Here is a 287,530-nt window from a genome sequence, read left to right as displayed (position 1 = left end):
AAAGAAGGACGGCGGGCTACGATTATGTGTTGACTACCGGGGACTAAATGCTGTCTGTGTAGAGCCGCTGTATCCACTTCCGCTGATACCCGATTTACTGACGACCTTGGGCACCGGAAAAATCTTCACGAAACTAGACCTACGTGAAGCGTATTATCGGGTGAGGATACGGTCAGGGGACGAATGGAAAACCACATTCAACAGTCCCCTCGGTAGTTACCATTTCTTAGTAATGCCGTTTGGTCTGCAAGGTGCACCAGCTGTTTTCATGCAGCTCATAAACGGAGTGTTGCACGAACACTTATATCGAGGGGTATTAGTGTACCTGGATGATATACTTATTTATTCAAACACGATGGAAGAGCACGTTCAGCTCGTTCGACAGGTACTTACCAAATTACTGGAGGCACACCTCTTTGTTAAACTCTCGAAATGCGAATTCCACCGGAGAGAAATAGATTACCTTGGGTTTCGGATTAGTGATACGGGAATTCAGATGGATCCGAAAAAAGTAGAAGCAGTGATGGAATGGCAGGCCCCGCGAACACGTAAGCAATTACAGAGCTTTCTCGGGTTTGCGAATTTTTACCGACAGTTCATCCCATCGTTCGCGAAGATAGCGTTGCCTTTAACTGAGCTCTTAAAAACGAAAGGTAAAGTGGCGCCCGGAGTGAAACCCAGACCGGGACACGTGCTGCAGTGGTCGTCCACGTATCAACAAGCATTCGAGGATCTCAAACGTCTTTTTGCTAGAGAGCCCGTACTCAAACATCCAGACACTTCACAACCATTCATTGTGCAGGCAGACGCGAGTGACGTGGCCGTGGGAGCTGTCCTACTACAAAAAGATCCAAACGGTGTTCTACGGCCCTGCGCATACACCTCGCGTAAATTCACGGCAACAGAGAGGAATTGGGCCATATGGGAGAAGGAGGCATACGCTGTAAAGCGGGCCTTGCAGACATGGCGACATCTACTGGAAGGTAGTACAAAGCCTTTTGAGGTCTGGACGGACCACAAGAATCTGGAAGCCCTACAAACCCCTCGAAAATTGTCCCCAAAACAAATCAGATGGGCACAATATTTTCAGCGCTTCCGATTCTCTCTCGTCTACAAACCAGCAGGTAAAATGTTTTTGGCTGATGCCTTGTCACGAATGCCTCAATACAGAAGCAGAAGGGATGAAGTTTTACAGGCTGTGATTCCACCCATGAAAGCGTATACACTGGGAACTCGCCAACCCATTGACTGGGTTTCGACACTGCAAAAGGAACTGCAAACGGATAAGTGAGTACAAGACAACCACTCTTCTGTCACCCACCGAAACGGCTTGGTATGGTGGGGGGATAGGTTATATATCCCCGTTTCCTTGAGGCATCAAGTGTTGGCTCACTGCCATGATAACAAAACCGCAGGACATTTTGGGTTCTTAAAAACGTTGCATCTAAGCCGAAAACAATTCTGGTGGCCCAAAATGAGGAAAGACATTGACCGCTACGTCCGCGGGTGTCACATATGTGCTGTATCTAAACCACGTCCTGGAAAACCATTAGGGCTACTACAGACAGTGGCAGAACCAAGCAGGCCGTGGGATGAAATCGCCATGGATTTCATCGTAGAGCTCCCTAACAGTAGGGGATATACCGTTATCTGGACTGTAGTCGATCTTTTTTCAAAGCAGGCACATTTCATCCCTTGTAAAGGCTTACCATCCGCAAAACGACTAGTCCGGATGTTTCTCCAACATATTTATCGATTACACGGAGCACCCAAACGAATTATTTCAGATAGAGGGGTGCAATTTACTGCCAGGTTCTGGAAAGGTTTCCTTAATGATATTGGAACAACACAAGGCCTAAGTTCAGCATATCACCCCAGCACGAATGGAGCAGCCGAGCGTGTGAATGCCATGGTGGAACGGTACCTCCGTTCCTACGTATCATACCAACAGAGGGACTGGGTGGACTATCTCCTGTTTGCTGAGACAGCATATAACAATTCGGTGCATAGGAGCACCGGGTGTACTCCTTTCCACGTTGTTATGGGACGGGATTTCCCAGCTATTCCTGACCTGGACGTCACCACTCCACCATCAATGACTCCCCAGGAGTGGGCGACTAACATACGGAAGACATGGCCTCAAATAAAGCAAGCACTGACTAAAGCAGCTGAGGAATATAAAGAGCAAGCCGACAAAAAACGAACCACATGTCCTCCTTTTCAGGTTGGGGATTTAGTTTATGTGTCCACTAAATACATACGGATGCGGCTACCCAGTCGAAAATTAGGTCCTAAATATATAGGCCCCTTCCCCATCGTAAGAATCATTAACCCGGTAACCTTTATGTTAAAACTACCCTCTCTGCTTGGGAAAATACATCCTGTTTTCCATTCGAGTCTATTGAAACCAGCAACCGTACCCACTACGTCAACACAAACACCCCCAGGCCCAGTAACAGGGGCTCACTATGAAATTAAAGATATTCTCGACACGAAAACGCGGAGAGGCCATCTATACTATTTAGTTCGATGGAAAGGTTATCCTGATACCGAGGCATCATGGGTTCACAAAAAAGATGTAAATGCCCCACGGTTGGTGGGGAAGTTTCATAAGGAAAACCCCCACAAACCAAAACCGTTATAAAAACACTAACCACTATTTGTGTTTTGTTCTCTTTTAGGCGGACACCTGGTAGGGGGAGCCGCCTGTCGAGCGTCAAGAAGCACTCGACACCATGCACAAGACCGCTGACCCATGGACGTTCATCCTACCTGCTAGGAGGAGGGATGAGACGGGCTGCACGGGTGTTGGTGACGGGGACGGGCTGGCGACTAGGCGTTATAATGCACGGGTGTTTATCGGGGCTCGCGGAGGTGTAACACATGTTACGAAGACAAGAAGCGTAATTGGATCAAGACGGAATGAATGACGACATTGCTGTGCGCGCGTGACGAGCGGCGGGAAGTTGAAAACCGCCGAGCAGCTGTTTGCCATGAGAGAAATCCCTATAAAAAGAACTCTGTGTGGGGCGTGGGGTAGCTGCGTCTTTGAATTGCATTTGCAGTCCGACTTCCGTACGAGCTGTTTGTCACAATAAACCAAGTTGTATCGACTCTCCGAGAGCGTTGCTTGTGTTTTCGTGAGCACAGACTGGGGGGAAGCCGAGAGTGCCTTTCCCTCATCTCTAAGTGCCCCCCCCCCAAATTTGCCATGATTTCAATTTTTATTCTTGTTTTTGCAGTGGCCCTGAGGAACCATTGCCTGAAAAAGCTGTGGAAGCAGTGGTGGGTAGCGGCAGCGGGAGGCTCCGCCCACCCACTCGGATGTTTCTGCACATGTGCAGAAGCATTGCGCGAGCGAGCGAGTGCACATCCATGAGCGAACCAGTAGTGACGGGATTTGAAACCCACTACTGTGTGGAAGACATAAAAGTGTTTTCTAATCAGTTGCAAGAATTCTCCATCTATAAAGAACAGGGATTCCTCTCCATGTGTCAAGGAAACCCATGCTACTCTTGCCTAGACAGGGAAATTGACAAACAACAAAAAACCAGTTAGAAGAAGATAGTTGCCAGCCTCTTTCTTACAGGTAGTCCTTGATTTACAGCCATTTGTTTAGGACAGGGGTCAGCAACGTGAAGCTCTGGAGCCGTATGTGGCTCTTTCATCCCTCTGCTAAAGCTCCCTGTCACTCAAAATATGCGTCACAACCGCCAATGTGCGACACCCACCGGCACATGATTTATTGAGCTTTTCAACCCCCGGTAGGCCAACCATGGATAAATCCAAGAAAAGAAAAGTTTCAGAAGAAAGCAGAACGTTTAATTCAACTACATATGCTAGTTTTGTGGCGGTTCAAGAAATAGCCAGGCACGAGAAGGGTTTTGTGGCTCCCAGTGTTTTTTTTTCTGTGGGAAATGAGTCCAAAAGGCTCTTTGAGTATTTAAGGTTGCAGACCCCTGGTTTAGGGCAAGGGTGTCAAACTCAAGGCCCGGGGGCCGGATCCGGCCAGCGGGGTGCTTAGATCTGGCCCCCCGGGCCACCCTGGAAACAGCAAAGGATTGGCCCATGGTGCCTCTGACAGCAAAAATGGAGCTCGGGAGCACCACGTGTGGCCCTCTCAGGCTCCATTTTCAGCTGCGACGGCCCCCTGCCACCCTCTGCCGGTGAAAATGGAGCTCGGGGGAGGGGGGCACACCATTTTACTGGCAGAGGGCGGCAGGAACCACCACAGACGCTCCCAACACGAGTGACATCAAACTGGCCATACCCATCCTGGCCACACCCACCCCACCCTCGAGGTCAAACACAACCCTGATGCGGCCATCAATGAAATCAAATTTGACACCCGAGTTAAGGGATCGTTCAAAGTTACCACAGCACTGAAAAAAGTGACTTATGACCATTTCTCATACTTACAACGTTGCAGCATCCCCATGATCACGTAATCAAAATTTGGACGCTTGACAACTGGACTGTATTTATGATGGTTGCAGTGACCTGGAGTCATTCGATCGCTTTTTGTGATCTTCTGACGAACAAAGTCAATAGGAAAGCCAGATTCACTTAACAACCATGTTACTAAATTAACAACCGCAGTGATTCACATATCAGCTGTGGCAGGAAAGGTCTTAACAACTGCGGTTGTTAAATTAGGCAAAACTCACTTGGCAACCTTGTTTAGCTATGGTAAATTTTGGGCTCACTTGTCGTCGTAAGTCGAGGACTACCTGTACAGTATTGTTGCAAGGCTGAGATGGAATAGGTGCTCATGTTGAATCAATGCTATAATCTGTTTGTTTTGTGATGTGAACGTCATGCAAGTATCTCTCCTCTGAAACACACCCACAGCCACACCTCTTAGAAATGGAATTTTTAATATTGTGCCAAGTTATGACTAAGTGATTGTAAAGCTCACGCCTTGAAATACAGTAGCTGTACGACAATATAACAATCAGGATCTTGGCTTGACTTATTGATCAGTCTATGCTTCCTTTTGGGGAATATTTCTGCAATGATTTCCCACTGTTATGGGACTCCCTTCTCTCTCTCCCTTGGGGTTATTTCGTTTCCTTACCATCTATAAGGCTTTTGTGTATTGGGGGCTCTCTGCTAGCGTAGACTTACATGCTTGTGCTATCTTTGAACCATGTTCTCTAGAAGATCTATCAGGGGTGAAATGCTCCTGGTTCGCTCTAGTTCAGGCCAGGAGTGAAATGCTCCTGGTTCGGACTGGATCACCCGATCCGGTAGCGATGGCGGCGAGCGGTTCAGAGAATCAGTAGCAAAAATCCCTTCCCACCCCCATGCCCAGCTGAGCCGCGCAATCATCAGAGGCTTTTTATTTTATTTTTAAAAGCATTTTTTCTACAACCTCTTCAGCCGAAAAAATGCTTTTAAAAGTAAAAAAAAAAAAGCCTCTGCCGATCAGGCAAGTCAGCTGGGATCGTCAGAGGATTTTAAAAGCATTTTTTAACAACCTCTTTGGCCAAAGAGGTTGTAGAAAAAATAGTTTTAAAAGTTTAAAAAAAAAAGTTGGCCACGCCCACTCAGTCATATTACACCCCTCCAGCCATGCCCACAGAACCGGTAGTAACAAATTTTACATTTCACCACTGGTTTAGGCGAATCGGTAGTGATAAAAACTACTGGTTCGGGCAACCCAGTAGTAAAAAAAAAAAGCTACCGGTTCAGTCAAACTGGTAGTTTAAAAAAGCTACTGGTTCATCCAAACCGGTATTTCCAACGATCAGCTGTGCCCCGGGGTTTAGCTCAGTGGTGGGTTTCAAAATTTTTTACTACCGGTTCTGTGGGTGTGGCTTGGTGGGCGTGGCATGGCATGGCATGGCTTGCTGGGCGTGGCTTGCTGGGCATGGCATGGGAAGGATACTGTAAAATCTCCATTCCCACCCCAATCCAGGGAAAGGTTACTGCAAAATCTCCATTTCCTCCCAATCAGCTGGGACTCAGGAGGCAGAGAATAGATGGGGGTGGGGCCAGTCAGATTTTTTTTCTACCGGTTCTCCGAACTACTCAAAATTTCCACTACCGGTTCTCCAGAACTGGTCAGAACCTGCTGAAACACACCTCTGGTTTAGCTTTGCTAGAAAGCAGGAAAGCAGTGCTTTCTAGCGAGGCTAAATTGCGCCGCACAGCCGATCCCTCCCCCGCCCCCTGTTGTTCTATTTACCTTCCCAAGCCTCTTTTTGGTGTGTACTGTGAATGCGTGCGCAGCAAGCAAACCGGTAGCAAACCGGTTCAGATTTCACCACTGAGATCTCTGTAACCTTGGGACTTTGGTCCTTGGCTTCTCTGGAGGCAGGCGAGCAGGGATTTGCTGTAAACTGCTAGCTTGTAATGAAGAGCAAACCTCAACTTGAGAGAGATTTCACCATCCATAAATGTTGGAGTATTATTGCAGTGAGGTCGAAGTGCAAAGCGTAGGGAACTTTTGATGCATGTCATTCATGAGGAGGGCAAGTGATTTTATTAGTAATCCTCATCAGTGATTATTCAAAATTACAAGGTGCTGAACAAAGAAAACTGGTGACGGGTTAACGAAAAGAAGGACTAGGGGAGACACGATAGCAGTGTTCCAATATCTAAGTGGTTGCCATAAAGAAGAGAAAGTCAAGCTATTCTACAAAGTACCTGAAGGCAGGACAAGAAGCAATGGATGGAAACTAATCAAGGAGAGAAGCAACCTAGAACCAAGGAGAAATTTCCTGACATTTAGAACAATTAACCAGTGGAATGACTTGCCTCCAGAAGTTATGGATGCTCCAAGTTTTTAAAAACAGATTGGACAACCATTTGTCTTCAATGGTGTAGGGTTCCCTGCCTGAGCAGGGGATTGGACTAGAAGACCTTTAAGGTCCCCTCCAACTCTGTTATTCTATCCTGAGATTTCTAGCCATATAAATCAGGCTTTTGGCAACTGATATGCATTTACAATGATCGCAGCACCCTGCAGTCACACGATCACCATTTGCAACCTTCCCAGCTACCGTATTTTTCGGAGTATAAGATGCACCTTTTTCCCCAAAAAAAGAGGGTGAAAATCTGGGTGCGTCTTATACTTGGAATGTAGCCCCGCCCAGCTTCTCAAATGGAGGTTTCAGTGACTGAAAACAGCATCAGAAACAAAGGTTCGGAAAAAAAGCCCCCAAACAGAGCTTCAGAAAAAAAGCCCCCAGAAAAAAAGCCTCCAAACAGAGCTTCAGAAAAAAAGCCTTTTTTCCTGAAGCTCTGTTTCAGAGGCTTTCAGAGGCAGAAAAAAAAGTTTTTTCTGAAATGGAATTTCAAAAGTTTCAGCAGCAGAAAAAAAAGCAAAAAAAAAAAAAAAAGCAAGGCACAGAACTCACAACCAATGAACCTCTTGCTAAAATTCACCTCTGGGAACAGCTGATTGGGGGTATTCTGGGATGCTGATCCACCCGCCAATCAGCTTTTTTCTTATTTTCCTCCCCAAAAACTAAGGTGCATCTTATACTCTGAAAAATACGGTAAGTTTGGAGAAGGAAAGTCAATGGGGAAACTGGCAGGAAGCCACAAGTGACGGTCGCTTATGTCACACTTATACCATCCACGGTGAGTTGCTTAAGGACCGCCATTGTAAGGTGAGTACAACATGTACTCTTTTCACTTTATGACCGCATTGCTTAGCGGTCTCTACAGCTCTCAATTACCTGTAGAGATAGTCCTCAACAACCATTCATTTAGTGACCATGTAAAGCTACAATGGCACTGAAAAGATTGAGATATAACTCACTGCATCCCCATGGTCACCGATCAAAATTCAGGCGCTTGGCAACCAGATCACTAGGGTCGCATGATAATCTTTTGTGACCTTCCCAAATGGCAGAGAGACACTGGGAGAAGGTGGGTTTGCTGAATGACCATATAATTCATTTAACAACTGCAGTGATTTGCTTAAGAACCATGGCCAAAAAAAAAAAAAAAGGTTGTAAAACTAGGTACAACTCAGTTAAGAAACACCTTAACAACAGAAATTTTGCTCCCAAGTTTGGTCATGAATGTATATATGATATCACACCTATTTGTGTGATTTATACAATGCCATCATGACATTCAAGACTTTGCTGTGGCTTTCAGTGGGGGCCCATGCCAGGATAATCCTGGTTAATCAAATTTCCCTTTATTTTCCTAAGATCACTCTCCCAAACTACCCACGTCACATAATCATAATCATAAGTTTATTTATCAAGCATATATAAAATAACAGGTAAAAGTATAAACATAATTTGAATATATGAAAGAAGTACATCCATAGCAGGGGTGAAATGCTCCGAAGTCTGCTACTGGTTTGCTTTGCTACCAGTTCGCTGCGCACACACATGTGCAGTGCATGCCAAACCCACTCTTTGCGTGCATGCGCACCGCAAGCACTACCGCGTAGCACTGAAAAAGGAGGATTAAGAAGCCTTTACTAAGGAAAGTAGAACAGTGGGGGGGGGAACAGCTGTGCCGCGCGATTTAGATTCACTAAAGCAGGGTTTCCTACCTTTCTAGTGAATTTAAATCGCGTGGCACAGTTGATCGTCAGAAATACTGGTTTGTCCGAACTGGTAGCATTTTTTTTTACTACCAGTTCGGGCGAACCGGTCTGAACTGGTAGCATTTCACCCCTGATCCAGGAGTTTCTTAACAGATCCCTTGTGTCCTTTGGCACTAAGGAAAGTTGGCAAAAAATCTACCAGGAAAATCTTCTGAGTAAACAAGAAATGAGGGCATGATTTAGGGCAGGGCACTTTGGGGGAAAAAAAGCACCTGGAGACACAACAGCTGTCAAAGACAGAGGTGGCATGGTTGAGACCATAAAATGCACGCGAAAGCCATTCTAAAGGAGAATATTTGTAGCTCAGGGTTGAAAGGAGGGGTGCTTGGTGCTCCCTGAGCTTTCTTGCAGCTGTTTCATTACCCAAACTAGGTAACATCAGTGTACTGATTACATTACCTAGTTGGGTAATGCAAGAAAATAACCAAGCTCAGAGAGCAACAAGGCCTTTCCATCCAAAAGGAGCCTGGTGATGCAGTGGACTAAACTACTGTTAAAGTAGTATTTAGCTGCCAGCTGCCTGCAATTACAGCGAGTTCAATTCTCACCAGGCTCAAGGTTGACTCAGCCTTCCATCCTTCCGAGGTAGGTAAAATGAGGACCCAGTTTGTGGGGCCAATAAGCTGTCTTTGTATAAAAAAGAACACCATTTTGGGGGAGGGGGCAAAAGCCCTACTAAGCAGGTATATACCAAGTATGAAGGCTATTGCTTAAAAGCATTGTAAGCTGCCCTGAGTCTCCAGAGAAGGGCGGCATATAAATCAAACTAATAAATAAAATAAATAAATACAATTATTCTTGCACCCCATCATTTCTCCCCTTCAGGAAAAATTAAATGAAGGGGTGTGTGTGTCATGTTCTTTGCATGTATGCACCCAAGCGGGCATCTTGCCCCAAATAAAGAGTTTGAGTCAGACACTTTCTTAAAGAAAACTTTTCTGATCCTCTCCTTGATCGCAATTGATTAAGAAGTGGTGTGGCTTCAACATGCAATGAACTTTTGACATATCGCCTAGGCAACCAACCCTAGGTTTGCTAAACAACACTCTCTGAGTCACAAAAGAACATTGGTGACACACAATAAGGGCGTCACAACGTGGAACCCGGCACAATGTGAAAGGCTTCTCCTACTACAGTTTCAGCTTGCTGCAGTAGGACAACAACACAGAAGTACACAAAAAATTCCAACCAACCATTCACAGAGGGAAAATTACCAAGGTTTATGACGTAAGGGCTCTTGGGTTAAATCGGTCACTGCTTTCAACACGCAACTATCACACACGCACAAAGTATTCAGTGGAAGGTATGCTTGCATCAGAAGCCATTATCAAACCCGAAAGGTTTGAGGCAGTGGTGAAATGCTACCGGTTCGGACCGATTCAGCCGAACTGGTAGCAATGGCGGCGGGTGGTTCGGAGAACCGGTAGCGACGGCAGCGTGAGAGGCTCCACCCACCTGCCCAGTTGTCATTACTTCCAGGTTTTAACCAGGAAGTAACCTGTTTTTTACCCTCTGCACATGTGCAGAAGTGTTTGCACACGCGCAGAGGGTCCGTGAATGCACATGACACGCGGGCGCACTTCCGAACCGGTAGGGAAGCTAAGTAGATTTCACTCCTGGTTTGAGGGCAGATGGTTTGCACTCTTGAGCTGCTCACAACAAGCAAGCCTGTGCCTTTATTTGGTGCTGTGATGTGCCAAGTGCCCACAGCCATTCCTTAGGTCAGGGGTGCCAAACTCGTGTCGTCACGTTGTTGTCACATGACTTTTTTCCCTTTCGCTAAAATGGGGGGTGGGCGTGGCCAGCATGTGATGCATCTGGCCCACGGGCTGCGAGTTTGACACCCCTGCCTTAGGTCAATATTTTTGAACCGTGGCAACCTTAAGACGTCAACCTTCAACCTGGTTGACATCTGTGAACGTCTTCCCCAAAGTCTTCTTTAAAATGTGGCCTCCTCATGCTGACTGGAGAATTCTGGGAGTTGAAGTCCACACCAGTGGTGGATTGCTTCCGGTTCAATCAGCAGGAGGCGCCGCCCACCCCTCCAGACGTCATAAATGATAATCTGTGCATGCGCAGAAGCTTCTGCACATGCGTCCACAGCCCCATTGTGAACCGGTAGTAAAGATAAGTAGAACCCATCCCTAGTCCACACATCTTCAAGTTGTCAAGGTTGAGAAACACTATTCTAGCTCCTAATTTCCAGATGTTGCATGTTCAATAGTGCATCCGGAGCCAAACTAGAGGATGCAGTCTGTAGGGCCAGATGTAACTTGGGCTGTTCCCCTTGTGGCTCCTCATGAACATCTGGAGGACACCTGGGAAGCAACAAAAGGCTCAGCTTGGTCTATCCCTTTCTATGTTCTTAATTCAGGAACTATAACAGAATATCAGTGTTGGAAGAGGCCTTGGAGGTCTTCTAGTCCAACCCCCTGCTCAAGCAGGAAACCTATACTACAGGGAGTCCTCAACTTACAACAGTTCATTAAGTGACGGTTCAAGGTTAAAACAGCATTGAAAAAAAAGTGACTTATGACCGTTTTTCACAGTTACAACCTTTCCAACATCCCCATGATCATGTGATCAAAATTCAGATGCTTGGCAACTGGTTCATATTTATGACCATTGCTGTGTCCCAAGGTCATGTGATCCTCTTTGACGACCTTCCGACAAGCAAAGTCCATGGGAAAGCCAGATTCTTATAACAACCGGGTTACTACCTTATCCACTCCATTGATTCACTTAACAACGGTGACAAGAAAGGTCGTAAAATGGGGCCAAACTCACTTAACCATGTAAGAACAGAAATGTTGCGCTCAGTTGTGGTTGTAAGTCGAGGATTACCTGCATTTCAGACAAATGGTTGTCCAATCACTTCTTTAAAAATCTCCAGTGTTGGAGCAGCCACAATTTCTGGAGGCAAGTCGTTCCATCGATTCATCATTCTAACTGTCAGGAAATTTCTCCTTAGTTCTAGTTGGTTCTCTCCTTGATTAATTTCTGTCCACTGCTGCTTGTTCTGCCTTCAGATGCTTGATTCATAACAACAGCTGGTACATTTGCAAGAGATAAACCGGGTCCAGACCAGTGGTGGTATTCAGCCGGTTCGATCCGGTTCAAGCGAACCTGTAGGGGCGACGGCAGGATGCCCCACCCACCCATGCGGACATCATGACCAGTGTGGGTTGCCCCTGGTTCGGACCAGTTCACAAGAACCAGTAGTAAAACCAGCAGGAGGCCCCTCCCATCCCCCCCAGATGTCGTCATCAGTGATCTGTACATGCGCAGAAGCGCAATCCTGTTGCAAACCGGTAGTAAAGGTAAGTAGAACCCACCCCTGGTCATGATGTTCCATTTTTTCATGTTTTCAAGGCTCTGCGTGTGCACACATTTGCAAACCGGTAGGGAAGGTAAGTGAATACCACCCCGGTCCAGACTCTTACCATGTGCACTGATACCAGATTCAAATCAGTGTGCTGCTTAAAATAGATGACACTAATGCATTTTACAGATCCTTTGTAAACTGCAGCAAAGCAATAGCACTTAGACTTATATACCGCTTCACAGCTCCTCTTTAAGTGGTTTACAGAGTCACCATATTGCTCCCAACAATCTGGGTCCTCATTTTACCAATCTCAGAAGGATAATAGAAGACTGAGTCAACCTCTAGCTGGTGAGGATCGAACTCCTAGCAGTCGGCAGAATTAACCTGCAATACTGCATTCTAATCACTGCGCCCCACCACGACTCTTTACAAGAATAGGTGGCTTTCTGGTAAATAAAAAGCAAGCAATGAAGAGGGGTATCCCGTGGAGACAAAAGGGGACAAAAAACCCCCATTGTGATGTTGTGATGCAAATATTTTCTCTTTTGTGCTTGCATCATTGATTCTACAGGCAAGTATACAAAAAGTGAACAACGTGGAGAATGACAACCATGTTATTATGTGGTATATAAGTTGAATTAATTAATAATAATAATAATAATAATAATAATAATAATAATAATAATAATAATAATAATAATAATAATAATGTCCTGATGTACGTTTTGACTTTTTTTCCCCAATGTGGTGGTTTGTTTTGGACACCTCTGACAATGTGGTAAGGCCACACTTGGAATATTGCATTCAGTTTTGGTCGCCACGATGTAAAAAAGATCTTGAGACTCTAGAAAGAGTGCAGAGAAGAGCAACAAAAATGATTAGGAGACTGGAGGCTAAAACATATGAAGAACAATTGCAGGAACCGGGTATGTCTAATTTAATGAAAAGAAGGACTAGGGGAGACATGATAGCAGTGTTACAATATCTCAGGGGCTGCCACAAAGAAGAGGGAGTCAAGCTATTCTCCAAAGCACCTGAGGGTAGGACAAGAAGCAATGGGTGGAAACTAATCAAGGAGAGAAGCAACTTAGAACTAAGGAGAAATTTCCTGACAGCTAGAACAATTAATCAGTGGAACCACTTGCCTCCAGAAGTTGTGAATGCTCCAACACTGGAAGTTTTAAAGAAGAGATTGGACAACCATTTGTCTGAAGTGGTGTAGGGTTTCCTGTCTAAGCAGGGGGTTGGACTAGAAGACCTCCAAGATCCCTTCCAACTCTGTTATTCTGTTCTGTTCTATTCTGTTCTGTTCTATTCTATTCTATTCTATTCTATTCTATTCTATTCTATTCTATTCTATTCTATTCTATTCTATTCTATTCTATTCTATTCTATTCTATTCTATTCTATTCTATTCTAATAAGATCTTTCACAACAGCTCCTAGGGTGTTTCAAATTCATAGTTTGGAGGCGGCGTTAACAATGTGGATTCCTGCATTGAGCTGCAAGTTAGCTGCCCTCAATACCTCTTTCATCTAGATCAGGGGTCCCCAAAGTTGGCAGCTTTAAAACTTGTGGATTTTAATTCCCAGAATTCTCCTATGCTGGCCAGCTATGCTGGCTGGAGAATTCTGGGAGTTGAAATCCACAAGTCTTAAAAGCTGCCAAGTTTGAAGACCTCTGACCTAGATGATTACATATATAAATAGCTTCATCCTTTCAGAGACGAGGGGACAGATTGATCGACTGACTTCTGGTAAAACCATTCTATTTCCCACAGCGGCTTTCCCCGGAGTCTTGGAGCTGAACGAAATTTAACCCAGAGAAATGCAAAGTTCAGAGGAAACTGAAATCGAATGTGCCGATTTAGAACGAGGGATGCCAGAGTTAAGAACAGCCTGTTTGTGTGAAAAGGATTTTGAAACCATAACTCATGATGGCTTGAACGTGACTCAGAAGTGTTCTGTAAGCTAAACGGTCAAATATAATTTTAGGTTGCCTTGAATTTTTTGTCTCTTTGTAGTCTGAGGTGGATTTCACATAATTTTACCTCAGGTTCGCCGCGCACCAAAAATGTGAGTGTGTGTGCCTTCTGCACATGCGTTTTGCTCACGCGCGCAGCTTGTACGCATGCACGGGGCTTAGAAAACATGACTAAATAGGACTGCATAGCACCCAGATGGGTGGGCAAGCCCACCCACAGTCGCCACTACCAGTTCGCCTGTAACCGGACTGAACCGTTTGAATACTACCACTGTTCCTAGTCTTTTCCTGCAGGTATAAGGACTGCTTTTTCTGTTTTTTGGGTCAACCTAGTGTTGAACCACTGGTGGCAATAGGAATTGATCAACTGGCTTTTTTCCCGAGCCTTCTAAGAGGGCTAAGAGAGAGGGATTGGCCCAAAGTCACCCAACTGGCTTTCATGCCTCAGGCAGGACTAGAACTCAGAGTCCCTTGGTTTCTAGGCTAGTTGCTCTAACCACCAGACCAGTGTTTCTTAACCTTAGCAACTTTAAGATGCCTGGACATCTAGCAGAGATGACTGCTAAATTGACTGCTTTGATTAAAGAAAAAAAAACACAATTATTTTTATTTCTACTTGGAAACCACTTCTGGACTTTGTGCTTGAGGTAGGGGAAAAAAATGAAACTTTGATTTTGGGTTTTACCGATTAGATAGTCCCAAAGGTGCTTTTTTCAAGAGGCAACTGGACTTTCCGGTTTTTCTTTAAAGACGTTTCACTTCTCATTCAAGAAGTGGATGAGCTGAAGAAGCTTTCTTGGATGAGAAGCGGAACGTCTTCAAAGAAAGAGCAGAAAGTCCAGTTGCCTCTTGAAAAAAGCACCTTTGGGACAACCATGACCTGGATGACTGAGAATCTCCATAGACATTTACTGATTACTTTTATTTACTTTCTTTACTTTTATTTAATTTGTATACCGCCCTTCTCCTGAAGGACTCAGGGCGGTGAACAGCCAACAATAAAATACATACATACAAAATTTAAAAAACAGAACTAAAATCGAATTAAATAATTTGGCCCAGACAGATTAAAACCCCAATCAATTTAAAACAGATTTAAACTTTGAAAATTAAAAGATATTGAAAATATTAAAATATTAAAATTGTTTAAAAATTGTTTTAAAAGAGGGAGAAAGTTCGGCCAGGCCCGCCTGATGAAATAAGAAGGTCTTTAGAGCGCAGCGGAAGGTGCGCAGATCCGGGATCCTCCGTATCTCCGGGGGGAGCTCGTTCCAGATAGTAGATGCCCCCACAGAGAAGGCTCTCCCCCTGGGGGCCGCCAGTCGACATTGTTTGGCTGACGGCACCCGGAGGAGCCCCTCTCTATGAGAGCGTACCAGCCGGTGGGAGGCTATTGGTGGTAGTAGATGGTCCCGCAAGTACCCAGGTCCTGAGCCATGGAGTGCTTTAAAGGTTGTAACCAAAACCTTGAAGCGCACCCGGAAGACCACCGGGAGCCAGTGCAGCTCGCGCAGGAGGGGTGTTACATGGGAGCGCCATTTCGCTCCCATTACCACCCGTGCGGCCGCACTCTGCACCAGTTGGAGCCTCCGGATGCTCCTCAAGGGGAGCCCCATGTAGAGAGCGTTACAATAGTCCAGGCGGGAGGTGACGAGGGCATGAGTGACCGTGCGTAAGGGGTCCTGATCCAGAAAGATAGGTTAGTTGTTATAGAAAAAGCTAGTTTATACTATTATGTAAAAGTAAAAAGCTAAGGTTTTATGCTATTATCTTATTTTACTGCACCAAAAGGAGTTGGAAGTCAATGTCTTTTCTTTCTCCCCCCCCTTTCCCTACACTTTTCCCTTCCCTTTTCCCTCCCCTATTTTCCTATTTTCTTTTGTATTTTGTATGATAAACTAATAAATAATAAAAAAAAGATCTGTGGACATCAACTCCCAGAATTCCCTACCAAGCCAGGCTGATTGGGGAATTCTGGGAATTGAAGTTTGCACATTTTAGTTGCCTATGAGGAGAGCCTAAGAGATTTGGAGAGAGCTAATAACAGAATAACAGAATTGGAAGGAACCTAGGAGATCTTCTAGTCCAACCCCCTGCTCAGGAACGAAACCTTACACCAGAGATCTTCAAACTTGGCAGCTTTAAGACTTGTGGACTTCAACTCCCAGAATTCTCCAGCCAGCTAAGCTTAGCTGGCTGGAGAGTTCTGGGAGTTGAAGTCCACAAGTCTTAAAGCTGCCAAGTTTGAAGACCTCTGCCTTACACCATTCTTCTTAAACACCTCCAGTGATGGAGCATCCACAATATCTGGAGGCAAATCATTCTGTTGATTAATTGTTCTCACTGTCAGGAAATTTCTCTCTTCTAGGTTGCTTCTCTCCCTGATTAGTTTCCATCATTGCTTCTTGTACCTGCCTCGCCCTTCAGTTATCCTTGTGAATCCCAGGTTTTTACAAGTGAAATGCTGATTGAAGAGATGAGACAATCCTTTTCGATGACGTAAAGGTGTTTTGAAATATCATCCTCAAATGCGAAATATGGGATAACAGATTTCAGGTATCAGAAAGTAGATTCCACTGGAGTTCAGGGAAACAGTTCCTAAATTAGTCCTGTTCTGGAACAATCTGAATTGGTGAATTCTGTCACTGAAAGGGTTCATTCAGAAGCTGAATAATTGTCTGTTGGTACGCTGAAATTGTCGATCAAAAGGTTGGCAGTTCAGCGGTTCAAATCCTTAGTGCCGCATAATGGGGTGAGCTCCCGTTACTTGTCCCAGCTTCTGCCAACCTAGCAGTTCGAAAGCACGTAAAAAATGGAAGTAGAAAAATAGGGACCACCTTTGGTGGGAAGGTAACAGCGTTCCGTGCGCCTTTGTGGCATTTAGTCATGCTGGCCACATGACCACGGAGACATCTTCGGACAGCGCTGGCTCTTCGGCTTTGAAACGGAGATGAGCACTGCCCCCTAGAGTCAGGAATGACTAGCAAGATGTGCGAGAGGAACCTTTACCTTTGCCTAATGTTTTAAAATGGACTGAGTGGGGTGACTGGAATTACAGGTAGCTCTTGACTTACAACCACAATTGAGCCCAAAATGTTGTTAAGTGAGACGTTTGTTAAGTGGGTTTTGTCCCATTTTACGACCTTTCTTGCCACCGTTGTTAAGTGAATCACTGCAGTCGATAAGTTAGTAACCTGGTTGTTAAGTGAATCTGGCTCCCCATTTGATTTTGCTTGATCACATGACCTTGGGACACTGCAACCGTCATAAATGTGAGTCAATTGTCAAGCGTCTGAATTTTGATCACATGACCATGGGGATGCTGCCACGGTTGTAAGTTACAACATTTCACTTAGTGACGGTTCGCTAGTTAAAATGGCACTGAAAAAATGGACTTATGACTGTTTTTCACACTTACAGGGTAGTGGGGAATGGAAGGATTTATATTCCTTGCAGACAACTGGTCATCCAATCAGAGCTGAAGAAGCTTCTTGGATGAGAAGCAAAACGTCTTCAATGAAAAAACAAGAAAGTCCAGTTGCCTCCTGAAAAAAGCACCTTTGGGTGCTTGACCTGGATGACTGAGAATCTCTACAGACTTTTAGCTATACAATTTGGGATGAACACCCTTTGAATGGTGTGGGAGTAGGAATGGATTTCCAGAGGAGGAAAAATTGCAGACTACAGGAACCATTTGTACTACTCAGGTGACCCTGAGGACACAGATAAACCTCCAAGTGCTTTAACAACCCTCTAAAAGGATGCAAATGACCAGCTATCTGCAAGGAATATACAGTATTTTTCCCACTATAAGATGCACTTCCTCCCGCCCACAAAAGTAGATGGAAATGTCTGTGCATCTTATAGAGCAAATATTGCGGCAGGTGGGAGGGGGGTCACTGTTGCCTGTCACTGCTGCTGCCATTAGCTGCCGCTGGGGAACGCCGGAGCCTTTGCTGCTGAGCAGCTGATCGGTGGTTGGAGTGGCCTCCTGTAATACTGCTGATCAGATGTTCTAGGCAGCAGGGATCACCGCCGCTCGCCGCCGTTTGCTGCCGCCGTTTGCCACCGCCATTCGCTGATAGGTGGCAGCAATTGGCAGCAGGGGGCAGTGAACAGTGGTGGTGGCAATCGGCGGCAGTGATTGGTGGGGTTAGGTGACAGCAATCAGTGGCTGTGGTGACGGTGGGTGGCGGCAGGCAGCGGCAGGCAGGGCAAACGGTGGCGACAGTGATGCAATCCCCACTGCCTAGAACAGCTGATCAACGGTATTCTGGGAGGCCAATCCAACGGCTAATCAACTGCTTGGCAGCAAAGGCTCCAGCGTTCCCCGCCGGCAGCAGCAGCTCACCTCAGTTGACTGGTGGTGAGCGCAATGGAGTGGAGCCCTGATGAGCCACATGCTGGGACTGCGATAACATGCTGAAGCTGACCAGGCTGTTTGCTGCTTGCTGCAAGGATGCTAGCCAGATGAATACCGGATGGATGCTGGAAGACAGAGGCAGATTTTTTTTTTCTTGTTTTCCTCCTCTAAAGCTAATGTGCGTCTTATGGTCCGGTGCGTCTTATAGTGCAAAAAATACGGTAAACCCTTCCATTCCCCACTATCCTGTCACTGAAGAAGCTTCTCGGATGAGAAGTGAAATGTCTTCAAAAGAAAAAACAAGAAAGTCCTCCTGAAAAAACACCTTTGGATCATTTAACAATTGTCTCACTTAACAACAGAAATATTAGGCTCAGTTGTGGTCGTACGTTGAGGACTATCTCTATAAACAGGACTATGCCAAGATAGAAACAAGGGAATGATAATGATGATGAATATTATTTGACCACTGAAGATGGAAAACCAGTATACAGAAGTATTTTGAATACCGGGTGAAGATTCAGAAAATTTTGAAAGACTAGAAGAGGACAGGAAATGTAAGCCTTGCAATTTCTTTGGAACTACTTGTAAGCATCTTCTGTTCCTGGAAATTTTCACCAAAACCCTTAAGCAAAAGAATCTCAAATGTCAGCAGTATATTTCAGAGAAGAAACTAAAACCAAAAGCAACCCAAAAAACCAGCAGAAAGATTCTTGTGGTTTACCATCCTTCATGCAAGGTCTTGTACTCAAACTTGGAAAGGGGAAACACCCGTCAGCAGAACAACAAAATTCACAATCCATTTGCTTGTATAGGAAATGACATACTACCATGGTAAGTAAGTAAGTAAGGAAATAAGTAAGTAAGTAAGTAAATAAGTATGGTAGGATAGGATAGGATAGGATAGGATAGGATAGGATAGGATAGGATAGGATAGGATAGGATAGGATAGGATAGATAGATAGATAGATAGATAGATAGATAGATAGATAGATAGATAGATAGATAGATAGATAGATAGACAGAGTGAGTGAGTGAGTGAATGAGTGAGTGAGTGAGACAGAGACAAAGACACACACACACAGAGAGAGAGAGAGAGAGAGAGAGAGAGATAACCACTGTCAGGTTGGTTTTAAAGGGACCCAATATACATACATACATACATACATACATACATACATACATACATACATACATACATACATTGAAGCACCAGGTCTACCCCAATATGGGAGGCAGCATACTGCATCCCTTTTGCCTTTCAGCTCCAATCCAGGAGCCCTCAAGCAGTCGCATTCATGACAAACCATTTTATACCAAATTTATATTTGCAGATAAATAAATATATTTCTTTATCAGCAAATATAAATTTTATATATATGTATATGTGTATGTGTATGTATACGTACATACGTACATATGTACATATGTACATATATACACATATGTGTATATATATATATATATATATATTCATATATATCTGTCTTAAGTTTTCGCGGGTGTGTATATGCAAAAAATTACAAAAAGTTAGTTAAAAAGTTAGTTTTAACTAATTTATTTAACATGACGCGGGAAAACACCCGAGATTTTAATTTTTTGCATATTTATATATACTATATATAAAAGGTATTTTTACTTTTGTTAAATTTACTTCATCTGTGTTCGTTTTTTTTATTTTATCACTCTGTGTGTGTGCACAGAACAATACAATTGGGATTTTAATATTAAGTAATTAGCCTGAAACTGAAACCATGATCATATCATCAATATTTTGATATGAGTGGCACGTTTAATTTTGGATAAACAAAAAACACAAATGATTTTATGCTTATAATATCAATGTCCTAAATGGTCATTCGTATTAATAGAATTTTTTTTTTCAATGCTCTGAGCTATCTAAATCATTAGAATAGAATAGAATAGAATAGAATAGAATAGAATAGAATAGAATAGAATAGAATAGAATAGAATAGAATAGAATAGAATCGAATCCTTGGCCAAGTGTGATTGGATACACAAGGAATTTGTCTTTGGTGCATATGCTCTCAGTGTACATAAAAAGACAAGATACATTCATCAAGAATCATAAGGTACAACACTTAATGATAATCAATCCTCTCTAAACATTTTTTTTAAAAAAATTGATTTATATGCCGCCCTTCTCCAGAGACTCAGGGCGGCTTACAATGCGTTAAGCAATAGCCTTCATACTTTTGTATATTTATACAAAGTCAGCTTATTGCCCCCACAAACTGGGTCCTCATTTCACCTACCTTAGAAAGGATGGAAGGCTGAGTCAACCTTGAGCCTGGTGGGATTCGAACTTACAGTAATTGCAGACAGCTGGTGTTAATCACAATGCTATCAGTCTGCTGAGCCACCAGGCCCTTGCATGAACATTATCATGCAATGTTCAGGTAGTGCTCAGCTTACGACCACAATTGAGCCCAAAATTTCTGTTGCTAAGCGAGACATTTGTTAAATGAGTTTTGCCTCGTTTTACGACCTTCCTTGCCCACATTTGTTAAGTGAATCACTGCAATTGTTAAGTTAGCAATGCAGTTGGTTAAGTGAATCTGGCTTCCCCCATTGACTTTACTTGTCAGAAGGTCGCGATAGGGGAATCACATGACCCCTGGGACACAGCAACTATCATAAATATGAGTCAGCTGTCAAGTGACTGAATTTCGATCACATGACCTTGGGAATGCTGCAATGGTAGAAAATGTGAAAAAACGGACATAAGTCATTTGTTTCAATGCCATTGTCACCAATGGTCACCAAACGAATGATTGTATGTCAAGGATTAGCTATCTCAAGATGTGTAACAATAAACAGGGAAACTTTTTTTTTAAAATCTGCAAAGTAGCACTTTATTTATTGTTGTGAGCATGGGCAATATTATACATGCACACAACAGGAAAGGAGCTTCAATTGCGAAATCACACCAGCTTACAAACACGCCCCAGGTCTTGCACAACATTGCATCACATTTTTTTCCTTCTGTTTGTCCACATTTGTTGTTTGTTTTGTGAAACTAATTACAAACTGATTGAAAAGATTACAGCTCGACCGCAAACGGTTGCTTAAATAGATTAAAAAAAAAAAAATAACCCTGAAGTCACGTTTTTTTTTTAATTGCCCAATTGACTAGAATTAAAATGCAGTTTGTTGCTAAACGCTGCTTTTAGGCGAGCTTAAAAATCAAGCAGAGTTTGTTTGTTCGTTTTAATTATGAAGAACAGAAGATGAAGTTGATGAAGAAGGTTACCAGTGAAATCTATGATCAGAATAGAGCTGGAAGGGACCTTGGAGGTCTTCTAGTCCCACCCCCTGCTTAGGCAGGAAACCCTATACTATTTCAGACAAGTGGCTGTCCAGTGCAGGGGTCTCCAACCTTGGCAACTTTAAGATTTGTGGACTTCAACTCCTAGAATTCTGTTGCCACGGTTGGAGACCTTTGAACGTCTTCTTAAAAACCTCCAGTGATGAAGCACCAACAACTTCTTTTTTTAAAAAAAATAATATTTATTAAATTTTCAAACATTAAAACATACAGTACAAAAAAATAGAAAAAAGCAAAAACTAAAAAACTACACAACAAAAACAAACAAACAAAAACAGACACCTCAAAACTTAAGCACTAGTAACAGCTTTTCTACATCGGTGTCTCTATCCTAATTAACTTCCATACACAACTATCTATCACTATCTTAACTTACATCCTTATCTAAGTTACAATAACTTTTATTCACAATTCGGTTTCGTAACAAAATATCGCTTACATTTTAGATTTACCCTCCAGCCAGGAATACCATCTATTCCAAATTAAATAGTACTCGGCGTCTTCCCTTTCCTTAATTTCCATAGATAATCTGTCCATTTCTGCGCAGTTGTAAATTTTTTTAATTATAATTTGGTCTTGGGGGGGATATCCGGTTCTTTCCAATTTTGGGAGCACCCATAACTTCTGAAGGCAAGCTATTCACCTCATCAGTGTCCCAACCGAATGTTTCTTGTCCTTAAGGAACTTCTAGCCTTTTTCCTGGAAAAGGACATGCAGCTGAAAGCTTTCCCTTGGAACTGTTGAGTTTATATAGCCATAGAGTATCAATGTTTGTTCAAATTACAGGTAGGCCTCAACTTACAACAGTTCATTTAGTGACCATTCAAAGTTACAATGGCACTGAAAGAAGCGTTTTTCACAATTATGACCAATTATGCAGCTTCCCCACGGTCATGTGATCAGAATTCAGATGCTTGGCAACTGACTTGTATTTATGACAGTTGCAGTGTCCTGGTGTCATGTGATCATATTTTGTCATATTCCGACAAGCAAAGTCAATGGGGAAGCCAGCTTCACTTAACAACCATGTTATTAACGTAACACTTGGGGTGATTCACTTAACAAGTGAATGTGGCAAGAAAGGTCGTAAAATGGGGTCAAATTCACTTAAGAAATGTCTCACTTAGCAACGGAAATTTTGGGCTCCGTTGTGATCATAAGTTGAGGACTACCTGTACCAAAACACTTGTCTGTGTAGAGTCTCAGACATCCAGGTCATAGTTGTCTCAAAATTACATTTTTTTTTCCCTTCAAAAGGCAGCTGGACTGTTTTCCCCTTGAGGAAGAACAAAATGTTCCGTTTCTCATCAAAGGAATTTCATCAGATATGATCAGTGGTGGGTTGCCCCCGGTTCGGACCGGTTCGCAAGAACCGGTAGTAAAACCGGTGGGAGGCCCCACCCACCGCCCCGGATGTCGTCATTGGCGATCTGCGCATGCGCAGAAGCAAGGAGCGCGTGCGAGTAAAGCAAGCAAGCGCATGCGATCCCATTGAGAACCGGTAGTAAAGGTAAGTAGAACCCACCCCTGAATATGATGGTAGGGGGATGGTGCCAGCCATAAGTCTTCTCTCACGGAGAGTGCTAATTGACCAGATGACTTCAAAGAAATACAATCCTTCCATCACACATACACACCCATTCGGTCAGAATCTGATCCCAGATCTTCGTACTTTCCGTCGTGCACTTAAGACCTTCCTATTTCACCAAGCTGGGCTAGCATAAATTTCTTCTAATTGTTCTAAATTTTTATGCTTAAGATTCTTAACTGATGAGCCAAATTGGGTTTAATTATTTTAAATTGCTTTATTTCATATTTTATATGTATGTTATTTATGACTGTTCACCGCCCTGAGTCCTTCGGGAGAAGGGTGGTATAAAAATTAAATAAATAAATAAATAAAAATCTATCCATCCATCCCCCCACCTTCCAGTCTCAGCTGTCAGTACCTATTCTTCCATTCCTCCCACCACCACATCCCTCCACCATCACAACTGATGAAGTTATAACAGAATAACAGAGTTGGAAAGGTGTAGGCAGGGGTTGGTTCTAAATTTTTTAATACCGGTTACTTGGGAGTGGTTTATTTTGTGGGCGTGGCTTGGTAGTGGTGGGGTAATGTGACTGGGTGGGTGTGGCCAACTTTTTTTGTTTTTTTACTTTTAAAAGCATTTTTCTACAACGTTAAGAGGTTGCAGAAAAAAAATTCTTTTAGAAGCCTCTGATGATCGCGCTGCTCAGCTGGGATCACCAGAGGCTTTTAAAGGTATTTTTTTTCCTACAACCTCTTCGGCTGAAGAGGTTGTAGAAAAAAATGCTTTTAAAAGCCTCTGACGATCCCAGCTGAGCAGCGCGATCATCAGAGGCTTTTTTTTTTACTTTTAAAAGCATTTTGTCGACCAAAGAGGTTGTAGAAAAAATGCTTTTAAAAGTGAAAAAAAAAGGCTCTGATGAGGTGGGCGGGGTAAGTGAGCGGCGACCGGGCCAGGGATCGGTTCGGGGGCGTGTCCAGCCAATGTTATTCCCGTTTCTCCAAACTACTACAAATTTTTACTACCGGTTCTTGCGAACTAAGATAGATAGATAGATGGATGGATGGATGGATGGATGGATGGATGGATAGATAGATAGATAGATAGATAGATAGATAGATAGATAGATAGATAGATAGATAGATAGATAGATAATGGGCCTTTGTCTAAGCAGATGTTCATAGAAAATCACATGGCATAATTAGTACATGTGCCATGAGCCTCCCCAGCCAATATGCATCTAACATTGCACGTCATGTGTCGATCAGTCAGCCCTATGCATCTCTCAAATAAAGCACCACAGTTATCCATGCATGCATCAAACAAGCAAGGGACCATTGTGTACCCATGTCATACTTCCTGCTCACTGTTGTGCCATTTGCTAATCTTCCCATATATCCTCATGCGTGCTTCGATTTCCTCATGTGCTGCGCTCTTCACGTTTAGCAAGTGGCTTGCAACTCTACATTCAGGCCACACATTCCTTAATCCCCCTTCATTCACTTTACAGGCGGCCCTCATCTTTGTAGCCATTTCTTTAGTAACCATTCAAAGTTACAACCAGTGGTGGGTTCCTCGCGGTTCCTCCTGGTTCCGCTGAGCCGGTAGCAGTGACGATATGACGTCACCGAACCGGTTCTTCCCCCCCCACCTCCCGCATTATTTTTACCTTTTATTTGGCTCCACCCCCAATCTATTGCTGCCTCCTGAGTCCCAGCTGATGGCTAGAGGGAAAAAAACTGTTTAAACTCTTGCGCGGGGCTTCAAAGGGCTGCCCTACAGCTGATCAGTGTTAAAAGAAAACAAATGAGTAGACCGGTGCCTGCAAAAATAAATGGGTAGATCAGTGCCTGCACAAATACATGAGTAGATCAGTGCTTGCACAAATACATGAGTAGATCAGTGCCTGCAAAAATATATGAGTAGACCACTGCCTGCAAAAATAAATGGGTAGATTGGTACAGCTCTGCAAGCAGTTAAAAGCCTGATAGACCAGTACCTCTGCTAAATCCTAAATAATTGTCACATGACCATCAAGCCATGCCCACAAAATAAGCCACGCCCACAGAACCGGTAGTAAAAAAATTTAGAACCCACCCCTGGTTACAACGGCACTGAAGTGTCTTACGGCTGTTTTTCACACTAAGGACCATTGCAGCATTCCTCTTAGCCTGTATTCGTGACAATTGCAGTGTCCCAAGGTCATGTGATCTCCTTTTGCGACCTTCGGACAAGCAAAGTCAACGGGGGAGCCAGATTCACCCAACACCCACGTTACTAACTTAACATCTGCAGTGATTCGCTTAATGACTGTGACAAGAAAGGTCGTAAAATGGGGCAAAACTCACTGAACAACTGTCCTGTGGGAAATTTTGGGCTCAGTTGTGGTTGTACGTTGAGGACTACCTGTCCTATAGATTGTTGGGGGCAATATGCGGACTCTGCAACAGCTTAGAGAGGGCTGTAAAGCACTGTGAAGCGGTATATAAGTCTTAAGTGCTATTGCTATATATTTTTTTCTCAATCAAGAAAAAATGCACAGGACGTTTTCTCTCACACTTATGCGTTGCTCAGTGACCGGTTGTAAAAGAAATATCTGGCCTCTGTATCCTTCCCAGCTTAAAACCACTTCCTCAGGAAACCGCATCTGTGTTTTAACGCTTCTCTAATTACATCATCTTTATCCGTGGCATTACAACTTTTCATCATTCTCATAGCATTGATCATGCCACCGTTTTTTCTTGGATTCTCATTTTAATCCTGCCTTCATTCCCACCCAAATCTCTAAAATCTCCCTTTACTTTCAATTCAGATTCACTGCTTTTATTTTTATTTCTGTTCCTTCTTCTAGAGACTCCTTATTTAGCTGTCTTCCCAGTGGTGAAATCCAATTTGTTTTACTACTGGTTCTGTGGGCGTGGCTTGGTGGGCATGGTGTGGCATGGTGGGCATGACTTGGTGGGCATGGCAGGGGAAGGATACTGCAAAATCTCTATTCCCACCCCACTCCAGGGGAAGGATACTGCAAAATCTCCATTCCCTACCCACTCCTGGGGGAAGGATATTGAAAAATCTCCATTCCCACCCCACTCTGGGGCCAGCCAGAGGTGGTATTTGCCGGTTCTCCGAACTGCTCAAAATTTCCACTACCGGTTCTCCAGAACCTGCCGGAACCTGCTGGATTTCACCCCTGCTTCATTCTCATTTTTTTGTGTGTCTGGCAATCAGCCTCTTACGTGCATTTTTAATCATTCTTCATCATTTCACCAAGCATTTTTCTCACAATGCTCATCCGTATAATTCCACCCACTTTGGTGGCTATCTGTAATATATATATAGGAACAGTATTTGGCGACGTACGACTGTAATTGAGCCTGGAATAATGGTTTGTAAGTCGTGATGGTCGTTAAGAAGGTCACCGTTGACGGTGCCTGATTTTGTGATCATTAAGTAAATGTCATGGACTCCTCAGAGCCTGGTTCAGAAGAGGAGGAGGAATTGGAACTGGGACCGTCTAACAGGAAAGGCACGCCAGAGGGCCTGGAATGATGAGGGGTCTGGGACGATGCTGTCCCAGGCCCCTCAGGCCTTGGAGGAGGTGGTCGACCAGACGGAGCGCTGCCTGCCACAGGATCAGCTATCAACCTGCAAAACGACTTCCCAGAGTTCATTACTCGGAACTATGACATCAGTTGCTGACTGGCAGCGGTGTTGATAGGCAGCCAATCTCCACTGATGAGGAACAGCTGTCTACTCCACTAGATCCAAGGGCAAGAAGAGTGGAGTGTAGGCAAGCCCAAGAGGAGGGCTGCAAGATTCCTCCTCACAAGGAACACCTGGAGGGGAGTAACTTAAGGAGGAGCTGTGGGGAGTTAGTCTTTGCCAGGAAGAATTGTTTGCTTTGCTTACACTCCCCTGGCTTCGACTTGTGCCTGTTGCCGTTGGCCTTGACTTGTTTGGTGTCAGGGTTCCAAGTAATACATCCATCACAAAGAGAACTCCCAGGCAGGCAAATTCCTCAAAGAACATTTTATTGGGATATATCATATTGGCACAAGGCTGGTGAAAACCGACTCTAAGGGTTCCCACAGTTTTCACCTAATTAAAAGTAAACGTTTCCCAAAACAACCAGTCACATGGTCCAATCCAGTGGTGGGTTGCCCCCGGTTCACACCGGTTCTATAAAACCGGTAGTAAAACCAGCAGGAGGCACTGCCCACCAACCCCGACGTCATCAAAATGCTTCTGCGCATGTGCAGAAGAGCGTGAATGCACGCTCACTTCTCTCTCGTGCACGGCCCCACTGCGAACCGGTAGTAAAGGTAAGTAGAACCACCCCTGGTCCAATCAGCATACAGTCCAGTTGCTAGGTAACCTCAGTCTCCTTCTGAAAACCGACGGGAATGTCCTTGGCTCCCAAGGGAAAGCATTTTGTCTTGGCTGCAAGCACTCTAGCTATCTCTACTCTCTCCTCCCTATCCCTCAGCTGCCGTATGTATCAGCACTGAAGCTAAACGAACAAAATGGCCTCAGTTAGGCCAGCTTTAGGTTGGACATTTGGAAGATTGCTCTTTGCCTTTTGTCTTGGACCTTGCCTTTCTCTTGTGGCCTGCTTTTTGGCCTGTTTCTTGTCCCGAGGACGGCCCTTGTGTTGTGCCTGGACTCTGCCTTGTGGAGGAACCTCGGACCTTGCTCTGTCAGCGTGCTCCTACTCTGTGGGCTTTCTTTCTACTACAAGGGCTGTGTTTGGGAGACTGAAGGTGGCTGCCTTCAGGATAGCATCAGTGGTGGTATTCAGCCGGTTCTATCTGGTTCGGGAGAATTGGTAGCGATGGCTGCGGATGGCTCCGCCCACCTGCCCGGATGTAATCACATCCCATTTATCCACGTTTTTGATGCTCTGCGCATCAGGAATGGGTTCTACTTACCTTTACTACCGGTTCGCATTGGGAGCGCGCACACACACGCTTCCGCGCATGCGCAGATGACCCATGATGATGTTGTGGCAGGTGGTACTTTTTCAGGAGGCAACTGAACTGTCGGGTAGCTTATTTTTTGCCCCCATGGTCACAATTCAGTGATGGTATAGGTCAGGGGTGTAAACTCAAGGCCCGGGGGGTACTTAGAATTGGCCCGTGGGGCTGCCCTGGAAACAGTGAAGGACCATCCTGCAGTGCTTCTGCCGGTGAAAACGTTTCCATTTTGGCTGGCAGAAGGTTGCAGGAGGCCATGCCAGCCGAAAACAATTCGGGAGCCCGTTTTCGCTGGCAGAGCACTCAGGCCACCACAGGGCTCCCTGACCAGAGGTGGGTTTCAGCAGGTTCTTACCAGTTCTGGAGAACTGGTAGCGGAAATTTTGAGTAGTTCGGAGAACCGGTAAATACCACCTCTGACTGGCCCTGCCCCCATCTATTCTCTGCCTCCCGAGTCTCAGCTGATCGGGAGGAAATGGGGATTTTGCAGTAACCTTCCCCTGGAGTGGGGAGGGAATGGAGATTTTACAGTATCTTTCCCCTGCCACGCCCATCAAGCCACGGTCACCAAACCACGCCCACCAAGCCATGCCATGCCACACCCACCAAGCCACACCCACAGAACTGGTAGTAAATTTTTTTTAATCCCACCACTGCCCCTGACACAAGTGATGTCGAGCTGGTCACGCCCACCCTGGCCACACCCACCCCAGCCATGCCCACTATGGCCCCCTGAGGTCAAACACAACCCTCATGTGGCCCTCAATGAAATCGAGTTTGACACCCCTGGTATAGGTTATTATCCTCACTTACAATATGCCCCAAGCAGCATTCCTTGCTCATGGTAAAGGCTAATACAGTCAATTTTGGCTAGTGAGTCACAAGTACAACTGCAATCTAGACTTTCCCTAACCAAACTCCTGCTGTTTTACCCAAACTAAGGACACTAATCTAGAGACAGAATTTTTTTTTATGCAACTTCCCCAAATAACCATTTCTCAATATATAGCATGCACGCTTCCTTCTAAACAGCAATTAGTACAACTAATGTACACACTTTGCACAATGTTTTTAGCTGAGAAATTCATCACCAAATTTGCATATTACATTTGCAAAGCGTGTGAATTCGCTTAAAAACGCAGGGAAAAAAATAAATTCTTCCCATATGCAGCATGATGATTAATGTCTTCTTGTTGTTGTTATTATAAACTTTTATTCATTAAATGTGAAAATCAGTCAACTGAACATTTAAAATGTATCACAATAATAACAATTATTATTATTATTATTATTATTATTATTATTTACTTTATTCATTAAACATGAAACTCAGTCAACTGAACATTCAAAAATGCATCACAAACACCATTGGCTGGTGCTAATGGTTGATACGGGTTGCTGCCAGCTTCCTAGGTATCAACCAAGTACCTTCTTAATATGTACGATATTCCAAGTAGCGCAGTTTTTTGCAGTTCCGCTGGTGTCATTGCAGGAAGCTGCAATTTGTTGATGTATCTTATAAAATTCTTGGACATGGTACCAAGTACCCCGATTTCAATGGGTATCACTGTTACATGTTTCATCCATAGCCGAGTAGTTTTGATGGCCAGGTTGCAATATTTCATGATTTTTTCCAGTTCTTTTATTTCGACTCTGGCATCTCCTGGTACCGCAATGTCAATAAATTGTACGTTTTGGTTTTTTAACAACTGTGATATCTGGCGTGTTGTGTTCCAAGTGATGATCCCATTTTTTATTATGTTCACAGTGGATCGTCACTTGGAACATTATTATTATTATTGGTTAATCTTTAGTGAGATTCACAGCCTTTGAGGCTGGTTAATAGCTCAGCAGCTCAAGTCCTAACCAAGGACCTAGGAACTGTTAAGGTATCGTCGGAGGATGTAAGCTGTTCCGAGTAAGGTGGTTTTTTGTAGAGTCAAAATGTTCAACTCCGGTAAATTCAGAATTTCTAAATAGCAGGGTAGCCCTTTGGTTATTGCTCCAAGGGCTCCAATTACAATCAGGACAACACACGATTTCTTTTTCCACAGTCGCTCAACTTCAATTTGCAAGTCCCGGTACTTTGTGATTTTTTCTTGCTGCTTATCTTCAATCCGTGCATCACCAGGTATTGCAATGTCAATGAACCATACTTTTTTCTTTTCAACTATTGTTATGTCAGGTGTGTTGTGGACCAAGTGCCTGTCAGTCTGAATCATAAAGTCCCACAAGATCTTGAGTTTCTCATTCTCTAAAACTTTCTCAACCTGATGTTCCCAGTGGTTTTTGCTGTACTCAAATCCAAACTTCTGGCACAATTTCCAGTGAATGATCTTAGCAACGCGGTCAGGGCGTTGTAGGTAGTCAGTTTGTGAAATTTTGCTGCACCCACTGATCAGGTGGTCAACTGTCTCATCTTTCTTATTACAGAGGCGGCATTTGCTGTTGGCGGTAACATGCTGAATTTTTGCCTTCATGCAGTTTGTGGCTAGGGCTTGTTCTTGAGCTGCCAAAATAAAGCTTTCTGTTTCTTTTTTCAGTACTCCTGATCTTAACCAGTTCCAAGTTAGTTTCTGGTCAGCTTTGCCTTCAATACTTTTCAAGTATTGGCCATGCAGAACTTTGCTTTTCCAATTTTCAGCTTGCTGCTCAATTACTTCTTTCTTATATTCTGCTTTTGTTTTAGTTGTCTTTAAAAGGCCTCCTTTATTTACTTCCTTAATCATTGGTTCTTCACTTTTCTGGATGTAATCATTCAAGCTGCGTTTTTCTTCTTTCACAGTCTGCTTTACTTGTAGGAGTCCTCGACCACCCTCTGCTCTTGGTAAATATATTCACACAGTCAGCCAGATGTTCAGACTGGGTTTAGCATTTTTGTCTACCTATCGAGTCCTTACCAAGGACCTGGGATAGGCAAATCTGGATGTTTGACAGTGTTACAGATATTGTCGCAGGATGGAAGCAGTTCCAAGTAAAGCTGCCTTCTGCAATTGACTGATGGCAAATTTGTCAATGCCTAGTGGTGCTCCAGTTGTTTTGGGACTGCAACCAAGGCACCTATTACTATTGGTTACTACCCTTACTTGCCTTTGCCATAGTCGTTCTATTTCTATTTGTAGGTCTTTGTATTTTGTGATCTTCTATTCTGCTGTTTTTTAAATTATTATTCTTGTTGTTATTGTTATTGTTTTTGTTATTGTTGTGTTGCTGCTGCTGCTGCTGCTGTTGTTGTTGTTGTTGTTGTTGTTGTTGTTATTATTATTATTATTATTATTATTATTATTATTATTATTATTATTATTATTATTTAATCTTTAGTGAGATTCATAGCCTTTGAGGCTGGTTAATAGCACAGCAGCTCGAGTCCTAACCAAGGACCTAGGAACTGTTAAGGTATCGTCGGAGGATGTAAGCTGTTCCGAGTATGGTGGTTTTTTGTAGAGTCAAAATGTTCAAGTCCGGCAAATTTAGAATTTCTAAATAGCGGGGTAGCCCTTTGGGTATTGCTCCAAGGGCTCCAATTACAATCGGGACAACACACAATTTCTTTTTCAACTTCAATTTGCAAGTCCCAGTACTTTGTGATTTTTTCTTGCTGCTTATTATTTCTTGCTGCTTATTATTATTATTATTATTATTATTATTATTATTATTATTATTATTATTATTATTATTATTATTATTATTATTTTAGCTGAAACCCCTTGCCAGAACTTTTTCTGTGCATCCGCCTAGCTAGATATTTTGACTGTCCCTTTAAGCAATGTCCATCTTTGGCTGTACAAGCTGAAAGAGTGTTAAGCAAGCAACTAAGAAGCTTTAGAGGGCTTTAGAAGGCGGGTGGGGACCACAGCTGTACTTGATTTCATCCCAGAGCTCACTCTTAGCCAATCCAGCTGTTCATTGGACTTGACATCATACAGAGGAAGTTGAAATTGTACCTCGGAAATCAGCCAGACTCGGTTCTAAACAAATGCGCAATGCCAGATTTTCCCACAAGTGAAACTGGGGAAGAAAGAAACACATGCCTTCCCACTTTCTCAGGAGTCTGTCTGTGAAAGCACACCTTGCTTCAAACTCAGGAACATGCCTATTTTCACAAGGCCTGGCAAGATCAGAGGAAGTACTGTTCTGCTTACGTTTGCTCAGTGTTAGTTAGCCTTATCCTAGGGGGGAAAAATGTGTCTGCTTTGAGGTTGTTTTGAAATCAACATTCCATACGATGCAGTGGTGAAATGTAAAATTTGTTTCTACCAGTTCTGTGGGCGTGGCTTGGTGGGGGGGTAATGTGACTGAGTGGGCGTGGCCAAGTTTTTTTTGTTTTTTGTTTTACTTTTAAACGCATTTTTTCTACAACCTCTTCGGCTGAAGAGGTTGTATAAAAAAATGCTTTTAAAAGCCTCTGACGATCAGGCAACTCAGCTGGGATCGTCAGAGGCTTTTAAAAGCATTTTTTATACAACCTCTTCAGCCGAAGAGTTGTAGAAAAGATGCTTTTAAAAGCCTCTGACGATCCCAGCTGAGCCGTGCGATCATCAGAGGCTTTTTTTTTTTTTACTTTTAAAAGCATTTTAAGAAAAGAAAAAAATGCTTTTAAAAATTAAAAAAAAAAGCCTCTGATGATTGCGCGGCTCAGCTGGGCATTGGGGAGGGGAGGGATTTTTGTTACCGGTTTTCCGAACCACCACCCGCCATCGCTACAGATTGGGCAATCTGGTCCGAACCGGGAGCATTTCACCCCTGATACGAGGGCAAATTTTTTATTGGGGCACTTCAGGACAGCCTTCAATCAATCAATCAGAATAGAGCTTCAAAAGACCTTGGAGGTCTTCTACTTCAACCCCCTCCTCAAGCCAGATACCCTATACCCGTGATGGCGAACCTATGGCACGCGTGCCGGAAGTGGCATGCAGAGCCATCTCTCCAGGCACGGGAGCCATCAGCCGTTGGTCTTCCAGGTTCACGTGCCCCGGCCTGTTGTAGAAATAAAGAACTGAAGCACATTCCTGGGTCAGACAGATCTGTTTATTTGCGCAAAGATTCAGGGCTTTGTTTGAAAGTTGCAACCTGAATGAAGATTGGTCATTTTTCTATTACTTAAATATGTTTTCAAGACAAAGAGTTCCATGAGCCTTTTCCGGCTTCCATATATGGTTACATTAAAAATACATTTCACATTTCCATTTCACAAAATTGAAAAAATTCAATTTTCTCCACAACTGTTTTTATTGGGTATAGTTAAGGGTTTTACATTGGGTGAAACAAAGTTGATACTGTATATGATAACAGCAGCAAGATTATTGATAGGTAAATACTGGAAAAATGAAGCTTTGCCCACTATTGAGGAATGGACTATGAAGATGGCCAGTTTTGCAGAGATGGCGAAGATTTCAGCATATCTAAAAGACTGTTTACAAGAGACTTATGAATGGGAATGGAAAAAGTGGATAGATTATGTTCAGAACAAATACCAAACTAGGAAGTATCAAATAGCCTTCATTTGAAAATGATATATTAAGATAGAAATATGTTAATGTAATGAAGATAAAAAAGAAAATTATAAGGGGGAGGGAGGGGTTCAAGTTTTATATAAAGGAGGGTTTTCTTTTATTTGACATGGGTACACTGTGTGGAAGTCCGGGGGGAGGGGAGGGTTAGGGAGGGTTAGGGAGGTTGGGAAGGTTGGGGTGGGTTGAGTGGGGGGGGAAAGGGGTGAAAATGTAATTGTAAAACTTTTGCAATAAAAAAAATATATATTTCACTTACATTACACTTTACTAATTATCAAACCATTACCTACTACTTAATACAATTATTTTGGCTATACATTTTCACTACTTCATGATTTAACCATTATACCTTAACTAACCCATCACTTCATGTTTTACAACTGTTCTTTAAAAGCTGTAATGTGTAAATGCAGAAATTATGACTATACTTTTAAACAATAAATAACCTTTTGCATCCCCTGTATCCGTCCAGATGTTCACAGTTTATTCTGTTAAGAGGATGTATAGAATCAGAGAGTTGGACACAGGGCCATAGGTCAAGTGATTAGGGGGACATCCATGAACTAATTGCTTAGTTCTATTCTCCAAACTCCATTCTTAACTTTTCTGCTGGATGACAGCTGAGCCTTATCAGAAGATATATTTGACTAATAAGGCAGTCCAGCTGCTTTTAGCCAGCACGTATCTTTAAGTGAATAGATGAGCTCATTCAAAGGTTGCTTAGAGTTCATAGGATTTGATCTGACTTTATATACCTGACTTGGAATGATTATTTCTTTTATTCACCTTTTATTTTCTCTTATTTATCCTGATTCCATCTCATATTCCCCCCTTATGGAAGTTTTTCCATGCATAAACTTTCATTACTGCTTACACAACATTCTATGTCTTCTAATACACAAAGCTAATATCTACCATTCCACACAATACATAACATATGATTAATCTAAGCAAGATAGTACTCTCTCCATTCTTTTCCAGACCCCATTTCAACATATGTGTCTGTATCCTGAGCTTTTTCTTCAATCAAGCGCTCTGTTAACATGAACGCCTTCTCCTTTTGCATCTCTTTTACTGCTCTGATAGATAGCTGTCTTAGCACAGGGATTACACAAGGAATAAAAACCAAGCCTGCTACAGAACAAATCAACAAAAACAATATTTGCTTAATCCACCCGGACCCAGGCACCCAAGAAAACCACATGTCCGGTGTTTGTAATCTTTGACCTATCTTGGATGCCCTATCCTGTAAATCCTTGGCAATTCCTCTGACCACACCTGATTTATTCATGTAGAAGCAACAATCTTCTCCCAGAAATAAACATACACCTCCTCTTTCTGCGGTTAGGAGGTCTAAGGCACGTCGGTTTTGTAAGACCACTGCAGCCAATGAGTCTATTTGATCTTGGACCTCTACTAACGTCCCAGCTATTTGATTCAAACTTTCTTGAAATTCCTCGGATAGTTGTTGAAACTGAACTACTGAGTGTGTTAAACCACCTATCCCTGTACCCACTGCAGTTCCTATTCCCATGACTACTAATAGTGGGATTAGGATGGGTACCCGTTTTTGAACATGTCCCATGAGAGGAACAGGGATGGTGTGTTCTCCACTGACAACACCTATTTTAGGAAAAAGGTGTACTAGTGTGCATGTTCCAGTCCAATTTGTTGGTAAACATAAATACGCATTTGTCCCATAATAAAAGAAAACTCCCTTTTCCCCTACACACACACCTATGTTCATGGAGAAAGCATGGGCTCGATGGTCTTTTACATTAGTCCAGACTCCCAAAGTCCCTGCTACAAACATTCCGGCCAGAGGCTGTAATGGGACTTCTAGGGAAGGGTCCCTTTGCTTATCTCTGATGATTGGGCCTTCTAGAAGATATCGGGAGGTACTATTCCCAGGGGGAAAGAGGACACACATGCCAGTGCTGGATCTAATGGAGAGCCAGAGAGGGAAACGAGGGGGTTGAAATGGACTGGAGCACCTTTCCAGGGAGGCATTTCCGGATCCCTTCCATCCTCCCCATCTTGTGATGAAGGCAGTTGGTGGTGGGGAGAAAGAGACCTTATGACGAGATGAGTGATGTGCAGAAGGAAAAAGATGTTTGGTTAGTTTTACATCCATAAGGTCTGTTTTAGGACCAAAGGAAATTTCTGATGGACATTGTTCTTCTGTGAGGGATCCTACAGGCCTACCAGGTTTCTGATATCTCTTTACACACAGTGAAGGTGTCCCTATGAGTTCCACACCCGTGGCTATCGGGCCAGCAATAGGGAGGCGGCTTTTTCCCAGCCGTTGGAATGCCTTAAAAAAATCTCCTTGTATTGGAGATACTGGTACTTTATTCCTACTATCTTTTTCAAGGACTATTGTAGCTTTTGTCCTTGCCCAGAGTTGTGGTTTGACAGGAACTGCATGATAAGATGAGGGGCTGGCAGATAAACACAACCAGCATTTTTCACCAAGGTTAGGGTCATACTGATTAACAAGGTCTTGACCCACTTCCAGTATCTTTGATATGTAGTCTCCTTTTCTCAGTTGTTGCATGGGCCCATTCTCCTTTTCTATTCCCCCCGGTACTGGGATTGTTAAACTCTTGACTTCAGGTTTAGGAGTGGGTTTGGGTCTAAGGCTCCCTCCCCACCTTATGATACCACGCTGTTGGCGGGAGCGGACTTTATCCAAAGGGTCCCCATTCAGTGTTGTGATGCTGTTGTTTCCCCTGGGATTTTTGACATCTTCAATTCCTTCTACAGGGACAAGAGGAATTTCTTGAATATCCACACAACATGGGGAACTACTGTTCAAGTTAGCATCACTCAATAGACCCTTGGCTAATAGTACCCACAACCCCAAATAAATCATCATGACTTTATTCCCACACCCACAGGGCCTTTAAGAGCGCAAGACCCGAATTTTACATGTCCACCAAGTCCGGAACATCTGTAGAAGTGTATATAACTTCGGTGAGGTCAATTTCAGGTGGAACCCTGGGTTTCCCACAGAGCAAGCACTTGCACATATAAAACAATACTTCCAGAATTACTAAACCAGTGAAGACCCACACCCAATCTTTCGAAACCATGAGTGTGTGTGTTTTTGATAAGTGCTTGCTGAATACTATCACTGTTAATGGGCTGTTACATTAAAATTTACAATTGTGGAATGTTGTCTTTCTCCGTTCCAAGCTTCGGCTGTGCGTAGAGAACCAGCTTCCGGGGTGGTTCAGCAAAGCTTGACGATCACCACCGCGCGTTGAGTGCCCGTTACCGGTAGGGCTCAGCAGGATGTCTTCTTGAACCTCAACACCAAGGACCGGTCAGTTGTTGTCACCTGGTATGTGGCTGGATCACTTTGGTCTGCGGGCTTCAGTCTCGTCCAGTGGATCCAGGACCGTCCTTCCAGGGTCTTAACTGCAAGAGGCGAACACATCACAACAGTATATGGCCCTTTCCATCTAGGTTTTAAAGGCTCGTTTTTCCAATGTTTTATCCATACTCTATCTCCTGGCTTGTAGTTGTGACCTGCAGTGGTAATAGGAGGGGGTCTGCATTCCTGCATATAATGCCTCAGTTTGTTGATATGATTGTTGTGCTGCTGTAACTGCAAAAGTAATTTTCTTGCTTCTACCCCCCCACTTTTTGCACTAAATCTGGCCAGCCTTGAAAATGATGCTTGAACAAGGCAGGGGGTCTCCCATACAGAAGTTTGAAAGGAGACAGCTGGTATTTGGTTCGAGGGGCTGTTCTGAAAATGTACAAGGCCATGGGGAAAACTTGAAGCCATGGCAAGTGGGTTTCTAAGCACAGTTTTGTAATGATTGCTTTCAATGAGCGATTAGCCCTCTCACATTTCCCGCAAGATTGAGGCCGAAATGAACAATGATACCTCCATTTCAGGCCTGCAGCTTCAGCCAAGTGGCGATTTATACGTTGCACAAATTCTGGGCCATTGTCAGAGCTGATGGTAGATGGACATCCAAATCTAGGGATTATTTCCTTTTAAAGAAAGCGTGCTACTTGTATAGCTAACTTATTTCGAGTGGGGAAGGCCTCTATCCATCCAGAGTAAGTGTCAATGAAAATGAGCAACGCTTTATAACCATGGCATTTGGGCATGTCAGTAAAATCCACCATTAAATAGTCCATGGGTAAGTAGGAGATTGGCTGCTGTCCTGGTGGTAAGCGCGGTCCTTGCTTAGCATTCACTTGTGCACACGTAGGACATTGGGAAGTTGCCTTGGCAACCAGACTCTGCAAGTTGGGTATGTAGAATGTTGCTTGCAACTGTTGGGCCAAAGCAGTTTTGCCACTATGTGAGGTTTGGTGTGCTTCTGATACTAAAGGCCAGGCAAGCGAAACTGGTACCACCAAGCGATTGTCTGGAAGAGTATACCATCCCCTCACCAAGTTGGCTTTCAAATCTCCTTCAGCTTTCTCCTTCTCTACCTGAGTATAGATGGGATAAGATCTTTCAATGTAGGATTCGACTTCTTGTGCCATATAGAGATAATAATCATTCCTATCCAGAGGCAGGTGTACTGCCAATTTGGCCTCTCTATCAGCAAATCGATTGCCTTGTGCAACGAGTGTGTCTGCTTTCTGATGACCCGGACAATGAATGACAGCTAAAGATTTGGGAAGTTGTGCAGCAGAAATCAGTCTTTTAATTAAAGGGGCATGTTGAATTGGTTTGCCTGTAGAATCAGTGAAGCCCCTTTCCTTGTAAATAGCTGCATGTGCTTGAATAGTCAAAAAGGCATATTTACTGTCCGTGTACACATTAATAGTCTTTTCTGTGGCTAATTCTAATGCTCGGATGAGTCCCCACAATTCAGCTGCTTGGGCACTGGTACCCACTGGAAGAGAGGCACTTTCAATAACTGCGTGTTGGCTAACTATAGCATATCCTGCATAACGAGCTCCATTCTCCATAAAGCTTGAGCCATCAGTAAACCATGTAAGCTGAGCATTTGGAAGAGGGGTGTCTGTCAAATCTGGTCTACAGGAATACTGATGATCTAACACATGTAGACAGTCATGCAGTGGGAGGGATGCATCAGGGATTGGCATAAGGGTAGCTGGATTGATAGTAGCACATTGGTGAAGACTTATCTGGGGGTTTTCTAACAGCAGAGCCTGATATTTATGCAATCTCTGGTTACTTATCCACAAGTGTCCTTTGTTTTCTAGGATTGTTTGCAACGCATGGGATGTGTAGACTGCTACTTCTGAGGTAAAAGTCAGTTTGTTTGTATCTCTCATAAGTTCTGCCACAGCGGCCAAAATTTTAAGACAGTGTGGCCAGCCTTGAGCCGGGCTGTCCAATTGTTTGGATAAGTAAGCCACTGGCCGTTGCCATGATCCTTGCTGTTGAGTTAATACCCCTATTGCCACATTCTGACGGACATCCACATAAAGACGAAAGGATTTGGAAAGGTCTGGCAACCCTAAAGCTGGAGAGGATGTAAGTGCTTCTTTTAAATGACCTAATGCATTTGTTTGTTCTTTGCCCCATTCAAACGGGTCTGTTTCTGCTCCCCGGGTTGAAGCATACAGGGGTTTGGCAAGTAAGGCAAAATTAGGAATCCACAAGCGACAAAAGCCCATGACTCCCAAAATGCCTCGCAGTTCTTTTCGATTTTTCGGCGGGGGCAGCTGCAAGATTGCCTGTTTCCTAGGTAATCCTAAATTTCTCTGACCTTGAGATAGCGTGTATCCCAAATACGTAACCTCTTTCTTTACTAATTGAGCCTTTTTTCTTGAAGCTCTGTATCCACAGTCTTTCAGTAATTCAAGGAGGGTTTGGGTATTTTTGAAACAGTTATCCTGAGTGGTTCCTGTTACTAACACATCATCTACATATTGAAGGAGACAGTCCCCTTCCTGAACAGGTTGGAAGTATTGCAAGTCCTGAGCCAAGGCGTGCCCAAAAAGGGTAGGCGAATTCTTAAAGCCTTGGGGTAATCTGGTCCAGGTATACTGACAATGTCTACGCAATTTAGAGTCTTTCCATTCAAAGGCAAACAAATCTTGGCTATCAGGATGTAAGGGTATAGTGAAGAAAGCGTCTTTCAGGTCTATGACGGAAAACCATGCAGCTGAAGGAGGGATGGTCCCCAGCAAAACGTAGGGATTAGGCACGATTGCATGTAGCGTGACCACGGCGCTGTTAATTAACCTTAAATCTTGCGCCTGTCTCCACCCCCCATCTGGTTTTTTTATGGGCAAAATTGCTGTATTCCATGGGGATTGAGTTTGTCTGAGTATCCCAGCAGCTAAGTATTTGTCAATTAAAACTTGAATGGCTTCTGCCGCTTCTTGAGGAACATAATACTGAGGTACTCTGATGGGCTTGTATCCTAATTTCAGTTTAACTTCTACTGGGGAGGCAAATTTTGCTAGCCCAGGGGGGGTTATCTTCTGCCCACAGAGTAGGAACATTAAATTCTTTCCATATACTTTCCTGAGTTGAATCTTGCATTAACATTAATCGCCAAGTTTCTTCCACTGGATGTGACACTGTTAAGTACTGTCCATTTTCATTGAAGGACATGGTGGCTCTTAATTTAAAAAGTAGATATCTACCTAATAGAGGAACTGGGCATTCAGGCATATACAAGAATTGGTGTTCTACTAGGCCATTCCCAACCTTGCATTTAACTGGTTTCAGGAGGCTGTGTGTGGCTGGTGTGCCTGACACTCCTTGGACTCTGACTTTCTCCTTTGACAAAGGGGCTACTTGTTTATTAACTACTGATCGGCTGGCTCTGGTATCAATCATCATGCGGACTTGACGTCCTCCCACCCATAAATCCATCATGGACTCCGGGGGTGGGTCCGTGGGGCCCTGGCCTCTTCAGTCATCCCATTCCATTTCAGCCAGGCTGATTACTTCCTCATTCCGGTGTGACTGGCTGGGTGGAATGAATTGCCTGTCAGCCCCCCTTCTTCCTCTGCAATCTCCTCTATTTCCTCTCATGTTTCATCCTCGAAAGACACCTCTCTGATTTCCTCTCATCATCTGTGACCCACGCCCGTAGGATTCTTCTCTGGATTCCCTTCTTCTAAGGGGACATTCTCTTTGCCAATGCCCCTCCTTTTTACAAATTGCACATTGATTGGGTCCCAAAATGACCCACTCGAGTGCCAGAGCTAACATCTCTGTCTTCTTTCTCTCTCTAGCAGCTTGTCTTTTTTCCTCTTCTTTCTCTCTGTTCAGATATACCTTTCTAGCAACTTCTAAAAGCTCTGTTGTATTCTTGCCTAGTGCTCCTTCCAGACGTTGTAATTTTTTTCTAATGTCTGGAGCACTCTGGCTTATAAAACGTTCATTTAACATGAATCTATTTGCTGGATCTTCTATGGGTATTCCAGTATTTATTTTATAAGATTCTACTAATCTGGTTAGAAAACTTTCATGACTTTCATCTCTTTCTTGAAATATTGTTGCAGTCTTAGCGTAATTAACAGGACCTTTTGCAGCTTCTCTTAAACTGTTTAAGCACAAGAGGCGGTAATCATGTAATTGAGTTAAATGCTGAGCATTGTTTGCGTCCCACTGGGGGTCATTCTCAGCCCTCACTCTTGTCTTGTCAGCTGCCTGATTCATATCAGGAAACATACGAGTTAATACCTTTTCTTTAGCAATCTTGATTTTTTCTCTATCTTCCATGGAGAGTAAGGTATTTAACAGTTGTTGAATATCTCCCCAGGTGGGCTTATGAGTTTGCATAATGGTATTGAAAAGGTCTATAATTTCATATGGCTTTCGGCTAAACGGCCCATATTGCTGTTTCCAATTGAGCAGGTCTGTAGTTGTAAACGGCTGGTATTGGAACAATGAACGAATGGCAGGGGGCCCTTGACCATTCATTTCATGAGTTAACATCTCCCTTAAGGGGGCCAGCGTTTCTGCTTTCTTAAGACTGGTTTGACTTCTAGTTCTGGAGCTTACAGGTTGAGATTCTCCATCTGTTTCTTCCCCTTCGCTTTTGACTTCTCTTTTTTTTTTTTTAATTTGATTTATATGCCGCCCTTCTCCGAAGACTCAGGGCAGCTTACAATGTGCTCAGCAATAGCCTTCATCCTTTTGTATATTTATACAAAGTCAGCTTATTGCCCCCACAAACTGGGTCCTCATTTCACCTACCTTAGAAAGGATGGAAGGCTGAGTCAACCTTGAGCCTTGGCGAGATTCGAACCCTGCAATAATTGCAGGCAGCTGGTCTTAATAAGCTTAATAACAGGGTGCCTTAAACCCTTGTACTACCAAGGCACTTTTGACTTGCAAATGACACTTTTGAGGTTGAATAGTTCTTGGCGTTTCATTTGCTGGCAGTGGTGGGGAAAGGTTTTGTCTTGGGGGTATGGGATGAGGGGGAGCGTAAGGGGGAGGGCGACTAACTTCTTCTTCTTCCTCCTGACTGAAAACTTTGTTTTTAGATATCTTTCTGTTGGTTTTATTTTTCTCTTTCATCAAGCACACTTTCACACACTCCTGCTGACATTTCTTAAGCCATGGGGGAGCTGCCTTTTGAGCAATCTGCCACTGGTCTATGTATGGAAACTGGTCCCAATGGCCCTCCCGAGTAATGACCCGATGTGCCTTGGATATCACTATTGGGTCCACTGACCCTTCTTCTGATCACCCTATACCAAGAGCTGGCCATGTTTCTTTACATAACATCTCCAAGGTTTCGGGATTACACTGGGAGTCACCATAAGTTCCACTGTAGGCACTTTTGAAATTGGCTAACATACACTGTAACGGTGTCCGTGGGACACTGTGACTTCCACCCATCCTAACAACACTACCCCTGGCCCACGATGCTGGATGTTCCAACAGTCGTCTATGGGAACCACAGAGGTTTAACCACCCACGCCAAAGAAATTCCTCACTGGGAGCTTTAGGACGACACCTTGCTCCCTGGGGGGTGGATCACGCCCCCCCTTCCACCCAAAAGGGGTAGGTAAACCTTTTTACTTATACTTGCCTGATGCTTTTCTTGTCCTGGTGGCCACCTGTAGAAAGGTACGGATCTGGTCTGACCTGAGGATCCTTGACTGGTCTGCTTCTTCACAGCAGGGCTCACGGCGTCTTCTCAGCGAAAGATTCTTTTAGACTTCAATGGAGTCTTTGTGGCCGGCCTGTGAACGTTTCCCTGGAAAGGCGTCGAATCCTGCCGGGAGCAGCCGTCAGGCAGAACAAGTGTCTTTGTTCCTCAGTCCCTTCGTGGTAACGCCAGAAAATGTTGTAGAAATAAAGAACTGAAGCACATTCCTGGGTCAGACAGATCTGTTTATTTGCGCAAAGATTCAGGGCTTTGTTTGAAAGTTGCAACCTGAATGAAGATTGGTCATTTTTCTATTACTTAAATATGTTTTCAAGACAAAGAGTTCCATGAGCCTTTTCCGGCTTCCATATATGGTTACATTAAAAATACATTTCACTTACATTACACTTTACTAATTATCAAACCATTACCTACTACTTAATACAATTATTTTGGCTATACATTTTCACTACTTCATGATTTAACCATTATACCTTAACTAACCCATCACTTCATGTTTTACAACTGTTCTTTAAAAGCTGTAATGTGTAAATGCAGAAATTATGACTATACTTTTAAACAATAAATAACCTTTTGCATCCCCTGTATCCGTCCAGATGTTCACAGTTGATTCTGTTAAGAAGATGTATAAACTCAGAGAGTTGGACACAGGGCCATAGGTCAAGTGATTATGGGGACATCCATGAACTAATTGCTTAGTTCTATTCACCAAACTCCATTCTTAACTTTTCTGCTGGATGACAGCTGAGCCTTATCAGAAGATATATTTGACTAATAAGGCAGTCCAGCTGCTTTTAGCCAGCACGTATCTTTAAGTGAATAGATGAGCTCATTCAAAGGTTGCTTAGAGTTCATAGGATTTGATCTGACTTTATATACCTGACTTGGAATGATTATTTCTTTTATTCACCTTTTATTTTCTCTTATTTATCCTGATTCCATCTCAGGCCAGCTGGTCTTCACGCATACGGGAGCGCTAGAAATTTGAAGACCATCTTCCCAGCGTGCGCATGCTCACCAGGCGGGTGCTCTTCTGGTTTCTGGCACATGCATGTGCATCGGCCAGCTGGTCTTTGCACATGCATGCATACCAGAAACTGGAAGACCAGGTGGCTGATGCGCATGGATGTGCTGGAAACCGGAAGATCATCTTCTCGGCGTGCACATGCACACCGGGAAGCTGCTCTTCTGATTTCTGGCATGTGCGCACACCCCCACTGAGTGCCAAAAAGGTTCGCCAACACTGCCCTATCCCATTTCAGACAGGTGACTGTCCTGTCTCTTCTTAAAAATACCCAGTGATGAAGAACCCACAATTTCTGAAGGCAAAGCCGTTCCACTGGTTAATTGTCCTCACTGTTAGGAAGTTTCTCCTTAGTTCCTAAGTTGCTTCTCTCCTTGATTACTTTCCATCCGTTGTTTCTTGTCCTGCCCTCTGGTCAGGGCCGGATTTAGATGAAAAGAGGCCCTAGGCTATTCCACTTATGAGGCCCTAGGCTATTCCACTTATGAGGCCCTTTCACCTATAGTGAAAGTGTAATTTTAATTTTGCTAACAATTTGAATGTAGGCCCCTCTTGATCTTGAGGCCCTAGGCTGAAGCCTAGTTAGCCTATAGGAAAATCCGGCCCTGCCTCTGGTGCTTTGGAAAATAAATAAATTGTCAAGAATGTCTTATTGATAAAAAGGTATGGAAAGGATCTTAGCAACAAATGTGAAATGTGATAAGAGAATTTATAAAAGGAAGGTTGATGAATAATTTTTAAAAGGGGAGTTAAAGAGTGTGAGGGAGTTTTGAATCTTGGAGTAAGTTAGTTTATTTTAGCTTACGTTTGTTAAATGTTATACCCTGTTTTTGCTCTGGGAAGTCAGGGAGGTGTGGTGTGGGGAGGTGGGGGTTGAAGGATGGTTGGGGATAAAATTGTTGTTGAATTTTTTTTTTTTTACTAAAATAAAAAGATAGATAAATGTATTAATAGAAAAGTGAGAAATTTGGGGGGAATGTCACAATAAACGAAATGACAAAATTAAGATTTTGTCTTAATTAAGAATAAATTAAGATTTATTCCTCCAGTATTTAAAATTAAATACTGGAGGAATAACAAGAAGATACAAAAGATGTATTCAGATGATACACTGTATGATTGATTAAGAATTGTATGTTTGTTTGTTTATAAAATAAATAAAAAAATTATGTTAATACGAAAATAAATAAATTAATGCTCTCTTGTCCCAACGGTGCTTTTTCAAGAGGCAATTAGACCTTTTTATTTTTTCTAAGAAAAAGAAAAGAAAAAGAAAGAAAAGAAGGAGGGGAAAAAAAGAAAGAAAAACAAGGAAGTCCAGTTGCCTTTTGAAAAAGCACCTTTGGGAGAACCATGACCTGGATGACTGAGAATCTCCATAGACATTGATTTCCTCTTCTTTGTGGCAGGCCCTCAAATATTGGGATACTGCTTGCGTTGCCTTAATCAAAGTGAATCTCTTGCCTTTATATAAAACTCCAAATGCAGAATTTCCCCCCACATAAGTTTGGATTCTTAAGTAATTCATCACTTCCCTTCTTGGTCCGTGTTGCTACACTCTGCATGGGTAGAACTACTGGGATGCAAATGATCTCTAAGCTTTTCTTTCTTGGGAACAAGGGCACTTCTGCCCCTTTTATTGCTCACTTTAGACTTAAAGGTCATTCCAGTCGCCAGGAAGTCTGAGTGGCTCACCTTCCGTAAGCGGTACTCAAGATTAAAGCCTCAAACAATCCTGGAAGTAGCCATCGAAAGGCAGGATATAATCAGAAAACCATGTTGTTGTGGCCCGCCAGCTGCCAGCAGAGCTGGTGGCAGACTCGGACGATGAGGAGGTTGGGGAGGAAACTGGCCTAGTCCTGGAGTCTGGGGAAGGCTCTATTGGATGCTCTGCATCGGAAGCAGAGATAGAGACAGGGCCCTCTGACATTTCCCAGCTGCCTTTGGAGTCAGAGATAAGTGAGGATAAAGTGAACAATGTGAATAATATAATAATGTGAATAATGTGAATGGTATAGGGTCAGCTATATGAACACTGGAGGACCCTCTCTATTCACATTATTATAAGAAAGAAAAGTGCTTGTTAGAGATTACACTAAGTCAGCTAAATTCCATTCTTGGTAATATATCTTCTAAAGGGCCTAGTTGGCAAGAATTCAAGGACATCCATATGAAACAAAAGTTAATTATTATCAAAGAAAGCCATAAATCTATGCATCAGCGGATACAGAACTAAGGAGGATGTTTAGGTAAAATTATCTCATGTACTATAAATTAATGTAGGAATTTGGTAATTAAAAAGTGTCAATTATCATGTAACAAATGTATGTTAACCATATATGGAAAACTGCTGTGCTTGCAAAATCCTTTGTCTTGGATATGTATAAAAGCAGTTTTATTAGAACTCTTCCTTTGTTCAGAATTGCAGATACAAATCTGGTTCTGAAACTGCGCAATAAACTGACTCTGGCTGACCAAGGAATGTTGTTCAGTCTTCTCTTTCTACAACAGGGAGGAAGAACAGCTAGGGCCTGTTCCAGATGCATGCATGCTCAGAGCTGTTAGGAGAGGAGAACAACTGAGGACAAGGAACTGACTCGGGAAGAAAAGCACATGTGGACCAGAGATGGGTTTCACTTACCTTTGCTACCAGTTCACTCGCATGCGCAGAGCGTATTTGATGATGTCCGGGCAGGTGGGCGGAGCCTCCCGCTGCTGCTGTTGCTAATGGTTCGCCCGAACCGGGATGAATCGGTAGCAACCCACCACTGAAGTGGACACTGAATGGCCTCTCCCTAGCTGGGGAATAAATAGGAGGAAAGGAGAGGGGTGGTTGCAGGAGACAACCGTTCGGATTTCTTTTGGAAGATTTGTTTAGCGTGGTTCATGCCTCAGAGACTGCTTGCCAGAACTTAATTTACAGCTTTGCGACTGAAAGTTCCTGGCCTGGCAAGTATCCCAAGGAACTGATAAGGTCTGTTACTGCAATTAACCCTTTGAAGTAGGGATGAAATGCTCCCGGTTCGGACTGGATCACCCAATCCGGTAGCGATGGTGGGTGGTTGTTCGGAGAACCGATAGCAAAAATCCCTGTCCCCCCCCCACGCCCAGCTGAGCTGTGCGATCATCAGAGGCTTTCTTTTATTTTTAAAAGTATTTTTTCTACAACCTCTTCGGCCGAAAAAATGCTTTTAAAAGTAAAAAAAAAAAAAAAGCCTCTGATGATCGCGCAGCTCAGCTGGGATCGTCAGAGGCTTTGAAAAGCATTTTTTCTACAACCTCTTCAGCCAAAGAGGTTGTAGAAAAAATGCTTTTCAAAGCCTCTGACGATCCCAGCTGAGTTGCTTGATCGTCAGAGGCTTTTAAAAGCGGGTTTTTTTACAACCTCTTTGGCCGAAGAAGTTATAGAAAAAATGTTTTTAAAAGAAAAAAAAAGCCTCTGACGATCAGCAACTCAGCTGGGATCATCAGAGGCTTTTAAAAGCATTTTTTAAACATTAAAAAATGCTTTTAAAAGTAAAAAAAAAAAGTTGGCCGCACCCACTCAGTCACATTAACCCCCCCCCAAGCCATGCCCACAGAACTGGTAGTAACAAATTTTACATTTCACCACTGCTTTGAAGGATTATTGCCTAGACTTTTCAGTGTGTGAATGCCAGTAATTCACAGGAGCAAAATAAAGAGGGTTTTTTTGGGGACAAGCTGTCTGTTTTCTTGGTTCTGCTAAGGCGGGGTCAAAAGACCATGTTCCATTGGGAAATCACCTCAGGAGCAAACCAAAATCCATCTCAGCCCCCAAAGGTTCTAAGAATCTTCCAGAATCATAGTAGGATGGAGTTTGCTCTAATCTCTGGGGAATGTGATCATCACATACAGGAGGACCTCGACTTACCATTAGTTCACTTAGTTAGCAACCAGCTGAATTTGCAACCGCCCTGAAAAAAGAGGATTTATGACTCAGATTTGAAGTTTTGACTGTTGGATCCGCAGTTGTGTGACCAAACTTCGGGTGTTGGGCAATACAAGCTGCATTTACAGCTGTTTCAAGTATCCTGACAGTCACATGACCGCATGTGAAAACTGGACCTTCTGGGTTTTGGCAAAAGGATACCCCTAGAGAACCATTGATTGGCTTAACGATCAGGGCATTACAACTGCCGCTTTTGTAGAAAAAGTTTCAAAATCACGTGACTGACCTTCTTTTACAACCATTATGACATATGACAATAATTGTCAGGCTCCATTACAGTTACTGTATTTTTCCCCTCTAAAAGGGGGTGAAAATTTAGGTGCGTCTTATACACCGAATGTAGCCCCGCCCACCCACTGGCCCCCACCCGTTGGCCTCTGCCTCGCAGCAGTTACCTCCTTGCAAGCAAACAACAAGAGAAAACAGCTCCTTTCAGCTTCAGCACAGCCTAATTAGCACAAGTTTATTGGATCAGCCTCCCGACTCTCAGCTGATTTGCTCTCAGATGTTTTGCCCAGGGCTCTGCTGCTTGCTGCAAGGAGGTAAATTGCTGGAGCAGATTTTTTTTTTTTCCTTGTGCTAATCAAGCTATGCTGAAAATGAAAATGAAAGTAAAGCAAGCTGTTTGCTGTTTGCTGCAACGAGGCAAAATTGCTCAGAGGCAGAGGGAGATTTCTTTTTCTTCTTTTCCTCACCAAAAAAGGTAGGTGGGTCTTATATTCCGGTGCATCTTATACTCCGAAAAATATGGTATATCTCAAGAACTATTTGTATGATTTCTGCCTCTCCCCCACCCTCAGAAAGAGATATTACAGGTAGTCCTCGACTTACAACAGTTCATTTAGTGACCATTCAAAGTTACAACAGCACTGAAAGAAGTGACTTATGATCGTTTTTCACCGGTTACGACCTTTGCAGCATCCCCATTGATCACGTGATCAAAATTCAGACTCATAGTAACTGGTTCATAGTTATGACTGCTGCTATGCCCCGGAGTCATGTGGTCCTCTTTTGCGACCTTCTGACAAGCAAAGTCAATAGGGAAGCCAGATTCACTTAACAACTGTGTTACTAACTTACCAACCACAGTGATTCACTTAACGGTGGCAATAAAAGTTGTAAAACGGGGCAAAACTCACTTAGCAAATGTCTCACCTAACAACAGAAATGTTGGGCTTAATGGTGGTCATAAGTCGAGGACTACTTGTTATTTTCCCAGGAGGTTTTGAGGAATGATCATCCATGTTCCCATAGAGTTCTGGCAGAGACCAACTTAGCTCTCTGACTCCCACAGTGCAATTGCAGGCTTTATTTGCTTTATCAAGACAACCTGAACTACTTCTTCTTCTTCCTCCTCATGTCCGACCGGATGAGAGAGGGGGTGTGGATGAGTCATCTCAAAGCACTCCCACAAGCGAGAGATAGCGCTTGAATAATATAAGCAGTCAACCAATTCCTTTGTTATCACGTCGTAACAGATCATTATTTCAATGGAACCCCACCATGAACGTTGAAAGGGGATTTTGAGCAACCACAAATGTTATTACAGTATGATTCCTCTCTCAGATCCTTTCATAAGACTCTTGTTCCCCTTCTCACATGCAGCACAAATTCTTTGCCTCATTATTTCAAGCCCTCCTGTGTAGATACTTCTCGACTTACTATCATTATTGACTCTAGAACTATGATGGCGAACCTATGGCACGCGGGTGGCACGCAGAGCCATCTCTGCAGGTGGGCGAGCCATTGTCCTAGGTCAGCTCCACTGCGCATGCACGCGCGCCTCCTGCCAGCCAGCTGATTTTTGGCTGGCCCTGCCCATGCCACCCCTCCTCTCCCAGGAGTCTCCACGCGGCCTCTTATGGATGCCAGGTAAGTACAGGGCTTGCGTGGAGGCTCTCCGGGCCTTCCTGAAATCCAGAAATGGGTCGTTTCTGGCCTTTGGAGGGCCTCCGGAGGGCCGGGGGAGGCTGTTTTCGCCCTCCTGGGGAGGGGGAAAAATAGACCTACCGGAAGTCCGGAAACGGTATGTTTCCAGCCTCCAGAGGCTTCAGGGAGGCCTGCTAGGCCCAAAACGGGGTGTAGGGGAGTGAGGGGGGGGGTCACATGCGCATGCATGGGGAGACAGGGCATGCGGGGGCCCATTGCATTATGGGTGTGGGCACACACGCACGCGCTATCGCACACACGCGCATGCTTTCGACACCTGAGGAAAAAAAGGTTAGCCATCACTGCTCTAGAACTTCTTTCACTTAAGGATGTGGTCATTAAGTGAGGCATCCCAGGAGGGGTGGTAGCATCTGACAGATTCCTTGGGCTTGGAAATTAAGTCAGGTTAGGTGTTGGAAGGAAAATCCAAGTCCAGGTCCAAGCCGAGAATAAAACGGAGGCTGATTGGAAAGAAACTTGTTTTATTGATAAACAGAACCAGCAACAGCATGTGATTCTGGGACAGCTGACAAAATGGAGTTGAGAATGGGTGGGTTTTATACCTTCTGAATTCCTATGGGGTTATGTAGGGGTCATGGCTGGCTCTATAGGCAAAAGGGAAAATGCAAATCCTAGGTGTTTGCCTGAGCTAATCATGTCGACCTTTGGCTTGTTGCTCATCTGAAGCTTCTGTCTGACCCAGTCTTTCTGAATGGATCTGCATTTCTAAAAGCTGGCCTCCTCAGTTTCTGCTTAGGGCAGGGAGACTGGGGCTGGTTTTTGTCTCCCTTAAGATTCCCCCCCCCCATTTCTCCTTTAGGGGAAATATTCTATCCTGCCTTTTTAATATTCCCCAAAATATTTCATTTTCTAGGAAGATGCATGGGTACTAACTTTCTACATAGCTTGATCATAGCCTGGTTAGACTTGGATGGAGACAGTTAGAACAATTAATCAGTGGAGCAACTTGTCTCCGAAGTTGTGAATGCTCTAACACTGGATGATTTTAAAAAGGGATTGGACAGCTATTTGTCTGAAATGGTATAGGGTTTCCTGAGCTATGGAAGAGTAGGTTGCCTGAGCAGGGGATTTCCTGAGCAGGGAGTTGGACTAGAAGACCTCCAAGGTCCCTTCCAACTCTGTTATTCTGCTGGGCATCAGGAAATCCCAGCAGTGTAAGTTAATCTCTGTGTATGTGCCTTCAAGATTTTGATTCCTGGAAACTGCCTACACCAATCCCTGCAGTTTTCTTCACAATATTTTGGTAGTGTTTTTCCTTCCTTCCTTCTTCCTAGGGCTTATATCTAAGGCAAGACTAGAACTCACTGTCTCCTTGTTTCTAGCCTGGTGCTTTAAACCACTACATCAAACTGAGTTTCTCTAGGCTAGTTGAGAAAGTGTAAAATCATCCAAAAAGAAGGCAGTGTTAAATCACCAACCATTTCTATGAACTAAGAAACCAGAACCAAAAAAAATTCTGTCTATGGAAGTGATCTTGGGGGCAACTGTTTTCAGTGGTTTTGCCCCAAACCAGGGGTGAAATCTAATTTTTTTTGCTACTGGTTCTGTGGGCGTGGCTTAATTAGTGGGTGCGGCTTGGTGGTAAGGTGACTGGGAGGGCGTGGCTTGTTGGTCGGGTGGGCGTGGCCAAGTCAATGTCACTTCTTTGCCCTTTTTTAACCTACAAAACACAGCACAACACAACTGGCTCACCCACAATATAAAAGCAGCTGTGCTAGACCCAAAATGGCCCCTGCAACAAGCAGGAACCTCACACAGCCACAAAAAGCCCAAAAAAACAACTTTCACACTTTACACACACACAACACAACACAACACAACTGGCTCACCCACATTGTAAAAGCAGCTGTGTTAGACCCAAAATGGCCCCTGCAACAAGTAGGAACCTCACACAGCCACAAAAAGCCCAAAAAAGCCAACTTTCACACTTTACACACACAAAATTCCACATACAGCTTTGTGAGATTTTGTGTGTTTGTGTAGTTAGAGTGAAACACTACAGAAACGCACTAAAACGCAGAAAGCTGCACAAATATTATTTTATTTTATTTTTATTTTTATATAAAAGCAGCTAAATTTAAAACTTCCTAAAATTTAAATGGCTAAGTCTAAAAAAAGAACAACTAAAAAAAACTCCAATTAACTATTTTTTTAAAGCTCCCAAAGGGGAAAAAACTTACCCAATAGAACAGGGGTCTCTAACCTTGGCAACTTTAAGACTTGTAGACTTCAACTCCCAGAATTCCTCAGCCAGCTTTCCTTTGTTGAGGAATTCTGGGAGTTGAAGTCCACAACTCCCTGCCTGCTTGATTGCAGGCAGGGAGATTCAGTTGCTTGCTGATGCAATGGATTTGCAGGGATTACAGCAAGGCGTTGCGACCAGCAGCTAAGGTAAGCAAGCTGAGGGGGGGAGGGATTTTTGCTACCAATTAGCAGGCTGAGATCGTCAGAGCTTGGGGAAAAAAAACTTTTTTTCTTTTAAATGGGTTTAAGACCAGAGCTTGGCTGGTCAGAGCCATTTAAAAGAAAAAAAAGGCTCTGATGATCGCGCGGCTCAGCTGACATGGGGGGCGGGGGCAGGGATTTTTGCTACCAGTTCTCCGAACTGCCCGCCGCCATCGCTACCTACTCGCCCAAGCCGGTCAAAACTGGGAGCATTTCACCCCTGCCCCAAACCCAGTGTTGGCATGGGAAATCTCTAAGCTGATTGCTGAAACATCTCCTATTAACATCTCTACCCCATGTTCTGATCCCCATTGAGAAAGTGGGTTCCTGGATCCACTTTTAATTTCTTACAGTGCACTCAAAGAGCTTAAGGTAAAGTGGACTGTTTGGGTCAATATTAAAGGAGGGTGGAATGACATTGCCATAGGTCTATACTATAGGCCACCCAACCAAACAGAGGAAATAAATGAACTTTTTGCTAGTCAGCTAACTAAGGTATGTAGGAAGCACATCACAATAGTAATGGACTTTAAGAGAGCTAATTTCAATAAATTTAGAGAGAGCTTGGGAAGGATTCCATGGATGAGAATCCTCAAGGGGAAAACAACTCAAGAAGCTTGGGAAATTTTGAAAAGTGTGATTATAAAAGCCCAGTCTAGCACAATACCAATGAAGAAGAAAAATAACAGCTCTTAAAAGAAACCAGCATGGCTGCATAAAGAACTCTCTGACAAATTGAAAGACAAAACAGACAACTATAAAAAGTGAAAAGAGAGACACATAACTAATGCAGAATATCAGCAAATAGCCCGAGCCTGCAAAGATGAAGTGAGGAAAGCTAAGGCTCACAATGAATAAAGGCTTGTGACAAAAGTAAAAAATAACAACAACAAAAAAAAGCTTCTTCCAACATGTTAAAAACAAGAAAAAATTCAAGGAAACAATTGGTCCATTGTTGGGAGAAAGAAAGAAGGTGACAAGCAACAGGGAGAAAGCAGAACTACTTAACTCATTTTTTGCATCTGTCTTTACACAAAGGGAGAAAATGGTCCAACCTATCAAAAACAGCACCACAAAAAACAAATTAGGAACACAAGTTAAAATAGGGAAGAAAATGGTAAGTGAGCACCTGTCTACCATAGACGAGTTCCAATCACCAGGACCAGATGGATTACACCCCAAGGTTCTGAAGGAACTGGCAGACGAGATCTCGGAACCACTGAACTATATCTTTCAAAGATCCTGGATCACAGGGGAAGTGCCAGACTGGAAATGAACTGACGTAGTTCTCATCTTCAAAAAAGGAGAAAAAAAATAGACCCAGGAAACTACAGACCTATCAGCCTGACCTCAATACCAGGGAAGATTCTGGAAAAGATAATCAAGCAACAAATCAGCCAGCACCTAGAAACAAACAAAGTAATAACCAAAAGCCAACATGGGTTTGTCAAAAACAGATCATGCCAGACTAATCTTATTGAATTCTTTGACAAAATGACAAAATTAGTGCACCAGAGGAATGCTGTCGATATAGTTCACTTGGACTTCAGTAAGGCATTTGATAGACCATAACCTACTACTAGATAAAGTAGAAAAATGTGGGTTATACAACATCACCAAACACACTCAATGTGTAGTCCTCGGTGGAGCTGCATCTACATGGAGGGAAGTATGCAATGGGGTACCCCCAAAGCTCTGTTTTGGGCCTAGTACTCTTCAACATCTTCATCAATGATTTGGATGTGGGGATAGATGGGGAACTCATCAAATTTGCAGATGACACCAAGCTGGCAGGAATAGCCAACATCCCAGAAGATATTCTCAAGATAGGTTCTTGACAGACTTGAACATTGGGAGCTATCTAACAAAATGAAATTCAACAGTGAAAAAAGTAAGGTTCTACATTTAGGCAAGAAAAACAAAATGCACAGGTATAGTATATGTGGTACCTTGCTCAATAGTAGTAACTGTGAGAGGGATCTTGGAGTCCTGGTGGACAACCATTTAAATCTGAGCCAGCAGTGTGCAGCAGCTGCCAAAAAAGCCAACACAGTTCAAGGCTGCATAAACAGAGGGATAGAATCAAGATCACGGGAAGTGTTAATACCACTTCACATGATCTTGGTAAGGCCACACTTGGAATACTGCATCCAGTTTTGGTTGCCACGATGTAAAAAAGATGTTGAGACTCTAGAAAGAGTGCAGAGAAGAGCAACAAAGATGATTAGTGGACTGGAGGCTAAAACAGGAACTGGGTATGTCTAGTTTAATGAAAAGAAGGACTAGGGGAGACATGATAGCTGTGTTCCAATATCTCAGGGGCTGCCACAAAGAAGAGGGAGTCAAGCTATTCTCCAAAGCACCTGAGGGCAGGACAAGAAGCAATGGGTGGAAACTAATCAAGCAACTTAGAACCAAGGAGAAATTCCCTGACAACATAATTAATCAGTGGAAGTTGTGAATGCTCCAACACTGGAAGTTTTAAAGAAGAAATTAATTAATCATTTGTCTGAAGTGGTGTAGGGTTTCTTGCCTAAGCAGGGGGTTGGACTAGAAGACCTCCAAAGTCCCTTCCAACTCTGTTATTCTGTATAGGAATAGGAATATTCTTTATTAGCCAAGTCTGATTGAACACACAAGGAATTTGTTTCTGGTACACAATCGTTCAGTGTACATACAACAAAGTGGTAAGCCATCGATCATAAATCATAAGCTACAAAAAACAAGTGATAAATCATAAGATACCATTGGAGAAGAAAGCAGGAAAGATGAGAAGATGAGAAAGATGAAAAGATAAGACGTTGAGAAGGATAATAACAACAAAGCCCTACTACAAGGGTGTTATGCTACATGGGTATATATCATTCTGATAGCCCTACTTGAAATAGAACAAATGTTGAATCCAAACCTACTCAAAGGTTAAAGGAAGAGTAATTTTGCAAGAAAATCCATTCATGCAAAATAGATTGGGAACCCTTATTTTATATTTGAACTTGGAGGCCACTTGCTACCTACATTTTCCTAGGAAATTCTACAAAGCAGTTTGCTCTATGACACCAATAATAACAAGGTCAAATGTATAGATCAGTGATGGCTAACCTTTTTGCCATCGCGTGCCAGGAAGGGGGGGCGGGGGAGATTTGCGCGTGCGTGTGCCCACACCCATAATTCTATGTGCCCTGCCACATGCATGTGAGCGTGACCCCCCTTCCCCCCCGGCATGTGATGGCCCGGTAGGCCCGTTTTACTTTCTCATCTGGCTCCAGATCCTCTCTATGCATCTTGGGAGGGCGAAAACAGTCTTCCCCACCCCGTCGGAGGCCAGAAGTTGGGAAATGGGCTGTTTCAGGCATCTGAGGGGGTGGGGAAGGCTATTTTTGCCCTCCCCAGATGCCTAGAGAGGATCTGGAGCCAGGGAGAAAGAAAAACGGGACTTTCCCCCCCACAGACCCTCTTCTGGTGGGCCCAAAAGGGCTGAAAATCAGCTGACAGAGCTGAGGTGGCGTGCCAGGCAACATGGCTCTGTATGCCACCTGTGGCACGCATGCCATAGGTTTGCCATTACGGGTATAGACCTTTTCTGGCTGAATTAGGAACAGCTATCTACAAATTAGAGAGGACTTTCTCACCCTCTCCTGTTTGTCATTGGGATTTTTGCATGTCTTGTTTGCATATAGTTTACTGGTGAAGCAAGTGCTGTTGTCAGAAAGGTATAGAAGTGGGGCTCTCAAGAGCCAAGAAAATCCTTCCTTTGTGTTTCCTGAATGTTGATGACAAGTCCGGGAAAATTTATAAAACCTGAATCATATTTCTTTAACCATGTTACACTTCTGTCTTTGTGGTTTATTATGTCATTCTTGTCTGGGAGAATTACTTCTTAATTCAAGGGCACAGTATTCTCCCATTTCACAATGCCCTATTCACTGTTATGCAAAGAGACTATGTGGTATTAATCCATTGATTCTCAACCATGGTGACTTTGAGATGTCTGGATCAGAGGTGGGATTCAGCCGGTTCGCACCAATTCACCCGAACTGGTAGCGGAAATCGTGCCCCCGCCCACCTGTCCTCCCACCCACCTGTCCTCCCGCCCTGGCTGTATGCCATCCTATTTAGGCATATTTGGGGTGGGTGCATACGTGGAATGGGCGTGTGCGAGCAAAGCACATGCGCAGAAGGCAGGTGCATGCATGAACCAGGCATGCGCACAAACCAGGCGTGCGTACGAATTGAGCGTGGGTGCACGCTGCGAACTGGTAGTAACATAATGTGAAACCCACCGCTGGTCTTTATTCAACTCCCAGAATTCCCCAGCCAGCATGCTGGACTGGGGAATTCTGGAAGTTGAAGTCTAGACATTTTAAAATTGTCGAAGTTGAGAAACATTGCTGTAGTCATTGTGGTAGACTCTGTTAAGTCTACCCTCAGCCATAGAGATTTAGTGACTTCAGTCTCTTTCACCCTAACCATTTTCAGGGGGGTTTTTTTATGTGTATGTGCGGGAAAATAATCATAAAATTGGAAGGAATCTTGGTGGTCTAATTCAACCCCATGCACAGGGCAAGAATCTTCATAACATCGCTAGACCAGTGGTGGATTGCTACCCGTTCTCCCCGGTTCTTGTGAACCGGTAGTGGAAATTTTGAGTAGTTTGGAGAACCGGTAAATACCACCTCTGCCTGGCCCCACCCCCAATCTATTCGCTGCCTCCCGACTCCCAGCTGATCGGCTAGAAGGAAAAAATCAGGGCTCACTTGACAAAGAAGAGAGAGAGAAAAAAAGACACCGTAGCTTTAAATTGAGAAGCCAAGAAGCCTCCCAACTGATCGGCTAGAACCGATCCGCTCCTTGTAAACTGCTCGGTGGTGGTAGATTGGCAATTGAGGCCAAACTGCCTGAAAGCGGTTTCCAATGCTCTCGGTGGTGGCAGAGCGGCAAAAAACTGTTTAAACTCTTGCTGCGGTGCTTCAAAGGGCTGCCCTACAGCTGATCAGCATTAAAAGCAGTGGTGGGATTCAGCCAGTTCGCACCACTTCGGGAGAACCGGTTGTTAACTTTCTGAGCAGTTTGGCAAACTGGTTGTTGGAAGAAATCATTAGGGCAGAGAACCGGTTGTTAAATTACTTGAATCCTACCACTGGTTAAAAGGCAGTGTGGTGGTAGACCAGTGCGCTCCAAAAACAAATAGGTAGACTGGTATGCTCCAAAAACAAATGGGTAGACTGGTACAGCTCTGCAAGTAGTTAAAAGCCTGGTAGACCGGTACCTCTGCTAAATCCTAAAGAATTGTTTGCCCCAGGACCATCAAACCATGCCCACAAAATAAGCCACGCCCACAGAACCGGTAGTAAAAAAATTTAGAACCCATCTCTGCCCTAGACAAATTCAGGTGCCGCCATTGCTTGAAACCCACCCGTAGTACATACAATTCGAAGAGACAGCCCCTCCCTTGCTTAATAGTATTCATAGTCAAGAAATTCCTCCTTATTCTAAGTTTAGATCTTTCTGTGAAGATCTTATCTGTGACCTTCTGTGAAAGTTCTAAACTCCTAAACTGGTTGTGCTCCTACCTTCAGGAGTTATGGAAAATAAATCTACACCTTCTTCCTTGTGATAGCCTTTCAAATTAATTAAACAGTTAATCAGTGGAGCAACTTGCCTCCATAAGTTGTAAATGCTCCAACACTGGAAGTTTTTAAGAAGAGATTGGATAACCATTTGTCCGCAATATAGGGTTTCCTGCCTAAGCAGGGGATTGGACTAGAAGACCTCCAAGGTCCCTTCCAACTTCTGTTCTATTCTGTTCTATTCTATTATATTATAATGCCTTGGTAAGGCCACACTTGGAATATTGCATTCAGTTTTGGTCGCCACGATGTAAAAAAGATGTGGAGACTCTAGAAAGAGTGCAGAGAAGAGCAACAAAGATGATTAGGGGACTGGAGGCTAAAACATATGAAGAACGGTTGCATAAACTAGGTATGTCTAGTTTAATGAAGAGAAGGACCAGGGGAGACATGATAGCAGTGTTCCAATATCTCAGGGGTTGCCACAAAGAAGAGGGAGTCAAACTATTCTTCAAAGCACCTGAGGGTAGAATAAGAAGCAATGGGTGGAAACTAATCAAGGAGAGAAGCAATTTAGAACTAAGGAGAAATTTCCTAACAGTTAGAACAATTCATAAGGGGAACAACTTGCCTGCAGAAGTTGTGAATGCCCCAACACTGGAAATTTTTAAGAAGATGTTGGATAACTATTTGTCTGAAGTGGTGTAGGGTTTCCTGCCTGGGCAGGGGGTTGGACTAGAAGACCTCCAAGGTCCCTTCCAACTCTGTTATTATTCTATTCTATTCTATTCTATTCTATTCTATTCTATTCTATTCTATTCTATTCCACTCCACTCCACTCCACTCCACTCCACTCCACTCCACTCCACTTTACTCCACTCCACTCCACTCCACTCCACTCCATTCCATTCCATTCCATTCCATTCCATTCCATTCCATTCTAATCCACTCCAGTCCACTCCACTTTACTCCACTCCACTCCACTCCAGTCCATTCCATTCCATTCCATTCTAGTCCACTCCAGTCCACTCCAGTCCACTCCAGTCCATTCTATTCTTTCTATATATTTATTTATTTATGTAATTTATATGCCGCCCTTCTCCGTTAGGACTCAGGGCGGCTTACAAAACAAAACAAAGAATTACATAAACAGATTAAAATCAATTTAAAATTAAATTAAAATCAATTAAAAATTATTTAAAAATTATTTGAAGTCACCCCTACGGATTCAGCCCATTGAGAGACCAAGTCTGCCTAAAGCCTTCTCTTCTTTCATACATTTTGTTTCATTCTTAGCATTTACTAAGAGGAGGGAAAAGTTAAGGCTTGAGCTCCTCCAGGAAAAACTGGACCTATAGTAAATCTGACAACGTCAACCAACGTATGAGGCAGCTGCAACCATCTGAATTGGCTCCACGTGGAACAGATACTGTTATGGATAGTAAACATGAACCTTAATAAACTGGTAGCCTCCTGACTAGAATTCCCCTAAATTTTACCAAAGCATTCAGCAAAGTCATCCATGAGGACTAATAGGGAAGATGGCAAAATGTGAGTTGGCTATTATGCGATCATAGATGAATCAAGCATGGAACATCCTCTCCTCAGAGGTTCAACCTAAACCTGGAAGGAAGTTCAGAATATCAAATAGCTCTGGCTAATTTCTGTGGTGTTCAACAATTATTGAGTCGTGCCCCATTTTACAACCCTTTTGCCACGGCAGTTCAGCAAATCACTGAAGGTGTTAAGTGAATCATGCGGTTGTTAAGCAAATCTGGCTTCCCCCATTGACTTTGCTTGTCAGAAGCTTCCTAAGAAGTTTGCAAATACAAACCCCTGAGCTCCAGGATGCTGCAACTATTATCAATGTTATAAATTTGTTTGCCAAGCATACCAAATTGTGGGGGTGCTGCTGCAGTCGTAACTTTGGAAGCCGTTAAACGAATGGTTGTAAATTGAGAATTGCCCATAATTCCTTCTAGCTGTCCCTTGTGTAGGGGCCCCATCAAATTATAGCTCAGGGTTTGAAACAGGGGTGGGTTCTAATTTTTTTTACTACCGGTTCTGTGGGCGTGGCTTATTTTGTGGGTGTGGCTTGGAGGTCATATGACTAGGTGGGCGTGGCTAGCTGGTTAGAGTCATTTCTGGAAGGTCCCCGCACTTACAACCAGTCCTTGCACTTACGACCCGACTCATTTGTTTGCTTTTAACACTGATCAGCTGTAGGACGGCCCTTTGAAGCCCCACGGCAAGAGTTTAAACAGTTTTTTTCCCTCTAGTCATCAGCTGGGACTCAGGAGGCAGCAATAGATTGGGGGTGGGACCAAATAAAAGGTAAGAATAACGTACGTGGGGGGGTGGGGGGTGGGAGGGGGGTGGGGGGTGGGAGGGCGGGGGGGAAGAACCGGTTTGGTGATGTCATATCGTCACCGCTACCGGCTCGGCCGAACCGGACCAAACCGGGAGGAACCCACCACTGGTTTTAAATGATCAAATGGCTTCTCACACTTCACCTTTATGATACTTAAATTAATCAGCTAAACGCAATCCCAAAGGTCAACGTAGTTGGGATTTCCCTCCACACAAACTGTGCCAGTTTAGACTTTAGAAGACTTTACACTTTAGAATAACTTTATTGTCACTTTAAATGTACACTAATCAGTATACGTTAAAATGAAATTTCATTGCATACAGATCTCAAAAGGTCACCACCTCCAATATACACTACATAAACATGACTAAATAAATAAATAAATACAAAATTATGCACATACCCACATATATTATATGACACAGAGAAACAACACCGTCTTGTCTGGATGTATACATGTACATGGCGAGAAAAACTGAATCTTGCGAGTTTACCAGACAGATGGCATAGGAAACAAAGCTGTTACAGAATCTTGGTAGTCCTGCTAGAAATACTTCGAAACCTCCTCCCAGAGGGAAGCAACAGAAACAGACCATAAAATGAGTGTGTGGGGTCTCTAACAATGCTTTGAGCTCTAAACACATAGCGCTTATAAGTAGCATCCTGAATAACGGGAAGTGAGCTTCCTATAATCTTCTCGGCTGTCCTCACCACTCTCTGTATGGACTTTCTATCTGAGGCACTGCTGCCACTGAATCAAACAGGGATGCAGTTTGTTAAAACCCTCTCAACCATGACTCTGTAAAAAGTGGCCAGGACAGAAGGAGAAAGATGTGCTCTCCTCATCTGATGCAGGAAATGCAGATGCTGGTTTGCAAGCTTCACTAAGGATGAGGTGTGGAGAGGCCAATTCAGATTGTTAGTTATCTGCATCCCCAGATACTTAATACCATTGACCACCTCTACAGCTGCACCCTTGGTATTGAGTGGAATATGACCATGCCGGCTCTACTAAAATCTAAAATGATCTCCTTGGTTTTATTAACATTTAGAAGCAGGTTACTTTTATTGCACCAATTCACCAGAGCCTTTACCTCATCCCTATAAGCTGGGGTGGGCTTCAAAAATTTTAGCAAGGGGTTCTCTGCACGGTTGCTGGGTGGGTGTGGCCATGGTGGGTGTGGCCTAGTCGGCCTCCTGCACCATGGCAGGGGAGGCACATTTTTCCCCTCCCTGGGCTCCAGAGGCTTCCCTCGAGCCTCTGGGAGGGCGAAAACAGCCGCCCCAGGCTCCGGAGGCCCTCTGGAGGCTGGAAACAGGCCCATTTCCAGCCTTCACGAACTTCTGGTAGGCCCGTTTTTTGCTCTCCCCGAGCCTCCACATGCGCCCTTCACTTACCTCCATCCAAAATGGGCTGCATGGGGACTTCTGGGAGGGGTGGGGTGGGGTGGGCGGGGCCAACCAGGAGTGGGATTTGGGGGTTCTCTGAACTGCACAGAACCTTAGCTAGAAGTTCTCCCAAATCCCTGCGAACCCCCAGCAGCCCACCCCTGCCTATAAGCATCTTCATGGTCGTCCCAGATAAAACCCATCACTGCCGTGTCATCCGCATACTTGCCAACATGATTCGTAGCAGATTTGGCACAGCAGTCAATGGTCATCAAAGTGAACAGTAGCGGATTAAAAACACAGCGCTGTGGGGAACCCGTACTCAAGGAAATGGTGTTGGAAACTTTTCTTCCATCTCGCACAAACTGGGGCCTGACAAGAAGGAAATCGAGTATCCAATTACATAAAAGCTTTGTGTGAAGGGATTGTGAGGGAAATGTCAGAATTTTTTCCCCCTCTCTCAACGTAGAGAGAAAAATAATGTCTGACATCTCCCCCGCAATCCCGCCTTCTGAGGGCCTTATACTGTAAGTGCTTGGCCACGATAGTGCACATGAATCCGGAAGGCGAAATGGCTTTGCTAAAAGCTTTCCTGGAATTTGAACTCTTGGTTAGAAGCAACATTAAAGAGATAAACACTTCCATCATGTTTTCTTGTTCTCGAAAGGATGAGTCCAGTCAGCAGTTTCCTTCCTTCCGGAAGGCCCCATGAGAGATCAATATCATTTCTCGGAGGATTGTGAAATGGAGGAATTACTTATGGCTTGCAATCAGAGATTTTTTTTTTTTTTTAGATTCCAGAGATACTACAACTTGCCGCAGTCCTAGAGAATGTCAGCTATTTGACAGTTTCTACCAGCATCCCTAGTAATCCCTCCACCCCCCCCTTTGAATCGTAACCAGAGTGGACAATTGCTCTTTTGCATTCAATCGTCTCCTCTGTGGTTTTCTCCAGATATCTATGGAGATTCTCAGTCATTCAGGCCATGGTTGTCCCAAAGGTGTTTTTTTCAAAAGGCAACTAACTGGACTTTCTTGCTTTTTCTAGAAGATGTTTTGCTTCTCATCCAAGAAGCTTCTTCGGTTCTGACAGAATGGTGGTGAATGGAAGAATTTATATCCCTTGCAGTCATGTGGTCGTTAGCCCTCTTTCTGAGAGTTGTTGAGGTCAGTTGTTGGTTTACCAGTGCCCTCAGCGTCACCTGAATTCAGCTGTTTTTCTCCAGATGTTCTGAACCAGTGTTTCTTCAATTTTGGCAACTTGAAGATGCGGGAACTTCAACTCCCAGAATTCTGGAAGTTGAGGTCCACATACCTTCCAGTTCCCAAGGTTGAGAAACACTGTTGTGGACAAGACTTCTGTCAATCTGCTCACTATGTACGTGTGAGTGAGTGGCGGAGGACAACTTTCTTGGCCAACCCCAACAAAAGATCATCATGAGAAGTTGCCACCAATTAAGTTGAACCTCTTGATCTCTCCAGCAGGAGAATTCTTGGGCTTTTAACCTATCCAGGACGTTTCCCTTTGGCTCACATCCAGGAGGAGGATGGGCATTAATCTTCCAATCATCCAAAAGCCAAAATCCAGAACTCGACATATGAACACCATGTTTGGAGCAACCCTCTGAAGAAGGAAATATTTACATCTGCTGAATACCAAGTGTTTCTTTAAATGTGCTGCATGGAAAATTTTAAGAGGAATATGTATGTAGCATGGCTTAGAGCAGTGTTTCTCAACTTGGGCACCTTTAAGATGTCTGGACTTGAATTCCAAGAATTCCCCAGCCAGCTATGCCCAGGTTGAGAAACATTGACTTAGAGAAAGGGGGACGATTGACTTATTATATATGGTAAAAAAATATAAGCTATAAAAATAGTAGTACACATCAGCATGCAAAGTATATAAAAACATCCCAAACTCTTTGATGTAAAGAGTTCTAATTTGGAACCATGCCCATTCAGCTGATTGTAATAAAACTCCTGTTGGAAAGTGATCCTGACTCCAAGTGCTATTCCCAAAAAGAAATCCAGAGCAAATTTCTGTCCAACTCCAGAATAACCTTGTAGATCGATTCCAGCAAAATGAGACCCACTGAACCTGAAGGAAATATTTCACTTGCATCTACATACGGTCCTACATACATATGGCTTGCTACGGGCCAGTTTTGCTAAAAACTGGATGGAAATGTCAGGTTTGGGCAAAAACATGGTAAAGTGAGCAGAACTGGGTCATAAATACTGCCAGGGAAGTCCATTATAATTTCAACTGGTCAGTTAAATGATTGGTCATAGGTTGAGGACTACCTGTGGATTCTCGAAGAAGCACGGTGGATATCAAAGTCCCCGTGCAGGAAAATATTGCTTTAGGGAATAACCCCAGTACCGTCAAAAACCTGTTGGTTAATTTTTATTTTTTAAAAAAATTTGATTTATATGCCGCCCTTCTCCGGAGACTCAGGGCGGCTTACAATGCGCTAAGCAATAGCCTTCATACTTTTGTCTATTTATACAAAGTCAGCTTATTGCCCCCACAAACTGGGTCCTCAATTTCCCTACCTTAGAAAGGATGGAAGGCTGAGTCAACCTTGAGCCTTGGCGAGATTCGAACCTGCAGTAATTGCAGGCAGCTGTTCTTAATAACAGGGTGCTTTAGACCACTGTACTACCAAGGCTACCAATGTCCAGCAATCTTAGCCTATGGATCAACATCTGAACGTCTCCAAACACATGTAACAATTTTAGGCAACTGTTGGTTTCTTTCCATTGGGAGCAATGTCTCTCCAATGGTCAGTCATATAATTTCCCAACCAGCTGCCAAGTGGTTGTGCGGATCGCTGGGTGGTTAACCCTTATGGATTTCAAACCGAGTCGAAGCTGATGGACAGGAGGCTCAGAACAAGGATTTTGCTTCACATGCTCTGGAAGGCTGAAGTTAAAACTCCATAAAGCCTTAGTAAGACCACACCTAGAGTACTGCATCCAGTTTTGGTCACCACATTATAAAAAAAGATGTTGAGAATCTAAAAAGAGTGCAGAGAAGAGCAACAAAGATGATTAGGGAGGCTAAAACACATGGAGAATGGTTGCAAGAACTGGGCATGGCTAGTCTAGTGAAGAGAAGGACCAGGGGTTACATGATTGCAGTCTTCCAATATTTGAGGGGCTGCCACAGAGAGGAAGGGTCAAGCTATTCTCCAAAGCACGTGAAGGCCAGACAAGGCACAATGGATGGAAACTGATCAAGGAGAGATTTCAACCTAGAAATAAGGAGGAATTTTCTGATAATGAGAACAATCAACCCATGGTAGAGCTTGCCTTCAGAAGTTGTGGGTGCTTCATCACTAGAAGCTATCAAGAAGAGACTACACAGCCACTTGTCAGAAATGAATAGGGTTTCCTGCTTGAGTAGGGGGTTGGACCAGAATCACTAGATGATCTACAAGGTTATTCTATTATTATTGTCTATAAAACACCGATTCCTTTTTTTTTTTTGCTTGGGATATCTGTTTTATAATTTTCCCCACCTCAAAAGCAAATAGCGGTAACCGTTTGGATTTAATGACTGGAACACTGCCACTTGGAATCTCCCGATTGCAAAAAGATTCTTAAGAAGTTGGGAGGTGATTTCCTTTTGTGCGTGTGTGTGTGTGTGTGTGTGTGTGTGACCTCCTCTCAGAGGTTTCCTTCCTTGGACCTGCAGCAGAAATGTTACTCTGTGTGTTACTTGTGCTGCCCTGACAAAGTCTGTGGTGGGCGCATCTTGACATCTTCTTCATGCCAAAGCTAGAACATAGATGAAAAGGTGATTATTCTACCACTCCTACAACAGGAGAAAGTTTTGTAGTGGTGACAATTGACATTCTTTTTTCATCTAACACCTTTGAGATCAAAAATGTTCGAAACAGACCCTCATCTGACCAAAAGTCACAAAGGCATGGATTTCGCCCCCCCGCCCCCCGCCAAAACAGAGGTGGGTTTCAGCAGGTTCTGACCAGTTCTGGAGAACTGGTAGCGGAAATTTTGAGTAGTTCGGAGAACCGGTAGTAAAAATTCTGACTGGCCCCGCCCCCATCTATTCTCTGCCTCCCAAGTCCCAGCAGATCGGGAGGAAATGGGGATTTTGCAGTAACCTTTCCCTGGATTGGGGAGGGAATGGAGATTTTACAGTATCCTTCCCTTGCCATGCCCACCAAACCACACCCACCAAGCCATACCACGCCCACCAAGCCACACCCACAGAACTGGTAGTAAAAATTTTTTGAAACCCACCACTGCCCCAAAGCCTTGAAGTTCCTACTGCTTATTATTTTTGCAATTAATCCAAAGTGAATTCTGATTCTGGTTTCATCAAGACCAACGTGTTTTCTTGTGAATCCTGTGAATCTACTCTATTTCTGAACACTTTTTCAAATCCCTCATATCAGTGGTGGGTTTCCAAATTTTTAACTACCGGTTCTGTGGGCATGGCTTGGTGGGTGTGGCTTGGTAGGCGTGGCAGGGGAAGGATACTGCAAAATCCCCATTTCCTCCCGATCAGTTGGAACTCAGGAGGCAGAGAATAGATGGGGGCGGAGCCGGTGTTATTTATCGGTTCTCCGAACTATTCAAAATTTCCGCTACTAGTTCTCCAGAACTGGTCAGATGTTGTAAATCAGAGGTCCAGGCTTTTGCTCTGATCAAAGATGTCTCTCCCGCTCTTGCAGAGCTTTATTTTTTATACAGTTTTTACAGGCAGACAAAAAGGCAGGACAGTAACAGCGTTCTAATTGATAGAAATTATTCACCCCGCCTCTCAAGATGCCATCCTCTCTGAAGGTGAGATAATACAGATCAAAGCCAAAATGAGATCATAGGCATGAGCTAAGGCAGTGTGCTGCCCTTAGCCTGGCATTACGACCTTTGACCTACCTCTACAGTCAGAACCTGCTGAAACCCACCTCTGCTTCATATGATAACAACGTGCTGCATTCCAAGGGCTTTTTTCTATAAAGTATAGGTAGTCCTCGACTTACAACAGTTTGCTTAGTGACCGTTCAGAGTCAACAATGGCATTGAAAAAAGTGACTTATGACCATTTTTCACACTTAACGACTGTTGCAGCATCCCCATGGTCATGGGATCAAAATTTGGACGCTTGGCAATTGCCTCACATTTATGACGGCTGCAGTGTCCCGGGGGTCGTGTGATCCCCTTTTGCGACCTTCTGACAAGCAAAGTCAATGGGGAAGCCAGATTCACTTAACAACCATGTTACTACCTTAACAACTGCAGCGATTCACTTAACAATGGTGGCAAGAAAGGTCATAAAATGGGGCAAAACTCACTTAACAAATGTTTCACTGAGCCACAGAAATTTTGGGCTCAAATGTGGTCGTAAGTTGAGGAATATAGTCCATACTCCTATTAATTCTAATGAAGATGCAGTCCATTGCCTAATTAACCAGACTGAATGATTTTTTAAAGTCTGGAAATATCCAGGTAATGTTCGGAAGTGGCTCAGATACCTCCTTAACAGGGGTGAAATTCAGCAAGTTCTGACAGGTACTGGAGAACCAGTAGAGGAAATTTTAAGCAGTTCGGAGAACTGGCAAATACCACCTCTTGTTGGCCCCAGAGTAGGGTGGGAATGGAGATTTTGCAATATTCTTCCCCTGGAGTGGGGTGGGAATGGAGATTTTGCAGTATCCTTTCCCTGCCACGCCCACTAAGCCGCACCATGCCCATAAGCCACACCCACAGAACCGGTAGTAAAAAAAATCGAATTTCACCACTGCTCCTTAATTCTCTGATATAAGGATTCTTTTAACGTATGGCAAGTTATACGTTGAGGACTCTCTTGTACTTGTAGATTCTGATGAACGATATGAAAAATATATATGTGTGTGTATAAAATTGAAAACATATCTGGGCTTTACAACTGACATCTCCCTCCATTGTTGGCTATCTGAAGGTTCTTCCAGAAAATGTACCCTTTCTTTACTCTCTCTCACATCCTTCTTCATTCTCTTTTCCTTCTCTTTCTTCTTTCTCTCCACTTCCTCCATCTTCATTCTCTTTTCTGTCACTGGGTTCCTGGGCAGAATTCTGCTATTTTCAGATTCTATTCAAAAGTTGGACCACAACATGCATCCATTTCCTGCTTCCTTCATTGCTATTTCCTATCCCTCATTAAAGCCAATAGAAATAACAATGACCCCAAATTAGTAACACCAGGAAACTCTTCCTGAATATCAGTTTTCCAAAAGCTCCTTCTGAGAACTTGCTTTTAATCATCTTTTCCCCCTTTGGATTTTCTTGGGGAAATTCTTCAAAGCATGTCTCATCTTTCGTCAACCAATTGTTCCCAAACTTCCTCTTCTTCTAAGGATTCTCAGTAAACGATATTTATGGACTGTTATCATTTAGGCTGAATCTTCAAATACTTCTACGATGCTGAGAATTATATGCCCTTCTATTTACTGAGGACTTTTGAGTTTTAGGGTGAGATTTTATGCCTGCGCAGAGCTTCAGCTGCTGTACTGGTTTGTACTGCGCCTGTATACACAAAATGTCCTAACTGTGATGTAAGCAGTGAAGAAGTACAGAGTTCTCCAGAGGAGGCATATTTTCTCAAGAAGGCATGGTTTGACCTCTTCACTGTACAGTTCAAAGCAGTTTCCTTTTTCCTCATCTGGAAATATTCTTCACTGACTCATGAAGGATGGTTAAATGCCATTGACTGTCACAAAGAAATTGACAACTATATAGGAGTGCCGTAAAAATTCAGGGAAAATAATCTAATTACCCCACATTCGGATATGAAAAATATCCTTCCGTCACTTTGGGTAATCCCAAAGCTGCTTTTTTCTTCTTCTTTTTTTTTTCAGGAGGCAACTGGACTTTGTTTTTTCTTTTGAAAAAAGGTGACAAGTCTTTTGCGACTTTCTGACAAGCAAAGTCAACGGAGATACCAGATTCACTTAACAACCGTGTTACTAACTTAACAACTGCAGGGATTCCCTTAACAACTGTGGCAAGAAAGGTCATAAAATGGGGCAAAACCCACTTAACAAATATTTCACTTAGCCACAGAAATTTTGGGCTCAAATGTGGTCGTAAGTTGAGGACTACCTGTATAGTCCATACTCCTATTAATCCTAATGAAGATGCAGTCTGTTGCCTAATTAACTAGGCTGAATGATTTTTTTAAAGTCTGGAAATGTCCAGGTAATGTTCGGAAGTGGCTCAGATACCTCCTTAATTCTCTGAATTATAAGGATGAGCAATCAGTCTTGTAAAATTCTGTTATTGCAGGTAGTCCTTAACGTATGACGAGTCACTTAGCAACCACTCAGTGTTCCAACAGATCCACCTGGGGAATATTCATGACCTGTATTCAAAGTTCTGATGGTCAAGCGCCCCTCCCTGCCCAGTGCCTCAGATAGAAAGTCCATACAGAGAGTGGTAAGGACAGCTGAGAAGGTTATAGGAACCTTGTTTCCCATTATTCAGGATACTGATTAAAAGCACTATGTGCTTAGAGATCTAAGCATTGTTAGAGATCCCATACACTCACTTCACTGTCTGCTTCTGTTGCTCCCCTCTGGGAGGAGCTTTCAAAGTATTTCTAGCAGGACTTCCAGATTCTGTAACAGCTTTGCTCCTTATGCCATCCATCTGGCAAACTCGCAAGATTTGTTTTTCTCGCCACGTCCATGTATACATCCGAACTAAACTGCGCTGTTTCTCTGGGTCATATGTGGGCACATCCATAATTTTGTATTTATTTATTTTTTCATCTTGTCATGTTTATGTAGTGCATATATTGGAGGTGGTGACCCTTTGAGAGCTGCATGCAACGAAATTTCATTTTAATGTATGCCGATTAGCGTACATTCAAAGTGACAATAAAGTTATTCTAAGTTCTAAGTGATCCCAATGAAGGTGCAGTCTGTTGCCTAATTAACTAGGCTGAATGATTTTTTAAAGTCTGGAAATGTCACATGATCACATGAACACTTTGGGCACTTGGCAATTTGAGCTGCGTTTATGGCCATTTTTTAGTATCCCATCATCACGTGATCATGTTTTATGAACTTTTTGTTCAAAATGGCATTTAACTTATGGTTATGCTGCAAAATCACACCCACGGTGAACCACTGGTTCAATTAACAACTGCAGTTTTGCTTAAAGACCATCCTGATTCGTTTAACCACTGCCTCAAAAAAAGGTGGTAAAACTGGGCCACCCACCAGTTTCACAACCATCACGAGTTACAACTGTGGTAGGCAGGCTCCATTATGATAATAACTCGAGAACTATCTGGATAGCCAGTTAGGACAAATGAAGTTTTAGCCTGGTTTCCTGGCCTGGACTAATCAATTGGGGCTCTCATCGAGTGAGGAAGCTGAACTATTGGAGTTTAAATTCTAATCTCTAACTCAGTTCTCTCATGGAAGATAAGGAACTTGGCAAGTGTGGTTTGTAAGATCAAATGACAACACAGCTAGTGGGCATCATATTTTCACTGGCTGAGGTTCAAATCAAGAAATCGATGTGGAGAAGACTGGGGCAGGCTGAATGTGCTGAGCCATATTTTTAAAATGATTTTTTAACAAAGCCATATTGATCTGGCTTACATATGAAACTCAACCACGGGGTATGCATGTGTTCACACATAATTGCCCTCAAGAAAGAATCTCTTTTTAAAAAATCTACTGAAGTTACTCAGTCTGCCCTAAGACATTCAAAAGCAAGAGTTTACAGTTTTGTTTATAGTTTTGTTTTATAAACAGGGCAAGAAAACAGGACATCTTCTCTCTGTTCAAGTATCCTAACACATTTCAGTCATGCAGACCAGTGTTTCTCAGCCTAAGATGTGTGAACTTCAACTCCCAGAATCCCCCAGCTGACATGCCGAATGGAATTCTGGGAGTTGAAGTCCACACATCTTGAAGTACTGGAGGCCGAGAAATACTGATGTCGACAAGCAGCAAGGTTTATTTGGCTGCTTCAGCTAAGCGGTTGAAAGCTTGGGACAACGCTGTGACAGTGTCCAAGATCTGACGGCGATCCTGTTCAGCCAAACGTGTGCCGCAACGTTGTGCAAACTTATCCGGATGCCACAAAGCCTGCTGACGCCGAAGGAAGCGCCGATATGCGCTTTTGTCTGAAGGATCTACGCCACGAAGGGCTGCGGCGGCCATTTCCTCAGGAGTCCCAGTCGAGCTTGGCCAGGGAATGTCCTTGTAACACAATGGACGTGAACTGTCTGAGGAGAAGACATGGCTGCAGCCTTCCTCGTAACGTCTTCTCTTGGCTGCTTGAACCTCTTCCTCCTTGGCTTGGGCACGTTTTAGGTACTCCAGATGCTCTTGTTCCAGGAAGCGCTGGAGTTGAACGGAAGACTTTGGAGGTTCTTTTTTAGGCCTCCGGTGACGCTGTTCCTCTTCTCGCCTACGTTTTTGTCCATATTCTCGGTGTATGCGATCAGTCCATTCCTCGAATGTTTCTGAGTTGGGACCAGTGGAGAAATCTTCTGTGAAAAAATGAGGAAATAAGTCAGGGGGTGCATCATGCTCCATGAAGGTCCCTTTCAAATCTAGTTGATGTCACAAAACTCTTACTTTCTAAGACGGTAGAACAAGGGAGCTTCCAAAGCCCCAAATGCTGCAAATTGCTTAAATAACAGTAAAAAGGGTGCTTCAGAAAATGAAAACAAGACAGAATCTCTGGTCAAACTGATTGAGGGAATTGTTTAATTTTTGTTGTGGCCCGTCAGTGGCCTGTGCAGCTAGTAGCTGATTCAGACAGCGAGGAGGCTGGTGTGGTGCTGCGCCAGCAGCCTGGGCAGCTGGCACTCGAGTCAGACAATGAGGAGGCTGTAGAAGATGTGGTGCCAGAGGTGGGGATTCAGCCAGGGCCTTCAGAACCTCCAGAAGCTCCCTTAAGTGAAGAGGATGAGCCTCTTCTCGATGCACGGGCGCACAGAGCTGCCAAAAGGCAGGAGTGGCTCCTCAGGAGAAGGTCTCCTTGAGAGTAAGGCTTGAGGCTAATTGGCCACTCCCTTAGCCTATTTAAGGAGGAACGCCGACTGAAGCAATTTGCAGGGAACAACTCCGTTCACATACTTTCGTGTCTTGTCTTGCTTATCAGCTTCCTGCAAATTGCTTCTGGGCATTCTGCCAACCACAGTAAGCTTTCAGTATTATTCTTTGAATTCTTGGCGGCTGTTAATGCAGTTAATTAACAGCCGTTGTTGTAAAAAAACTGGTTTATTTAATAAACTAAGGTTTGAACGGACTTTGTGTGTGCTGCATGCTTTGGGGTCCGTAGCTGGGGCAGAACAATTTTTTTAAAAAGTCTAGGGGGCTTGACAACTTGGTCTAAGTGGAGATAGCAATAGCACTTACACTTATATATCACTTCATAGTCTTTACCACCCTCTCTAAGTGGTTTACAAAGTCAGCATATTGCCCACCCCCCCGAACAATCTGGGTCCCCATTTTACCCACCTCAGAAGGATGGAAGGCTGAGTCAACCTTAAACCAGTCAGGATCGAACTCCTGGCTATGGGCAGAATTAGCCTGAAATACTGCATTCTAACCACTGCATTAACCCTTCTTAGTGGCAACTCCATGAACTCATCTGTCAGGATCATGGCTCAGGCCTCCACAGGGGAGACCACCTTATGGACTGTGAGATCTTCGCTTCTAAGGAAAGTCTAGCTTTACCTTCATGCTGCCATGGGGTCTCTTGAAACTCATCCTCATATTCATTGAGAAGCTTGCGTCTCCACTCTCTCTCAGCCTCACATTCAGCCTCATTTTCCTCAAGTGTTTCCTCAGGGCACTGTGGGGAATTAAAACATATCACTCTTTGTCTGTGAGAAGAGAAGAAAACCAAAACAGTTGATGATCCTTCCTTCTTCCTTTCCTTTCACTTTCCTCGCCTCACCCCTCTTTCCTTTCCTCTCCTCTCCTCTCTTTCCTTTCCTTTCCTCTCTTTCCTTTCCTTTTCTGTCTCTCCTTTCCTTTCCTTTTCCCTTTCCCTTTCCCTTTCCTCCTTCTTCAACCAATAAGAAACACATAAGGTTATACAACAATGATGATCCTAAAATATTATTACAAAATATAAAAGTAATAACAAATAAAATAAATGATATGGATCTTTTTCTCTTTCTTTTCTCTCTCCCCCCAACTCTCCATTAAGTTTTCATTCCTTTCAAGTTTCGACCATCCCTGCGTACTGATACCCTTACTGATGGATTACTGATACCCATTTCTCTTCTGCTGCTGTGTTCAAGAGATCTCCCGGGGTCTTCCCAGCTCTATTCTTGATGCTCATGGCAGATGGACAGTGGATTCGCAAAGGTATAAACAGATTTTCATACACTGAAAAGAAAAATCAACGTTAACGATTAGCGCCACTTAGTGGCTTCTGAGTAAATTGCAGCAAGTTGTGTTTGAATTTATTTATTTATTTATTTATTTATTTATTTATTTGTTTGTTTGTTTGTTTGTTTGTTTGTTTATTTATTTATTTATTTATTTATTAAATTTATATACCGCCCTTCTCCTTTCGGACTCAGCGCGGTGAACAGCCAAAATAAAAACATTTGTACACAAAAGTTAAAATAATTATTAAAACTAATTAAATGAAATTTGGCCCATAATTTAAAACAAATCAATTAAAATCAGTATCAACTGTTAAAACCAACATGGAATCAGGCCAGCCCGGCTAGCTGAAAAAAGTAAGTTTTTAGGGCCCGACGAAAAGTCCGGAGGTCTGAGATCACTCGTATTCATATGAATACGAGTGATCTCAGACCTCCGGACTTTTCGTCGGGCCCTAAAAACTTACTTTTGCTACACCCACTATAAATACTGTAGTAAAACAGGCTTCTCTTACAAAAACCAGCATATTAAGACTATTGAGCAAAGTGCCTCACAAACCTTTAAAGTCTAATAATATAACTGCATAATTAGTATAACTCTAGTAAACCACAAACTCCTTCATTAGATGCACAGAGCATTATATAATTTTTGGTTGCCCCCTTAACGAATCTAATGAATTGGAGTGTGGTCTATGAAAGCTTATGCCATAGTACAGCAGTTTATTTTAAAAGTGTCAAAAACATTCGCTCCGCAATTCATGTTCACGAGCATTTACTACTTTCTCCTCTGTGACATAGGAACAAAAAAAATGATATAAATAAGGAGAAAACATAACCAGAATTTGTGTTCCTCTCCGAATCTTTTCCTACACCTCCACTTTTTCTGGAAGAAGACAAATGCTAGATAATGGGAACTAGGGAAAAATACCCTTGAGAACAGATGGAATACCTAAAGCTATGTTTTGGCTCCTAATCTTGTAAAGATTTCTATGATTGTTTTCCTATTTACCATATTTTTCAGAGTATAAGACACACCTACCTTTTTTGGGGAGGAAAACAAGGGAAAAAAATCTGCCTCTGCCTCCCAGCAATTTGCCTCCTTGCAGCAAACAGCAAACAGCCTGCTTTAGTTTCATTTTTATTTTCAGCACAGCCTGATTAGCACAAGAAAAAAAATCCCGGCAATAGGCAATGGCAATCCCTGCAGCCTGAAACAGCTGAGGGTCGGGAGGCCGATAATCAGCTGTTTGTGCTAATCAGGCTGTGCTGAAGCTGAAATGGGCTGTTTGCTGCAAGGAGGTAAATTGCTGGGAGGCAGAGGCCAAAGGGTGGGCGTGGCTACATTTTGTGTATATGATGCACCCAAATTTTCTCCCTCTTTTAGGGGGGAAAGTGCATCTTATACTCCGAAAAATACGGTAATTGTATTTGCTACACTTATACAGATAGTCCTCGACTTACAATCACAATTGGGTCAGAACTTCCTTCGCTAAGCAATTCCGTCATTAAATGAGCCATGCTTGATTTTATTACCTTTTTGACACAGCTGTTAAGCAAATTACCATGGCTGTTAAGCAAATCCCGCTTCCCCCATTAAACTTTGCTTGTTGGAAGGATCCTGGGAAGGTTGCAAGTGATGATCACATGACCCAGGGATGCTACATATGTCTTAAATATGTGAAAGTCTGTAGGGATTCTCAGTCATCCAGGTCATGGTTGTCCCAAAGGTGCTTTTTTTTTTTTCAGGAGGCAACTGGAGTTTCTTGTTTTTTGTTTTGAAGACATTTCGCTTCTCATCCAAGAAGCTTCTTCAGCTCTGACAACCTTCCATTCTCCACTGTCCTGTCAGAGCTGAAGAAGCTTCTTGGATGAGAAGCGAAACGCCTTCAAAAGAAAAAAAAACAGGAAAGTCCAGTTGCCCCTTGAAAAAAAGAACCTTTGGGTCTTAAATATTTGCTGGTTGCCTAAATATTAATCATGTGACTGTATGGACACTGTTAACAGTTATAACTGTGAGGAATGGTCATAAGCCACTTTTTCCACTGCTGTGGTAACTTCAAACAGTCACTAAACAAATGGCTGTAAATTACAGACTATCAGTAGCCCTCTTTAGTGCTTCAAGACACTTCATGGCGGGGGGAGGTGTTTCCTCCAATCATGTTATATTTATTTATTTATTTATTTATTTATTTATTTATTTATTTATTTATTTATTTATTTATTTATTTATTTATTTATTATTGGTTCGATTTATATGTCGCCCTTCTCCGGAGACTCAGGGCGGCTTACAATGCGTTAAGCAATAGCCTTCATACTTTTGTATATACCTGCTTAGTAGGGCTTTCGGGGGCCCCGAAGCGGTGTTTTTTTTTTATACAAAGTCAGCTTATTGCCCCCACAAACCGGGTCCTCATTTTACCTACCTTGAAAGGATGGAAGGCTGAGTCAACCTTGAGCCTGGTGAGATTTGAACTTGCAGAAATTGCAGGCAGCTGGTGTTACTTAGTAGCACTTTAGTCTGCTGCGCCACCAAGGCTCTTATCACTCCAATAACAACCTTGCAAGGAATGTTTGGCTAGGTTGGGCATGATAGACCATAACTCACCCAGTGAGTATCTACAGCTGAAGAGGGACTGGAATCTGGATCAGGTGGAGGCATAATAAAAGATTGTTGTTCGAGGAAAAAAAAATGTGGAAAAAGCACTGTGTGCTTTGAGTTTGAGTTCCTAAGTGAAATGTAATTCTGTATGTACTTTTAACAAATAACCTAATGCTCCAAATGAAGCTTCTACCATTGATTCCAGGGAGGGCCTCGTGGTTTCCACCCAACGCTGGAAGTTCTTAAGAAGATGTTGGATAACCATTTGTCTGAAGTGGTGTAGGTCTGAAGTTTCCTGCCTAAGCAGGGGGTTGGACTATAAGACCTCCAAGGTCCCTTCCAACTCTGTTATTCTATTCTATTCTATTCTATTCTATTCTATTCTATTCTATTCTATTCTATTCTATTCTATTCTATTCTATTCTATTCTATTCTATTCTATTCTATTCTATTCTATTCTATTATTGCACAATTGAGCAAAAAATAGGAATGGTTCCCAGATGAATCCTTTACACCTAAGGGGCATCTCCAAGGCTCCTTCCAACTCTGTTGTTCTATTCTAGTCTATCTCGGAACAATACAGAACATTAATTTTTGCAACAGACAATCTGTCCTATTGGTATTTACTGTCTCCCTGTAGCACAGTAGATGAGAGATCTCCATTTCTTGGAAGCAGATGTCCTTGTATTTTAACTAAGCCGCAAAACAAAGTTTTAAAGCTTCGTCTCACCACGATCTCTTCCACGTGCTACGTGCCGGGCAGCCAAATGCAGAGCTGTGTCCCCACGGTGGTCTGGGAGAGAGGGGTCTGCCCCGTACTTCAACAAAAGGATGGCAGCTTTGTGGTCCAGGAGGGCACAGCATCGGTGCAAGGGTGTCTGGTTTTTGTGCCCCTTCGTTTCGCCCAGGTCCAAGACTTCTCTGTGATGCCTCAGGAGCCTGTGCAACTTGTGACGGCGGCCGCGTTCCACGTAGCGCCATAAGCGGCGCTGGTACCTCAGTGTCATGGAACCAGATGGGCAACAGAAGATGTTCACCAATGAGCCTGAGGAAAATACAATATCAATCTCTCTGTCTCAGCCCAAACCACCTTACGAAAACAAGCAGCAATATTAGATATGTCTCCTGTCTTAAGTTTGTGTGTGGGTGTGTGTGACTGTGGGTGTGTATGTGAGAGAGAGAGAGGGAGGGAGGGAAGGAGGTAGAGGAAGAGGGAGAGAGAAAGGATTGAGGTTGGAATTAGGAAAGTTTGTTAAAGGAATTGCTGAGGCAGAAAATTGCAGCTGTGATGTGTGTAACAAATGGTGGGATACTACTGCCTAGCACAAGAAAGTGACAAGTTAAATAATGGAATAAAGACTTAATGAGTATTATATGAAGTAATAAATAAATGTAAGGAAGTTTTGAAAATGGAAATAATTTTGAAATACAAATATATTTGAACTGTATTGTTAATAGTAAGGATTTAGGGTAAGAATTGTGAAATGTATTATGAGGAAATAACTGAATTAAGATTTAAGGTGGGTTAATAGAAGGGTAATTGCTTTGATTAGGTAAATATGAGTAAACTTTTTTTTATAAGATGGTATTAGTTGTGATATGTGATTTAAGATTAAGAAATGAAGTGTTATGGCAAAATAGAATATCTAAAATTTTTTTGTTAAAGATGACAAAAAATTGTACAAATTGATGACCGGATCAGGGCTCTGTTCCGAAAAGATGTAATTTGTGTGTTTGGAAAAAAATAAAAAAAACTTTTTGCAAAAAAGAAGAAGAAGAAGAAGAAGAAGAAGAAGAAGAAGAAGAAGAAGAAGAAGAAGAAGAAGAAGAAGAAGAGGAAGAGGAAGAGGAAGAGGAAGAGGAAGAAGAAGAAGAAGAAGAAGAAGAAGAAGAAGAAGAAGAAGAAGAAGAAGAAGAAGAAGAAGAAGAAAAAAGTGACAAGTTAGAAGGACATGCTAGAAGAATGCTATAGCTAAGGCACGTAGATATATATAAACTTTGATAACCTAGATTATTATAATAGTAAAGCACTTTTGATAAGGCAGTTTATTAACATAGACATGCGATGTATGGAGGGTAAAATTGAAGAATCCAATAAAAAGAAATGTGTATCAAGGAACCAATAAGTGAATTTTAGGGCATTAACTTCCTTACTCATAACTGTATAAAATTTATGTTTGTGCATTGATTGAGGCCTTGGCTCCTTTAGCTGCTGAGACCCTTTGGCTGGACTACTCCAATAAAAGAAGCTGGAAATGTCATTCCTCATGTCTGGTGATTTTTATTGGGTTTGGCGCCAGGCTAGGACCCATTTTGAGTACAGTATCTGTGTATGTGTATATAGTAAAAATATAAAATAAAATATAAATATTTTCTGCTGAAATGTTCATACCGTAGATATGCTAGTCAGAATGGAATAGATATACTTTATAAAAAAATAAAATAACAATAAATAGTTCTGCAAGTCATGAAAAGCACCCACTGAGTTAGCAGAGACTTCCAACTCCATCACCTCTCCATGCAGAATGCCAAAATTCCTTCTCCGGGCTCAGTAATGGGAGAAAGGAGAGTGAGTGATTATGGGGGAAAAGGCCACCTAGAACTGATGAATCCCCAAATTAATCAAAACATCCTTGCTCTTCCTAGACCAGCTACAAGGAGGGTATCACTCACCCTTTAAAAGAAACACCATCCTAACTCCTGCTGTTTTGGGAATTGCCTTCAGGCACCTTCACCCATGCATCCCTGTTTTACTCACCCTTCTTCTGCCTTTGAAGCAGAACCCTCAACTCTTATCATTCCACCATTCTTAATATAAAATGAGATCCTGAACCTCATTGAGAGGGAATTGACTGTATTATTGGTACAAGGATTCAGTTATAGCACCAAAGACTTGGCCAGGGTAGAACAGGCCACGAACTGCTCATATACCAAGTACCAAGTTAAGCTAAAGCAGCAGCAGAAGAAAGCCAACCATGACCTTGAGCAGACAGCTGCCATTTTCAAAAACATCAGGAATCGCATTGAGGTCCTGAACTTCATTGATAGGGAATTAGAGGAACCGTGGAATGAAATCAAAGAAGGAGGAATGTGAAAAGAGAGACTGCCAAAGATCAAGAATTAGGGAAAGGAACCCAAAACACAGACAACTGCCAGCCTTAGCAATAACAATGAAGGCACTGAAGTGATACATAGCTAGGTCTTCATTTTTCACATCTGTGTGCATCAGCGCGAACAGGGACCGGGGAGAGAATAGCTGGCACGGAAGGGAAACGGAGGCAAAGCTCCCTAGGCTTCTGGGTTGCTATCCTGCCCTATTTGTAAAAGGGTTGAAAAAGTACATTGAGTTATACTTTTGAACCAATGTTCAATTCGAATCACTTCCTTGCTCATGAGTGATTGCCAATTTATGATCTAAACCACCTTCCTTCCTTCCTTCCTTCCCCGTGTTAATCCAATTACGATTCCCAAAATGGTTATGACACACTTACCTCTGCAAGTGAGTTTTGATCAAACATTCATGTTATTTTTCTGCAAGTCCAGCTGCTCAAACTGCCCAAGGAGCTGCTAATACAGTTCTACAGAGGAATTATTGAGTCTGTCATCTGCACCTCTATAACTGTCTGGTTTGGTTCTGCAACCCAACAAGACAGACACAGACTTCAGAGGATAATTAGAATTGCAGAAAAAACAATTGCTACCAACTTGCCTTCCATTGAGGACCTATACACTGCACGAGTCAAAAAGAGGGCTGTGAAAATATTTACAGACCCTTCACATCCTGGACATAAACTGTTTCAATTCCTACCCTCAAAACAATACTATAGAGCACTTCACACCAGAACAACTAGACACAAGAACAGTTTTTTTCCAAACGCCATCACTCTGCTAAACAAATAATTCCCTCAACACTGTCAAACTAGTTACTAAGTCTGCACTAATATTAATCTTCTCATCGTTCCCACCACCCATCTCCTCCCACTTATGACTGTATGACTGTAACTTTGTTGCTTGTATCCTTATGATTTATATTGATAATGTTTCCTGATTGCTTATTTGTAATCTATGACTATCATTAAGTGTTGCACCTTATGATTCTTGATGAACGTATCTTTTCTTTTATGCACACTGAGAGCATATGCACCAAGACAAATTCCTTGTGTGTCCAATCACACTTGGCCAATAAGAGATTCAATTCTTTCAAACAGATGTCCAATTGGAATTGCTTCCTTGCTCACGAGTGATAATCCAATTTATGATCTAAATCAGGGTTCTCCAACCTTGGCAACTTTTAAGACTTGTGGACTTCAACTCCCAGAATTCCCCAGCCAGCAAAGGAAATCTAGCTGGGGAATTCTGGGAGTTGAAGTCCTCCAGGCTTAAAATTGCCAAGGTTGGAGATCCCTGATCTAAACCACCCCTTCCTTCCTCGTGTTAATCCGATTACGATTCCCGAAACGGTTATGACACACTTACCTATGCAAGTGAGTTTTGATCAAACATTCATGCTATTTTTCTGCAAGTCCGGGTGCTCCTTAAAAGCACAGCATTATTTGTGCTGCATTTAGTTCGTTGAAATGCACCTTTTCTTTATTTTCATACTGGATTCCCGGACAGTTAATTTCTTCCCCTTCCCCTTCCTTTTCCTCCCACCCCAATCCAGAGCACCCCTCTCTTTTAACACATCCTCCCTTCTTCCATAAATCGAGATTACCTTAGCAAATTTCTAGTTGATACAGCGCCCGGCTTTCATACAGGAAATGGAATAAATAAGAGGCAAGTAAGGGCGGAAGTGGCTTCAAGCAGTTCTTTAAAACATCAGCGACGGTGTTTGTTCGTGCCCGTACTTGGTGTTCGGCGTTTTAAGAGTCCGACTAGGAAACCAGAGCTGGAAGCAGAAAGCAGGCGGTTGGGGAGGGAAGAAAAGCAGCAGCGAGGTAATGTTGGTAACCCTAAACTTTCTCGAATCGTATGGCCTCCAGATGTGTTAAAAGTGCAGTCTCCACCCTTCCCAGCAAGCGAACATATTGTGAGATGAAAGGAATGGGAATTAGAAACTTCCTGTGTGTTTGAATCACTGAGCTCAGAAAGGTCGGCAGTTCGGCTGTTCGAATCCCTTAGTACAGGTCTCCTGCGTGAGCAGGGGGTTGGACTAGATGACCTCCAAGATACCTTCCAATTCTGTTACTGTTACTATAGCCGGGCTGCAAAATGAGATGCTCTTGCAAACAGGAGCAAATGGATAGGAAAAAATAAATTTTCATACTGATGCCATCTATTGGTTACCCAGGTTTTTTTTTTTTAACCCAAATATGGTAGTCCTTAAAGACATGGGTTTGGGATTATCTCAGTATATCTGCTTATGTGCCAAAACGAAATGTGAAAATTAGGAGTAGAATAAGATGGGGATTCATGCTGAAGATGAAGACTTCCAAGCCACTGTTGTTTGAAATAGCAGATTTGTGTGTGTGTTTGTGGTTAAAGCAGACAAAAACACAAATCAAGGTACTATTTCCTTTTGGACAGGCAGGATTGTGTAGAACACAGAAAAGAAACAGTAAACCCAAGAAACTACATGCCTGAAAGAAGAAAGGGAGGAGAAAGAGAATAGAAAATATAACTAAAAGTGCTTTACAGCAATACAATTCACTGTATCTCTACTTTTCTATCCTTTCAAATAGCTTTAGAATGGAATGTGCTTTCCTTCCTGGCAACCAAGAACATGTTGTCCATTTTCTACACTGGCATGTCTTGAACTTTCTCATTCTTCCATTTACTCTATTTTCTTTTTGCCATTTATATTAATTAGCAGAGATATCTTCCATTTCCCATATCACCTCAATTTACCTTGCTATTTGAAATGATAATTTTCAGATTCACGCTTTTTATTTTATACAATGAAATATATAGAACTTAAAAGTTCTTATCAAACAGTGTAAAAAAAAAACATTTGGATGTCTATAGGATGCACTAAAGAGCCTTGGTGGTGTAGCAGACTAAAGCACTGTTAAGTAACACCAGCTGCCTGCAATTACTGCAAGTTCAAATCTCACCAGGCTCAAGGTTGACTCAGCCTTCCATCCTTTCGAGGTAGGTAAAATGAGAACCCGGTTTGTGGGGGCAATAAGCTGATTTTGTATAAAAAAGAACACCGCTTGGGGGGGGGGCAAAGCCCTACTAAGCAGGTATATACAAAAGTATGAAGGCTATTGCTTAACACCCTGAGTCTCCAGAAAAGGGCGGCATATAAATCGAACCAATGAATAAATAAATAAATAAATAAATGTTATCAAAAGGTACTGCATATATTATCTACTCTTCTAGTTCTAAGTGGTTTATAACCTATGAGTTTCAGGTTAAAAGAATGTATTTCCAAGTAGCTGAAGTAACATGCAGTGGGTCAACCCATTATTTTCACCCCCAATTCCACAAAATAGTTCAGATTGTGAAGTTTATTATTTATTCATTTTTAAGGCATGTAAAGCATGCGTTAACCTGTATAAAGTCAAAGAACCAGTTGTTTCTTCTTTCCCCCCCGCCTATGGATTTCTTCCCTGTTTCATTCTGTTCTCTGCTACATAGCAGTCCAGTGCTTCTCGACCTTGGCAACTTTTAAGATGTATGGACTTCAACTCCCAGAATTCCCCAGCCAGCATGGAAATTCTGGGAGTTGAAGTCCACACATTTCAAAGTTGAGAAAGGCTGAATTAGACTGAAAAGAGAACAAGGACTCAGTGGCTGGTCACACCATATGTTAAATAACAAAGTGGCCAAGACTTACAGTACCCAGAGCCAATGTCAATATATTCAATAAACCATGATTAATTAAGATATGCTTTATTATGATGCATAATAACTCATAGCTGGGTATGCCCTTATCAGGATCACCAACTGTCCCAAAACGGTTCAAAGATCAAAGTTCATGTAAGTACGGAGGTTGCGTTCCCAAGCTGCGGCCTTGGCCTCCCTCCGGCGGGCCTCCCGTTTTCCCACTGTTGCTGCTCGTTCTTTTCTGGATTGTCGCTTCATAGGTTCCTCTATAGCGCAATGATCATTAGGTCTGAAGTGGGTAACTTTGGGTTTGAGGTTACTGCAGAAGCCGAGGCCCTTCTGATCTCTCTTGAGGACAGTCTTAATAGGGAACTTGCGGCCTGCACCGCTTGGCCCCAATCCTGTTTCTTTATCCCAGCCACCTTTCACCATCAATTGGAAGCCCACGTTATTCTCAGGGATGCAGTACCGGGTGGAGGGCAACGGGTCACGTCGATTGAAAAGGTGGGCGGTGGAACGCTCGTGGAGAGCCACAGTGTCCTCGGTGTAGTGGGCCTGGCACACTTCGCAGTATTTCCTCTCAGCTGGTAAACTGCAGAAAGAAGGGAAATGATTTGAAACAAGGCAAGCCGCGTTCACACATACTGTAACTTGAGTCGAGCTGAAATATGGTAATGGGCGAGCGAAGCAAGGCTGTAATTTTTTTTTTCCTTGAGAAAAGTTCATCTCTTTTCTGAGAACTCCATGGCTTAGGGCCGGGGTACTTACGGGACCGCCTTCTGCCACCAATTGCCTCCCACCGGCCAGTTCGCTCCCACAGAGAGGGCCTTCTCAGAGTGCCGTCAGCCAGACAATGTCGGTTGGCGACCCCCAGGGGGAGAGCCTTCTCTGTGATGGCGCCTACCCTCTGGAACAATCTACCCCCAGAGATACGAGTGATCCCAGACCTCCGGACTTTTCGTCGGGCCCTTAAAACCTATTTCTTTCAGTTAGCCGGGCTGGCCTGATTTTATATTGGTTTTTAAAATTGATCATGATTTTAATTGAAATATTTTAAATTATGGGCCAAACTTTATTTCATTATTTTAAAACTATTTTAACTTTTGTGTACAAATGTTTTATTTTTGGCTGTTCACCGCCCTGAGTCCGAAAGGAGAAGAGCGGTATAGAAATTTAAATAATAAATAAAATAAATAAACTCTGAGAATAGAACTCTTTTCTATTCATTTTATCTATGAATAGCATTAGACCAGGGGTGTCAAATTGGATTTCATTGAGGGCCGCATCAGGGTTGTGTTTGACCTTGGGGGGGCATGGCTGTGGTGGGCATGGCCAGCTCGACATCACTCATGTCGGGGGCACCTGTGGAGGCCCAGGCGGGGCTTGGGGGATCCACTGTCTCCAGCGAAGGAAGGTGAGACCAGGGAGAACACCAAACCTGTCATGCCCCTGTCAGAGTCTAAATCCGAAGGGGAAGAAGAACAGCTGACAGAGAGAGAGAGAGAGAGAGAGAGAGAGAGAGAGAGTAGATCCATTGGCTGTGGAGGAAACTGGGGAAGTGCAAAGTCAGGCTGGGCAGAGCAGGAGAGAGGTAGAACAAGGGCAGCGCAGGGAGGAATGGAGAAGAGAGCAACATGGGTTGCCTGGTTTACGAGGGAGGAAAGGGACCCGATCCTCTTTACAAGGCACAGGTGCTGATGGAGTTTAAAAGCAGAGGCAAATGAGAGGGGCGTTGGTCAGGAACAAACGCTTGAGTTTATCTGGTGTTTCTTGGAATCCTGGCATCCTCCCATCTGGTCTGATTTATTGCCGTTCTACTTTACTTGTGGAATTCCTTATTGTGCTTGCCCTGCCGGATTAATTACCTTGTCTTGCCTTTGGATTTTTTTGTTAGAGGTTTTCTGCTTACAACGTTTGGGACTGAAGTATTGCCAGCCAAAGACTATTACAGGTTGGTGGAAGAGTTCTCTCCAGGCCAGAGAGTTGAAAGGGACATTGGGGGCACAGTTGGTGATAATAAAGGGAGTCGTATCGGTTCTCTGGCTGTGTTGCCTTTGTGTCATGCCCTGGGTCATCCACAAAACCCTTCTCCTCCAGAGGAGCCTAGCCATTCCTTTCAGGCCACGTGGAGGACCCTTGGACAGCGGCGCAGGCTGTCCACTGCCCTAGGCAGAGGAGGACAAGAAAGTTTGTTTTGCTAGCACTCTGGCAATGAAAACGGAGCTGGGGAGGGGTGCTCCGTTTTCAGCTGTGACGGCCTCCTGCAGCACTCTGCCAACGAAAATGGCTGCCACGAGATTGTAGATCAGTCGGCCTAAGCTGGGCTGAGGCACCGCGGACCAGTCCTTTGCTGTTTCCAGGGCGGCCCGCTGGGCCAGATTTAAGCACCCGGCCGGCTGGATCCGTCCTCCAGGCCTTGAGTTTGACACCCCTGAATTAGACCATGGTAATCTTTTTCAAATTAACCCTGCTTAGGCCAGAGGACTTTGTTCTCATCACAGGTCTTCATTGGTAATAATTATACAGCACAGCAAGAGTCACCCTTCAGAATAAACTCCAGGGGAGGAATTAAATGTTACCTACTTTTATCTAGCCAAACACTGCCCCAAATTCAATAATAAAAATGTAACTAATCTTCATTGATATAGTAGATGCAGCTGAGGGTTATAGGAAGGGCCATATAGTCTTCTATCTGCTGGCACCTGGGAAGAACTACTTATAATTTGGAATGTTCAGTGATGGGTCTTCACAGACCAGTAACCTGAATTAGTTTAAAACAACCTTACACATATTTAGAGTGATAAAATTTTCATCTATGAACTTGTAAAGGTTACTGAGGGAAGTGATGGAAGAAACAGATTTTTCTAAAGGTCTGGCTACAGTTGGTCACTGGTTATTTGAGTTATCTAAAGCTACTTACACTGTACTTGATCATTTTTTTCCTGTGGCATATTTTATTTTGTTTATTCACTTTATTTAAATTTATTGGCCACCCAATTCCAGAGGCTCTGGGCAGCGTGCAAAATCAAAATAAGAAAAGCAAAAAAGCAAAATAAATCAACAAGCACTATGAAGCAGTATATGTCTAATATAACAGCATATTAAGGCCTGAAAGAGAAGAAAAACTGTTCATGGCATAGAATGGATTGAATGGTCTTTGCTTTGCTATACCTGTACCCATTAGTGCAATAACTGTAACTAAATATTAGGGTAAACTTTTTAATATTTTCACAATTTTTGACTTGCTTTTGGCCTACCTCAGTGGCCAAAATGTTGCATAGCAATATTCAGAAGTAAAGCAAATGCACTCAAGAGCATTTCCTCCTTCAGGAAAATTGGATGAACACGGAAACAGGAGAACTCACCTAGACAATTCATTCTTCACTGGAGGCCTTTCGCTCTCCCGAAGGATGCTGACCACCTCTTCGTGTCCAGCTTCTTCAGCCAGATCCATAGCATCCCGGCCTTGTGATTCACAAACTCCCACCCAAGCAGCCTCGTGTCTCAAAAGATAACGTACCGCTTCCTCTCGTCCAGCATAGGCTGCACACATGATGGCTGTCCAATCAAATCCATCTTTATAATTCACATCACACCTTTCTTTCTCCACAAGCTTTTGGAGAGACTTCACGTTGCCATCTTGAGCGGCTTTCAAGAGCTGATTCCCTTTGCGGGTGTCGGTTTGTTCTGGGTAGCTTGGGGTGCAAGGAGACACCTGCGCTGGCCGACGGAGTACATAAGCTACCCTTGGTTTCCTCTGTAACACTCTTTTAGAACTACTTGTAAGTGCCAGGCTCTCGTAAAAGTTACGCACTGCTTCGCCAGATGAATTCTCTTCTTCCTGGTTGATGCTGCCATAATTTCTGTTTTTTTTCTGAATGTGTCCATCTCTCCAAAGATCCGATTCTTCCCGGGCACGAGTGAAGGCGATCAGTTGATCACCATGGTTCATGTTGAAGCAGAATTGTTCTGGCTGGAAAACTGTAAACCTAGAAACTGTTGGAAGAGAAAAACAAGATACCTACATAAAAAACACCAATTGTTTACCACAGAAAAACATGTACTGTCTTTACATTTCGTAGCAGTGCACAAGGTGGCATCAAGCCCAGAAACTTCCTGAAGATTGTTTCTTTCTTTCTCGCATTAAAAGTTAAGAAATCTAGCTATTGTGGTTAGCTGGATTTGGTGAGAATTCAAACAGAACATTTCTAGAGGGTAGCGCATAGGCATAGTTATATAGTCTATATACTGATCAATTTCAAGAATCATGCAAGAAAACTAAACATTTAATTTCTCTTATCCTTTTTGGGTTTCCAAACAGATGCCATCCAAAAAAGGGTCCACACACTACTCTAGAGGACTGGACACGGATGAAGCAGTGGTGGGTTTCAAATTTTTTTACTACCGGTTCTGTGGGTGCAGCTTGGTGGGCGTGGCAGGGGAAGGATACTGTAAAATCTCCATTTCCACCCCACTCCAAGGGAAAGATACTGTAAAATCTCCATTCCCTCCCCAATCCCCAGGGGAAGGTTACTGCAAAATCCTCATTTCCTCCCAATCAGCTGGGACTTGGGAGGGAGAGAATAGATGCGGGTGGGGCCAGTCAGAATTTTTACTACCGGTTCTCCAAACGACTCAAAATTTCCACTATTGGTTCTCCAGAACTGGTCAGAACCTGCTGAAACCCACCTCTGGCACGAAGTAAATAAAGAAAACCTAGAAAAGAAAACAACCTAGTCTGTTATTTTGCCGTCCCTAACATTGTTTTTGTTTTTATTTTCACTTTTAAAGCACGGGAGTCAATATTATTATTAACGTTAATAATATCAAGATGGAGTCAATAATATTAATAATCATCATCATGTGTCTGAACTGCACCATTTTGTTGAAAGATACCCTAAGGCATGAATGTCAAATCATAGCAATTTTAAGATTTGTGGACTTCAACTCCCAGAATTCCCCAGCCAGCATGGCTGATTGGGTAATTCTGGGAGTTGAAGTCCACAGGTCTTAAAATTGCCATGATTTGACATCCCTGCCCTAGAGCAATGTTTCTCAACCTTGGTAACTTTAACACAACTCTCAGAATTCCCCAGATATATCTTAAAAGTTGTCAAAAAGTTAAGAAACTCAGGCCTAGAGAAAAAAATAATTGCAAACCCCCTTCAATAGTAAAAGAACAATGGGTAATATTTTCTACAGCATAAAATATCAGCCCTTTTCTTGCACAGCAGGAAGTTTTGTGAAAAGTGGAAGAATCAAACAGATTCCGCATTATTACCCTGGTGAATCTGACAAATTTTATTCGAGGGGGAAAAAAAACCTGTCTCTTTAACCCTGAAGTTTACCGTCGCGTGTCACTTTAACTGTGTATCTCTAAGGCTCCTCTTAAGACGTCAGAGCAACACGCGACTCCCGGAGAGGATTTTTTTTTTCAAACGGAAGTGCCCGTTCGGTTGCCTGGCAACGGGAGGGAACGCTACGCAGGCGCGGCGGAGGCTCAACTTTACACGCAAACTCGGTTTATCCTCCAGTATTTTTTGAAACGGGGTGGGTGGATTAACAGCACAGAGTAGTACAAAGAGTACGAATGTAAAGGGAGCCTTCCACATTACAGAGGAAAGGGTTTGAAATAGCGGAGGTAAGGGATCCTTGGGCGCCGTTGACGTTGTGAAGCATGCGCAGTCGTCACGCGTGCTCTCCATGCGCATGCTCACTTTGGCCCGCAAAGGGTCCTGCTTTTTTCCCGCCTTTTCCCACCAAGACCTCTTTGAAGGTTTTGCCATAATTCGCACCCTTAGGCCCAATTCTCCACTACTATGCCTTCTTTTCAAGCACAGCCTTTCTAAATGGATATTTTAAGAGAGCAATTGCTCTAAAAAGTCGACACTGTGCCACCTTTCACTTGTAAGAAAATAGATTTCCACAAGTTTTAAAGCTTGTTTACCGTCTGCATTATTCATTCCTCAGTTAATAGATTTTATGGAAGGAAAAAAAGGGAAAACCAGAAAAAGGAATGAATCTGACAAAGATTCATGAGGATTAAAATATATATATATTTATGTTTATAGCTTTGGTTTACAAAGGAAAATCCAAGAGCAAAAGCGCCAAAAATAAAGTGACATCTTTATGAAATAAAGCACTGTTCTATATAACAATAATAAAAGACATATCACCACTGTAACCACAAACCACAATTGGTTACTAATGTTTTGAATCTAATATTTTTTTTAAAAAAGTCCTGTCAAAAGTATCTAGAACAGTTACAGTTTTTAATTTCCTGATTTTCAGGATGAGGAATCCAAGCAACTTTCAATGTAAGCAATTTAAATAAAAATACACTATAGGTAGCTAGAATCCATCTCAGAGGGCAGTTGGTTAAAAAAATGCCCCAAGTAACCCAAACATTATTTATATCTGATTATTGTACTTTACTGTACATGGAGATGATGGATGTTTTTCCCCATTTTCCCATTAAACAGGGATGGCTAATTAATACAGAAAACATGACAGCCATTTTGAGAAGTACTACTGCAGACAGGATGAGCCGGCGAAGCAGCACCAGCATCCGGGATGGTAATTTATTGGGGAAGGGAGGACAGCGTTGAATTCGGGGAAGTGGATTTGCTTCCTTCTTACATGTCTATGGAGATTCTCAGTCATCCAGGTCATGATTGTCCCAAAGGTGCTATTTTCAAGAGGCAACTAGACTTTCTGGTTTTTCTTTGTTTCGCTTCTCATCCAAGAAGCTTCTTCAGCTTCCCCACCATCCAGTCAGAGCTGAAGAAGCTTCTTGGATGAGAAGCAAAACATCTTCAGAGAAAAGCCAGAAAGTCCAGTTGCCTCTTGAAAAAAGCACCTTTGGGACTTCCTTCTTATATAGCCGTGATGGCGAACCTATGGCACACATGCCCGAAGTGGCACACAGAGCCATGTTGCCTGGCATGCACAGCATCGCCTGTTCCTCTTCCGGGTTTCTGGCACACATGTGTATGCGCCGATCAGCTGGCCTTTGTGCATGCGGCAGTGCTGGAAACACGAAGAACTGATCTTCCATTTTCCGGTGTGAGCATGTGCACTAGCTAGCTGATCAGCACGTGTGCATGAATGGCAGTAACTGGAAGGCTAGCTGGGCAGCATGCCTGCCGGAAACCGGAACTACGTTATCCGGCACATGCATGGGCAGCTCCTCTTCCTCGTTGCGGCCCTGACGAGCGTGCACGCTCGAAGTGCTGTTATATACTATATTTTTCGGAGTATAAGACACATCTTCCCCCCCCCCCCCAAATAGGGTAAAAATATGGGTGCGTCTTATACTCCGAATGTAGCCCCGCCCAGCTTCTCAAAAGGAGGTTTCAGAGGCTGAAAAAAGCATCAGAAAAGAAGCTTCAGAAAAGAAGCCCCCAAATAGAGCTTCAGAAAAGAAGCCCCCAAACAGAGCTTCAGAGGCTTTTTTTCTGAAACTCTGTTTTGGAGGCTTTCAGAGGCAGGAAAAAATTTGTTTTCTGAGTTTCAGAGGCAGAAATAAAAGCAAGGCACAGAGCTCACAACCAAGGAACCTGTTGCTAAAATTCACCTCTGGGAACAGCTGATTGGGGGTATTCCGGGAGGCCAATCCACCCACCAATCGGCTTTTTTCTTATTTTCCTCCCCAAAAACTAAGGTGTGCCTTATACTCCGAAAAATACGGTAGTCTTTGAATTAAAACTGGGACAACTCTGATTTTTGTTATCCCTCTCAGCTACTGTATTCTTATATGTATATAAGTATATATGTATTCTTATATGTATTCTTAAAAATAATGATTTGTGAATTCAATAAAGGAGAATATTTGTAGCTCAGGGTTGAAATGAGGGGTCCTTGGTGCTCTCTGAGCTTGCTTGTTTTCTTCCAGACATTTCATTACCCAAACTAGGTAACATCATCATGCTAGTAAGGAGGACGGTTTGCTGTCGGTTTATATTATATTGTAGAATATAAACCTCACAGCAAACCGCCCTCCTTACTAGCACTGATGATGTTACCTAGTTTGGGTAATGAAATGTCTGGGAGAAAACTCCCAAGCAAGCTCAGGTTTGTGATTTGCTTAATTTTGCACTGTAGGAGAGGGAGTTCTGAATTTAATTCAAGGCACCATAATTCAAGGACTGTTCATTCAGGCATGGTATCCTTGTATGGACCACTTCTGTTTTGATCCACACAGATACAATGTTAATGATAGAATCATGGTTAAAAAGGAATGTGCAAAGAAATGGAAATAAACCGCAAGGGTAGCTAGCACTGCAATGTTTGGTTTTGCTTTGTAAAATAGTGTGAATCCTTCAAAAGCTAACTATTTTGAAAACAGCACTCCCCGGCTTGCATCTCTATCTCATTGCACTTTTTCTGTCACATTTTTGGACTAGGCAATATAGGTAGTTCTCGACTTACAACAGTTTGTTTAGTAACTCTTCAAAATTACAACGGCACTAAAAATGTGACTTATGACCACAAGTCCACGCTTACAACTGTTGCGTTATCCCCATGGTCGCATGATCAAAATTCAGACATTTGCCCCAACGGGTTCATATTTAAGACCGTTGCAGTGTCCCCGGGGTCATGTGATTTCCCCTTTTGTGACCTTCTGACAAAGTCAATGGGGAAGCCAGATTCACTTAACATTATTGCTAACTTAACAACTGCAGTGATTCACTGAACAGCTGCGACAAGAAAGGGCATAAAATGAGGCAGATCTCACTTAACTGTCTCACTTAGCCACAGAAGTTTTGGACTCAAATGTGGTCGTAAATCAAGGACGACCTGTATCCCATATTCACTGCTATTCACTGCTTTCACTCATCTTGATATAACACCAAAGTATGATCATGTACCTCCTTTTTCGGTCCTATATGTAATATGGTGGGTTAGTGGGAGCAGTATCCAATTGTATTGGGCTACCGGTGGGCACCCATCGCCCCACAAATCCTGCTATACTGTATCATCATCAGTGAGGTGAGGCTGGGAGAGCTGAGCGAAGAATGCCTGAGGAGCCTAAACCAGAATATAAGATCCCATCAGGATTACCAAAAGTGCCAAGGTGATCCCTGCTGACCAGTTAAAGATGCCAGGCACTTAACATTCAAGAGAAGTGATATAAGAAGATCCTGGAGGCAGATGAACCATTTAATGACAACTAAATTGACCAACAACCAAAATAATATCTCTATACATGGACATCACCACAATGGAGTCCTCGATTTACCACCGCTCATTTAGTGACCGAAGTTACGACAGCACTGAAAAAAAGTGACTTATGACCGTTTTTCACACTTACGACCATTGCGACATCCCCATGGTCACGTGATCAAAATTCAGATGCTTGGCAACTGGCTCATATTGACGCCGGCTGCAGTGTCCCCTTTTGCGACTTTCTGACAAGCAAAGTCAATGGGGGAAGCCAGATTCACTTGGCAACCGTGTGATTCAGCTTAACCAACTTGCAGCGATTCACTTAACTGTGTCCAGAAAGGTCGTGAAACAAGACAATGTCAGGATTCCGTTATAACACCAGAGACTTGGCTAAGGGCTGACTGTGAAACGGGCCACGAACTGCTCATATACCAAGTGCCAAGTTAAGCTAAAGCAGCAGCAGAAGAAAGCCAGCCATGACCTTGAGCACACAACTGCCATTTCCAAAAACATCGGGAATCGCGTTGAGGTCCTGAAGCTCATTGACAAGGGAACCGGAGGAACCGTGGAACGAAATCAAAGAAGTCCGAAGATCAAGAATTAGGGAAAGGAACCCAAAACACGGACAACTGCCAGCCTTAGCAAGGACAGTGAAGGCACTGAAGTGATACATAGCTAGGTCTTCATTCAGCTCACATCCGCGTGCATCAATCAGCGCGAACAGGGACCGGGGAGAGAATAGCTGGCACGGAAGGAAAACGGTAGTAGGGTTTACTAGGCTTCTGGGCTGCCCTCCCGCCCTCCTATTTGTAAAAGGGTTGGAAAAAGCACATTGAATTACTTTCGAACCGATGTCCAATTCGAATCGCTTCCTTGCTCGCGAGTCATAATCCAGTTTATGATCTAAACCACCCCTTCCTTCCTTCCTTCCTTCCTTCCTTCCTTCCCCGTGTTAATCCGATTACGATTCCCGAAACAGTGACGACACACTTACCTCCCCAAGCGAGTTTCGATCAAACGTTTATGTTATTTTTCTGCAAGTCCGGCGGGTGCTCTTTAAAAGCACGGCATTATTTATGCTGCATTTAGTTCGTTGCGCAGAGCAATATTATCATGCAAAGTCACTTTTTTCCCCTATAATCACCGAGAGGTTTATCGGGGAGGGTACTTAGTTCACAAATGGGTTCTGGGAAAAACAGCTGCGATTGAAAGGAAGTTAGGGCTAAATTCCCACCGCTCTACTAGCGTCCATTTCCTGCTCCTTTGCACTCTGGGACTAGTAGTTTCCCGTTTCCTGTTTGTCCATTCTCGCCTTATTCTGAAGTACTGCAATCCCGTGATGCCGTTTCATCGGCGAATGTAGCGCGTGCGCCGTCGAAGCTGACAAGAGGCCTTACTGGTCCAAAGCTTGCTTGCACCCCGCGTCCCTCTCCTTGAGGCAGTCGTGCCTTTTGGGGTGAGTTATTGGGCTGTAGATTTAGGGACTTGTTGGCCAAAACATAGTGGGGAGGCATGGCCAGGTAATGGAGTTCTCCAGTTAATATTCAGGGAAGAGCGGAGGCGAGGGCGGCAGCGAAGATGTGTGCCGGGCGCTAAAAAAATAAAAAAAACGAAAAAAGGAAGGAAGAGAGTCGATTGCATGTTTCTTGCAAAATGGTGAGGTAACGGGGAGATATTACCACTCTGAAAAAAAACATTTTTTTTCAGTAATAAGTCGGAAGTGGGTTTCTTATTTGCAAAGAAGAAACAGCTTATGGGATTCTTATGTAGCATTGGTTCCCATGCACAGATGCAAGACGGTAGTTTATCGGCCAGCCTAAAAGCAAGGGTTGGGGAACATGACCTGAAAAATCCTATGTCTGTAGATTGTTTTGTGTAGGGAGTTTTTCCACAAAGAATTTATTTGTGAGTGATCGCTGTTAACGCTGAGGATGCTTCTGTTCCTCTCTTTCTCTTAGAGGACGGGAAGATGAGTAGCTCTGAGGAGGTATCTTGGATTTCCTGGTTTTGTGGTTTGCGTGGCAATGAGTTCTTCTGTGAGGTGAGTTGGGAAGCATTGTCCACTAAATGTGTATGTGGACATTTTCATTGGGGATTGGAAAAAAGGAGTGTCCCTTTTTTAAAAAAAGATTTGATATGAACAACATATTGAGAGAGATGACAGAGCTGCGGGCAATTTCAGAAATGTGTTGACTTGGGTCTTAATGTACCTTGAGATAGTACAGGCACTTGAGAAGTCAAGATCAATTGATCCCGGTTTCTATTTGTTTTCAGGTGGATGAAGACTACATCCAAGACAAGTTCAATTTAACTGGCCTCAATGAACAAGTTCCCCACTATCGTCAGGCTTTGGATATGATCCTTGATTTGGAACCAGGTGGGAAATAATCTAAATCTGTTTGTATCATGGATTACTTGACATTACAGGGACTGAGGGGCCCTTGGTGCTCTCAAAGCTAGCTTGTTTTCTTGTAGACTTTGCATTACCTTTAACAAAGTAACATCATCATTGCTAGTAAAGGGTGCTGTTTGCTGTCAGTTTATATTCTGGTATTACAGAGACTTTTGAAAATGTGATTAGGGGGTTGTAACCTCTTGACCCTGCTATGCTTCTCTATTTGATGTTGGTACACATGCTGATAACATGCACTTGACATGTGCATGCAATAGCCATTACTCCGACACTTTGGTGAAACTAAACAAGGCTCATTGGATATGCCACTGGAAACTCTTCATATATATCTAGCCAGGATCAGAAACATGATGAATTTTCACAGGTTGGTCATATGAGAAGCTTTTGCTAACCAAGGTAGATAATATTGGGATTCATAATCTTCAGACATCCTTTTCCTTTCCAATTTTTCAAAATAGCTGGTCCTTGACTTACAATCATAATTGAGCCCAAAAGTTCCATTGATAAGGAAGGCACGGAGTTGTGCCCCGTTTTACAACCTTGTTGCCACAGTTAAGGGAAACATTGTAGTTGTTAAGTGAATCAATGCGGTCATTAAGCAAATTTGGCTTCCCCCATTGACTTTTCTAGTTTGAAGCTGGCTGGGAAGGTTACAAATAATAATTACATGACCCCAGGACAGTGCAACTATCCTAAACACACACCAGGTACCCAAATTTTGATCACATGACCATGGGAATGCTACAATGGTCATTAAGTGTGAAAACTGGTCATAAATCACTTTTTTCAGTATCTGTAATTTTGAACAGTCACTAAACGAATAGTTGTAAATTGAGTATTACGTGTACAACATTTGGAATTCTATCTTGTTTCACTATCTATCACCAGAATCATTCTCTGAAAACACAACAGAATGGGTCCAAATTTGGTGTATAGGAGTCCGGGGCAGAAAGCCAATAAAAGGAAATTGAACTTGAAAATGGGTTGGATTCAATTTAAGGTTTTGGAGGAAAATATTCCTCCAATTTTGGAAGAGACAGCAGCATGGAATGCTGTTGACTGCTTCCTTCTAGGCCTCCATCTTTCCTACTCCCAGTCACATGACTGACAGCAAAGTGTTTATAGCCTGGGCCTCATGTCGCAGCGAACATATACAGATGCAGTATGGGGAGAAAGCAGAAAACTATGGCAACAGCTGGCAAAGGGTTTGGAAAGAATTTCAGGAACCACACTTTGCGTACTTTTTCCTGTTTCATGTCATAAGAATAGAAACCACAGTTTATACAACATGCTATTACTAACCACCATATTCCTTTGTTTAACTGTCTTCATAAATATTAATTCTCCGAGGGCCTGGTAATCTAAAGTGAATCCTGATTCAGTCCCCAAAAGCAGGATTTTTTAATTATTTGATTTTCCAGTTTTCTATTAAAATTCTGCCGGGCACTCAAAATATAAAATATTGTCTCTTGTTTTCCTCTCTGTTTTGTTTTGTGCCATCAAGTAAGTCTTGATTCCTGGCAACTATGTGGACCATTTCTTGCAGTTTTCTTGGCAATGTTTCTGGCATTGGTTTGCCATTGCCTTCTTTCTAGGGCTAAGAGAAAGGGCCACTAAGTTGTCAAACTGTTTTTGTGCTTAAGGTTCTACTCAGTTTCTAGCCTGGTGCCTTTTAACTAGTGCAACAGCTCACTCTCACTCTTGCTGATCTTAATGTGTACAAAAATAAAGGCTTGCTAAGAATAACGGCAAGTATGTAAAAGGAGTGGGAGAAATACCCACTTAAAAGTTTGTTGATTTGAAACATCTGAGAAATGACATAGGCACCTATCATGTTTGAGAAATAGATAACAGTAATTTATAAGTTTCTGATCTAAGTAAACTGATTAAAATATTTTGCCAGTTGTATTACATTGTGAGTTACAATTACAATTTAGTGTGGCAGGAATAGAGTGGAAGACAACAATGGTTAAGAAAATACTAGCTAAATGCAGAAGTGAGCTAACAATGTAGAATCAATATCCGATAACGCTTCAGTATGAAAGTACAACTTTCTCCCTCTTCCTCAATGTCACAGTGCATTGCAGCAGAGCACTTCCTTCCCTTTCTCTTGCAGATGAAGAACTGGAGGATAATCCTAACCAGAGTGACTTGATCGAACAGGCAGCTGAAATGCTCTATGGACTTATTCACGCCCGCTATATCCTCACAAACCGTGGTATTGCCCAGATGGTAATTATCCATGCTATTTAGTAAGCGTGTACTCTATAAAATCTTTTTGTCTATGTTCCTGAGGAGAGGTTCCCAGTCAGAGATTATAAAAACTAAAAGAGAGTAAAATTTTAATGTATACTGCAGGTTCATCTAGATCAGTGGTCCCCAAGCTTTCTGGCTTTGTGGACCGGGGTGGGGCGGGGAAGAAGGGGATGGTTCTACATGAGCAGAGGGTGAGTGTCCGCATTTATACAGCTCCATTTGCACAAGCAACTGGCACACGTGCCCGCTGCTCGCACTAAAGGAGCTTTGCACATAGGCACATGCTCATCTGCCACTTCCGGGGGTTGGGGACCCCTGATCTAGATGATTGAGTTAATTGGCAGGTGCAGCTTCCTTAAAAGATTTGCCTTAAAGATTTCTCTGCCCGGAGCTAGCAAATCAGTTCCTTTCCAATTTATGGAAAGATTGTATTTTCTATACTTTTTCTCCTCTATTTCTAGCTTGAGAAATACCAGCAGGGAGACTTTGGATACTGCCCTCGAGTTTATTGTGAGAATCAGCCTATGCTGCCCATTGGTGAGTATATTTGTGAGTAATGATTTGAAGCTAATGTAAGGGGCCTATTTTATAGGAGGAGATGAAGAAGAAAAAACTGGGCTACAGAATCAGGGTGAAATAGTGGGCAAATTCAATCATAGGATGCTTTCAGTTCAGGCTCTTTTAGAACTAAATTCTTGAATCGTCCATTTTGGAAACCTGCAAACTGTAGATCTGGGGACTGTGGATGGAAATCAGGTTGGTAAGTCTGTTTTAGAAGCCATATCAAGTAACTTCTTTAAACTGATTTAATTTCTGAATTCTGTCTTACTGTGCTTTGTCTTCGCTACTAGGTTTATCTGATATCCCAGGGGAAGCTATGGTCAAACTGTACTGCCCCAAATGTATGGATGTCTATACTCCCAAATCTTCCCGCCATCATCACACAGATGGTGCCTATTTTGGAACTGGTTTTCCTCACATGTTATTCATGGTGCATCCTGAATATCGGCCGAAGCGACCAGCCAATCAGTTTGTGCCCAGGTAAGACCCCATCAAATGTGTAGTAGAATATACTGAATAAAAGTTTGGTCATCTCTAATGTTATTGCTGAGAAAGAAAGAAAAAAAGGAAGGAAGGAAGGAAGGAAGGAAGGAAGGAAGGAAGGAAGGAAGGAAGGAAGGAAGGAAGGAGAGAGAGAGAGAGAGAGAGAGAGAGAAAGAAAGAAAGAAAGAAAGAAAGAAAGAAAGAAAGAAAGAAAGAAAGAAAGAAAGAAGTTGTTCCCTAAATGAATGAAGGATCATTTCATTATTATTAAGGATAGAGTTGCCCTAGAGACTTATCAGAAAAAGAGGACACCTCTATGCTGCTGAAAAAGAAGACTTGAACACAGGTCTGGTTTTTGTGTTGTCAGTGCTTACTTGCCACTGATCTCGGAGCTCATAAATTCTCATTTCAACACTAGCCAGAGCCTGGGATGTTATTGTTATGGTTGTTTTCAGAGACTCAGTGAATGTTGAAACATAGCAATGTTAAGCAATACTGTTAGGCTCTCTCTAAGGCCTGACTGTGCTGCTTCCCAATATTTTGCTCAAGAAGAGCAAAGAGTTCAAATCATTGTTAAGTGTGATGAAATAATGGAATGTAAGTAAAGGGTTAATAGGGCACTTACCTATAAAGAAGGCAGGCAGGCCAGCAGCTAAGAGAATAGACAGACACAGAGTGTAAGAGAAGCAGTTGACAATGTGATTGAGTTAAAAGAGAGGAAGGAAATGGAAAGAAACAGTATATACAGAGGTGGGCATCACATACCATAACAACCGGTTCACCCAGAACCGAAAATGTGAGTGTGCACGGCATCGAAAAACCGGCGATTATATAGTACATGATAGCGCCAGGATGGGTGGGCAGGCCCAGCTGCTGGTCGGAACTACCGGTTCGCCCGAATCGGTTTGAACCAGCAGCAGCCCACCACTGAGTATATATAAAACAAAGGCAGATACTGGTAGTTCTTACGACAATTTAAACAACTATTCTGTAAATAATAATGGAAATATATTCTGTAATATATAAAAGAGTATGCTATTGTTAGATCAAATTTTAACTGCTTATAAACAACTGATCCTCTGAATAAATGAGGTATGGTAACATAATAATTCTCTTCCTACTCCAAATCCAGTTTGAGATACTATGCTGCCAGAAAAAGAGAAGAATCTCAGTAGAGAAACTTATCATTATGGGGCAAGATTTTAAAGTATATATTTTTTTCCCTCAAAATAAACCAGGAAAACCAATACATCTGAATTGAGAACTGTAATAAGACTTTATCCAGAGAAAATATTTTCTTCTAAACCACACTCTGTGGAAACCTGATTTTACTGTGTTTTTTGTATCCTTGGGAAGTTAATTAAATTTAAGCCAAAGTTACTTTCCAGAGGCTTGTAGGTATAACATTGGGCCAATTCCCACTTCTATCAAATTTCACAGTTAAAAAAAAAATCTATGATTCCTTATTTGAACCAAGTATTCATAGTGAAATCTGACGAAGTCTATACTTTAACTGAAAATACTGTATATGTTGGTTATTTGGGCCAGACTTTTACATCTTCCTTCCTTTCAACCCCACTTTATTTTAACTCCTTTATTTCTTTCAGACTTTATGGATTCAAGATCCATCCTATGGCTTATCAGCTGCAGCTTCAGGCCGCCAGCAATTTCAAGAGCCCAGTCAAAACTATCCGTTGATCTTCTGTATCCAGGTGCCCAGGATCCTTCCCTGAAAACTTCCTTTACTCCATTCAGGGCTGCTCATACTTTGATTTTTGGTGAAGTCCCCTATGGACTGTTTGTCACTTTCGGCCTGATTTTTAGTCTCATTTCTGGTGCGTGGTTAAAATGAATAATAAAACAATTTCTGTTAATTCCCAGAAACACAGACTGTGACAGATGCATTTGGTAGCCAACTTGAATATCATAATTTTGAGGGGGCTTTTTTTTTCTTTTTTAAAAATAAAAAAAATGTAAAGGGTGAGAATTAAGGGTCCTTTTTTGTCCAAGAGAAAGGACTAAATTTTGGCAAGGAATGCTATAGAATAAAGTAAAGATACATACGATTATACCAGAAAAATAAACCTGAAAGTACTGAATTATTTTGGTAGAATCCCAGATTCTAAATTGTAAATGTAATATAAAATACCACTCATGCATTTTTATTTCAAATAATTGTCCACTTGAGTATGTTTATAAGGAGTGAAGGAAGATGAACTATTTGCGTAAGTAGAGTTTTAAATAAATAATTAAATAATTTTGATTGAGTTAGAATTATATTCAAATAACTTCATTGTAGTCATTAATCAGCAAAAAGGAACGTGGTGACTCACGTTGTTCGGATGTTGGGTTGGAGGTTGTCAAGCCTGCGTTCAAGACCCAAGTGCTGGTGTGTGGCAGGGTGAGTCCCATCTTTCGCTCCAGTTCCTTGACGGGGACATGAAAGGAACACCCCACCCCTGTCGGCTAATCCAGGGTTCTGCAGCCTTAAACACTCAAAGAGCCATTTGGACCCGTTTCCCACAGAAAAAAAAAAATACCGGGAGCCACAAAACCTGGGTGGGGCATGGCCAACTCGACATCACTCACTCCCATTCACATGACCCCCTAGCCATGCCTACCCAGCCGGTCATTAGGACAAAGAACCAGGAACCACAAAACCCTTTTCTCTCCCTCCCCCCCCTCTGTATCTGTCTCTCTCCCTCTCCCTGTATCTCTCTCTGTAACTCTCTTTCCCTATCTTCCCTTATCTCCCCCCTCTCTGTATCTCTCCCTCCCCCCTGTATCTCTCTCCCCCTCTCTCTGTATGTCTCATTCCCCTCCCCCACTCTATCTTCCCCTCTCCCTCCTCTGTATCTGTCTCTCTCCCTCTCCCTGTATCTCTCTCTGTAACTCTCTTTCCCTATCTTCCCTTATCTCCCCCCTCTCTGTATCTTTCCCTCCCCCCCCCTGTATCTCTCTCCCCCTCTCTGTATGTCTCATTCCCCTCCCCCACTCTATCTTCCCCTCTCCCTCCTCTGTATCTGTCTCTCTCTCCCTGTATCTCTTTATCTGTCTCTCCCCGTCTCTCTCCCTATCCTCCCCTTTCCCCCTCTGTATCTCTGTCTCTCTCCCCCTCTCCCTCTCTCACCCCCTCTCGCTGTATGTATCTCTGTGTCTCTTTATGTCTGTGTGTATCTCTCTGTCTGTGTCTCTTCTCACTCTCAGAAAGCCCAGCGAGCTCTCATTGGGGCTGCTTTTCTTTCTTCTTTTTGGAAATCTGGCCTGGCTGAGGAACGAGCGCAAAGCGCAGCGGAGGCTTCCCTTCAGGCAACCCTCCTCCTCTCGTGACGCCCTGGCCGGCTGTGGCGGGGCCGGGAGTGTGCGCATGAGCAGGGAGACTCTCCTCAAGCAAGCTGGCAGGCTCGGCCAAAGTGCAGCAAAGGATGGATGGTTTGACAGACAGATAATTTTCAGCAACAAAGTGTCAGCGACAGCATCTTTCTGTCCAATTTTAGTGAACTGAAACGATGTGACAAGGAAGGCTCCTGGCGTGACTACAACTCCCAACATTCCCTGCGATTAGGCTTAAGAGCCTTGTCACTTTCAGCACAGATAAAGGGAGTGGGAGTACGAATCTCAGCAACCTGATCCATTTCTCTTGGAGTTCGTGGCGGATCGTACGGTATCATTGCGCTTCAGTTGCTCGGACGCTCAGAGGAGGTGGAACCACGTGGACTGGGGAAACCCATAAGAGAACGAGGCAACGTGGATCCGGGATTTCCCCACCGGCAGCAGGGAAGGGCCCTATGCAGTATTTGGATCTGACTGAAGCTTAAAAGCCTTTCATACTGGTGTATGTGGGGTTCTCCTGCTTGAGCAGGGGCGTGGACTAGAAAGAGCCTTGGTAGTACAGTGGTCTAAGGCACCCTGTTATTAAGCTGGTTATTAAGACCAGCTGCCTGCAATTACTGCATGTTCGAATCTCTCCAAGGCTCAAGGTTGACTCAGCCTTCCATCCTTTCTAAGGTAGGTAAATTGAGGACCCAGTTGTGGGGGCAATAAGCTGACTTTGTATAAAATATACAGAAGTATGAAGGCTATTGCTTAACGCATTGTAAGCCGCCCTGAGTCTCCGGAGAAGGGCGGCATATAAATCAAATAAAAAAAAAAAAAAAAAGACCTCCAAGGTCCCTTCCAGGTCTATTCTATTCTATTTGGCTTTCAGGCAATGATGGATTGAGTGTTGAAGAAGATAACGTTTCTCGAGACCTTTATTTAAGTCACCTCTCTTTAAGCTGTTGGCCTTGAAAGTTGTGAGATCAGCACTAAATACCGGATTGTGCCTTCAGTTCAAGCGGAGGCAGTTCTAGCAGAGCGGAGCAATAAGGGGGAGGGGCAGGGCCATCTTAACAGCATTATGGGCCCCGGGCAAAGCAGTGTACTGGATCCCCTACGAAAACTACTCAGGAAGAAAAATGTAAATGGTCGATAAAATTAAACATATTTTTATTTTATTGGCACTTCCAATAAAATCGGTGTTGAAACATTAAAATCATGCTGTGCAGCAACAACTAATAAACACGATAAAATATTTGAACAATACACAAGGCTTGAAAAACACAATAATACTCCGTAAGCCATACAGTTGCTGTATTTATATGATACAAGGTGCATTGAAGGGTTAACATGAAGGGTGAAATTCAGCAGGTTCTGACAGGTTCTGGGAACCGGTAGTGGAAATTTTGAGTAATTTCGGAGAACTGGCAAATACCACCTCTGGCTGGCCCCAGAGTGGGGTGGAAATGGAGTTTTTGCAATATCCTTCCCCCAGGAGTGGGGAGAGAATGGGGATTTTGCAGTATCCTTCCTCCAGGAGTGGGGAGGGAATGGAGATTTTGCAATATCCTTCCCCTAGGAGTGTGGAGGGAATGGAGATTTTGCAGTATCCTTCCCCTGCCACGCCCACCAAGCCACACCCACAGAACCAGTAGTAAAAAAAATTGGATTTTATCACTGGTTAACATACACAGATTAGTATGGGGCCCCTATGCTCGTGGGGCCCATGGGCAAGTTCCTGTCAGGCCCATGTGTTAAGATGGCCCGGGGGGGAGGCAACTAGGAAGAAAGGGGGCTGTGATGGAAGAGCAGCGTTATGCGAAGGGAGAGATTATGGCGGGGGGGGGGAGAGGAGTTTCCTTGAGTGGGATTGTGGTGCCTTTTTCACACACAGGAAAAGATCTGTGGATTAAATGATCACATTCTCAAATTATGCTAGCAGGAGGCAGGTGTTTCGAAAGGCACTTTGCATTTGAAACGCTGGGGAGAAATTCCCAAAGGTGCGGAAAGTGCCCAGGATTCCTGGCTTAAACCAACACATGTCCGCTGACCCCAAGTAATAATCCTAACCGTTCTGAACCAAGTTTTGGTTCCCCCTAGACTTTTTCTTTTGTCCATAACTATTATGCAAAACCTTGTTTGTATGTGTGTGGTGGACAAAACCCTCCACTATTTCTTGCCCGGTGCGTATTTCTGTGACATTTTCTTTGGCCAACGATAGATCAAATATGGCTCCTAGGTACGGGCCTCGGTGTGCTAGGCCCCAATTAAGCAAATGAGAATAATTTAATTCACGATTTAGTTGAAACGTTGCAATTTAAAAGATATTCTCTTTAGACTGAGGAAGGAACCTGGAATAAAGACATTTGCAAAAAAAAAAGAAAAAACTTCAAAGAAAATGTTGATTGGTTTAGGAAAAGTCATCTGTCCAGTTACATCATGAACAATTAGACATCCCATAATATGTAAACATAAGAATTGAAAGGAGCATTGTATTCTGAATAAAAGCAAAAGAAACAGGCTTGAGAACAGCTGAAAAGAAAATTGTTTTATTATGTATCAAGAACTTTGGCGAGGTCCTGGTTTCTAGAAGAAAGTCTTTTTACATTATTCTTGTTAGGTTAGACTTACGGCCATTTATGAACAATACATTTTTAAAGAGAGAGAAAGAAACAAGGCCAATTAAAATATAAGAAAACTCATGTTATTTAGCCAGTGCAACAGTACTACAAAACCCAACAGCAAGTATTACGAAGTCCATTCTATGTGGCCCTCACCAAGGACAGGCTCCCAACGCAAGAGATTTTATCTTGGAAAATATCCACTTTCCAGTATGTTGGGATTTCAGACTGCTTTATTCTAACCATTATTCTACCATTATAAACTATTCTAAGTCAGTCTTTCAGTCGTGTTGGCCTTCCAATGCCAGAATCCTTATCACAATTGCTGGATGTTTTGTGTGTGTGTGTGAGTCAGTGTGTTTTAACTTATGGAAACTACCTGAAATGGTTTGCCATTACCTGCTTCCTAGGACTGAGAGTGACTGGCTGGCCCAAGATCACCTAGCCGGCTTTGTGCCTATGGTGGATCTCCCAGTTCCCTGGTCTCTAGGCTGGTTCCTTAGCCATTAGGAACCGGGGCCTGGTGGCTCAGCAGACTGATAGCATTGTGATTAACACCAGCTGTCTGCAATTACTGTAAGTTCGAATCTCACCAGGCTCAAGGTTGACTCAGCCTTCCATCCTTTCTAAGGTAGGTAAATTGAGGACCCAGTTTGTGGGGGCAATAAGCTGACTTTGTATAAATATACAAAAGTATGAAGGCTATTGCTTAACGCACTGTAAGCCGCCCTGAGTCTCCGGAGAAGGGCGGCATATAAATCAAATAAAAAAAAATAGACCAAAGTGGTTCTCCCTGGTTGCTTTAAACCATGGGGAAAAAATCTATTCTGTTACAGTCCCCTTTAGAGAATAGCTGACTCCCCACTCAAATGTACACATTGCTTGAAAGGTTTTTAAAGAGTGGGCAGAAAAAAAGCTTCAAATAAATAAGGATGCATATGGACTAGCATCTCTTTCTCTCTATAGCAGGGGTGAAATCCAGCAGGTTCTGGAGAACTGGTAGCGGAAATTTTGAGCAGTTCAGAGAACCGGCAAATACCACCTCTGGCTGGCCCCAGAGTGGGGTGGGAATGGAGATTTTGCAACATCCTCCCAGGAGTGGGGAGGGAATGAAGATTTTGCAACATCCTTCCCCCAGGAGTGAATATCCTTCCCCCAGGAGTGGGGAGGGAATGGGGATTTTGCAGTATCCTTCCCCTGCCACACCCACAGAATCGGTAGTAAAAAAAAAAAGGATTTCACCACTGCTCTATAGCCAGCCATTTTTTATACACCTGGGCAAAAAAGGAATCTGTAAGGGAATCACTTCCAAAATTGTTCCAATGCCCGTGTATAAATCCCATTTATTCTAAGCCTGTCTGAGTGATTCAGCAGATAAATAGGAATGGGTTACTTTATAGTTTAAATCTGCCAATCTGACTGTGGTAAAAATATTTAAAGGAGAAGATAGTCATTGGAGAGATTTAGAATTAAAGGACATCGAGATTTGGCTCAACATGGTTTTTAGATAAAGCAAAATCAAAATGTGTAATTAATAGCTATTGGTTAAAGGGACTGAGTAAAATTTGGAACAAATTTGTTAAAATTTTAATTCCAGATATAATTTTCTTAGGGAAGACAATTGAAAATTGGCTGATTAAAACTAATATAAGTCGTGATAGGGTAATGGAAGATGAAAATATACAAACTATAATAGATTGGTTAAAAACTTCAGAAAATGAAAGGAGGAAAAAAGAAATCATTGAAAAATTGGGTTTAGGCTGGTTTGAAAAAATACAGATAGAAAAATGGACTAAGAAGGTAAGGGACAATTGTTCGATAAGTAGAAGTAAAACTGAATTTGAATATTTAGTACTCCAAATTATGAAAGATGAAATTGGGCTAAAGGGACTCGTTAGTAAGATATATAAGATTATAAATTTTGATGGAAAACCACAAAGGGTGATGAAGATGAATTGGGAAAAAGAACTTAATATTAAAATATCAGATTTAGATTGAAACGTGAATTGGAAGAGTAGAATTATGAAGACTTTATCTGTAAGGATTAAAGAGCATAATTATAAGGTTGTTTGGAAATGGTATTTGACTCCATTAAGATTGTCATTGATGGATAAAAAAATTAGTAAACAATGTTGGAGATGTGATATGGAATTAGGGACTTATGAACATATGTGGTACAAATGTGATAAAGTTAAAAAGTTTTGGCAACAATTGGAGGAAATATTTGAAATGATGGGGAAAGCAATAATATTGAGACCAGAAACTATATTACTGTTGCTAATTAAGGAAATAGAACCAACAAAATATGAGAAAGAATTGATTAGAATTATGATTATAATGGGTAGAATTATAATAGCCAGATATTGGAAATTAGATGTGAATTTTAGAATAGAAGAATGGTATTGTGAAATGTGGAAATTAGCTTTAAATGATAAAATGACATGTGATATTAAAATTAGAAATGGTGACTATAAAGAAGACATTTTCTGGAAAATTTGGAAACCATTTGTGGACTATGCGCTGGGAAAATTGGATGCTTCGGTACCTGTACCCCGAGAACGTGGATTTTGGCGATCATGAGGATATATCCGAAGAACCAAATCTTCCTTTCTTATGTATAGCACAGGGTGAAATATTGTACATGTTGTTTGTAATGTTAGTAATTTAAAATATAAAATGTTAAAATAAATAAATAAATAAATAAATAAAAAATCTGCCAATCTGGATTTAAAGTTGTTTACTTGCCTTGTGAGAAATCTTAAATGATGGCACTAATATTTTGAGGGGAATTACAAAAGGGAGACTTAATTTTTAAAGAAATACTGGCTGCTTTCCTTTTTGCCTTTCTTTTCCTATCCGTGACTAAACACTTTAGTTGGAAGTTTTTCAGCTGAGGTGTCAATTTGGGGGGGGGGGCTACAACCACATAGATAGACTCTCCTGCAATACCTATGCTTGCAATTCTGGCTGCAGTCTCTGCACAGGTTTTCCCCTTGTAATTCTTTCATTTAACAGGAATAATCAACGTTTCCACCTGAGATCCGCGGTAAAACCAGGTGCCCTTTGCAAAAAACGCATCTCCTCTCCTTAAGACAGTGTTTCTCAACCTTGGAAACTTGAAGATGGGTGGACTGGCTGGGGGATTCTGGGAGTTGAAGTCCACCCATCTTCAAGCTACCAAGATTGAGAAACACTGCCTTAAGAGGTCCTCCTTGTGCAAATCTAGTGCCGCCCCTCAATGCAGCCAATTCGCCACACGCCACTCATTGTCCACAAATCAGAATTGCAGCGTGGCGTAGCCGTGCTCCGAAAGGCTGCTGGGAACTGTAGTCACACGGCTCTCCTTTTGCCCCCCCCCCCCCCAGCCATAAAAATACATTCCTGGGTAGGATCAAGGGGAATTCTGGGAAGCAGAATAGTCTAAATAGACTTTTCTCTGCATACCTTCAAAAAGATAAGATTTCTGTCCAAGCCGCGAATAGATAGATCGTGGAGATTGCAAACATTTTTTATTATTATTATTTCTTTTTCTTTTTTTTTTTTGAATGTCTATTTAACGCACACGTATGCACCCGCCCTCTCAGGGCTCAGATGATGAACGCTGGTAATCCCACCTGGAAAACGTCACGAGATCCGTTTCTCCACCTAGTAGTTAAATTGGTGCTCGGCGATTCACTCCTGATTGGCTGGTAGTAAAAAAAGCACCTGCAGCTGAAAGCTATTTCAAGATTGCGGGGAAAATAGCTTGGGACAATTAAGGGAATCGGTTTGGTTTGCAGGTTGTGCTACGACTTCTCCGAGAAATCGAAAAAATGATGGCAGCGGTGAGTAGAAAAGTCAATATAATATATACATACATACATACATATATTCATTCATTCATTCATTCATTCATTCATTCATTCCTGAGATACAGAAGTGCTGATGTTGCGCAGCCGGGAAGAGATGAGAGTAACAGTTGCGGCTCGGCAACTTGAAAACGGGTGGAGAGTCCAACTCCTAGCATCTCCTAGCCAGCATGGGAGTTGGAGTCCGCCCATCTTCGAGTTTGCGAAGTTGAAAAAAAAAACCCCATTGGTTTAGAAGTTTGGTGTAAAACAAGTTTAAGCATTTTGTCAGAAGTGCAAAAGTTATACTGACGCTCATATTAAAATACACTAAAGGGAACATTTATTGGATGTTGGTCCAATCTTGGTCAGATATCAATCAGAATAGAGCTGGAAGGAACCTTGGAGGTCATCTAGTCCAACCCCCTGCTCAAACAGGAGACCCTGCCTACACCATTTCAGAAAGGTGCCTGTCCAGTCTTTTCTTAAAAACTTCCAGTGATGAAGCACCTATAACTTCTGAAGGCAAAGCTGTTCCATTAGTTAATTGTTCTCACTGTTAGGAAGTTTCTCCTTAATTCCATGTTGCTTCTCTCTTTGATTAGTTTCCATCCATTGTTTCTTTGTCTTGCCTTCTGATGCTTTGGAAAGTAAGTTGACCCCCTCTTCTTTGTGGCAGCCCCTCAAATACTGGAAGACTGCTATCGTGTCACCCCCTAATTCTTCTTTTCTCTAGAATAGCCATACCCAATTCCTGCAAACATTCTTCATATGTGTTAGTCTCCAGGCCCTTAATTATCTTAGTTGCTCTTCTCTGCACTTTTCCCAAAGTCTCAACAACTTTTTGGTAACGTGACCAAAACTGGATGCAGTACTCCAGGTGTGCCTCACTAAGACTTTATCCAAGCTGGAAACAATTTTGGGTGGGAGACTCTTTGTGCTTTACAAGCTGGAGAAAGATACACTAAGGTAGCCTCCTCCCTCTTCGACAGCCCTGGTGGGAGAGTCTATAGTACAGCGTTTTTTCAATTTTGGCAAGTTTAAAATGGGTGGACTTTGACTTTCAGAATTCTGGGAATTGAAGTCCACCCATCTTAAACTAACCATGGTTAAGAAACACGGCTATAGTATATGAGACACTGAGGGCAATTAACCCAGCCTGTCAGGTTGCTTTTCCACATTTTGATCCAATCCATTTTTAAAGTGTTGTGAATTGAATATTATCCTTATGTGTGTAATAGGATTATAGAATGAACAAAGATATTTATTTTCCACTGCTTTCACTAATTTCCTTAGCAAAACTTGGCTCCTCACTGTGAGAAAATATTGTCTCTTTTCTCTGCATTGTGCACAAACTTTGTACTAGGTGCCTTTGCATAAATGCTTTGTTTTTACAAAACTATTTGAAATTGCCCCAATTACTTGATCTCCTGAGTTTCAATACAGCTGAAGTCTCATACTGAATTGCAAGCTCATTTTTCTTTTCCTTACATAAACTTTTTATGGAAAGCTGTATGTACTGAGCTTCATGTATACTAGTTTTTCTAGCTAGGATAATTTTATTCATAAGCAATTAAGTTTACAGGAACTTAGCCTAAACAAAACAAGCTTCACACATTATGCTAAAGTTTAATTTGTGTTTGCTTAGCTTTGATTTAATATGTGCAACCCAAATATTTGTAAGGCTTGCAAAATACAAATTATAATGGAATGTGGGAAAGACCTTGAAATGCAGAATGAAGAAAGGCTGCCTAGGCCAGGGGTCTCCAACCTTGGCAACTTTAAGAGCTGTGGATTTCAACTCCCAGAATTCCTCAGCTTTGCTGGCTGAGGCGTTCTGCGAGTTGAAGTCCACAAGTCTTAAAGTTGCCAAGGTTGGAGACCCCTGATCTAGTCAATTGTGGTTTATTCATGAAACCATGTGAAATCACAGTGTGTGAGAATTTAGCTATGGTCTACAGCAGAGATGGAAAATTTGTGGAAATTCAAGCTGGTGGAAAAACAATCTTGGGTTTCTGGGAAAACACGTCCAGAATTTGAAATACGTGTAATTTATTTTAAAATAACATCTGCCTTGTGTCTTTTAATCTATAAAAATAAAAAGGAAAGCACATATAAGCACAAAGGAGGAACAAGTGCTTTTTTTTGCATGAAAAGAGACGTTCCCCTAAAAAAAAATGAACCGGAAAAGTACTTAACGGTAGTACAACACCTGCTGCTCAGAGAAATCCTACAAGTTGCTTTCCATAGACATTTTATATAAAGAAAAAAAAGAAAAACCAAGCTTTGCTGTTCTTCTTTTTTTTAGGAACTGGTTGCTCACATGAGAATCAGGTCTGGTGATTGGATCAAAGTGAAAGGCAGGATAAATATAGATGCCAAAAGGTTTGTCATTAATAGAATTAACATTACAAAAGAATATTGGGTTGAAGGGATATTGGGTTGAATTCATTCTGTGATAAAGGGATATGTTTGTTCAGTTGATAGTTGGACCTGTACATGTCCTTTAAATTATCATTTGTTGTAAATTTTTTGGAGAACCCGGGTAGTTTTTTTTTAAAAAAAACGTAACAATGAATTGTCTTTGCATGATTATATAATGATATTCCCCTTAATGAATGCCAAATAATATAAAATCCTTCCAGCACCATTTAAAACACATAGAAAATGAAGCATATTGGTCTTTGACTTGGAAAAAAAAGCTTGAGCTTGAAATTCTCAATTCAGATATTATGTGGAGTACAAGGGAAGTGTTTGTCAAAGTTGCCAACTTTTAAGATGTGTGGACTTCAGCTCCCATGTTTGCCGGCTGGGGAAATTCTGGGAGCTGATGAAATCTGCATATCTCTTGCTGATATTGGAAAAATACTGAACCAGGGAAGGCAGGGAGTTAAAATTTGCCAGGCATATAGAATAAGAATGTGAACATATTTTTGCACATCAGGTCTAATCTTTGAGTCAAAGGTCTAATATGTATTCATAAATTGGTTATTTTGGATCAGATCCCAAATTACTCTCATCATTGTGTAAGCTATTTTAATGCAGGAGTCTCCAACCTTGGCAACTTTAAGCCTGGAGGACTTCAACTTCCAGAATTCCGCCAGGCTTAAAGTTGCCAAGGTTGGAGACCCCTGTTCTAATGCAACCAGATTGTATTTTCTAGCCCAGAGGAGTGTACTTGAGAAATAAAAATGAAAGTCCCAGAGTAGCCTTTGTAAGTAGGACTGCTCTGGACATCTCCTCTTTATGGTTTCTTTTTTTATATTTGCACGTGTACCATGGATGTAGAGGTCTGAATGTGACCATAGATTTCTTGGGCTGTCTACTAATGATCAAAACTTGTCCTTTCCAGTTTTGCCATCAACCTTGGCCAGAATGAATCTGAACTGGTCCTTCACTTCAACCCTCGCTTCGAGAGTTACGGGGATGTTAGGACCATTATTTGCAATTCCAAAACGTGTGGCGAATGGGGGATGGAAGTCAGGGAGGCAGCATTCCCTTTCCAACAGGGGGAAGAATTCAAGGTAAGAAAAACTGTTGACCTCCCCTCCACTTGGTATCTTCCAGATACCAAAACCCCAGCATGGCTATCGGACCCGGAGGGGCACCAGGTTGAGAAGAACTGAACTCTACAACTAATCACAATAAAAGCAAAGTAGCTTATCTCAAGATAAACAGAAAGGTTGACATCTTTGGACAAGATTGGGCTGGTGGCTGTATTGGAAGGAATGGCTTTGCTTGAAACCAATTCATGTCTTGTGGATTGATTAAATAAGTTTTTCTTTTTTTTAAAAAAAATGGTGTTTTACCATTACGAGAATGCCGTTCTGAATTTACATGACCTGGCAAGCTAATTTGCCAATTGCCTTCGGTGGTGTCTAAAGTTGGACATTTGCTTTCTTGGAAGTGGTAGCTTTTAACCAAGGTTTGCTGTTATTTACTTACTTGATTTATACCCTAGCTCAGGGATGGCGAACCTTTTCGGCACCGAGTGCCAAAAAGGTTGTGCTGAAACGTCACGTGCGTCTGCACACACTCGTCAGGGCCGTGCTCCTGAAAAGCTGAACTTCCGGGTTCTAGCATGCATGCGCACCTGACGATCAGCTGGCCGGCGAGCATGCGCAGGGTGGTTTTCAGCAGTGCCGCATGCGCGAAGGACAGTTGATCGTCATGCGCGCATGTGCACCATAAACCCAGAAGACAAACAGGCAAGGCCACACGTGCCGGGCGACATGGCTTCGCGTGCCACTTTGGGCACATTTACCATAGGTTTGCCATCACGGCCCTAGCTGATAAACATTCACGGGAGCTAACGAAATGTTTTGGTTTTAAGGCTCCAATCTTTTTTTTTTTTTTTTAATTTGATTTATATGCCGCCCTTCTCCGGAGACTCAGGGCGGCTTACAATGTGCTCAGCAATAGCCTTCATCCTTTTGTATATTTTATACAAAGTCAGCTTATTTCCCCCACAATCTAGGTCCTCAATTTACCTACCTTAGAAAGGATAGAAGGCTGAGTCAACCTTGAGCCTTGGCGAGATTCGAACTTGCAGTAATTGCAGGCAGCTGGTCTTAATAACCAGCTTAATAACAGGGTGCCTTAAACCACTGTACTACCAAGGCTCTTTAAGGCTCCAATCTTTATTTGTGTGTGTGTGCATAGTCTTTATGTGTGCCTTCAAGTCAGCCTTTGGCTCCTGGTTGACTACTCAGAAGAAGTCCTGGCAGTTTTCTTGGCAAGGGTTTGGAAGAGGTTTGCTCTTGCCTGTTTCCCAGGGCTTGAGAGGAGGAGACCGGCCCAAAATTACGCAACTGGCTTTGTGCCCAGAAGAAGGCACTAGAACTCGCAGTCTCCCGATTTCTAGCCTAGTGCCTCAAGAATGACACCAAACGGATGCACTCTTTCTCGCGAACTTTATAGCATCTTAATATAATAAACTATATCTCAAGAGACTTTCTTTTTTCATTTCTTCCAGCTCTTTGTCTGCTTTGATGCCAAAGAAATCACCGTGAAAATGCACAAGGGGGAAGAACTCAAGTTCCCAAATCGACTGGAAATAGATACAGCGGAATACTTCTCCATTGTTGGCGATGTGAGAATTAAAACTGTCAAATTTGATTGAGCCCATCCCTGGTTATGAAGCCCGAAATAAAACTTGCATGAATAAAGTTGAGACTATCCTTGCCTGATTCCATCGTTCAGTCTTTGCTCGTCCGTACAAATTGCTGGTTTATATTTTATTTGCATGCAGTAATTCCAATTTTGCTTCCTGTTCAAATATGAAGAAATGTCTGGTAGAATCTTTTGACACTAATTCTGTGAAGCAAGGCATCAAATGCAGATGCAGTTCATGAAAACCTAAATAAATAAAAGAATAAATAAATAAATAAAAATTAGTTTTCAAAGATGCCACCAGAATATTCCTAAATTTTGGCTGCCTGGGAGAGCAGAGTTAAGAAGCAAATCTCTTCTAAAACGGCCAGCTATGAAACTTCTTGGGTTAACTTGAGTTTGGACAAATTCAAACCAAATGGGCAATTTTACTTAGCCAACAGAGTTTGCCTAAAAGGAAGCAGAGTCCAAGGTTGCTGTGTTACACCTCATGGCTGGGGCTGCTGGTGAATTACAAGTTCCATACTCCTGGGCCCAGTGTATATTTTGAGTGACATGATGCAGGAAGAGTCAACTACCTATAGAGTAGTTTGCCTCTAATAGGAATCACTAGATGTGAATTCAGTGAGGTTTCTTATAGCTTCCTTATAGTTTATTGAATAGAATAACAGAGTTGGAAGGAAACTTGGAGGTCTTCTAGTCAAACCCACTGCCTAGGCAGGAAGCCCTACACCACTTCAGACAAATGGTTATCCAACATCATCTTAAAACTCCCAGTGTTGGAGCATTCACAACTTCTGCAGGCAAGTTGTTCCACTGATTAATTATTCTGTCAGGAAATTTCTCCTTAGTTCTAAGTTGCTTCTCTCCTTGATTAGTTTCCACCCATTGCTTCTTGTCCTACCCTCAGGTCCTTTGGAGAATAGCTTGACTCCTTCTTCTTTGTGGCAGCCCCTGAGATATTGGAAGACTGCTATCATGTCTCTCCTAGTCCTTCTTTTCATTAAACTAGACATACCCAGTTCCTGCAACTGTTCTTCATATGTTTTAGCCTCCAGTCCCCTAATCATCTTTGTTGCTCTTCTCTGCACTCTTTCTAGAGTATAAATATTGTGTGTTCTCCTCATGCCTTCTTGCCATTCTCTCCCACTCCTTCCCCCAAATCTTGTGAAAAAGATTAGCCTGAGGTCCTGCAATCTCCATAGCAGAGTGGAAATACGAACCGTGGTCTTGATGTTAAGTCTATTCCCTATCACTCACAAACTATTGACCCCTGACAGTGCTGAATTTCTACAGAGGCCACACTAGGCCTGTATACCAATAATAAAATAGTTTGCTTACGTTTGGCCTAGAAGATTGGGTCACTCCAACCTTCGTTGTAAATCATGGCTTATGGTTTGGTACATTGTTAGAATATTTGCAGCTCAGGGTAAACAATGTGTGGTGCTTGATACTTTCTGAGTTTAGTGGTTTGCTTGCAGATATTTCATTATCCACCTAAGTAGCAGCATCTGGCATTCCTCATTTGATAATGAAACATCTGCGAGAAAATTCTATACCAAGTTTGGTATATATGGAAAGCCACCTAATTATGGCTTGTGTAACCAATAATTAATAGTTAACCGGTATGAATCTGAACTAATTCTGGCTTGCCCTTTATTCACCCCACCACTGGCTACTGGTGGTTCATTCTGCTAATGAAACCCTAGTTGTTCTGTTGTTTGACCCCCATTCTATAAAGCAGAAGAAACCACATTTCCCCCCATGAATGGGTGTCTGAGGGAAACTCCAAGGTTTATGGAAGATAACAAAAATGATTATGGGCTAACAGACTTGGAAGGGACCTTGCAGGTCATCTAGTCCAACCCCCAGGAGACCCTACATCTGCCTCTACCTAGCATCAAACTCAAAACCTCCTGTTTGTGAGGCAAGAGCCCCACCTCTAGGCCACCACAGACAGACAATTAAGTGATTTATTCCTAGTGACCCCATAGGTGTTCTCCATGATGATCTATCCTTAACTTGGTCCCTCAGATTTTGCAAAGGTTCTCCCATCACCACTGTGTCCATCCCACTTCCTGCTGGTCCTATTTTCGTCCACTTTTCCCAGTATCGGAGCTTTCTGTAGAGAGTTAGATTCTTACAATGTGTCCAAAGCAGGGTAATTCAAACCTGATCATTTATTTTATACGTCCAGCGAGAACTCTTCGAGTTGATTTGTTTCTCAACCCTGGGGGTAATTTTAAGATGTGTGGATTTCAACTCCTTATGCTGGCTGGGGAATTCTGGGAGTTGGAGTCCACACATCTTCAAAGTTGCCAAGGTTGAAAAATACTCTCTTAGGTTATCCATTGTTTTCTTGGCTGTCCACCAGTCCTCAGAAATATTCTCCAACATCAAAATTCAAAGACCCTTAGAAAACAGGAGGAGGCAGTCTTTCCAAGCCTACTAATTGTGTGTGTGTGTGGGGGGGAGTTGTTTCTTCAAAACAGGTAGTCCTCGACTTACAAGAGTTCATTTAGTGACCAAAGCTACAACGGCACTGAAAAAAAGGGACTGTTGGGACTGTTTTTCAGAGTTACGACCTTTGCAAGCATCCGCATGGTCAGGGGATCAAAATTTGGATGCTTGGAAACTGGTTCATATTTATGAGGGTTGCAGGGTCCCAGGGTCGGGTTTCAAAACCCATCGCTACTGGTTTGCTCAGCGCGCGCGATGCTTCTGCGCATGTGCAGAAGTATCCAGGCGGGTGGGCGGAGCCTCCGCTGCCCAATCTGGAGCGAACTGGTAGCCACCCACCACTGATGCGATCCCCTTTTGCGACCTCCACTTAGTAACAGTATACAGAGGGACCTTGGAGATCATTTACTCCAACCCTCTGCTCATGCAGGAGACCTATACTAGGGATTTGAACCACCGAACAAGCTCAGCATCTTAGCCACTGAGCCTCCTGACAGGCAAAGTCAAGGGGGGGGGGGAAGGCCAGCTTCACTTAACGACCAGGTTAGTAACTTGTCAACTGCCGCGATTCACTTAACAACCGTGGCAAGAAAAGGTCGTAAAAGGGGGCAAAACTCCACCAACGTCTCGCTGAACAACAGAAACGTTGGGCTCCATTGCGGTAAATCGAGGACTATCTATTTCCAATTTCCCTCACAGAAGAAAGAAAGAAAGAAAGAAAGAAAGAAAGAAAGAAAGAAAGAAAGAAAGAAAGAAAACGCCTAAAACGCGGGAAAGAAGCGCTCCATCTTTGACCAGTGTAGCCAATTTGGCCCAATCGCAGCTCCAAGGCCACCTGGCTCAGCTGCACCGGTGGGAGGAGTCAAAGTCTTAAACGCGGGTAGCGGCTCCGCGTAGGTGGGAGCGGGCGAGCGGAAAGATCAAAGGCAAGGGGCGGGGAAAGCTCGAGAATTCTAGTCTGAGGATTCTAGGTGGGCGTGGCCAGCGGCTGGTTGGGCGGGGAGGCTTGGCCTCCTATGAAAGGGAGGGGTCGATTTCGATTTTTTTTTCCTCCTGTGTAGTGGCGCCCGTGTCATCCTCCGCGTGTCTGAACGCGCTCTGCCTTTCTCTTTCCACCAGCCGGGTCTGGACGTTTTGCTTCTGGCTTTGGGTATATATATATATATAGTTAAACAGGGTTTCTCTCTCGGTCTTCAATCTGGTTTGTTGAATGGCTCCGGGTTTTCTCTTTGCCTTAGAATAGAATAGAAGTGTAGGGGACCTTAGAGGTCTTCTAGTCCAGCCCCCCTTACTCAAGCAGAAGAACAATACTATTTCAGATAAGTGGCTATCTAGTTTCTTCTTAAAAAACCTCCAGTGATGGAGCAGCCACGATTTCTGAAAGCAAATTATTTCACTGGTTAATTGTCCTCCCTGTTAGGAAGTTTCTCCTTAATTCCAGGTTGCTTCTCTCTTTGGTTAGTTTCCAACCATTGTTTCTTGTCCTGCCCCCCACCCCTGGTGCTTTGTAGAATAATTTGACCCCCTTTTCTTTGTGGCAACCCTCAAATACTGGAAGACTGCTATCATGTCACCCCCTAATTCTTCGTTTTTTTAGACTGGCCAAACCCAATTCCTTTAGCTGTTCTTCGTATGTTTTAGTCTCCAGGCCTTTGATCATCTTAGTTGCTCTTCTCTGAACTTTTTCCAAAGTCTCGACATCTTTTTTTGTAATGTGGTGACCCAAACTGGATTCCAGGTGTGGTCTTACTAGGGTTTTTATAAAGTGGCACTGATATTTCTCCACATTAAAATATCGTTTTGTTGGATAGGGCTCATTGTTCAAGTTTGTCAAGATCTTTTTGGATCCTGAGCTTGTCTTCTGGGGTGTTGGCTATTCCTGCCAGTTTAGTGTCATCTGCAAATTCGATGAGTCCCCCTTCTATTCCCTCATCTAGATTTTGGGATCAAAATGAGTTGCCTCCATGCCATGATGTAATGATGTGCAACGCAGCATAATTAATAAATGAATTGCAGTGTTGTTTATTTGCATTGCTGTGGGAGATGACATGATGTTAATAGTAAAAATTAAAAAGTATTATTTTAGTGTTTAATAGTTAAGTGGTTATTTGACTTTAAATAATATTTAGAACCAATTACAGGTAGTGTGATTTACAACAATTTGCTTAGTGACTGTTAAAAGTTACAATGGCACTGCAAAAAGGGACTTAGCACCATTTTTCACACTTATGACCATTGTGTGATCCCTATGATCACGTGATCTACATTTGGATGGTTGACAATTGACTCACATTTATGAGCCTGAGTGGCGTAGGAGGCTAATGCCTCCTATTAAGGCAGCATTTAACATCCAGCTGCCTGCAATTACTGCGAGTTCAATTCTCACCAGGCTCAGGGTCGACTGAGCCTTCCATCCTTTCTAAGGTGGGTAAAATGAGGACCCGGTTTGTGGGGGCAATAAGCTGACTTTGTATAAAATATACAAAAGTATGAAGGCTATTGCTTAACGCATTGTAAGCCGCCCTGAGTCTCTGGAGAAGGGCGGCATATAAAAATTAATAAATTAATAAATTAAAAAAAAATGACGGTCGCAGTGATCACCTTTTGCAACCTTCTGACAAGCAAAGTCAATGGGGAAACCAGATTCACTTAATAACCATGTTACTAATTTAACAACTGTTGATTTACTTAACCAATGGGGCAAGAAAAGTCGTAAAATGGGGCAAAACTCATTTAACAATTTTTTCACTTAGCAACATAAATGTTGGGCTCAATTGTGGTCGTAGGTTGAGGACTACCTGTATATTTGGTTTTAAATATGTTTTATTTTAAATGGTTTATTTTCTGCTTGTACACCGCCCAGAATTTGCTACAAGATGGAGAGGCCATAAAGGTAAAAGGTAAAGGTTCTCCTCGCACATATGTGCTAGTCATTCCTGACTCTAGGGGGCGGTGCTCATCTCCATTTCAAAGAGCCAGCACTCTCCGAAGACGTCTCTGGTCATGTGGCTGGCATGACTAAATGCCAAAGGCTCATGAAACGCTGTTACCTTCCCACCAAAGGTGGTCCCTATTTTTCTACTTCCATTTTTTACCTGCTTTTGAAATGCTAGGTTGGCAGAAGCTGAGACAAGTAACGGGAACTCATCCCATTACGCAGCACTAGGGATTCGAACCGCTGAACTGCCGACCTTTCGATTGACAAGCTCAGCGTCTTAGCCACTGAGCCACTCCGTCCTGAAGAGGCCATATAAACACTATTTTATGTAGACTTTCAAACACCTAATTCAAATTTTCAGACATTTTTTGACAGAGTCAAATGGTGAATGGAATGGAAAGAATTGAGTTTTTTTTTTAATTTCCTCCAATTCTTGCCCCCAATTCTGAAGGAATGGTGTGTGTCTAAGTGAAAAGAGAGTTTTCTCCCTTAAATTTTGTGAGACAGTAAAAGAAGTTTTTTTTTTAAGGAGGAGAAAAACTTAACTGTGTCTGAAAGCATTTCATCAGTTGTATGTGCCCCGATATGTGGATGGAACTCATTTCAATGAATTTTAGTGATAACGGAAAGATTATTTGTAAGCCTTTTTATGTGTACAGGTGGTCCTCGACTTACGACCACAATGGAGGCCAAAATTTCTGTTGTTAAGTGAGACATTTGTTAAGTGAGTTTTGCACCATTTTACGACCTTTCTTGCCACAGTCGTTAAGGGAATCACTGCAGTTGTTAAGTTTGTAACAGGGTTGTTAAGTGAATCTGGCTTCCCCATTGACTTTGCTTGTCAGACAGTCACAAAAAGGGATCACATGATCCCGGGACACTGCAACTGTCATAAATATGAGCCAGTTGCCAAGCATCTGAATTTTGATCATGCGATGACAGAGATGCAGCAAAAGTGGTAATTGTGAAAAATAGTCATCAGTCACTTTATTCAGTGCTGTTGTAACTTTGGTCACTAAATGAACTCTTGTAAGTTGGGGGCTATATGTGTTAAGTTTTTTTAATGCACTTTTTAATGTCTTGTTTCTTTGTTTTTTGTAAAGAAAAAAAATTGAAGTTTTATAGTTGTATTTTAACTTTTAAATCAATCCTTAAATCAAGGACTATCTTGATTAACAACTATTTGTTGTTAACAACAGTATTTGAGGGGTTGCCACAAATGAAGAGGGGGTCAGCCTATTTCCCAAAGCACCAGAAGGCAGTAAAAAAAAAAAGATATGGATGGAAACTAATCAAGGAGAGAAACAACCTAGAACTAAGGACAAATTTCCTGACTCTGAGATTAATTACTTTGCCTTCAGAAATTGTGGGTGCTCCATCACTGGAGGCTTTTAAAGAGACTGGCCAGCCATTTGTCTGAAATTGTGTAGGTTCTCCTGCTTGAGCAGAGGGTTGCACTAGAATAGGGGTGTCAAAACTCAAGGCCTGCGGGCCGGATCTGGTGTGCAGAGTGTTTAAATCTGGCCCGTGGGGCTGCCCTGGAATAGCAACAAACGGGCCCACAGTGCCTCTGGCAGCCCCACCCTCACCTTGTTTTGGCCTGCAGGAGGCTGCCCAGGCCGAAAACGGAGTGCGGAGGGGCCTCGTATGCCTCCCCCCCGCCCCATTTTGGCCGGCGGAGTGCTGCAGGAGGCGTCTATACCGTCTCCTCTCCAAGCCGGCCCACGGAGGAGAACTACAATGCAGATCCAGCCCTAGAAGAAATCCAGTTTGACACCCCTGGATTAGAAGACCTCCAAGGAAGGTCTTCTAATCCAGGAGAACTCTGCTGTTCTGTTAAGAACTAAGATTTTTGGTGGGATTGGAAGACAAGATTAAAGACCTTGATTAAAAGACCTCCAAGGAAAGTCTTCTAATCCAGGGGAACTCTGCTATTCTGTTAAGAACTAAGCTTTTTGGTGGGATTGGAAGACAATCCTAGCAAACAAGATGAGCGACCGTCCCATCTCACCCTAATTTCCTTTTCCTTTTGTACAGGTTGACCTTTGCAGGAGTGGCAAAAATAAATAAGTAAATAATAATAAAAAAACCCAGAACTCTCCCTAACTGTATATGCGCAAGCATTATTCCATCCTCTGGGAAGAACAAAACCGGCCTTCAGCTTCTCGGCATCAGCACCATGAGTCAGGAAATCACCACCAAGATATTCTGCTCGGAAGTGACCTGTTCCATTTGCCTGGAGTATTTCAGAGATCCCGTGATGCTTCCGTGTGGGCACAATTTCTGCCACGACTGCGTTATGAAATACTGGCGGGAGTTTGTATTGAAATACACTTGCCCTCAGTGCAAAATGGTCACTGATGCTGAGGGTGTTCTCCCAAACAAATCCCTGGAAAAATTTGCAAGGTTGCTCGAACAGCTGAAGCAGGAGGCAGGAGGCAAAGAGTCCTGTGAGCAACATCAGGCACCTTGGGAATATTTCTGCAAGAATCACCAAGCCGCCTTCTGCAAGTGGTGTGCTGGATCCAAAGATCACGAAGGTCACGTCAAGATCTCCTTGGAGCAAGCAACCCAAGAATTTAAGGTGGGTGGATGGGGAATCCTCTGTTTCTAAAATAATAATGGAATAATTATGGTCTGTTTTTGCAAAATAAATAAATAAATAAATAAAATGTGGACAAAACCTGGCATGAGAGCTGGCTGAGGAATTCTGGGAATTGAAACCCACACATCTTAAAAGGAGAATATTTGTAGCTCAGGGTTGAAAGGAAGGGTCCTTGGTACTCTGAGCTTGCTTGTTTTCATGCAGACTTCTTTCCTTATCCAAACTAGGTAACTAGTAGCACTGATGATGTTATCTAGTTGGGTAATGAAACAACCGCGAGAAAACAAGCAAGCTCAGAGAACATCAAGGACCTCAACAACTTAAAGTTACCAAGGGGTGGGTGGGAAACAGTGACTTAAATGTGCCAGAAAATGGATTTCTTTTTTAAAAATGAAGGAAACCTTTTAAAAACTGAACTCTTTTCCATTCGTTGAGTAAAAAACCAAAATGCCAAATTGGAGAATGTTGACTCCCTGAATTGCAATGCATGAAAGACAAATAAATCAGGTAGTCTGTTGCATATATTTTTCCTTCCAAAAGAGTTTATTAGACGGTGGTGTAATGATTTGATAAGTTAATGGTTTATTTATAAGTACTGCAGGATGCAAGCTCAGATTTTAATTTATTTGATTGTTTGATTTCTAAAGAGCTTTTCTTTCAGACGCACATGGTAAATTCGTTATGTAGTGCTACTTCCTCCCATTATTTGAAGACCTAAATCAGAGGTCTTCAAACTTGGCACCTTTAAGACTTGTGGACTTCAACTCCCAGAATTCTCCAGCCTGCATAGCTGTTTTTAAACCTGTTTCTCCGGCTGGCTTTACTTCAATGTCTTCTGCCCGATGGTAAAAGTGGCCAGGGTGTGAATCATCCCTAAGTATCTTCCTTACTCTGCTGAAACAGCAAGATCTGGCGATGTCATCCAGTGGCGTTAGAGGGCAACCAGTGGTTTCTGTGCCGAATTGATCACTCTCTGTAGTGCCTTCCTGTCCGCAGCTGTTAAACCAGCATCCCGTACTGTTTGTTCTGACCTAGGCTTCCTGAGTCAGTAAAACACACGAGTAGTCCCAAAAACCTGTTTTATTTTAACAGCTGTGAATTCTGTTCAGTCACAGATTCTGTTCAGTCACACAAAACTTGGCTCCTCACTGTGAGAAAATATTGTCTCTCTTCTCTGCAGTGTGCACAAACTTTGTACTACGTGCCTTTGCATAAATGCTTTGTATTTACAAAACTATTTGAAATTGCCCCAATTACTTGATCTCCTGAGTTTCAATACAGCTGAAGTCTCATACTGAATTGCAAGCTCATTTTTCTTTTCCTTACATAAACTTTTTATGGAAAGCTGTATGTACTGAGCTTCACATATACTAGTTTTCCTAGCTAGGATAACTTTATTCATAAGCAATTAAGTTTACAGGAACTTAGCTTAAACAAAACAAGCTTCACACATTATGCTAAAGTTTAATTTGGGTTTGCTTAGTTTTGACTTAATATGTGCAACCCAAGCATTTGTAAGGCTTGCAAAATACATTTATTTATTCATTTATTTATTTGTTTGTTTGTTTGTTTGATTTATATGTCGCCCTTCTCCGGAGACTCAGGACGGCTTACAGTGCGTTAAGCAGTAGCCTTCATACTTTTGTATATACCTGCTTAGTAGGGCTTTTGCCCCCCCCCCCCCCCCAAGCAGTGTTCTTTTTTATACAAAGTCAGCTTATTGCCTCCACAATCCGGGTCCTCATTTTACCTACCTTGGAAGGCTGAGTCAACCTTGAGCCTGGTGAGATTTGAACTTGCAGTAATTGCAGGCAGCTGGTGCTATTTAACAAATTGTAATGGAATGTGAGAAAGACCTTGAAATGCAGAATGAAGAAAGGCTGCCTAGACTTTGCTGGCTGAGGAATTCTGGGAATTGAAGTCCACAGGTCTTTAAAAGTTGCCAAAGTTGGAGACCTCTGGCCTAGGGAACAGTCAGATAACAGAGGGCATACCCTGTAGGTCCATAATGGGCAGAGAAAGAGGCTCAGGGGGGACCCTCCTTTATTTTTCAGACTGTAAAGGAGATGGGGGGGAAATCCTATTTTCAGACTTGCAAGATTCTGTTACTATAGCTTTACAACAAAGTAGAATTAGCTATCTAGTCATGTTTCGTCTCTGTTCTGCCTGGGAAAGCTAAAAAAAAATAGGTCAGTAGGATGTACAAATCTAGACCAGGGGTCTCCAACCTTAGCAACTTTAAGACTTGTGGACTTCAACTCCCAGAATTCTTCAGCTTTGCTGGCTGAGGCATTCTGGGAGTTAAAGCCCACAAGTCTTAAAGCTGCCAAGTTTGAAGACCTCTACCCTAAACCATGGTTGAGTTAAGGCATATGTCACCAAATTACTGGTCCCATTTTAAGTGAATTACAGCTCTCAAAATCATCTGCTTTTTAATAAAATATAGGTAGTCCTCAACTTACGATCACAGTTGAGCTCCAAATGTCTGTTGCTAAATGAGATAGTCCTTAAGGGAGTTTTGCCTCATTTTACGACCTTTCTTGCCACATTAGTTTAAGTGAATCCCTGCAATTATTAAGTTAGCAACACGGTTGTTAAGTGAATCTGGATTCCCCATTGACTCTGCTTATCAGAAGGTCACAAAAGGTGATCACACGAGTCTGGGACATTGCAACCATCATAAATACGAGTCAGTTGCCAAGCACCCAAATTTTGATCCTGTGACCATGGAGATGCTGCAACATTGGTAAGTTTGAAAAACGGTCATAAGTCATTTTTTTTAGTGCCGTTGTAACTTTGAATGGTCACTAAACTAACTGTTGTAAGTCAAGGACTATCTGCAAGTTAATCAAAAAGCCTATCTAACATGACTCTGCTTTTATAGTATCTCCCTCTTGGTCCAGCTATTTTGGGCAATTTGTAATTTATTATAACACATATATGACATTCACATAACATACAACATATAAATATCTTATCATTTTTAAGCATCGTTTCATCATGGTCTTCCTTCTGTTATTTTGTCTTTCCCCCCCTATGTCTTCATTTCATTCCTCTTGATGCTACACATACTTGATGCTACACATCTTAACAGCAGCACGAATAGTATATGCAAAAAATTGGAAACAAGAAAGAACTCCAAATGAGGAAGAATTGATAGATAAGATTTTAGAATGTGCTGAAATGGACAGATTAACAAAAGAAATTAAAGAAAAAGAAGAGACTATTATAGAATATGGAATAAATGGTATAAATGGCTTAAGACTAGAAATTGCTTAACGCACTGTAAGCCGCCCTGAGTCTCTGGAGAAGGGCGGCATATAAATCAAATTTTTAAAAAAAGAAAGAAATAAAGAATAAAGATTATTAGGAGAGAAGAGTACGACTATAAAATATATAAATAACAAATGTATGGAGTGAAATAAAAATGTGTATAACAAGAATGTAGAAATGTATAATATTAAAGATATAAGTAAAATATATAGATCTTTACAGGGTGGAAGGGAAAAAAAAGGACAATGGTGCATGGAAGTTAATTAGGATCGTGATACCATTGTAGAAAAGCTGTTACTAGTGTTTAAGTTTTGATGTGTTTATTTTTGTTTGTTTGTTTTTGTTGTGTGTTATGGTTTTCAATTTTTTGCTCTTCTCTATTTTTTGTACTGTGTATTTTAAGTTTGAAAATTTAATAAATATTATTTAAAAAAAGAAAAGAAAAAGTGAAAAATAGGCCATCGTTCAAGAAATGTTTGTTTGTGATGAAGGAAGTGGTGGCTTTATAAATTAGCAAAAGAGATGGAACTAAAACAATTTGCCTACTGATTTTAATGAAGGAACCTGTTATTAATGACAGATGACCTTCTGAACAAACTTATGTTTTTTTTTCCCCCCAGGATTATTTCCGCGAGTTCCTTGTTTATATAGAGAATCAGAAAAGTGCAATTCTGAGGAATAAAACGTGTATAGAAAAAGAAAGCCTAGATGTAATCGTAAGTGTTGATGTTGCTGGCAAGTCACTATGTAAGATTTTTTTTTTTAAAGCAAATTACTTTTAATTCGTAAATGTGTAGAATGGCATCCTTCGTTTGGAGGAATCTGATAATAATAATGATGATGATGATGTCAGGCCTGAAGCGCCATCTTTTTCGTTGGATCTTCAGGCCTGACACAGTTATTACTGTGGGAAACTGGGAGGGGGGATTGTATAGAGCCAGGGTGATATATAGTCATAACAACATTCCTTTCTCAGAAAGTCAAGGACAACTTGCCCTGCACCTGGACGGCTGGAACTGGGAGGCATCCCCAATTGGGATGGTGCTTTGATTGGACCATGTGATAAACATGTGGGTGCTGGCATGGACTTGAACCTGGAAGCTTTCGGATTTGGGTTTTATTTATTTATTTATTATTTGAACATATATGCTGCCCTATCTCCGAAAGGACTCAGGGCGGCTCACAACAATAAAACACACAAAGTTCAGTTTTTTAAAAATACCCAATAAAACTATAAAAACCATTAAAATCCCCTCTAAAACCCCTTCAGTCCAAGCCAGCCAGGCGGAATAGCCATGTTTTAAGGCCACGGTGGAAAGAGCGAAGGTCAGGGGCCACCTGGAGCCCCAGGGGGAGCTGATTCCACAGGGTAGGTGCGCCCATAGAGAAGGCCCGCTCCCTAAGGGTCGCCAGCCGACATTGTCTGGCCGACGGCACTCCAAGGAGGCCCTCCCTGTGGGAACGCACCGGGAGATGGGGAGCAGTCGCTGGCCGCAGATGGTCTGCTAAATACCCTGGGCCTAAGACATGTAGGGCTTTATAGGTGATTACCAGCACCTTGTGCCAATATGACATCTCTAATAAAAGGGAACTTTGAGGAAACTCAAGCCTCAGAGTTTTCTTTCGTTGGGGGTGTTACTTGGAACCCTGACAAATCATCATCATCATCATCATCATCATCATCATCATCATCATAGCCTTTATTGTCATTGTACATCATGTATAAAATGAAATTGGTTTAGCCTCTACTGGTGCAATCCATAACAGAAAATACAAGACAACATGAATAGTATAGAGCCGTGATGGCGAACCTATAGCATGTGTGCCACAGGTGGCATGTGGAGCCATATCTGTGGGCATGTGAGCATTGCCCTAGCTCAGCTCCAGCGCATATGCACGTGCTGGCCAGCTGATTTTTGGGCCTTCCGGACCCACCAGAAGTCGGGAAACGGGCCGTTTCCGACCTCCAGAGGGCCTCCGGGGTGGGTGGGTGGGTGGGTAAGACCGTTTTCACCCTCCCCAGGCTCCAAAAAAGCCTCTGGCGCCTGGGGAGGGCGAAAAACAGGCCTACCTGGCCTACCATGCCATTGTGTTCCAAAAGCGGGGGGAGCACGGGGTGAGTCACATGAGCATGGGTGGGGGGGGCGGGGCACATTAAATTATGGGTGTGGGCACGTGCGTGCGGGACCCCCCGCACTCACCCCACTTTTGGCACATGACGGCAATCATGGTTAGCCATCACTGGTATAGAGAATAATTCTTATACAAGTAATTGGGGGGAAAAAACATAGTCATACGTTTCCATATGTATGTGGAGTGATTGTGATTGTGTTTAGGAGTCTGACAGCCCATGAGTAGAAGCTGTTTTTAAACCTGTTTGTCCGGCTGGCTTTACTTCAATGTCTTCTGCCCGATGGTAAAAGTGAAAAGAGACACTGGCCGGGGTGTGAATCATCCCTAAGTATCTTCCTTACTCTGCTGAAACAGCAAGACCTGGTGATGTCATCCAGTGGTGTTAGAAGGCAGCCAGTGGTTTCTTGTGCCAAATTGATCACACTCTGTAGTGCCTTCCTGTCCGCAGCTGTTAAACCAGCATACCGTACTGTTTGTTCTGACCTAGGCTTCCTGAGTCAGTAAAACACATGAGTAGTCCCAAAAGCCTGTTTTATTTTAACAGCTGTGAATTCTGTTCAGTCACAGATGAGTCCCTAATAGTTGTAAAGAGTCCTTCAGGATAAGGCTGATAGTCACCCACCTTTATCTCCCTTGACACACTGCCAATTGGCAAAGCCACACAGAGGCCAAAATTAAACAGAGCTTCAGACTTTAAACTGCATAGAATTAACAACGTTGCTTCCTGCAAAGGCCCATGTGCCTTTGCTCCTCTTTTAAGTCTTATGGGAGGGGCCAAGCATCTTCAAGTCCTACTCCCAAGTTGTTCCTTTTGTTTTAACTGTTCTTGCCTTCTGGCAGCTCTGCACATGCGCGCACTGGGAACAGGCTCTCCCTGTTCCTCTGCTTTACTGAGGTCCGACTCTAGAGGCTCCGGAGGCAGCACGTACCTCCCACATGGCCCTTTCCCTGCCTCCGACGCAGAGCCCTCGTCCGAGCCTTCCCCAGACTCCAGGACTGGCCCATGTTCCTCCCCAGCCTCCTCACTGTTCGACTCTGCTGCCAGCTCCGTAGGCTGCTGGTGGACCGCAACACTGTTATACAGTATGTGAGGACACTTTCTATCGTAGACCGATAGAAAGAAGTCATCAGCTGTTGTTCCACCTGATTTTTCCGTAGGGCTAGATAGAGAATATATTGATCCCTGATGTATTCATTACCCAAACTAGATAACATCATCAGAGCTAGTCAACAATAATACGGTTCACTTAACAATGGCAGGAATTTGCTTAACAACCATGGCAAAAGAGGTCATAAAATTGGGCACTAAACTGTCTTGCTTAGTAATGGAAATTCTGGTCCCCATTTCAGGAATAAGTCGAGGACTACCTCTCATTTATGGACAAATGCTAGGACATATGAAGGGATTGTAAGAAGCCAGAAAGTCCTGAATTCAGAACTCACTCACCATGGTTTTGAATTTACAAGGTGGCCTGATTGTCATTAATTCTCTTCATTTACAGTTGTCAGAAAATAATATTTGTGTGCCTTGCAGGATGTTTGGAGGAGCCCTGGTAGTGCAGTGGTTAAAGTACAGTATTGCAGGCTAACTGCCCACAGCCATGAGTTCGATCCTGACGAGGCTCAAGGTTGACTCAGCCTTTTATCCCTTTGTGGTTGATAAAATGAGGACCCAGATTGTTAAGGGCAATAGACAAATAATGCTGACATGGTAAGCTGCCCAGAGAGTGTCAGAGTTCCAAGTAACATACCCATAGCAAACAAAACTCTGAGGCAGGCAATTTCCTCAAAGAATTGGATATGTCATATTGGCACAGGCTGGTGAAAACCAACTCTGAATATTCCCGCGGTTTCCACCTAATTCAAAGTAAAAGTTTGTCACTTTCTCAAAACAATAGTCACATGGTCCAATCAGGATACTGTCCAGTTGCTAGGTGATTCCAGTCCCCTCCTTCCGAGCACCTGCAGGAATGTCCTTGGTTCCCAAGAGAAAACATTTTGTTTTGACTACAACACCCCAATTTCTCTATTCCCCCCTCCCTATCCGTCTTCTCCAGTGTGTCAGCACTGAAGTCAGGCCAGCTTCAGGGTTAACACCTTTTTCTTTCTGTGGACTTCCGAAAGAAATCAACAGAGACCTTGAAGAAAGAGATGGAGGATACATTTGAGGGGCTACGCCGCTTTCTGAACAGTGAAGAGCATACTCAGATCAGCAAAATCAACGAGGTGGAAAATAATGTTTCCCAGAAGCGGGAGGAACGAATGGATGAGCTTTTTCAGGAATTCTCTTCTTGCGATAAGATGATGCGAGAATTGCAAAAGAAATGTGGTCAGCAAGCAAATGATCTCCTGCAGGTAAGCTGGTAGATATTTCTTAGGAGACGTTTATTACCAAAATAACTAAATTCTACTCCTGTGTTCATTATTTATCAGTTGGAAACCTGGGGCTCTGCAGACAGTAAACTTCAATTCCCAACAGCCAAAAGGTGTTGAATGCTGGGAGTCGTAGTTTAATTGCATCTAAACTGCCACAGGCCATGTGTTCCCATTGGCACAATATTAGATGGGTTACTCAGAAGTATGTTCCACATTGTATTTATTGAACCCTCCTCCTAGTAGGAGTGGGAACCTGAGGCCTATCAGAGAACCAATTGGTTGCCACAATATAAAAAAGATGTTGAAACTCTAGAAAGAGTGAAGAGAACAGCAACAAAATTCTCATCTATATTTATTTATTTATTTATTTATTTATTTATTTATTTATTTATTTATTTATTTATTTATTTATTTATTTATTTATTTATTTAATTAGATTTTTATACTGCCCTTCTCCTACTGGACTCAGGGCAGTGAACAGCCAAGAATAAAAACATCACATGCAAAATTTAAGATTAATTTTAAAAGAATTAAACAAGTTTTGACCCAATATAAAATTTAAAACACCCCAACTAAAATCAATTAATAATTAAAAATATCTAGGGTGTGTGTGTGTCAAGCCAGCCCAGCTTGATGAAATAAAAAAGTTTTAAGGGCACGGTGAAAAGCACAGAGATCTGGGATCCTACGTATCTCCAGGGGCAGGTTGTTCCAAAGGACAGGTGCTGCCACAGAGAAGGCCCTCCCCCTGGGGGTCGCCAGCTGACATTGCCTGGCCGATGGCACCCTGAGGAGTCCCTCTCTGTGGGAGTGTACTGGACAGTGGGAGGCTATCGGTGGCAGAAGGCGGTTCCGTAAGTACCCAGGCCCTAAGCCATGGAGCGCTTTAAAGGTGGTAACCAACACATTGAAGCGCACCCGGAAGACCACCAGGAGCCAATGCAGTTCGAGCAGGAGAGGTGTCACATGGGAGCACCCCATTGTTCCCATAATCCCCTGCGCGGCCGCATTCTGCACCAGTTGGAGCCTATGAGTTGCTATCAACATTTTAACTTTCAGAATGGTTTGTGACCAGTACTGAAATTGTTTTCTTTTTCATCTAGGATATAAGCAGCACTCTGGAGAGGTAAGTTGATCCAAAAACAATCTATATATATAAAAGCGAAAACCACTTGCGCCGTAATCACGAAATCTCGAGAACCGTAAAGCCTACAAACTTGAAATTTGCCACGTATGTTCCTCTTGGCTTCTAGGCGCTCCCTAAGAAAGGATTTTTCGAAGTGACCATCAGAGCATTAGTATTTCCTATATTATTATTAACATGCTCTGGTGCTAAGGAGTTCTACTCCCCCTCCCCACCTGAAAAGAAATCTGTTCCAAATGCAAAACACAAGCAGAGGAGAGGAGTTTCAGTTTCAGTTTTACTTTCACAGCAGAAAGCAGCTTTACTACAGAACAGTTGAGCTAAGCCATGCCCAGCCTCCTTCCTGTCTCCTTGCTCACACAGCAATTCTTGATGAACGTATCTTTTATTTTATGTACACTGAGAGCATGTGCACCAAGACAAATTCCTTGTGTGTCCAATCACACTTGGCCAATAAAATTCTATTCTATTCTATTCTATTCTATTCTATTCTATTCTATTCTATTCTATTCTATTCTATTCTATTCTATTCTATTCTATTCTATTCTATTCTATTCTATTCTATTCTATTCTATTCATACTGTTTGAGTTTCCAAACACCCCTCAACTCTGTCATACACTGACAGGATGCTAGCCAAATGAATACCGATGGATCAGTGGTGGGTTGCCCCCAGTTCAGACCGGTTCACAAGAACTGGTAGTAAAACTGGCGGAAGGCCCTGCCCACTGCCCTGGATGTTCTGCATGTGCAGAAGCAAGGCACGCTCGCGAGCAATCCTGTTGCGAACCAGTAGTAAAGGTAAGTAAAACCCACCCCTGTGATGGATGCTGCGGGCTGGGACATTCTACTCCCCCTCCCCCTCTGTTCCAACTGCCAGTTGCATTATATTAACACACTGATGTTACGGAGTTACACATTCTACATTAAGTTTCAGACTGCAATTCTCAATTTATCAAGCCCGAGCACATAATTTCGTAGTGAAGCACGGGCATCCAGCTAGTATATGAATAAATAAATGAAAAAAAAAAAAGAAAGTGAATTAATACCCCATTTCCTACCAGGTGTAAAAAGAAGGAGATTCTGCAACATCTCAAGCTTTTCCCTCCTAACCATCAATGGGAATTATGGAATGTTTGGGATGCTAACATCTTTCTGAAGTGTGCCATCAATCAATTCCAAGGTAAAGAAGACGCTGGCCAATATATACTGGCAGTCCTCGGCTTACGACCACAATTGAGCCCAACATTTCTGTTGCTAAGTGAGATAGTTGTTAAGAGAGTTTCATCCCATTTTATGACGTTTCTTGCCACAGTTGTTAAGTGAAACCCTGCAGTTGTTAATACCACGGTTGCTAAGTGAATCTGGCTTCCCCCTTGACTTTGCTTGTCAGAAGGTCGCAAACATGACCATGGGACACTGCAACCATCTTAAATACCTGCTAGTTGCCAAGCATCCAAATTTTGATCGTGTGACCATGCTGACACTGCAATCGTCGTAAGTGTGGAAAACGGTCATAAGTCACTTTTTTCAATGCTGTTGTTAACTTTGAACGGTCGTTTAAATGAACGGTTGTAAATCGAGGACTACCAGTACCAGGCTCTCTTGGTTGTCATGCTTCTACACACCAATCACCCCAAGCCCCATTAAACAAATTCCTTTATATCAGTGTTTCTCAACCTTGAAAGCTTGAAGATGGGTGGACTTCAACTCCCAGAATCCCCCAGCCAGCATTGCTGGCTGGGGGATTCTGGGAGTTGAAGTCCACCCATCTTCAAGCTACCAAGGTTGAGAAACACTGCTTTATATTGTAGTTTTGGATTTTTTTTTTTGCTATTTTGCATACCTGTGTGCTTTATAAAGTCAGCTCAGTTATTTTCTTATTTGGTGCTGCATTGAAATAAAACGAAGGGAACTGTTGACTTAAGAAGAAGGGCCATCTGCATGCCAGCAGGGGGAGTAATAGAGAGTATTAAAAAGAACAAATGAAGACAATTTGCATGATCAGACTTTGTTTTCTTCTCCAGAAACTCTGCCGTTGGGGTTGTCCCTGCAGCAAGGTAAGTTTCCAGACTAGCATAGACAAAGTTAGGAGAGAGGGAGGCTTTTCAAGACCTCTTTCTTGCCATCTTCATCATCTTCTTTTAACATAATCCCTTGCGGGGTAGAGTCTGGGTAACAGAATGGAGCTGAGTGTTTATTGGCCAGATGCCCTTCCTGTCGCCAATGCGGAGTTTTGTTCAGCAGGTCATTGTGCCCAGAGAGAAAAATATCTGCCTTTACTTAGGATTGAACTCACAGCCTCCTGATTGTGAGACGAGAGCTCCACCTCTAAGCCACTATACCGCTCCTCTTTCGTGCCATCTTAATAGCATTTAATTCAAAAAAAGTTATTTGCCTCCATACATGCCTTTTCAGAGACAGGATGGAAGAGAATCCACATTTGATCACACCAGCTTTCTGTGACTTTAAAGATGGGTTTTAGAGAGGGAGGTGGGGCTATGATTATATTGTTTAACTATTGGTTTTATTTATTATGGATTTATTTTTTTATTCATTGGCTAGAGTTTCTTTTATCTCTCTCTCTCATTTTTTTAAAATAGTATTTATTGAAATTCCAACATATAAAACATACAGTAGAAAAAAACACAACACTAAAAAAAAAACACTAAAAAAGACATATCAAAAATTTTATACTAATAACAGCTTTTCTATATCGGTATCTCTATCATAACAAACATATTTACAAAAATTTTAATTCTATATATATCTGTCTTAAATTACATCCTTATTTGAATTGTAATAACCTCTATAACCGCTGGCCCCTTGGTCGGCACACTTTGGGGCTGCACAGCCCGCGCAGCACAGGTGAGTTGATTACCTGTTCAAGCAGCAGGAAGAGGGGCAAGGAAGGGAGGGGATGCAGGCGATCCAGATGCGCTACGCAGGAAAGCCAAGAGTCAGTGACCCGGAGCGAGTGGCCAGCCACAGAAAGCTCATCTTTGTGCAGTGGTACCAGCAGCAGACGGAGGCAGAGGCGTGGGGTGGGGTAGAAGGCAAGTGATCCCGATGCACCGCGTGGGCTGCAGGGAAGCCAAGAGAAATGAAGATGAGCCTCCCGTGGCTGCCACCCGCTCTCGGCTTTCCCTTAAACCATGTGTTGGGACCGCCCCGTGCCTCTGCTTCCATCTGCTGCTGGTACCTCTGCATGAAGACCAGCCTCCTATGGCCTCCCGCCTGGGCTGCTTCACTAGGTCTTATTTTTGGGGTAGAGATTATATTAGGCTCACGCTTAAAAATCGGGCTACGGCTTATTTTTGAGGTAGGTCTTATTTTTGGGGAAACATAGTTGCTCTCCCAACTGTCATGCTTGCTTATCTCCATCTTTTACTTCTTCCCTCTTCCAGCGGTGATAACTTTAGACAAGGAGACGGCTCATCCCTTGCTCATCCTATCGAAGGACTGCAAAAGCGTGACTCTGGGAAACGAGGTGCAATACTATCCAAAGACTCATAAACGATTTGACACGAGCCACAGCGTGCTGGGTTGTGAGGAGTTAAAGGAGGGCCGGAACTATTGGGACATTTCCATGGGCAACGATGGGGAATGGACTGTGGGTGTGGCCCGAAAATCTGTGAAGAGGAAGAATGCAATCTCCATTGAGCCCAAAAGTGGCATTTGGGCCATCGGGAAGCGTGCCAATGAATATTTTGCTTTTGACTCTCCAAATTGTTCTCGGCTGCAACCCAATCGGGAGCTGAGAAGGATTCGGGTGTTTTTTAATTACGTCGGGAAGCATGTGTCTTTCTTTGACGCCGATGAAGCAAGCATACTCCATCATACCTACACAAGCACGGTCTCCAAAGAGGCCTTTGTTCCTTTTTTTCACCTCTCTCACAAGGCTGTTCTCACACTGACTCCCTAAACTGGCTGGAAGGAAGGACGTCGGTGGTTTTTAAAAGCCCCACACTCCAATTTTCATGACGCATCCATACAAAGGAGACAAGCAACACATCAACCACACCTTTAGTTTGCCCCCTTTTTTTATTTTTGGACTCTTGTCCGATTCTAATTTTTTTCAAAATGCCAGCTTCTTGCTTCTAACCAAGCATCTTTCCAAAGGATTTTTTTTTTTAAACAGGAGAAGCTTTTAAAGCAAACTCTAAATGTACACTTCACATAGAGCACGGGTTAACGTTTTAAGTTTGTGTATCTGAAACTCAAGGTGGTGGGATTGTTGTGGTTTTCATTGCTGAGATGTATTAAAAACTGGTTGAGTTTATGTCTGCTTCCTTTCCTTTTTTTTTTTCTTTTCAGCTTTAGAAAAATATTGTGCAAGTACAGTTAGTCCTCGATCTACGACCACAACTGACCTGAAAAATGTATGTTGCTAAGCGAGACATTTGTTAAATGAGTTTTGCTCCACTTTACAACTTTTCTTGCCACAGTTGTTAAGTGAATCATTCCAGTTGTTAAGTTAATAACATGGTTGTTAAGTGAATCTGGCTTCCCCCATTGACTTTGCTGGTCGCAAAAGATAATCATGTGACACCTCCCCCCCCCCCGGGGACACTGGAAATGTCATAAATATGAGTCACTTGCTAAGCGCCTGCATTTGGATAATGTTACCATCGGGATGCAGCAATGGTTGTTAAGTGTGAAAAAGGGTCATAACTCACTCTTTTCAGTGCCATTGTTAACTTCGAAGTCATTCAATGAACTGTTGTAAGTTGAGGACTATCTGTAGTCCTCTCCTTGCAACAGTTCCATTTCACGACCGTTCAAAGTTACAATAGCACTGTTGGCTTTGTTTTGAAACCTTCTTATCCTTCATGCAATGGCTGGAGGTTCTTTCTGAGTTTGATCATTCTTTCCACAGGATTCAATGTTAAGATCAGGATTTTTCTTTTGGATAAAGATAGACTTGCTCATGTCCCAAAGGTCCTTTTTCAAGGTACTTTGTCCAGTTGTCTCTCGAAAAAAGCACCTTTGGGACAATCATGACCTGGATGACTGAGAATCTCCACAGACTTATATAACTTGCTCATATTTAGATCCAGAATTTAATACGGTAAGACTAAATGATTACGTCAAAGGCCTTTCTTTCAGAAAGTCCCGCCTTCCCTTTACTGCAGTGTAGGAAGTTAAAATCCACCCCTCTCCTAGAAAAATGAAATATTTTAGGAAATATTAAAAGGGCAGAATATTTACCCTAAAAGGGAGGCAGAAACTCACCCTTTTTTTAATGGGCCATTAAGGCCTGAGCCAGTCCATTCTACATAACAAAGATCTACCTCCTTCAGGCAGAGCCATTTAATTGCCCTTCATTGCATTACCCAGCAAGATTTAACCAAACTTAACACACAGACAACCTAAAAAGCTAGCTATGACCTCTGACAGCAACCAATCAGGGTACTCTTCCTGTGCCCCAGGAAGTTCAAAGCCAGAGAGCTCGGCATCTCTTCCCTTTTTTTGCCCAGGATCTCAAGCCATGTGATCCTGTTCATCAATAAAACTCCTTTCCAAGCAATTGCCATGAATCCAGTGTCTTTTTCCCCACTTGAACCCAGAAGGATATTTCTTCCAACAGCTGTTAAGTATTCAGCGTTTCAGCGTTTTAAGAGACGCGGTGGCTCAGTGACTTAAGACTTCGTCGATCGAAAGGTCGGCAGTTCAGCGGTTCAGATCCCTAGTGCTGTGTAACAGGATGAGCTCCCGTTACTTGTCCCAGCTTCTGCCAACCTAGCAATTCGAAAGCACGTAAAAAATGCAAGTAGAAAAATAGAGACTTTGGTGGGAAGGGAACAGCATTCCGTGCGCCTTTGGCATTTAGTCATGCTGGCCCCATGACCATGGAGACGTCTTCGGACAGCACTGGCTCTTCGGCTTTGAAACAGAGATGAGCACCGCCCCCTAGAGTCAGGAACGACTAGCACATGCGAGGGGAACTTTTACCATTATTCAGCATTTGAAACTACAGTTTATGAAGCCAATAAGCATTGCTTGGATACCAACTCTCTAACTTCTGTCACTTTTAAGACAATTTCCCAAGAGGCTTTTTTGATGAGGACAGATGAATAGAGCAGCTGCCTCAAGGGAACGAGCAACTAAATTAGAGAGCCTGGACTTTAATTCTTTACTGTAAAAATCAACTCACACTCTCCATTTGCAAGACCCACTCCAGCATATTCAATTTGTTTAATGAAAGCCCAAGGGACTTGTTAACATGATTACTATTATTATTTCCATCATAATTCCTATTGGATGTCTTTGTGTATTGCCTGCATACAGAGTTCACTTCCTGTCATCTTTTTCTTTTACTTCTCATAATATCTCATGCAGGGGAAGTGCAGATAAAGTACTCAGTTCTTGGAGGATAAAACTTAACAGTATGCTATTTATTTCAGAATCTGGTGAAATAAAATAACTAATCAAAAGGGTTTAGAAATAACAGAGCTTCAATAAAAAAATGTATTTGCATTTCATCATTGTAACTCTGTCCCTTAACACTTAAGTTTCTCAAGAGAAAGTACATTACAGCTGCATTTGCTGGTCTGTGACTGTAATAAAGATTGATGTTACAATTGCCCACTGGAAGGTTGTCTCATAATAAAATTCCATAATAAAATTCATATACCCCTGCCCGTCACCCAGCAGGAAATACAGAAAAAGAACTCCATTTTGGGCTTCCCAATTTAAGTGATCCCTCAATGAACCACATTCCCATCATTGCCAATTAAAATGGTTTGCTGTCTGTAAATGAGGGAAGTTGTCCCACATGTGAGTGCATTTGGGAAACTCTGATCCAGATTGTGAAAGAAACAAACTACGATTGGGGTATTTAAGGAATCGACCTGTGGTTTTGTTGGTATCTGACTGACTGACTCTCTCTCTCTCTCTCACTCATCTAGGTATAGCAGTGAAAGTATTGAACTTGGAGTGGGGAGACCCAAGTTTGAATCCCCTTCCCACCACAGAAGTGGGGAATAACAGAATAACAGAGTTGGAAGGGATCTTGGAGATCTTCTAGTCTAGTCCAACCCCCAGCTGAAGCAGGAAACCATTTCAGACAAATGGCTGCCCAATCTCTTCTTTAAAACTTCCAGAGTTGGAGAACCCAAAACTTCTGGAGACAAGTTGTTCCACTGATTAATTGTTCTGTCAGGAAATTTCGCCTTAGTTCTTGGTTGGTTGTCTCCTTGATTAGTTTCCATCCATTGCTTCTTATCTTGCATGCATCTGAACTTTGGAGAATAGTGTGACCCCTTTCTTTGTGACAGTCTGAGTCACTGCACCACTGAATTAACATGGTGTTGTAGGAGTTGGGAGAAACTGGATGGGGACTTTGGGCCAGTTCTTTTCTGTCAGTCCTGGATTGAATAATTGGGGGGGAAACCCCCAATGTGTCCATTATTAATGAGCTGGATTATGGTGCATATTTTCAATGAACAGGTCTTCATTCAATACTGGATTGATTCAGGCCAATTCAACTGTTATAGATACAAACGACTGAAGGATTTTAAATATTTACACGTTCCACCCTTCAAAGTAAAGTTTCCTCACACTGCCTTGCAAATCTCAGTTGAGAGGTTTACAATTATGCGCAGCATCTCTGCCCCCTTTTTCTGTTCAGGAACTCAAACCATGTGATCCTGTCCACCATTAAACCATCTTTCCAAGCAGTCTCCATGTTTCCAGTGTCTTTTTCCCCACTTGGAGCTGAACCCAGAAGGATATTTCTTCCTACACTGCCTTGCAAATCTCAGTTGAAAGGTTTACAATTAAAACATTAAATACCATTAATAATTGTTGCTAAGCAGTAAATCACAAATAAAATGTGAAAGTTTCAAGATTTACGTTAACACATATTTTAACATTAAAAACATCCGACCTAAATTATCCCACACATTTTTATGTTCTGTTCTCAGGATAACGTATCCTCAATCGACTAAAGGGAATTGGGTGCCTCGTGGAAGTGTCACGATTACCATTTTTTTTTATTGCTCGTTTTCAATTTTTGTCCATTGCTCCTCAGAACAAAGTTGCAGTAAAGTTTTCCTAGCAAGCAGTTACTTCCCTTGCATTAATCCGGATATACTAATTCTTATGTTTCACATCAGAATCGCTACTTAGGAGATAATAAAATAAAATAAATAAATAAAATAAATAAAATAAAATAAAAGCACCTCCAATTATCTCATGAATCATCCCACACTATTTGCAATTTTTTTTTTAAAAAAAATCTACTGTATGCAAAGGCCGCATGCAAAAACTTCCATCTTCCTTATGTCCTCCAACCAGCCAAACTTCTGCAAAACCGAAAGAAACGGAACGTCTGTCAAAAGAAAGGCGAGGATTCCCTCAGCGCGAAATTGCTACCAATTTCAGCCAATCATAATTGCCCTTTTGCTCAATTCTCTTGTGAAAGCCCCAATCCCGAAGCGGCTGTTCGGCGTGGGCGAGGCCAGACGCAGCAGAGCATTTCGGGAATGGTAGTTTAATATTTGCCTATAAAGGCAGGAGTAGGAAAGGGGATTTTTTTTTTAAGGTAGAGGGAAAGAGCGCCGCCTTGTAGGTTTGTGATGTTTGTCTGTACGCGCGTCTCTCCTTTGGTGATGACGAAAACCTGATTTATAAAGCTGAGTGGTTTCATAAAAGGCCATTAAAAAAAAATCTGAGAAGTGTTAAATTGGGCCCTTTCTGTTTTGAGTCCTGTTTCCTTTAGTATCTCTAGCTTTAATTAATGCTTTAAATCAATGTCCTCCCAAGATGCTTGCAGAAATTGTTCCTGTTGTTACTGCTGAACAGATGTTGTTAATGTGTGTTCCAAGGGAAATGTACCTCTTGGAGAAAGTCCGGACTTTGTTTCTGCTATTTCTAGGGAGACCTAAAATTTGAGACAGTTTATTTAGTTATTTGTATCCTGCCTTTTTTATTTCTTGCAAATAACTCAAGGCAATAAATATACCCAACACACCTTCCTCCTCCTATTTTCCGCACAACAACAACCCTGTGAGGTGGGCTGGGCTGAAAGGGAAGGATTGGCCCAAAGTTGCCCAGCTGGTTTTCGTGGCTAAGGCAGGACTGGAACTCAAATCTTCTGCTTTCTAGCCTGGTGATTTAACTACTAGACCAAATTGAATTGAATTTGAATTTGAATTTGTTTTGGTTTTTTTTGCTTTTATTGTATTTTAATTTAATTTAATTTCTATTTTTTATCCGGCCTTTATTATTTTTTCAAAAATCCTCAATCCTAGATGCAATCCTATTAATGTTGAGCTAGAAAGAATACATTCTTAACTTATGTTGGTGGTGGCTGCTTGAATGGCAAAAGTCTAAATGCTACTTAGAAATACCAACTGAAAGATGCTAAATAGAACTGAGGTGATTTAGTAGATTTTAATCTCTGTAATTTGTGTTACTCATGGATCAAATGAAGAGAAAATAAAGCGTTAACTGCTTTATCAAGTAATACGTATGATAGATTTGGGTGTTTTGTGAATGGTTGCTATTTACAGATAATGCAAACTGTGTGTGTGGGGGGGTTGATTAAATTTAATTAGCTCCTTTTCTAATTAAACATTTTGATTGAAAGGCAATACACACAATAATGCTTCATGGATTTGATGAAATGGAATGGGTTTCCAAAAGTAACACTATCACATAATTTGCTATAATATTCGTCTTCAAGACACTACAAAACTGTATTTTTGCTGTAACAAACAACAGATAATTTCTGAATGCTATTGTTTTCTGAAATTATGTAATAGTTACTCAAACTAGTAATAAACTAAACTGGGTTTGAGCCAAGGGGGTTGATAAAAATGGAACCCTTCAATGCATGTGAGTGCATCTTACATACATACATACATACATACATACATACATACATACATACATACCCTGTTTCCCCGAAAATAAGACATCCCCTGATAATAAGCCCAATTGGGCTTTTGAGTGCATGCGCTAAATTAAGCCTCCCCCTGAAAATAAGCCCTCCCCAAAAATATTTAAACACAGAGCTGGAAATCAGGTAAGATGGCAAGAGGAGCCCCATCTTGCTCGACGTGCCCCGAAATAATATGACCTCCCTGAAAATAAGGCCAAGTGCTTATTTCGGGGTTCAAAAAAATATAAGACAGGGTCTTATTTTCGGGAAAACATGGTGTATACACTTGTGGAACCTTCAAGTTTTGGAGGAGCAGTAAACAAGGGTCAACTTTCAAAATGGGAATTTTCCAAATTGATTTATTGAAAAGTCATGGAGCAAATGCTAGTTGCTTAATGACAGAGAGCTATGAAAAAAGAAAGGGAAAGAATCAGCATCTTGGAAAAGTGTGACTGTCTGGAATCAAGGTATTGTTGATTTATCACCCTCCCCCAATTTATATAGTTGTGTAGAGATTGTAGGAGGAGAGTTACAATAGTCTCTGGTTGTAAAACATCAGAAGGATTCTAAGAACACGTTTTCTGCTGATTGTGCCTTTTTAGCACAGAGCAAAATAACAGAGTGGGAAGGGACCTTGGAGGTCTTCTAGTCCAACCCCTTGATGTACCATTTCAGACAAGGGGTTGTGTCAGCCTGCATCTTCACTTTCTTTCAAGCTTGCTGCCAGTTGCCATGGAAATGGTGGTGGGAGTGTTGCAGAAGATGGAAATGAAATTTCTGAGAAGTGGAGAGGAGACCTGGTCTCAGGGAGGCCAGCTTAGGTTGTTTAATATTTTTCAAGGCCAACTGCCCAGGCTTCGGAATGTATGAAGGAGGAACAGTGCACCTGGACCAGAGACTTTCCCAAAACATATTTCTGGCCGATGATTGAACTCTGGTTGCCTGGCTACCCGGTGGTGGGCTCTGGGGGTTTGCCTCAGCTTGTTTCTTTGCGTGCATTTTCTTCAGATCTTGCCTGACCATTGCTGTATTCAGTTCATTCCTAGTAAAAGTATATTTTCTCTAAATTTATGGAGTCAAGGTTTTTTTTCCCTAGGGATTGAGTGGAGGCAGCCCTTGACAGGTTGTCCAATCTCTTCTTAAAAACCTCCAGTGATGGAGCACCCACAACGTCTGAAGGCAAAGCTGTTCCACTGGTTGATTGTCCTCACTGTTAGGAAGTTTCTCCTTAATTCCAAGTTGCTTCTCTCCTTGATTAGTTTCCAGTCATTGCTTCTTGTTGTGCCTTCAGATGCTTGTTAAGTTATTCTAGCAGTGGGAGAGGCCTAATTATTGGCTCTTTCTTTTGAAGGCACTGGTTGGCATACCACCCAAACACTGAAAATGTTATTCATATATTTTGAATGGGAGATCACATATTTCAGGAAGGAGGGATGATTGTGGGGATTGCAATATGCCGATCCTAGTTTCTTTCTGTTCCATACCAGAATCTGTTCTTTTTCTGCAGCTCCAGAGCACAGGAGATTGCTATTAACTCCTTCAGCTGTTGCCTTTTGCCGCCCCAGTGAAGAAACTGAAATAGCTTTCCCAATTCTGGTAGAAGAAGAGACATGGATCTGCAGCAGATTGTACAGAAGCTACTACGAGAACTAACCTGCTCCATTTGTTTCAGGAGTTTCTTAAATCCGACAACGCTTTCCTGTGGGCACAATTTCTGCCATTCCTGCCTTGTGAGTTACTGGGGCCAATTTCCCATCGGGACCACATGCCCTCATTGTCAGGAGCAAGTTCCTCAACTGACCTTTATACCAAACGTCCAGCTGACGAATATTATAAAACTGGTCGAAGAGTTGTGCATTGATATAAAGCAAATCGCAACAGAGGGCCGTGTTTGTAAGAAGCACCCTCCAACTCTCAAGGCTTTCTGCAGGAATGAGCTTGTCCTCTTCTGTTCGATGTGTGATTTATCTCAGGAGCATCTGACTCACGATGTTATCCCTGTGGCTGAAGCTGCCCAAGAGTACAAGGTGGGAATCTTTGATGGAAGCTGCCCTTGTCAGTTGTTGGAGGTCGTCTAGACCAGGGGGTCCCCAACAGTGGTGAAATGCAGATTTTTTTTTTTGCTACGGGTTCTGTGGGCGTAGCTTGGTGGGCATGGCACTTTTGAGACAACCATGACCTGGATGACTGAGAATCTCCATAAACACTCAGAGGCAGAACATAAAGAGAAGGTGAAGTGGGATGGAGGAAAAAGAGTCAGAGGACTGAGACTATTGCAAACTGGGACTATTTGATGATAAGGTGAAGGTAAAGGTTCCCCTTGCACATATGTGCTAGTCGTTCCTGACTCTAGGGGGCGGTGCTCATCTCTGTTTCAAAGCCAAAGAGTCAGTGCTGTCCAAAGACGTCTTCGTGGTCATGTGGCCAGCATGACTAAACACCAAAGGCACATGGAACCTTCCCACCAAAAGCGGTCCCTATTTTTCTACTTGCATTTTTTACGTGCTTTGGAACTGCTAGTTTGGCAGAAGCTGGGACAAGTAACGGGAGCTCACCCCATTAGGCAGCACTAGGGATTCGAACCGCTGAACTGCCGACCTTTCGATTGACAAGCTCAGCGTTTTAGCCACTGAGCCACCGCGTCCCCTAATGATAGCCTCCTACTATTTGCTGATTATCTTGTGATGATAGCCTCCTAGTATTCTATGATTATCTCTATCTTTTTTTCCCCCTTCTAGGGCCAGTTGTTAAATGTCATGGGGACTTTAAAGAATGAGAAAAAAAGGTTTTCAAAACATCGCACGGACGAAGGAACTGAAGTTGTCTTCCTAATTGTATGTGTTACCAAGAAATAGCTTTTCTTTTTAATGCTGTTTGAAATACTTGCCTAAAATAGTTGAGTCGTCTTCACGGATATTCTAAGAATCAGCATTTTGGAAATCTTGCAAAGCTTCGCCTGAGTTTTATTTCTGGAGACCAAATAGGCAGCTCGATATTCTTTTCAACCATAGGGAAGTAATTTACCATAGTGGTTTGCCAAGATGGGATTTTTTAAATGTTTATTTTCTGATCTACAACCATTGGATTCTTCCATCCAAGTTTTCCTGAAGGTGATTTTTCAAGAGGCAGTTGGACTTACTTTGTTTTTCCTTGAAGACGTTTCGCTTCTCATCCAAGAAGATTCTTCAGTTCAGTTCAGTTCAGTTTAGTAGAACTGAAGAAACTTCTTAGATGAGAAGCGAAACGTCTTCAAGGAAAAACAAAGTCCAATTGCCTCTGGAAAAAGCAGGCATAATTGAGAATCTCCATAAACATTCCATCCAAGTTTTAACTGGGTCCAAACCTGCTTAGTTTTTTTTAAGATTAGTCAAGGCTGACTTGGTGCTGCTGTCTGCTGGGAAATTTTCTGTAAAATGTAATGTATTTAAAAAGCCACTAAGGCTAAACAAGGAGTAGGTAACCTTTGGAAGGCTGGTATCAGATTAAGGACGTTGAGTATGACATAAATACCCCATAAAAAGCTTGCCATAAGCAATGTTGCCAGCCACTACTTCCTGAGTGCAAATATTCCATGATGCTTGTCAGCATTACAAGAATGCATGAATTAGACAAGAAGCACAGTCTAACTCTAGTTTATTATAAGCTTACATTAATAAGGCTGAAAATACAGTTCTGCCCCATTACCTTTACAGCCTAAGAAAGGAGAGAAGATTCCTTCAAGAGATATTTGCCATACCTACCTTCCTTCTGTGGGCTAAGTTGCATCTTGTCCAACTGTTCCTTTGGGTGTACCATCAATCAATCAATCAGAATAGAGCTGGAAGGGACCTTGGAGGCCTTCTAGTCCAGCCCCTGCTCAAGCAGGAGAGCCTATACCAGTGATGGCTAACCTTTTTGCCATTGTGTGCCAAAAGTGGAGGGAACGCGGGGGGGTGTCGTGCGCACGTGTGCCCACACCCATAATTCTATGCATCCCACTCCCTCACACATGACCCCCCTGCACTGTCCCCGCTTTTGGCATGCGATGGCATGGTGGGCCCATTTTTTCGCCCTCCCCAGGCTCCAGAACCTTTCTAGGAGCCTGGAGAGGGCGAAAACGGCCTTCCCCATCTCCCCCGGATGCCCTCCGGAGGCCGGAAACATCCAGTTTGCTGACTTTTAGTGAGACCGGAAGGCCGTTTCCCTACTTCCAGTGGGCCCAAAAGGCCTGAAAATAAGCTGAGCTCACGTGCCCACCGATATGGCTCCACGTGCTACCTGTGGCACGCGTGCCATAGGTTTGCCATCACGGGCCTATACTATTTCAGATAAGCGACCATCTGGTCTCTTCTTAAAAACATCCAGTGATGGAGCACCCACAACTTCTGATGGCAAATTGTTCCATTGGTTAATTGTCCCCACTGTTAGGAAGTTTCTCCTCAATTCAGGTTATTATTGACTTTGCTTGTCAGCAGGTCACAAAAAGTGATCACATAACCCCAGGACATTGCAACCATCATAAATATGAGCCAGTTGCCAAGCATCCAAATTTTGATCATGTGACCATGGGGATGCTGCAACCGTTGTAAGTTTGAAAACCGGTCATAAGTCACATTTTTCACTGCGGTTGTAATTTCGAATGGTCACTAAATGATAGCATCATTGATAGATAGCATCAGCACCAGATGGATTCACAACTGGCTGACAAACCGTACTCAGTCTGCATGGACTGAGTCCGGGTTTAAGTCTGCATGGAGGGAAGTAAGCAGTGGGGTGCCACAAGGTTCCATCTTAGGCCCAATACTCTTCATAAATGACTTAGATAAGGGAATAGAAGGGGAATTTACCAAATTTGCAGATGATACTAAACTGGCAGGAATAACTAACACCCTAGAACCGTGATGGCGAACCTATGGCACGCGTGTCACAGGTGGCATGCGGAGCCATATTGGTGGGCACGTGAGCTCAGATCCGGAATGTATGCGCGCGCTGGCCAGCTGATTTTTGGGCCTTTTGGGTCCACTGGAAGTCAGGAAAAAGGCTGTTTCCGGCCTCCGGAGGAGTGGGGAAGGCCATTTTTGCCCTCCCCAGCCTCCTAGAAAGGCTCTGGAGCCTGGGGAGAGTGAAATACGGGCCAACCTAGAAAGTGGGGTGAGCGTGGGGGGGTCGCACACACATGTGCGCAGGATGGGGCGCATAGAATTATGGGTGTGGGCACATGCGCGTGCGACCCCCCCCACAATCCCCCCACTTTTGGCACGCGATGGCAAAAAGGTTAGCCATCACTACCCTAGAAGATAGGCTCAAGATCCAGATGGGTCTTGACAGACTTGAACACTGGGCCCGATCTAACAAAATGAAATTCAATGTAGAGAAAGAACAAGGAGAGATTTAACCAAGAAATAAGGAGACATTTTCTGACAGTGAGAACAATCAACCCATGGAACAGCTTGCCTTTGGAAGTTGTGGGAGCTTCATCACTTGAGACTTTCAAGAAGAGATTGGACTGCCATTTGTCAGAAATGGTATAGGGTCTCCTGCTTAGGCGGGGGGTTGGACTAGCTGACCTACAAGGTCCCTTCCAACTCTGTTAATCTGAATCTGAAATGAACTATTGTAGGTCAAGGAGTACCTGTACTCTTTTCCAATTAGAAACCTGTTGGCCCTCGGATCTGCTTTCTCACAGTCTCACTTCAAAGGAGAGGTGTATATTTTGTGAATTTGTGCCTCTCGTTTAATTGATGTTATTCTCATAGTGACAAAATATGCCATCAAGACAACACCACACAAATGTCACAAAGTACATTACTTTGCACTGTTTGCATGATTGCCGTTGTGTCATCTAACTGGTGTCTGTGTCTGATGCTAAATGCCATTTCCAAGATTATTTGGTTCCTGACCAAGCATCTTTTCCCCTTTCCTTCTGCTGCTTGCAGCAACGAATAGAACGAGAGAGGCAGTTTGTCATAGCTGAATTTAATGCAATACGCCAATTTTTGGAAGAACAAGAGAACTATCTGCTGCGTAAAGTTGTGGAAAGCTTAGAGAAGGGGATGCTGTGGAAAAAGGCTAAGCATGCAGCCATTTTTTTCCGGGAAGTCTCAGCTTTTGATGAACTTATCCAGACAGCCAAAGAGAAGTGCCAACAATCAGCAACTGACCTTCTGCAGGTAAGAGATTCCAAAATTGGGACAAAGACATCTCCGAGAACAGCTTCCCCTAGATCAGACTTGTCAAACTGGCAGCCTGCAGGCCAGTTATGGCCCACATAGGCTACGCCCACCCCCGCCTCCGCAAAGGCAAAAAACATCGCGATACATCACGATACGGCCTGCAATGTGAGCGGGTTTGATACCCCTGTGCTAGATAGATCTGCCTGACTGCTGTAATTCTCCTTGGAGGCCTTCCTGATTCTTCCGATATTCATTTGGAATTTTTGTTTTGTTTTCATCACAAAACAATCTGGGTTTGCTGTCTCTTGAATTGTTTTGCTCTGTGAAATGTAGTTACTGCAGTGATCCTGCTGTTACTGTTTCTTTCTATATTGTCTTTTGATGGCTTTCCTTGATATTAAAACCAAGGCTTATAGCAGACTTTAAATCCATAATTCCCAAACTATGGTCCAAGAAATATAGATGGACTGTGGGAGTATGGTAGGTGGTCCTTGGGGCACATCCCTTAAACCCTAACCAACTTTAGTGCAATCCAGCACACATAGAGGACATTCCAAAAAGCTACAAGAGCCGTGGTGGCGCAGTGGTTAGAGTGCAGTACTGCAGGCTGCTTCTGCTGCCTGTCGGCTGCCTGCAATTTGGCAGTTCAAATCTCACCAGGCTCAAGGTTGACTCAGCCTTCCATCCTTCCGAGGTGGATAAAATGAGGACTCAGATTGTTGGGGGCCATGTGCTGACTCTGTAAACCGCTCAGAGAGGGCTGTAAAGCACTGTAAAGCGGTATATAAATCTAAGTGCTATTGCTACTGAGGCTTTTTTCCTACTTGGATCTAATTGTGGCACGTAGCTTCTATTTTTCTGCTTTGTCCTCATGAGATTACCTTCATCTCATTCCCCAACCATTGGAGAGACAGCTGCAGGGCATCCTTAGCTATGCTGGTGTCAAAATAACACGTTCCGCATTATTTCAACACCATCCAAGAACAACCTCAAGGTGTGTAGAATCTGCCAGGTTTTTTCATTGATGATCTTGGAAGGGAGAAGCAAATGACCCAGAATAGAGAGAGGATAGCCATCAGCAAAGAAGGCAGTCTACTTCATGGGTACAGATTTCTACTGAAGGATGAATGGAGGACCCTTCAACTTTTTCCATGGGAAAAGGTCCATGGAAGTGGCTGAAACAATATTTATTGGAAAACTAGTGTAGAAGACTTCAGCATCTAAGATGGAACTATCTTGGCTTGGAGAGGATGTTCATCGAGTGTCCCAATGTGTCATCTCCCCAATATGTAGATTAGGATACAGTCTAGCTTTGATTTTTCTCAACTGGACAGGAGCAGAGTAGAGTGAAATGCGGAAAGCAGGTCTAGAGTCGAGCATTAGTTCTTACTGCAACTGAGACGTGAATGGAGAAGTTGACATCATCACGTCCCTCCAAGCAGAATCTATAAATGGGAGGACCTATAAATTGCTGATAAGTGCCTGTTTTGCATACTGAACTGTCTTCTTTGAGTTGGCTGTTTCAAGATGCGTGGATTCTCAAAATCCCCCAAGCAGCATATTGCTAATGCAGAGAATTCTGGAATGCTAAATTCCCCATATCTGGAGAAGAAGACAAAGGCTGGAGTTAGTTGATATAAAACGATACAGTGGTAACATTTCCAAGTATTATTCCAGTCTGGGATTTGAGAGGCACTTTTAGTATGAACAACCACCTAATTCCTTTCCACTTTAACTCTTTTCTCTCTTCTAGGATGTGGGAAGCACTCTTAACAGGTAAGCTGACTTCTTCCTAAATTGGAATAGTGGACGCAAGGAGAATGGCTAGGCACAGAGGACAGTCAATTTTGGTTTTATGTGTGTTACTAGTGCAAATTAGTGGAATAATAGAAACCCATTTTTTTTTTGTTGATGCTCCAATTTGAGAGAGCATTAAAAACAATTGCGAAATCATGGATTCTGTCTTTTTTGTTTTGGCATGTCAAAAATGAAAACAAGTGTATTTGATTATTACTATAAAATTTTTGCATAATTTGTTTAGAGTAGACAATCTAATGCAAATTATATTGCATGTAATCAAGCCCAGTTACTTGAGTAGAGTTTAAGTTAAACATCATGGCTCACAACTATGATCTAAATGATGATCCAGTGATCTTAACAGAAGATCATTGAGGATAATCTTCAGTGATGATCTTAAGAGAAGTCAACAAGAATTATTTATCATGATAGATAGCTAAGAGACATGTCTTGGGGTCCACTTTGCAGGTGGTTCTAGTTAATTATCAATTCTTGGGCGGGCTTTTGACTTCCTGAGTAGTTTTCCTACTAGTTTTCTTCCTACTTTTTTGTTTCTGCCTAGGACTACTAGACTTTATCTTGGTCCCTCTTACCTGCTTCATCCTAGGTCACCATTCTTTGGCAGAATGGTGGGTTGCAAATTCCATTAATAAAATAGACCTATTACTTAGATTATCAAGTCTCCAGCAATTTCTCAAAGGAAAAAAAGTAGCCAGCTGGAACCACCACCCAAATGTGGGAACAGGGATCAGAGTTTGGGGCAGGAGTGGGCAGACCTTTTGAATCTGGGATCCAGAGGTGGTATTCAGCCGGTTCGTACTGGTTCGGGGCGAACTGGTAGCGGAGATCATGGATGGGACCATCTCCCCGCCTCAGCTTTATGCCGTCCTATTTAGGGACGCTTTCGAGGCTAGGTGCATGTGTGGAAGGCGTGTGCACAAAGCAAACTGGTGGTAAGTACATTGAAAACCCACCGCTGCTGGGATCACATTTTGTCTTACCTGGTTGATATGACTTCACTGGCATGAATGAAGTCTGTACCTTGGCAGAGGGATAGTTGAAAAGTTAATATGGATGCCTGGAGCCTTGTAGAATATTTACACCTTAAACACCCTTTGTTTGGCTCATATTTTGTTAAAGTTAAAAGGCCCTAACATTCTCAACAACCCACTGATAATTCCCTCATGCTTCAGGAAAGGCTCTGGGAACCATAATTTGGACGTTGGCTCTTTTAAGAGATCTTGATCGCCTATAACCGTGATGGCGAATGTATGGCACGTGTGCCACAGGTGGTACGCGTAGCTATGTTGGTGGGCACACAAGGTCAGCTCTGGTGCGGCCCACCAGAAGTAGGGAAACAGGGTGTTTCCTACCTCTGGAGGTCCTCGGGGAGTGGTGGGGGAAGGCCCGTTTTTCTCTCCCCCCAGCCTCCAGAGCCTTTCTAGGAGTCTGGGGAGGGTGAAAACAGCCTTTCCCACCCCTCCCGGTGGGCCGGAAGTTGCCAAAAGGGCCATTTTTGGCCTCTGGAGGGCTTCCGGGAGGGTGGGAAAGGCCGTTTCCACCCTCCCCAGACTCCTAGAAAGGCTCTGGAGGCTGGGGAGAGCAAAAAACAGGCCTACCATGCCATCGCATGCTGGGGGGGGGGGTGGGGGGGTTTGCGCACGCATATGTGGGGGCAGGGTGCATAAAATTATGGATGTGGGCGCATGTACGAACCCCCCCCTGCTTCTGCCACACGATGGCAAAAAGGTTAGCCATCACTGGCCTATAATTTTAGTTGCAACCTATTTACTTCCCTCCTTTCATCTATAGAGCAGAGAACAATGCTCATTTTTCATGTGAATCTACTGGGGTTTTGGATCTGAGAATCTTCAACACTAAAAACAGATCTTGGGGCACATTTTTCTATTCCTCGAAAGATGGCCGCATCGGTTTGTTTCTTCTTAGGTGCAAGCAAACACTTACGAATCCAGTAATGCTTCCTCCATGGGTGAAATTCAGAGTCTGGGATTTATTTGACTTCAATAACTTTCTAGGGACTCTCATGAAACAATTCAAAGGTAAGAAAAGGACTGAAACAAAACATAAAAATTGATGATGGAGAGATGCTGAGTTAGAAGTTGGTGCAGGTAAATGCTGGGGCCATTGAAAAACTTGAAAGGTCTGATCAATAGGGAATTTAAGGGCCACTTGAGAAGAAAGTTTTAATTTTTGAGGAATTTGAAGCAGTCACAATGGCTTAATCATTTTGTTTCAGAACTGTGCTATCAAAGTTATTGAGATTGGCTGGAGAGGTAGCAAGGATTTCTTTCAGACTGAGATCCACAGAATGCCTTTAAGAGACCCACTGACATTTAAAAAACCCTAATTAAAAATAGTGTTTGCTTTGTATGGAAAAAACAAACAAACCTGGATTCAATTCTTGGCATCTCCAGGAATTATTGGGAAGGACTTCTTTTCCTTAAATTTTCAAGAGGAGGGCATTTTAGGGAGTTGCTTAATATTTGATTAAGGGACATGGTGGCTCAGTGGCTAAGATGCTGAGCTTGTCAGTCGAAAGGTCGGCAATTCAGCGGTTCGAATCCCTAGTGCCGTGTAATGGGGTGAGCTTCCGTGACTTGTCCCAGCTTCTGCCAACCTAGCAGTTCGAAAGCATGTAAAAAATGCAAGTAGAAAAATAGAGGCCACCTTTGGTGGGAAGGTAACAGCGTTCCGTGCGCCTTTGGCGTTTAGTCATGCTGGCCACATGACCACGGAGACGTCTTCGGACATCACTGGCTCTTCGGCTTTGAAACAGAGATGAGCACTTCCCCCTAGAGTCAGGAACGACTAGCACATATGTGCCAGGGGAACCTTTACCTTTAATATTTGAATTACACAATGTTTTGCATTTGAAACTAAGTCTGTAGATAATTTCAAATTCTGCTGAAGAATTTCAAGGCAGTATGTATGTAACAGGACATCAGAACTTTGTTTGCAAATCCATAACCAGGAATATGAAATATGAAAACATTTCATATATAGAGAAGGCAAAGATTGGATTCAAGTATCATGTTACACCGTGTTGTTTAACTGTGGTTGTTGATTGAGTTCACACAACACACTGAGCCAGAACCAGCATTGTGATCTAAAAATCTAATAATGCTGTGCCTCTATGTGTGCCAAAGGTCAGCAACTTGTAGGATACACAACTCTTCTACTTTTTCTAAGCCATTTGGAAGGCTTGGAAACATTTAATATTCAGAATCTGCTCAACTATTGTTTAGTTAGGTGATTTTGAATTTACCGTATTTTTCGGAGCATAAGACGCACCTACCTTTTTTGGTGAGGAAAAGAAGAAAAAGAAATCTCCCTCTTCCTCTGAACAATTTTGTCTCGTTGCAGCAGTCTGCTTTACTTTCATTTTCGTTTTCAGTATAGCTTGATTAGTACAAGTAAAAAAAAATCTGCTCCAGCAATTTACCTCTTTGCAGCAAGCAGCAGAGCCCTGCACAAAACACCTGAGAGCAAATCAGTTGAGAGTCGGGAGGCCAATCCAATCAACTTGTGCTAACTAGGCTGTGCTGAAGCTGAAAGGAGCTGCTTTTTCTTGCTGTTTGCTTGCAAGGAGGTAACTGCTGAGAGGCCAAAGCGTGGGGGCCAGTGGGTGGGTGGGGCTACATTCGGTGTATAAGATGCACCTAAATTTTCACCCTTTTTTAGGGGGGAAAAAGGTGCGTCTTATACTCCAAAAAATACGGTAAGTGTCCATGATACCCTGACAACAAATTATATTTTGTTCGTAGAAGTGTTGTGTTCTGTTACTTAATCTGTTTCTCTATTTTCTTAGATACCCTGGTATCTGGATATCAGATTCAGAAAGGTATATCTCTGGGTCTGAGGGGTGGCTAAATCTTCACAAACTTCTTTGCTTATATTTTACATGGAGGTTCACCATCTATCCATCCTGGGTCCCTTGCCCAAAACAAGAATGAGCCTTTTCTATTAGAAAAAAAAAAGATAAATCATTTCAATGTCTTTAAATTGGAAGAAAACATTTATAGCAATGCTATGTAGTCCTGTGATTTCTGCCTATGTTTGTCATTTAATGACCCGGTACTCCCTTGCGGGGTGGAGTAAGGGCAACTAAATGGAGCTGAGTGTTTACTAACCGGATGCCCTTCCTGTCACCAATGCAGAGCTTTTGCAGCAGATATATTCTTATTGTACCTAGAAAGAAATATCAGCCTCTACCTAGGATTGAACTCACAGCCTCCTGATTGTGAGGCAAGAGCTCCACCACTAGGTCACCGCACCATTCTCTGTGATTTCTGCCTATATTAATATTTAATACAGGAGGATTACTGTTTAAATGTCCCCCTTTTGATCATCAAACCATAATCCATATTTTTCAAGCATGTCAGATTGCAGCATCATTGGATGGTAAACTGGAGGATGTTGCTGAAAGCTAAAATTTCCCTGGAGAATGACAAATCTAATAACCTTGTGGTTGCAACTCCTCCTCTGCCCCCCCACCCCCACTTTAGCAATGTCCTTTCCAACCTAGATCCTCTTACTTACAATTTCCAGGAGATACAAAACTTTCTTTTTTTCATTTCTGCATCTTCACTGTTAAGAATAAATCTCACGGTAGCATCTCAGCACAAAATGTTTCAGCAGGAGGAAGCAAATGCAGTCTATAAAGAAATAATGTTGATGTTTCAATGCATTAAGGAAGATATAACAAGAAATCATAAAGAGATGATGGAATTGTTTCAAGATACAGTGAGATTAGGAAAACCCCAGCAAAGGACAATAATAAATCAACAAAAAAATTAGAAAATAGAGGAGAAAACAGAAAACATTGAGGAAAAAATAGAGGAGATAATTCAAAAAATGATAAATGATAAAAGAAGAGATAGCAATATTGTCAAACACGGAACAAATAGAATATTTTTTAAGAATTCAAAATAGAAAAAGGAATGAGAAAAATTGTTTAAAAATGATGGGAGAAAAGAGGACGGGTACTCTAGAGATCCAACAGCAAGAGACAGATGCTGTGACAGCGGAAATATTTATATTAAATAAAAATGACAAAAGGAGTTACAAGATACCAGAGGAGAAGCAGGACAGATTCACCAAAAATCTAATAAGAGTTGAAATTCTAAAAAGGGCAAGAGAGGATGGATAGACATAGAATACTTGTTAACATGGCAGTTATTCTAATAGGTGCTAGAAAAAAGAAGTAGCAAGTAGAAATTGGGAAAATAATATTATGTATACTAAATAAAATAGAACATATGATTACTATGTATACACAAATGTTAGAAGTTTAAAAAGTATGATTATATTTAAATGGTAATATCACCATCAGAATTGTATGCAAAATATATTGACCCAGATAATACACCGTAAACTAAACACTTATGGGTGTTAAAGAAAAAAATATACATAAAGTTATTTTGTTTAAAAAAAGAATAAATCTCACAGCATAGCAAAGATAGTATTCTTTATTAATGTTTGAGCTTTTGATGAACAGCTTTCATCTTAGGGACGACTTACTGTAATTGTGTTTCTTCGTAGCAAATGTGACTCTGGATCCTGACACAGCTCATCCCCAGATCATTCTCTCAGAAGATCTTAAAAGCTTCTGGTTGGGAAGAAAAAGCCAAAAACTCATCATGGACGACAAGAGATTTGACCTCATGATGTGTGTGTTGGGACGCGAGATGTTCGTCGCTGGCAGGCATTACTGGGATGTTGCTGTGGAAAATGAGGGCTACTGGGGTGTTGGAGTTGCCAGACGTTCAGTGAAGAGAAAGGGTGTTGAGGGCTTTAGTACAATGGAAGGGATTTGGGCAATGGCAAAGGGTAGTGGCACCTTGTGGGTGCACATGAACCCCCCAGCTTTTGTGTCTTGGCCAATGGGTTGGAAGATCAAGAAGATTCGAGTCTCTCTGAACTACCCTGGAGGCCGGGTGACTTTTTGTGATGGCGAGAGAGGAAACCTGCTCCATTGCTTCTCAGGAATTTCATTTGCTGGAGAACCCATTTGCCCTTTCTTTTGGATTCAGAATAAAGCCCGTCTCTCGCTTTGTCCCTAAGGCAGAAAATCCATCACCAGATCCTTCTGTCTCTAGATCTCGGGGGCCTCTTTCTATCAGTTTTCCCTTTATCTCTGTTCTTCCTCTCCATCTCATCCTCAGCACCAAACACTTGGGATGAATTTCAGCTGCAAACTGGTGCGATGTAGAATGAATCTTACCGTACAAAGTTGGTACGTACTTTTTAATGGAGCCATACCTGATGGGAAAATCCACCAGACTTTGGAAGGATCAAAATTCCCAGGTAGTGCTGGAGGGTGCTATGTTGAGGAAGACTGTCTTGGCTATTTTATCATTTTAATCTTTAACGGAGGCTTCCAATTAAAAGTTTTAGTGTGGGGGTGGGGTGGGGGCGGAAGCAGCTCTTAATATGGAGAAATAGAGCTGAACACAATCGTTTCAGGGGATGCTATTTTGAACACGCGCACACTTTTTGTTAATCACGGCGGGTTGAATTGTAGTTAAGCGTAAACAGATCGGGATACTCACGTTTAAAAACACCATTCTTTTGCATAATAAAGGTGAAAAACAGTTGGGTTTTTTTTTAGAATTTAATATGTGGTTTTTAATAAAGGATTATTATCCCCCATTGCTTTTGTGGTTCTTTTATTTTTCAAGCATTTCAGCCACTAAATGCACATAAGCCTCTCTTCATTTTTAAAGAAATTCCTGTTTAAGCATCACCTTTTTGCCTTTTCTACCTTACTACGTGGGAGGCCGAAAATACTTTGCTACTTCTTTCCTGGCTACTGGTTGTTCACTTCCCCCTTGCTTCTGACTCCAATCATCTTAGAGGGAATGCTGGAAGGCGGAGATTGGAGTGGGCAGGGTTAGCCATTCATAGTGTTTGCTATAGTGGTGAATATCTGTAGCTCGGGTGTAGGATGAGGATGAAGGTTCGTTCTCCGAGCATGTGGATTGGTTTCCAAATGTTTTGTTACCATGCTAGTATTGGAAGAAATGTCGATCTGGATTCAGTTCCAAGTGGGGAGAAAGACATTGGAAACATGGAAACTGCTTGAAAAGATGATTTAATGGTGGACAGGACCACATGGTTTTGAGGTCCTGGGCAAAAAAGCACATGGGTGTGTGTGTGTGTGAGAGAGAGATTTATACCGTCTGTTGGGCTTTGAATTTGAGCTTGTATTCTGATTGGTTGTCAGACTCCATGGGGCCATGCAGGGGTAACTTTGTAGGTTGTCTTGAGTCCCAGGCTTGGTTGAGTCTTGCTGGGTGATGTAGTCTCTCCAGGTGCCATGTGGTGAGATCTGTTGCTAGATGGGTAGAGGGCTAATCCTACCTTTGTTGGATTTTAGGTGAAGGCATTTGCTTATGAATAGACCTAGCTATCTCTTTATCTCTTAAGTGCTGACATCTGCTGTGGGCTATTGAGGGTGTGGGGGCTATTAAAAGTGAGTCTGCTTTCTGCCTAAAAAACATGTTTCTCCATTTCTCATCCAGGGAGGTATAATATTCTGCCTTTTTAATATTTCCTAGAATATTTCATTTTTCTAGGAGAGGGGTGGGTGCTAACTTCCTACACTAGGTAACATGTTCTCTGCGGAGTTCTCCACGGAAGATGTTACCTAGCCTGGTAAGGAAACATTCAGAAACCAACCTACAACGAACCTTCACCCTCATTCATAATGTTTCTCATGCTTTCAGACCCTGCACCAAATCTACCTGGGCTGATCATCAATAGCTAATTGGTGTCAGACAGACCCAGTTAATATATGGATGGGGGATTACAAAGACCATCCGAGGCTAGACTGGCAAATTAAAAAAAAAAAAATCTGAAAGACTATTGTGAAACATTTTTATTTTTGATAATATCCAACAGTTGCATTTGATTTGATGGAAATATTACCCTTCTGCTTCACTTCTTAATTTTTTTTTACACTGCTTCTGGGACAACTCATACAAACACTAAATATAGTGTATATAATCCATTCCTTACATTCAGGCTGGAGGATTGTACAATAGACTCCCACAAAAACAATCCGCTTCTGGACACTGGGGTGGGGGTGGCGAGACAAAAACGTCTGCATTAGGTCTTGTGTAATTCACAAAGAATTGTGCGAAGCTTAGAACAGAACAGAACAGAATAGAATAGAATAATAACAAAGTTGGAAGGGACCTTGGACGTCTTCTAGTCCAATCCCCTGCCCAGGCAGGAAACCCTACACCACTTCAGACAAAAGATTATTCAACATCTTAAAAACGTCCAGTGTTGGAGCATTCACAACTTCTGGAGGCAAGTTGTTCCACTGATTGTTAACTGTCAGGAAATTTCTCCTTAGTTCTAAGTTGCTTTTCTCCTTGATTAATTTCCACCCATTGCTTCTTGTCCTACCCTCAGGTGCTTTGGAGAATAGCTTTACTCCTTTGTGGCAGCCCGAGATATTGGAACACTGCTATCATGTCTCCAGTAGTCCTTCTCTTCATTAAACTAGACATACCCAGTTCCTGCAACAGCAGGAACTTAGACGTCTCTCTTGGAAGGACGTTTTTAGGAAAAGGGAGCGTTTGAGGCGTGTCTTCGGATCCATAGCGGCTTGCAAGCCTTCTCAAAAATTACTCAGCCTCTTTCAAACCCTCACATCCCCTTAATTTCTTCAGTCGCTCAGAAAGAGTGTGTGTGTGTGTGTGTGTATGTTGCAAGTATTCTCAAAAATTACTCAGCCTCTTTCAAACCCTCACATCCCCTTAATTTCTTCAGTCGCTCAGAGTGTGTGTGTGTGTGTGTGTGTGTGTGTTGCAAGCATTCTCAAAAATTACTCAGCCTCTTTCAAACCCTCACATCCCCTTAATTTCTTCAGTCGCTCAGAAAGTGTGTGTGTGTGTGTGTGTATGTTGCAAGTATTCTCAAAAATTACTCAACCTCTTTCAAACCCTCACATCCCCTTAATTTCTTCAGTCGCTCAGAGTGTGTGTGTGTGTGTGTGTGTGTGTGTGTGTGTTGCAAGCATTCTCAAAAATTACTCAGCCTCTTTCAAACCCCCACATCCCCTTAATTTCTTCAGTCGCTCAGAAAGAGTGTGTGTGTGTGTGTGTGTGTGTGTGTGTGTGTTGCAAGCCTTCTCAAAAATTACTCAGCCTCTTTCAAACCCTCACATCCCCTTAATTTCTTCAGTCGCTCAGAGTGTGTGTGTGTGTGTGTGTGTGTGTGTGTGTGTTGCAAGCCTTCTCAAAAATTACTCAGCCTCTTTCAAACCCTCACATCCCCTTAATTTCTTCAGTCGCTCAGAAAGAGTGTGTGTGTGTGTGTGTGTGTTGCAAGCATTCTCAAAAATTACTCAGCCTCTTTCAAACCCCCACATCCCCTTAATTTCTTCAGTCGCTCAGAAAGTGTGTGTGTGTGTGTGTGTGTGTTGCAAGCATTCTCAAAAATTACTCAGCCTCTTTCAAACCCTCACATCCCCTTAATTTCTTCAGTCGCTCAGAAAGAGTGTGTGTGTGTGTGTGTGTGTTGCAAGCATTCTCAAAAATTACTCAGCCTCTTTCAAACCCCCACATCCCCTTAATTTCTTCAGTCGCTCAGAAAGTGTGTGTGTGTGTGTGTGTGTGTTGCAAGCATTCTCAAAAATTACTCAGCCTCTTTCAAACCCTCACATCCCCTTAATTTCTTCAGTCGCTCAGAAAGAGTGTGTGTGTGTGTGTGTGTATGTTGCAAGTATTCTCAAAAATTACTCAACCTCTTTCAAACCCTCACATCCCCTTAATTTCTTCAGTCGCTCAGTGTGTGTGTGTGTGTGTGTGTGTGTGTGTTGCAAGCATTCTCAAAAATTACTCAGCCTCTTTCAAACCCTCACATCCCCTTAATTTCTTCAGTCGCTCAGAGTGTGTGTGTGTGTGTGTGTGTGTGTGTTGCAAGCATTCTCAAAAATTACTCAGCCTCTTTCAAACCCTCACATCCCCTTAATTTCTTCAGTCGCTCAGAAAGTGTGTGTGTGTGTGTGTGTGTATGTTGCAAGTATTCTCAAAAATTACTCAACCTCTTTCAAACCCTCACATCCCCTTAATTTCTTCAGTCGCTCAGTGTGTGTGTGTGTGTGTGTGTGTGTGTGTTGCAAGCATTCTCAAAAATTACTCAGCCTCTTTCAAACCCCCACATCCCCTTAATTTCTTCAGTCGCTCAGAAAGAGTGTGTGTGTGTGTGTGTGTGTGTTGCAAGCATTCTCAAAAATTACTCAGCCTCTTTCAAACCCCCACATCCCCTTAATTTCTTCAGTCGCTCAGAAAGAGTGTGTGTGTGTGTGTGTGTATGTTGCAAGTATTCTCAAAAATTACTCAACCTCTTTGTGTGTGTGTGTGTCTCTGTGTGTCTGTCTGTCTGCCCGGCAAGAGATGCCAGCCGACGATTTTCCTTCACTGGCGGAATTTTACAAAACGAAAGCGGGAGAAAAGCATGGGTTCCCACGGAACGCCTAAAAGCATGGATTCCCACGGAACGCCTAAAAGGCTCCCGGCCAATCGCAACGGTGGAATAAAAGGAAACGAAAGATTCCATTGGATGCAGCGCCCGCCTATCTTGACCAATTAGCAATTGTCGAAAGAACTAACGGGTGAGGGGAAAAAAAAATAGAAAGAGGGTGGTGGCTCTTTTCCTATTGGAAGAAAAGAGGATTAAAATACTAGGCGGCTGGCTCTCTTACAGAATCTACGAAAGGGAGAGAGAGAGAAGCGGTGGGAAACTGGTGAGCGTGGCCGTTCGGGGGAATTGGAGTTCCGTGGTTTTATCGAGCCTTGGAGGGTCCCCTCTTTACAACCCTCTAAACTGCTAAACTAAGTTACTAAACGCGACGGGACTCTGGTTTTTTTTTTTTAAACGGAGTTCCCTAGCAGTTGCTTGTGAGCGCCCTCGGTGCAGCAGCGTCTTTGGAGTAAGTCTCTAGTAGGATGGCATCTATAGGTACCAAGAAGTCGTAATTCGTGTGTGACCTTTGATGCAAAACGGGGTTATGCGCCAACCATCTTCCACAACTGGGTATTCTCCGGTTGTGTGTGTGTGTTTTTTTTAACTACAGTCCCCATTATCCCCGGCCAGCACAGGTGGGGCATATCTCTCTGTCTGTCTCTCCTATTTTCATTCAGTGCAGCTTACAGAACGCTTTCCCCATTCTTTAGTCTACACAACAACAACAACCTTGTGAGGTAGGTTGGATTGAGAGACCAATTGGTCCCACCCCCAGTTAGGTGAACGTTAGTCTTCTTAGTACCTTAACCACTATACTTTAACCACTATACTGCATTTTGAAGGCATATATTTATACTCTAGATAGCATGATTTTTTTCCCCTGCTTGGTTCGGACACTAGCAATGTAGGAAGCTAAGGCATATTCTTTCCTTCCCCTCCCCCCCTTTTTTCCTGGAATTAAGGAGACACTTCCGAACAGTGAGAACAATTAACCAGCTTGGGTGCTTCATTACTGGAGGTTTTTAAGAAAAGACTGGACCAAATACCTGTCTGAAATGGTATAGGGCAGTGATGGCTAACCTTTTTGCCGTCGCGTGCCCAAAGTGGGGGTCGCACGGGGGGTCGCACACATTGTGTGCTCACACCCAAAATTCAATGTGCCCTGCCCCCCCATGAGACCACCCCGCACTCCCCCACTTATGGCACGGTGGGCCCAGTAGGCCCATTTTTCGCCCTCCCCAGGCTCCAGAGGCTTTTTTTGACCTTGGGGAAGGCGAAAACAGCCTCCCCCCCCCGCAGAGGCCCTCCAGAGGCCAGAAACAACCCGTTTCCTGACTTCCGGTGGGCCGAGAAGGCCTGAAAATCAGATGTCCGGCACGCACATGCGTGCTGTAGCTGAGCTAGGGCAATGCTCATGTGCCCACAGGTATGGCTCTGCGTGCCACCTGTGGCACACGTGCCATAGATTCGCCATCACGGATATAGGGTCTCCTGCTTGAGAAGGAGATTGGACTAGAAGACTTCCAAGGTCCCTTCCAGCTGTATTCTGATTGATAACTTGGGACATTTTCAGGGTGGATTTGATTTAAATCAAGTCGATTTGAATCATGATTTATTTAAAAAGTTTTTTATTTTGAACACATTAAAACAAAACAGAAAGACACAACATTTATATACATATCACTTATTCCTTCAGCTATTTCCAGGTGATCCTTTCTTGCTATTTATATCTATTTACACATATTTTAACTTTTGTCTTATTCAACAATTATTTTTTATGAATGGTTGGAAAATAGGAAAAATGAGAAAGAGGAATAAAGGGGTGGGGAAATGTTTAAGATTAAGGAGCAATGTAGATGAAATAAAGAAAGTTAAATCATGATTTAAATCACTGGTAAAAAGGCTTGATTTAAATTGACTCGGTTTAAATCATAATTTTAAAAGAGCAACTGTCATCTCTGTCCCACAGCAGCTCCTCCTCTGACCCGCTGTTGATTCACTGACAGTCCCAATATTACAGAATATACAGGCCTCATGCTACATAACTAAGCTCCATTTCATACTGAATAAATAAATTATTAATGTACCTTAAATAGAAAACTATCTTTAGATAATTTTTTTACTCCAAAGACATTTTATTAAAATACATTTGATAAAAATAAAAAAAATCTGATTTAAATAAAAACAATCCAATTTAAATTTTTTAAAAAATGATTTTTTTAAAAAAAAATCATCTATTTTTATCCGCCCTGGACATTTTGGAGGGTGTTGTGGCCCGTCAGCGGCCTGTGCAGCTAGTAGCTGATTCCGACAGCGAGGAGGCTGATGTGGTGCTGCGCCAGCAGCCTGTGCAGCTGGCACTCGAGTCAGACAATGAGGAGGCTGGAGAAGATGTGGTGCCAGAGGTGGGGATTCAGCCAGGGCCTTCATAACCTCCAGAAGCTCCCATAAGTGAAGAGGAAGAAGAGGAGGAGCCTCTTCTCAATGCACAAGCGCGCAGAGCTGCCAAAAGGCAGGAGTGGCTCCTCAGGAGGAGGTCTCCTCGAGAGTAAGGCTTGGGGCTAATTGGCCACTCCCCTAGCCTATTTAAGGAAGGATGATGACTGAGGCAATTTGCAGGAAACAACTTCGTTCAAATTCCTACGCGTCTTGATCTTGTTTCTCTTATCAGTTTCCTGCAAATTGCTTCTGGGCATTCTGCCAACCACAGTAAGATTAGGATTATTATTCTTTGGATTCTTGTCGGCTGTTAATGAAGTTAATTTAACAGCTTTTGTTCAGAAAAGACTGATTTAAATTAGTAAACTAAGGTTTGTACGGACTTTGTGTGTGCTGCGTTCTTTGGGGTCCGTAGCTGGGGCAGAACAGAGGGATGGAATATCTGAAGAGGGAACTCTCCCCCTTCCACCCCATTGCTATTTTCTGTCTCCTTTTCCCTCATCCAGCTTGCTTTCTGGCAGACCTGCTGCAGCTGTGCTTGCTAAAACTGCCCGGGCTCTTGCAGAAACAGAGACCTCCCGCTCAACTTTGCTTATTGTGGACAGCATGGCTACTGGGAGCATTGGGAAGAAGCTGCAGTCAGAAATAACTTGCTTTGTGTGTTTGGAGTACTTCGTGCAACCGGTGACTCTTGAATGTGGGCACAACTTCTGCCATGCCTGCATTGTGAAGCACTGGGGGCAGATTTCCAACCAGACCATTTGCCCTCAGTGCAGAGTATCAGTTCCTCGGTTGAAATTTAAGCCAAATGGGCAGCTGGCTAACGTCGTCCAGTTGATCAGGCAACTGAGTGATCAGGCAAAGCAGATGACAAGGACAAGCAAAACCTGTCAGGGACACGAACCGGCAATATTGTCTTTCTGCAAAGACGATCTTGTCCCCTTTTGCATACATTGCGATGGATCCCAGGAGCACCAAACTCATGATGTCATCTCTGTGGCACAAGCTGCTGAAGAGTACAAGGTGGGGAATTCGCACGGGGTCGAAAAATATACGTGGCTTTCATAATTTTAGCATTAACTGAGATGATGGGAGAAACCTCCCCGGGGAATCTTCAGGCGCTTGAGTTAGAGAATTTGGATATGGAATAAGAGACAAAGACAGCATTTAGGAAAAGCGTCCGTGCTGTTTTAAAACTCATCAGTCAGCTGTCCGCTCGCATGCTATTTCTTGCATTGGCTTCCATTTGTTTTGTTTCTCTTTCAGGATCAATTTTTAAGATGTATCGAGAGTCTGCGGAAGGAGAAAGAAGTGGTTATGGAGCATCTCTCAGATACAGACAAAAAAAGTCAAGGCTTGTTTGTAGGTATTGCTACTACTGAGAAGTGAATAAGCATGATATCCTACTGTATTTCCAATACTATTGAAAGATACATATGTGGCTCAGGGTTGAACTGGGGGGCCCTTGGTGCTCTCTGAGATTGGTGGTTTGATATGCTGAGAGATATTTATGCTTTGCTAAAAACATTTGTAAAAAGGATATTTTTTTAAAAAAATAATTTTAAACATTTTTTTAAAAACAAAAAAGAATCTTCAACAATTTTTTCTTTCTAACAATTTTGCATCAGTAAAACATTTCTTACTTATCCATTTTTTCTCCCTTATTTCAATGTATCCTTTCTACATATCATTCTAATATTGATTTATTTGCATATATACATATAAATAACAGTGTTCACAATTTCATTTCTACAACCTGCATTTTTTCTGCTTCCTCTTATTTGTTATTACATTTCTACTCCTATATCTTCCTCATTTGCTCTTTCCTTGCCTTTTATCTCTCTCTAACCATTCATACCATTTTCCCCACGCTATATAATATTCTGTTTGCTTGCAGACATCTCATATCCTACTAGGTTACATCAGCAGTGTCAGATAATGATGTTATTGGTACTTAAAATTGGTAATGAAACATCTGCAAGCAAACAACCAAACTCGGAAAGCATCAAGGACTACACAATATCCTTTTTATAACTCTTTTTAGCAAAGCAAAAATATCTCTCAGTATATTGGCTGGAGTTAATCAGAGAACTTCAAGTGACTGAACCCAGGCCTAATGATTAAATATAAGAATCAAGAATGTTCTGCTTCAATCTTATCTTTAGTGCTAAAGGCAGAATATTCCCAAGCTTGTACTGTTGTACTGTGCTTGTTCCTTTGTACTGTTCCTTTGTACTTTGTACTTTACCTTTAATATAGGTATAGGTAATATAGGTAAAGAAGCTAAAATAAAGGTAAGCAGGTTTTGATTTCTCAGTATCCTGTATCAGGATACTGAGCAGGTTAGATGAACACAGGAGCTGAATCAGTGGTGAAATGTAAATTTTGTTACTACAGGTTTTGTGGGCGTGGCTTGGTGGTGGTGGGGTAATATGACTGAGTGGGCATTTTTCTACAACCTCTTCAGCTGAAGAGGTTGTTAAAAAAATGCTTTTAAAGCCTCTGATGATCCCAGCTGACTCGCCTGATCGGCAGAGGCTTTTTCTTTTTTCTTTTAAGCCTCTGACTGACTTGCCTGATCAGCAGAGGCTTTGTTTTTACTTTTAAAAGCATTTTTTCTATAACCTCTTTGGCCGAAGAGGTTGTAGAAAAAATGCTTTTAAAGATAAAAAAAAAGCCTCTGATGATTGCACGGCTCAGCTGGACAATGGGGGGGGATTTTTGCTACCGGTTCTCCGAACCACCCGCCTCCATCGCTACCGGATCGGGCGATCCGGTCCGAACTGGGAGCATTTCAGCCCTGAGCTGAATGTTATCAAACTGGAACATTTGGTTAGAACATTGTATGGACTCAGCCAATGATTGCTCAGCTAGAAGTGACATCCATGATTCTTAAGAATTAATAAATATGCTCTCCTCCTCCTCCAAATCTTTTTTTTTTTTTTTTTTTACTGCAGCAACTAGTAGAAGCAGAGAAAAAGAAAGTGATGGATGGGTTTAATCATCTGCGTCAACGTGTATTGGAACAAAACACCTTTTGGCTTGCTAAGGTTGAAGAGGTAAAGACGGAGATCACGCTGGAAACAAATGATCAGATGGCTATAATCTCCAAGGAACTGTTTGTTCTTGATTACATCATCCAGGACATGGTTGAGAAGTGTGATCAGCCAGTGTTGGAATTCCTAGAGGTAAGAAATTTAGGACAGTATTAGAGGGACTCATTTTTCATGCTGGTTTGTTCCCTGATTATAGAGTGAAAGAGATGCTAGTTAAATGTTGTTGCCGTTGTTACTGGGCTGGGGGAAGTGGCTTTCATGATAGAATATGTCAACAATGAGGGACCCTCTCCCAAAGATGCTTTTTCAAGAGGCCACTGGTCTTTCTGGTTTTTTCTTTGAAGATGTTTTGCTTCTCATCCAAGAACCTTCTTTAGCTCTGACTTCAAAGAAAAACCAGAAAGTCCAGTCGCCTCTTGAAAAAGCACCTTTGGGACAACCATGACCTGGATGACTGAGAATCTTCATATAGACAAATGAAGGACCTCTGCCTAAAAAAAGAGGAATTTGGGGTATAGGAGCTCATTCATTCATACATCTTGGCAAGCACACCTAATATTTTGAGAATTTGTTGTGTGTACTTTTACAGAATGGTAGCCCAAGTGAGATGAGTGCATAAGAAAGGCAGGATATGAAGTAGGAAGCTTGGTGTAGATACCAATGAAGGGATCTATAGACACTTGGTACCTTCAGGCACCATGTTTAGTGCACCTCCCTTGCTTTATAGCTAGAGTCTTTACTTTAGGTAGAGTCTTACTCTCCAAACCAGAGTTCTTCAAACTTGGCAGCTTTAAGACTTGTGGACTTCGACTCCCAGCTGGCTGGAGAATTCTGGGAGTCGAAGTCCACAAGTCTTAAAGCTGCCAAGTTTGGGCACCTCTGCTCTAAACAATGGACCTAAGTCCAGTCTTTGGCATCTGCAGGTAAGATTAAACATCTGGACAGTTACTTCCAGTGTTAAATTGGTAATAAACTAGATAGGCCAATGGCTTGATTCATTCTTCCAAGAAGTATTGATAAGCGTATCTGAAAAAGAAGACTATGCAGACCTATACAATCAATTTGCATGTTCAGGGAATGTGCTACACAACAGGAAAGAATATTGTAACCAGATGTTTTTTCTACACCTAGGAATCCTACTTGGTTCTACATTTAGCCCACAGAATGAGTTTAAAGACATATCTAACATTAAATTGTTTGGGTATATTTTAAAAAAAAATGGATTCACCTTCATATACATAGTCCTTGACTTACGACCACAACAAAAGTCCAAAATTTCTGTTGCTAAGCAAGACAGTTGAGTGAATTTTGCCCTGTTTTATGACCTTCCTTAAGTTGTTAAGTGAATCACTGCAGTTAAATTAATAACATGGTTATTAAATGAATCTGGCTTCCCTATTGACTTTGCTGGTCAGATTGTTGCAAAAGGTGATTGATTCACATGACCCCAGGATACTGCAACTGTTATAAATACATGCCAGGTGCCAAGTGACTGAATTTTGAACACATGACCAAAAGGATGCTGCAAAAGTCATGTGTGGAAAAAAATGGTCATAACTCACTTTTTTAATGCCGTAACTTTTAACAGTCACTAAATGAATGGTTGTAAGTCAAGGACTACCTGTATTACTGTCTTACTCACTTGAATATTCAGGCTTCTGTGTGATTTACAATGTTAGTCTGCAGGTACAGGACAGAATCGATGAGTCTTTCTCTAGTTCCCAGTCAATATAACCCAATTTGCAAGACATGTTTAAACTATTTTTTCCCAAAGCACTTTTTATTTTACTTTTTAAAGTTTGAATATTGCCTTTCAAAATCTGGTTTCTCTAAGATAGCCACTGAGTTTTCCTAGTCTTTATAGGTGGAGAGTTTCAGTTTATTACTGTCCAAACTTTTAAGGATGCCTTTAGAATCTTGGATATGGAATCTGGGCATTGCTAAATACAATATATTGCTGAACTACAGTTCCTAGCAGTTTTTGTATGCATAATGGTGAGAGATATTGGTTGCTCTAGCCTTAGCAACATTTAGCAATATCAATATCAATAGCACTTAGACTTATATACTGCTTTATAGTGCTTCACAGCCCTCTCTAAGCAGTTTACAGAGTCAGCATATTGCCTCCAACAATCTGGGTCCTCATTTTACCCACCTCGGAAGGATGGAAGGCTGAGACAACCTTGAGCCGGTGAGATTTGAACTGCCTGCAGTCAGCAGAAGTAGCCTGCAGTACTGCACTCTAACCACTGCGCCACCACGGCTCATTTAAAAGGCTTTTTAGTTCTTAGCCCTGCTTTTAGAAGGATTTTGGACAAGCAAGTACTGAGTGTTTATTCTTTTTTAATTTTAGAATGTCGGAAGCGTCTTGGAACGGTAAGTTGATCTCTCCTTGAAATGGCCAGGTCAGTATTTATTTTGTATGTGGATGGATGGATGGGCAGATAGATACGTATTGAAAGCTGCCTAGTCTTCTAATATACAAAAGTGACATGCTTCATTTTAATATACCAATTCATCTAAATGGGATTATAAACAATTGCAACCCAATTTGGTTGCAACCAGCCTTGGAGATTGAGGTAAAAATGATATGGAGTTAAATGGTTTGGCTGAAACAGAAAAGATATGTTATTTTCAAACAAAAGTATGAATCGGAGTTGGATAGAAGCCTTGATACATACTACTATATAGCTTGGAACAGGACATATTTTATAGGTGTATCAAGGATTAATTAAATTTATGGACTGAATAGTGCATTAAATGTTCATAATTACATGAATTAACATTTGCAAAGACAGCAATACCATAGTTACAAGCGGAATAGAAACTTGTATTTTTTGTCTTATTTTGGCCCATTTTTTCATATGGCTGTGATGAATATTGAAAGTTGGGGTGGCATTTGGTTTCCTAAAACTTGTAGCCACCTTTTTTTTCTAGTTCCTGCACCCTATTATTGAATTTTGGTTCCCAACTGATTCTTACAGTATTTGTCATTTTTATTACATGTAGGGAAAAAGTCAGGTCGACTGTTGATCAGGTCTTGTAAAATGCCACTTTTCATGAAGCCCCATATGTAGAGCAGAGCAGAGCAGAGCAGAGCAGAGCAGAGCAGAGCAGAGCAGAGCAGAGCAGAATAGAATAACAGATTTGGAAGGGACCTTGGAGGTCTTCTAGTCCAACCCCCTGCTCAGGCAGGAAACCCTACACCACTTCAGACAAATGGTTATCCAACCTCTTCTTAAAAATTTCCAGTGTTGGAGCATTCACAACTTCTGGATGCAAATTGTTCCACTTATTAATTGTTTTATTTACTATTTTCTACTATCTACTATTTCTCCTTAGTTCTAAGTTGCTTTTCGTGTACACCTATGATAATCCACCAGAATTTAGGATTGGAAGATCTGGATTTGGGAATAATTGTATTTAATGCAGTATGGTTTCCCCAGATGTGTTTTTTTCCTCCTGCTTCATTTCTTCTATACAGCAAGGAAATGTATAGAGAGAAACTCTTCTGTCTCTCTGGAGAAATTTCTGGGTCAGACATACTAAAACGAGATCTGTCTTCTAAGCCTAACTCTAGTTTGTCCCTCACTTTTAAAGAAAGCTTCTGAGAATTACAGGCTGGAAGGACCATTGACTACTGTCTATTTCTCTACAGGTATAAGAAGAAGAAGAAATTTGAGAATCCAGGGGTCTTTCCACCAAAGATTAAACATGAAATCTGGGGATTGCAGGACTTCAGTGCTTTTCTGCCTGGTGCTGTGAAGCAATTTGAGAGTAATGGAAGGATTTTGTCACACTTTAACTCTATGCCACAATTGGAAAGTCAATCATAGTTTACAAAATGGACGGTACTTACTCCCTAGGGCAGAGGTCTTCAAACTTGGCAGCTTTAAGACTTGTGGACTTCAGCTCCCAGAATTCTCCAGCCAGTTGGCTGGAGAATTCTGGGAGCTGAAGTCCACAAATCTTAAAGCTGCCAAGTTTGAAGACCTCTGCCCTAGGCTATTGTCCAATTCATCATATCTTTCCTCATTAAGAATAATCTCCATTTCCTCTTGTTTGGGGATGAGACCTTCGGTGGGAAGGGAAGGAGCCTGTGTTGATTGAAGCAGAGAGGAAAATGCATAGAGCCTCTTCCATTGGTCCCATTCTGAATAATTCATTTACTTTTTTTGGTCCTTGGATGGAGGGAAACTTATGCTTGTTGGGGAAGGAGAAAAGTCATTCTGTTAGCAATGATAATGTTATCTAGTTGGGTAGTGAAACGTCTGCAAGAAAACAGCCAAGCCCAGAAAGCGCCAAGGAACTCTCATTTCAACCGTGAGTTACAAATATTCTCCTTTATTGGAAAAGAAGTTCTGCTTATGGACTAAAACGTGCCTCACTTAAAGCAACCGAATCTCTATGATGATGTGGCATACATTCATTAAGCATGCAAACAACTATAGTATATACTGAGCTTCCAGTATATTAGCCGCTTGCTGAGCAGCCCTGGTCAAAAAAAGCAGAATGTGCCTTATGCCAGGGGTGGGCAACTGTGGCCCTTTTACAACTTGTGGACTTCAACTCCCAGAGTTCCTAAGACAGCCATGCTGCTTCAGGAATTCTGGGAGTTGAAGTCCCCAGTTCATAAAGGGTCCATAATCGCCTATCCCTGCCTTATGCGCCTTTGGCTTACAACATTACACAAGGTCTACCCCTTTATGTTTGTAAATTACAGCATGGCAGAAACTGTTTTTCATTCAATAGGTTTGATAGTTTTTCTGGGTGACCTTCTCATTACTTATCCCGTCCTATTAGGTCAGCATGGCAGCTCTATTATCTTTGAGATATGATCAGTGAATATAAACAATGTGGTTTACTGGGCCACAGGTCCAGTGGCGAAATCTAAAATTTTTTTCCTACCGGTTCGGTGGACGTGGCTTGGTGGGGAAGAGGGTGTCATGTGACTGGGTGGGTGTGGCTATGTAGTCATGTGACTGGGGGGCGTCAAAAGACAGAAACTCACTTTAACAATGTCCTGCTGGAGCAGGGGGTTGGACTAGATGACCTCCAGGTCCCTTCCAGCCCTGGATTGCTGTGCTCTTTCAAGATATCCTCTGAAGCTGCAGCTAGTGCCAGGTTTGTGGTCGGTCCTTCCTCTCCTTTTTCCCTCTCTCCCTCTCTTTTTCTTTCTTTTTCTTTCTATCTATCTATCTATCTATCTATCTATCTATCTGTCTGTCTGTCTGTCTGTCTGTCTGTCTGTCTGTCTGTCTGTCTGTCTGTCTGTCTATCTATCTTATCTATCTATCTTCTATCATCTTTCTTTCTTTTCTTTCTTTCCTTCCTTCCTTCCTTCCTTCCTTCCTTCCTTCCTTCCTTCCTTCCTTCCTTCCTTCCTTCCTTCCTTCCTTCCTTCCTTCCTCCCTCCCTCCCTCCCTCCCTCCCTTCCCCTCCCCTCCCCTCCCCTCCCCTCCCCTCTCCTTTCCTTTCCTTCCTTTCTTCCCTCCCTGTAGCATTTCACCCCTGCACTTGTCCCTTTCTTGCCATTCAAGATCAATTCAGCTTTTTTGTGAATGCTTTGTTACAAGGACACCTTAAGCTGTTGGAGGGGAGGATCTGATAGGATTGGTAGTGAATGCAGCTCATATGTATGGAATGGGGCAGCAACTTTTAGTACCACACTGGTGTGGTCAGTGTGAGATAATAGTGAAGATGCTGGACTCAAAACAGGTCCATAGAAGGTCCCTGAGTGATTTTGGGTCAATGTTGCTTTTTCACTATCTGTCCAACTTATTGTGAGGGGTAATTTTATGGCAAAAAACAACCAGCAGAGGAAGTATATACTGTGCTGCCCTAGGATAAAAATCTAATGCATTTTTTCTTCTTCCTTTCCAAGAAACTCTGGAATCTGGATATCAGATGAAGAAACAAAATGGTACATATCTGGGGTTTGTAGACATCAAATGGACATTAAGGTGGTTAGTGCCCAGATTTCTTGTAGGCAGTGGAGGCTATTTTAACAGAATTTTTAGAAAGTGATATGGGGTTTTTAAATAAATCAATACCAGAATAACAGAATTGGAAGGGACCTTGGAGGTCTTCTAGTCCATCCCCCGTTCAAGCAGGAGACCCTATCCCATTTCTGACAAGTGGCTGTGCAGTCTCTTCTTGAAAGCCTCCAGTGACGAAGCACTGAATGAAGGGGCTGACTGAATAACATAATAAAATGTTATTTTTTCCCTCAAGAAGAGGATAAGGGGAAAGATTTATTGAAAAGGGAGTTGGCAAAAGACCATTAGCTGTAAGTGAAGAGAGAGAGAAAAAACCTAAATCAAATTTTGGGGTAGTAAAGATTTTAAGAAAGGGTTCCCAGGAAGGAAAGGAATACAACACAAATCAGTACGTAACTGCTGAATGATTAGTTACGTATGGCCCAGGTTTATTCTGCTGGTGTCCTATTAACAATCTTATTTGCTTTCACTATACTGCTCATTGAGGGTTATTTATAGAGAAGGCCCAGAAGGACTACACAAGGGGTTACAAATCTCACAAAATACTGAAGTTTGCTCTGGAGAGAAGGAAGACCTATCAAAATACAAACCATCAAATCTTCTGAAAAAACCACCTTGAACATTTGTGGATTCACTTGCTTGGGAAAAGAAGCAGGTGTGCCACAAAGCTAAGAGAAGAGAAGTATTTTTTAACAATAACAGAGTAATAGAGTTGGAAGGAACCTTGGAGGTCATCTAGTCCAACCCCCTGCTCATGCAGACCTGTACTAGGGATTCGAACCGTCGACCTTTCTGATGGACAAGCTCAGTGTTTTAGCCACAGATCCACCTAGTCAGGCTAAGAGACAGGAAATATGAGCCAGACTAGAGAGTAAAGATTGAGATAAAATACCTGTGATTTAAGTTGAGTTCAGCTCCTATTTAAGGCACATCCAAATTGTTTTGTTGCCAACACTGCAGAAATGCTTTGCCATTGCTTTCCTCCTGGATCAGTGGTGGGTTTCAAAATTTTTTACTGCTGGTTCTGTGGGCGTGGCTTGGTGGGCGTGACATGGCTTGGTGGGCAGGCAGGGGAAGGATACTGTAAAATCTCCATTCTCACCCCATTCCATGGGAAGGTTACTGCAAAATCCCCATTTCCTCCCGATCAGCTGGGGCTCAGGAGGCAGCGAATAGATGAGGGTGGGGCCAGTCAGTGGTGGTATTTATCGGTTCTCCGAACTACTCAAAATTTCCGCTATCGGTTCTCTAGAACTGGTCAGAACCTGCTGAAACCCACCACTGTCCTGGATGTGTTGTTGACTTCGCAGTTTAGTCTTCAACCTTGAGATTTCCTGGTGTTCTCCTAGCACTAGCAGGCTTGACCCTGCTTAATTTTGCCACTAATTTTTTTTTTTTTTTTTGAGAAGCAACATCTAAATCTTCCAAATTTAGGTCCTTTCATGCCTGCTTACTTTTTTTTTTTTTTTTTTTTACTCTCGCAGAAAATACTACTTTGGAGCCAGACCCAACTCAGGAGAAACGCTTGAGGCTAGGAGAGGCCTGTCAAGATCCATGAAAGAGTTTGAAGGCAGACAACTCCTGGGAAGTTATAGTACTGTAGGATGTTTGCAATATAGTTGTTAAAGAACTTCAGTGAAGGGAGAAGGCCTTGCTTGGAATGAAAGCTGGTGCAATTTTAACTGAAAATAAACTAATCATTATATATTACCTAGCACATAATTGTAATGGATTGCAGATAAGGTATAATCATTGATATCTTCTAGATCCAGTTGGGAATCACTGCTTAATGACCAGAAATTTCAATGGCATTGTGAAATGGAGTATTAATTATTTGGACGCATAAAGAAAGATATCAATTTGGAAAGGACCTTGAAGGTTTTCTAGTCCAACCATCTCCCCACTTTTCATACCATCCTGGAAAAATAGCTGTTCAGCCTTTGCGAATCTGTAGTGACAGAATAACAGAGTTGGAAGGAGGTTTTCTAATCCACTCCCTGCTCAAGCAGGAAGCCCTATAACATTTCAGACAAATGCTTGTCCAATCTCTTAAAAACCTCCAGTGATGGAGCACCTACAACTTCTGGAGGCAAGTCGTTCCACTGATTGTTACATCAGGAAATTCCTCGATGGTTCTAGCTGGCTTCTCTCCTTGATTAGTTTCCATCTGTTGCTTCTTGTTCTGCCTTCAGGTGCTTTGGAAAATAGGTTGACCCCGTTCTTCGTGGCAGTCCCCCAAATATTGGAACAATGCTATCATATCACCTCTAGCCCCCCCCTTTAAACTAGGCTCCAATGTTTATTATCATCGGCTTATCTTGGTATACTTTTTTCCCAGGGCTGATGAGCACATTTTAAAATTGACTGTACATCCATTTTCATTTTCTCAGAGGTCCAACCCAGGGGTGAAATCTAATTTCTTTTGCCACCGGTTCTGTGGGCATGGCTTGGGGTGTGTGGCTTGGTGGTGGTCATGTGACTAGGTGGGCGTGGCCAATTTTAAAAAACTTTTTAAAGCATTTTTAACTAGTAAAAAATGCTTTAAAAAGTAAAAAAAAAAGTTTCCGATCAGTACCTGACCAGCCTGACCCCCCTCGCCAAGCCAGATCCAATGCCTCCTAGCCCCAAAGATTGCAAGCCTTTCTACCTCGGCCACCCAGTTTGGGAGATGACCAGGGGGTGGGGGGGGGGAGAGAGAAACAAATTGCTTGGCTGCTCCCCCTTTTCACTCACCCCGAGCTTCCTGTTGCGGATTTTCACGCCTTGCTTTACACACCCGGGATTGTTACCCTCGTCTTCCTCCTCCTCCTCTCCAAGTGGAAAAATGCCAGGAGCAAGTGCAAAAAGAAGCACTTGCTTGCTCCTGGTGTTTTTCCATTTGTAAGGAAGCTTTCATACCTTGTGAAGGCAAGTCTGGCTTCCTGCACTAAAAATCTCACCAGTACCTGTTGTGCGCGCGGCTTATGTATGTGGATGTCGGGCATGGGCTGCTGCGAAGACCAAGAGCAAAGACACACACACACACACACAGAGGCTTTAAAAGACCTTTGAATGAAGGCAGGGGTGGATTGGAGGGGTCGTTTCCCTCCCCCTCCCTGCCTCCGCACCGACATTCAGTGCACCACACACACACACACACACACACACACACACACACACACACACACACAGGTTTTAAAAGACTTTTTGAATGACTTGAGGCTCCTTCAGGTTGGTCTCCAAAGAAAAGAGGAATGAAGGCGGGGGTGGCTTGAAGGGGTGAATTCCGTAACTGGTTCAGCCGGCTGGGAATGGGATGGCAGGCACAGGCTGCTGCGAAAGACCAGGAGCAAAAAGACACACACAAGCTGCGTGCACAGCAGTACTGGTGAGGTTTTTAGTGAGCAGCACAGGAAGCCAGACTTGCCTTCACAAGGTATGAAAGCTTCTTTACAAATGGAAAAACGTCAGGAGCAAGCAAAGGCTTCTTTTTGTACTTGCTCCTGGCGTTTTTCCACTTGGAGAGGAGGAGGAGGAAGAAGAAGACGACGAGGGCAACAATCCCGAGCATGTGAAGCAAGGCATGAAAATCCGCAGCAGGAAGCTCGGGGTGAGTGAAAAGGGGGAGCAGCAGAGCGCTTTGTTTCTCCAGAACCAGTAGAAAAAAATGCTTAAAAAGAAAAAAAAAGTTGCGACGATCGCGCATCGCTCAGCTGATCGTTGGAACTTTTTAAAAAACTTTTAAAGCATTTTTTTACTACCGGTTCTCTGGAAGTAAAAGCAGGAAGTAACGACAACTGGGTGGGTGGGCGGAGCCTCAGGTTGCCATCGCTACCAGTTCTCTGAACCACCGGCCATCATCGCTACCTACTCGCCCGAGCTAGTCCGAACTGGGAACATTTCACCCCTGGTCCAACTTCTGGGTTCAAAGACACTATTAGAAATAGATGACGGTAGATGTTTTGATATTTGTTCCATTTGATATTTTGTTTTTGTTAAAAGGTAAAATGTAGGGAGGACAGAGAACTAAAAGGATGTGCTGAAATACCCCAACCATCCATTGGCAGGGATCCTGATCTGTTTGTTTGCTGGGTGAATGGACACCTGGTAGACAAACAGGAAGAGAAGAAAATCTTACAGAGAATCCTCCCTGTCCCTCATTTATTTAATTTTTTTAATAATATTTTTATTAAGCAGTTTTTTTCCATTTTATATCACAGTATCAGTATATATCTAGTATAAATACAGTACATTTTCGCCTTTATCTGTGTAGTCACGTACATGTGGGTTCCCTTATATATACTAATATTCTAATACAGTATATTCATTTATGTACATTTATATACAGTACATAGACAATTTACATTTTATATCACATCTTATCCTACTATAATACTGAATCCACTTTCTTTGTTGATTTGCTAATCTTTACATCTAACGCTCTAACCAGTCTTACCATAAATTCCATATTGGATAATACTCAAGTTTCTATCTTTTATTTCCATTGTTAATTTATCTATTTCACCACACTCTAACACTTTATCACACTTTTCTTTTGACGGTGTATTTTTATTTTTCCAGTTTTGGGCATAGACTATCTTGGCCACAGTTATTACAGCTATTATTTTGTTAAAAGCTAAAACGTAGGGAGGAGGAGAGAGAACTAAAAGGATGTGCTGAAATACTCCAACCATCCATTGGCAGAGACCCTGATCTGTTTGTTTGCTGGGTAAATGGATATACAGTACTTTGTAGACAAAGGGGAAGAGAAGAAAATCTTACGGAGAATCCACCCCTGCCCTGCCCCTCATTTAATGGGCTCAGATACACCGTGATCTATCAATGCAAGGAAAAAGAAGCCTTTTGTGACGTCCACTGGAGCTTTATGCCGAGAGAACACGCAGAGGTGCTAACGGAAACTCTTGAAGATAATTTGGTTTCCTAAAAAAAAACCAAGAGGGACATTTTTTGCTCGGTTATTTTATTAAGAAAAGTTAATTTCGCATTCGCACGCGCCTCCTCCTGTGCAAGGAGCCCCGCCCACTTTCCTGGGCCGAGGTTTTCCAAAGGGAAGAGCGACCTGACGAAAAGAAAAGGCGAAACGCCATTGGACGTCGCTGTCGACCAAACAAATCCCCTTACGAAAAGTAAAGGCGGGATGCCATTGGATAGTGCTGTCACCTATTTTACCCAATCAGGATTGAGCAACACTTTTTCCCTCCCTCCCCCTTTTTCTCTCTCTCACACACAAGGCGGGTGATAGATTAAAAACAATGCTCCTGACGAAAAGAAAGGCGACACACCATTGGACAGTGCTGTCACGTCACTCATTTTACCCAATCAGGATTGAGCAACACTTTTTCCCTCCGTCCCCCCCTCTCTCTCTCTCTCACACACACACACACACACACACACACGGCGGGTGACAGATTAAAAACAATGCTCCTGACGAAAAGAAAGGCGACACACCATTGGACAGTGCTGTCACGTCACTCATTTTACCCAATCAGGATTGAGCTGCACTTTTCCCCCTGCCCCCCTCGCTCTCACAGGATGGGTGACAGGTTAAAAACAATGCCCCTTACGAAAAGAAAGGCGAGAAGCCATTGGATAGTGCTGTCACCCATTTTACCCAATCAGGATTGAGCAACATTCTCCCCTCTCCCCCTTCTCTCTCAAGGGCGGGTGGCAGATTAAAAGCAATGCCCCTTACGAAAAGAAAGGCGAGACGCCATTGGACAGTGCTGTCGTCCATCTGACCCGTCCAACATTCTCCGTCCTCCCCTCCTTCTCTCTCATAGGGCGGGTGACAATGCCACTTACGAAAAGAAAGTCGAGAGGCCATTGGACAGTGCTGTCACCCATTTTACCCAATCAGGATTGAGCCACACTCTTCCCCCCCCTCCCTCTCTCTCACATAGAGGGCGGGTGACAGATTGAAAACATAGCCGAGGCGCAGAGGCTCTCGGGAGTTTTAATGGGCGTCTCGTCTCTAAAAGGCAGCTTGAAGGCTAAGCTGAGTTTCGCGGGACTTTCGGTTTTACTGGGTGGGATTTAGTTCGTATCCACGTTGTTGAGTTTGCCTCTTTGCCTTTCACTGGACTTGCTCCGGGCTTTGCGTGGTGAGCTAGGGGTGGGTTGGGCAGTCCTTCCCTTTCCCTCCCTTGTTCTGCTTTGGGGGGCATGATAACTCTCTAAACAGGCGGATAGTTTAACTATAAATACACCAGCCTCAAAAGATGCTTGCCTTGATTTAACGGTGTGTTAAACAATATTTATTTATTATTTATTTACTACATGTATTTATATGCCGCCATTCTCCCGAAGGACTCAGGGCGGCGAACACAAGTTAAGAAACAAGTACAATAAAATCCCATTTTAATCCAAATAATTAATTAATAGTAAATAATAAAACCCGGAATCAGACATATACAGTCACTGAAAAAAATATTTGACCAGCCAGGTGCTTCCAATATGCTGGACCGAGAATCTTATCCCGCTACAGGGAAAATATTTGAACAAATGATGGAAATTTAGGTCATAGAAATAAATACATATTTTGCAATTAATGGAATTGCATTAAGTAAATATTAAACCTTCCTCCAAGTAATTTCGGTGTCTCTGGACTGCTAAAATACAAATAATTTGAAGCTATTTTTATCTTGATATGCTTGCCCTTCCTCTCTAGGTGAGAATTGTCTTCTTCCTTCTGGATAATACTATATCAAACTCGCTTTCTTTTATATTTCTTTATTAGATTAAGCCCCCCTTTCTAAAAGTAAGCTTGATGTTAGATTGTGGTGTGTCTAATCTATTAAATAAAAGCACTGATGATGTTACCTGGTTACCTCATTACCCAAATGAAACCTCTGCAAGAAAACAAACCAAGCTCAGAGAGCACCAAGGACCCCTCATTTCAACCCTGAGTGAAAATATTTACCTGCATTGTTATAGAATAAACCATAATTGATGGAATTGGTTTATGTCAGGATATAATCATGGTTTAAACATCATAATGCCTTAGTTTCTCAAACTGATTTAGCCTAGTCCAAACAAACAACATGACACCTCAGCCTGGGAAACACACTAGCCCTAAATGTTTATGGAGATTCTCAATTATCCAGGTCGCTGTTGTCCCAAAGGTGTTTTTTCCAAAAAACACCTGGACTTTCTTGTTTTTTGATCTTTGAAAATGTTTTGCTCCTCAAAAGTTTTCAAAGGAAAAAACCCAAGAAAGTCCAATTGCCTTTTGGAGACAATGCCTTTGGGAAACTAGACCTAAATATATGCTGTGTATTGATTGAGTTCACTTGTCTTGTTTAAGCCAAAATGTGTGTTGCTGCTTTCTGGTTTAAATTTTGTGTCAACCTATCACTATAATACAATAAATTAAGCCAAATTAAATTGTGGCTTAGCATGATGAATGAAGCTCATCAATATTTTTAATATGTGTTTTCAATTAAACATTTTTGAACATTTTATCAGAACTTTTATACATTTGCACAAGTTTTTTTTTTTATCTCAAAAGTGCAGATTGTGATGGTTGTACATGAATGCAACCGCCTTTGAATAATTTTCTAAATAAACACTTGTACATATTGGCTAGGTTAGCTGGATAAGTTACTAGCTGGGATCACCCAATATGTTAAACCAAACAAACTCTATGTGTTGCAAGGAGTCCTCTCACCCCCAAACACCTGTCATATAATTCAGAGAGTAAGATGTAGCCAAGAAAAAGACTGGTATTAAAATATCATAGTAGCTATTAAAGGATATAAATATATATATTTGTTTTCTGTTCCTTCATCTCAGACTGCAGCCTTGAAGTAGTGAAATAAAAGTTCCTACTGTGGGTCTATAAAAATCAAAAGGAAAGTGAAAGTCCATCTTTTTAAAACAAATCTGGTCAATGATGGATGACAACCCCATGGAAAAATGTGTCTCGGAAGCAAACTGCTCCATTTGCGGGCAATATTTTAAGGACCCTCTAGTTCTTGACTGCGGACATATTTTCTGCCGAGATTGCATTATGAAGTGCTGGAAAGAATCTTCATCAGAACTTGCCTGTCCTCAGTGTAAGCATATAATTCTTCAGGAGAACTTCAGCCAAAATCAGCAACTGGATAATGTCAGATTATTCAAGCAATTAAGAGATCAGGCAGAAGGAGACACCAAATATTGTCAGCAACATCAAGAGCATTTGGACCTGTTCTGTAAGAATGACCAGGTCTTTGTCTGTTCAGTGTGCTGTGGATCTGAGGAGCACCAGGCTCACACTGTCATCCCTATTGAAACAGCTGCTCTGGAGTTCAAGGTAGGGACTTTCCATTTATATTAGGATGTATATGTTTTTCTACTATTACTCAGCTATATCTTGATATCCTTATATACTGTATATTATAATATAATTGATATATCTATATCAGACATAAATACAATTGAACGAGTCCAGAGGTATTTCACGAGAAGAGTCCTCCATTCCTCTGCTCGCATCAAAATACCATATTTTTCGGACTATAAGATGCACCGGAGTATAAGATGCATCTTAGTTTTTAGGGAGGAAAATAAAAAAGCTGATTGGGGGTGGATCAGCCTCCCGGAATACCCCCAATCAGCTGTTCCCAGAGGTGAACTTTAGCAACAGATATGTTGGTTGTGAGCTCTGTGCCTTGTTTTTTTTTCAGCCTCCGAAACCTCCATTTGAGAAGCTGGGTGGGGCTACATTTGGACTATAAGATGCACCCAGATTTTCACCCTCTTTTTGGAGGAAAAAAGGTGTGTCTTATACTCTGAAAAATACGGTACTTTATGCCACCATGCTTGAAATTTTAGGCTTGGACAACCTAGAACTACGCCATCTACGGTCTGACCTAAACGTAGTACACAAAATTATCTGCTACAACGTACTACCTGTCAATGACTACTTCAGCTTCAACCGCAATAATACACAAGCACATAATAGATACAAACTCAAGGTAAAATGTCAGTTCTTGTATTCCAAGAATGTTATTTTGAATAGTTGCTGTATAGGTAACCCTTTACTTCTGTAGGGTGTAATAGACATATTGCCAGTTATGTCAAAAGAGAGAGAGGAAAAAAACCTCTAGAGCCAAGACTCTGGGCAACCACATCAACAAATCCCAATTTTCTTGACAAGATTTTCTAAAGTAATTAGTCTTTGTCTCCTCTTTCCTGATGCTGAGAGTGGACGACTGGTCCAAGGTCACCTAGTCCATGGCAGGACTAAAAACTCATAGTCTGATTTCTAGGAATAACATTTGATTTGAGAGATACATAGATATTTTCCATTCTTTGCTGTAAAGTTCCCTTTTGTAGCTGCATATAGATCAAATAGCTTACAGTTAATCCTTGTGTAAAGACCACTCATTCAATGACATTTGAAATTATGATGCTGAATACGGGAGATTTCTGACCAGCCCTCATAGTTGTAACCTTTGCAATGTCCCCAGAATCAAGTGGTTGCAATTTAGATGCTTGGTAACTGGCTCACAATTATAATAGTCTCAATGTCTTGTGATCGTGTGATTGCCATTTGTCACCTTCTGACAAGCAAAGTTAATGGGAAAGTGGCTGGTGGTTGCAAATGATGATCATGTGACTTCAGGAAGCTGTGACTGCAGGATTCACCTAAGGAGAACAATTGGGACTGCCAAACTGCCATCATAAATTGGTGTAGTCACTCGACATTGAGCTTGATGATCAGGTTGGCATAGTAAATCAAGTTCCTGATTTCAATTACCATTGGTAAGCGAGGATTAACTTTTACAATGAGGCAACATATTAGGATTGAATTATGCAACCCTAATTAAGTATGATCGATTGGAATGTCCAATGTTTTTGGTGGCATGATTATAGTTATATTTCTGAGAAAGAAGAAAAAATTACCAGTTTGGGGTAAAAGCCTTAAGCAGATTCAGTAACGGCAGCTGTGTTGGGGCAGTCATATTGCAGGCTGACTCTGCCCACTGCCAGGAGTTCGATCCTAACTCGTTCAAATGGCCAAGTGCCCAAAATGCAATCATGTGACCATGGAGTGTGTGTGTGACACTTTACAATGGCCAGAAGTGTTTGATAGGTTGTAAACCACCCTTTCCAAGGCCATTGTCACTCTGAACAGTTGTTAAAATGACTTGGACTATCTGTAAAGGATTTTTTCCAGACTGACTTCAACTGATTAAATAGTTTTATGGACACAGAAAATGAGTACTAACTTCCTATACCAAAAAGTCCTGTTGCCTTTTTGGGGAAATAAAGCACCTTTGGGACAACTATGACCACGATAACTGAGAATCTTTATAGACATTTATTTAACGTCTTGGTCTTTTTTCCCTTTCAGGATTTATTTTGCAGTTGCCTGAATATTTTGAAGGAGGAAAGAGATGAGATTTTGCAAGTTCAGTCATACATGGAGTACGAATGCCAAAATCTAATCGTAGGTATCAGTTTTAACTAGGAATGATAATAGTGCCTTTGAGTCCATCTTTACTGAGCCGAGGTGGCACAGTGGTTAGAGTGCAGTACTGCAGCTACTTCAGCTGACTGCTAGTTCAGCAGATCAGCGGATCAAATCTCACCAGCTCAAGGTTGACTCAGCCTTCCATCCTTCCGAGGTGGGTAAAATGAGGACCCAGATTGTTGGGGGCAATATGCTATTTAGTATACTGTCTTTGGTGTAAGCCGCCCAGAGTCCTCAGAGAGTGGGCGGCATAGAAATATGACTAATTAAATAAATAAATAAATACATCTGGTGAATACAAGCTCAAGTCCAGTTTTCTTGGGAAGCGTTTGGGAAGTGGTGCTTGTCATGTTTTCCTAAGGCTGAGAGAATGGACTGGCCCAAATTTCCTCAGCTGGCTTGGTGCCTAAGACAAAGATTAGAATTATGTCTCCTGGTTTCTAGTTTGCTGCTTTTAATCATTATGTAAAACTTGCTGATAAATGGGAAATAATAATAGCTGTAATTAAGCCATGATATTCCCTATGACCAGTGATGGGTTGTCCCCGGTTTGGACTGGTATGCAAGAACCAGTAGTAAAAAAGGTGGGAGGCTCCGCCCACCCGCCATGACATCATCAAAAGTGATCTGTGCATGCGCAGAAGCGCAAACACATGCACGAGCAAAGCAAGCACGCAAGCGCGCGCCCGTTGAGAACTGGTAATAAAGGTAAGTAGAACCCACCCCTGCCTATGACACTGTGGAAGTGAAAGTTGGACTTTGAAGAAGCAGATCCAGAAAAGAAGAGTGACAAAGAGCATACGGAGAACAGGTGCAGGAATTGGGTATGTTTAGTCAATGAAAAGAAGAACTAGGGGTGACGTGATAGCACTGTTCCAATATTTGAGGGGCTGCCACAAAGAAGAAGGTGTGGTCTGCCTATTTTCCAAAGCATCAAAAGACAAGATAAGCAATGGATGGAAACTGAAGAAAGAGAGAAGCAACCTAAAACTAAGGAGAAATTTCCTGACAGGAAGAACAATCAACCAGTAGGACATCTTGCCTTCAAAAGTCATGCTCCAGTGCTCCAACACTGGAAGTTTTTAAGAGCAGACTGGACAGCCACTTGTCTAAAATGGTATAGAGTCTCCTTAAGTAGGGGGTTGGACTAGATGACCTCCAAGGTACCTTCCGACTCTTGTTATTCTATATTCTGTGAAAGTACTGACACTTTGAACTTTCCCGTTGGAGAAGATTCCTGAGAATATGTTTTATGTTTATGAAGTATGTTTTATGGAGCAAAAAATACAGTAAATACCTGGACTCTGTCTTTTTTTATAGCCACACCCGAAACAGGCAAAATACCTTAGCTTGACAACATTTTAGTCATGTAATCTCCTCTGTATGTAACAATTGCCTATTTCAGCAAAGTTTACAAAGAAATTTAACACAAAGTGTTTTGACTATTCCAATATTGTTTCTTTGAAAAATAAGTTAAAGGTGATGGGATTTGCTACGGTTTGTAAATGTGTTTTCCCCTGTCTCTTTGGTTTGTTATAGGAGCAAATAGGAAGAAACAGAGAAACCATGAAAGCTGATTTTGAGGAGCTGCACCAGTTCCTTAAAGAACAAGAGAAGTTTCTGCTAACCAGGATGGAGGAGTTGGAAGATAACATTGCGCAGAAAAGAGAGAAGCATATTGACCAGGTCTCCAAAGAGCTCCGCTCCCTGGAGGCTGTCATCTGGGATTTGCAGGAGAAATGCCAGCAACCAATAAATGAACTCCTACAGGTAAGACAACAGGGTAGAAATGGGCAAGTATTCTTCCATCTATCCTTAGGCAGTGTTCCTTGGAGAAAAAAATGGGCATAAAAAAACAAAATATAGGGAGGTGAGAGAGATGAGTCACTGTCTCCAGTTCACTCTCTCTCTTCCTCCATATTTGTTTGTTTATTTATTTATTTAATATTGCCACCTATTCACCGATGGCGACTCAAGGCGGCTTACAGAATATAAAACCACATTTAAAACTATAAAACTAATAAAAAGAATCAAATAAATTAATATAGTAAAATATAATAAAATCACCCCCCCCACCCCTCCCCGGCAACAGCAGATCACACGAGCCATTTAATGGGCTCCATCCCGCTCTGGGTTCCCCAGGCCTGCTGGCAGAACCAGGTCTTCAGCGCTTTCCGGAAGAGTGTTAGAGTGGGGGCCATTTTAATCTCCGGGGGGGGGGTAATGTTCCAGAGAGAGGGAACCACTATGGAGAAGGCCCTTCTTCTGGGTCCCACCAGGTGTATCTTCATAGGGGATGGGACCCGCAGCATTCCCTGTCTCCCCGCTCTGATGGGTCGGGTAGATGTGACCGGCAAGAGATGGTCCCTCAGATAACCTGGTCCCAAGCCATGAAGGGATTTAAAAGGGGACAACCAGCACCTTGAATTGCACTTGGAAGCAAATGGGCAACCAATGCAGCTCCCGCAGGAGAGATTATACATGTGCACACCGGTGTCTACACAAAACCATGTGGGCCGCTGCTTTTTGTACCAACTGGAGCTTTTAGATGTTCTTCAAGGGCAGACCCATGTAGAGCGTGTTGCAACAGTCAAGACGGGAAGTGACTAGGGCATGAGTGACTATGAGTAGGGATTGTTGGTTCAGGAAAAGGTGTAACTGGCGCACAACTCGCAGTTCCGCAAAGGCCCTCCTGGCCACGACTGTCACCTGCTCTTCGAGCAGGAGACGTGAGTCCAGAAGAACCCCCAGATTACGCACAGGGTCTATTTGGGGTAGTGCCACCCCATCCAAGACCAAATTCTCCCTGAGCCAATTTTGTCCAATTCTTCTCATTTAATGTTTCTGATGATTGAAGACACACTATGAATATCCAGGATGTGAGACGTATCCATTGAATGGCACTGAGATCCCTCTTCTTTTTCTTTCCATCCATTCTAGGATGCTGGAAGCACCTTGAAGCAGTAAGTGACCTTACACTAGAAATTTATCTTCTTGGTCATTCTTGGTGGACCAGGTGGATCAGTGCAAAAGCGAACCAGAAGGATGGTAAACTTGTCTATTCATTGAGGGTTTATGCTGAACGTCTGTTGAGATAATTCTTCAACTTGATCCTAAATTGTGTAGAGTAGAACGTAGATTAGGATCTACTAATGGATCATAGTAAATCATATCCTTGCCTCTTGATGGTCCAACAGTAGCATCAGCTGAAAAGAAATGCATCCTTTTATGTGAAAGGACTCAATAGCTTGATTTTGGTACTGATTACATATCCCAGATTGAATGGATGCTTAGAAGACATCCATGCAGTGGTGAAATCCTCTGCTGGCCGCTACTCTTTCGCTACCCGCGTATGCATGGAGCGCGCCAGATGCATGCTGCATACACGCATGCACAATGCATGCCAGATGCACATTGTGCCTGCATGCGCAGTGCACACCAAACGCACACTTCGCATGGAAAAAGGAGCCGTTTAAAGGTAAGTAAACAGCGAGGGGGGGGGGGACAGCTGTGCCGCACTATTTAGATTTAAATGCTGTGATTTTAGGCAATTATTGCTACGTTGGTGAGTTATGCATAAGCAAATCCTGGCATTGTGTGCCATATGAATTAGTCACACTCTGTAAAATGCTTTTGTTCCTCGTTTTTCTTTAAGTGATGTCTCTATGCATTCTGAATTGAATAGTTTGGTAACTACCGTATTTTTCGGAGTATAAAACGCACCTTTCCCCCCCTAAAAGAGCGTGAAAATTTGGGTGCGTCTTATACATCGAATATAGCCCCGCCCAGCCTCTGAAACGGAGGTTTCAGAAACTGAAAAAAGCCTCTCAAAGGGAGGTTTCAGAGGCAGAAAAGAAAGCAAGGCGCAGAGCTCACAACCAAGGAACCTGTTGCTAAAATTCACCTCTGGGAACAGCTAATTGGGGGTATTCTGGGACGCCATCCACCCGCCAATCAGCTTTTTTCTTATTTTCCTCCCCAAAAACCTAAGGTGCATCTTATACTCAGGTGTGTCTTATAGTCCGAAAAATACGGTAGCTTTTATTTTTCCCCAGGTTCTTGACAAAAGACGTATTTGGTAGCTCAGTGATGTTTCCACTGGAGCTAAAATGGGAAATCTGGGACCTGTGCGATTTAAGTGCCGTTTTGAAGAATGCCATGAAGCAATTTAAAGGTAGGAAATATGACTCGGAGGGCAGTACCCCAATTCTTTCTTTGCTTAATATTAATTGCTCTAAAAAGTTCACAGAACAGAGACCTAAAATCAGCCCCAGGAAACACTTGTATTCCAGAGGTCCCCAACCCCTGGGCCATAGCCCAATACTGGATTGCAGCCCATTACGAACTGGGTCATGCAAATAGCAGGCAATCGTGTACGTGTGCAGCTGCACTTGTGGAGCTCAGGTGCTTTGGAGAATAGCTTGACTCCCTCTTCTTTGTGGAAACCCCTGAGATATCGGAACACTGCTATCATCTCACCCCTAGTCCTTCTTTTCATCAAACTAGGCACGTCCAATTCCAGCAACCGTTCCTTATATGTTTTAGCTTCCAGTCTCCTAATCATCTTTGTTGCTCTTCTCTGCACTCTTTGCAGAGTCTCCACATTTTCTGTAGCAATGTTCATTATTACTTTTTCCTCCACCAGATGCAATAAATTTTGGATTTCCGCTGCACAAAGGTAAGTTTCTGTGGCTAAAAAAAAGTCACATTCATAAACCTGATTAGGTTTTGGCACTGGGGCTCCATAGGGTGTGTTGTTAGTCAAGTCAAGATGTTAGCCACAATGGTGGGATCAAAAAATCGACTTTTTAAATATGAACTGTTGACATCTAGTTTTTGTCAGGGTTCCAAGTAACACCCCCAATGAAAGGAGACTCCGAGGTTAGAAGTTCCTCAAAGTTCCATTTTATTAGAGATGTCATATTGGCACATCTGGGAAAACCCAAATCTGAAAGCTTCCAGGTTTTCTCCACCCATAGGAAAGTCCAAGTCCCTGCCCCAGCACCCACATGTCCATCACATGGTCTAATCAATGCGCTGTCCCAACTGGAGATGCCTCCCAGTCACACCACTCCAGGTGCAGGGCAGGATGACCTTGACTCTCAGAGAAAAGAATGTTAGATATCTCTCCATACAATCTCCCCTCCCAGTTTCCCACAGCACTAAATATGGCAGCCCTGAAGATCCAAAGTAAAAGATGGCTTCCAGGACTAACAGTTGTGTTTGTAGAACTAGGCATCCTGGTGGTCCTTTCTAACTCTATAATCCTACGATGCAAAGATGGGTCTTCCATGAGAGTTTGGAAAGGACTGTAAAGAGTGCCACATCTGCTTATGTTAAGGTAAAGATAAAGGTTCCCTCACACATACGTGCTAGTCATTCCCAACTCTAGGGGGCGGTGCTCATCTCCGTTTCAAAGCCGAAGAGCCAGCACTGTTCAAAGACGTCTCCGTGGTCATGTGGCCGGCATGACTAAACGCCAAAGGCGCACGGAACGCTGTTACCTTCCCACCAAAGGTGGTCCCTATTTTTCTACTTGCATTTTTTACCTGCTTTCGAACTGCTAGGTTGGCAGAAGCTGGGACAAGTAACGGGAGTTCACCCTGTTATGTGGCACTAGGGATTCGAACCTTGAACTGCTGACCTTTTGATCGACAAGCTCAGCATCTTAGCCACTGAGCCACCATGTCCCTCTGCTCATGTTAGGGGGATGTAAAAGGCAGGTTAAAAGGGACAGAGAACCCTCATTGCCTTTTCAACAACTTCTTGTACTTTTTAAGGGTATCTGCATAACTTTACGTCATGGAACATTTGAAGTTTAGAAGGAATGTTTCTGAATAATATTGAAGGGCACCAAACTCAGAAAGGATAGTCTCGACATACAACCATTCATTTTGTGACCGTTCGAAGTTAACAATGGCACTGAAAAAAGTGACTTATCACCATTTTTCACTTTAATGACCTTTGCAGCATCCCCCATGGTCACATAATCAAAATTCAGATGCTTGGCAACTGGCTCGTATTTATGACGGTTGCAGTGTCCTGGGGTCATGTGACCACCTTTTGCTATCTTCTGACAAGCAAAGTCGAGTGGGAAGCCAGGTTCACTTAACAACCATGTTTTACGAACTTAAGATCTACAGTGATTCACTTAACAACTGTTTCAAGAAAGGTAATAAAATAGGGCAAAACTCATTTAACAAATGTCTCGCATAGCAACATAAATGTTGGGCTCAATTTAGGTCATAGGTCAAGAACTACCTCTATTTCAGAGTCATATTCTGTTTATTTGTTTAATTCTTTGTTTGTTTAAATTTGTTGAATTCTTTTTAAAAAATTTAAATTTTGTATGTGATGTTTTTATTCTTGGCTGTTCACTGCCCTGAGTCCAGTTGGGAGAAAGGCGGTATAAAAATCTAATAAAATAAATAAATAAATAAATAAATAAATAAATAAATAAATAAATAAATAAATAAATATTCATATTCTAGGCTCAGGAGACGAGGTTTGCTCACCTCTGGTGTTCTGCTCATGCTTGTTTTTTTATTTTTCCTCTTTGTAGCTCAAGTGACTTTGGATCCAGACACAGCTCACCCCAAACTCATTATATCTGAGAATCGGAAAAGCTTGATCCTGGGAAACTGGCCTAGACTTCATCCCCATTGCTCTAAAAGATTTGATCAATGTCTTTTCGTGCTGGGATGTGAGAAATTCAACACCGGCAGGTGCTACTGGGAAGTCACTGTAGACAATGAGGATGGCTGGGGCCTGGGAGTTGCCAAGGCCTCTGTGAAGCGCAAAGGGGTCGTCTCCCTAGATCCCGCAGAAGGTATCTGGGCAATGGCGAAGTGGGGAGACCACTGTACGGTTCTTCTCCCTCCTCATTTCCCTGCCCTACCCATAAGGTGGGATCTCCAGAGGATCCGAGTATCTCTGAATTATATTGGAGGTCGGCTGTCCTTTTTTGATGCAGATAGAGGGGTTCTGTTAGCTGTTTTCTTAGGGGCTTCCTTTTCTGGAGAACCCCTTCACCCTTTCTTTTGGCTTCAGAGAAAAGCTCAACTCGTCCTCTGTTGTTAAGATGGTTCGATCTTGCTCGTAGGCCATACTCTTCTCAACACCATCACCTCCATAATTCTTAATCCAGTTCTCGGTTTCCTTCTACCTCATTTCCATATCATCCTAATCTTCCAGCTACTGAGGATTGAAAAGGCCCAATTTCTGTGTTTATGAGGGCCTGATTAGTAAAGCAGCCATCCTCGGTCTGGTATGTTGGAGAAGAACATCTAGAATTCTCAATGTTGAAATCCAGTCCACCTAGAAGATACCTAGTTGTGGAAGGATGACTTAATGGAGCTCCTCACTAAGCGAGAAGCTTCTTTTCAAAATTTCTGAGAAGAGAGAGGGTAATCCTTAACTTGGGTTTTGTCAGGGATTAGTAATGTTTGAAGAGTTGGGAGCCACAATTCATGTCTCCCAACTTTCTAAAGGGCTGCAGGAGACATTCTGGTGGGCTATGAATAATGAACATTGCCAATATTTCCTGCTGTTTAAAGCTTGGGAAGGAAGTAGGAGGCCTGCAGAGGCAAATCATTTTCATTCCCATTTGCAACTATCCAAAACCTGACAGGTAAGAAACCTTCCAGGAAAATCCTACCATTTTGGACAGGGGCTGTATGATTTGAGCATGCCGGGCCACTGTGTGGGAGTTGTGAGCTGCCTTCTCAATTTTTCTCACTCCATCTAAACCAAAGGGATATGGTTACCTAAAGCAGTGCCCCCCTACCTTTTGGGTGGTAGGGATCAGTTCTGTGGAAAGTAGTTTTTCTGTGAATCGGGGGACAGGCATTGTTTCGCATGCTGGTTGGATCCCACACATGCGCAGATAGTGCTTCGCTCACTTGCATAGCTCAATTCCTGGTGGCCCATAGACAGTGGCAAGTTCGTGGCCGGGAGTTGGGGACCCCTAACTTAAAGAATAAAGCTAATATTTGGAAAAGTATTGTGATTCCCTCTGTTGCTAGGTAACAAACTAGCTCGTAGAGCAGAACCAAATAGTACTTGGAAGATATGTTCTTTTTTCTGGGTTTTTTTAAAAAAACATTTATGGATATTGAATGTTCTGCAATAAATTAAACGTTCCTTTTGTTGTAGGTTTCCTGTGCTTTCCAAAATGCAGAGCGCTCTGCATCTAGAACCCTTTTGTTCTTGACGATTGCTCCATCAAGGCATGTTGTATAATCTATAAATGGGTTGTCTCATATCCTTACACTGCCTGTAAAATAACCTAAACTGAAACAGTTGTTCCACAGAAAGGGGCAGATACACATGCAGTAGGACTAAGCATACCAGCTTCGTACCAGAAAGAGCCGTGGTGGCACAGTGGTTAGAAATCAGGTTAACTTTTATTCCACTTTCTAATTTCCTGGAACACAGAATTCCAGTTCATAATAAAGTCCTTGGAGTGAGGAACGGGCAGTGTCAAGGTTCTTTGTGATTTGCTACTGAAACTGATCTCTTGTATTTTATTTGTGACTTGGATATTCTTTTATCAAATTTTGAAGATAACCCCAAAATGACTGGAATAGCTAACACAGGAGGAAACTTAACAAATTCAAAATGATTTAAAACCAATAAAGGAAATTTAAGCTGCACCAACAAATATAATTTCCAAACGACAAGAAATAATACTTGCAGTTTATTCTACACCAGGGATGTCAAACTTACATCGTCACGTGATGTGTTGGGACTTTCCCCCCCTTTTGCTAAAATGGGCATGGGCATGGCCACCACGTGTTGCATATGACCCGCGGGCTGGGAGTTTGGCAGCCCTGTTCTACACTAATCAGAGCATGCTTAGTGTGAATATGATAGCTGCTTCTGAAATCACAGAGGAAAAAAAAATTAAGAGTAACTGAAATCAAAGGAAGAAATGAGGATGACCAGGGAAACAGAATACTGTATTGGAGGTTTAAAAAGCAGTTTCAGGCTAATAGTGTGTTTGTGTGTATTGTAGGTTATTAAAGTTACTTTTAAGAAAGTGCAGAGGTTCCAAATTCAAATTAGCCTGAATATCACTGTCAGATTTTTTTTATGATAGCCAGGTTGCCATAATGTGCCAGGCCATCATGCATCATGTATATTGAACTTTAATTATCTGTCTATCTTCCTACCTCATCTTATCTACCTTTGTCTCTAGCCTTTCATCTATCTAAAACATTGGATTCCCTTTTAGAATTCACTATCGGGTACTTCTTGGTGTTCACGTCAGGTCTCAGGATAATGGAGTTATAAATCATGTTTTAACACTGTGTCTGACTTATCAAATAATAGGCAGCAAAATATGGCTTAGTGTGCTGTGTCAACTTAATCACTATTTAAAAGGAATAGAAGATCATGTATATTTATCTTTATCTCCTAGTTTTCTACTTTCCTTCTACTTATCTACCAAACCCTCCATCCTTCCATCTACTTGTGGAAAACATTAGGTTCCCTTTTTAGAATTCACTATTAGGTGCTCCTTGGTGTTCATGTCAGGTCTCAGGATAATGATGTAGCATTTGGGAACAAAGATGCAGCCCATTAAGCCCAGGCTGGATGCCAGGATGGAGAAGATCTGCACAGCCACCATGTATTTTCCTTTGGTGCTCAGGTAGGTGGGCACAAAGGAAATCCAAACACTACAGAAAACCAACATGCTGAAGGTGATCAACTTGGCTTCATTGAAGGTCCCTGGCAGCTTGCGTGCTAGGAAAGCCACCAAGAAGCAGATGGCAGCCAGAAGGCCCATAAAACCCAGTGCAATGTAGAACATGACAATTGACCCTTCGTTACATTGTAGCAGGATATACCCTGGTTGAGAATGCATGTCAGAGACTGGGAATGGGGGAGATATTCCAAGCCATATCATGCAGATGCCCACCTGAATCCCAGAACAGGATACAACAATAGAGTTGGCCAGAGTCTTTCCCAGCCATTTCCTCATCCTGCTGCCTGGCTTTGTGGCCAGAAATGCCACCACCACCATGACAGTCTTTGCCAGCAATGAGGATACAGCAACTGAAAAAACAACACTGAAGATGCTTTGTCGAAGAAGGCAGGTCACTTTCTTGGGGCGCCCAATGAATAGAAGAGAGGTCAAGAAGGAAAGGAGAAGGGAGATCAGAAGAATGTAGGTAAGGTCCCGGTTGTTGGCTTTGACTATGGGAGTTTCTCTGTATTTAATGAAGATTCCCAAAACAAAGGCAGTGATTAGGGACAAAGCAAGGGTAAAGGAAGCCAGAATGAATCCCAATGTTTCTTCATAGGACAAGAAACTTATACTTTTGGGGATACACAGATTCCGCTTCTCATTGGAATACTGGTCATCTGGACACTTGCTGCAATGGGCTGCATCTGAAAAACATTGGTTATATGTAAGTGTTTCTGCAACTAAACATAAAAACGTCCAACTGGAACCAATACTTTCTACAATATCTAAAACATGTTCTTGGAAGTGATGGGGTAGGAGAGGATATTGGGAGAACTGGAGAACTTATTAGAAAATACTTTCCCACTATACTTCGTAAAAGCCTAAATTGGATCATAAGGAAAAAAAAATTCATAAATGATAAATGAACAATGTGTAATAAGGTGTTCTTTGGTAAAGGTAGATAAATATCGCCTGAAAGATGAAAATGTAGTGCACCATTGTCTTTGGAATCCTACTACAGGTTCTTGATTTCCTTTTTTTCTCCAGAGCCACCTACCTTCTTCCACTGAGAATGTTCCTTCCATACATAGAGAACAGTCATAGCAGCAAACAGGGGCTCCTTCTCTCACAAGCTTGGCATATCCTGGGTAACAACTGTCTGTACATCTAGAAGAAGGCACTGCCTAAACAAACAAAAAAAAATTGAAATAAAGATACCACATGAGTTACAGTAAGGTAAAGGTAAAGGTTCTCGCACATATGTGCTAGTCGTTCCTGACTCTAGGGGGTGGTGCTCATCTCTGTTTCAAAGCTGAAGACGTCTCTGTGGTCATGTGGTCATCATGACTAAATGCCAAAGGCGCAAGGAACACTGTTAACTTCCCACCAAAGGTGGTTCCTATTTTTCTACTTGCATTTTTTTACGTTCTTTCGAACTGCTAGGTTGGCAGAAGCTGGGACAAGTAACGGGAGCTCACCCCATTACGCGGCACTAGGGATTCAAACTGCTGACCTTTCGATCGACAAGCTCAGCGTCTTAGCCACTGAGCTTGTCCCATATGAGTTACAGCAGAGGGGTTTATTTCAAAGAATCTGTTTCAAGAACCAAGGAGCTCATGAAAAATTGGAGAAAACAAGGAGTACCAATATAACAGTTACTGATCTGTCCATTCCCACATCTCCTTTCCTTTCTAACTCGAAGAGGTACCATCTACCATCAACCTTTAGGGGAAATGATCCAGGGATAAATTGGAAAAGTAGCTATGGTATGTGTGTGAATGCTATACATTGTATTTCCTCTATATTTTTGCTTTGGCAGAAAACCCCCAAAATCTGGCTTTGTCACTGGAAATGTCTCTGCATTCCTCTAGTTGAACATTGTATCATCATATATAAATGACTTGTCACAACTGCCAACATTTCTCCCAACAGATTCTTTATCTGACGCCTTTCTCTCATGTAATTCAATTGGTAGTGTAGCAGGTTCCAGTTTGTGATAAACTATTGAATTTTTTTTTTTCAATTACATGATCTCTAATGAATTACTGAGTTTTTAGTTTCCCTTATTTGGAGCAGGGGTGAAATCCAGCAGGTTCTAACAGGTTCTGGAGAACCGGTAGTGAAAATTTTGAGTAGTTCGAAGAACCAGCAAATACCATCTCTAGCTGGCCCCAGAGTGAGGTGGGAATGGAGATTTTGCAATATCCTTCCCCTGGAGTGGGGTGGGAATGGAGATTTTGCAAAAGGTTTACTCAGCCTTCCATCCTTTCTAAGGTAGGTAAATTGAGGACCCAGTTTGTGGGGGCAATAAGCTGACTTCGTATCAAATATACAAAAGTATGAAGGCTATTGCTTAACGCACTGTAAGCCACCCTGAGTCTCCGGAGAAGGGCGGCATATAAATCAAATTAAAAAAAAAATCCTTCCCCTGCCACGCCCACCAAGCCATGTCCACAGAACCGGTAGGGAAAAAATTTGGATTTCACCCTTGATTTGGAGGTTATTTCAGCTACCTTGTTAAATGATATTGGCCATTGAATGGCACTCTGATTAATGGAGACCTTGACTTCAAAGGTGGTTTCTCTTTCTATACTCCCAACTTTCACTGCAGGATAAGACTTTTGGGGAAACATTCTCAAGTGTATGATATCAAAGTCAATGGCAGGAACTCCATTTTCATCCAAATAAATGCCGTCATTGGAAATGTTGTGAAGCTGAAAGTTTCTCATGAACTGATGAAGCTGCAAAGACATAGAAAAATCACACAAGCAGCATACACATACCCATTTGAACTTTTATTCAATGTTCTTCTGGCTATTATTCTGGAAATGTATTGAATAATTCACACATTTCAGTTCAGCATTTTGGTTAGAAAAGGATGGTTCGGGATTTTCTTGGAAGCTTTTTTTGCTCCTTTATTGGAACAATATTTTTTTCAGATATGCCTTTTACTTTATTGAAGGAATCACTAAACTGACTTGCTAAACCATAGCTCAGCATAATAATTTTAAGGAAAATTAAAATTAATGCTGAAAGTTTAAATCTTTACTGAACTTATTCTGATGCAGAATAAAACTACTTGAAATGCTTAGGTTGGAGATTCTTATTCTCATAGATATATACAAGAGCCTGTAGTACAGTGGACTAAAGCACTGTTATTAACAACTGCTGCTTGCAATTACTGCAAGTCTCACCAGGCTCAAGGTTGACTCAGCCTTCCATCCTTTCAAAGGTAGGTGAAATGAGGACCCAGATTGTGGGGGCAATAAGCTGACTTTGTATAAATATACAAAAGTATGAAGGCTATTGCTTAACGCATTGTAAACCACCCTGAGTCTCCGGAGAAGGGTGGCATATAAATTAAAAGCAAAAAAAAAGTGTAACAAACTGGTTTTAACAAACTGTAAATAAACTGAATTCTGTACTGGAATAGATATGTATTTTAGCTATCTACCAGTATCAGAACCTGATCTGAGGATTGCTGGAGCATCCTGAAGCTTATTTAATTTGCAAATGGGGGAGAAAAAAGTACTTTGTCATCATGGAGATATCTGTCATTACAGCATCCCTTCATGGATTACTGCTTTGTCATGGCGAAGGGGCTTGTGTAGCTCAATGAAGCTATGAGCTATGCTGTCCAGCACCACCCAAGATGGACAGGTCATAGCAGAGAGTTCTGACAAAATGTGATCCACTGGAGAAGGAAATGGCAACCCACTCCAGTATCTTTTCCATGAAAACCCTATGGACACTACCAAAAGGAAAAATGATATGATGCCAGAAGATGAACCCCTCAGGTCTGAAGGTGTCCAATATGCTACTGGGGAAGAACAGAAGGCTAGTACTACTAGTGCCAGAAAGAGTGAAGCGATTGGGCCAAAGCCGAAAGGACGCTCAGCTGTGGATGCATCTGGTGGTGAAAGGAAAGTCCGATGCTGTAAAGATTTTTTCTCCATAGGAGCCTGGAATGTAAGATCCATGCATCAAGGCAAGCTGGACGTGGTCAAACGAGATGACAAGACTGAACATTGACATCTTAGGAATCAGCAAACTAAAATGAACAGGAATGGATGAATTTAATTCAGATGACCATCAGATATACTACTGCGGGCAAGAATCCCTCAGAAGAAATGGAGTAGCCTTCATAATAAAAGAGTAGGAAAAGCAATACTGAGATACAATCCCCAAAATGACAGAATGATCTGAGTTCGAATCCAAGCCAAACCATTCAATATCACAGTAATCCAAGTCTATGCCCCAACCGCTGGTGCTGAAGAGGATGAAATTGACTGGTTCTATGAAGCCCTACAGCACCTTATAGAATTAATACCAAAAAATGATGTCCTTATCATCATGGGGGATTGGAATGCTAAAGTAGGAAGCCAAAAGATAATCAAAATAACAGGCAAGTACAAAATGAAGCAGGTCACAGGCTGATAGAATTTTGTCAAGAGAATACGATGGCCATAGCAAACATTCTTTTCCAACAACCCAAGAAACGACTCTACACATAGACATCACCGGATGGTCAACACAGAAATCAGACTGACTATGTGCTCTGCAGCCAAAGATGGAGAAACTCTATATAGTCAGTAAAAACAAGACCAGGAGCTGACTGTGGCTCAGATCATGAGCTTCTTATTGCAAAATTTAGGCTTAAATTGAAGAAAGTAGGGAAAAGCACTAGGCCACTCAGGTATGAACTAAATCATATCCCTGATGAATATACAGTAGAGATGACAAATAAATTAAAGAAATTAGATCTGATAGACAGAGTGCCTGAAGAACTATGGATGGAGGTTTGCAACGTTGTACAAGTGGTAGCAACTAAAACTATCTCAAAGAAAAAAAAATGAAAGAAAGCAAAATGGCTGTCTGAGGAAGCTTTGCAAATAGCTGAGGAAAGAAGGGAAGCGAAAGGCAAGGGACAAAGAGAAAGATACACCCAATTGAATGCAGAATTTCAGAGAATAGCTAGAAGAGATAAGAATGCCTTCTTAAATGAACAGTGCAAAGAAATAGAAGAAAACGATAGAATAGAGAAGACCAGAGATCTCCTCAAGAAAATTAGAGATATGAAGGGAACGTTTCATGCAAAGATGGGCATAATAAAGGACCAAAATGGCAGGGACCTAACAGAGGCAGAAGAGATTAAGAAGAGATGGCAAAATTACACAAAAGAACTATACAAGAACGAGCTTAATGTCTGATAACCTGATGGGGTGGTCACTGACCTCGAGCCAGACATCCTAGAATGTGAAGTCAAATGGGCCTTAGGAAATCTGAGCAACAACAAAGCTAGTGGAGGAGACAGTATTCCAGCTGAGCTATTCAAAATCTTAAAAGACGATGCAGTAAAAGTGCTACACTCAATTTGCCAGCAAATTTGGAAAACTCAACAGTGGCCACAGGATTGGAAAAGGTCAGTTTACATTCCAATTCCAAAGAAAGGCAATGCCAAAGAATGTTCAAATTATCACACCATTGTACTCATTTCACATGGTAGTAAAGTTATGCTTAAAATCCTACAAGCTAGTCTCCAGCAGTATGTGGATTGAGAACTACCAGAAGTACTGGCAGGATTTTGTAGAGGCAGAGGAACTAGAGATCAAATTGCCAACATACACTGGATCATGGAAAAAGCTAGGGAGTTCCAGAAAAACATCTACTTCTGCTTCATTGACTATGCTAAAGCCTTTGATTGTGTGGATCACAACAAATTGTGACAAATTCTTAAAGAGATGGGAGTGCCAGACCATCTTATTTGTCTCTTGAGAAGCCTATATGCGGGTCAAGAAGCAACAGTGAGAAGTGGACAGGGAACCACTGATTGGTTCAAAATTGGGAAAGGAGTCCGCCAAGGCTGTATACTGTCACCCTGCCTATTTAATTTATATGCAGAAGACATCATGAGAAAGGCGGGGCTAGATAAATCAAAAGTTGGAATTAAGATTGCTGGGAGAAATATTAGCAACCTCAGATATGCAGATGATACCACTCTAATGGCAGAAAGCGAAGAGGAACTAAAGAGCCTCTTGATGCGAGTGAAGGAGAGTGTAAAAGTTGGCTTGAAACTCAATATTAAGAAAACTAAGGTCATGGCATCCAGCCCTCTCAATTCCTGGCAAATAGTTGGGGAAGAAATGGAGGTAGTGACAGATTTTATTTTCCTGGGCTCCAAGATCACTGCAGATGGGAACTTCAGCCAAGATATTAAAAGACGCTTGCTCCTGTGAGGAAAGCTATGGCAAATCTAGACAGCATTCTAAAAAGCAGAGACATCACCCTGCCAACAAAAGTGCGTATAGTCAAGGCTACGGTTTTCCTAGTTGCAATGTATGGCTGTGAAAGTTGGACCATAAGGAAGGCTGAGTTCCAAAGAATTGAGGCCTTTGAACTATGGTGCTGGAGAAGATTCCTGCGAGTCCCTTGGACTGCAAGACGATCAAACCGGTCAGTCCTAGAGGAGATCAACCCTGACTGCTCTTTCGAAGGCCAGATCCTGAAGATGAAACTCAAATACTTTGGCCACCTAATGAGAAGGAAGGACTCACTGGAGAAGAGCCTAATGCTAGGAACCATTGAGGGAAAAAGAAGAAGGGGATGACAAAGAATGAGGTGGCTGGATGGAGTCACTGAAGCAGTAGGCATGAGCTTCAATGGACTCTGGGGGATGGTAGAGGACAGGAAGGCCTGGAGGAACGTTGTCCATGGGATCACGATGGGTCGGACACGACTTCGCAACTAACAACAACAACAACAACAACACAGCATCCCAAACCAGCATAGGTAATTTCAGTTTGGAAGAGTTATCCCTATAATGTCTCTCTCACTTGCAAATATTACAAACTGGGCAATTGCTGTTTGGAATATCACATCTCTCCCTGCATTCAATTTCATATGTATGAAGTAGAAGGGGAGCATCAGAGGAATCTCAAAGGAGAAGTCTTACCTGCCATGGCTGTACAATCTGGGGTGATTGATGGTCTCCAACCAGCATCCTCCTCTTACTTAGTTGAGAGGAAGAGGCAGCATTGAGGACGGAGGCCACAGCATGGATTGCTCTGGAAATACCGGAGCCATCCTCAGTTATTATACTTGCAAGCACATCATGGGGTGGTAATCGCCTGCTCTCTTTTTCTGTACATTTTTCCCAAACCTTTTTAGACAACACAGGCCTTGAAAAGGAACACTGGAATGCTTCCTTTACAAACTGTTTCTCAGTAGAGGAATATGAATTAAAGTTATAATATTGTCCCCTCTTTGTCTGGGTGAGGAAGGAAAACAAAACATGCTTACGTTGGAGATCAAGTTTGTTGGAAAACATTCTTATGCTTAAATAGGACAAAGTTGTTACAATCCACACTTTCCCCTCAATGAATTTATTCTTCCTTTCATTAACAATTATTATTGTTAGTAGCATTGCTGTGGCATGAAAATCTAGTTGACAAACTATAATTTTTATCTGGATATTAATAAGGAGAAGGAACATTTTTTTTTGTTCTTGCACAAAAAAATCTCCAGTATGTATATTCAGATTCGCTGCTGGGATGGTTTGTGAGAGGACGATGCAAATCCGATTTTTTACAGCTAGAGTTTCCAAGCTTCTTTTAAAGTTTTCTCCTCTTTCATTGTCCTGAGAAAAGAGGCCGATCCACGTCCATCGGAAATGCAGGAGCAGCTGGACAATGGCTGAGTAGGGAGGTTCTTGTTTTGGGGTCATCCGGTAGAAAAAAGGAAAATGATGACTTTGCTGAATGATGTGGTTGATAGCACCACAGTTGATCTGTGAGGAAAGAAGATAATGGTACTTTAGGAATAGCACTTAGACTTATGTACCAGTTCACAGTGCTTTACAGCCCCCTCTAAGCGGTTTATAGGGTCAACCTATTGCCCCCAACAATCTGGGTCCTGATTTTACTGACCTTGGAAGGATGTAAGGGTGAGTCACTCTTGAACCTGGTGAGATTTGAACTGCCAAATTGCAGGCAGCCGGCAGTCAGCGGAAGTAGCCTGCAGTACTGCACTCTAACCACTGTGCCACCACGGCTCATAAGATCATTTTAGCTTCCTACCTGTGGAATTTTGTAGATGCCCAAGACAGTAGAAATATGATCAAAGAGGTCAGAGTCTGTCTCTTCAAAAACTGCCAAGATATTCTGTTGTCTTCCACATCTGTAATTTGGGACATTCTCCTGCCCTGTAGACAGCAAGTCCATCATGACGTCATATGTTATCCTTGCATTGAGGAAATTATCATAGATGTTGTAGCCAAGGGTGATGTTTGGTAGGAGCCTAGAATTCTGGTTGATCTTATGAATAGCCAAGAAGAAGAGCAGGAGGTCATGGAATATTTTCGACTCACTGCAAAATAACATCTACTGTATAGAATGACTCAGGGCAGCTCAGAAACATTGATAAAACATGGTTAAAACTTACTCCTACTCTGGGAGCCAGGCCAGACATTCTCACAGTTCCACCCATCGTAGCCCAACCCTTGAGGAAGGAGTGAGGTCTTTGTACCCCCCCAGAATTCTCAAAGGAGAGTTTTGCCACATGTACATATAGGTTCCTTATAATATTACATTATTTCTTCCTCTTATATCACCTAGAAAGTGACGTAAGGATGGATTCAAGTTCTGGATTCATTCAGTAAGTAGTATTATTCACTGTCCACTACTCAACAAACCATCTTCAGAGCCAAGGATTGTTTTGCTGCAGAATATTGATATTTTTGGAGTTAGTGCCCTTTAGTCAAAAAATATTTAATGTGATCCTCTGTTAGCTATAACATTAGCTTATTATTTAAGGTCTCTATCCTTTGTGAATTTTGTCTTTAAAATAATAATAATAATAATAATAATAATAACAATAATAATAATAATAATAATAATAATAATAATAATAATAATAATACTGAAACATGGTGGCACAGTGGTTAGAGTGCAGTACTGCAGGGTTTCTGCTGACTGCCAGCTACCTGCAATTTGGCAGTTCGAATCTCACTAGGCTCAAGGTTGACTCAACCTGCCATCTTTCTGAGGTGGGTAAAATGTGGACCCAAACTGTTGGGGGCAAATATGCTGACTCTGTAAACCACTTAGAGAGGGCTGGAAAGTACTGTGAAGCGATATATAAGTCTAATGCTATTGCTATTTAAAGCAAAAGTAAAATGGAAGCCACAAAAGCTTATAAAACAGGTAAAAGACATCAGTTGGGAAAAAATGTTGGAAATGGAAGCAGGAAGGACGGAATGCAAGATAGGAAAGGAGAGGAGATTGTGGGATGCAAGCTGAAGAGGTCACCTTGAGTCATCTTACACATTGGCAAAAAAAATCAGAACACAAAATACAAGCTGGGCGGATACGACCTAGCAGACGACCCTCACTCTGTCAAAGACCTTGGAGTACTCATCTCAAATGATCTAAGTACCAGAGCTCACTGTAACAGCAATGCTAAAAAAGCATTAAGAGTTGTTAACCTAATCTTGTGTAGCTTCTTCTCCAGTAATATTGAACTGCAAACTAGGGCATAAAAAACTTTTGCCAAACCAATTCTTGAATACAGCTCATCTGCTCTGGAATCTGCACTGCATGTCGGACATTAATGCAATCGAACGGATCCAGAGATATTTCACGAGAAGAGTCCTCCACTCCTCTGCTCACAACAAAATACCTTATGCAACCAGAGTTGAAATTTTGGGCTTAGACAACTTAGAACTTCGTCGTCTTCAGTCTGACCTAAGCGTAGTACATATAATTATCTGCTACAATGTCCTACCTGTCAATGAATACTTCAGCTTCAACCAAAACAATACAGGAGCACACAATAGATACAAACTCATGGTAAACGGATCCAAACTAGATTGCAGAAAATACAGTGATTTCAGTAACATAGTGGTCAATGCCTGGAATGCACTACCTGACTCTGTGGTTTCTTCCCCAAAACCCCAAAACTTTAACCTTAGACAGTCTATGTCAACCTCACCCCATTCCTAAGAGGTCTGTAAGGGGCGTGCATAAATGCACCAGTGTGCCTATTGTCCCCTTTAATTTGTATCCATCTCATGTATTCATAATTACGTCTATACTTATATCTATTATCTAATACATGCTTGATGAAATACATAAATAAAATAAAGAAAGAAATTTGACTGTGAGATTCTGGGCAGCTATATAACTATGAAATATAAACAAAAATAAATATTTTCTGAATCTCTACAATATCAAGGAAATCGTTTCGAGAAGAGGCAAGGGTTGCCTTAGAAGAATTCTGCCAAAATTGATTGATTAAAACGGGCCCTTGCAGGAGAACTGAAAAGGAACTTTGCAATGCTCAGCTTTTAAAGATCCATCGTGTGCCCCAGAATCCTTTCCCTTAAAGCAAATTGGAAGAAGCACTAATGACTTGTCCTTCTCAGGGTGAGGAATTGGGAAAAGGGAAAACATTAGAGAGGGTAAGCTCAATAACCGGAATCCCGTACATGCCAGCAAATTACCTTCTCAATCTGTGGGTTGGAGGCTTGGAGAAAACATATGGGTAAAATTGAGAAATTATTTTAGAAGTCATTCCAGTAATCAGGTAGTCTCCTGGCTTGTAGAAATTAAACTCCTTCAATCCTTCTATCACCATCTTCAATGAACATTTCGTCTGCATTGTTGCACAGGGGAATTGGGACAGAAGCAGAAGCAGAAAAATCTGCATTTTTTTTAAGCAGTAGCATTTGACGTATATATTGATGGAGGTCCTACATTGCTCTCTCTTTCACAGTGTGGGATCTCAGAGCTCACAAAATAACTTCTGCGCAGTGAAGATTTTTCCAGTTTTGCCCCAGATCTGAAAGAGGAACCCACAGTTTCAAACTAGCACAGTGCTCGCCTATATTCTGCCTCTTCCCTCAGCAGTGTTTGAGGTAGATACAGGTCAGTTATTTGTAGATCTTGTTGTATATTCCCTTTGCATTGCATTCAAACTAAATGTGGCAGTGGAAATCCCATAAGATTTTTAAAAAATAGAATAAATCACCATGATTTTAGTAATTAGAAGGGAGATGGGAATGACTGATGCAACAGTGGTGTGTAGTTGGAGAAAATAATTTTGCATTGCGCAGGGTTAGAGTCTGAATTTAAGAGTCAGGAGGGGAACAATTCAGGGGCCTTTGACTGCCTTTTGCCTTAGAAACCTATTCTTGTGGGCCTAAAGATTGTCATGTGGTAGAACAATAGATACTTTTTCACTAGCCAGTGGGGACATTATAATTCACTTTGTCTGGTACTGATCAAACCTTCCTGAACAAAGGTAAGATATTCCAGAAAATTAACCCAAGAGCAACATTATTTTTCATGAAGACTTTGCTGAATATTGCCCTGTATGGGTTTGTAGTATGAGTAGGTCAGTGGTGGGTTGCCCCCGGTTCGGACCGGTTCGCAAGAACTGGTAGTAAAACTGGCAGGAGGCTCCGCCCACTGCCCTGGATGTCATCATAGGTGATCTCCGCATGCACAGAAGCTTCTGCACATGTGCAGAAGATTGGCGCGCACACAAGATCCTGTTGCGAACCGGTAGTAAAGGTAAGTAGAACCCACCCCGGAGTAGGTACTCAGGGATTAATTGATTGATTATAGGCTGCCATTTGGGTATCTAAGGGACACAGTGGCTCAGTGGCTAAGATGCTGAGTTTGTCAATCGAAAGGTCAGCAGTTCAGCGGTTCGAATCCCTAGTGCCGCGTAATGGGGTGAGCTCCCGTTACTTGTCCCAGCTTCTGCCAACCTAGCAGTTCAAAAGCACGTAAAAAATGCAAGTAGAAAAATAGAGTCCATCTTTCTTGGGAAGGCAACAGCGTTCCGTGCGCCTTTGGCATTTAGTCATGCCAGCCACATGACCACGGAGGCGTCTTTGGACAGTGCTGGCTCTTCGGCATTGAAACAGAGATGAGCACTGCCCCCTAGAGTCGGGAACGACTAGCACATATGTGCGAGAGGAACCTTTATCTTTTTATTGGGTATCAACAACTAGTGACATAATAGCTAGACCTTCTCCAATATGGAGCCTCTGCAACATGGCAATTTAAGTATCTCAGTGACAATATGAGACTCTAATTGAGTCCATTCACCTTTTCTGAATACTGCCCTATTTGGGGGTGTTATTCCAGTCTGGTATTCATTGAGATCAGTCTGGTATAAATCAGCACATGCTGGGAAAGTATATATTGCTCTGAATGTAGCTAGCAGAATTATTACTGGATACTTTAAAATTACCCCTCCTGAAAGGCTGCATTTACAGCTCACAGCATGATGACTTTTGGCTGATCACAAGTGGCTGAGAAAATGAGTTTTGTTATGTATTGTATATAGTTGTCAATTGAAGTTCTCAGTCTGGTCCTCTGTTAAAGAGGGAAAATACTGTCCTGATTGGTTGTCGGTTGTCAACTTCCCTATAAAAGGAGCTGTGTCAGCCAGTTGCCTCACAGGCAGTATTGAATAAAGAGCCGTTAGAAATCACTCTGGCCTCACCTCCATTCTTCACCCAGAACATGTTTCTTTTAACTGCTGATAAAAATCAACTGTCTGTAGTCCATATGGACATTTGTCCAGTTCTCCCTTCCTTCCAGAAAGAATTTGGCAGCCAGGACCTTGCAGACAGCTGCCAATTTTGACCAAAATGCCTTGGCAGTAAAATGTGGGCATTCTGCTCACCTCAACATAAACTTTCTCCAAAAAGGAAGAAGTTTAGAATGACAAATACGGTCAGAATGCAGACTCCTGAGCAAGAGCTCAGACACTGATGTACAAGGCAGATTCTCAGAATCTTAGTTGCTATAGAACAGTGATCGCGAACCTTTTTGCGTGCCAAAATTCCGAGCGCGCTTGTACTATCACATTTGCGCATGCCAGCACCCATAATGCAATACGCACTCCATTTGCACATATGCACATGAACCTCCCCCCATGCATGTGCCCTCTTACCAGAGGACAACCAGATACTGAACTGTTCCCTGGCGAAACAGCCATTCCCTGGCCGGTAGCAGCGCTCTCGGCCCCGCCATGTGCCAACTGGGGAAGCTCCGAACAAGGGGGTGGTGGCTGAAAGGATGGACGAGCTGGGACTTCCTTGTCTCCCCGCATGAGCAGGCTTCTGGCATGGCCCCAGGCCTGGGTGGGGGGGATTGAAGCCCAGCACACCCATCCTTTCTGCTGCCACCCCATCGCCGCCGGCGCTTCTCACTCTACCGCTTCCCACTCAGTGGCAGGAGCAGCCAGCAGCAGGCTTCAATCCCTCCCCCAGAGGCCTGAAATGAAATGTACTTTTTTGGCCTCTGCACGCCCCATTTTTGGATTTGGAGAGGAAAGGGTTTTTGGCCGGCAGCGCTGCGATCTTCTCCCCAAATCAAAAAAGTGCATTGTGTTTCAGGCGGCAGATCTGGCCAGGAGGAAAGAGAAGGTGAGTCTGCGGAGAAGGAGGAGAAGGCTCCGTTTTTGGATTTGCTGGAAAATGCTTTCCTGTGTGGTCCTCCGATGCACATTGCACAACCGCGCGCCTTCCTCTTCCTTCTCTGCAGAAGGCCGCCTGAAACACAGTGCACTTTTTTGATTCAGGGAGGGGATCTCAGTGCTGCCGCCCGAAAACCCTTTCTTCTCCAAATCCAAAAACCGGCGGCTCCTCCTCCTCCCCCTGCCAGCCTCAATGTAAATCTCAGGGTTTGCCTACAAGGGGGGGGGGGAGAAAAAGTCCTGGATGAGGAGGAATCCTCTTTGCAGAAGCGGCTCCCCCTGCCAGCCTCAATGTAAATCTCGGGGTTTGCCTTACAGGGGGGGGGGGAAGAAGGGTCCTGGGGGGTGGGAACGTCCGTGGTGCCAGTGACTGCAGCCGCACTCTGAAGAAGCCCTGTTGGAGCCGGTCAGGCAATTTCCAGCATGGTCTGCGCTGGCGGGGCGCAGGGCTTGCCTACATAACTTTGCCGGCAAAGAGGCAGCGGTGGAAGGCCATTTGTGCCAGCAAAGAGGCAGTGACGCCAGCAAACTTATGTGGGCAAGCCCCTTGCCCCAGTTCCGTGGGCCTGCAGAGCTGAGCGTCTGGCATCCTGCTTCTCTTGCGCTGGCCACCACCTTGCACATGGCTGATCGGTGCTCCAACGGGGCTTTTCCAGAGTGTGGCTGCAGTCACTGGCACCACAGACGTCTCTCCCACCAGCACCTTTCTCCACCCCAACCCCCCAGTAAGGCAAACCCTGAGATTTACAGCGAGGCTCGTAGGGGGAGGAGGAGGAGGACCCGCCATTGCCTCTGCAAAGAGGATTTGCCCCCAACCAGGACCTTTCTCCCCTCCCCAAAGGCAAACTCCGAGATTTACAGCGAAGCTGGCAGGGGGAGGAGGAGCCGCCGCCGCCTCTGCAAAGAGCATTCCCGTCTTTCTCCCCCCTCCCTCAATAAGGCAAACCTCGAGCACAGACAGCAGCGCAGGCAAAGAGGCAGCACTGGTTTGCCGGCACGAACGGCCTCCAACGTGGATCCCAGGAAGCGGCTGTCAATGGCATGGCTGGTGCGCATGCGTGTTAAGAGAAGCTTCCCAGCATGTACCGGGAAATAAACTTCTGGTTTCCGGTGCACGCATGTGCATCAGCCCCCTAGTCTTCTGGTTACTGACGAGCATTCGTGTGGGACGATCAGCTAGTCAGCTGATCTTCTGGTTTTTGGCACAGCCGCATGCGAGAAGTCCTGCGGATCGTTGCACACACATGCGCACCAGTAACCAGAAGACTAGATGGCCAGTGCGCATGCGTGTGCCAGAAACCCAGAAGAGGAGTGGGCACCACTGTGCGTGCCAGTCAACATGGCTCCGTGTGCCACCTGTGGCACGCGTGCCATAGGTTCGCCATCACGGCTATAGAATAATGTCAGTGTGTTTAAGATAAAATTGGGCTTTGGTTGTGCTTTGAATAAACTACTGTATATGCCCAAACTGTTGCATTGGTGGGGGTATAAACTAAGGCGAGTATTTATATATATATATTTAAATATATTTTTAAAGCTTTAAAATATATTTAAATATATTTTTAAAGCTTTTTTTAAAAAAATAAATGTTCATCTCCACCTGTGTCTTGACTTAAGGCATAATGTCTAGCAGAAGCTAATATTTAGGGGCCTATCTGGTCTCTAACAACTCCTCCTTTCCCTGCACTTGATTTCCTTGAGGTAGACCTCTCATCTTAAAACTTCTTTCAGGGCTGCTATAAGACTGCAGGAAAAAATCATTTACTTTTTGCTAGAAGGGCTGAAGGTTTTTTTTTTTTTTAAATAAACCTTTATTAACATTTAAAATCCAAAAGTACAAGTTAAAATACACCTATAACAAAAATACATCCGTAACAATTATACAATTCAAGGTCTTTCTGACAGTAAGTAATTCTCAACTTTCTTCAACTTTTCCCACATATTCCTACTTAATCAACATATTTAAACACATTTTATATCTTATTTTTTTCTGTACATTCCTTATTTTTAATTTCTATCCATTGAAGGTTTTTTTAAACTTTTTTTTTACCAGGTGATAAACAATATAAATGAAATGAGGAGTCTGCCGAATGTCAGCGGCCTTGTGTGGGGAGCCCAAAGAAGCATGTAGTTGTGGGATTGGTTGGTGCCACCAGATGGTTCCCTTCCCTTTTTTAAACTTTGATTAACTACTCTTGCATCATTATCTTTTAATCACTTTTTAAATTTTTAATTCCAAATATTTCAACTCTTTAACATTTTAATTTTCGTGTAGTTTTATATGATGTTGTTTTACTTTACACCACCAGAATCCCTCTTTGAGGGAGATGAAAATGTCCCTCAAAATGTGAAATATAAATAAAGAAAATGTGAAAAAGTGGGACCCTGAATTTGTTAGACCTTTGGACTTTAAACTGCATCAATAAATATAGTTTCCAAAACACAAGAAGAAATAGTTCCAGTTTATTCTGCGCCAGTCAGAGCTTGCCTTCAATATGATCTCTACTGCTGAATCCCACAAGTGAAAAAGAATTCAGAGACATTGAAACAGATGAATGGGAGAAGGGAGGATGATCAGAGAAAGAGGCTGCTATACTGGAGGCTTAAAAAGCAGTCTTAAGCTAAGTGTGTGTGTGTGTGTGTGTGTGTATGAATTGTGGACTGTTATAGATAACATTCAAGGAAGTGCAGTGGGATAGAATTCACAATACCTTGAATACCACTGTCAGATGTTTCTATAATAACAAGATTGCCATAATGCACCAGGGCCATCATGGAGTTTATCTGATGTAAGGACTAGCATTTTATCGGAATCCTGTCATAAATCATGTTTTAACACTGTGTCTGACTTATCAAATAATAGGCAGAAAAATATGGCTTAGTGTGCTGTGTCAACTTAATCACTATTTAAAAGGAATAGAAGATCATGTATATTTATCTTTATTTATCTCCTAGTTTTCTACTTTCCTTCTACTTATCTACCAACCCTCCATCCTTCCATCTACCTGTGGAAAACATTAGGTTCCCTTTTTAGAATTCACTATTAGGTGCTCCTTGGTGTTCATGTCAGGTCTCAGGATAATGATGTAGCATTTGGGAACAAAGATGCAGCCCATTAAGCCCAGGCTGGATGCCAGGATGGAGAAGATCTGCACAGCCACCATGTATTTTCCTTTGGTGCTCAGGTAGGTGGGCACAAAGGAGATCCAAACACTACAGAAAACCAACATGCTGAAGGTGATCAACTTGGCTTCATTGAAGGTCCCTGGCAGCTTGCGTGCTAGGAAAGCCACCAAGAAGCAGATGGCAGCCAGAAGGCCCATATAACCCAGTACAGTGTAGAACATGGTGACTGAGCCTTCATTACATTGCAGCAGGATATACCCTGGTTGAGAATGCATGTCAGAGTCTGGGAATGGGGGAGATATTCCAAGCCATATCATGCAGATGCCCACCTGAATCCCAGAACAGGATACAATAATAGAGTTGGCCAGAGTCTTTCCCAGCCATTTCCTCATCCTGCTGCCTGGCTTTGTGGCCAGAAATGCCACCACCACCATGACAGTCTTGGCCAGCAATGAGGATACAGCAACTGAGAAAACAACACTGAAGATGCTTTGTCGAAGAAGGCAGGTCACTTTCTTGGGGCGCCCAATGAATAGAAGAGAGGTCAAGAAGGAAAGGAGAAGGGAGATCAGAAGAATGTAGGTAAGGTCCCGGTTGTTGGCTTTGACTATGGGAGTTTCTCTGTATTTGGTGAAGATTCCCAAAACAAAGGCAGTGATTAGGGACAAAGCAAGGGTAAAGGAAGCCAGAATGAATCCCAATGTTTCTTCATAGGACAAGAAACTTATACTTTTGGGGATACACAGATTCCGCTTCTCATTGGAATACTGGTCATCTGGACACTTGCTGCAATGGGTTGCATCTGAAAAACATTGGCTAGCGTGAATCTGATTCTTCAGCTGTAAGATCACAAAATATACAATTCAAATCAATTATATCTACAATGCGCAAAACTCATTTTTGAAAGTGATGGGGTGGTATAGGATTTGGGAAAGCTGGAGAACTTATTAAAAAAACATTTTCCCACTATACTTCATGAAAAGTGTAATGTAAAAAGTATTAAATGAGAAAAATTCATGAATGATGAATGAACAATGTGTAACAGGGAGGAAGTTCTATGGCATATGGAATTGAATATGATCTGAAAGATGAATCTGTGGTGTAGTCTTCTGAATCCTACTACAGCTTCTTGACTTCCTTTTTTTCTCCAGCACCACCTACCTTCTTCCACTGAGAATGTCCCTTCCATACACAGAGAACAGTCATAGCAGCAAACAGGGGCTCCTTCTCTCACGAGCTTGGCATATCCTGGGTAACAACTGTCTGTACATCTAGAAGAAGGCACTACCTAAACATAAAAATAGTGATAGAAATTAAGGTACCACACGCGGTACAGTAAAGGGGTTTATTTCAAATAACCCATTTCAGGAACTTGTTGTGACCTAGGCTCAATTAGGCGTTACCAGACACAATTAGACACAATTATAACAGCTGGGAATTACTTCATTCCCAGCTTAGTCCATATTAATTCCAAAACAAGTCCTGCAGAAAAAAGTCCTTCGGCTTATCACAGACCTTTATCTTCTTTGGCATCCTGTCAAAGGCCTTTCTTGGCAAAGCCCCACGAAGTTCAGAAACAAGAGATGCTGACTGAAAAACAGATTTAGCAACGTTGCTTTCCTACAAAGAGCCCAAGAGCCTTTGCTGCTCTTTTAAGCCTGATGGGAGGGGCCAATCATCTCCTGGCCTTACTCTTGAGTTGTCCTTTTTGTTTTAGCTGCTCTTGCCTTCTGGCAGCTCTGCACATGCATGCACTAGAAATAGGCTCCTTCTATTCCTCTGCCTCTCTGCTGTCCGACTCTGCAGTCGGAGTCAGCGCATCACTCCCAGATGGCCCTGGTCTAGGGCTGGGTTCTACTTACCTTTACTACTGGTTCGCAATGGGGCCACATGCGCAGAAGCTTCCTGGTGACATCAGGGTCGGTGGGCGGAACCTCCCACAGGTTTCACTACCGGTTCTATAGAACCGGTCCGAACCAACCACTGCCCTGGCCCCATCTCTGCCTCCAATGCAGAGCCCTCGTCTGGGCCTTCCCCAGACTCCAGGACTGGCCCCTGGTTCTCCCCAGCCTCCTCACTGTCCGACTCTGCTGCTAGCTCCGCGGGCTGCTGGAGGACCACAACAGAACTAAGTGTCAGCCCTGGAGGCCATCTTTCTCTTTGGATCTTCAGGGCTGTCATATTTAGTGCAATAGGCCTAGTGTGGGAAACTGGGAGGGGGGTTTGCATGGTAGAGATAGATAGTCATAACTGACATGCCTCGGAGTCTTACTTGGTTGGGGGTGTTACTTGGAACCCTGACACCAAGGAGCTCAGGAAAAAATAGAGAAAACAAGGAGTACTGATATAGCAGTTAGTGACCAGTTCTCCCATCTCCCTTCCTTTCTAACTGGAAGAGGTACCGTCCTTTAGGGAAAAGGATCCTGGGATAAATTAGAAAAGAAGTTATGGTATATGTGGGAATGCTATATATTTTATATTTTTCTCTAATTTTACTTTTGTAAAAAAAACAACTCCAAAATACAGTTCTTGAAAAGAACATTGTTTAATAGCTTATTAATTATGATATTGTATTTCAGAATAATAATAATGTGGATGGTAAAGGCCTCAATGCAATTTATGGTGTAGCAGGTTCCAGATTGCGATAAACTACAGAAAAAACATCTTGAAGTTACAGGATATCTAATGAATTAATGGATTTTTTAAAAAGTTTCCCTTATTTGGACATTACCTCATTTGTCCTGAATGAGAATTATTACTGAACAGAACAGTTTGGATATATGGAGGTAGTTGGAAGGGTTAAACCCAAGAAGATGAACTACCTTGTTAAATGATATTGGCCATTGGATGACACTCTGATTGATGGAGAAGTTGATTTCAGAAGAAGCTTCCCTTTTTACACTCCCAACTTTTTCCATAGGATAAGACTCTTGGGGAAACATTCTCCAATGCATGACATCAAAGTCAGCAGCAGGAACTCCATTTTCATCCAAATAAATGCCGTCCTTGGAAATGTTGTGAAGCTGGAAGTTTCTCACGAAGTGATGAAGCTGCAAAGAGATAGAAATCAAATATGTAGCATAGGCATCTTTAGTTGAATCTTTAACCAATGTTTTTCTGGATATTATTCTGGATTGGAAATGCATTGAACAATTCTCCTTCTTCAGCTCAGCACTTTGGTCTGAGAATAATTCTGTATTTTCTAATAAGCTTCTCTTGCTCCTCCTCTATGGAAAACCAGATTTTTTAAAAAAGATAAATACCTCTCATTTTATTGAAGGAATCACTAAAGTGACCAGTTAAACCAGAACTCAACATAATAATTTTAAGAAAAAATTAAAATAAAATAATTTTGAAGTTTTAAAAGTTTACTAAATCTCATTAGATACAAGAGTTTCTCTGTTATATTGCATGTGATATTGTTAGTTTTTATGCTGTCTCTCTATCTATCTATCCCTCTATTTCTGTCTCTGTCTCTCTGTCTCTCTCTGTCTCTCTCTCTGTCTCTCATCTTTCTCTTTCTTTCTTTCTTTCTTTCTTTCTTTCTTTCTTTCTTTCTTTCTTTCTTTCTTTCTTTCTTTCTTTCTTTCTTTCTTTCTTTCTTTCTTTCTTTCCAGCTAGCAGGGAATAAAAATCTCTTTACTAAATTGTTCCTCTGCAGGAAGCAAGCCCATCTGTGTATTGTAGGGTCCCCACTTAAATTCTCCCCCAGCCTTCAGATAGCATGGCCAGCAGCAGCAGATGTGAAGGGTGAACAGAGAACAATTATATGGAAACTGTAGAGCAGTAAAATAGGACAAACAGGCATAATACACAGAAGAAAAAACACAAAGATCTGCCAGTTGTTGAGTCACTTTCTGGACTGTGAAAAACATGAGCTACAGTATCCAAAATGGGAGTCGAACGGCGACCAGCGATCCAACAGAGGCAGAGGGTGAGGGTGAATGAAGGCGTGGGGGGGGGCGAGAGAGGGCTTTGGCGACCCCTGTGAAATGGCCGTTTGACCCCCAAAGGGGTCACGACCCCCAGGTTGAGAACCGCTGGCTTAGAGCATCCTGAAGCTTATTTAATTTGCAAATGGGAAAAAGTGCTTTGGCAATATAGAGGTATCTCTGTAATTACAGCCTCTATAGAGGTATCTCTGTAATTACAGCCTCCCAAACCAGCACAGGTAGTTTCAGTTTGAAAGAGTTATCCTTATTAATCTCCCACACTCACCTGCAATTATTATATACTGGACAACTGCCGTTTGGAATATCACATCCCTCCCTGTATCCAATTTCATACATAGGAAGTGGAAGGGGAGAATCAGTGGAACCTCAAAGGAGAAGTCTTACCTGCCATGGCTGTACAATCTGGGGTGACTGATTGTCTCTAACCAGCATCCTCCTCTTACTCAGTTGAGAGGAAGAGGCAGCATTGAGGATGGAGGCCACAGCATGGATTGCTCTTGAAATACCGGAGCCATCCTCAATTATCATTCTGTCAAGCACATCAAAGGTTGGTATTGCCCAGTTCTCTTTTTCTGTGCATCTTTTCCAAACCTTCTTAGACAACACAGGTCTTGAATGGGAACACTGGAATGCTTCTTCTACAAACCGTTTCCCAGTAAGGGAATATGTTTCAAAATTATTATATTGTCTTCTGTTTGTCTGGGTTTGGAAGGAAAACAAAACATGTTTACGCTGGAGATCAAGATAGTTGGAAAGCATTCTTATGCTTAATTTCGACAAAGTTGTCGCAATCCACACTTTTCCCTCAATGAATATTTTTTCCCTTTCCTTAACAATTATTACTCCTAATAGTGTTCCTGTGGCCTGAAAATCAAGTTGACAGACTATAACTTTGATGTGAATATTTGTAAGGAGAAAGAACATTTTCTTTTGTTCTTTCCCAAACACGTCTCTAGTGCGTCTATCCACATTCGTTGTTGGGATGGTTTCTGAGAGGACGATGCAAATCCGATTTTGTACAGCTAGAGATTCCAAGCCTTTTTTAAAGATTTCTCCTCTTTCATTGTCCTGAGAAAGAAGGCCGATCCATGTCCATCGGAAATGCAGGAGCAGCTGGACAATAACTGAGTAAGGAGGTTCTGGTTTTGGGGTCATGCGGTAGAAAAAAGGAAAAAGATGACTTTGCCGAAGAATGTAGCTAATCTCACCATAGTTGATCTGTGAGGAAAGAAGATATTGGTAGTTTGTGTCACTTTTAATGTGAAATGTGAAATGTTTAAATGTAAGGTGCTTTCCCCCAACGTTGAGAGAGGTTTCCAGAAAACTAAGTCTGTGTAAAATATATTGGCTCCCTTGGTGTTCTCTACTCTTGTCCCATTTGCTCCTTTTGATCTAGCAAGTTCTGAAGTAATCTGTGGGTGATTCTCATGTGTGATCTCATGAAACAAACCCTTCTCATAAGATGATTAGGGGACTGGAGGCTAGAACATATGAAGAACGGTTGCAGGAACTGGGTATGTCTAGTTTGATGAAAAGAAGGACTAGGGGAGACACAATAGCAGTGTTCCAATATCTCAGGGGCTGCCACAAAGAAGAGGGAGTCAAGCTATTCTCCAAGGCACCTGAGGGCAGGACCTTGAACTCAGGAGAAATTTCCTGATAATTAGAACAATGAATCAGTGGAACGACTTGATTCCAGAAGTTTTAAATGCTCCAACACTGGAAGTTTTAAAGAACAGATTGGATAACCACTTGTCTGAAGTGGTGTAGGGTTTTCTGCCTAAGCAGGGGGTTGGACTAGAAGACCACCAAGGTCCCTTCCAACTCTGTTATTCTATTCTATTCTTCCATGCAGATAAGCCTGGGTGATGGAGTGGATGCAATAGGGCACTTTTGATGCCTACAACCAAGGCTCACGTGGCCAATACACATTATGTGGGTCACCCATCTAGTAGATCAGACTCTACAAGTAATCCAGGTCAAGTAGGCACATCTTAATAAATTGAACCAGGGAATTTTGCTGATTTAGTAGGATCATACACACAGAAAGAGATTTCTGATGGTGAGTGATAACTAAATCCAACACTGTAATGTGAATCTGTAGCCACTCTATGAATCAAAAAATCTGATATTTACCTTACAAAATAAAGTAATGATTTTACTTTACAAAGCCATAGTACAACCACACTTGGAATACTGCATCCAGTTTTGGTCACCACAATATTAAAAAAAAGATGTTAAAACTCTGGAAAGAATGTAGAAAAGAGCAACAAAGATGATTAGACATATGAAGAACGGTTGCAGGAATTGGGTATGTCTAGTCTAGTGAAAAGAAGAACTAGGGGTGACACAATAGCAATATTCCAATATTTAAAGGGCTGTCACAAAGATGACAAATTATTTTCCAAAGCACCAGAAGGCAAGACAAGAAACAATGGATAGAGACTAATCAAGGAGAGAAGCAACCTGGAATTAAGGAGAAAGTTTTTAACGGTGAGAACAATTGACTAGTGGAACAGCTTGTCTTCAGAAGTTGTGGGTGCCCTATCACTGGAGGTTTTCAAGGAGAAATCTTGGATAGCCATTTGTCTGAAATGGTATAGGAACTCCTGTTTCTGCAGGGAGTTGGACTAAATGACCGCCAAGATTCCTTCCAACTCTTGTTATTCTATGTTCTATGTTCTACTGTATGTTTTTTACTAGGGCTCTGCACATCAATAGGCATTTGAACAACTGAAGGCAGATGTTATGCAGTCTCTAGCCAACTGTAGCAACCCATGCTTACATTTCCATTAAAAAAATGGTTTGTTTTGTTATAAAAAGTATAAACCAATAGTCAAATGCTACAGTTTCCTGAATCAGGAGCAGGAATAGCTAACTATAGACTCAGACATCTGGGATGCAGAAGCCAGTTTAACAACCTCACTCTAAAGCACTCGAGATAAGTCTCATTGTGGCAAGCTCCTGTTCATAAAGAAGAGAATAAATTTAGGATGCCATACTTTGCACCGTTTGACAGAATAGCAAAACCGTGTTGAAGTTGCTGCCTGGATGGGCCCTTAAACTCTCCAAGCACTTCTATGGTCTTCCGTGACCCATTCACATGTCCTTCATATCTTTCTTTTGCAATTTGAGCCCCAGACCCAATTTTTTTAAAAAATGAGGAACATCATGATTGTGAGAGTTATTGCTAGATCTAGCCTGCCTCCTGGATCTCCAATCACTGGAGATTTTGAAGGGAAATTTAGGAAACCCTTTGCAGTGGTCTGAGGATTTCTGTTCTGGGCAGAGAATTAGGCTTGAAGATCTCTACAGCCCCTTTTAAGTTTTTCACTCTATGTATCTGTGCACAAACCCACCTCACCAACTTTTCAATTTGAAACTATTTAGCACCCATATATTCTTGACTCTCTCTTTTCTGATTGCCATTAATCCAACTGATTTTAATATTACTTGAAACATAGTCAACTCAAACTTTACCCCAAGTGGGAAGATGCCAACTGTTAAATGTTAAGATGTTGAGACTCTAGGAAGAGTGCAGAGAAGAGCAACAAAGATGATTAGGGGACTGGAGGCTAAATCATATGAAGAATGGTTGCAGGAACTGGATATGTCTAGTTTGATGAAAAGAAGGACTAGGGGTGACATGATTCCAATATCTCAGGGGTTGCCACAAAGAAGAGAGAGTCAAGCTATTCTCCAAAGCACCAGAAGGCAGGACAAGAAGCAATGGGTGGAAACTAATCAAAGAAAGAAGCAACCTAGAACTAAGAAGGAATTTCCTAATAGTTAAAACAATTAATCAGTGGAATAACTTGTTTCCAGAAGTTGTAAATTCTCCAACACTGGAAATTTTAAAGAAGAGATTGGACAATTATTTGTCTGAAATGGTATAGGGTTTCCTGCCTAAGTAGGGGGTCAGATTTGAAGACCTCCAAGGTCCCTTCCAACTCTGTTATTCTATTCTATTCTATTCTATTCTATTCTATTCTATTCTATTCTATTCTATTCTATTCTATTCTATTCTATTCTATTCTATTCTATTCTATTCTATTCTAACTAGCATTATCTTGGGTTTTTGAACAAACACATGTTTTTGCAACAGATCACATTCTACTGTTCTCTTGCTCTAAGGATTTATGTGCCTTAACATTCCCCAATCCTTTCTCCAATTTTACTAGACAATCTACCATGGGACCCAAGGTCATCTCCATTCTGTTTTGCTTCTTTGAAAAAAGACTCTTCAGTGGCAATCAATTCCATGTATTACAGTCATAGACCAGAGACCAGAACAAATAAAAACCCTCAGTAATATACAATTAAAAATTCTAGTATAAAATCATAAATAAAAACTAAAAGCTATGATCAAATCCAGTCTGTCAATTATACATGGTCTAATTATACTAAAATTGCAATCCATAAAATGTGAGGCCTGTTGTCAGTTTAATACTAAAAGGGAAAGGAATACGCAGTGCAAAGGGTTTGCCACATTAGATGTATGACATAACTCTTCAGTGGCAGAAAAAGAGAACTCACAAAGCGTAAGTCTTGTTTCCGAGCCATGTTGTGGCAAAGAGATAAAAAAAATTATATATATATACTTTAAGAAAATTAAAATTCTTTTAAATCTGGTATTATCTAACCTCTGCCTCCATTAAGATCATTTTAGCTTCATACCTGTGGGATTTTGTAGATGCCCAAGACAGTAGAAATATGATCAAAGAGTTCAGCATCTATGTTTTCAAGAACTGCCAGGATATTCCTTTGTCTTCCACATCTGTAATTTGGGACATTCTCCTGCCCTGTAGAGAGCAACTCCATCATGATCTCATATGTTACTCTTGCACTGAGGAAATTATCATAGATGTTGTAGCCCAGGGTAATGTTAGGTAGGAGCCGAGAATTCTGGTTGATCTTATGAACAGCCGAGAAGAAGAGCAGGACATGGTTGAATATTGCTGATGAACTGCAAAATAAGATCTTATCTATACAACAATACTAGGCAGTTCGAAACCATTCATAAAACCTGGTTAGAAATACAGTCTTCCCTTCAAAGCCAGGCCAGACATTCTCACAGTTCAATTGATCCTAATCCAATCCTTGAAGAAGTGGGGTCTTTGTAGTCCTCTAGAATTCTTAAAGGAGAGTTTTACAGAGTGGTGGGATTCAAATAATTTAACAAACGGTTGTCTGCTCTAATAACCAGCTGGGTGGGCATGGCTGGGTGATCATGTGACTGAGTGGACGTGGCCAACTCAGCATCACTCACATCGAGCGGCACCCTGCCTCACCCGCCTGCTCGCCAGGCCCTCCGGTCTCCCGAGCTCTTCTGGTCTTTATCTATTAATTTGTCTACTACTACAGTGTCTAGTTGATTATTTAATGTCTGCCTGTCCATCTGGATCTAGAACTCCCACAGATTCTTAGTTCTATTATTCTCCACGACCTTCTGTGGAAACTCCTTGATGGCTGGCTAGGGAATTCTGGGAGTTAAAATCCACACATCTTTCAGCTGAGAGACACTGATCTACCCCTTGGGTTCTATCTAGTGCGGTAAATCCCTCCTTCTATAGATCTGGTGCTTAGTGCCTGTTCTTGTGCTGCTATGATCAGTGATCAGTGCTGCCTTTTACACACACACACACACACACACACACACACCACTCAGTGATCTGGAGTTGTGTGTGTGTATTAATTTTACCATTGCTCACAGAGTACATGGACACATATTTCTGTGTTACCCTGCTATTGCAACTAGAAAAACAACAGAATCTTGCAACACGTTAAAGACAAAGCAACTAACTGATTGTATTCTGGAGATCACAAGCACAATCAGCATTTCCTGTGGCCTGCTGCCCGCTCGCTTAGCCTCACCACCGCTTCTCTGGCTGTTGAGCCAAAGCAGCTGATCCGAAGAGAGCTGGATTCCAAAAGCTAAGGAGCTGAGTGCTATGAGGAGAATAAGTGCCGGGAAGCCATCAGCAAGAAGCCTGGGAGGGGAGGGGGTGAGTGAGGCACATTCAGCCGGTTCGCTTGAACTGCACAAAATGATAGCTACCAGTTCAGGCAAATTGATGAGAACCAGCTGAATCCCACCACTGGTTTTACCACAAACACATAAAGGTTTTCATAATAATATTTCTTCCTATTATACCACCTAGAAAGTGACATTTGGATGGATTCAAAGAGCTGGATTTCGCTTGAGCATGTGATATAATCTGTCCACTATTGAACAAGCCATCTATAGAGCCAGAGATGGTTTTGCTGCAGAATATTGATATCTTTGGAGTTGCTGTCCTTTATTCAAAAAAATCTTTAATGTGATCCCCTATAGCTAAAATATGAGTTTATTATGTAAGGTGCCTATTCTCTGTGGATTTTGTCTTTAAAAGTTATTCTTATTGAAGAGAAAAGTAAAACGGAAGCCACAAAATTTATAAAACTGTAAAAGGCATCAGTTGGAAAGAAATGTTGGAAAAGGAGAAAGGAAGGACAGAGAGCAAAGTAGGAAAGGACAGGAGATTGTAGGAAGCTCAAGAGGTTGCCTTCAGCACAAAGGTACCGAACCCCTTGACTGTGAGATTGTGGGCAGCTATATACAGAAATAGATAAACAAAGAAAATAAATATTTGCACAGTATCAAGGAAATCATATTGAGAACAGGAAGAACCCAACCCAGGCAAGATTTAGAAGAGCCCTACCAAAATTACTTAAGACTGACTTTTGCAGAAGATCTGAAAAGGAACTTTGCATGTTCAGCTTTTCAAGAATCTTCCCTAAAGCAAACTGGGAGAAGCACTAAATATCTGAACTTCCCAAGGTGAGAAATTGGGAAAAGGGGAAAACATGGGAGGTGAGCTCAATCACAAGAATCCGGTACATGCCAAAAAAAATTACCTTCTCAATCTGTGGGTTGGAGCCTGGGAGAAAACATGCGGGTAAAATGCAGCAACTATTTTAGATGTTATTCCAGTAATCAGATAGTCTCCTGGCTTGTAGTAATTAAACTCCTTAAACTCATTAAATTCTTCTGTTGCCACCTGCAATGGACACTTCATCTGCATCGCGGCACAGGAAAATTGGGAGAGAAGCAGAATGAAAAAGAGCTTCATTTGCTGCAGCAGCAATGGACATATAATGATGGAGATCTTTCCTATGGGCTCTTCTTTGGCACAGTGTTGGATCTCATCGCTCACAAAAGAGAATCAACTGCAGTGAAAAATTTGCAGTTTCATCTCAGATCTGGAAGAGAAACCTGTAATTTCAGACCAGCACGGTGCCTGCCTAATTCTACCTCTACTCTCAGCGGTGCCAGAGGTAGATACAGGTTGGGATTTTGACTTGCTGAACATCCCTTTATTGTGGCATTGCTTTAAAACTAAAGATGGTGCTGGAAACCCCAGACAAAATAAATAACCATTGTTTTATTAATTAGAAGGGGAATTGGGAATGACTGTTGCTATAGAGGTGTGCAGTTGGAAAAAAAGAGAGCAGTTTTGCTTGCCTCAGGGGCATAGTCCTAGTTAAAGTGTTACCAAAGACACATCAGAGCTAGACTCTGTTCTTTCTCTGTGTCATATATGTGGGTATATGCATAATTTATATACATACATATGTATGTATGTATGTGTGTATATATATATATATATATGTTTTCTCAGGTTTTCGCGGGTGTTTGTATGTAGGTCTTTGGTTATTCGGGTCTTCTCCCACGTAAAATTGGAAGTGTCTTGGCGACATTTCGACGAAGTCTCATTCGTCATCTTCAGGCTGGTGTTCTCGGCTTCGTGCTTCCAGGAGCACGAAGCCGAGAACACCAGCCTGAAGATGACGAATGAGACTTCGTCGAAATGTCGCCAAGACACTTCCAATTTTACGTGGGAGAAGACCCGAATAACCAAAGACCTACATATATATATACACTATATTTTTTTGAACCCTGAAATAAGTGCTTGGCCTTATTGTAAATACACACACACACACATACATTACAAACTATTCTAAAAATACGAGTTCCAGGTATATCTGTAAAGAAAAAAGCAGACATTATGCGAGCTCCGGAACTAACACACAGTTCCAAGTTGCTCTGACCAAACACAGAGCAACCTGGCAGGGCTATCTCAAACTATAACAGAAAGGATTAATGAGAAACAAACCGGGCTGACCACAAAGTCACGGACAAGACAGCAAAATGCGAGGGTTGACAGGCTAACATCATCCCCCACAGATAAGCAGGCTAGGAGGGAGGAAACAGTAGGAATTAAGCCTCCATCAACCAGCATGATGACAGCAAAAACAACACAGCTAATTACAAGTGGGAGATGGTTGGAAGGGCCTATTACGCGCGCAATGGCCAAATTGATTAATGGCATATAAAGGCAGAGATCGCTGTAATGGTAGTTTAATACTCTGACGATGTCAGCAGATGTCTACCAACTCCATGCAAACCCCCTCCCACTTTCCCACAGCACTAAGTGTGGCAGCCCTGAAGATCCAAAGAAAAAGATGGCCTCCAGGGCTGACAGATTTCACTTCCACTCTCATCCTCCTAAAGGGCAGAGACAAAGCTGGAGAGGAAGTTTCTTTCACTTCATTTTAAGAGCCCATAGGTTAACCCTACAAGGTAAACCAGATTAAGAAGTAGATGTCAAGTTTGAAGCGCGCTTATGCTGTTGCAACCATTATCACTTCTCAGCTTGCCAAAGAATGTGGGGGAGGGGGGGGAAGAGAAGGGTGAGATGGAATGTAGGCTCCAGACTTCAAGAAAATGAGCCATGACAGCCAAGGACACTTCGGAAGGTGTTTGCCAAGACCAGAGACTTTTTCTCATAACAATATAATGACACTCGATGGGACAACATGATTTGCACTAATAGGTGGAGGGAGAAATCTATACTGTGGTTGTGTGCAGGAATTAGATCTGGTTTTATTTATTTGTTTGTTTGTTTATTTATTTATTTATTTATTTATTTATTTATTTATTTATTTATTTATTTATTTATTTATTATATTTCTATACCGCCTTTCTCCCGTAGGACTCAAGGCGGTGTACAGTCAAGAAAAATATAGACACACAAACATCATAAAATTGCTAATTAAAATTATTACTTAGTTTGGTCAATTAAATAAAACCCAGAATTAGATAACATTTAAAAAATCATTCACATGTTCATATGTTTAGCCCCGCCTGTTGGAACATCAGAGTCTTGAGGGCACGGCGGAAAGCACGGAGATCAGGGATATTCTGTATCTCCGGGGGCAGTTCATTCCAAAGGGTTGGAGCCCTCACAGAGAAGGCCCTCCCCCTGGGAGTTGCCAGTCGACATAATTTGACTGACGGTACCCTGAGTAGTCCCTCCCTGTGAGAACGAACTGGTCGGTGGGAGGCTATTGGTGGCAAAAGACGGTCTCGTAGGTATCCAGGTCCTAAGCCATGGAGCACTTTAAAGGTGATAACTAACACCTTGAATCGCACCCGGAAGACCACCGGGAGTCAGTGCAGCTCACGTAGGAGAGGTGTTACATGGGCGTAACGAGCTGCGCCCATAATCACCCGCGCGGCTACGTTCTGGACCAGTTGGAGCCTCCGGGTGCTTTTCAAGGGGAGCCCCATGTAGAGAGCATTACAGTAGTCCATACAGGAGGTAACTAGGGCATGAGTGACCGTGCGCAAGGCGCCCCGATCCAGAAAGGGACGCAACTGGTGGATCAGGCAAACCTGATAAAAGGCACCCCTGGCCATGGCCATCAAATGATCTTCTAAAGATAGTCGTGAATCCAGGAGGACACCCAAGTTGCGGGCCCTCTCTGTGGGGAGCAAGATCTCATCCCCTATTGTCAGTGATGGTACCAGCTGACTATACTGGGACGCTGGAAGCCACAGCCACTCGGTCTTGGAGGGGTTGAGTCTGAGCTTGTTTCTCCCCATCCAGATCTGCACGGCCTCCAGGCAACGGGACATCACAGCAAGGGCATCATTGGGGTGGTCTGGGGTGGAGATGTATAGCTGTGTGTCATCAGCATACTGATGAACAGTCACCCCGAAACCACAGATGATCTCGCCTAGCGGTTTTACATAAATGTTGAACAGAAGGGGTGAGAAGACTGACCCTTGCGGCACCCCACAAATAAGGTGCCTCGAGGTCGACCTCTGCTCCCCTGCCAACACAAACTGCGAACGGTCAGAGAGGAAGGAGGAGAACCACCGAAGCACGGTGCCCCCTATTCCTAACCCCTCCAGCTGGTGCAGTAAGATACCATGGTTGATGGTATCAAAAGCCGCTGAGAGATCTAATAGGACCAGGATAGAGGAGCAACCTCTGTCCCGAGCCCTCCAGAGTTCATCCACCAACGCGACCAATGCCGTTTCCGTGCTGTATCGTGACCTGAAGCCCGACTGGAACGGATCCAGATAGACAACTTCATCCAGGTATCGGGGTAGTTGTCGCGCCACCACACTCTCAACAACCTTCGCAACAAAGCGAAGATTGGAGACTGGATGATAATTTGATAATATTGCCTTCATCAGTGCAAAATGATGTACTCAATAAAGTTTTGCATTCAGAAATTGGAACGTCTCAAACGTGCTTGGTTTGATTGAGTTCATCAGTTGGACTGTTGGCAGTAGATTTTGCAGAAACCAACAACTACTTTTATTAGAATGGTTGCAGTAATAGAATCTCACAAGAGTAGCATGGTGGCCTAGAGGTGGAGCTCTCACCCACAACCAGGAGGCTGTGAGTCTGATCCTAGATAGTGGCAGATATTTCTCTCCCTGGATGCACAGAGAAAATATCTGCTCTGAGCTTCACATAGGCATCAGGAAGAGCATCCAACCAGTAAATGCTCAGATCCATTCAGTCGTCCTGACTCCACCCTGATGCAAGGGATTACAAAGTTGTTAAAGGAAAAAAAAGCAATAGAGGCTCAGAAGACTAGATGCCCTTCCACTCCTTGGTCTTCCACATTCACGTGTCAGTTAGTGGTCCAAAAGGACCAAATAGTACTCTGTATTGTAGGGAAACTTTGAAGGTTCTGTAGGGAGATGAGAAATTGCACCCAGGAGGTGGCAAAACGGTCTAAGGGGAGGTGTAAGGGGAATGGGAGACAAGAATGGATTGTGTATTTGTGATAGTGATGAATATCCGTAGCTCAGGTGTAAGATTAAGGGTGGAAGTTCCTTCCCCGAGCTTGTGGGTTGGTTTCTGAACATTTTATTACCAGGCTAGGTAACATCTTCAGTGGAATTTAGGGGATGGGGATGTCAGTGTTGTCAGAGTCTGTAGCTATCCAGCCAGCACACAAATAAATAATTGAGCAGGATTCATTTATAGAAGAACTGCTTTATATACAATAATATAAAACATGATGCATGTATACAATATCCATGCAGCTCTTCCAATGTAGTAGAGAGAAGAAGTAGAAGTATAAGGACAAGAACAAGAAGCAAGGAACCTCAGGCAAAGACAAACAAATTCTTATATACATAGAACAGTTAAGCTAAACCATACCCAGGCTCAAAGCCGTATCACATGGCTTCCAACAAATCCTGTGTCTCAGTTACCAAACAGTTCCCATTGGCTGACTTGTTGTTATGGCTATTCCAGTTCATAAATTCTTATACACTGACAAGTGTCACTGTTCTTCTGTTATTGATATGGTATTGAGTATGTTGTGTGTTTCTTCAATTTAGGAGCATTTGATGATGAAGAAGGTGTCATCTTCGGTATGGCCTGTCCAAAGTAGGAATAGCATTTAGACTTTTATAATGTTTCACAGTGCTTTATAGCCCTCTCTAAGTGGTTTATAGAATCAGCATATTGTCCCCAACAATCTTCAGCCTCATTTTACCAACCCTGGAAGGATGGAAGGCTGAGTCAACCTTAAGCCGGTCAGAATTTTAGTTGGATGGCGAGTAGAGCTATGGATTTGAGCCGCTGCATGACTGCTTCTACTATTAGGCCTAAAGGAGAACTGAAAAACCACATTTATCGCAAACCTACCCACATGGACCAGGTCCTCAGCTTTGCAAGCAACCACCACACACAAAAGAAGCTGTGTCCAGACCCTCTTCATAAGGGCCAGGACATACTGCAGCACTACAACACTAAGAAAACTGGAAGAGAAATGGCTGCTTGATGTCTTTCTCTGCAACGGCTGTCCAAAAAACTTTGTATTCCGATACACAGCACCCAAACCACAATGCACCACACAGCCTGACATCACACAAAAACTAACCCTACCCCACACAAAAGAGGTCACAAATGAAAGTCAGAATTCTCCAATCTCTATGAATATTAATAGCCGACAAACTCACAGTGACACTCCACCAGGAATTATCCAGAACCAAAGACAAGATACAGAAAGAAGAAAGAAACAATGAAATTTACAAAATCAACTGAAACAATTGCAACCAATTCTACGTGGGACAAACATCACATCAATTAAAAACCAGGATCCATGAACCCTGGCTGGCAGTCAAACACCATGATCTCAAATCCCTAATCTCTACTCACACTGACACCAAACAGCACCAGTTCGATTGGAGCAATAAAAGAATCATCGGCCATGCTACCACCTGCCATGCTCATGAGTTCATCAAAGTCCACAAGCAATTCCATTAACAGAACATCAACCTACAACCAGCGTACGAACCCCTCAGAATTCAAATCAACTGCATAGTCAACCACAGATAGCAGCTACCTTCAACCAACCCACACAAGGTTCCCAACCAGCAGTTCACCTCCCAATGACCCTCACCTTATATAACCTCCTTATTATAAGACCCATCATAAGACTTTCACTGGTGACCCACACCTGACCCATCACAAGACCCATCAGAAAACCCTCACTTAGCACACCCACAGCTGACTATCACAAGACCTATCACAAGACCCCGACCTGATGTGACCCTCATGCAGGGGTGGGCTGCTGGGGTTTCACTGGGGTTTGGAAGATCCTCTAGCTAAGATTCTGTGCAGTTCAGAGAACCCCCAAATCCCACTCCTGGCTGGCCCCATCCAGCCGTCCCCTCCCCTCCCAGGAGTCCCCATTTGGCCCGTTTTGGATGCAGGTAAGGGCAAGGTGCACATGGAGGCTTGGGGAGGGTGAAAAATGGGCCTACTGGAAGTTCAGGAAGGCTGGAAACGGGCCTCCAGAACCTAGGGAGGCCGTTTTCACCCTCCTGGAGGCTTGAGGAAAGCCTCTGGAGCCCAGGGAGGGCAAAAATATCCCCCCCACCATGGTGCAGGAGGCTGACTATGACACTCCCACCATGGCCATGCCCACCCAGCCACCGGGCAGCGAACCCCTTGCTAAAATTTTTGAAACCCACCTGTGCCCTCACGTGGCATGACCTCACCATCACAAGACCTACTGACCACACAAAGCCCTTATAAACTGACATTGACATGCTGAAGGTGTTACCTCACCTGGTAAATGAAATGTTCAGATACCAACCCACAAGGATTATGTATTTTTCTAATACTACCTCTAATTCTTAAAGAATGATTTCATTTACATAATGGTTTCTGAATCTTTGCTTAAAGACCATCCCTTGGTTCTCTACAGATAATAAATTATTCTGTTTGTGTATGGAAGGACTGCAAACATTGGACAAGACTAGAGAAACGTTGTTCTCTTTTTCCCTCTGAATGAATTGGCAGTTCTATGAGAGGGCCACCACTATTTGTGGGGACATCCATGGTGGTGCATACTCTTATGAAGCAGAGAAACAGGACGAGGTATTTCTGGTGCTCATCCAGAGCATTTGTAGCCCTCTTTGTGTGACTCATGTCCCATAGTCAGTGTATGAATGATAGCATTAATGTTGCTCTTTTGCCCTCTTGGGAATGCGGAGTTGGAAGGATGAGGTTGGGATAAATGGGGATTCTTAAAGAAATCAGCCCTCAGGAATTGGAGGAGAGAGTAGACAGGGTCATCCAATTGTAGCTCCTTCTAGTTTTTCATCATTAGATGCTCCTTGGTATTCATGTCAGGTCTCAGGATAATAATGAAGCATTTGGGGATAAAAATGCAGCCCATTAAACCAAGGCTGGAGGACAGGATGGAGAAGATCTGCACGGCCACCATGTATTTCCCTTTGGTGCTCAGGTAAGTGGGGACAAAGGAGATCCAAACACTGCAGAAAACCAGCATGCTGAAGGTGATCCACTTGGCTTCGTTGAAGGTCCCTGGGAGTTTTCTGGCTAGAAAAGCCACTATGAAGCAGATGGTAGCCAGAAAACCCATGTAGCCAAGGGCGCTGTAGAACATGGCTACTGAGCCTTCATTACACTGCAAGATGATCTGTCCTGGTTGGGAATGCAGGTCAGAGTCAGCAAATGGGGGAGCGTTTCCCAGCCATATAAGGCAGGTGACTATCTGAACTCCAGAGCAGGACAATACAATGGAATTGGACAGACTTTTCCCCAGCCGTTTCCTCATCCTGCTGCCTGGTTTTGTGGCCAGAAATGCCAGCACCACCATGACAGTCTTGGCCAGTAAGGAAGACACGGCAACTGAGAAAACAGTGCTGAAGGTGGTTTGTCGAAGAAGGCAAGTCACTGTATTGGGGCAGCCAATGAATAGAAGGGAAGTCAAAAATGAAAGGAGGAGGGAGATCAGAAGAATGTAGGTGAGGTCCCGGTTGTTGGCTTTGACCAAGGGAGTTTCTCGGTATTTAATGAAGATTCCCAGAACAAAGGCAGCAGTTATGGATAAGGCAATGGCAAAGAGAGCCAGGATGAGACCCAAATTTTCTTTATAGGACAAGTAAGTTATAACTTTAGGGATACATTGATCTCGCTTCTCATTGGAATATTGATCATCTGGGCACTTTTCACAATGGGCTGCATCTGAAAAACATTATCAAGCATGTATTTTTTTCCTGGAGCTGTAGGATTATGACAAATGCAACTAAAGTCAATTACTACTACAATACATAAAAAATATTTTTATGTTATTTTCACACAGAAGAAGAAGTGTTAGCCAAAATATTATTTTGTGTGGAAATGGGCAGACTGACCCTGGAACTTAAAGATAAGGATGAATCAGAGTATTATGAAATCTGAAACAAATTTTACTATTGGCTGGAAAGAAGGAGAAATGCTGAGATATAGCACTATTGACGAGTAAAATGTTTGGAAGTTTTTATGCTAATTTGTTATGATAGATATGACTGAATTAGATATTGAAATAATCTATATGGATGAAAGAATATACATATTTCAGATGTGATAATTAGTGTAAGTAAGTGTATTACTTATATGACAAAATTTGATGAAAGTGTTTAAACCGGAGATGTCAAGCTATGTCTATTGTTTTTAACTTGTATTATAAATAAAAAACTTTTTATATATTAAAAAAAATAAATGCAATTTTTCTTGTTTTATAGAATTTTGCTAGAAAATGGATCTAAAATTAGAAGGAAAGAAAATAGTTTTAGAAAATCTTAGCCAGAAAAACAAGATTGAATATTGATTGCATCCTCAATTTCACACACACTCAGAGCTACCTACCTTCTTGCATAGAAAATGTTCCTTCCATACACAGAGAACAGTCATAGCAGCAAATTGGTGCTCCCTCTCTCACAAGCTTGGCATATCCTGGGTAACAACTTTCTGAACATCTAGAAGAGGGCATCACCTAAGTATTAAAAAAAAAACAAAAAAAAAAACCAGTTAGAAGAGTTTATTTCAATTAACTGGATTCTGGAAGCTAAGAGGTACAGTATATTGTTCTGACCTAGGCTTCCCAAGAGCATGAAAGAGACTCCTTGTCCCAACAAAAAACCCTTTTTATTAATTTAATGTGAATTCCTCTTATTCATATCCAGCAAAGACTTTCAAGGGCGAATTTACAGTCACAGACCTTATCTGCCTTGGAGAGCTGCCAGGCCGATATCTTTATGGAAAAGAACTCTGATCATGAATGAATGAAATGATAGGAATTCTCTTTATCAATCTCTATTTGCAATCCTGAAACATAGGTTTACTCTGTCCAGTTGTTCAGATCAATAGGGGACAGTGCTCATCTCTATTTGTTAGCCCAGAGAGCAAACATTGTCCAAAGAAATTTCTGTGATCATGTGGCCAGCATGACTATACATAGGAGGTGCACAGAATGGTGTTACATTCCCACCGAAGTGGTACCTATTTATCTACTCATATTTGCATGCTTTCAAACTGCTAGGTGGGCAGGAGTTGAGGTAAGTAACTGTAGCTCAGTGCTCACACCCAGGCTGAGCCATTGCATCCCCTTCCTGAAACATACACTTTGCCTTATTGTTCTAAAGATGCGTTTTCAAGAGGCAACTGGACTTTCTGGTTTTTCTTTTGAAGACGTTTCGCTTTTCATCCAAGAAGCTTCTTCAGCTCTGACTGGATGGTAGGGAATGCTGAAGAAGCGTCTCGGATGAGAAGCGAAACGTCTTCCAAAGAAAAACCAGAACGTCCAATTGCCTCTTGAAAAAACACCTTTGGGACAACGGTGAGCTGGGTGACTGAGAATCTCCATAGATACTTTGCTTTATTCTTCATTCCGAAGGAAAATGGTTGCATTGCAAAAGATGTTTCTCCTTAAGGGAGGCTCCCCCTCCTTTCTTTGGCATGAACCAATTGTGGTATTCACTTACTTTCACTACCGTTTCGCAAATGTGAGCACACGCACCTTACATGCATGCGCCTGGCCTCAAAAATGTGCCTAAATACAGTAGGACGGCATAGAGCTGGGGTGAGTGGGCGGGCCCACCTGCAATTTCCGCAACCGGTTCGGGCGAAGTGTTCTGAACCAGCTGAATACCACATCTGGCATGAACCCACCAGAATCTGCAAATGACTGTGTTTCTCCCCTAAAGCTGAACATTGTATTGTTGCATACAAATTATTCTTTTTAAAAAAACTGTTCACATTTTTCCCAGATTCTCAACTTGACATTTTCTCTCACGCAATCCAGTGAAACCTTTGAAACCTTTGGCTTTTTTAAAATTCAAAATAGGATTGTTTCATGGGCTATTAATTATGATATTATCTTCCAACTTAATAATGTAGAATGGTAGAGGTCGTAACAATATTGATGGTGCGGCAGGTTCCAGCTTGTGATAAACTTCTGAAAACTCCCAAAAGATACATGATAGCTAATGAATTAATAGTGCTTTAGATTCCTGGATCTGGAGGTTATCTACAATGTACTGAACGGGAATTATTTCTGAACAGAAAAGAGTGCATTATGTGGAGTTAAACCGAGGAGTAAAAATGAAGAAACATCAGCTACCTCGTTAAATGATGTTGGCCATTGGATGGCACCCTGATTGATGAAGACCTTGACTTCAGAGAGGGCTTCTCTTTCTACACTCCCAACTTTCACCCCAGCAGTTGACTTGTTGGGAAAAACTGCCCAGTGCATGATATCAAAGTCAGCAGCAGGAACTCCATTTTCATCCAAATAAACCCCATCCCTGGAAATGTTGTGAAGCTGGAAGTTTCTCATGAATTGATGGAGCTGCAAAGACAAAGACAATCACACATGCCGCTTACAGGTTCTTATTTCAGCCTTTACTTGATGTTTTATGGCTATTATTCTGGATTTCAAGTGCTCTGAATAATTTAAACTCCTTGGCTCAGCACTTCAATTGAAAGAGGTTGATTGAGGATTTCATGGGAAGCTACTTTCTCTTTGTAAGGGATGTGGTGGCTCAGTGGCTAAGATGCTGAGCTTGTCGATTGAAACATCGGTAGTTCAGTGGTTCAAATCCTTAGTGCCACATAACGGGGTGAGCTCCCATGACTTGTCCCAGCTTCTGCCAACCTAGCAGACCGAAAGCACATAAAAAATGCAAGTAGAAACATAGGGACCACCTTTGGTGGAAAGGTAACAGCATTCCATGCGCCTTTGATGTTTAGTCATGCTGGCCACATGACCACGAAGACGTCTTCGGACATCACTGGCTTTTCGGCTTTGAAACAGAGATGAGCATCGCCCCCTAGAGTCGGGAACGACTAGCACATATGTGCGAGGGGAACTTTTACCTTTACCTTTACTCTCCCTTTATTTCCAGGGAACATAGATCTTTTTCAGATACTGTGTGTCTTGTATTTTCTTAAAGCAACCACTAAGTTCTCCAACCAAGTCATAACTCAGCACCTTCATGTTAACAAAATCCAAAATTACATAACACTGAAAATTTAAGAATTTATTTAATATCCAAGAATTTCCTTGTAAAATAATAAGTTTAATTGTGTAGGAAGTTAGCACCCACCCCTCTCCTAGAAGAATGAAACATTCTAGGAAATATTAAAAAGGCAGAATATTATATTTCTCTGGATGAGAAATGGAGAAGCATGTTTTTTTAAGGCAGGAAGCAGACTCACTCTTATTAGCCCCCACCCTCCTCAGTAGCCCACAGCAGATGTCAGCATTTAAGAGATGGCTAGGTCTGTTCATAAGCAAATACCCTCATCCAAGAGCCAACAAAAGTAGGATTAGCCCTGACTTCCGGTTTGCTTCCTGCTGACGAAAAACGGTCCCATTTTTGGACCGCCAGCCCCGCTGCCTGTTAGAGCCGCTTCGATCCAGAGAAGCGGCTCGGAAGTTCCCCAATCCAGAGGATTTGTGGAAGAGAGTGGGTGAGAAACAGGTTGAGCCCCTGTGAGCCCCCAGATAGCTGTTTTTGGGGAGGAGACAGGCACGGCTCCCTTCCAGCTCGCTGAGACTCCGGACAGCGTGGGACGAGTCTGCCCAGCGCAGAGCAAGGCGGCAGGAGCAACCTTTTCATCTAAAATAAAACGAACTCAAACAACCAGGGTGGAAAAACAACTTGAACCTCCAAAACTGCAAGTATTATTAGCCCTGTGATCAAGTTTAAAGCAGGAGAGTGAGTGCGTGAAAGTCGCTTGAAAATGGCGCCTGGCTTCAGTGTTACGAGCCGAAAGTGAGAGTGGATTAGCAAGTTATTTCAACTAGCTACAAAGTTGCGCTGTCTGTAACAAGTGGAGGAAAAGAAAGGAAAAAAATCATTTTTTCCCCCAAAGAACAAGCCTGATCTTGTTTCAACTTTAATTTCACCCCTAATTTGACTAAACCTGGGGGATTTTTTTAGAGGATTCTGTGGTGGAGGAAAGGGAAAAAGGATTTCCTTTTTTGGAAAAGCTAGCCTACATGGCAGGATGGCTTCTAAGCAGACTAAACAGGAAGGGAAGGCAGCGGGGGGGGGGGATCCCCCACACGTAAATCTGAACAGCAGCCTCCTAGCCAGCAGAGCCAGAAAAAAGAGATGGACTTTGAAAGCTTAAAGGATTTTATTACTCAGGCTCTGGATGAGAAATTTGAAAAGTCACAACAGGAAATTATGCAGGAGATTAAAGAAATTAAAGAGGTGGTGCAAGAAAAGTATGATAAGGTGACTAAAAAATTAATGACAGTGGTGTCTGGATTGTCTGAGGCAATTATCAAAATGGATGCTAAGGTGGAAGAATTTAAATCAGAAATGGATGTCAAAATGAAGGAAACTGACTATAAACTTTTTGATGCTGATAATAAAATGCAGAGAGTTGAGAATGAAATTACAATGATGCAGTTCAGGTCTATGGAATTTGCTATAAGGCTGAGAGGCATTAAAGAGAACGATAGACAAGATTTGAGACAGATTTGTGCTGATGCCTTAGCGGTGCTGTTAAAGATTAGCCCTGAAGAGATTTTTTGCAAAATGGATAAAATTTACAGAGTGAATTTGTGGGTGGCCAGACAAAGACAATTGCCTAGAGATGTTGTGATATATTTTACAGATAGAAGAATGAGAAATGATATTCTGCAAAAGTCTTTCCTCTCTGCTGTGCAAGTGGAGGGAACACAGATTGGAGTTTATAAAGAACTACCACCTAAGATGTTAAAAGATAGAAAAGATTTTGGATTTCTAGTGAATGAATTAAAAAGACAACAAATTCCATTCCGGTGGGATGCTCCAACTGGCATAATCTTGAGGTATAATGGAGAAAGATATCGATTAAACACTGTTGAGAAGGCGGAACAATTTTATTCTAATGTTTTTAAAGAAAGTTCACCATCCCCACGTACATCTATTGTGTTGGAGATAAAGGAGAGTGACAAGGAGAAGCAACTCCAGCAAAAGATGGAAGAGCAGCTTAAGCAGGGGGAATCAGAGGCAATGGAACTGCAGGGAGCTACAGGAGGTTTTCTGGAGGAGCCCCTGCTGGACCTTCCTTTGAAAATTGTGATTGACCCACCTAAGACTACAAGAGATGTGGCTTTGGAGCTAGACCGGATGGCTGAAGCTAATATCAGCGTGTAACTCGAGCAATTTCTAAGCAACTCAAAGAAAAACAACAACAGGAAAGGATCAAGTCACAACAATATAAAAAAGGAGCCAAGAGCAATGTACAAGAATGTAAAGCCATGGGGGGAGCAAAGCCGAAGACTACAGACTCGGGAGATATTCGGCAATTTTGCTCGTCGCTTCAAAAAAATCTAGATGACAATTAAGTTTTTATCTTGGAATGTGAATGGACTAAACTCACCACAGAAAAGGAAGAAATTATTTACATACCTGAGACAATTTAATAATGATATAATTTGCCTACAAGAAACTCATGTTAGAACACAAGATCAAAAATATTTGATAAATCCAAGACTAGGAACACACTTTATAGCTTCAAATTTGGAAAAAAAGAATGGTGTGGTTATTTATGTAAATAAAAGACTGTCAGCTAAAATTATAGAAGCAGATGAAGGTGGCAGGTTTATAGCAATTGAATTGCATACAGTAATTGGTTTAATTTTAGTGATTGGAATTTATGCTCCTAATCAACAACAGGATAATTTCTACAAAACTTTGCATTCCAAAATATTTCAATGGGACTATAGATCTATTTTAATCATGGGATATTGGAATGGAGTAATTGGCTCTAAAATAGACAAAAAGAGCTTGGCGAAGTCAAGGATTAGACTACCACAGACTTTTTTCGATATGAAAGAAGATTTGGAATTAAAAGATATTTGGAGAATACATAACCCAAAAGAATTGGACTTTACTTTTTTTTCAGACAGACACAGATCCTTTTCTAGGATTGATTTTATTTTACTATCAACTGATTTACTTGTTAAAACAAAAAGAACAAAGATTTTTCCAAGGACTTTAACTGACCATAGCCCGGTATGGATAGAAATTGAGATGGGAAAGAGTGAGAGAAGATCATGGAGATTAAATGAAAATTTGTTTAGATATGAAAAGAATATAACAGAACTTAAAAAGCAGATGAAAGAATTTTTTGAAATGAACTTGAATAAGGGTACCCCTATTGAAATTGTGTGGGATGCGAGTAAAGCATATATGAGAGGGGTACTCATTCATATGAATTCTAAACACAAATTAAACCGACAAAAGAAAAGAGATGAAATGGAAGCAGAAATAAAGAATAAAGAACAGTTACTTATAAAAAACCCAACAGATGAAAGAATACGTGGAGTTATAAAAGTTTTGAAAGATCAATTTCAAATGCTTATGGTGGAACAAACAGCAACAAACTTACAATTTGCGAAACACAATACATTTTGCAACGCTAATAAACTGGGCAGATGGTTGGCTTATACATTAAGGAAGAAACAGAGTACATGGACTATCAATAGTATTGATATTGGAAGGAAGGAAATTTCCCAACAAAAATTAATTAAAGAAGTTTTTGTGGATTACTATACCAAACTATATGCCAAAGATGATACACAGAATGGATTTATAGAGAAATATCTAGAAAATAAAAGAGTTACAAAAATTACCAGTCAACAAAAGGAGAGAATGGATTATCTTATAACAGTAGAGGAGATTATGGCCGCAATTAAACAATTGAAACCAGCTAAAGCTCCTGGGACGGATGGTTTAACCGCGGTGTACTATAAAACTTTGCAAGCAGAAATGGTTGAACATCTTAAAGACTTATTTTGTAACATACAACAAGGGGGTAAAATACTCCCATCATGGAAAACAGCTTATATTTCTTTGATACCGAAAGAGCAAATAGGTCCTAAAAAACCTGAGAATTTTAGACCAATATCTCTTCTGAATAATGACTATAAAATATTTGCAAAAGTATTAGCCAACAGGTTGATGCCAGTTATCCAAGAGGTGATCCATTATGACCAAGCGGGATTTATAGAAGGCAGATATATGAAGGACAATGTAAGGCAAGTTATAGATTTATTGGAATATCTCGAGAAGAATAAACAGATCCCTGCAGTGCTGGTTTTCTTGGATGCGGAGAAGGCCTTTGATAGAGTGGACTGGAATTTTCTATTAAAGACTTTAAAAAAGATGGACTTTGGGGATCAATTTATACAGGCGGTTTCAGCAATTTATCAAGAACAAAAGGCACAGATTATTATTAATGGAAGTTTGACAACAGACTTTAATATTGAAAAAGGAACAAGACAAGGTTGTCCGTTATCCCCATTGTTATTTATTTTAACACGAAGTCTTGTTGAATACAATACGGGACTCGAGTATCTTGAAAGGAATAGTGATAAGGCAAGAGGATTACAGAATAAGGGCATTTGCAGATGATCTGGTTGTTACCCTAACACAGCCGATGGAATCAATAATCCAGATGAAAGACATTATAAAAGACTATGGTACAGTATCAGGATTTAGGCTGAACCAGAAAAAAACTAAGATGATAGTTAAAAACATGACACAAGATCGAAAACATGAACTTGAAAGTAGGGCAAGTTTTGAGATAGTACCAAAGGTTAAATATCTAGGAGTTCAGGTTGCAGAATCAAATATGAAATTGTTTCAAAATAATTATGAGGTGTTGTGGCGAGACGTACAGAAAGATATGGAGACTTGGAAAAAACTGCAGCTGTCTTTACTTGGAAGAATAGCAGCAGTTAAGATGAACATTTTGCCAAGATTTCTTTTTTTGTTTCAAATGATTACGGTGCTTAAAAGTGATAAACAACTGAAAGAATGGCAAAGCCGAGTGAATAAGTTTGTCTGGAACGAGAAAAAAACAAGAGTGAAATTGAAAATTATGCAAGATGTTCCAGAAAGGGGAGGTCTTAAACTTCCAAACCTACAGTTATATTATGAAGCAGCAGCTTTGACTCAAGCAAGTGATTGATTTGGAAGGAAAAAGACTGGAATATTGAATATAGAAAGTTTTGATCTTGAATTTGGATGGCATGCTTACTTATTTTATGAAAACAAAGTGGATAAAGTATTTAAAAGCCATATACTTAGAGATTCCTTGATGAGAGTTTGGAAGAAGCACCGACTCAAATGGGATTACAAAATACCGCTATGGCTGGATCTTGGTCATATCATGTGGAATACAAATATAATGTCACTCGGGGGGTTTTTATATAAAGAAGTTCTTTTTACAGATGCGGGCAGATTGCAACTGAAGACATTAGAGACACTGTTGGATGAAGGGATTAATTTAACTTGGTTACAGTATGATCAACTTTAACTGAGATGGAAAGAGGACCAAAAAATTGGTATTATGTTGCATGAGGAAGAATTGGTTAGACATATAAAAGAGAAAGGTCCAATGCATATTAAAAGGTTATACAATGTTCTGTTAGAAAGGGATTCAGAAACTGAATTGGTTAAAGATTGTATGATTAAGTGGGCACAAAATTTTGCAGAACCAGTGATGCTGGAAACATGGGAAAAAATATGGGTTCAGAATGTTAAATTTACACAATCGCAGAATTTGAGGGAAAATTTTTATAAAATGTTTTATAGATGGCATTTAGATCCTAAGAAATTGTCGTGTATGTACCCTAATGTTCAGCCAAAATGTTGGAGATGTGATTGTTTAGATGCTACATATTATCATGTTTGGTGGACCTGTAAGAAAGTTAAGGCCTTTTGGATAAAAATATGGTGGGTTATGCAGAATGTTTTGAAGAAAAAAATTCAGTTTTCCCCACAATTGTTTTTATTGGGTATAGTTAAGGGTTTTACACTGGGTGAAACAAAGTTGATATTGTACATGATAACAGCTGCGAGATTACTGATAGGTCAATACTGGAAAAATGAAGCTATGCCTACTATTGAGGAATGGACTTTGAAGATGGCCAGCTTTGCAGAGATGGCGAAGGTTTCAGCATATCTAAAAGATCGCTCACATGGGAGTGGAAAAAGTGGATAGATTATGTGCAGAATAAATATCAAACTAGGAAATATCAGATAGCTTTTAACTGAAAGTATTATATTATATAAAGATAGAAATATTTGAATTTTGTGAAGATGTAAAAAATATACAGGGGGTGGAGGGGTTCAAGTTTTATAAAAAGGGGATTTTGATTTGGATTATATTCTGTGGAAGTCCGGGGGGGAGGGGTGGGTTAGGGGGGGTCAGGAAGGGTGAGGGAGGTTAGGGAGGGTTGGGGGGGGGAAATGGGGAGAAAATGTAATTGTAAAACTTTTCCAATAAAAAAAAAAGTAGGATTAGCCCTCAGCCATAATAGGAATTGCCCAAAGCCCCTTCATTGCATCACCCAGCACAGTTCAACCAAGCTTGACTCAGAAAACCTACAAGGTTTTCTTTAAACCTTTTTAAAGAAAACAAGGAAATTTTACAAAGAAATTTTGGGCTTGGACACCGTAGAACTACGCCACCTATGGTCTGACCTAAGCATAGTATCTGCTACAACATCCTACCTGTCAATGACTTCTTCAGCTTCAACCATAATAATACACGAGCACACAATAGATACAAACTCAAGGTAAACTGCTCCAAACTCGATTGCAGAAAATATGACTTCAGCAACAGAGTGGTCAATGCCTGGAATACACTACCTGACTCTGTTGTTACATCCCCAAACCCCCATAACTTTAACCTTCAACTGTCTACCATGGATCTCACCCCATTCCTAAGAGGCATGTAAGGAGCATGCATAAGCTCACCAGCCACATTTATGTTTATACTTATACCTGTTATCTTTTATGTGTTTGACAAACTAACTAACTAACTAACTAACTAACTAACTAACTAACTAACTAACTAACTAACTAACTAATTAACTAACTAACTAACTAAACAAACAAACAAACCTGAAAGAGCCTTGGTAGTACAGTGGTCTAAAGCACCCTGTTATTAAGAACAGCTGCCTGCAATTACTGCAGGTTCGAATCTCGTCAAGGCTCACGGTTGACTCAGCCTTCCATCCTTTCTAAGGTAGGTAAATTGAGGACCCAGTTGTGGGGGCAATAAGTTGACTTTGTATAAATATACAAAAGAATGAAGGCTATTGCTTGGCGCATTGTAAGCTGCCCTGAGTCTCCGGAGAAGGGTGGCATATAAATCAAATTAAAACAAATGAACAAACAAACAAACAAGGTTAGCTATGACTCCTACAGCAGCCAATAGCTTGCCACAGGAACAGGAAGCTCAAATTCAAAGCCCAAGAGAGGGTATAAATATATGTCTCTCCCTCTCCCTCTCCCTCTCTCCCCCATGTGCTCAATTGCCCAGGACCTCAAAACCATGTGGTGCTGTCCACCATTAAACCATCTTTTCCAATCAGCCTCCATGTTTCCAGTGTCTTTCTACCCACTTGGAACTGAACCCAGATGGACATTTCTTCCAACAATAAAATTTGGAGATCTTTCTGTCTCTCTGTCTCTGTCTCTGTCTCTGTCTTTGTTTCTCTCTGTCTCTGTCTCTGTCTCCCCCTCCTTCCCTCCCTCTCTTGCAAAGTGAGCAACTAATGGTTGGAATATTTCAGCCCTCCCTACATCCAATTTCATGCTGAGGAATTGAAAGGGGAATGTCAATGGAACTTTGAAAGAGAAGTCTTACCTGCCATGGCTGTACAATCTGGGGTGACTGATTGTTTCCAATATGCATCCTCCTCTTACTCATTTGGAAGGAAGAGACAGCATTGAGGACCGAGGCCACAGCTTGTGTCGCTTTGGAAATACTGGAGCCATCCTCAGACAGGATTCTTGCAACCACATCGCGGGGTGGAAATTCCTGGCTTACTTTTTCTGTGCATCTTTCCCAAACTTTCTTAGACAACACAGGCCTTGCATAGGAACATTGGAATGCTTTCCTCCCAAACTGTTCAGCAGTGAAGGCATATGAATTGTAGTTAGAATATTGTGTCCTTCTCTTTGTCTGGGTGAGGAAGGAAAACAAAGCATGTTTGTGTTGGAGATCAACCCCATAGTAAAACATTCCTACGCTTGTATCTGATAAAGCAGTTGCAATCCACACTTTTCCTGCAACAAAGTTATTAGTTCTTTCAGCAAATTCTATTAGTCCTGATGTCAGTGCTGTGGCCTGAAAATCCAACTGACAAAGAATAATTTTGATTTGACTATTTGTAAGAAAAAAGAGCATTTTTCTTCTTTCTTGCACAAATGTTTTCCCAGAAAGTGAATCAACATTCGTTGTTCGGATAGTTTCTGAGAGGACAATGCAAATCCCGTTTTTGACAGCTAGTGTGGCCAAGCTTTTTTTAAAGTTTTCTCCTCTTTCATTGTCCTGAGAAAGAAGGCCGATCCACGTCCATCGGAAATGCAGGAGCAGCTGGACAATGGCTGAGTAAGGAGGTTCTTGTTTTGGGGTCATCCGGTAGAAAAAAGGAAAATGGTGATTTTGCTCAGGAATGTGGCTGATAACACCGTAGTTGATCTAAGGTGAAAGAGAAGATATTGGTAGTTTGTTCCACTTTGAATGATCAAAGTCAAATGCTTCAATGTAAGCACGGTCTAGTGGTCTGAAAAATTTACAGCATGGGCTTCCGATTTGCTGCTTGTCCCCGCTGGACGCTCCTTCGGGATCGTCGAACCCACTGCCTGTAAGAGCCGCCTTTTTCAGCGGAATGGCGGCTTGAAAAAACTCCGTTTCCATTAGGAAACGGAGATAGAGCCGGCTGGGGTGGGTAGAGTCCTCTGCCTAATCCCAAAAGTTTTTTATTTACTTTTGGGAGGGAGCGGAAGAGACTCCCCGTATCCCCAGCCGATGCTCCGGGCTCTGGGAAATCTCTGCTACACGCAGAGCTAGGGGGCAGAAGCAAGCCTGTAAATCTGTCAAATAAATTAATTAAAGAAGATATGAGCTGGACCTCTGATCCTGAAGCGCAAGTATTCTTTTTATTCTATTTTGCCTAAGAAGTGAAGTGAAGGGAAAAAAGTTTTTTTAAAATGGCGATTGCTGCTGCGGCTTGAAGAGAGGCTGAAAGGGAAACTCCTTCCGTTTTCAATTACAAAGTAGCAGAATGAATACTTTTGGCTGTAACTGAAGGCAAAACCTCACTCTCACTTTTGTTTTTTTTTCCTTTTTTTTCCCTTGGGGATCTGATATTGATCTTGGTTGGAAAAAAGTTTTTTTTTCCTTTTTTCTCTTTTCCAGTAAATTTTGTCTGTGTGGAAAAATGGCACTGAGACTTATAAAGCTAGACAAACAGGCAGTGGGGGGGGGGATTCCCCCATTAATAAATTACATCAACAAGTTTTAACTCTCCAGTCTCAGAAACCTGACTTTAATATAATAGAATTTCTTCTTGAGGAGATTGTAAGAAGGGATGAGATTGTGAATCAGCAACTTGAAAAATTTAAGTTGGAAATCAAAGAAATTGGTGAATTGGTGAAATCTAAGTTTGGCTTTTTGGATCGAAAGATTTTAAAAACAGCTAATGGCTTAGCAGACTTTGTGATTCAGTTGGAAGCAAATACTAAATTATTAGAGTCTAAAATGAAAGAAACTGAGGAGAATTTGGATGACAAGATCCAAAAAATTAAAAAGGATTTGGCAAACACTCAGGATAATAGCTCAGAAGACAAACTTAAAATGGAGGCTGACCTAAAGACTGGTAATGAAGAAAATGTACAACAGAGGATTGAAAGAGAAGTTTTAATGATCCAACATAATTTTATAGAATATGCAATTAGACTGAGAGGTCTGCAGGAAAATGACAGAGATGATTTAAGGAAGATATCTTCTGAAATTCTGGCTGGGATTTTAAAGGTTCAACCTGATGAAGTGTTTTGCAGGATTGACAGAATTTATAGAATAAACTCCTGGTTGGCAAAACAAAGGCAATTGCCTAGAGATGTGGTGATTTATTTTATAGACAAAGAAATTAGAAATAATATTGTGCAGAATTCTTATGATTCTACTTTGCAATTTCGTGGAAGAAAGATTTGGATTTTTAAGGAACTCCCGCCCAAGATGTTAATGGAGAGGAAGAAATTTGGTTTTCTAGTGAATGAGTTAAAAAAAAGGAATATTCTATTTAGGTGGGACGTCCCAGTTGGTTTAATATTGAGACACCAAGGAGTAAGATACCAACTGAATACTGTCGAAAAAGCGGAAGAATTTTATCAAAAAATTTTAAAAATAAATTTAACATCTTTAGGCATAACACAGGACAAGCAAAAGGAGTTGGAAATAAAGGGAAAACATCAAATTACAGAGGCTGTGGTAGATAAACTGTCTTCGGACTCCTTGGATACCCCAGCTGGACTGTCTATAAATTTGAGAGCAGTGTCATCTGATTCTAAGGTGATGAATTATCAAGTTACAGACAAGTGCGTAAATCAACCAGTTGATATACAAGTGATGGAAAAGACATATGAGATAATAAAACAAAACCAACAAGATCAATTTACAAAGCAGAATGACAACCAATCAGCTGATACACAACTTGTAGGAAGGAAATCTGGATGGAAATGCAACCCGAAAAAGAAAAGAAACAGATCTCGTAGAAATAGTAGTTTCTAAACCAAGCAACAGTGAAGCCAGGGATTTTAAAAAATAAATGAATATGTGAAAAGATATTGGAGGCGAATTATCATTTAATACTATCTTGAGGAAAGTGGCAGATCTCTGCAATGCCGTGATTTTGGGATGTGGAAAGAGCCTTACATTGTTGGATTTGAACTATCTATTTTGGATTTCTTTTACCGATAAATATATTATAACTATTTTGAGTTATAAGGCAAGAGAGTCATGCTGGAGCATGCAGAAGATCTGGCTGTTACCCACTAAGATGATGGGAATTTATAATCCTGATGAAAACCACAATTACAACTATATGGAATATAATTATAATGTCACTCGGGTGGTTGTTTTTACTTTTATATATACATGAGGATATTCATTATTGATGGGGGCAGAAGATGACTGAAGATTTTGAATAAACTGTTGCACCAGGATGCTATGTTACCCTATTATGGATGATGGATTTAACAATCTAGTGGAAAGACATCAAAGAAGATACTAAATGAATTATAAATTTAAAGTTATTGTCTTTTCTCTTTTTATAAAATGGAATGTATATATAGACATATGTATATTTTAGCAGAGTGGGCAGTGGATTATATTTAGAATTATTTAGAATTGTAGTGTATGGTAATCTTGCAGGAAACTGGGTTGAAATAGGCTAGTTTAGTGATTGATTAGTTTAAGAAAAAGGATTTTTAAGTCATATATTTTGGGGAGTGGAAGAATTGGATAGAACTGAATAAATGTTAAATTTGGAGAAGGCTGCTTTGAAATGTTATATTAATATATATAAAAGATTAAAGGTTATGTTGTTGTAATAATAATAATATTTTATAAGTTTGGGGGAGGAGAAAAAGGGTAGATTATTGCGAAAAGCGGAGAAAAGCGGAGTTATAAGAATATTATGCTAAGGGTCAGTACTTTGAGGAGTGAGTAAGGGCATGGTAAAATATTATGTAATTAATTATGAATTAGCTTATTGTTGTGAAGAAGAAGTCACAGGGGGGGATGGGTGGTGAGGGGGGGTTAGGGAAGATGGGGGGAAAGGGGGGAAAACTTGTATTTGAAAACTTTTTCAATAAAAAAAAAAAATTTACAGCATGGAATGTAAGTTCAATTTAGCTGCATACCTGTGGAATTTTGTAGAGGCCCAAGAAAGTAGAAATATGATCAAAGAGTTCAGAATCCATCTCTTCAAGAACTGCCAACAGGTTCTTTTGTCTTCCGCAACTGTAGTTTGGAACATTCTCCTGACCTGTAGACAGCAGATCCATCATGGCCTCATAGGTTATCCTTGCATTGAAAAAGGTCTGATAGATGCTGTAGCCCAGGGTGATGTTGGGTAAGAGCCAAGGATTCTGGTTGATCTCATGAACAGCAAAGAAGAAGGGCAGGATATGGAAGAAGCTTGTCTTCATACTGCAACATAATAGATGTCAAAAGATCATCATCTTCCATCTGGATTTTCTTCCTCATTTTATGAAAATCTGTCTTATTTAATATAACTTTATATTTCTATATCACAATGTAGGAAATATTATCAGACACATAGTTAATTTTTTTAATTTATCCTTTTATTGGTTTTAAAGGATAAATTAGGAGAAGAGCAACCAGGATGATTAGGGGACTGGAGACTAAAACATATGAAGAACAGTTACAGGAAGACTAGTTGACCTACAAGGTCGCTTCCAACTCTGTTAATCTGTTAGTAACACATTGTTGTGTCAACCTGGCTTCCCCAGGTTTGACTTTGCTTGTCAGAAGGTTGCAAAAGTTGATCACATGATCCCAGGACACTGCAATGGTCGTAAATATGAAATAATTGCCAAGCATCTGAATTTTGATCACATGATCATGGGGATGCTGCCAAGGTCATAACTGCAAAAAACAGTCCTAAGTCACATTTTTCAGTGCCGTTGTAAGTTCAAACAATTGCAAATTGAGGACTACCTGTAATAATTTGCCTTTCTCAATGTAAGGAAAAGGAAAGGAAATCATTCCTAAAAAAAGACTCTGCAGTGGGTAAAATTAACCCCCTCTCCCAAATGCTGTACATATTGACAATTACCTGTTTAACCTGTTGGTCGGCGACTTGGAGAAATCATAAGGGTAAAGTAGAGAAAATATTTTAGATGTTATTCCAGCGATCAGATAGTCTCCTGGCTTGTAATAATGAAAGCTCTTATTTTCTTCTTTTGCCAGCTTCAATGGACATTTCAGCATCAGCATCGTGGCACAAGGAAATTGGGACAGGAGCAGAAGCAGAAGTAGCTGCTTTCCCAGCAGCAACATTTGACATCTACTGTATGGATGGAGATCCTTCTCAGAGCTCTCCTGCTGGCACAGATTTGGATCTTAAAGCTCACAAAAGAGCACGATTGTAATGAAGATGGTCCAGTTTGGCTCCAGATTTGGAAGAGGAAACTGGAATCTTACACTAGCACAAGCCCAGCCTAATTCTCCTATGCCCTCTGCTCTCAGAAAGAGCAGGAATAGTTTCAGATCATATGTCCAGGATTTCTATATCCTGTTTTTATCACATTACTTTAAAAGTCAAGGTAGTAATGAAAATCTCATATAAGATTTTTTTTTCCAAAATAGAATAACCATGATTTTAATAATTAGAAGGGGAATTGGGAATGACTGTTGCAACAGAGGTGCGTTGTTGAAAAACAAACAGTTTTGCATCACTCAAGGGCATAGATTTAGTTTAAAAGTTTGGAAGGGAACAATTTATGGAAGTTTGATTGCTTTTTAGTCTTGGAACATATGGTTGAGATTCTAAAAATTGTCATGTGTTAAAATAATTGAACACTTTTCACTAGCTGTCTATAGAAATTCTCAGTCATCCAGGTCATGGTTGTTCCAAAGGTGCTTTTAAAAAAGGCAATTTGCAGTTCTTTGAAGAAGTTTTGCTTCTCATCCAAGAAGCTTCTTTAGTTCTGACTGAATGGTGGTGGATGGAAGGATTTATATGACAACAAGTGCTCAACGGGAACCTTTCTGAATTCAAGGATGAAATCACATGAACGAAAGGACTGTTTTCCATTGGAGGAAGCACCTCACTGGCCTCCAAATGGTGCTCAGAGGCAGATTATTGTACTAGATGAGTGGATGGAACCCGAGTCCCATGATGGTTTTGTCAGGGTTCCAAGTAACATCCCCAACCAAGTAAGACTTCGAGGCAAACAATTCCTCAAAGATCCATTTTATTAGAGATGTCATATTGGCACATCTGGGAAAACCAGAAGTTTCTGGGATTTCCCCACCAAAAGAAAGTCAAAGTCCCTTCCCCTGCATCCACATGTCCATCATATGATCCAATCAATGCACTGTCCCAACTGGAGATGCCTCCCAGTCACGCCACTCCAGGTGCAGGCTGAACATCCTTGACTCTCAGAGAAAGAATTTTTGTTATGGCTAAATAACTCTACCAACTCCATGCAAACCCCCTCCCACTTTCCCACAGCACTAAGTGTGGCAGTCCTGAAGATCCAAAAAGAAAAAGGGCCTCCAGGGCTGATAGGTTTCATTTCCACTCTCATCCTCCTAAAGGGCAGAGAAAGTTGGAGAGGAAGTTTCTTTCACTTCATCTTAAGAGCCCATAGGTTAACCTTACAAGGTAAACCAGATTAAGAAGTAGATGTCAGGTTTGAAGTATGCTTATGCTGTGGCAACCATTATCACTTCTCAGCTTGCCAAAGAATGTGGGGGAGGGGGGAAAGAGAAGGGTGTGATGGAAGGTTTTTGCCAAGACCAGAGACTTTTTCTCATAACAATACAATGACACTTGATGGGACAATATGACTTGCACTAATCGGTGGAGGGAGAAATCTGTACTGTGGTTGTGTGCAGGAATTAGATCTGGTTTTGCCTTCATCAGTGCAATATGATGTACTCAATAAAGTTTTGCATTCAGATATTGGAATGTCTCAAATGTGCTTCGTTTGATTGGGTTCATCAGTCAGAATGTTGGCAGTAGATTTTGCAGAAACCAACGACTACTTTTATTAGAATGGTTGCAGTAATAGAATCTCACAAGAGTAGCATGGTGGCCTAGAGGTGGAGCTCTCACCCACAACCAGGAGGCTGTGAGTTTGATCCTAGATAGTGGCAGATATTTCTCTCCCTGGATGCACAGAGAAAATATCTGCTCTGAGCTTCACATAGGCATCAGGAAGGGCATCCAACCAGTAAATGCTCAGATCCATTCAGTCGACCTGACTCCACCCTGATGCAAGGGATTAAAAAGTTGTTAAAGGAAAAAAAAGCAATAGAGGCTCAGAAGACTAGATGCCCTTCCACTCCTTGGTCTTCTACATTCACGTGTCAGTTAGTGGTCCAAAAGGACCAAATAGTACTCTGTATTGTAGGGAAACTTTGAAGGTTCTGTAAGGAGATGAGAAATTGCACCCAGGAGGTGGTAAAATGGTCTGAGGGGAGGTATAAGGGGAATGGGAGACAAGAATGATTTGTGTATTTGTGATAGTGATGAATATCCATAGCTCAGGTGTAAGGTTAAGGGTGGAGGTTCCTTCCCCGAGCTTGTGGGTTGGTTTCTGAACATTTTATTACCAGGCTAGGTAACATCTTCAATGGAATTTAGGGGATGGGGATGTCAGTGTTGTCAGAGTCTGTAGCTATCCAGCCAGCACAGAAATAAATAATTGAACAGGATTCATTTATAGAAGAATTGTTTTATATACAATAATATAAAACATGATGCATGTATACAATATCCATGCAGCTCTTCCAATGTGGTAGAGAGAAAAAGTAGAAGGACAAGGACAAGAACAAGAAGCAAGGAACTTCAAGCAAAGACGAACAAATTCTTATATACACATAACAGTTAAACTAAACCATACCCAGGCTTGAAGCCGTCTCACATGGCTTACAACAAATCCTGAGTCTCAGTAACCAAACAGTTTCCATTGGCTGACTTGTTGTTATGGCTATTCCAGTTCATAAATTCTTATACACTGACAAGTGTCACTGTTCTTCTGTTATTGATATGGTATTGAGTACGTTGTGTGTTTCTTCAATTTAGGAGCATTTGATGATGAAGAAGATGTCATCTTCGGTATGGCCTGTCCAGAGTAGGAATAGCATTTAGACTTTTATAATGTTTCACAGTGCTTTATAGCCCTCTCTAAGTGGTTTATAGAATCAGCATATTGTCCCCAACAATCTGCACCCTCATTTTACCGACTGTGGAAGGATGGAAGGCTGAGTCAACCTTAAGCAGGTCAGAATTTTGGTTGGATGGTGAGCCGTTGCATGACTGCTTCTGCTATTAGGCCTAAAGGAAAACTGAAAAGCCACATCTACTGCAAACCTACCCACATGGACCAGGTCCTCAGCTTTGCAAGCAACCACCACACACAAAAGAAGCTGTGTCCAGACCCTCTTCATAAGAGCCAGGACATACTGCAGCACTACAACACTAAGAAAACTGGAAGAGAAATGGCTGCTTGATGTCTTTCTCTGCAACGGCTGTCCAAAAAACTTTGTATTCCAATACACAGCACCCAAACCACAATGCACCACACAGCCTGCCACCACATAAAAATTAACCCTACCCGAGACTTCCGGTTTGCTTCCTGCCGATGAAAGAAGGTCTCGTTTTTGGACCACCAGCCCTGCTGCCTGTTAGAGCCGCTTAGATCCAAAGAAGCGGCTCGGAAGTTCCCAAATCTAAAGGATTTGTGGAAGAGAGTGGGCGAGGAGCATGTTGAGCCCCTGTGAGCCCCCAGACAGCTGTTACTGGGGAGGAAACAGGCGCAGCTCCCTTTCAGCTCGCCGAGACTCCAGACGGCGTGGGACGAGTCTGCCCAGCGCAGAGCAAGTCGGCAGGAGCAACCTTTCCATCTAAACAAAATTAATTTAAAAAACCAGGAGGAAACAATAACTTGAACCTCGAAACCTCGAAAAAGCAAGTATTATTATTCCTGTGATTCAAAGTAGAAGCGTGAGTGAGTGAAAGTGGCTTGAAAAATGGCGCCCGGCTTCAGCGTTAACAAGCTGAAAGTGAGAGTGGATTAGCAATGTTACTTCAACTAGCTACAAAGTTGTGCTGTCTGTAACAAGGAGGAAAAGGAAAAAAAGGAAATTTTTTTTAAAAATAAACCTGATCTTGCTTCAATTTTAATCTTATCCCCAATTTGATTAAACCTGGGGGAATTTCTTAGAGGACTCTGTGGTGGTGGAAAAGGAAAAAGGATCTCCTTTTTTAGAAAAGCTAATCTACGTGGCAGAATGGCTTCCAAGCCTAAACAGGAAGGGAAGGCGGCAGGGAGGGGATCCCCCACACGCAAATCTGAACAGCAGCCTCCCAGCCAGCAGAGCCAGAAAAAAGAGTTTGATTTTGAAAGTTTAAAGGATTTTATTACTCAGGCTCTGGATGAGAAATTTCAAAAGTCACAACAGGAAATTAAGCAGGAGATTAATGAAATTAAAGAGGTGGTGCAAGAGAAATATGATAAGGTGACTAATAAATTAATGACTGTGGTGTCTGGTCTGTCAGAAGCAATTATCAGAACGGATGCTAAGCTGGAAGAATTTAAATCAGAAATGAATGTTAAAATGAAGGACACTGACTATAAAATTTCTGATGCTGATAATAAAATGCAGAGAGTTGAAAACGAAATTACAATGATGCAGTTCAGGTCCATGGAATTCGCCATAAGGCTTAGAGGTATAAAAGAGAACGATAGACAAGACTTGAGACAGATTTGTGCTGATGCTCTGGCTGTGCTGTTAAAAATTAATCCTGAAGAGATTTTTTACAAAATGGATAAAATTTACAGAGTGAATTCGTGGGTGGCCAGACAAAGACAACTGCCTAGAGTTGTGGTGATATATTTTACAGATAGAAGAATGAGAAATGATATTTTGCAAAAGTCTTTTCTCTCTGCTGTGCAAGTGGAGGGAACTCAGATTGGAGTCTATAAAGAACTACCACCCAAGATGTTAAAAGATAGAAAAGATTTTGGATTTTTAGTGAATGAATTAAAAAAATAACAAATTCCATTTCGGTGGGACGCTCCAACTGGCATAATTTTGAGGTATAATGGAGAAAGATATCGATTAAACACTGTTGAGAAGGCAGAACAATTTTATTCTAATGTTTTTAAAGAGAGTTCACCATCCCCACGTACATCTACTGTGTTGGAGATAAAGGAGAGTGATAAGGAGAAGCAACTTCAGCAAGAGATGGAAGAGCAGCTTAAGCAGGTGGAACCAGAGGCAGTGGAAATGCAGGGTGCTACAGGAGGTTTTCTGGAGGAGCCCCTGCTAGATCCCTCTCTGATTCTGACTACAAGAGACGTGGCTTTGGACCTAGTCCGGATGGCTGAAGCTAAAGACCAGCGCGTAACTCGAGCAATTTCTAAGCAACTTAAAGAAAAGCAACAACAGGAAAGGCTCAAGCCACAACAATACAAGAAGGGAGTTAAGAGTACTACACAAGAATGTGAAGCCATGGGGGGAGCAAAGTCGAAGACTTCGGAAGATATTCGGCAATTCTGCTCGTCGCTTCAAAAAAGTCTACATGACGATTAAGTTTTTATCTTGGAATGTGAATGGATTAAATTCACCACAGAAAAGGAAGAAATTATTCACATATTTGAGGCAATTTAATAATGATATAATTTGCCTACAAGAAACTCATGTTAGAACACAAGATCAAAAATATTTGATAAATTCAAAATTAGGAACACATTTTATAGCTTCAAATCTGGAAAAAAAGAATGGTGTGGTTATTTATATAAATAAAAGACTGTCAGCTAAAATTATAGAAGCAGATGAAGGTGGTAGGTTTATAGCAATTGAACTGCATACAGTAAGTGGCCAAATTCTAGTGATCGGAATCTATGCTCCTAATCAACAACAGGATCATTTCTACAAAACTTTGCATTCCAAAATATTGCAATGGGACTATAGATCTATTTTAATCATGGGATATTGGAATGGAGTAATTGACTCTAAAATAGATAAAAAGAGTTTGGCAAAGTCAAGGATTAGACTACCACAGACTTTTTTTGATATGAAAGAAGATTTGGAATTAAAAGATATTTGGAGGATACATAACCCAAAAGAATTGGACTTTACTTTTTTCTCAGATAGACACAGATCTTTTTCTAGGATTGACTTTATTTTATTATCAGCTGATTTACTTATTAAGACAAAAAGAACAAAGATCTTTCCAAGAACTCTAACCGACCATAGCCCAGTATGGTTAGAAATTGAGATGGAAAAGACTGAGAGAAGATCATGGAGATTAAATGAAAACTTGTTTAGATATGAAAAAAATATAACAGAACTTAAAAAGCAGATGAAAGAATTTTTTGAAATAAATTTGAATAAGGGTACCCCTATTGAAATCGTGTGGGATGCGAGTAAAGCGTATATGAGAGGGGTACTCATTCATATGAACTCTAAACATAAATTGAATCGACAAAAGAAAAGATCTGAAATGGAAGCAGAAATAAAGAACAAAGAACAGTTACTTATAAAAAACCCAACAGATGAAAGAATACGTGGTGCTATAAAACTTCTGAAAGATCAATTTCAAATGCTTATGGCGGAACAAACAGCAACAAATTTACAATATGCGAAACATAATACATTTTGTAATGCTAACAAACCGGGCAGATGGTTGGCTTATACACTAAGGAAGAAGCAGAGTATACGGACTATTGATAGTATTGATATTGGAGGGAAGGAAATTTCTCAACAAAAATTAATTAAAGAAGTTTTTATAGACTATTATACTAAATTATATGCTAAAGATGACACGCAGAATGGACTTATAGAAAAGTATTTAGAAAATAAAAGAGTTACAAAAATTACCAATCAACAAAAGGAGAGAATGAATTATCCTATAACAGCTGAGGAGATTATCGCCGCAATTAAACAATTGAAAACAGCTAAAGCTCCTGGAACGGATGGTTTAACGGCGGTGTACTACAAAACTTTGCAAGCAGAAATGGTCGAACATCTTAGAGACTTATTTTGTAACATACAACAAGGGGGTAAAATACCCCCATCATGGAAAACAGCTTATATTTCTTTGATACCGAAAGAGCAAACAGGTGCTAAAAAACCTGAGAATTTTAGACCAATATCTCTTCTGAACAATGACTATAAAATATTTGCAAAAGTATTAGCCAACAGGTTGATGCCAGTTATTCAAGAGGTGATTCATGGTGACCAAGCGGGATTTATAGAAGGCAGATACATGAAGGACAATGTAAGGCAAGTTATAGATTTATTGGAATATCTTGAGAAGAATAAACAGATCCCTGCAGTGCTGGTTTTCTTGGATGCGGAGAAGGCCTTTGACAGAGTGGATTGGAATTTTCTATTAAAGACTTTAAAAAAGATGGACTTTGGGGATCAATTTATACAGGCGGTTTCAGCAATTTGTCAAGAACAAAAGGCACAGATTATTATTATTAATGGAAGTTTGACAACAGATTTTAATATTGAGAAAGGAACAAGACAAGGTTGTCCGTTATCCCCACTGTTATTTATTTTAACACTAGAAGTCTTGCTGAATACAATAAGGGACTCGAGTACCTTGAAAGGAATAGTGATAAGGCAAGAGGATTACAGAATAAGGGCATTTGCAGATGATCTGGTTGTTACCCTAACACAGCCGATGGAATAAATAATCCAGATGAAAGACATTATAAAAGACTATGGTATAGTATCAGGATTTAAACTGAACCAGAAAAAAACTAAGATGATAGTTAAAAATATGACACAAGATCGAAAACACGAACTTGAAAGGAGGGCAGGTTTTGAGATTGTACCAAAGATTAAATATCTAGGAGTTCAGGTTGCAGAATCAAATATGAAATTGTTTCAAAATAATTATGAGGTGTTGTGGCGAGATGTACAGAAAGTTATGGAGACTTGGAAAAAACTGCAGCTGTCTTTACTTGGAAGAATAGCAGCAGTTAAGATGAACATTTTGCCAAGATTTCTTTTTTTGTTTCAAATGATTCCGGTGCTTAAAAGTGATAAACAATTGAAAGAATGGCAAAGTGGTCTGAATAAGTTTGTCTGGAACGAGAAAAAACCGAGAGTGAAATTGAAAATTATGCAAGATGTTCCAGAAAGGGGAGGTCTTAAACTTCCAAACCTACAATTATATTATGAAGCAGCAGCTTTGACTCAAGCAAGTGATTGGTTTGGAAGGAAAAAGACTGGAATATTGAATATAGAAAGCTTTGATCTTGAATTTGGCTGGCATGCTTACTTATTTTATGAAAACAAAGTGGATAAAGTATTTAAAAGCCATATTCTCGGCCAGTCCACCCAATTGAACTGGAAACAAGCCAACACCAGAACGGAATAAAGCAGTTGCAATCCTTTAATTAGGTTCAGCACAGCAAACACAGGCAGGAGAAAGGCACAAGCCGGAAACAAGGTTTAAAGTTAGCGCTACACGCAATCGCAGTGTAGCGCCTTTTATAGATCTACTAGGGACGATGAAACCTTGAGCTAAATTTTTGTCGATATATTGTCGTAACTCGGATAATTCTTGTTGGGTCATGGAATACATTCGAGGTTTCGGTAACTTAGCCCCAGGCACCAACTCGATAGCACAATCCGTAGTCCGATGGGGGGGGGGTAGTACTTTGCATTCCTCTTCACTAAACACGGCTGAAAGGTCTTGGTAAACAATAGGAAAGTCCGGTGTAAGCAACACCTCTGTGGAGGCACAGCTATTGTCCTGTCCCTCATTCGACTGTCCCACTGAAGAAGCAAGGGACGGGACAGCAGGTCCCACAGGGATTCTAAGCTTATGATAACCTCCCTCCCACCAGATGTGAGGTTGCCATTTATCTAACCATGTGAGACCCAGAATAACGGGCTCTATCATTTTTTCAACCACAATAAACTGGATGGACTGGATGTTCACCTATCACCAACAACACTTGTTCAGTTACGTGGTTAGCAGGCGCCCCCCCCAATAATGACCCATCAATCTGTTCGAACTTCACAGGAACTTTTAGCTTTTTTATCTGTAGGCCCAGAGCATCCACCACACTTCTCCGCACCAGACAACGGGTACATCCAGTGTCTATTAAAGCACCATACTGAAAACCCGTTGTGCTTCGGGGATTCCTCAGCACCACAGGTATGACAAAAGGGAACACAGTTTTGCTCATCATAGGGTCCTCCGGCTCGTCGTCATCACTGTCCCCCGACACCACCGGGAATCTCCCCGCCACAGTGGTTGGTGTAATATCACGAGCCTGATGGTCTACGACAGACTTTGGTCCTTGAAGTGCTTGCGTACGTTCTTGTGGCTGCCGTGGTCGGCCTCTGGTCACTACCCCCGTAGCCGGCTTTTGGGCCTGTACTCGTAACGGAGGTACAGGGCATTCAGCCACTCTGTGTCCTATCTGATTGCAGCGAAAACAACGAAACGCCGGTCGCTGAGACCTTTCAGGTAGGACGCTGCTGGGCAGAGGTACTTGAACCCGTGTGGTTGGCGGCTTTTCTGAGGCCCTCTCCATGGGAACCCGTCTCTGTCCCACACTAACTTCCGACCGAGGCCTAAACTCCCGGAGTGTAATGTCCAGTTCAATAGCGGCTTTAAACCAAACAGCCAGGCGCGGAGCCAGGCCTCGGTACGCACAGGCTTGACGTAACTCACGATCCAGCCCCATCCGAAATTGCTGGACTAGCATCCGTTCGGGCCAGTCCCTTAAGTGACTAGCAATTTTCCGGAAATCACGTACATAGTCCTTTGCAGGAACACCCCGCTGTTTGAGGGCTACAAGATCTCCTTCCGCAATTTGTACACTGGAGTCATCCTCAAAAGCAGACCTGAGAGCTTCCAAGAACCTACCCACGTCCACCAGTTCTCTAGCATGGTTGCGATGTAACCCCGCCACCCAGTCTGCTGCATCGCCGGTTAACACAGCCGTAATGGCTACCACCATGGCCCATTGTGATGGATACCAGTGACCATACTGGTCTAGATGACTAACCACCTGGCTTAAGAACAACGCCACACGGTCTGGGCTCCCGTCAAAGGTGGCTTGCAGTGCAGGAGGGCCCCAGATTGGGGGTGGTGCCCACATCCCAGGAACCGGGATCCATGCTGGGGGTGGTACAGGCGGTCTGTTCTCCCCATCTCTCCTCAGGTCTCCAACGGGCCTCCGTTCCCCCACAGGACGTTGTGCCCACCTTCCAGCTCCTACCTCTCTTCTGGTCGATGGCTGTTCGGAGCCCCTGGTGCTATCCTCCCTCTTAGGCAGGTGGTAGTCCCGGTCTTCAAATTGGCCCTTTCCTTTTCCTGTTTCCTGTTCCCTTCGGAATTTGGGGCTAGCGATGCGAAACCGAGCCTCTGGCCTGGAAAGGCCCTCATCCTGCCAAGACTTGCCTTGTAACGACTCTGCCCCAGCGGCCCAGGGTTGCCAAGACGGGGCATCCCGGAAACTCCCTTCTCCAAACCGATCTCTTATGGCATCCATAGCACTGGATTCAGGCCCTGTAGTATCATAGCCCCACTCTGCCTCTTTGTCATCTGTCCAACGTCTCTCCCGCCAACCTCTAAATGACGGACCCAACGGGGGGGTAGATGGCCATTGGGGCCCGGTATGAGTAGAACTAGGCCACCAGCTCCCACTGGAAACCTGTCCCAAAGGGTCTAGCCCTTGACTCTGCGCACCAGCCGTCTCCACACAGTCCTCCTCACGTGCCTGGCACAGCTTGGGTCTGACCACCGGTTGATGAGGGGTTGCTGTTTGTAGCTTCTCCTCTTCCACAACCACCTCCTCCACGTCAGCCTCTAGAGGAACCTCCAACTCCAAATCACCCAGTGCCGTCCCTTCTGCCATCACTGACAGCCTTTCTCGCCGGACCGCAGCTAGGGAACGTAGGCAGTTGAAATTGGTGAGTGGGGGAGCGCTAACTTTCTCTTGGCCAGTCCACCCAACTGCACTGGAAACAAGCCAACACCAGAATGGAATAAAGCAGTTGCAATCCTTTAATTAGGTTCAGCACAGCAAACACAGGCAGGAGAAAGGCACAAGCCGGAAACAAGGTTTAAAGTTAGCGCTACACGCAATCGCAGTGTAGCGCCTGTTATATACGCAGCAATAAATCAAGTGGCAATTAAACAGTTAACATCACCCCTCCTTCCCCTAGCAGGCCGGTAGGAGGAGCACAATAAATCAATTAGCAATTAAACAGTCAACATCATCCCTCCTTCCTCTAGCTGGCCTGTAGGAGGAGCGCGCCTCTGTTACAGCACAAGGCAGCGTCATCTGCAAACTCCATGCCCCCCCTATCTCCGATGAAAGAGTTTGCTTCGTTTTGTGCGCGGGTGGTAAAGACTTCTCAAACAGCTGATGACACACCCCCGGAGAGTCCAGCAGCTTGCCCCCTCCTCGTCGTCCTCCCCAGTGATGGCGAGACCCAACCAAGGCTCGACACATATACTTAGAGACTCTTTGATGAGAGTTTGGAAGAAGCACCGATTCAAATGGGATTACAAAATACCGCTATGGCTGGATCTTGGTCATATTATGTGGAATACAAATATAATGTCACTCGGGGGGGGGTTTATATAAAGAAGTTCTTTTTACAGATGTGGGCAGATGGCAACTGAAGCCATTAGAAACACTGTTGGACAAAGGGATTAACTTAACTTGGTTACAGTATAATCAACTTCAACTGAGATGAAAAGAGGACCAAAAAATTGGTATAATGCTGCATGAGGAAGAATTGGTTAGACATATAAAAGAGAAAGGTCCAATGCATATTAAAAGGCTTTATAATGTTTTGTTAGAAAGGGATTCAGAAACTGAATTGGTTAAAGTTTGCATGATTAAGTGGGCACAAAATTTTGCAGAACCAGTGATGTTGGAAACATGGGAAAAAATTTGGGTTCAGAATGTTAAATTCACACAGTCGCAGAATTTGAAGGAAAATTTTTATAAAATGTTTTATAGATGGCATTTAGATCCTAAGAAATTGTCGTGTATGTATCCTAATGTTCAACCAAAATGTTGGAGATGTGACTGCTCAGATGCTACATATTATCATGTGTGATGGACTTGTAAGAAAGTGAAGGCTTTTTGGATAAAAATTTGGTGGGTTATGCAGAATGTTTTGAAGAAAAAAATTCAATTTTCTCCACAATTGTTTTTATTGGGTATAGTTAAGGGTTTTACATTGGATGAAACAAAGTTGATATTGTATATGATAACAGCAGCGAGATTACTGATAGGTCAATACTGGAAAAATGAAGTTATGCCCACTATTGAAGAATGGACTTTGAAGATGGCCAGGTTTGCAGAGATGGCGAAGATTTCAGCATATCTAAAAGATCGCTCACAAGAGACTTATGAATGGGAGTGGAAAAAGTGGATAGATTATGTGCAGAACAAATATCAAACTAGGAAGTATCAGATAGTTTTTAACTGAAAGTATTATACAAAGATAGAAATATTTGAATTTTGTGAAGATGAAAAATATATAGGGGGTGGAGGGGTTCAAGTTTTATAAAAAGGGGATTTTGATGTGGATTATATTCTGTGGAAGTCTGGGGGGGAGGGGTGGGTTAGGGGGGGTTAGGGAGGGTTAGGGAGGTTAGGGAGGGTTGGGAGGGTTGGGGGGGGAAATGGGGAGAAAATGTAATTGTAAAACTTTTCCAATAAAAAAAAAACTAACCCTACCCCACACAAAAGAGTTCACAAATGAAAGTCAGAATTCTCCAATCTCTATGAATAGCAACAGCCCAAAACTCAGAGCGACACTCCATCAGGAATTATCCAGAACCAAAGACAAGATACAGAAAGAAGAAAGAAACAATGAAATTTACAAAATCAACTGAAACAATTGCAACCAATTCTAGTGGGACAAACATCACATCAATTAAAAAACAGGATCCATGAACCCTGGCTGGCAGTCAAACACCATGACCTCAAATCCCTAATCTCTACCCACACTGACACCAAACAGTACCAGTTCGATTGGAGCAATAAAAGAATCATCGGCCATGCTACCACCTGCCATGCTCATGAGTTCATCAAAGTCCACAAGGAATTCCATTAACAGAACATCAACCTACAACCAGCATACAAACCCCTCAGAATTCAAATCAACTGCATAGTCAACCACAGATAGCAGCTACCTTCAACTAACCAACACAAGGTTCCCAACCAGAACATAGGGAGTTTGTTTTCGCCCTCCTGGAGGCTTGAGGAAAGTCTCTGGAGCCCAGGGAGGGCAAAAACATCTCCCCCACCATGGTGCAGGAGGCTGACTATGCCACTCCCACCATGGCCAGCAACCGGGCAGAGAACCCCTTGCTAAAATTTTTGAAACCCACCTGTGCCCTCACGTGACATGACCTCACCATCACAAGACCTACTGACCACACAAAGCCCTTATAAACTGGCATTGACATGCTGAAGGTGTTACCTCACCTGGTAAATGAAATGTTCAGATACCAACCCACAAGGATTATGTATTTTTCTAATACTACCTCTACTTCTTAAAGAATGATTTCATTTACATAATGGTTTCTGAATGTTTGCTTAAAGACCATCCCTTGGTTCTCTACAGATGTACAGATAATAAATTATTCTGTTTGTGTATGGAAGGACTGCAAACATTGGACAAGACTAGAGGAACGTTGTTCTCCTTTTCCCTCTGAATGAATTGGCAGTTCTATGAGAGGGCCACCACTATTTGTGGGGTCATCCATGGTGGTGCATACTCTTATGAAGCAGAGTATCAGGACGAGATATTTCTGGTGCTCATCCGGAGCATTTATAGCCCTCTTTGTGTGACTCATGTCCCATAGTCAGTGTATGAATGATAGCATTAATGTTGCTCTTTTGCCCCATTGGGAATGCGGAGTTGGAAGGATGAGGTTGGGATAAATGGGGCTTCTTAAAGAAATCAGCCCTCAAGAATTGGAGGAGAGAGTAGACAGGGTCATCCAATTGTAGCTCCTTCTAGTTTTTCATCATCAGATGCTCCTTGGTATTCATGTCAGGTCTCAGGATAATAATGAAGCATTTGGGGATAAAAATGCAGCCCATTAAACCCAGGCTGGAGGCCAGGATGGAGAAGATCTGCACGGCCACCATGTATTTCCCCTTGGTACTCAGGTAAGTGGGGACAAAGGAGATCCAAACACTGCAGAAAACCAGCATGCTGAAAGTGATCCACTTGGCTTCGTTGAAGGTCCCTGGGAGTTTTCTGGCTAGAAAAGCCACTATGAAGCAGATGGTAGCTAGAAATCCCATGTAGCCAAGGGCACTGTAGAACATGGCAACTGAGCCTTCATTACACTGCAGGATGATCTGTCCTGGTTGGGAATGCAGGTCAGAGTCAGCAAATGGGGGAGCGTTTCCCAGCCATATAAGGCAGGTGACTATCTGAACTCCAGAGCAGGACAATACAATGGAATTGGACAGACTTTTCCCCAGCTGTTTCCTCATCCTGCTGCCTGGTTTTGTGGCCAGAAATGCCAGCACCACCATGACAGTCTTGGCCAGTAAGGAAGACACGGCAACTGAGAAAACAGTGCTGAAGGTGGTTTGTCGAAGAAGGCAGGTCACTGTGTTGGGGCAGCCAATGAATAGAAGGGAGGTCAAAAATGAAAGCAGGAGGGAGATCAGAAGAATGTAGGTGAGGTCCCGGTTGTTGGCTTTGACCAAGGGAGTTTCTCGGTATTTAATGAAGATTCCCAGAACAAAGGCAGTAGTTATGGATAAGGCAATGGCAAAGAGAGCCAGGATGAGATCCAAATTTTCTTTATAGGACAAGTAAGTTATAACTTTAGGGATACATTGATCTCGCTTCTCATTGGAATATTGATCATCTGGGCACTTTTCACAATGGGCTGCATCTGAAAAACATTATCCAGCATGTATTTTTTTTCTGGATCTTTAGGATTATGACAAATGCAACTAAAGTCAATTACTACTACAATACATAAAAAAAATATTTTTATGTTATTTTCACACAGAAGAAGAAGTGTTAGCCAAAAATATTATTTTGCACAGAAATGGACAGACTGACCCTGGAACTTAAAGATAAGGATGAATCAGAGTATTATGAAATCTGGAACAAATTTTACTATTGGCTGGAAAGAAGGAGAAATGCTGGGATATAGGACTATTGACGAGTAAAATGTTTGGAAGTTTTTATGCTAATTTATGATGATATGACTGAATTAGATATTGAAATAATCTATATGGATGAAAGAATATACATATTTCAGATGTGATAATTAGTGTAAGTAAGTGTATTACTTATATGACAAAATTTGATGAAAATGTTTAAACCGGAGATGTCAAGCTATGTCCATTGTTTTTAACTTGTATTATAAATAAAAAAACTTTTTATATATTAAAAAAAAGAAATGCATGTTTTTCTTGTTTTATAGAATTTTGCTAGAAAATGGATCTAAAATTAGAAGGAAAGAAAACAGTTTTAGAAAATCTTAGCCAGAAAAACAAGATTGAATATTGATTGCATCCTCAATTTCACCCCCACCCCCGAGCTACCTACCTTCTTGCACAGAAAATGTTCCTTCCATACACAGGGAACAGTCATAGCAGCAAATTGGTGCTCCCTCTCTCACAAGCTTGGCAGATCCTGGGTAACAACTTTCTGAACATCTAGAAGAGGGCATCACCTAAGCATAAAAAAAAAAACCCAGTTAGAAGAGTTTATTTCAATTAACTGGATTCTGGAAGCTAAGAGGTACAGTATATTGTTCTGACCTAGGCTTCCCAAGAGCATGAAAGAGACTCCTTGTCCAAACAAAAAACCCTTTTTATTAATTTACTGTGAATTCCTTTTATTCACATCCAGCAAAGACTTTCAAGGGAGAATTTCACAGACCTTATCTGTCTTGGAGAGCTGCCAGGCTGATATCTTTAAAATTTGGCAAGAAGTCTCAGAGAGTCACGAACCAATTAAGTGAACTAACTGTCTCCTGCAAACTCCACTCCCCTTTCACTCCTCTTTATTCCCTATGGGAGGGGCCATTCACTGTCCACCTGTGGCTTTACTCCTGAGTCGACCCTTGTTTCTTAGCTGTTCCCTTCTCCTGGCAGCTCTGCGCATGGGCACACTGGGAACAGGCTCCAGCTATTCCTCTGCCCCACTGATGTCTGACTCTGAAGGCAGCTGACAATTGTCAGATGGCCTTGGCCCCATCTCTGTCTCTAATGCAGAGCACTCATCAGAGCCTTCCCCAGACTCCAGGACTGGCCCATGTTCCTCCCCATTCTCCTCACTGTCTGAGTCTGCCATCAGTTCTGCTGGCTGCTGGTGGGCCACAACATAAATGGAACAAACTTAGCCATGGTATAGTGTCATGGCAGTTACTGATGGAGACCTCAATCCCCCTTTCTTTCTAATTATTGGAGCTACCATCTAACATGGACCTTTATGGAAAAGAATTCTGATCATGAATGAATGAAATGATAGGAATTCTCTTTATCAATCTCTATTTGCAATCCTAAAACATAGGTTTCCTCTGTCTAGTTGTTCAAATCAATATGGGACAGTGCTCATCTCTATTTGTTAGCCCAGAGAGCAAACATTGTCCAAAGATGTTTCTGTGATCATGTGGCCAGCATGACTATACACAGGAGGTGCACCGAACGGTGTTACATTCCCACTTAAGTGGTACCTATTTATCTACTCACATTTGCATGCTTTCAAACTGCTGGATGGGCAGGAGTTGAGGTAAATAACTGTAGCTCAGTGCTCACACCCGGGCTGAGCCATTGCATCCCCTTTCTGAAACATACACTTTGCCTTGTTGTTCCAAAGATGCACTTTCAAGAGGCAACAGGATGTTCTGGTTTTTCTTTTGAAGACGTTTCGCTTCTCATCCAAGAAGCTTCTTGAGCTCTGACTGGATGGTAGGGAATGCTGAAGAAGCATCTCGGATGAGAAGCGAAACGTCTTCAAAAGAAAAACCAGAACGTTCAGTTGCTTCTTGAAAAAACACCTTTGGGGGGCGTGGTTATGGCCGTGGTGGTGTGAGGACGTTTTCTCCACTTCGCAGGGCATTTTACGGAAGATAAATGTGGATTAAAGTGTTTGAAATGCACTGATAAGGACCAAAATTTTATAAATTGTATCGGAAGAGCTACTGCCCAAGCAGACTGGACTTTGGAATCGGTAGGTCACCCTGAACGACTCAAATTTTGAAGCTTTTCATAGCGTGGGAAAGTGGAAGGAGCGAGGGGTGACCAGATAGGCAGTCGCGATTGCATATTTGGAGTAAATAGCTGTCTTTGTTCTCATTATTACTGCGATCTGTGTTTGTTTTTGCTGTGAGATAAAGGCACGGAACATCAAAGACTGGTGGAAGGGGTTTTTTTTTTTCTGTCTCTTGGAAGAATATGTGAACTTTAAGTTGATCTTTTGTTTGTGAAAGTGCCTGAGTTGAAGCGGCAAAACGTATTTCTGGGCAGTGCCTTCCAACGGATGTTAGCTTTTTTTTTTTTAGGGAAATTACATAAGCTGAATTGAGAACTATAAACTTTTATTGCTGGCCCTTTTGAGTGCAATAATAAGCTGTCTCAGCTTCAATATTGGATTGCTGTCCCTTAATCTTCATTACAGACCCTCTTGGCAAAAGTGGATAATTAAAACTTATTAAAAAATGGCGACCCAACAATCTTTAGAAATGCAACAAGTTGCTGTGGCCTTAACCAAAATTAGTGAAAAGATATCAGGACTGTCAGATAGTATGGATAATATGACATTGGAAATTAAAAGAATGAAGCAATAAATGAATGAAAATTTTGCAAAGCAAACAGCAGAAATGACAATAATTAAAGATGAAATTGAGCAGATTCATACACATGATGCAAAGATAGATCGGCAAATTGGAGAAATCTTTTTTAAAAATGAACAACAAGGTAAAAAAATTTGTCTTTTGGAAGAAGAAGCAAGGAAATATAATCTGGTTATTCGTGGAATTCAAGAAGAAAAAGTGGACAATTTAAAACAACGAGTTTTAAAATGGCTCAATGACTTGGATACACAAATCACATTTACAGCAACAAATCTGGCAAGTGTTTTTAGAATTGGGTTTAAAAGACAAAACGGCTTAAATAGAAATGTACTTGTCAGATTTGCAAATCTTAGTGACAAATTGGAAGTGATGGTGAAAGTGAGAGAGATGGGTGAAGCTTTGAAATTTGAGGAGAAAATTATTCAAGTCTTTCCGGATATATCAAGAGAAGAAAGGGCGTGGAGATTTTTTTTGAAACCAATCACAAAGGTTCTGAGAGACAATGGAATTAAATATAACTGGAGACCGCCACAGCAACTAAAATTTTTTTATAAAGGAAGAATGCAATTAATTACTTTGGAAACAGATGCAGTGTTATACTTACACGAACTTGGATTGATTGTAAAGTATGAGGACGTAACAGAGATAAAAGATCAAATGCTCAAGATGGGTGGAACATATGCAAAAACATCAACACCAGAAGAAAAAGGGGCTGCTGGAGGACAAGATCCTAAAGGACTAAAGCGGAAGGAAATCTCACCTGCGATGGTTGAACAAAAGAAAAGTCGTGATGATATAATGGGAGATGGAGCGGATAAGAAATTCAAGGATCTTGAAAAAGAATTGCAGGAAGCTGAGTGCGGGGAGAAATTACCACCCTTTTCTCTGAGAGATGAATTTAAGTAGACTACCCGAAAGAAGTGACCCGACCATTGGCACGTCCCCTCTCCCCCACTCTCTTTATAGAGGCGGAAACCAATTGAGGATGTGGGGGACGAATATTGTTTGTTATTCAATGTTTGATGTTTTTTTTGTCCTTTTTTGTTTTTGTTTTATTGTTTTTTTTCTTCTATGTTGAATGTTGTTTGGAATGTGGGAGATTGGTGCTGGGATCTGGGCACAGAAAGGAAGGGGAGGGGAAAGGATTAAAAAAGTTACAGTTTAAATGGGTTTAATAAAAATAATGACATGGAATGTGAAGGGTACAGGGAATCAGATCAAGAGAAGACGATTGGAACTTAAAATTAAAAGAGATTTACCAGATATATTATTTTTGCAAGAAACCCATCAGAAATCTGAAGACTCAAATAAAATGTACATAAAGGGTATGCAAATTTATGAAAAATCTTTTGGAACTTCAAAAGCTAGAGGAGTTGCTATATTGATATCAGATAGGGTATATTTTGAAAAAGAAAAAGTAATTGTGGATGAAGAAGGAAGATATTTAATAATTGTGGGAAATATTAATGAGGAAAAAGTGACACTGGTTAATTTATATTTACCAAATGAGAAGCAAAAAGAATTTCTTGAAAAAATAACTAAAATTTTGGAAATCGAAAGTGTAGGGAAAGTAATTGTGGCTGGGGATTTTAATTTAATTAGAGATAAAATAGATAGTACTAACCCCACTTGTTGTGGAGGAGCAAATAAAATGGGGACCTTAAATAAATGGATGTTTCAAAACGGCGTGGTGGATGTCTGGAGAGAAGTGAAAGGAACTGAAAGAGTGTACACTTTTTACTCTAAGATACATAATACATATTCAAGAATTGACTATATCTTAGTTTCTAAAGATTTGTTGAATAATGTGGATAAGATAGATGTGGGAATTTTTAAGGATTCTGATCATGCAGAAGTTACGATGGAAATAGATTTTAATTTTGAGAAAAAAGGAAGTTGTTGGAGATATGATGAAAAACTGTATAAAAATGAAGAGGATAAAAAATGGATATTTAAAAAATGGGAAGAATGCTGGAGATTGAATGATAATGGAGAGGTTAAATTCGAAATTGTTTGGGATGCGATGAAAGCAGTGTTTAGAGGGGAAAGTATCAAGTTATCAAGCAGAAAATATAAAAATTATAAAAATAAAATTGAAAAAGATAAAAGCCAGATTAAAGAATTGGAAAATCAATTTTTGCTTACTAAAGAAAAATTTTTTTTTGGAGGAATTAAATTTGCTAAAAAATAAATTGATAGAAGAAGATATAGAATTGGTAAAAAAGAATATGAGATATTTAAATAGGAATTTTTTTGAATTTAGCAATAAAAACTCTAAGTTATTAGCAAGGATGGCGAAAAATAAAAGAGAGAAGAGAGAAATTGGAGCCTTGATAGATGATAAGGGTATAAGACGCTATAAAAAATTAGAAAAATGTGAAGTGGTCAGGAACTTTTTTCAAAATTTATATTCGAAAAAATTAATTGATCGGGGAAAACTGAGAAGCTATTTAGAAAAACATGTTGTGAAAATTGACCAAACATATAAAGATTTAATGGAAGAAGATATAACACAAGACGAGATTAATGGAGTAATACAAAAAATAAAATTAGGGAAAACTCCAGGTGAAGATGGATTACCTGCTGAGTTTTATAAAGAATTTAAGGAAATAATAATACCAAAATTGCAAAAACTATTTAATGGAATTTTACATGGTGGAGAAGCTCCGTTGTCATGGAACAGAACGGTGATATCTATAATCCCTAAACCAGATAAAGACTTAGAAAGGATTGAGTCCTATCGGCCCATCTCTTTAATTAATCAAGATGCAAAGATATTTACTGCCATTATAAATAATAGATTAAGTAGATTTATAGATAGATATATAAGTTATAACCAAGTAGGTTTTGTGAAGGGTAGATACATGAGTGATATTGTCAGAAGAGTATTAAATATTATAGATGTTGCTGAATATAATGCTGATAAAATAGGTATAATATCATTAGATATTTTCAAAGCTTTTGACTCTGTACAATGGGAAACTATTAAAACAATTGTTGAGGTACTAGGTTTTGGTAATAAGTTTATACATGTTATTTCAAAACTGTATCAAAAAAGTAGTGCAAGAGTGAAGGTGAATGGAAGGCTGACAGAAGAGATAAGATTGGAAGCGGGTACAAGACAAGGATGTCCCCTGTCTCCAACATTATTTTTATTAGTTATGGAAATTTTGACTAAAATGATAGAAAAAGATGAAGAATTGGAAGGGTATAAGGGATATAAGATAAATCTGTATGCGGATGATACTTTGATTATTTTGAAAGATATAGAGAAAGATTTGAAAAGGATACATAAGCATTTGGAAGAATTTGAGGAAATGACAGGTTTGAAAATAAATTGGTCAAAATCGGAATTATTAATGAATAATAATGGTAAGGAGTGGGAGAATATGCAAGAACAACTTGGGATAAGGATTAAAAAAACATTGAAATATTTGGGCATAACACTTTCACTCAAAGTTAAAGAAATGAAAAAATTAAATTATGATGTGGTGATGAATGAAATTGAGAAAAAGATAGATAAATATAAAATGATAAAGTTGTCTTGGTTTGGTAGAATTGCAATGTGTAAGATGATGTTGTTGCCAAAGTTTAATTTTTTATTTGAGATGTTACCGTTAAACTTGACAGAGAAAGATATTGAAGGATATCAGAAGAAATTGGATAAATTTTGTAATGGTGGGAAAAGACCTAGATTAGTGAAGAAAATGTGGTATCAAAATCAAAAGGAAGGTGGATTAGGAATCCCCAAATTACTCAATTATTATTGGGCTTATGCTATTCGGACTGTGGTAAAAATATTTAAAGGAGAAGATAGTCATTGGAGAGATTTAGAATTAAAGGACATCAAGAGATTTGGCTCAACATGGTTTTTAGATAAAGCAAAATCAAAATGTGTAATTAATAGCTATTGGTTAAAGGGACTGAGTAAAATTTGGAACAAATTTGTTAAAATTTTAATTCCAGATATAATTTTCTTAGGGAAGACAATTGAAAATTGGCCGATTAAAACTAATATAAGTCGTGATAGGGTAATGGAAGATGAAAATATACAAACTATAATAGATTGGTTAAAAACTTCAGAAAATGAAAGGAGGAAAAAAGAAATCATTGAAAAATTGGGTTTAGGCTGGTTTGAAAAAATACAGATAGAAAAATGGACTAAGAAGGTAAGGGACAATTGTTCGATAAGTAGAAGTAAAACTGAATTTGAATATTTAGTATTCCAAATTATGAAAGATGAAATTGGGCTAAAGGGACTCGTTAGTAAGATATATAAGATTATAAATTTTGATGGAAAACCACAAAGGGTGATGAAGATGAATTGGGAAAAAGAACTTAATATTAAAATATCAGATTTAGACTGGAACGTGAATTGGAAGAGTAGAATTATGAAGACTTTATCTGTAAGGATTAAAGAGCATAATTATAAGGTTGTTTGGAAATGGTATTTGACTCCATTAAGATTGTCATTGATGGATAAAAAAATTAGTAAACAATGTTGGAGATGTGATATGGAATTAGGGACTTATGAACATATGTGGTACAAATGTGATAAAGTTAAAAAGTTTTGGCAACAATTGGAGGAAATGATATTTGAAATGATGGGGAAAGCAATAATATTGAGACCAGAAACTATATTACTGTTGCTAATTAAGGAAATAGAACTAACAAAATATGAGAAAGAATTGATTAGAATTATGATTATAATGGGTAGAATTATAATAGCCAGATATTGGAAATTAGATGTGAATTTTAGAATAGAAGAATGGTATTGTGAAATGTGGAAATTAGCTTTAAATGATAAAATGACATGTGATATTAAAATTAGAAATGGTGACTATAAAGAAGACATTTTCTGGAAAATTTGGAAACCATTTGTGGACTATGCGCTGGGAAAATTGGATGCTTCGGTACCTGTACCCCGAGAACGTGGATTTTGGCGATCATGAGGATATATCCGAAGAACCAAATCTTCCTTTCTTATGTATAGCACAGGGTGAAATATTGTACATGTTGTTTGTAATGTTAGTAATTTAAAATATAAAATGTTAAAAATAAAAAAAAAATAAAAAAAGAAAAAAGAAAAAACACCTTTGGGACAACAAGGCAAAGTGTATGTTTCAGAAAGGGGATGCAATGGCTCAGCCCGGGTGTGAGCACTGAGCTATAGTTATTTACCTCAACTCCTGCCCATCCAGCAGTTTGAAAGCATGCAAATGTGAGTAGATAAATAGGTACCACTTAAGTGGGAATGTAACACCGTTCGGTGCACCTCCTGTGTATAGTCATGCTGGCCACATGATCAAGCAGGTTCCAGCTTGTGATTAACTTCTGAAAAATCCCAAAAGATACATGATAGCTAATGAATTAATAGTGCTTTAGATTCCTGGATCTGGAGGTTATCTACAATTTACTGAACGGGAATTATTTCTGAACAGAAAAGAGTGCATTATGTGGAGTTAAACCGAGGAGTAAAAATGAAGAAACATCAGCTACCTCGTTAAATGATGTTGGCCATTGGATGGCACCCTGATTGATGAACACCTTGACTTCAGAGAGGGCTTCTCTTTCTACACTCCCAACTTTCACCCCAGCAGTTGACTTGTTGGGAAAAACTGTCCAGTGCATGATATCAAAGTCAGCAGCAGGAACTCCATTTTCATCCAAATAAACCCCATCCCTGGAAATGTTGTGAAGCTGGAAGTTTCTCATGAATTGATGAAGCTGCAAGACAAAGACAATCACACGTGCCGCTTACATGTTCTTATTTCAGCCTTTACTTGATGTTTTATGGCTATTATTCTGGATTTCAAGCGCTCTGAATAATTTAAACTCCTTGGCTCAGCACTTCAATTGAAAGAGGTTGATTGAGGATTTCATGGGAAGCTACTTTCTCTTTGTAAGGGATGTGATGGCTCAGTGGCTAAGATGCTGAGCTTGTTGATCAAAAGGTCAGCAGTTCAGTGGTTCAAATCCTTAGTGCCACATTACAGGGTGAGCTCCCGTGACTTGTCCCAGCTTCTGCCAACCTAGCAGACTGAAAGCACGCTTGGAAAATGCAAGTAGAAACATAGGGACCACCTTTGGTGGAAAGGTAACAGCATTCCATGCGCCTTTGGTGTTTAGTCATGCTGGCCACATGACCATGGAGACATTGGAGACAATGTCCTACCTTTCAGTGACTTCTTCAGCTTCAACCATAATAATACACGAGCACACAATAGATACAAACTCAAGGTAAATTGCTTCAAACTCGATTGCAGAAAATATGACTTCAGCAACAGAATGGTCAATGCCTGGAATGTACTACCTGACTCTGTTGTTACATCCCCAAACCCCCATAACTTTAATCTTCAACTGTCTACCAATGACCTCACCCCATTCCTAAGAGGCATGTAAGGAGCATGCATAAGCGCACCAGCCACATTTATGTTTATACTTATACCTGTTATCTTTTACATGTTTGACAAACTAACTAACTAACTAACTAACTAACTAACTAACTAACTAACTAACCAACCAACCAACCAACCAACCAACCAACCAACCAACCAACCAACCAACCAAACAAACAAACAAACAAACAAACAAACAAACAAACAAGGTTAGCTATGACTCCTACAGCAGCCAATAGCTTGCCACAGGAATAGGAAGCTCAAATTCAAAGCCCAAGAGAGGGTATAAATATATCTCTCTCCCTCTCCCTCTCCCTCTCTCCCCCATGTGCTCAATTGCCCAGGTCCTCAAAACCATGTGGTGCTGTCCACCATTAAACCATCTTTTCCAATCAGCCTCCATGTTTCCAGTGTCTTTCTTCCCACTTGGAACTGAACCCAGATGGACATTTCTTCCAACAATAAAATTTGGAGATCTTTCTGTCTCTCTGTCTCTGTTTCTCTCTGTCTCTGTCTCTGTCTCCCCCTCCTTCCCTCCCTCTCTTGCAAAGTGAGCAACTAATGGTTGGAATATCTCAGCCCTCCCTACATCCAATTTCATGCTGAGGAATTGAAAGGGGAATGTCAATGGAACTTTGAAAGAGAAGTCATACCTGCCATGGCTGTACAATCTGGGGTGACTGATTGTTTCCAATATGCATCCTCCTCTTACTCATTTGGAAGGAAGAGACAGCATTCAGGACCAAGGCCACAGCTTGCGTTGTTTTGGAAATACTGGAGCCATCCTCAGATAGGATTCTTGCAACTACATCATGGGGTGGAAATTCCTGGCTTACTTTTTCTGTGCATCTTTCCCAAACTTTCTTAGACAACACAGGCCTTGCATAGGAACACTGGAACGATTTCTTCCCAAACTGTTCAGCAGTGAGGGCATATGAATCGTAGTTATAATATTGTGTCATTCTCTTTGTCTGGGTGAGGAAGGAAAACAAAGCATGTTTGTGTTGGAGATCAACCCAATAGTAAAACATTCCTACACTTGTATCTGACAAAGCAGTTGCAAACCACACTTTTCCTGCAACAAAGTTATTAGTTCTTTCAGCATGTTGTATTAATCCTGATGTCATTGCTGTGGCCTGAAAATCCAATTGACAAAGAATAATTTTGACTTGACGATTCATAAGAAAAAAGAGCATTTTTTTTCTTTCATGCACAGATATTTGCCCAAAAAGTGAATCAACATTTGTTGTTGGGATAGTTTCTGAGAGGACAATGCAAATCCCTCTTTTGACAGCTAGTGTGGCCAAGCTTTTTTTAAAGTTTTCTCCTCTTTCATTGTCCTGAGAAAGAAGGCCGATCCACGTCCATCGGAAATGCAGGAGCAGCTGGACAATGGCTGAGTAAGGAGGTTCTTGTTTTGGGGTCATCCGGTAGAAAAAAGGAAAATGGTGATTTTGCTCAGGAATGTGGCTGATAACACCGTAGTTGATCTAAGGTGAAAGAGAAGATATTGGTAGTTTGTTCCACTTTGAATGATCAAAGTGAAATGCTCCAATGTAAGCATGGTCTAGTGGTCTGAAAAATTTACAGCATGGAATGTAAGTTCAATTTAGCTGCATACCTGTGGAATTTTGTAGAGGCCCAAGAAAGTAGAAACTTGATCAAAGAGTTCAGAATCTGTCTCTTCAAGAACTGCCAGCAGGTTCTTTTGTCTTCCACAACTGTAGTTTGGGACATTCTCCTGCCCTGTAGACAGCAGATCCATCATGGCCTCATATGTTATCCTTGCATTGAAAAAGGTCTGATAGATGCTGTAGCCCAGGGTGATGTTGGCTAAGAGCCAAGGATTCTGGTTGATCTGATGAACAGCAAAGAAGAAGGGCAGGATATGGAAGAAGCTTGTCGTCATACTGCAACATAATAGATATCAAAAGATCATCATCTTCCATCTGGATTTTCTCCCTCATTTTATGAAAATCTGGCTTATTTAATATAGCTTTATATTTCTATATCATAATGTAGGAAATATAACGATGCTATAGAGCACTGCACACCAGAACAACAAGACACAAGAACAGTTTTTTCCTGAACGCCATCACTCTGCTAAACAAATAAGTCCCTCAACACTGTCAAGCTATTTACTAAGCCTTCTTATTGTTCCCACCACCCATTTCCTTCCACTTATGACTGTATGACTGTAACTCTGTTGCTTGTATCCTTATGATTTATATTGATATTGTTTCCTGATTGCTTATTTGTACCCTATGGCTATCATTAAGTGTTGTACCTTATGATTCTTGATGAACATATCTTTACTCTTATGTACACTGAGAGCATTTGCACCAAGACAAATTCCTTGTGCATCCAATCACACTTGGCCAATAAAAAATTCTACTCTACTCTACTCTACTCTACTCTACTCTACTCTACTCTACTCTACTCTACTCTACTCTACTCTACTCTACTCTACTCTACTCTACTCTACTCTATTCTATTCTATTCTATTCTATTCTATGAAATATTATCAGACACATAGTTAATTTTTTAAATTTATCCTTTTATTGGTTTTAAAGGATAAATTAAGAGAAGAGCAACCAGGATGATTAGGGGACTGGAGATTAAAACATATGAAGAACAGTTACAGGAATTGGACATGGCTAGTCTAGTGAAGAGAAGGACCAGGGGAGACATGATGGCAGTGTTCCAATATTTGAGGGGCTGCCACAGAGAGGAGGGAGTCAAACTATTCTCCAAAGCACCTGAAGGCCAGACAAGGAATAATGGATGGGAACTGATCAAGGAGAGATTCAACCTGGAAATAAGGAGAAATTTTCTGACAGTGAGAACAATCAACCCATGGAACAGCTGACCTTCAGAAGTTGTGGGAGCTTCATCACTGGAAGCTTTCAAGAAGAGCCTGGACTGCCATCTGTCAAAAATAGTGTAGGGTCTGCTTGGGCGAGGGCCTGGACGCGATGACCTACAAGGTCCCTTCAAACTCTGTTAATCTGTTAGAAACACCATTGTTACATCAACCTGGCTTCCCCAGGTTGGACTTTGCTTGTCAGAAGGTGATCACACGACCCTAGGACATTGCAATGGTCATAAATATGAAACAGTTGCCAAGCACCTGAATTTTGATCACACGATCATGGGGTTGCTGCAAAGGTCATAATTGAAAAATGGCCCTAAATCACATTTTTCAGTGACGTTGTAACTTCAAACAATCATTAAACAAACTATTGCAAGTCAAGGACTATCTGTAATGACCTGCCTTTCTCAATGTAAGGAGCTGGGAAAAGGAAATCATTCCTTAAAAAAAGACTCTGCAGTGGGTAAAATTAACCCCCTCTCCCAAATCCTGTACATATTGACAATTACCTTTTCAATCTGTTGGTTGGTGACTTGGAGAAATCATAAGGGTAAAGTTGAGAAAATATTTTAGATGTTATTCCAGTGAGCTGGTAGTCCCCTGGCTTGTAGTAATGAAAGCCCTTATTTTCTTCTTTTGCCAGCTTCAATGGACATTTCACCAGCATCGTGGCATGAGGAAATTGGGATAGGAGCAGAAGCAGCAATAGCTGCTTTTCTGGAAGCAACATTTGATGTAGTGTGGATCTCTCTGTATGGAGATCCTTCTCAGAGCAATTCCCTGGCACAGAGTTGAATCTTAGAGCTCACAAAAGAGAATGACTGTGATGAAGATAGTCCAGTTTGGCTCCAGATTTGGACGAGGAAACTGGAATCTTCCACTAGCACAACCCCAGCCTAATTCTCCTATGCCCTCTGCTCTCAGAAAGAGCAGGAGTAGTTTCAGATCATATGTCCAGGATTTCTATATCCTGTTTTTGTCACATTACTTTAAAAGTCAAGGTGGTAATGAAAATCTCATATACGATTCCCCCCCCCCCCATAGAATAAATAACCATGATTTTAATAATTAGAAGGGGAATTGGGAATGATTGTTGCAACAGAGGTGCGTTGTTCAAAAACAAGAGTTTTGTATCACTCAAGGGCATAGATCTAGTTCAAGAGTTTGGAAGAGAACAATTTATGGAAGTTTGATTGCCTTTTACTCATGGAACATTGTCATGGTAAATGCCTAACTGTATTGCCACTCTGGGCTCCTGGCTCTGCAGGGGTTAACTAATCACATATCCCATCACTCCCATAGCCACTCCTTACCTCCTGGCCCCTCCTCCTGGGTATAATAGCTCTCACCACGAGGCACTCCAGTTGTTCCAGATGTATACCTGAAAGAGAAAGGTACAAGGTCAGTGACCTCTGGTGCCACAGGGCCTAGGATTCACCTAGGCCTGCAATAAAGAAATTCAATTGAAAACTAGAATTTGTCTTTTGAGTTGTTGGGCTAGATCCATCATTGAACAATACGGTAGCAGAGGATGGTTGCCCATAACTCCAAATGATGACTGAACCCAGCATCTGCCCTGAGGAGACCAACAGAGTACAGACAAGAGCACTCACCAAGAAGATGGCTGAGCTACTTGCATCCAAGGGCACCACCATGGAGGAAACAGTAGCTGAGAGTGAGCAGGACTCCAGCCTGGACTCACAATTAGAAGAGGAGGGGTCTCCTGAAAAGACCACCACCCTGGAAGAAAAAACAGCACAGAAAATGAACAAACTTAAACTCTCCATCCTGAGACTGATGGAGGCAAGCAACGACAAGGAAAACCTCATCGCGGACATTCGAAGCCTCCTCGAGCAGCAAGAAGCAGCGATCGAGGCACCAAAGACACCCAAGGAAGAAACTCAACCTGAAAAGGGTAGGCCATCCCAGCCCGATGACCTTGAGCTGGCCGAACCCATTTTCGCGCCTTCTTCCCAGCGGCCATCTTGGGATGGGCCCCAACCAATGGGAAGCCAGGATTTAAATTCCTTGGCGTGAAAATGCTCAAACCCCGAAACAGACAAGGGGTGCCCAGAAAGCGACCACGAAGAACATGCAACAACCGAGAAAAAGTCACCTACCGATCTCGAAGTGCAAAAAGCAATTGAGACCCTCACCGCTGCACTTGGCTCCACTTTCAAGCCTCCCGCAGCACTCAAGAACCGAAAAAGTAATCCTGGAAGCCACAAGAATACCAGGACAGCCAACAACCACCGGGCGACTGAGTCACAGCTACCCAGAGAGACCGCGCACACCAACAACCAGCGCCAAAACCCGGCCACCTGCAGGAAAGCTCAACCGCAGGATTTGAATCCGCCACCTGCAGCACCAACTACACAAGACCCGAGGGCAAGGAGAAGAACCGGCTACTCACCCGTCCCATGACCACCACCAGACCACTCCACACGACCAGGGACCCATGAACATGAGGCAGGACCCGCCGCTGCCACCGCCATTGCTGCCGAGCCGCCGAGCACAGGAAATCCCTGACCTACGACCTCCACTGCCACCGTGCTGCCGATCCATAGAAGTCCTCAACTTATGACTGCTTCGCCTCCTCACCTTCTTCCCTTCTTCGCCGGGAATCCAGCTGTCCTGCAATGGCGTCCGCCTTCCAGAGGAGACTACAGACCCACTGGGGGTGAGTCCAGCCTTCCCCCGACAGGCCTAGGCCTAGGCCTGGGAGCTCCAGCAGCAGGACCTTCACTCGATGGACTCCGGCGCGAAATGGGCTTCGCGCATGCCCAGTCTCCGCCTGCAACAAGAGAAGCAAGTTACATAGAGACAAGTAAATACAGACTAGCAACATACATCCCAAAGCCTTATTGCGAGTTCAATCACACAATGGACCATGGACAGCTCCCCCCAGTAAGTAACTTTCCTAACAATTCTGGGGCAAATTATGCCAATTTGCCAAAATTACAATTAGATGGAGGTAATATTATAGAATGGAGTCAGCAGTTGCAAATTGCTCTCATGAGAGAAAATGCACTATTTCTAGCCAACAGACCTCCACAAAAACCCTGGTCACTGGAAATTGATTATATTCACCACAGGGCATTTTGTATTATGTTAACTACTATTCCTTCTGCCATGTATCCTACCATTGAAGATAACCTGACTGTTTATGAAATTGTACAAAAATTATGTAGCATGTTTTACAGCCAGAGTAGGGCCACAACCACTAGAATATCTAGAGAGCTCCACTCTGCTAGACACAAGACAGGGGTCCCCATGAGTGAGCACATACTAAAATTAAATGCAACAAGGGCAGAGCTCATGCAGAGGGGGAAAATAATCACTGAAGAGAGCATGATAAGTGTCATCATAAACTCTTTAGATAGCAGTTGGGACAGCTTCGTAACCCAACTAGATAGCCTCAGCTTGCAATACCTATCGCTAGGCACATTAACCAACAAACTTATTGCAGAGGACAATCTGAGGAGGGATCGCCACGTGTCCAGGAGGATCCCAGGCCAACTAGAAGGGTTGAGTTTCAGGATAGAGTAAGAAACTCCCCAGAATATTATTCTTGTGGGTCTAGGAATCACTTAAGAAGAGACTGCCCTAGAAACCACAGGGATAGGAGACACAATGACAACAGAGGAGGGCGATCACCTGAGCGCAGGTACCCCAAAGAAAAAGGGCGAGGGTGGTCCCCCAACCCCAGGAGGCATTATGAGCGCAGGGACAACTCTAGAGACAGTAACCCGGTTCTATGTATGGACTCAGACACGATGACTCAGACACTAACCACAAGATAGAGAGAAACACGTGGCTTCTGGATTCAGGAGCCACAAGTCACACAACTTGCAACCCCAGACTATTAGACTCACTCACAGAAGCAGACTTCGAACTAAAGGTAGCAAACCAAAGCACAGTTCAAGTAGTAGGGAAGGGGAACACATACATTACACAAATAGGAAAAATAGAGGGGGTACTGTACGTGCCAGGGATACCCCACAACGTACTAGCTATTACCAAGCTTACACGGGACACAAACATCGAAGTAATGTTTAAGGATGGAAAGGCCCACATGATCAAGCAAGGGGAGGAGATAGGAAAGGTATCCATGCACGAAGGCCTACCCTACTTTACACCCAAGGCACGAGAGGGAGGAAGTGTTAACACCAGCACAGACCGCAAGGCAGATGAAAACACAGAAACAGAGGGGGTAAAACGGGGCAGCCAAATGTAAACAAAATGTCAATGAAACTGTATCCGTTGGGAAGCCATTGCATGATAACTGCGCCCACCTCCTTCACAGGAGGCTGGGGTACATCAGTTTTCCTATTGTAAAAAGAATGTCAGAGTGTACCGAAGGCCTCAAAGTAAAGAACTGCGAAAATTACCTGAAAATTAAGCGTTCAAAGATTAGAGTTAAGACAATACCCAAAAGGTCAAAATGAACAACAGAGTCCCCCTTCCAATTAGTACATATGGACTTGGTAGGGCCATTGAAACCATCTGTCGGGCATAGGAAGCGATTCTTCCTCACCATTGTAGATGACTATACCAGATATGGGTATGTGGTTTACTCCCTCAGACACAAAAATGAGGTGTTCCAAAGATTTAAAGAATTCCGCAAAAGAATAGAAATGCAACACAATATGAGAATAAGGCAGATAATGACAGACAGGGGCTCAGAGTTCATGGCCAAGGTATTTACAAGGTGGCTAAGGGAGCGGAGCATAGCGCACTACACTTCTTCGCCATTCTTGCCCTTCCAGAATGGGGTCATAGAGAGAAAAAAATGGAGTGTTACAAACGATGATGAGGTGCACCTTGGAGGATGCTGGGATGGGGCAGCATTTTTGGTCAGAGGCATTGCACTACTCCAATTACACTCTAAATAGACTGTGGTCAAGCTCCATCAATAAGACCCCATACGAGATGCTATACAACAGAAAGCCCAACATTGCACACCTACACATATTCGGCGCCCCAGCTGATGTCCACATCCCCAGACAACTGAGAAAGAAGGGAGAGAAAATATCCAAGAGACTGAGATTCGTGGGTTATGAACCAGGCACAAAGGGCTACAGATTCATCGACAACAACAACAGGTTTGTCGTATCCAGGTCTGCCAATTTTCACAAAAACGCCAACTGGTCGAGGGTCCACTCCAACAACACCATCACAAATAGAGACACACTCGAACATGGTCAGGGGGAAGCGAAGGTGGAAGCACGTAAAACCAACCACCACAAAATAAACATCAAAGAATGGAAAGCAGGGCATCCCTCTCTGAAGCTAGATAACCTGACAAACAAAGAGGCAGACAACATGCAAGAGACAGAGCCAACCCCCAGTAGACCAATCAGAGAGACCAGGAATAAGCTATCGAAGAGACTGGAAGATTACATCATGACCATCCATGACAACCACATCACACCCAATTCGTATGAGGACATACTTGGCCTTCCCCAGGAAGAGAGAGAGAAATGGATATCAGCCATGGAGAGGGAGATGGAGAGCCTCAAGAACCTGCAAGTGTATTCGCCCGCTCAAGTTCCAGAGAACAAAAAGCCGATAGGAACCAAATGGGTATTCAGGGTCAAGACACTAGAGGACAACAAGGCCCTGTACAAGGCGAGACTGGTTGCGCAGGGTTTCGCCCAGAGATACCCCGAAGATTACACAGACACCTACTCGCCCACTGTCAGGGCCGAAAGTGTCAAAAGTGCCCTGGTAGTGGCCACCATCCTAGGGCTGGAAGTTTTCCAATTCGATGTACAAACTGCGTACCTCCACGCCGAATTGGATAAAGAGATATACCTCAAAGCACCACCCATATATAACGAAGGCAAGAACAAGACTTGGCTGCTGAATAAAAGCCTATATGGACTCAAACAGTCAGGCAAGAGGTGGTATGATTGCCTAGCCAAGGCTCTCAGATCCATGGGCTTTGAAGCCACCTCAGCCAACAAATGCCTCTTTACAAAGAAAGAAAGTAACTCATTCGAAGGTGTGCTCGTTTACGTGGACGACATCTTGTACATAGGCAAGCATAAGGACAGATGTGACAAATTTGCCACTGAACTGGGTAGCCACTTCTCCTTAAAATCGCTAGGCAAAATCGATAAGTACCTAGGAGTCCACGTGATAAAAACCAATAAAGGGTTTCGCCTTTCCCAGAAAGAAAAAAATCATCGAGTTACTATCAAAATGCAACATGTCTGAGGCAAAACCCAGTGAAACTCCCATGCAGCCAGAGTTCCTGAAGAGTATGTACGATGAATCAGAACCCTTCACTGACAATAAGTTGTACAGATCAACTATAGGGTCACTGCTATATATAGCCAACTGGACCAGGCCAGACATAGCCTTAGCCGTTAACTTACTATCTAGGCACATAAGCAAACCTACCATATCCCATTGGAACGCCATCAAAAGGTTGCTTAGATACTTAAAATTCAGCATAGATGCCCAGCTCTGCCTCAAACCAGAAATATCAGAAAAACCAAAACTAACCTGCTACGCTGATGCCGATTGGGCTGGGGACATAAAAAGCAGGAAAAGTACCTCAGGCTATGTGCTGCTGCTTAACAACTGCCCCATTCATTGGTACACAGGGAAGCAAAAACTGGTAGCCACCTCAACCACAGAAGCAGAATTTGTTTGCCTATCCAAGCCACAAACAACCTGATATGGTTCAACAACCTGCTCTGCAGTATTTGGACTGAACCCTCATACCCAATAGTCATTCATGAAGACAACAAAGCAGCAATAGAAATCTCAAGGGCCGATGCCGTAGGTCAGTGATCTAGGCACATTGACATCAAGTGCAAGCATGTCAGGCAGTTCTCAGAAATAGGTTTCATTAAGGCTGTACACTGTGATACTGAGGAACAAACCGCAGACATACTCACGAAGCCCCTGCCACACAAACAGCATGCATACCTCATGTTGAAAATATGTGTTTATATGAAACCTATGCATATACATGTGTATAACTTGTATGTATGTATGTAACTTTTGTATACCTGTACTCAGTTAGACATTTAGAGGGGGTTTTGTCATGGTAAATGCCTAACTGTATTGCCACTCTGGGCACCTGGCTCTGCAGGGGTTAACTAATCACATATCCCATCACTCCCATAGCCACTCCTTATCTCCTGGCCCCTCCTCCTGGGTATAATAGCTCTCACCACGAGGCACTCCAGTTGTTCCAGATGCATACCTGAAAGAGAAAGGTACAAGGTCAGTGACCTCTGGTGCCACAGGGCCTAGGATTCACCTAGGCCTGCAATAAAGGAATTCAATTGAAAACTAGAATTTGTCTTTTGAGTTATTGGGCTAGATCCAACATTGAACAAACATATTGTTGGGATTCTAAAGATTGTCATGTGTTAAAATAATGGAACACTTTTCACTAGCTGTCTATAGAAATTCTCAGTCATCCAGATCATGGTTGTTCCAAAGGTGCTTTTTAAAAAGGCACGTAGGCTTTGCTGTTCTTTGAAGAAGTTTTGCTTCTCATCCACGAAGCTTCTTCAGTTCTGACTGAATGGTGGTGTACAGAAGGATTTATATGACAACAAGTGCTCAACGGGAACCTTTCTGAATTCAAGGATGAAATCACATGAATGAAAGACTGTTTTCCATTGGAAACAGAAGCACCTCACTGGCCTCCAAATGGTGCTCAGAGGCAGATTATTGTACTAGATGAGTGGATGGAACCCGAGTCCCATGATGGTTTTGTCAGGGTTCCAAGTAACACCCCCAACCAAGTAAGACTGCGAGGCAAGCAATTCCTCAAAGATCCATTTTATTAGAGATGTCATATTGGCACATCTGGGAAAACCCGAATCTGAAAGTTCCTGGGATTTCCCCACCAAAAGAAAGTCAAAGTCCCTTCCCCTGCATCCACATGTCCATCATATGATCCAATCAATGCACTGTCCCAACTGGAGATGCCTCCCAGTCACGCCACTCCACGTGCAGGCTGAACATCCTTGACTCTCAGAGAAAGAATGTTGTTATGGCTAAATAACTCTACCAACTCCATGCAAACCCCCTCCCACTTTCCCACAGCACTAAGTGTGGCAGCCCTGAAGATCCAAAGAAAAAGATGGCCTCCAGGGCTGACAGGTTTCATTTCCACTCTCATCCTCCTAAAGGGCAGAGACAAAGTTGGAGAGGAAGTTTCTTTTACTTCATCTTAAGAGCCCATAGGTTAACCCTACAAGGTAAACCAGATTAAGAAGTAGATGTCAGGTTTGAAGTGCACTTATGCTGTTGCAACCATTATCACTTCTCAGCTTACCAAAGAATGTGGGGGAGGGGGGGAAGAGAAGGGTGAGATGGAATGTAGGCTCCAGACTTCAAGAAAATGAGCCATGACAGCCAAGGACACTTCGGAAGGTGTTTGCCAAGACCAGAGACTTTTTCTCATAACAATACAATGACACAGTACAGTTCAGAGAACCCCCAAATCCCACTCCTGGTTGACCCCGTCCACCCTCCCCTCCCCTCCCCTCCCCTCCCCTCCCAGAAGTCCCCATGTGGCCTGTTTTGGATGCAGGTAAGGGCAGGGTGCACATGGAGGCTTGGGGAAGGCAAAAAACAGGCCTACTGAAAGTTCAGGAAGGCCAGAAATGGGTGTGTTTACAGCCTCCAGAGGGCTTCCAGAGCCTAGGGAGGCCGTTTTCGCCCTCCTGGAGGCTTGAGCAAAACCTCTGGAGCCCAGGGAGGGCCAAAATGTCCGCCCCCGCCATGGTGCAGGAGGCTGACTATACCACCATGGCCACCCCCACCCAGCAACCAGGCAGAGAACCCCTTGCTAAAATTTTCGAAACCCATCCCTGCCCTCACGTGACATGACCTCACCATCACCAGACCTACTAACCACGCAAAGCCCTTATAAACTGAAACTGACATCCCCTAAACTCTGCTGAACATGTTACCTAGCCTGGTAAATGAAATGTTCAGATACCAACCCACAAGGATTATGTATTTTTCTAATACTACCTCTACTTCTTAAAGAATGATTTCATTTACATAATGGTTTCTGAATCTTTGCTTAAAGACCATCCCTTGGTTCTCTACAGATGTACAGATAATAAATTATTCTGTTTGTGTATGGAAGGGCTGCAAACATTGGACAAGACTAGAGGAACGTTGTTCTCCTTTTCCCTCTGAATGAATTGGCAGTTCTATGAGAGGGCCACCACTATTTGTGGGGTCATCCATGGTGGTGCATACTCTTATGAAGCAGAGAAACAGGAGGAGATATTTCTGGTGCTCATCCAGAGCATTTGTAGTCCTCTTTGTGTGACTCATGTCCCATAGTCAGTGTATGAATGATAGCATTAATGTTGCTCTTTTGCCCCATTGGGAATGCAGAGTTGGAAGGATGAGGTTGGGATAAATGGGGATTCTTAAAGAAATCAGCCCTCAGGAATTGGAGGAGAGAGTAGACAGGGTCATCCAATTGTAGCTCCTTCTAGTTTTTCATCATTAGATGCTCCTTGGTATTCATGTCAGGTCTCAGGATAATAATGAAGCATTTGGGGATAAAAATGCAGCCCATTAAACCAAGGCTGGAGGACAGGATGGAGAAGATCTGCACGGCCACCATGTATTTCCCCTTGGTACTCAGGTAAGTGGGGACAAAGGAGATCCAAACACTGCAGAAAACCAGCATGCTGAAAGTGATCCACTTGGCCTCATTGAAGGTCCCTGGGAGTTTTCTGGCTAGAAAAGCCACTATGAAGCAGATGGTAGCTAGAAATCCCATGTAGCCAAGGGCACTGTAGAACATGGCAACTGAGCCTTCATTACACTGCAGGATGATCTGTCCTGGTTGGGAATGTAGGTCAGAGTCAGCAAATGGGGGAGCATTTCCCAGCCATATAAGGCAGGTGACTATCTGAACTCCAGAGCAGGACAATACAATGGAATTGGAAAGACTTTTCCCCAGCCGTTTCCTCATCCTGCTGCCTGGTTTTGTGGCCAGAAATGCCAGCACCACCATGACAGTTTTGGCCAGTAAGGAAGACACGGCAACTGAGAAAACAGTGCTGAAGGTGGTTTGTCGAAGAAGGCAGGTCACTGTGTTGGGGCAGCCAATGAATAGAAGGGAGGTCAAAAATGAAAGCAGGAGGGAGATCAGAAGAATGTAGGTGAGGTCCCGGTTGTTGGCTTTGACCAAGGGAGTTTCTCGGTATTTAATGAAGATTCCCAGAACAAAGGCAGTAGTTATGGATAAGGCAATGGCAAAGAGAGCCAGGATGAGACCCAAATTTTCTTTATAGGACAAGTAAGTTATAACTTTAGGGATACATTGATCTCGCTTCTCGTTGGAATATTGATCATCTGGGCACTTTTCACAATGGGCTGCATCTGAAAAACATTATCAAGCATGTATTTTTTTCCTGGAGCTGTAGGATTATGACAAATACAACTAAAGTCAATTACTACTACAATACATAAAAAATATTTTTATGTTATTTTCACACAGAAGAAGAAGTGTTAACCAAAATATTATTTTGTGTGGAAATGGACAGACTGACCCTGGAACTTAAAGATAAGGATGAATCAGAGTATTATGAAATCTGGAACAAATTTTACTATTGGCTGGAAAGGAGGAGAAATGCTGGGATATAGGACTATTGACGAGTAAAATGTTTGGAAGTTTTTATGCTAATTTGTTATGATAGATATGACTGAATTAGATATTGAAATAATCTATATGGATGAAAGAATATACATATTTTAGATGTGATAATTAGTGTAAGTAAGTGTATTACTTATATGACAAAATTTGATGAAAATGTTTAAACCGGAGATGTCAAGCTATGTCCATTGTTTTTAACTTGTATTATAAATAAAAAAACTTTTTATATATTAAAAAAAAGAAATGCATGTTTTTCTTGTTTTATAGAATTTTGCTAGAAAATGGATCTAAAATTAGAAGGAAAGAAAACAGTTTTAGAAAATCTTAGCCAGAAAAACAAGATTGAATATTGATTGTACCCTCAATTTCACCCCCACCCCCGAGCTACCTACCTTCTTGCATAGAAAATGTTCCTTCCATACACAGAGAACAGTCATAGCAGCAAATTGGTGCTCCCTCTCTCAAGATCTTGGCATATCCTGGGTAACAACTTTCTGAACATCTAGAAGAGGGCATCACCTAAGCATTAAAAAAAAAAAACCCAGTTAGAAGAGTTTATTTCAATTAACTGGATTCTGGAAGCTAAGAGGTACAGTATATTGTTCTGACCTAGGCTTCCCAAGAGCATGAAAGAGACTCCTTGTCCAAACAAAAAAACCCTTTTTATTAAGTTACTGTGGGGGCGGGGGGCAGAACCAGTTCGGTGACGTTATATATCACTGCTACCGGCTCAGCAGAACTGGGGCGAACCAGGGGGAACCCACCATTGCCCTGGCCTCATCTCTGCCTCCAATGCAGAGCACTCATCAGAGCCTTCACAACAGATTCTCAACTTGACATTTTCTCTCACGCAATCCAGTGGAGTACGCCTTTGAAACGTTTGGCTTTTTTAAAATTCAAAATAGGATTGTTTCATGGGCTATTAATTATGATATTATCCTCCAATTTAATAATGTAGAATGGTAGAGGTCGTAACACTATTGATGGTGCAGCAGGTTCCATCTTGTGACAAACTTCTGAAAAATCCCAAAAGATACATGATAGCTAATGAATTAATAGGGCTTTAGATTCCTGGATCTGGAGGTTATCTGCAGTGGACTGAACGGGAATTATTTCTGAACAGAAAAGAGTGCATTATGTGGAGTTAAACAGAAGAGCAAAAATGAAGAAACATCAGCTACCTCGTTAAATGATGTTGGCCATTGGATGGCACCCTGATTGATGAAGACCTTGACTTCAGAGAGGACTTCTCTTTCTACACTCCCAACTTTCACCCCAGCAGTTGACTTGTTGGGAAAAACTGCCCAGTGCATGATATCGAAGTCAGCAGCAGGAACTCCATTTTCATCCAAATAAACCCCATCCCTGGAAATGTTGTGAAGCTGGAAGTTTCTCATGAATTGATGGAGCTGCAAAGACAAAGAAAAACCACACATGCAGCTTACAGGTTCTTATTTCAGCCTTTATTCAATGTTTTATGTCTATTATTCTGGATTACAAGTGCTCTGAATAATTTAAACTCTTCAACTCAGCACTTCACTGAAAGAGGTTGATTGAGGATTTCATAGGAAGCTACTCTCCCTTTGTAAGGAATGCGGTGGCTCAGTGGCTAAGATGCTGAGCTTGTCGATTGAAAGGTTGGCAGTTCAGTGGTTTGAATCCCTAGTGCCACGTAATGGGGTGAGTTCCTGTGACTTGTCCCAGTTTCTCCCAACCTAGCAGTTCGAAAGCACGTAAAAATGCAAGTAGAAAAATAGGGACCTTTGGTGGGAAGGTAACAGTATTCCATGCACCTTTGGCATTTAGTCATGCCGGCCACATGATCACAGAGACGTCTTTGGACAGCATAGCTGTTCGGCTTTGAAACGGAGATGAGCACCGCCCCCTAGAGTGGGAACGACGAGCACATATGTGTGAGGGGAACCTTTACCTTTACTCTCCCTTTATTTCCAGGGAACACAGATCTTTTTCAGATACTGTGTATCTTCCACTTTCTTAAAGCAACCACTAAGTTCTCCAACCAAGTCATAACTCAGCACCTTCATGTTAACAAAATCCAAAATTTTGTTAACATGAAGAATTTATTTAATATCCAAGAGTTTCCTTGTGAAACCATCCTTTTTAATAGAGTAGGAAGTTAGCATCGACCCCTCTCCTAGAAGAATGAAGTATTCTAGGAAATATTAAAAAAGTAGAATCTTATATTTCTCTGGATGAGAAATGGAGAAACATATTTTTTTAAAGGCAGGAAGCAGACTCACTCTTAATACGCCCACCCTCCTCATTAGCCCACAGCAGATGTCAGCACTTAAGAGATAAAGAGATGGCTAGGTCTATTCATAAGCAAATACCCTTATCCAAGAGCCAACAAAAGTAGGATTAACCCTCAGCCATAATAGGAATTGCCCAAAGCACCTTCATTGCATCACCCAGCACCGTTCAACCAAGCTTGATTCAGAAAACTTACAAGGTTAGCTATGACCCCTCCAGTAGTCAATAGTTTGCCGCAGGAACAGGAAGCTCAAATTCATAGCCTAAAAGAGGGTATAAATCTCTCTCTCTCTCTCTCTCTCTCTCTCTCTCTCTCTCTCTCTCTCTCTCTCTCTCTCTCTCTCTCTCTCTCTCTCTCTCCCCCTCCCTCCCTCCCTCCCCCCCATGTGCTTGATTGCCCAGGACCTCAAAGGTTCTGTCCACCATTAAACCACCTTTCCAATCAGCACCCATGTTTCCAGTGTCTTTCAGTTCTTGGAACTGAACCCAGATGGACATTTCTCCCAACAATAGGGTTCCTGTCTGGGGACCAAATTTGGAGATCTCTCCCCTCCCCTCTCTTTCCCCCTCTCTTTCTCTCTCTCCCCCTGTCCCTCCCTCCCTCCCTCTCTCCCTCTCTTGCAAAGTGAGCAACTGATGTCTTATTTATTTATTTATATTTATTTATTTGTCAAGAACGTATTAGGTAATAAGTATAAGCATGGATTGGATACATAAAATAGATACAAATAGAAAAAACATTAGGACAGGGATGGTAGGCATGCTGGTGCTCTTATGCATGCTCCTTACATGCCTCTTAGGAATGGGGTGAGGTCCATGGTAGACAGTTTAAGGTTAACGTTTTGGGGGTTTGGGGATGTAACAACAGAGTCAGGTAGTGCATTCCAGGCATTGATGACTCTTTTGCTGAAGTCATATTTTCTGCAATTGAGTTTGGTGTGGTTTACCTTAAGTTTGTATCTATTGTGTGCTGGTGTATTGTTGTGTTTGAAGCTGAAGTAGTCATTGACAGGTAGGACATTGTAGCAGATAATTTTATGAGTTACACTTAGGTCATACCGAAGGTGGCATAGTTCTAAGTTTTCTAAGCCCAGAATTTCAAGTCTGGTGGCATAAGGTATTTTGTTACGAGCAGAGGAGTGGAGGACTCTTCTTGTGAAATATTTCAGGACACGTTCAATTATTTTAATGTTTGATACACAGTGTGGGTTCTAGACAGATGAGCTGTATTCGAGAATTGGTCTATGCTGTTTAGCATGCTATGGTTAGTAATGTGATATTACGGGAGAAGATGCTATGCTAAATTACGTTTATAATCTTAATGGCTTTTTGGCGATGTTGTTACAGTGGGCTTTCACACTTAGATCATTAGATACGAGTACTCCAAGGTCTTTGACAGAGTGAAGGTTGTCTACAAGGACTTGTCCACTCAGCATGTATTTTGTGTTCTGGTTCTTTTTGTCAATGTGTAAGACAGAGCATTTATTGGTTGAGATTTGGAGTTGCCAATTGTTTGACCATTCTGACACAACGTCAAGGTCTTTTTGAAGGGTAGAAACATTGTCAGTGGTGTTTTACATCATCAGCGAAGAAAATGCAGTTGCTTATAATATGATCACAAAGGTCATTCATGTATAGTATGAAGAGCATTGGTCCTAGAATGCTGCCTTTTTTTTTTTTATTTGATTTATATGCTGCCCTTCTCCGGAGACTCAGGGCGACTTACAATGCATTAAGCAATAGCCTTCATACTTTTGTATATTTATACAAAGTCAGCTTATTGCCCCCACAAACTGGGTCCTCAATTTACCTACCTTAGAAAGGATGGAAGGCTGAGTCAACCTTGAGCCTGGCAAGATTTGAACTTACTAATTGCAGACAGCTGGAGTTAAATTACAATGCATTAGTCTGCTGAGCTATCCAGGCTGCTTTGGGGGGACACCACTATTAACAGGTGTAGGATTTGATAGGGCCTCCCTATTTTACATTATCTCAACCCTCCCTACATCCAATTTCATGCTGAGGAATTGAAAGGGGAATGTCAATGGAACTTTGGAAGAGAAGTCATACCTGCCATGGCTGTACAATCTGGGGTGACTGATTGTTTCCAATATGCATCCTCCTCTTACTCATTTGGAAGGAAGAGACAGCATTGAGGACCGAGGCCACAGCTTGTGTTGCTTTGGAAATACTGGAGCCATCCTCAGACAGGATTCTTGCAACTAAATCATGGGGTGGAAATTCCTGGCTTACTTTTTCTGTGCATCTTTCCCAAACTTTCTTAGACAACACAGGCCTTGCATAGGAACACTGGAACGCTTTCTTCCCAAACTGTTTGACAGCGAGGGCATATGAATTGTAGTTAGAATATTGTGTCCTTCTCTTTGTCTGGGTGAGGAAGGAAAACAAAGCATGTTTGTGTTGGAGATCAACCCAGTAGTAAAACATTCCTACACTTGTATCAGACAAAGCAGTTGCAAGCCACACTTTTCCTGCAATAAAATTATTAGTTCTTTCAGCAAATTCTATTAGTTTTGATGTCATTGCTGTGGCCTGAAAATCCAATTGACAAAGAATAATTTTGACTTGACGATTCATAAGAAGAAAGAGCATTTTTCTTCTTTCTTGCACAAATGTTTTCCCAGAAAGTAAATCAACATTCGTTGTTGGGATAGTTTCTGAGAGGACAATGCAAATCCCGTTTTTGACAGCTAGAGTTGCAAAGCTTTTTTGAAAGTTTTCTCCTCTTTCATTGTCCTGAGAAAGAAGGCCGATCCACGTCCATTGGAAATGCAGGAGCAGCTGGACAATGGCTGAGTAAGGAGGTTCTTGTTTTGGGGTCATCCGGTAGAAAAAAGGAAAATGGTGATTTTGCTCAGGAATGTGGCTGATAACACCGTAGTTGATCTAAGGTGAAAGAGAAGATATTGGTAGTTTGTTCCACTTTGAATGATCAAAGTCAAATGCTCCAATGTAAGCACGGTCTAGTGGTCTGAAAAATTTACAGCATGGAATGTAAGTTCAATTTAGCTGCATACCTGTGGAATTTTGTAGAGGCCCAAGAAAGTAGAAATATGATCAAAGAGTTCGGAATCCATCTCTTCAAGAACTGCCAACAGGTTCTTTTGTCTTCCACAACTGTAGTTTGGAACATTCTCCTGCCCTGTAGACAGTAGGTCCATCATGGCCTCATAGGTTATCCTTGCATTGAAAAAGGTCTGATAGATGCTGTAGCCCAGGGTGATGTTGGGTAGGAGCCAAGGATTCTGGTTGATCTGATGAACAGCAAAGAAGAAGGGCAGGATATGGAAGAAGCTTGTCTTCATACTGCAACATAATAGATATCAAAAGATCATCATCTTCCATCTGGATTTTCTTCCTCATTTTATGAAAATCAAGACAGATTTTCATTCAATATAATTTTCTATTTCTATATCACAGTGTAGGAAATATTATCAGACACATAGTTAATTTTTTAAATTTATCCTCTTATTGGTTTTAAATGATAAATTAAAAGAAGAGCAACCAGGATGATTAGGGGACTAGAGGCTAAAACATATGAAGAACAGTTACAGGAACTGGGCATGGCTAGTCTAGTGAAGAGAAGGACCAGGGGGGAAATGATGGCAGTTTTCCAATATATGAGAGGCTTTTTTTCACTTTTTTCAGTGCCATTGTAACTTCAAACGATCACTAAACAACTATTGCAAGTCAAGGACTACCTGTAATGACTTGCCTTTCTCAATGTAAGGAGCTGGGAAAAGGAAATCATTCCTAAAAAAAGACTCTGCAGTGGGTAAAATTAACCCCCTCTCCCAAATCCTGTACATATTGACAATTACCTTTTCAATCTGTTGGTTGGCGACTTGGAGAAATCATAAGGGTAAAGTAGAGAAAATATTTTAGACGTTATTCCAGTGAGCTGGTAGTCTCCTGTCTTGTAGTAATGAAAGCCCTTATTTTCTTCTTTTGTCAGCTTCAACGGACATTTCACCAGCATCGTGGCATGAGGAAATTGGGACAGGAGCAGAAGCAGAAATAGCTGCTTTTCTGGAAGCAACATTTGATGTAGTGTGGATCTCTCTATATGGAGATCCTTCTCAGAACAATTTCGCTGGCACAGAGTTGAATTGTAGAGCTCACAAAAGAGCACAACTGTAATGAAGATGGTCCAGTTTGGCTCCAGATTTAGAAGAGGAAACTGGCATCTTCCACTAGCACAACCCCAGCCTAATTGTCCTATGCTCTCAGAAAGAGCAGGAGTAGTTTCAGATCATATGTCCAGGATTTCTATATCCCGTTTTTGTCACATTACTTTAAAAGTCAAGGTAGTAGTGAACATCTCATATAAGATTTTTTTTTCAAAATAGAATAAATAACCATGATTTTAATAATTGGAAGGGGAATTGGGAATGACTGTTGCAACAGAGGCGTGTTGTTGAAAAACAACAGTTTTTCATCACTCAAGGACATAGTTCTAGTTCAAGAATCTGAAAGGGAACAATTTATGGAAGTTTGATTGCCTTTTACTCTTGGAAATATTGTTGAGATTGTAAACATTGTTATGTGTTAAAACACTTTTCACTAGCTATCTGTAGAGAATCTCAATCATCCAGATCATGGTTGTCCTAAAGGTGCTTTTTTAAAAGGCAACTGGACTTTGCTGTTCTTTGAAGAAGTTTTGCTTCTCATCCAAGAAGCTTCTTCAGTTCTGACTGAATGGTGGCTGATGGAAGGATTTATATTCCTTGAAGTCATCTGGTCATTAGCACTCATTCTGAGAGTTGTTGAAGCCCTGTGCCCTCAGGATCACCTGAATAGTGCAAATGGGTGTGGAACCTTCTTTGAACTGCTGAAAGGACTGTGTTGTAAACAGGAGATAGGTGGTATCATATCCCTCCCACTCTCTTGAGAGAGGGATGTTCAATCTTAATGTAGACTACCTCTTTGAGTCCCTCTTTGAAACCAATGGTCCTCTCTGTCCAGAAAGTCCACGTTCTGGACAGAGAGGACTGCTGGTTTGAAAGAGGGGAAAATCCAAACTGTGGATGAAGCCCTATTAATATATCTTTTGGAATTTCAATGTTTTTATATTTATAATTATTTTTATATTATGAGGAACTGTGGTGGTGCAGTGGTAAGAATGCAGTATTGCAGGCTAATTCTACTGACTGCCAGCAGCTCAAGGTTTGACTCAGCTTTCAATCCTTCTGAGGTCGGTAAAATGAGGAGTCAGATTGTTGGTGGCAATATGCTGACTCTAAATTTGGTTCAAACAAAGGTCTCAATGCCTATAAATTAGAACATAACCTTTGCCTCTTCTTTGCATTAGTGCAAATTGTCTTGCACTAATTGGGATATAAAATATTTCTTATTTAGCAAGGGATGCAATTTTTTATAGTGATGTCAAAGCTTGGACAGATAATGATGTCCCATACCAACACTACTTAAACAGAGTTCATTTTGCCTTATCAGACATTACCAGACACATTGTCAGAGTCAGACTTCAAGGACCCACCTCCCTACTGTGCTTCATGGTTTTATTTCCTGGGCCCCAGCCAAGGAAAGGATCCTGAGTCCTGTTCAGTAAAATCAGCTAGACAAAGATAATTCAAAGCTCAGAAAAAAGGAAGAAAGATTCTTGTCAGACCTGCCCAAGTTCAATCCCTTAGGAAAGAAAGACTCTCGACTCCATTTGGTTGAAGTGATACGTTATTTTATTAAAAGATGCTGGCTAGAAGTAAATTTCCTGCACTAAAAAGATATAGAAGGTTTTCCCTCATCCCAGGCTTCTCCCCATGATCAGTTTATCTTCAGCCAATGAAGATTCACTTAGGTGTTTTGAGAATGCTGAGGTGTTTGGGGTAATCCACATTCCTTCTCAGGGTACATGGCCTTGAGTGCTGGCATAAACCGGTTCTGAGCTTCTGTTCTTTGTCAAGCTATCATGTCCCTCCTCCCTATTTCCTATCACATACCAACACAGATTTAGTACCTATTTATTTATCCCCCTCCCCCTCCCAACTAGTCTTAATGGCAGGATCCCAACAAGATGCCAAGCCACAGATGACATCCTGTCAATTCCATAGAATACATAAATAGATTTTACTTGCTGTTATATTTAAAATAAACTAGTAGAAAAATACATGCTAGCTAGGAGCTTGGATTAATTTTGATCATTAGTTGCTCTTTTGTATTCATGGAAGGTCTCAGGATAATAATATAGCATTTGGGGATAAAGATGTAGCCCAGTAAGCCCAGACTGGAGGCCAGAATGGAGAAGATCTGCACAGCCACCATGTATTTCCCTTTGGTGCTCAGGTAGGTGGGAACAAAGGAGATCCAAACACTGCAGAAGACCAGCATACTGAAGGTGATCCACTTGGCTTCGTTGAATGTCCCTGGGAGTTTTCGGGCCAGGAAAGCCATGAAGAAACATGTGGCAGCCAGAAAGCCCATGTAGCCAAGGGCAGAGTAGAACATGGTAACTGAACCTTCATGACAATGCAGCAGGATCTCTCCTGGTTGAGAATATAAATCAAAATCTGGGAATGGGGGAGAGATTCCCAGCCATATAATACAGATGCCCACTTGAACACCAGAGCAGGATAAGACAATGGAGTTAGCCAGACTCTTCCTCAGCCATTTCCTCATCCTGCTGCCTGGCTTTTTAGCCAGGAATGCCACCACCACCGTGATAGTCTTGGCCAGCAAGGAAGACACAGCGACAGAGAAAACAAAACTGAAAGTAGTTTGTTGAAGAAGGCAAGTCATTTTCTTGGGATGACCAATGAATAAAAGGGTGGTCAAGAAGGAAAGTAAGAGGGAAACCAGGAGCAGATAGGTGAGGTCCCGGTTGTTGGCTTTGACAATGGGAGTTTCTTGGTATTTAATGAAGATTCCAAGAACACAAGCAGTGATTAGGGCTAAAGTAAGTGCAAAGAGAGCCAGGATGAAACCCAATGTTTCTTGGTAGGACAAAAAGGTTATAACTTTCGGGACACATTGATCTTTCTTCTCATTGGAATTCTGGTCAACTGGACACTTTTCACAATGGGCTGCATCTGAAAAATACCCACAATTCTTGTAAATAATGTAATTAATTGTGTATGTATGTAAATAATTCTTTTAGAGGTGATGGAATTAGAATTTCTGTGCCAAACAAAATATTGACAAGAGTAGGGGGATATCACATTCTCCAGAATTAATTATGGTGCATCTTGGATGGTTACAACACCAAGGCAGATTTACCCATGAAGAAGAAAAAAAACCCCAGAGGACTTTAGTAAGGAAAGAGCAATGTGCAGCTTAGAAAGTAGTAATGGGGGCCATTGTCCTTTGATACCTATTGGGGACCACAAGGAACCCAGGATGTCTAGGTGG

At 42.0% G+C, this 287,530-nt stretch overlaps 13 protein-coding genes, 2 long non-coding RNA genes and 1 pseudogene across 24 annotated transcripts; 10 read left to right on the top strand and 6 right to left on the bottom strand.

The window, feature by feature from the left end:
* The first annotated feature begins 9,689 nt into the window (after nucleotides 1-9,689).
* On the top strand, nucleotides 9,690-13,908 carry LOC117667904 (uncharacterized). The gene is made up of 2 exons (XR_004592168.3): nucleotides 9,690-9,881; nucleotides 13,684-13,908. It is a non-coding gene; the product is annotated as an uncharacterized LOC117667904 (long non-coding RNA).
* A 24,967-nt stretch (nucleotides 13,909-38,875) lies between these two features.
* LOC148115662 (uncharacterized) lies at nucleotides 38,876-42,906 on the top strand. The gene is made up of 2 exons (XR_015732716.1): nucleotides 38,876-39,092; nucleotides 42,714-42,906. It is a non-coding gene; the product is annotated as an uncharacterized LOC148115662 (long non-coding RNA).
* Nucleotides 42,907-70,151: 27,245 nt separating this feature from the next.
* Nucleotides 70,152-80,171, bottom strand: NFKBIL1 (NFKB inhibitor like 1). Of its 6 annotated transcripts, none has more exons than XM_087883884.1 (6): nucleotides 80,106-80,148; nucleotides 78,883-79,025; nucleotides 76,122-76,436; nucleotides 72,675-72,790; nucleotides 72,131-72,248; nucleotides 70,152-70,935 (listed from the first exon to the last, which is right to left on the bottom strand). In XM_087883884.1, exons 3-6 carry the CDS (start codon nucleotides 76,396-76,398, stop codon nucleotides 70,397-70,399), a joined length of 1,050 nt encoding a protein of 349 aa, XP_087740010.1. In that variant the 5' UTR covers nucleotides 76,399-76,436; nucleotides 78,883-79,025; nucleotides 80,106-80,148; the 3' UTR covers nucleotides 70,152-70,396. The 6 variants fall into 6 exon arrangements, with proteins under 6 accessions (XP_087740010.1, XP_034277382.2, XP_034277385.2 ...); XM_034421491.3 differs by lacking the exon at nucleotides 80,106-80,148 and adding an exon at nucleotides 79,868-80,080; XM_034421494.3 differs by lacking the exon at nucleotides 78,883-79,025 and having other exon boundaries at nucleotides 80,106-80,171.
* A 110-nt stretch (nucleotides 80,172-80,281) lies between these two features.
* On the top strand, nucleotides 80,282-98,927 carry CSNK2B (casein kinase 2 beta). 4 transcript variants are annotated; one of them, XM_087883882.1, is made up of 9 exons: nucleotides 80,282-80,328; nucleotides 86,484-86,543; nucleotides 88,645-88,738; nucleotides 93,289-93,371; nucleotides 93,605-93,707; nucleotides 95,860-95,975; nucleotides 96,461-96,536; nucleotides 96,851-97,040; nucleotides 98,651-98,927. In XM_087883882.1, the coding sequence occupies exons 2-9, from the start codon at nucleotides 86,484-86,486 to the stop codon at nucleotides 98,739-98,741; spliced, it is 813 nt and encodes a 270-aa protein (XP_087740008.1). In that variant the 5' UTR covers nucleotides 80,282-80,328; the 3' UTR covers nucleotides 98,742-98,927. The 4 variants fall into 4 exon arrangements, with proteins under 4 accessions (XP_087740008.1, XP_034277390.1, XP_034277389.1 ...); XM_034421499.3 differs by lacking the exons at nucleotides 80,282-80,328; nucleotides 86,484-86,543 and adding an exon at nucleotides 87,579-87,712; XM_034421498.3 differs by lacking the exons at nucleotides 80,282-80,328; nucleotides 86,484-86,543 and adding an exon at nucleotides 87,580-87,803.
* On the bottom strand, nucleotides 82,213-92,595 carry GPANK1 (G-patch domain and ankyrin repeats 1). The gene is made up of 3 exons (XM_034421497.2): nucleotides 92,325-92,595; nucleotides 85,528-86,158; nucleotides 82,213-82,754 (listed from the first exon to the last, which is right to left on the bottom strand). The coding sequence occupies exons 2-3, from the start codon at nucleotides 86,112-86,114 to the stop codon at nucleotides 82,298-82,300; spliced, it is 1,044 nt and encodes a 347-aa protein (XP_034277388.2). The 5' UTR covers nucleotides 86,115-86,158; nucleotides 92,325-92,595; the 3' UTR covers nucleotides 82,213-82,297.
* Nucleotides 98,928-106,381: 7,454 nt separating the features above from the next.
* Nucleotides 106,382-111,977, top strand: LOC117667905 (galectin-1-like). The gene is made up of 4 exons (XM_034421529.3): nucleotides 106,382-106,806; nucleotides 109,118-109,194; nucleotides 110,162-110,333; nucleotides 111,785-111,977. The coding sequence occupies exons 1-4, from the start codon at nucleotides 106,795-106,797 to the stop codon at nucleotides 111,929-111,931; spliced, it is 408 nt and encodes a 135-aa protein (XP_034277420.2). The 5' UTR covers nucleotides 106,382-106,794; the 3' UTR covers nucleotides 111,932-111,977.
* Nucleotides 111,978-115,421: 3,444 nt separating this feature from the next.
* Nucleotides 115,422-133,130, top strand: LOC117667889 (E3 ubiquitin-protein ligase TRIM39-like). Its single transcript, XM_034421514.2, has 8 exons — nucleotides 115,422-115,531; nucleotides 119,357-119,903; nucleotides 123,818-123,913; nucleotides 127,455-127,685; nucleotides 128,810-128,832; nucleotides 129,913-130,031; nucleotides 130,876-130,908; nucleotides 132,256-133,130. Exons 2-8 carry the CDS (start codon nucleotides 119,499-119,501, stop codon nucleotides 132,771-132,773), a joined length of 1,425 nt encoding a protein of 474 aa, XP_034277405.2. The 5' UTR covers nucleotides 115,422-115,531; nucleotides 119,357-119,498; the 3' UTR covers nucleotides 132,774-133,130.
* A 7,108-nt stretch (nucleotides 133,131-140,238) lies between these two features.
* LOC148115661 (zinc finger protein RFP-like) lies at nucleotides 140,239-153,358 on the top strand. The gene is made up of 7 exons (XM_087885104.1): nucleotides 140,239-140,764; nucleotides 141,476-141,571; nucleotides 144,653-144,886; nucleotides 146,643-146,665; nucleotides 148,634-148,746; nucleotides 150,516-150,548; nucleotides 152,249-153,358. The coding sequence occupies exons 1-7, from the start codon at nucleotides 140,348-140,350 to the stop codon at nucleotides 152,767-152,769; spliced, it is 1,437 nt and encodes a 478-aa protein (XP_087741230.1). The 5' UTR covers nucleotides 140,239-140,347; the 3' UTR covers nucleotides 152,770-153,358.
* Nucleotides 153,359-157,583: 4,225 nt separating this feature from the next.
* LOC117667906 (zinc finger protein RFP-like) lies at nucleotides 157,584-170,395 on the top strand. The gene is made up of 7 exons (XM_034421530.3): nucleotides 157,584-160,648; nucleotides 160,892-160,987; nucleotides 162,583-162,813; nucleotides 165,035-165,057; nucleotides 166,340-166,458; nucleotides 168,566-168,604; nucleotides 170,165-170,395. Exons 1-7 carry the CDS (start codon nucleotides 160,232-160,234, stop codon nucleotides 170,236-170,238), a joined length of 999 nt encoding a protein of 332 aa, XP_034277421.3. The 5' UTR covers nucleotides 157,584-160,231; the 3' UTR covers nucleotides 170,239-170,395.
* Nucleotides 170,396-176,469: 6,074 nt separating this feature from the next.
* LOC148115660 (zinc finger protein RFP-like) lies at nucleotides 176,470-183,310 on the top strand. The gene is made up of 4 exons (XM_087888147.1): nucleotides 176,470-176,973; nucleotides 179,017-179,112; nucleotides 180,676-180,906; nucleotides 182,077-183,310. Exons 1-4 carry the CDS (start codon nucleotides 176,569-176,571, stop codon nucleotides 182,101-182,103), a joined length of 759 nt encoding a protein of 252 aa, XP_087744273.1. The 5' UTR covers nucleotides 176,470-176,568; the 3' UTR covers nucleotides 182,104-183,310.
* A 2,357-nt stretch (nucleotides 183,311-185,667) lies between these two features.
* On the top strand, nucleotides 185,668-186,296 carry LOC148115659 (butyrophilin subfamily 1 member A1-like). Its single transcript, XM_087885217.1, has one exon. The coding sequence runs from the start codon at nucleotides 185,668-185,670 to the stop codon at nucleotides 186,214-186,216; it is 549 nt and encodes a 182-aa protein (XP_087741343.1). The 3' UTR covers nucleotides 186,217-186,296.
* Nucleotides 186,297-188,618: 2,322 nt separating this feature from the next.
* On the bottom strand, nucleotides 188,619-197,205 carry LOC117667892 (vomeronasal type-2 receptor 26-like). The gene is made up of 3 exons (XM_087885216.1): nucleotides 196,903-197,205; nucleotides 189,885-190,011; nucleotides 188,619-189,531 (listed from the first exon to the last, which is right to left on the bottom strand). The coding sequence occupies exons 1-3, from the start codon at nucleotides 197,203-197,205 to the stop codon at nucleotides 188,621-188,623; spliced, it is 1,341 nt and encodes a 446-aa protein (XP_087741342.1). The 3' UTR covers nucleotides 188,619-188,620.
* Nucleotides 197,206-204,301: 7,096 nt separating this feature from the next.
* LOC117667893 (vomeronasal type-2 receptor 26-like) lies at nucleotides 204,302-223,190 on the bottom strand. Its single transcript, XM_087885215.1, has 5 exons — nucleotides 223,113-223,190; nucleotides 221,913-222,032; nucleotides 214,075-214,311; nucleotides 208,345-208,494; nucleotides 204,302-206,283 (listed from the first exon to the last, which is right to left on the bottom strand). The coding sequence occupies exons 1-5, from the start codon at nucleotides 223,188-223,190 to the stop codon at nucleotides 205,336-205,338; spliced, it is 1,533 nt and encodes a 510-aa protein (XP_087741341.1). The 3' UTR covers nucleotides 204,302-205,335.
* On the bottom strand, nucleotides 223,140-224,256 carry LOC148115658 (vomeronasal type-2 receptor 26-like; the record flags this gene model as incomplete). The annotated part of the gene is made up of 1 exon (XM_087885214.1): nucleotides 223,140-224,256. A coding segment is annotated over one exon (903 nt), but the record flags the coding sequence as incomplete, so codon positions are not given.
* Nucleotides 224,257-257,158: 32,902 nt separating this feature from the next.
* LOC148115657 (uncharacterized) lies at nucleotides 257,159-258,986 on the top strand (annotated as a pseudogene). Its single transcript, XR_015732715.1, has one exon. The product of XR_015732715.1 is annotated as an uncharacterized LOC148115657 (transcript).
* Nucleotides 258,987-276,703: 17,717 nt separating this feature from the next.
* Nucleotides 276,704-277,606, bottom strand: LOC148115656 (vomeronasal type-2 receptor 26-like; the record flags this gene model as incomplete). Its single annotated transcript, XM_087885213.1, has 1 exon — nucleotides 276,704-277,606. A coding segment is annotated over one exon (903 nt), but the record flags the coding sequence as incomplete, so codon positions are not given.
* Between the last annotated feature and the right edge of the window lie 9,924 nt (nucleotides 277,607-287,530).

This window comes from Pantherophis guttatus, chromosome 2 (assembly GCF_059756535.1).
Source record: "Pantherophis guttatus breed Tessera chromosome 2, ASM5975653v1, whole genome shotgun sequence".
Classification (NCBI taxonomy): domain Eukaryota; kingdom Metazoa; phylum Chordata; class Lepidosauria; order Squamata; family Colubridae; genus Pantherophis; species Pantherophis guttatus.
Note: the sequence above shows the minus strand (reverse complement) of the source record. Positions and strands in the feature narration are given on the sequence as shown.

Bases quoted from the DNA above. Each gene is read 5' to 3' on its own strand.
- NFKBIL1 (XM_034421494.3), bottom strand. From the start codon at position 76,398: ATGACACTGAGGTACCAGCGCCGCTTATGGCGCTACGTGGAACGCGGC. The intron at 72,249-72,674 runs GTATCAGTAATC...AATTCCCCACAG, and splicing joins CAGCAGCAGAAGAGAAATGG to TGCCCTGAGGAAACACTTGA. The intron at 70,936-72,130 runs GTAAAGCTAGAC...ATTTTTTCACAG, and splicing joins GACCCCATGGCAGCATGAAG to AAGATTTCTCCACTGGTCCC.
- GPANK1 (XM_034421497.2), bottom strand. From the start codon at position 86,114: ATGAACCATGGTGATCAACTGATCGCCTTCACTCGTGCCCGGGAAGAA. The intron at 82,755-85,527 runs GTGAGTTCTCCT...TTCTTTCTGCAG, and splicing joins GTGAAGAATGAATTGTCTAG to TTTACCAGCTGAGAGGAAAT.
- CSNK2B (XM_087883882.1), top strand. From the start codon at position 86,484: ATGCCATCCAAAAAAGGGTCCACACACTACTCTAGAGGACTGGACACG. The intron at 88,739-93,288 runs GTAATTTATTGG...TCTTTCTCTTAG, and splicing joins CAGCACCAGCATCCGGGATG to AGGACGGGAAGATGAGTAGC. The intron at 95,976-96,460 runs GTAATTATCCAT...CTCTATTTCTAG, and splicing joins ACCGTGGTATTGCCCAGATG to CTTGAGAAATACCAGCAGGG.
- LOC117667905 (XM_034421529.3), top strand. The intron at 109,195-110,161 runs GTTTGTCATTAA...TGTCCTTTCCAG, and splicing joins ATAAATATAGATGCCAAAAG to TTTTGCCATCAACCTTGGCC. The intron at 110,334-111,784 runs GTAAGAAAAACT...CATTTCTTCCAG, and splicing joins AACAGGGGGAAGAATTCAAG to CTCTTTGTCTGCTTTGATGC.
- LOC117667889 (XM_034421514.2), top strand. From the start codon at position 119,499: ATGAGTCAGGAAATCACCACCAAGATATTCTGCTCGGAAGTGACCTGT. The intron at 130,032-130,875 runs GTAAAGAAGACG...TTTCTTCTCCAG, and splicing joins TGCCATCAATCAATTCCAAG to AAACTCTGCCGTTGGGGTTG. The intron at 130,909-132,255 runs GTAAGTTTCCAG...TCCCTCTTCCAG, and splicing joins GGGGTTGTCCCTGCAGCAAG to CGGTGATAACTTTAGACAAG.
- LOC148115661 (XM_087885104.1), top strand. From the start codon at position 140,348: ATGGATCTGCAGCAGATTGTACAGAAGCTACTACGAGAACTAACCTGC. The intron at 140,765-141,475 runs GTGGGAATCTTT...TCCCCCTTCTAG, and splicing joins AAGCTGCCCAAGAGTACAAG to GGCCAGTTGTTAAATGTCAT. The intron at 150,549-152,248 runs GTATATCTCTGG...GTTTCTTCGTAG, and splicing joins TGGATATCAGATTCAGAAAG to CAAATGTGACTCTGGATCCT.
- LOC117667906 (XM_034421530.3), top strand. From the start codon at position 160,232: ATGGCTACTGGGAGCATTGGGAAGAAGCTGCAGTCAGAAATAACTTGC. The intron at 162,814-165,034 runs GTAAGAAATTTA...TTTTAATTTTAG, and splicing joins CAGTGTTGGAATTCCTAGAG to AATGTCGGAAGCGTCTTGGA. The intron at 165,058-166,339 runs GTAAGTTGATCT...ATTTCTCTACAG, and splicing joins GTCGGAAGCGTCTTGGAACG to GTATAAGAAGAAGAAGAAAT.
- LOC148115660 (XM_087888147.1), top strand. From the start codon at position 176,569: ATGATGGATGACAACCCCATGGAAAAATGTGTCTCGGAAGCAAACTGC. The intron at 176,974-179,016 runs GTAGGGACTTTC...TTTCCCTTTCAG, and splicing joins CAGCTGCTCTGGAGTTCAAG to GATTTATTTTGCAGTTGCCT. The intron at 179,113-180,675 runs GTAGGTATCAGT...GGTTTGTTATAG, and splicing joins ACGAATGCCAAAATCTAATC to GAGCAAATAGGAAGAAACAG.
- LOC148115659 (XM_087885217.1), top strand. From the start codon at position 185,668: ATGCTTGTTTTTTTATTTTTCCTCTTTGTAGCTCAAGTGACTTTGGAT.
- LOC117667892 (XM_087885216.1), bottom strand. From the start codon at position 197,205: ATGTTATTTTGCAGTGAGTCGAAAATATTCCATGACCTCCTGCTCTTC. The intron at 190,012-196,902 runs GTAGGAAGCTAA...TTGTTTGTTTAG, and splicing joins GCATCTACAAAATTCCACAG to GCAGTGCCTTCTTCTAGATG. The intron at 189,532-189,884 runs GTAGGTGGCTCT...AATGTTTTTCAG, and splicing joins AACATTCTCAGTGGAAGAAG to ATGCAGCCCATTGCAGCAAG.
- LOC117667893 (XM_087885215.1), bottom strand. From the start codon at position 223,190: ATGAGTCACACAAAGAGGGCTACAAATGCTCTGGATGAGCACCAGAAA. The intron at 222,033-223,112 runs GTATGCACCACC...CGCTGGTTGTAG, and splicing joins TGTTTCTCTGCTTCATAAGA to GTTGATGTTCTGTTAATGGA. The intron at 214,312-221,912 runs GTGAGTAGAGAT...GCTGTTCATAAG, and splicing joins TGGTGCTGTTTGGTGTCAGT to ATCAACCAGAATTCTCGGCT.